Source organism: Globicephala melas, chromosome 4 (assembly GCF_963455315.2).
Source record: "Globicephala melas chromosome 4, mGloMel1.2, whole genome shotgun sequence".
Classification (NCBI taxonomy): Eukaryota; Metazoa; Chordata; class Mammalia; order Artiodactyla; family Delphinidae; genus Globicephala; species Globicephala melas.
The window spans coordinates 6,049,747-6,338,104 of record NC_083317.1 but is presented as its reverse complement, the minus strand read 5'-3'; the positions used below and the strand labels follow the sequence as shown (position 1 = coordinate 6,338,104).

General features: G+C 41.9%; 2 protein-coding genes, 1 long non-coding RNA gene and 2 pseudogenes across 5 annotated transcripts; 1 reads left to right on the top strand and 4 right to left on the bottom strand.

Moving 5' to 3' along the window:
• Positions 1–9,078: 9,078 nt before the first annotated feature.
• On the bottom strand, positions 9,079–9,534 carry LOC115841586 (ORM1-like protein 1 pseudogene; annotated as a pseudogene).
• A 47,987-nt stretch (positions 9,535–57,521) lies between these two features.
• Positions 57,522–58,385, top strand: LOC115841459 (small ribosomal subunit protein uS2-like; annotated as a pseudogene).
• A 51,154-nt stretch (positions 58,386–109,539) lies between these two features.
• LOC132597237 (uncharacterized) lies at positions 109,540–123,080 on the bottom strand. 2 transcript variants are annotated; one of them, XR_011377407.1, is made up of 6 exons: positions 122,638–123,080; positions 121,392–121,621; positions 121,173–121,288; positions 113,060–113,176; positions 111,680–111,711; positions 109,540–109,673 (listed from the first exon to the last, which is right to left on the bottom strand). It is a non-coding gene; the product is annotated as an uncharacterized lncRNA (long non-coding RNA). The 2 variants fall into 2 exon arrangements; XR_011377406.1 differs by having other exon boundaries at positions 121,173–121,621.
• A 13,638-nt stretch (positions 123,081–136,718) lies between these two features.
• Positions 136,719–148,662, bottom strand: PSMG1 (proteasome assembly chaperone 1). 2 transcript variants are annotated; one of them, XR_009563654.2, is made up of 8 exons: positions 148,477–148,662; positions 147,074–147,180; positions 145,959–146,110; positions 143,585–143,647; positions 140,753–140,951; positions 139,730–139,866; positions 138,058–138,287; positions 136,719–136,927 (listed from the first exon to the last, which is right to left on the bottom strand). XR_009563654.2 is itself a non-coding variant. In XM_030835425.3 (7 exons), the coding sequence occupies exons 1-7, from the start codon at positions 148,611–148,613 to the stop codon at positions 136,853–136,855; spliced, it is 870 nt and encodes a 289-aa protein (XP_030691285.2). In that variant the 5' UTR covers positions 148,614–148,659; the 3' UTR covers positions 136,719–136,852. The 2 variants fall into 2 exon arrangements, 1 of the variants encoding a protein (XP_030691285.2); XM_030835425.3 differs by lacking the exon at positions 138,058–138,287 and having other exon boundaries at positions 148,477–148,659.
• Positions 148,663–157,296: 8,634 nt separating this feature from the next.
• On the bottom strand, positions 157,297–277,650 carry BRWD1 (bromodomain and WD repeat domain containing 1). The gene is made up of 41 exons (XM_030835428.2): positions 277,303–277,650; positions 277,151–277,209; positions 276,984–277,013; positions 276,771–276,830; positions 252,084–252,234; positions 249,922–250,020; positions 249,418–249,578; positions 248,042–248,263; positions 238,188–238,288; positions 236,962–237,032; positions 235,243–235,343; positions 234,403–234,443; positions 233,090–233,188; positions 230,117–230,267; positions 229,746–229,880; positions 225,843–225,971; positions 225,439–225,664; positions 219,926–220,111; positions 215,117–215,300; positions 212,717–212,810; positions 208,026–208,157; positions 201,388–201,482; positions 198,997–199,186; positions 197,226–197,351; positions 197,024–197,131; positions 194,266–194,390; positions 193,518–193,600; positions 190,220–190,331; positions 189,123–189,184; positions 186,334–186,489; positions 185,987–186,107; positions 184,945–185,070; positions 183,403–183,475; positions 182,263–182,304; positions 180,321–180,467; positions 179,409–179,561; positions 172,875–173,041; positions 169,393–169,619; positions 167,701–167,859; positions 164,711–165,613; positions 157,297–163,307 (listed from the first exon to the last, which is right to left on the bottom strand). The coding sequence occupies exons 1-41, from the start codon at positions 277,349–277,351 to the stop codon at positions 162,142–162,144; spliced, it is 6,822 nt and encodes a 2,273-aa protein (XP_030691288.1). The 5' UTR covers positions 277,352–277,650; the 3' UTR covers positions 157,297–162,141.
• Positions 277,651–288,358: the final 10,708 nt, after the last annotated feature.

Genomic DNA, 288,358 nt, shown 5'->3' with positions numbered 1-288,358 from the left:
GCATTTCTCAGTGTCTTGGCCCTTTGCCCACCCTCAGCTCACTCCTGATTCACACACCAACTTCCTGACAGTCCCTGTTCCTGTTCTCATCACCTGTGGTTACCTGGTGTCACTCTTCCGCCCTCAGTTCACTCAGAGTTAAAGGCAGAGTCCTTATAATGGTCCACGGGACCCTCCGTGATGCCTGTCCCTCTGCAGCTCCCTCATCCCCCAGCACTACCTCTGCCCCAGCCACACGGCCTCTCGGGGACTTGGTTCAGGCTGACCCCTCCTCCTGGAGCACACTTAACCCAGAGAGTTGTCTGGCTCACCCCCTCACCTCCGTTAAGCTTTCTCTCCATCTTATTTTCTCATTGATGCCCACCCTGACCTACCCTGTAGTGGATCAAATAGTTCCCCTCCCCAAAATCCATGCCCACGTGGAACCTGTAAATGTGACCTGAGTTGGAAATCGGGATGCTGCAAATGTAATTCGTTAAGAATCTCGAGATGAAATCATCCTGGATTTGGAGTGGGTCCTAAAACCAATGACTGGTGTCTGTATAAGAAGAAAGGGAGATTTGATGCACAGAGAGACACATAGGGGAAGAAAGCCAAGAAGACAGACGCAGAGATCAGAGTGACGTGGCCACAACATAAGAACTGCTTGGAGCCACCAGGAGCTTAAAGAGACAAGGAAGAGGCAAGGTTTCCCTAGAGCCTTCAGAGGGAGCGTGGCCCTGCAGACACCTGGGTTTTGGACTGCTTGCCTCCAGGACTATGAGGGAATACATTGCTGTTGTTATAAGCCACACTGTTTGTTATGGCAGCCCAAGGACACTATTCCACCACTCTATTGACTATTGCAACCTGCCCATCCCCTCCCACCCCCAATAGCTCCACTCCTTCCTACCTGCTCTGTTTTTTCTTTCTTTTTTTAAGATATGTGCATACAGACAGGCATACCCCAAAGATACTGCAAATTCAGTTCCAGACCACCAAAATAAAGCAAATATGGTAATAAAGCAAGCCACACGAAAGTTTTGGTTTCCCAGTGCATATAAAAGTTATGTTTACACTGTACTGTAGTCTATTAAGTATGCAATAGCATTATGTCTAAAAAAATTACATAATTAAAAAATACTTTATTGCTAAAAAATGCTAACCATCATCTGAGGCTTCAGGGAGTCAAAAGCAGTAACATCAGAGATCACTGGTCACAGGTCATCCTAACAAATGCAATAATAATGAAAAATTCTTCAATATTGTGCGAATTACCAAAGTGTGACATAGAAACACAAAGTGAGCAAATGTTGTTAGAAAAATGGCACTGACAGACATGCAGCGTTGCCATAAATCTTCAATTTGTAAAAAAAAACACAATAACTTTGAAGCACAATGAAGTGCAACAAAATGAGGTCTACCTGTATGTGTACATACACACAAAAACCTACTTTTACACATATTATTTTTTTTTTCTGAACCGCTCTAGAATAGGTTATATTCATGGCCCTTTACACCTTAATACTAAAATAGTAATTTCCTAGGAACATAGATATTCCCTTACAGATCCACAGGAAAGCTCCTGAATTCAGAAAACTTGGCTTTGACACAGTACTTTTATCCCATCTGTAGTCCGTATTCCATTTTCATCAATTATTCTAATAATGTCCTTTGTAGCATTTAATCCCCTTTAATACAGGATCTGGTCCAGAATTTAGTTGTCGCCTATTGAGCCTTTTTAAATCTCCTTTAACAGCTCAACTTTTCTTGTTTTTCATATCTGTAGAACACAGGCCAGTTATTTTACAGAATGTCCCTCTACTTGGGTTTGTTTGATGTTTCCTCTTGGTTAGATTCAGGCCATGCCTCCCAGCTCGATGCATCCTATGGAATGCTGTATCCTCCTGGGGGTACCCCATCTGGAGGCGCCCAGTGTCATCTGCCCTCAACTGGGATGTTAATTCCCAGTTAAGGGTGTTGTCTGACACGTGCACAGTATTGTCTCTATTTCCCCCTTGCAAATAATGAGTCATCTATGCAATCCGTATGGAGACTAACTCATACGTACACTCACACACACACACACACACACACACACACACACACGACTTAGCATCCATTGATATTTCTGCTTAAACCAGTGTTTACCATGATGCATGCAACATGATGATTTTTACAACTGCAACACTTGCATTTCATTTATCAAGTCAGCATCCTCCTGTAAGAAAGTCTTCCTCCCGCCTCATTTGTTTATCAATTTATCGTCAGTGTAGAGAACACCTAGCCTCTGAGATCATCGTTTTCACTATGCACTTAAAAACCATTCAACATTTACAGTGGAAGCTGAGCAGTGACTTATTTGCACTCTGACAGAAGAAACAGATGCCTCTGCGTGCACAAAAATTACTGAGAACAAAAAATAAACCAGGCAACCTTTTAAAATATTAGTCGTTGATGGCTGTATTCCAGCTCAGAGAACGTAAGTTTGTAAGCAAAGTAACATTAAAGTTTTAAGAGCAAGAAGTAAATGTTAGGCATTCCTGTAACTAGGTGGAAATGATTGATGATTAGAGCAGCACTGAAATAGTCTGTACCGTGTTCCAAGAAACCAAGAAAGGGGGAGGAACACGAACACGGTAGTCGAAGGGCATGGATGAAAATGCGTGGGGCCTTCAGAATACTTAGCCAAGGATAACATCAAAGATGACAGAGGTGAGGTTGTTTTTGGAATATATGACAGGCCACCCAGCCAGGGAGAAGATGGGCAATGTTTCCAAATACAGATGGAAAAACTGGCTCCAAGGCCAGATCCTGTGGTGATGGGGGCTGTCGACAAAACAGATGTTGGCAGAAAGCCTGATTCTGATTGAAGTGAAGCATCTGATTAATTCGTGGCTTGCGTCCTTGGAAATTTCATCTCTTACAAGTCTGAGGAAACCCTAGAACAAGGGGCTGGTGGGTAGCACGAAGTCCCAATCACCAGGCAGCCATAAAAGCCACCAGACTTGTAAGCAACCAGGATGTCTTTCAATAGGGGAATGGATAAACAAACTATGGTACATGCGTATGATGGAATATTATTCGGCCATTTTAAAAAAGGAGCTATCGAGCTACAAAAAGACACATGCAAGAACCTTAAATGCATTATACTAAACAAAAGAATCCAATCTGAAAACTCTGCATACTATATTATTCCAATGATATGGCATTATGGAAAAGGGAAAACTATAGAGATAGTATCAAGATCAGTGGTTGTCAGGGGTTCAGGGTGGGTAGGAGGGGAGGGATGAATAGGTGGAGAACAGAGGACTTTTAGGGCCGTGAAACTATTCTGTATGATACCGTCATGATACCACATGTCATTCTACATGGGTCAAAACTCATGGAATGTACAACACAAAGGGTGAACCCTAATGCAAACCAGGGACTTGTTCTAATAATAATGATCAGTACTGTGGTTGCCAAGGGCTGGGGGAGGGATGGACTGGGAGTTTGGGATTAGCAGATGCAAACTATTATATAGAGAATGGATAAACAACAAGGTCCTATTGTAGAGCACAGGGAACTATATTCAATATCCTGTGACAAAACATAATGAAAAAGAATATGTATGTGTACATATACATATATATTATATATGTATACATGTTATATGTGTATATATAGTATATGTGTATATATAATATATGTATTATATAACCGAATCACTTTGATGTACACCAGAAACTAACACAGCATTGTAAATCAACTATACTTCAATAAAAAATAAATAAAAAAAATAATGATCAATATTGGCTCATCATTTGTAGCAAATATAACACTCTAATATAAGATGCTCAGTACAGGGAAATGGGGGGTAGGGGGAGTGAGATGGTATATGGGAACTCTCTGTACTTTCCACTCAATTTTTCTGTAAACATAAACTGCTAAAAGAAAAAGAAAAATCATCTAATATATATATATATGAAGCTATTTTATAATTTTATAGTCTTTATATTTATAATTTTATAATCCAGTATAAAAGCCACCCTTAAAATTATATAGAATTCATATGACGTCGTTGTATATGTTAAAGTTAATAGGCTAACGATGTCAATATCGTCTACCGAATGTGGATCCCACAATATGCATGGCTGTACACTGAAAAGGAACACTTCGAGCTTTCAGACTGAAGTGGGAAGTTATTTATCTTCCAACATGCAGAGAGAGGCTAAGGGAAGATAGTAGAATAAAACAAAAGAACATAAATTTTAAATTTTTTAAGGAAAATATTCATTTGGATGTTTAACCGTAACTCTCTACACAATTGTTCCCAACACATCCTGATGAAGCAGGAAGTCTAAAACACAGGGCTACTCCCCAGGCAGTGTCCTGCCGTTCCTTTAGAATATTCCTGCTTAAATAGAAGCATTTGTTGTTTTAACATATCCTCAGTAAAACTGAGGGTTAATCCTGCAGTAGGACATGGCATCGCATTTTCAAAACTACACACAGGGCTTCCCTGGTGGCGCAGTGGTTGAGAGCCCGCCTGCCGATGCAGGGGACACGGGTTCGTGCCCCTGTCCAGGAGGGTCCCATCGTGCCGCGAAGCGGCTGGGCCCGTGAGCCATGGCCGCTGAGCCTGCGCGTCCGGAGCCTGTGCTCCGCAACGGGGGAGAGGCCACAACAGTGAGAGGCCCCGCGTACCGAAAAAAAAAAAAAAAAAAAACTACACACAACGTACTCTCAGGTGAAAGAGCAAATGCTTACCCAATACACTCTCTGAAATTAAAACTCTTCACACGTTCCAAGAAAAATAGAAGACTTTTTCTCTGGTAGTTCTACCGATCACACTAAAGGTTCTATTTCAGTTCAAACCTAAACACACAGCCAGCTCTGATGACAAAGCTGTTTAAACACTCAGTACCTCTAATAGAATAACTCGACGGTGCCAGGTTTCATTTACCTTAGATGGGGCTCTGTTTTTCTGGCTCCCGGGCCCCTCTTATCCTAAGAACAAACATCTCGTTCCAGGAAAGATTATGAGCTAATTATCAGGGATTATTGTACAAAACTACTCCTGAGTAGACAGATGGCCTCTTATAGAAAACCAATCTTTAGAGCGCGTTTAAAATGAAATAAAATTCAAGAAGAGCAGACCTCTGTTTTAAAGCATATTCGACCTGACACAGTTAATTAAAAAAAAAAAGCTATCATGGAACTCTGGTTCCAGGTACAATGAGTTAAGTGCAAGGTGGCTATAAAATTTGGGGGCCCATTGCAAAGTGAAAACATGGGACCCCCATTTAAGAAATTACAACTGAGCAGTAAACCAAGAGCAGGTCGCTTCTGAGTGTGGGGACACAGGCGGGACGGCACACAGGCGGGACACCCAGGAAGCCTAGACAGGTTGACTTAGCTTGGACCTGTCCTGATGGCCATCTTTGCCATTCGCGGGCACTGGACACTCACTGGTGCACAGCAGGAATATTTGAGAAAAAGGGGAATGTTTCAAACCTCTGTCTCCTCATTAATTAAACTAAAACTCTGATGTATATTCACTATGTAACCGTATGAGAATCACGTGATTTTTGAAACATTTTGAAAATGTTCATTTTTTAAAATTTTATTTTATACTGAAGTTGTGTTAGTGTCAGGTGTACAGCAAAGTAATTCAATTATACATATACGTCTATCTATTCTTTTTCAGATTCTTTTCCCATGTATACATAGGTTATCACAGAAAATTAAGCAGAGTTCTCTGTGTTATACAGTAGGTCTTTGTTGATTATTTTACATATAGTAGCGTGTATATGTTAATCCCAACCTCCTAATTTATCCCTCCCCCCACCTTTCCCCTTTGGTAAACATAAGTTTATTTCCTAAATCTGTGAGCCTATTTCTGTGTTGTAAATAAGTTCATTTGTGAAAATGGTCATTTTTGTCAGGACCCAAAATCCGTTTCTTTACTGCTAGGTTTGAGACATCCCCAGAACCCATCCCCACCACGCCTGCACTGAGAACGCCACTTACCTTCTTTAGCTGCTGTTCCTTGAGAGCTTCCCCAGAGACACAGCAATCCTGTCACCCCAGTCGGCTAAGTACCTGCCCCCGCTTGGCACTACATCCTTCCCGGGGACGGGGACGGGCTAAACAAGGGTGTGCCTTGGGGTCTAACCTAACGGATTTGCACACTCAGGCCCTCTCTCCAAGAATGTTCACAGCCCCTGAAACCTGTCCAAAGAAAACTGTAAAACTCCCACCCTCGATCCAGCAGTTCTGAACACTGGGTCTGTGTGTTTCCTTGCTAAAACCAAGCCAATGAGATGCGACGTGGATCCACAAAGGTTAGTTTTGCTGAGCCAACCTCAGCCAATTTTAGTGCATGCCTTTTTGCATTTATCACAGTTATGCAGTCAGAAAGTCTGACGCCCGTTAAAACGAAAAGGTTGTTCACGTCAACAGCAGGACTGTCTCGTTTTCAGCGGGGCTCCTTCTTGTCTAGAAAAAGCAAAAGGGGATTTAGTGAAAAGGATTTGGGCTGCTTTCCATCTGGATTTTATTTTAGGTTTTTAATTATTTTTAGACATAGTTCATGTTTGACGAGGTAATACTTGCCTGTTATCAAAAAGTGTGAGAAGGTATAAAACTAAGAAGTTTCCCTCCTGCCCCACCCAACAAACCTCCACACTTAGTGGGATGTTTTACGTATTACCTTCTATCTAATAATATTCAGAGATTATTATGCAAATACAAACAAATGGATATCCCCCCTTTTGCACAAACGGTAGCATACCCTATACCCTATTCTGTACAGTTCCGTTCTGAGAGCGTGTTCGTAAGTCCAATTTGTTCGTATGTCCAACAAAGTTAGCCTAGGGACTCAACTAACACAATCGGCTATATAGTACTGCACTGTAATAGGTTTATGATACTTTTCACACAAATAATACATTAAAAAACACAAAAAACAAAGAAAACATTTTAAATCTTACAGTATATTATCTTGAAAAATACAGTCGTACAGTACAACAGGTGGCATAAAGGGGCTGGCATCAAGTGAACAGGCAAGAAGAGTTACTGACTGGAGGACGGAGAGGAGGTGGGAGATGGTAGAGCTGAAGAGTCGTCAGCAATAGGAGACGGAGCGCAAGCTGCAATGTCATTCATGCCTGACGTTGATGGTACAGGTTCTGAGCTTGAAATAAAGATACTGTACTCTATACAGTACTGTACAGTAAAGTACACAAAAGCACAACCACTTGTAGAGGGTGCACACACGTGACAACATTCACCAGACACAGGAACTAACCTACGTGATTGGACATGCGAACACACGTTCACATTTTTGAAAGTTCGCAACTTCAAGTTTCGGATGTCGGGGACTTGCTGTACTTTCCTTTGTAATTTAACACTCTTTCCTGGAACCATCTCACGAGTACATAAAAGGCACGTAGCGTTCCATTGTATGCATGGATGTCCCGTAATATACTTCACCAGTCTTATTTTAGGGGACAAGTATGTTGTTGCTGTATGAAATTACCCAAATCTATTTTTCAAATGTGATCTGTTCACTTGTGCCTGAAGAAGCCACCACGTAATGAAGTCACTGCCAATCACACCAGGGCCCCAAGGCATGTGTCTCAGTTGTAAAAAGTGGATTTCCAACAGGGAGCACACATGTTCTTTTTTTACACCAAAGAAAAATGTATTAAAGTATAGATTACTGGTTATTTAAAAATCCGTGAGAAAAGACAAACATACAAAGGCATTATCATACAACTGATTTCTAAACTCAATACTTTTGAAATACAAAACAATGATCATGACCCCCAAAAGTCAGTTTGAAACAAATTGATTTTTAAGTTGGTATTATAATTCTTTTCACTCAATTTTGCTTACTAGGTTTTTCAGTTTCGCCCCATATCAGAACTTTTTTTTGACGTGTTTATTTCTCAAAGTAGAATATAGTTATTTCTTGCAATTAACGTCAGCAACTAGAGAAAGCTTCTCTTAAGTCACAGGGATTCAGTGTGGTTGCCGCTTTGGAAAAAGTTACCATTCTGAGTTATCTATACTAAGACTCACGTATTGACAGGCAAGATGTTAATGGGCAAAGTATGGAGACTGAGAGCAGGACGACTAAGAAAAGATGCTATCTCTTACTGCAGACCTGCTAAAAAAAGACTCCATTATTTACTCTGATAGTATTGCTAGAGAAGCAGTTTCTTTCAGATCACAGGTTGGCTATGTAGTTGTCCATTTTAAATTTCCATCGCTAAAGAATGGCAGACTTCAACAATTAGATTGCTCAACCAAATCAGCAGACCTTTAAGTTACCATATACTTTAATTACGAGAAATAAATTATTTTCTTAATTCGTTTAGCAGCCTTGTATCTGGAAAGGCAGCAAAACCCACTTTGTTCCAAAATTAGAAGGCCGACTCAGGCTGCTTCTAAGGCGCCTAACTACCTTCTATCATCAGTCAGTCGTGAAGGTGGACCTTCATGAACTCAGTAACTTAATAAGTGTAAAAATGAACTCATCTATCAACACAATGTTGAGCCTGCAAAACCAAAAAAGTATGTTCATAAGGTAGGAATTGGTTTGTATAAAACAAGAGGATATGTATCCTCTTATATAACACAAAAGGAATATGCATGGTAATGAAAACAATCTATAATAAACTTGTAAAGAAATGATTCTGGTTTACATGTAACTCTGCTTAAACTGACCATGACTGAATGATGAAACATTTTCTTCTCTTAACATAATGCCCATTCATTATAAGCTTAGCTGGACTTAGTTTCTTATAAATCTCTTATTTCCTTGGATTTATCTACTACACCTTTACTTTATAGCCATTTAACTTATAAGCTGGGCCTGCCCGGCCTGCCTCTGAAGCCTCTCTACAGAAGGATACCAGATGCATTAAACAAAGGCATCTTCTCATAAGAATCTGCACTTCAAAACAGCATATGAAGAACCAGCAATTGGCTCGCCAATGCAGCTACCTCTCATTTCACATTATCGCAGAAACCGTGCAGTTTAGTACCCATCCCTTCCTTACAGAAAACTCAGTAGCTGTAAACATTTTTGTTGTTTCAAAACACATTTCAATACTTATTCATTCCAAAGATCCGAACACCACATAGCTGCGGCATTTTGGGAACTAGCACACTCAGGAGAGCAGCTGTGTTTAAGATGAAGTGAGTTGGATCATACTTCGTATAGAAACTTGCCAGAAAATATAGAATTATTGGAGACATTGTGAAAAACTTCCGTGAAGATGTAAACTGTACTCCATAGTCCAGTTGTTCCCAGTGTGTTAGGAGCCTCGCTTTACCCTGGTCAGGAGTTTCAAATGGCGTTCCTTTTACTGCATGCAAAAATACATACATCCCCAGATTAGGTATAACATTTGTTAAGGTCCAGGCAACAGGAATACTGAGTAGAACGATATGAAGCAAGCCAACTCCCAAAGCGTATGTCGTCCACATACCCCGGCTGTTCATTACACGGGTATTTGGATTCACCTCACTGTGGGCAACTCCAACATTCACGTTTGCGATTTAATGTAGTGTTGTGTCCATAAAGAGTGGTCAGAGTTCAAATCACTCCTGCATGAGCACTCGCGGCGGCTGGCTCGGCGCAGTATCAACTCCGCTGCCGGAAGCACACGTTGTTACCCCACAGAATTTGGGAGCTGAAGATGTTTCCCTCTCCACCTAAGTTCTTCCGAGAATTTTTCTGAGAATTTGCCTCCAATCTAAGGACTGTGAAACCCTCTTAAGCCCAATATACAAAAGAATCTCTGGGTATTACAGATTCACACAAGAGCAAAGCTATCACACAATTAAAGGGCCTACGGCACCTTTAAATTTCCACTAACACCCGATTCTTTCGATTCAAACCCTTTGTATGTTAAGAGCCATGCAAAGGATAAACTAATTTTAGCAAGAGAAAGCACTCAGCAAAACGACTACCCCACAGCATGTGCTCAGTAAACAAGAGCGAAGAATCAATGCGCCACCTACAACCCGCTTCCTGTCGTCACTAAAATACTGACCACTTAAAAACTCAAAAGAGACGAATAAACACTAAAAAGAAAGTTTAATGCCTGCAGCCCACCTCAGTTTTCCCCTACCCCCAATTTCTACCTTCATGTCTGATGATCTAAGCCAGACTTCAACCCTGGATCATATCACAGCACTAGATCTGTGGGTTCTAGAATCGAGGCAGTAACTATACCACATCGCCAGAAGGGCCAGTGTCGGTGGTTGTCAAAGTGTGGTCTATCCAGAGACCCCCGGGAGTCTCAGACCCTTTCAGGGACTCCATGAGGTCAAAGCCAGTTTTATAGTAACACTAACACCTGTCTTTCTCACTCTCGCTCTCTCAATATACTGTGGAGTTTTCCAGAAGATTTATGACATGTGATATTGCAACGGATTGAAAATAAAGGCAGGAATGAGAAAGAATCCAGCTGTCTTCCAGCAGGCCAGCCATTAAAGAGACTTGAAAAAAAATGCAAAGGAATACTGCTCTTCCTAGTAGACGACTTTGTTTTGGAAAATATAGTTTTTTAATAAAATATATTATTTATGTCAACCTATAACGGGCCTATTATTTTTTAGTCAATAAAATATATTTAAAATTTCACAGTTTTACTTTCTAATACAGTAAAAATGCTCTGGTTAGCACAGTCCATGAAAACAAAAGCTCTTGGAGGTCTTTAGTAATTTTTAAGAGTGTGAAGGGGTTCCAAAACCAACAAGCTTGAGAACCCCTGCCCCGTATGACAAAGATATGCTGGTTATCAGTTCCTTCACCTGAAGTTCTAGGGGGTCAGCCAGCCTGTGGACTTAGTCACACTTACATTCCCAGCACCCGCACAGCACCTGCATGCGGTGGTGCCCAGTGTGTGAAGGAGGGAGGAGGGGAGGGGGCAGGGCAGACCCGAGGACCTTTCCATCAATTATCATTAAGTAGTGCAACTAAGGCACAGGTAGGAAAACACACCGAGAGAACATGGAAAGTTGTTTGGGGTGAATCACTCACCATGAAGAAAATAAGCAAATGGAAAAAGACTTGGAGATCTACGTCGAAAGGAAGGGAAGGCAGGAAACACAGAAACAGATATTCATGTCCCAGCGAGGCTTGTCCGGCGCATCTAGTCCAACCCCTCTCACAGCTGCTGGTGCTCCAAGAAGAGCACCTTCGCATGTGACCCACCCCCAGCCCCAAGCCTGGGCAGCCAGCTGTACCCAGGTTTCTGCGACCACCCTCAACTGTGCACCACACGCCCTCACCCACGTGCCCCTATGGCTCTGATAAGAATGTATCTCGGAGGGGAACGGAGTCAAGATGGTGGTGTGGGAAGACGGGGAGTTAGCGTCTCCCCACAACTAAGGCTTCTGCCTGCAGCTGGTGGGGGACACTGACCCCCAAGGAGACGGGAGGAACCCCAGAGTGAACTGGCAGGACGCAGGGGGACTGAGGGGGGAGGAGAAGTGGAGGCCAGACAAGACCGGTGCCCCTGAGGCCCTGAGATCAGGAGACGCAGGTGGGAGGGACTCTCTAGGAAGAGCAAGAGAGGAGCAGAGGGAGATTGCCCCACCCACTCGGCCCAGGGAGCCTGCTGAGCTCCCAAGCCAGTACCCCCCCTCCAAAGCCCCATGCAGGCCGTGTGGGCCCTGGGGGCATAGGAGGGAGGCTGGGGAGGTCAGAAGAAGCAGGTGGGAGGGGCCCTCCCAGACCCCAGATTGGAGGAGCAGGAGAGGCGAGGAGGGCATTTGCCCCACCCACTCGAGCCCAGGAAGCTTGCCGGGCTCCCAGGTGAGATCCCCGCCCTCTGAGACCAGGGGTGGGGGGTACACCTGGGCCCCATCTGTTCCTTGAGCCTAAAACCCACCCCCCCACAGCTCCCAGCACCTTTTCCAGCCCTGTGGGTCCTGAGCATAGGCCCCGCTCACCACCCAAACCTCACCCTTGCTTAGGCCCTGCCCACCACAGCCAAGGCCTTCCCCCTCAACCTTTTTTTTTTTCCTTTTCTTTTCCTTCCTCCTCTTTTTTACTATATGGTACCAATGTACCTTCCGGTTATTGATTCATCTGTATTTTTATTTTTATATTCTTTCTAACATATCTGTTAGTTTCCTAGTCTAATTTTATTTTTTAATTTGTTATTGTTCTCTCTCTTTTTTTTACTTCCCTCCCCACACGGCTTGCAGGATCTTGATTTGGGAGCCCAGGGTCGGGCGGAAACTCCTGCAGTGGGAGCTCTGAGTCCGAACCACTGGACTAACAGAGAACCTCAGACCACAGGGAATATTCATTGGAGTGAGGTCTCACAGAGTTCCTCATCTCAGCACCAAGACCCAGCTCTACCCAATAGCCTACAAACTCCAGTGTTGGAAACCTCAGGCCAAACAACCAGTAAAACAGGAACACAATCCCACTCATTAAAAAAAAAAAAAGAAATGGCAAAAAAAAATGTCACAGATGAAGCAGCAAGGTAAAAACCTACAAGACCAAATAAATGAAGAGGAAATAGGCAGTCTACCTGAAAAAGAATTCAGAGTAATGATAGTAAAGATGATCCAGAATCTCAGAAATAGAATGGAAGCACGGATTAAGAAAATACAAGAAATGTTTAACAATGATTTAGAAGAACTAAAGAACAAGCAAACAGAGATGAACAACACAGTAACTGAAATGAAAAATACGAATCAATAACAGAATAACAGAGGCAGAGGAACAAATAAATGAGCTGGAAGACAAAATGGTGGAAATAACTGCCGAGGAGCAGAATAAAGAAGAAAGAAAGAAAAGAATTGAAGACAATCTCAGAGACCTCTGGCACAACACTAAACGCACCAATATTTGAATTATAGGGGTCCCAGAAGAAGAAGAGAAAAAGAAAGGGTCTGAGAAAATTTTTGAAGAGATTATAGTGTAAAACTTCCCTAACATGGGAAAGGAAATAGTCACCCAAGTCCAGGAAGCATAGAGAGCCCCATACAGGATAAACCCTATGAAAAACACACCAAGATACATATTAATCAAACTAACAAAAATTAAATTCAAAGAAAAAATATTAAAAGCAACAAAGGAAAAACAAAACAAAACATACAAAGGAATCCCCATAAGGTTATCAGTTGATTTTTCAGCAGAAACCCTGCAAGCCAGAAGGGAATGGCAGGAAATACTTAAAGTGATGAAAGAGAACAACCTACAACCAAGATTACTCTACCCAGCAAGGATCTCATTCAGATTTGATGAAGAAGTCAAAAGCTTTTCAGAAAAATAAAAGCTAATAGAATTCAGAACTACCAAACCAGCTTTACAACGAATGCTAAAGGAACTTCTCTAAGTGGGAAACACAAGAGAAGAAAAAGGCCCATGAAACAAACCCAAAACAATTAAGAAAAAGGTAATAGGAACATACATATCGATAATAACCTTGAATGTAAATGGGTGAAATGCCCCAACCAAGAGGCACAGACTGGCTGAATGGCTACAAAAACAAGACCCATATATATGTTGCCTACCAGAGACCCACTTCAGACCTAGGGACACATGCAGACTGAGAGTGAAAGAATGGGAAAAGATATGCCATGTAAATGGAAATCAAAAGAAAGCTGGAATAGCAATACTCGTATCAGATAAAATAGACTTTAAAATAAATAATGTTACAAGAAATAAGGAGGGACACTACATAATGATCAAAGGATCAATCCAAGAAGAAGATATAACAATTATAAATGTTTATGCACCCAACATAGGAGCACCTCAATACATAAGGTAAATGCTAACAACCATGAAAGGAGAAATCGACAGTAACACAATAATAGTAGGGGACTTTAACATCCCACTTACACCAATGGACAGATCATCCAAACAGAAAATAAATAAGGAAACACAAGCGTTAAATGACACAGCAGACCAGATAGATCTAATTGATATTTATAGGAGATTCCACCCAAAAGTGGCAGAATACACTTTCTTCTCAAGTACACATGGGACATTCTCCAGGATAGATCACGTATTGTTTCACAAATCAAGCCTCAGAAAATTTAAGAAAATTGAAATTGTATCAAGCATCTTTTCTGACCACAACACTATGAGACTGGAAATCAATTACAGGAAAAAAAAATGTAAAAAACACAAATATGGAGGCTAAACAATGTGCTACTAAATAACCAAGAGATCACTGAAGAAATCAAAGAAGAAATTTTAAAAATACATAGAAACAAATGACAACAAAAACACAATGACCCAAAACCTATGGGATGCAGCAAAACCAGTTCTAAGAGGGAAGTTTATAGCAATTCAATCTCACCTCAAGAAACAAGAAAAATCTCAAATAAACAATCTAACCCTGCACTTAAAAAACTAGAGAAAGAAGATCCAAGAAAACCCAAAGTCAGTAGAAGGAAAGAAATCATAAAGATCAGAGCAGAAATAAATGAAATAGAAACAACAACAAAAAACAATGGCAAAGATCAATAAAGCTAAAAGTTGGTTCTTTGAAAAGATAAACAAAGTTGGCACATCCTTAGCCAGACTCATCAAGAAAAAAAGAGAGAGGACACAAATCAGTAAAATTAGAAATGAAAAAGGAGAAATCACAACTGACCCTGCAGAAATAAAAAGGATTATAAGAGACTACTACAAACAACTATATGCCAGTAAAATGGACAACCATGAAGAAATGGACAAATTCTCGGAAAGGTACAATTTTCCAAGACTGAACCAGGAAGAATTAGAAAATATAAACAGACTTATCACAAGTAATGAAATTGAAACCGTAATTAAAAATCTTCCACAAACAAAAGCTCAGGACCAGATGGCTTCACAGGTGAATTCTATCAAATATTTAGAGAAGAGCTAACACCAATCCTTCTCAAACTCTTCCAAAAAATTGCAGAGGGAGAAACACTCCCAAATTCATTCTACAAAGCCACCATCACCCTAATACCAAAACCAGAAAAAGACGTCACAAAAAAAGAAAATTATAGACCAACATCACTGATGAACATAGATGCAAAAATCCTCAACAAAATACTAGCAAACAGAATCCAACAGCACATTAAAAGGATCATACACCATGATCAAGTGGGATTTATCCCAGGGATGCAAGGATTCTTCAAAATACACAAATAAATCAATGTGATACACCACATTAACAAATTAAGGAATAAAAACCATATGATTATCTCAATAGATGCAGAAAAAGCTTTCGACAAAATTCAACACCCATTTATGATAAAAACCCTCCAGAAAGTAGGCACAGAGGGAACTTTCTTCAACATAATAAAGGCCATATATGACAAACCCACAGCCAACATCGTTCTCAATGGTGAAAAACTGAAACAATTTCCACCAAGATCAGGAACAAGACAAGGTTGCCCACTCCCACCACTATTATTCAACATAGTTTTGGAAGTTTTAGTCACATCAATCAGAGAAGGAAAAGAAATAAAAGGAATCCAAATCCGAAAAGAAGAAGTTAAGATCTCACTGTTTGCAGATGACATGATACTATACATAGAGAATCCTAAAGATGCTACCAGAAAACTACTAGAGCTAATCAATGAATTTGGTAGAGTAGCAGGATACAAAATTAATGCACAGATATCTCTTTCATTCCTATACACTAAAGATGAAAAATCAGAAAGAGAAATTAAGGAAACACTCCCATTTACCATTGCAACAAAAAGAATAAAATACCTAGGAATAAACCTACATAAGGAGACAAAAGACCTGTACTCAGAAAACTGTAAGACACTGATGAAAGAAATCAAAGATGACACAAACAGATGGAGAGATATACCATGTTCTTGGATTGGAAGAATCAACATTGTGAAAATAACTATACTACCCAAAGCAATCTACAGATTCAGTGCAATCCCTATCAAACTACCAATGGCATTCTTCACAGAATTAGAACAAAAAATCTTACAATTCGTATGGAAACACAAAAGACCCCGAATAGCCAAAGCAATCTTGAGGAAGAAAAACAGAGCTGGAGGAATCAGGTTCCCCAACTTCAGACTATATCACAAAGCTACAGTAATCAAGACAGTATGGTACTGGCACAAAACCAGAAATATAGATCAATGGTATAGGATAGGATGCCCAGAAATAAACCCACGCACATATGGGCACCTAATTTATGACAAAGGAGGCAAAAACATACAATGGAGAAAAGACAGCCTCTTCAATAAGTGGTGCTGGGAAAACTGGACAGCTACATGTAAAAGAATGAAGTTAGAACACTCCCTAACACCATACACAAAAATAAACTCAAAATGGATTAAAGGGCTTCCCTGGTGGCGCAGTGGTTGAGGGTCCGCCTGCCGATGCAGGGTACACGGGTTCATGCTCTGGTCCGGGAAGATCCCACATGCCTTGGAGCGGCTAGACCCGTGAGCCATGGCCACTGAGCCTGCACTTCCAGAGCCTGTACTCCGCAACGGGAGAGGCCACAACAGTGAGAGGGCCGCGTACCGAAAAAAAAAAAAAAAAGGATTAAGTACTTAAATGTAAGACCAGACGCTATAAAACTTTTAGAGGAAAACATAGGAAAAACACTCTTTGACATAAACCACAGCATGATCTTTTTTGACCCACCTCCTAGAGTAACTGAAATAAAAACAGAAATAAATAAATGGGACTTAATGAAACTTAAAAGCTTTTGCACAGCAAAGGAAACCATAAACAAGACAAAAAGACAACCCTCAGAATGGGAGAAAATATTTGCAAATGAAACAACAGACAAAGGATTAATCTCCAAAATATGCAAACAGCTCATGGAGCTCAATATCAAAGAAGCAAACAATCCAGTGAAAAAATGCGTGGAAGACCTAAATAGACATTTCACCAAGGAAGACACACAGATGGCCAAGAGGCACATGAAAAGATGCTCAACATCACTAATTATCAGAAAAATGCAAATCAAAACTACAATGAGGTTATCACTTCATGCCAGTCAGAATGGCCATTATCAAAAAAGCTAGAAACAATAAATGCTGGAAAGGGTGTGGTGAAAAGGGAACCCTCCTACACTGTTGTTGGGAATGTAAATTGATACAACCACTATGGAAAACATTATGGATGTTCCTTAAAAAACTAAAAATAGAACTACCATATGACCCAGAAATCCCACTACTGGGTATATACCCTGAGAAAACCATAATTCAAAAAGAGACATGCACCACAATGTTCATTGCAACACTATTTACAATAGCCAGGACACGGAACCAACCTAAATGTCCATCGACAGATGAATGGTCAAAGAAGATCTGGTATATGTATACACTGGACTATTACTCATCCATAAAAAGAAACAAAATTGAGTTATTTATAGTGAGGTGGATAGACCTAGAGTCTGTCATGCAGAGTGAAGTAAGTCCGAAAGAGAAAAACAAATACCGTATGCTAACTCATATATATATGGAATCTAAAAAAAAAAAAAAATGGTACTGATGAACCTAGTTGCAGGGCAGGAATAAAGAGGTAGACATGGAATGGACTTCATGACACGGGGTGAGAGGGGAAGCTGGGGTGAAGTGAGAGTAGCATCAACATATATACACTACAGAATGTAAAATCGATAGCTAGTGGGAAGCAGCCGCATAGCACAGGGAGATCGGCTTGGTGTTTTGCAATGACCTAGAGGGGTGGGATAGGGAGGGTGGGAGGGAGGCTCAAGAGGGAGGGGATATGCAGACATGTTTATGCATATGGCTGATTCACTTTGTTGTGCAACAGAAACTAACATGGTATTGTGAAACAATTATACTCCAATAAAGATCTGTTTAAAAAAAAAAAAAGAATGTATCTGGGACACATGGTGCTGTTGCCCTGGGTGCCCATCCCTGAGTGTGCCTGGGCACTTAGCTGAAGTGCTGCCATTCTGCCCTCCTGTGAACACCCCACCAGCAAGGCCTGAGGGCTCCTCTATCCACTCCCCAGCCAACACTTGGTATTAGAAGTCTTCCTAATTTTGCCTAATGGATTTAAAGTGATATCTTATTCTTTTGCTTTGCATTTTTCCCAGTCCCATTCCTAAAGGGTGTCTCCTCCTAAGCTTAAGCACCTTTGGAGGTCTGCCTCTCTTGTAAGTCACCTGTTTATATCCTTCACCTTTTTTTCCATTAGAATTTCTTCTTCTTCTTTTTTTTTTTTTAATTTTATTTATTTTTGGCTGCGTTGGTCTTCATTGCTGTGCGTGGGCTTTCTCTAGTTGTAGTGAGCGGGGTCTACTCTTTGTTGTGGTGCATGGGCTTCTCATTGTGGTGACTTCTCTTGTTGCGGAGCATGGGCTCTAGACGTGTGGTCTTCAGTAGTTGTGGCTCGCGGGCTCTAGAGCACAGGCTCAGTAGTTGTGGTGCCCCGGTTTAATTGCTCCGTGGCATGTGGGATCTTCCCGGACCAGGGATCGAACCCAGGTCCCCTGCATTCACAGGCAGATTCTTAAGCACTGCGCCACCAGGGAAGTCCTCTTTTTTTTTAATTGAAATATAATTGATTTACAATGTTGAGTTAGTTTCTGGTGTACAGCACAGTGATTCAGTTTTATATATATATACTTTTTTCTTTTTCATATTCTTTTCCTTTATGGTTTATTACAAGATATTGAATATATTTCCCTGTGCTATACAGTAGGTCCTTGTTGGTTATCTATTTTATATACAGTAGTGTGTATATGTTAATCCCAAACTCCTAATTCATCCCTCCCCCACCCCCTTTCCCCTTTTCGTAACCATAAGTTTGTTTTGTATATCTGTGAGTCTGTTTCTGTTTTGTAATTAAGTCCATTTGTATCAGATTTTAGATTCCACATGTAAATGATATCATATGGTATTTGCCTTTCTTTCTTTTAAACCAGTTTCTGAAATAAAGTCATTCTACCAGTTAGTCTTTAAGTCTCTGCTGGCTTATGCATTCAAGAGTCTTTTTTATTGAAGTATGGTTGATATACAATGTTGTGTTAATTTCTGCTGAACTTATTTGTAAATAAGTTCATTTGTATCATATTTTAGATTCCACATATAAGTGGTATCATATGATATTTGTCTTTCTCTGTCTTACTTCACTTAGTGTGAGAATATCTAGGTCCATCCATGTTGCTGCAAATGGCGTTATTTCACAGGACTCCTTCTCTGTCTTACTGGTTTGTAGGTGTTTCTTGTATATTCTTTATTAGTTTCAGCTGTGGAAACATCTTTCTGCAACCTGACACCTTCTCCAATCTGTCTTCTTTCTCTAACCTTGTCCATGGGGTCCTCATGGGCAATAGGTTTTATTGATTTTTGTTTGTTTGTTTGTGATGTGAACTTTTAAACTTTGGCTTACTAATCCTTTTCCCTCTCTAAGGCCAAAGACATCCTCCTACATCTTCTATTGAATTTATGGTTTTATGGTTCGTATTTAGGTCTTTACTCCAGTGGGAGTCAAAGCTGGTAATGACGTTATCTTTACGTTGCAAACCAAGCCGTGCAGTAGCCAATGTATAAAAGCCAAGCATTTCCTTGCAATGGCCAGAGAGCCCCCGTCTGGAGCCTGTACCTCTGGGGACAGCTCAGCAGGTATGTTCTAAATTCCAATGGCTGAAGGCTTTACGGAGGCTCCTTCTAAGGGAGCTGTTCCAGCCGGAGCCCCCCCGGCAAGAACACCCATGCGTGCCTTTCTCCCCAGGACAAACCCCACTGAGCCCCAGTATGTTGGGGCCATCTTCGTTCATGGTTTCCAAGAAAACCCAATTTGTGGTTCCAATGTGGCAGGAGCAGGTATCAGAGTAGTACCTGAAATACCTACATATTCCAATAACCAGCACCTGCTCTCTGCCAGAAACTGTCGTAAGCACTTAGCACCCTTTATCCCAGGATCTTTCTTGTGGTGTAAGGTCTCATTGAAGCCTCAGTGGAGACATTCCAGGGAGTGATGAGACATGGCTGGTGAGAGTTCATCAGGCACAGAACATGAAGGGACACACATCACATCCCGAGAAACCAATGTCATTGGACAACCTTCCAGCATCTGCTACAGGAACCCATTCATGGCTTGTACATCCTTTGAGCCCAGCCCTTTGCTTGAGGGTCCTGGTAACAGCGTGACTGCTTGAAACCCAGCTGGGGCAAATGCAGAGCCATGGCAAGAAATGCTCGCTGTTAAGGTTGTAACACAAAGCGGAATCTAAAAAATAAAAAATTCACGAACTTCCCTGGTGGCACAGTGGTTAGGAATCTGCCTGCCAATGCAGGGGACACAGGTTCGAGCCCTGGTCTGGGAAGATCCCACATTCTGCGGAGCAACTAAGCCCGTTCACCGCAGCTACTGAGCCTGTGCTCTACAGCCCGTGCTCCACAGCAAGAGAAGCCACTGCAGTGAGAAGCCCGTGCCTGGCAAGGAAGACCCAACGCAGCCAAAAATAAAATAAATAAATTTATAAAAATTAATTAATTAATTTAAAAGTCACCAAGGGGGGAAAGCAGCAGGGGGGTGGTGGTGGGATGAATTCGTAGATTAGGATTGACATGTATACACTAATATGTATAAAATGAATAACTAACAAGAACCTGCTGTATAAAAAAATAAATTAAATAAAATTCAAAAAAATAAAAAAGTCAAACTCATAGAAACAGAGAGTAGAATGGTGACTGCCCGGGGCTGGGGGTGGGGGAAACAGGAGAGGCGGGTAAAAGGGTACAAACTGAGTTATGAGGAAGGTCTGAGGATCGAATGTATAACATGGTGACTGTCATTTCGAATACTGTGTTGACTAATTGAAATTTGTGAAAGAGTGGAACTTAAGTATTCTCAGAAAATGAGAGAGTAAATACGTGAGGTGTTGGATGTGTGGTAATTAGCAGGATGGTGGGAATCTTTCACAAATTATACAGATATCTGATCACCATATTGTACATTTTAAATACATTACAATTTTATTTGTCAACCATATCTCAATAAAACAAAAAATAAAGCTGTAGCCACATGTCGAGTGGGGTTCTCCCCATCCCCCAGACCTCGACGACGTCAGGTTGGACCCCCAATTCCACGTCAGATGCGGCAGTGTGAGGTCCTCTCCAATCATCCAATGGTTTCCTGAAGTTTCAGCCTCCAGGTCCCGGCCCTGGGGCAAGGTCTCCAGCATGTGAACACACAAGCACACATGAAAACCCAAGCATAATAACAAATGCTGGAGAGGGTGTGGAGAAAAGGGAACCCTCTTACGCTGTTGGTGGGAATGAAAGTTGGTGCAGCCACTATGGAGAACAGTATGGAGGTTCCTCAGAAAACTAAAAATAGAATTACCATAGGATCCAGCAATCCCACTCCTGGGCATATACCTGGACAAAACTATAATTCAAAAAGAGACATGCACCCCTATGCTCATAGCAGCACTATTCACAATAGCCAAGACACGGCAACAACCTAAATGTCCATCGACAGATGAATGGATAAAGAAGATGTGGTACATATATACAATGGAACACTACTCAGCCATAAAAAAAGAACAAAATAATGCCATCTGCAGCAACATGGTTGGACCTAGAGATGATCATACTAAGTGAAGTAAGTCAGAAAGAGAAAGACAAATACCATATGATATCACTTATATGTGGAATCTAAAATAAGACACAAATGAACGTATCTACAGAACAGGAAAAGACTCACAGACATAGAGAACAGACCTGTGGCTGCCAAGGCGGAGGGGGTGAGAGAGGGAAGGACTGGGAGGTTGAGATTAGCAGATGCCAACGATTATATAGAGAATGGATCAACAACAAGGTCCTACTGTGTAGCACAGGGAACTAGATTCAATACCCTGTGATAAACCATAATGGAAAAGAATATTTTAAAGAAGAATGTCAGAAAAAAGGAAGAAAAGCTGAGCACAGCAAGTGTGTGCGCGTGTGGGCATGGGCATGCATGGCTGTTCATGTGTGCGCGCGCGAACACACGTGGAGAGGCACACACATGAGAGGACACATGTACATGAACGGGCGTGCACACTCGCACAAAACCAACTCACACAGAACACCCGTTAGGGGTAACTGGCTTTACTGCAGATTGGTGGCCAGAGAGATGGAGAAGGGTTCAAACTGAAGTTCACCTGCAAAACTACCTCCAACTGCAGATCCTCAGCCGCCGCAGCACCACCACCCCCGTCCCCTGACCCCTCTCTCCTCCCCCTTCTTTTCTCATCCTCCTCTTCTCATCTCTGAAAAAGCAAGGGGTCTTCCTCCTACCTCAAGTTTCATGGCGTTTTCCAAATATCACGACGATTTCCTCCTCGAGAAAAATTCTGCTGCCAGTCGTTCAGGTGACCAATGCTTTTAAATCACTTTATATAGTAAGAAGAGATGTACAATTTCAAGAAATTCCTCTCCTGGGCTAGCCTTCCCATGTGGATTCTTTTTTTAAAAAAATGTTGAGCCTTCTTTTAATTTATTTATTTTTATTTTTGGCTGTGTTGGGTCTTCCTTTCTGTGCAAGGGCTTTCTCTAGTTGTGGCAAGCGGGGGCCACTCTTCATCGTGGTACGCGGGCCTCTCACTGTCGTGGCCTCTCGTTGCGGAGCACAGGCTCCAGATGCGCAGGCTCAGTAGTTGTGGCTCACAGGCCTGGTTGCTCCACGGCATGTGGGATCTTCCCGTGCCAGGGCTCGAACCCGTGTCCCCTGCATTAGCAGGCAGATTCTCCACTGCGCCACCAGGGAAGCTCCCCATGTGGATTCTTGAATGATGCTGTTTGTCACCTACCACGGAGTGTTGGGTACCTCTTAACTATTTCACCCCTCATGTGTTTTTCAGGATCAGAACCAATGCCAGGATCCCAGGTGTCGCATCAGGCCAAGTCGTTTGCACTCTGCCCAAGAGATTCTAAGAGAACAACACACTGACACATTCTCAACGAACAGATAAGCAGTTCACAGGGGTGCCTGATAAATGTTTTTAATCCTCAGGACATTTTCTTACCAACCACTTTCTCCACTCCTAGTTTAGTTGCCCATGAAGTCCATTAGCTTAGAATGGGGGTTAGAAAAGCCCATGGCAATGACGCAGTAAATTTGGAATCCTCAATGGCCAAAGGCTCAAGACATCTTCAGTTGATATGGCCTCTCAGGAATGAGATGAGCCTGTAATTTTAAGTACTGAACAAAAGTCTCCATGACTAATGAGGAGGAACATTATCAAGGGGCAGAGGGTTGTCCTTCCCAGGAAGAAAAGAAGCTTATCTTCGATTTTAAAGTAGGCTCATCATGGGTTGTCCCAACGTTTGATGGGTCAAATGTCAGTATTATTTATTTTATAGCTTAAAAAGGTGACATAAATTCTCCAGTTTCACATTTTGCCCCATTGGAATCCACAGTAACAAAAATCACAAAGGAATTTCTGGACTCTTCCCACACGTTCATCCAAAAAACTAATCATTAGAGCATCGGAATATGGTCCCACGCTTGGAAAGCAGTGACTGTACCAAGCGCACAAAAATTCAGGCTCAGTAGAGACTCTAAACCTAAGGATTTGGGGGATGTTGAGGGACAGTTTTCCAACATTTGCAGAAGCAACTTTGAGACTTGTCACCAATAAGATCAATTTTGGCAAAGACCTCTCCACATGCCACCTCCTCCAATCCACGCAAAGATTGCAGGAACCAGGTATTAGAGCAACATATAAGTGTCTAATTCTCAGTGTTCTTGACACCTTCACAAAGACTCACCTTAGTATTAGTAGTTACTGTCTAGTTAAATATTGGTTGTGTGTGGCTCGCATGAAGGTGCTCACCACATTTTAAGTAAACAGGCTCTTTTAAAAGCATTTTCCCTCGGGGCGAAGATGCATTTCTCTTGGCCGGGTCTAAGGGAAGAGGTTGGCTTCTATTTGTAAGTTTCCAGCTCCTCAGAGCCTCACTGGGGAGTTTAGACCAGTAATGACCACCAGTGTGGTCATTAGTAGTGGTGTGAACTGGTGTCTTCCTAAGAGAATTCTGTGTCAATATCTAACAATGAAAAGAAGAAATACAGAAATACACATTGCATTTGGAAAAGTACCCCCTTTGCCTTGTCAATTCCAATAACACATATCCTCCAAGTTACCAAATATTCAGTGTTTTACACTTCAAGGGCTGGGCAAGGATTGGCTTTTAGGAAAGAAAACTGGCTTAGGGCATATCCTACAATTGAATTAGACCCTATTGGGTGTCTACTCTGTGTCACATGTTATCTCTAACTAATAACAAACCTACCAACAAGGTACATTGATCCTGTGTTACTTGTCAAGCTCAGAAAGATTAAGTAATTTGTCCAAGGTCAACCAGCAAAGTGAAAGAACCAGAATTCTAAACTAATTTTGTCTGGTCCCAAACTATTGGGCTATATTAGTCTTAGGCTGCCATAACAAAATATCACAAACCAGGCAGCTTGAACAATAGGAATTTATTTTATCCTAATTTTGTTTTTTTTTAAAGCACTTTATTTTTTAAAATTTTATTTTATTATTTATTTTGGCTGCTTTGGGTCTTTGTTGCTGTGCACAGGCTTTCTCTAGTTGGGGCGAGTGGGGGCTACTCCTCATTGCGGTGCACGGGCTTCTCACTGCAGTGGCTTCTCTTGCTGTGGAGCACGGGCTCTAGGCACGCGGGCTTCAGTAGTTGCAGCATGCGGGCTCAGTAGTTGTGGTGCGCAGGCTTAGTTGCTCCGCGGCATGTGGGATCTTCCTGAACCAGGGATCGAACCCGTGTCCCCTACATTGGCAGGAGGATTCTAAACCACTGCGCCACCAGGGAAGTCCCTATTTTATCCTAATTTTGGAGGCTGAGAAGAAGTCCACGATCAAGGTGTCACATTGTTGGTTTCTGATGAGAGCTCTCTTCCTGGCTTGCAAACAGCTGAGCTCGCTGGTGTCTCTTCTTACAGGGACACTAATCCTCTCAGAGAAGGGTCCCACACTTATGACCTTGTTTAACCTTAATTACTTCCTTAAGCTCCCAATTCCAATACAGCTACACCAGTGGTCAGGGCTTCGACACAAGAATCTGGGGGGACACATTCAGACCATAACATGGTCTTTCTACTACATCATGTGGCCTCTCTGTATCAATATATCAATTAGAGAAAACACACTAAAATTTTGGATATTTTCAGTCACAACATCACACACTAAGACTCAGGTCTTCCCTGGCCTAAATATTTTCAACCATCAAACTTTTTTTACTGTTAAATCAGGAAGCAAGAGCACAAGTTAACAAGATAGAGTCAATCTTTTTCTTGGCAACTTCCAAGAATTTTTTTGTATCATTTAATCTCAATTTTAATCTTCTTCAGTTTTAGATATTACAAATACTTTCTCCTAGAGTGACACTTGCATGTTTGCCTTATCTTATTTACCAAACAGGTCTTCTTTTCTTTTTTTTTGCGGTATGCGCTGGGGCCGCTCATTGTTGTGGCCTCTCCCGTTGCGGAGCACAGGCTCCGGACACGCAGGCTCAGCAGCCATGGCTCACAGGGGCAGCTGCTCTGCAGCATGTGCAATCCTCCTGGACTGGGGCACGAACCCGTGTCCCCTGCATTGACAGGCGGACTCTCAACCACTGCGCCACCAGGGAAGCCCAGGTCTTCTTTATTGAACAGAAATTCTTCTGTTCATTTTAATGTGCTCAATAGAATACTATTGTCACAGACACATGTGGAAGGACAAAGGACAACGTGGAACTTTGCTCCGCTGGGCTCAGATGACTTTCCCTAGTTCAGTAATCAGCAGGAGTTTGTCTAATTGCACAATTCCAGCCATGCCAGCTAAATCTGTTGCTTGCTCAGAACACTGTAGAATTAAGATATTCCCAAAAGACTAATGAAGCACAAATCAATGAAAGACAGGAACCATAGAAAAATCAGAGTTGCTCCCAGCTGTGAGAGACATAATCTTCCTTTAATATTTTGATTCCCTAGCAGAGCAGAAGTCATTTTTCTCCGTGCATCACACTCAGAGGGACTGCAGACAGCATCATGCTCATATTGAAGGCGCCACGGATTCACAGAGAGGCTGGCCTGCTTGTTATGATGATGCAGAGGGACAGGAGGCAGCTGTGATATTGATCCCTCCCAGCCCAGAGATGCTTTCAGAGATAATGGGAATCAGAGCTGAGTTCTGAAAAATGAATGGCCATAAAGAACAGTGGTTAAGACATGGGCCTTGGGATAGACTGACATGGGTTTAGTTTCAGCTTCCAGCACTTTCTAGCTGCATGACCTTAGGCAAGTCACTTAACTGACACAGGGCTAGAGTGAGCCTTGGAAGGGAGCTGTGTAAAAGGGCTTGGATCAGCCTGGCACTTGGTTTCCCACGTGGAACAAGTATTTGTGGGCAAGAGGGAATTTACTCTTGAGAATGGAGGTTCCACTGCAAATTAAGCGTCTTGACCTCAGGACAGAGAGAAAGACTTGCTCCTTCTCCTGGGCTCAGAGGGGAGGGTGCAAAGCCCAGCTGAGAAGCTGAATGATAAGAGAGCCCCTGTCACGGTGCATCCAGCACTTTGGAAGGACCATTTCAAGTTCCTCCCAGTGCAGGAGGGGAGGGTGTTCCTCACAGTGTCTTTTTTTTTTTTTTTTACCTTTTATTTTATTGTGGCAGAGTATACACAACACAAAATTTACCATTTTGATCATTTTTAAGTGTAGAGGTCAGTGTCATTAAGCCCATTCTCATGGTTGTACAACCATCCCCACCCTCTATTCACAGAACTTTTTCATCATCCCAAGCTCAACCCCTGTCCCATTAAGCAGTAACTCCCCATCCCCTCCCCTCTCCCCTGGCACCTACTACTCTAGTTTCTGTCTCTATGAGTTTGGCTACTCAAGGCACCTCATATCATGTAGCATCTTTACAGAATTTGTCTTGTTGTGACTGGCGTATTTCACTTATCCTAACGTCCTCAAGGTTCATCCCTGTTGGAGCACATTTTAGAATTTCACTTCTTTTGCAGGCTGGATAATATTCATAATAAGGAATAAGACTGGATGATCCTATGGATGGACCACATTTTGCTTCTCCAGTCATCCATCGGTGACGCTTGGGCTGCTTCCACCTCTTGGCCACTCCGAGTGATGCTGATGAGCAACGGTGGACAGGTAGCTGCCCACATCCCTGCCACCCCCCACAGTGCCCTCCACCCGGCCCTGGCCCTGGAGATTGTCCCTGTATCCAGGCTCTGTGATGTCACCAATGCCCAGACATCTTCCCCTCAGGTCTCAGTAAAAGCAAGGCTGACTTCATGTCTTTCCTCTGTACTCATCTGAGGAGGTGACTATTTTGAGAAAAATTCCAGACCAATTCTCAGAAGAATGTCTTGGGGCCGCAGCAGCTGGGAAGGAGACCTGAGTTCACCCCCTACTATCACCTGAATGTCGCAGAGAAGCCATTGCTTAACTTTCTTGCCGGACAATATATGGGGACCTGCCTTAGGAGGACACAACATTTTCTCCTGGTGGTTGTTAGCAGGTTAAAAGCCATGCAAACCTGAGATAATTGCATCACACCCCATAAATTATTAGTGTGTGTGTGTGTGTGTGTGTGTGTGTGTGTGTAGCAGTAATATAGACCAGTACCCAACAGCACTGAGTAGAGAGAATGACCTAGAATTTCCTGGTGTTTCCAAAGTCAGATGACCTCCAAGCAGGAGGCCTCCACTCAAGCCTGGTGACCACAACTATGTCCCAATCCGGAGCTCAGCACTCCTCCAGATGGGCGATTCACATCCCCCCCCAGGTGCGAGCCCAGATAGCTTGGCCACCCATCCCTAGAGCAGAGGTTTGACCAGAAGATCTGAAGTCATGTTGGGGAAGCTAGTAAAATAGTCTTGTTCAGGCTTCAGAGGAAACAATAGGTCTTTGACTAAACAAAGACCCTGAAAGAGCTACATGCCGAACTGCTAGACTACATGCAGGTCCGCAGAAATGGCGTTAGCAAGTCTTGGGAACCAACAGATAAAGAAGGGAGTAAGTCACACAGCTCCTTGGGCCTTGGGGATCCGGCTGGTTCCCAGGGATCAGAGAATATTCTGAGACTTACAACTAAAGTATCAAAGCATTTGCAACAATAGCCGGAGCTACGTATTTGCACGCAAGCTGATAGTAATCAGCGTTAAAAGCAGGACTCCTTTGGGCGGCACTCTGAAGCGTCACCCGTGGGGTGGACGCACCGCCTGGGACCTCCCCAACTGGGACTCCAGATTGCTGTTCAAGGGACTTCCCAGCTGCTGCTTGGTTCTGGAAGTAGGTGTCAGCCCAATTCGGTGATGTATGCTCTGTTATATACTCTGTTAATATTCTTATTCCTTTCCTTTTAATGATTGTATATTGAAATTAAGTTAAATCACCTTTTTTTTTTTTTTTTTTTTTTGCGGTACGCGGGCCTCTCACTGCTGTGGCCTCTCCCGTTGAGGAGCACAGGCTCCGGACGCACGGGCTCAGCGGCCATGGCTCACGGGCCCAGCCGCTCCACGGCATGTGGGATCTTCCCGGACCGGGGCACGAACCCGCGTCCCCTGCATCGGCAGGCGGACTCTCAACCACTGCGCCACCAGGGAAGCCCTAAATCACCTTCTATTAAAGATTTGATTGAAGCTGTTTATTTGTGTGAGACAAGTGATTATCCTGCCAGCGAATCCAATGAACCCTAAAACCGAAAGCAGGCTTTTGGCCAAAGAGGGCAGGGAGGGAAACATGGAGGAAAGGATCAAAAAGTCCAATATTTAATTGGTGACCGATGTACCTATTATAAGAATAAAGCAGACAGCTACATAGAAACATAGAATCCAAAAATTCTCATGAATTGGTACAGAACATGAGAAAATCTAATGGAAAAACCCTCCAAGACCAGCTCCACATTGGTACTGGAAAAGTGGAACATGTCCTGCCTCTCCCCCTCCCTGGAGAGGTCAATGCCACAGTGGGGGAGGGCAGTTAGGAGGGAGCTGGCTGGCAGAGTAGAGAAAGAAGAACCAGCCCCCTTCCCTGTTTCCCTTTCCCAAGGCTGGGGAAGGAGTGAAGTGAGGGGTTTTCATGAGTACATGGGGCTGGACATGTGTTAATTACTAATTTGAGACCTTGAGGGAAATAAGATGCCCAGAGAATTTTCACTGATCTGAAAGTAACCAGAAGAGCCATGGGGCCTGCCCTGATTCCAAACAAGGTGACAGGAAAGATACGCCTGTATTACAGGACGAGATGCAGAAAAGAGATAACCTGTACGCCCTGCTCATTCAAGGTAGGAGCCCTGAGAACTTCCAGGAAAACCCTCCCTGGCTGGCAAAACAGATAACCAACTATTCAGAAGTAACTCGGGAAACCTTTCAAGACAGGGCATTCAGAGAGCTGGAACCACCTCTGGGCTAGGAGATCAGGAGCCTCCAGGCTGATTTGGTCTCTGATTCCAGGTAGCCTGGGGGTGGGGGTGGGGAGCGGTTAAAAAATAGTGACCCGCCCCTCCCCCCAGCTTGAATCATTCTCAGTTATTCTCACATGACTGCAGTGCACTCAGGTGTGAGGTTGCCACGTAAAATACAGGATGCCTGTTGCAGCTTGAATTTCAAATAAACATGATGACTTTTTTAGTAGATCCCAAACATTGCAAGAAACATACTTATACTAAAAATTAGTCACGATGTAGCTGAAATTCATATTTAACTATGCATTTTGTATTTTTAACAGCTTTATTGAGGTATAATTTATATTCCACACAATTCACCCATTTAAAGGATATAATTCAATGGTTTTCTGGTATATTCACAGAGTTGTGCAACCGTCACCACAATCAATTTTTTTAGAACATTTTCGTCACCCCAAAAAGAAACCCCATGCCCGTTAGTGGTCACGCTCTACCCCCTGCACCCAGCCCCACTCCCTGTCCCCTGACATCCACTACTGTCTGCTTATCTTGGACATTTTGTATAAATGAAATCTTGCAATACGTGGTCTTTTAGAACTGACATACTTCGCTCAGCATAATTTCTTCAAAGTTCATCCATGTTGTAACACATGTCAATACCTCCTTCTTTTTTATTGCCAAATACTACTCCATTTGACGGATATAACACACTTTATTCACCAGAACATCAGTTGATGAACATTGAGCTGTTTCTACTTTTGAGTCATTATGAATAATGCTGCGGTGAACATTTGTGCACAAGTGTTTGTGTGGATATATTTTTTCATTTCTCTTGGTTGTATACGTAGGAGTGGAATTACTGGGTCATATGATAACTCTAACGTTTTGAGAATTTTCCACAGCATCTAAACTATTGATATTTATTTTATATTCCCACCAGCAACACACAGGGTTCCAATTTTTCCCCTTCTTTACTACACTAATTAGTTTCTGGGCTTTTCTTATTATAGCCATCTTGGAGGGTATGAAGTGCTTGCTGTCTCACTGTGGGTTTGATTTGCATTTCCCTAATGGCTAACAAACATTTTTTATGTGTTTTCTGGCCATTTGTATATCTTCTTTGAAGTCACATCTATTCAGATTCTTTGCCTATTTTTCAATTGGGTTGTTTATCTTTTTATTGTTGAGTTTAAGGGTTCTTTGTATATATATATACTATACTTGTATCAGATATACGACGTGAAAATATTTCCTCTCATTCTGTAAGTTGTCTGTTCACTGTCTCGATTGTGTCCTTTGAAGTACAAACCTTTTCAATTTTGATGAAGTCTAATTTATCTACTTTTTCTTTTATGCTTTTGGCGTCCAACCTAAGAAGTCTTTACCTAACCCAAAGTCACAACGATTTACCCTTTGTTTTCTTCTAATAGTTTTGTACTTTTAGTTCTTACGTTTAGATCTATGAGCAAGTTTCGTATATGATATAAAGAAGGGCTTCAACTTCATACTTTTGCATGTGGACATTCAGCTGTCCCAGCAGCGTTTTTTCAGGCAACCTATATTTTTATTGGCTAAATCGGGAAGCCCTAGTCCGAGGTTTAACCACTGGAACAAAGCTTGGGACTCCCTAATCGTTGGCAGTTTCGGGTTGATCTTTTCTGGGGGAGGTGCTCATCCCCTTCTTTCCTCTTAGCATGAATTCACAACTTCCTCCAACTCTTGCCCTTAAGCACTGGGTGGGAGCTGCTGAGGAGTGACGATGGGCTGACCTCTGTTAGCACGCGCTGGCAGTGGCACCATTGTTGATGTTCCAGAGTTGACACAGCCCTCGTTGGGTATCGCTTCTTGGCATGTGGTCTCACCCGCTGTTCTGCTTCAAGCTGGGCGCTCTAAATCCCAAACCAGCAACTGAAACTCACGAACGTTTCTTCTTCCCGTAAGCAAGCCCCCGCCCCAGGTCTCTGGTGTTTCCTCCGATAGAAGGTGTGGACTTTTCCAAAATGGTGGGCACCAGAGGACCTTTCATCTCTGTCCCAGCCCTCTGGGCCAGGGCAGCAGTGCCCTTTGGGCTCTCTGCGCTCTGCAGTTAGACAGTCACCCTCCCTGCCCTCTGCCACCTCAGTTCCCAGAAATCCCTTTCTTGTCCATAGGCCATCGGCCAGATTGCACAGAGGCTTCTGCCTGTGAGAACTGAAACACTTGTTGGACTCTGTTTCTATGAGCTGGCATTGGGGTAACTCATCACAGCCACTCTCTGTGAAAAGATGCAGCCCAGTAGCTTGTGCCAGGCCCCCTGCCTGACATTTAGCCTGGGCGCCAACCAGGTAATTTACTTTAAGGTTCAGACCCGACATGGCTCATAACTTTCTTCTGAGCCCCTGGAGCCACTTCCCCAGACCAGCTCTGTTGTCTACACAGATGACTTACTCATTAGAAAGAGTGAATAATGCCTAAACACACCACTGGATTTTCCCACAAAGCCCTACTGGGGTGTGCATGACAGGGCATAATCTCACCTGCAGAGCTGGAATTAGGCAAGCGTCTATGATGCCTGGAGTGTCTTGATTCATACCTGGGAGTCATAAGTGAACATCTCCAAGGCCCGTAGAGCCAAACTGGGGTGGGGGTGAGGGGCAGGCAGAGGGGTCCATTAATACATTTCTAGGTTAACAGAAGTCTCAATGTCTCTGAATGACCCCTAGGGTGAAAACAGAAGAACCAAAAATATATCCACCTTTTCCATTCAAGACAGGCTTTTTTTTCTACCTTTGCAGTGGAAAACATCATTAAAATTTCACTTTGTTAATTAAACTCATCATCACAATTATATCTCAGTCTTGCTCTTACCATGCGTATCAGCTCAGGGGTCTGAGCAACAGAACCAGCTGTGCGTGTGTGTGTGTGTGTGTGTGTGTGTGTGTGTGTGTGTGTTTAAAGACAAACAGGCAGACGGATTAATTGCTTTCAAGGAATTGGCATATGCAGTTGTGTGGTCTGGCTGGGCAAGTCTGAAATCTGTAGGGCAGGTTGGAAACTCTCGGGCAGGAGCTGAAGGTAAAAGTTCGGTCCACGGCTGAATTTCTTCCTCCTCGGGAAAGCCTCAGACGTGCTCTTACAGCCTGTTAACTGACTGCACGAGCCCCATCCACAGCGGCGAGGATGATGTAATCTCCTTGACAAAATCAACCGATCACTGAGGTTAAATCAGCATCATACCTACAAAATATCCCCACGGCAGCGCCTATATTATCATTTAATGAAATAACTAGGTACCATAGCCAGGCCAAGGTGACACGTGAAACGAACCATCAAACCATGAAATGCTTTTCTGTCATCGGAGGAGGAGCGCTGGCACCATTTCCCAGATGAAAACGCTGAGACACACACCAGGTGAAGAGTCCGCTGGCCAATCCGAGATCACACAAACACAAGTGGCTGAACATAGCGGGTGCTGGGGGTCACTAACCCAGGCCCTGGACCAAACCTGCAGAGGACTCAGAACTCATCCAAGGGTCCTCGGGCCAGGGCCAAGCATGGGCATTCCACCTACCTCCCATCTCCCCTTCTCATCACCCTCCCATTTCTGATCACGTCTGTCACCTGCTTATAACTCGGTGGCTTTGCAGCAGTAATAGGAAAAAGCCCACATTCCTTGCGTAAGGCAGGAATCCATTCATGACCTGGTCCTGGCCTGACTCGCCAGCCTCCTCTGCTATTGAAGTTACCCCCCATCCTTGACCTAGGCAGTGACACACCAGAGCACGTGGGCGCCCCACATACTCCAGCTCTGCTGTGTCTCAGTGCCTTTGCACCTGCCATTGCTTTTCCCTGAATCCCCTCTGGCTTTGACCTCCTGAAACTCCCACTTCATCCTCAAAACCCATCTTGGCACCACGACACCTGAGAAGCTCACTGACCCTCTCCACCCTCCAAGTCTTTTCCCCCAACCTTAGCTCTCATGTGGGGGAGATCAGGTGCCCCTCCTCCATGCTCCACCAGCACTTCCCACCCTCCTCTGTCTACTCTGTTCTTATCAGAGTGTGATACAATCGAGCTTTTATATTCCATAAGCTGAGACATTGAGAAACTAATTAGTGCCCTGCCGTTCTTTTTCAGTGGGAAGAGAGAGTTACTATAGACCAGCCCACTGCCTGTTTTTGCAAATAATGTTTATTGGAACACAGCTGTGACCACTCATTTAAGTATCACCCATAGCTGCTCTCATGCTATAATGGCAGCGTTGAGTCATTGTCTAGATGACCAGCAAAGCTTAAAAAACCTGCTATTCGGCCCTTTACAGGAAAAGTGTGCTGATCACTGCCATAGACTCACCAGCAAGAAGATACTTTTCCTCCTGCCCCTCAGGAACGCAGGCATGCTCTTCAGTTCCAGAATCCCTCGCACCTAGGGGGCTAGCAATCATTGTGGGGTTTTCAGTGTTCGTTGCAGCATTATCTACAATAGCCAAGACATGGAAGCAACCTAAATGTCCATCGACAGATGACTGGATAAAGAAGATGTGGTACGTATATACTGTGGAATATTACTCAGCCATAAAAAGAACGAAATAATGCCTTCTGCAACAACATGGATGGACCTAAAGATTATGTACTAAGTGAAGTTAAGTCAGACAGAGAACAACAAATATCATATGATATCACTTATATGTGAAATCTTAAAAAAAAAAAAAAGGTACAAATGAACTTATTTCCAAAACAGAAAGAGACTCACAGACATAGAAAACAAACTTATGGTTACCGAAGGGGGAAGGGGGGTAGGCGGAGGAATAAATTAACAGGTTAGGATTAACATACACACACTACTACATATAAAATAGATAACCAACCAGGGCCTACAGTATAGCACAGGGAACTCTACTCAATATTAATAACCTATATAGGGAAAGAATCTGAAAAAGAATGAATATATGTATAACTGAACACTTTGCTGTACACCTAAAACAAATACAACATTGTAAATCAACTGGACTCCAATAAAATTTAAAAAAAAAACCCACTGGATTGTGCCCTTTAAAAGGATGACTTTTACAGTATGCGGGAAAAAAAAATGGTTGTGGGGTTTCAAGGATGACCCATGAAGATCTCCCCAACACTAGTCTTTGCTAGGTGGAGGCTGCCCAAGAAGTGGCAAGGTCGTGGAGGCAGAGTCTCAGGGCATTCCCAAAGTGCTTAAAATCTGCACAGATCTGACTTAACTGCTGGCTCAGTCCTTGTTGACTGGTCGCCCTCAATGAAATTCCATAGGAAAGACTCCACAGACGAAGAGGATCTCTTTCAAGGATGTTGAGATTCTTGGGAATCTGATGAGGCAACTAGAACAAGTGCTTGTTCTGTGATGCTCTGGAAAGGCAACATCTGCTATCCCATCCTCCAGGAAAAGGTCAGCCCAAAAAAGGTCGAGGGAGATAAGGGACAAATCCCTCCTTCTCCTCCCATCAGCACATACCCAAGTCTCTGGAGGGGGTGTCCCAGGCCCTAAAATTGGCCATGTCTTGGCAGCGAGAGGCCCCACGAGGAGGTTGGCCTCCCACAAGAAACCACAAATCTACAGTGATGGTAGCCAGGATCCAAACAAGGAGACATTCAGATGCCATTTCCACCATCGGAAGGTGCTCAGCTTCCCAGATGAGTAAATGACTCGAGTAATTTCAAGTCAGAACAAGAGCCCAGGGGAAACCTTCATCTGGATGCTTCCCCAACATAACTGAAGCCACCTGCCAACTTTCTGAAGTCCTAGGTGCAGGACAGACCCGCATTCTCTGCAGGCAGGTCTTAAAAGGAGAGTTCAGCCATGTCCAAGGACTGAGAGATTGGTCAATATCCCCCCTGTGAGATGGTCAATGTATTATTGGTCTGCCCTTTCTAGGTGGGCAACTGGCATGATATATGTGTGTACTCTGGTGGGGATCCCATTCATCTCAAATATCTACTTTCCCAAAAGGTGGCACAGACCCCCTCTTCCTGCCAACCCAGGAGAATTTCCCTGGGATTTCAAATTATTTGCAGAGCCATGTAGCCATTTATCACATCGATGCCATCTGACGCTTCACAGAGGGAATCTGGCAAAATCACACATTGCTCAAGAAAAGCAAAAAATATTCCATCTCCCCCCTCCCCAAGGGAAGCCAGAAATTACACTTGTTCTTCCAAGACACTCATACCAGAGACGTTACGAGCGACCCAGAGAGATTTCTCATCAAAGGGATTCGAGACAATGACAATTTCCAACATGATTGGAATTGCAACGGCAGAGATGACTGCTCTGCTACTCAGAAACTTTTTAATTGCCTTGGCTGATCTCTACCCTTGCTTCCAGTAATTTTATTACTATTATTGGGTTTTGGGTTTTTTATATAAAACATCTCAGGGTGTTTTCAACAGTCATCATGGAGAGTTGGCACCAGAGAGACATCCTGGAGAAAAATTATTTCAAAGGCTCGTGTCCTCTAGACAAACACACCAAAAAAAAAAAAAAAAAAAAAAAAAGATTTTACAAGAGAACAAGAAAGGAACTTTAAAGACAAAAACATCATGATGTGATCTATAAGTTCATTTCTCTCTCTAGCACCCATTTGGAGCCCTACCGTCTGCCATCACCTACAAATTATTGGCTTTTATTACAATGTTATGATTATACATGACAGCAAATATGAAACCTTAACAAATTAACAAAGCATAATTAACACAAGTGATCAAAAAACAACTGCAAATAAAAGCTCTAACGAGTGGCGGAAGGGCATCAGGGAACCCGTCTACACGCATCTGTTTGGAAACATCTTTGCATTGAGGCCACTTGTCAGCTCAAACGCACAGGCTGATTACCAATATCAAGAGACATTTCATAACTTCTAAGCTAGTTTAGAGAGGATGACTCCTGAATAATAATCCACAAAGTCACTTGACAAGTCCATACAAGTTCTTTAACGTTGGGTGTGAAAACAAAGCAGTCTGCATTTTTCAGAAGTGTATACATGCATAAGACCTGAAACACTGTCTCTTTCAACCATAAGGACCATACACATATTTGGGATCAGGTGAAAAATGGACAGGACACAAAATACCATGAGGTTGTGCTATGGAAGAATATGTGGTCTGTGCTCCAAGACTGCAACCTACATTACTGGGGTTGCTATTTCAGGAAGTACAAGAAAGGAAGTACAGAATTCCAAGAGCCAATTTCTTCTTCCTAATATGATGCAGCTTTGAGAAAAGACATCAAAGAGAAGACCAAGGATCAGAATAGGAAAATCAAACCATCAGGTTTGTGAAGTGTGCATCCTTCCTTAGGCCTTTCTAATGTTTATGTGAAAAACTCGACCTTCCTTTATCTTGTATTTCCATCCATCCATCTCTCTCTGGGAGACAAGAGTCACTGGCGGGTGACTCGTTTGGGACTGCTCAATTCTTGACCATCCATGCCGATTTCACGATCATTTCATTTGTTTCTCTTTCCTCCCTTTTAGACGCTACTTGAACATTTTTCCTTTTCGATAGTCTCCTTTTAGAAATTTAGAAGATCCCACTTTTAAGTCTCATCTGTCATTTTTTCCCCTTTATTAAATTCCACGTTCTGCTGGAAACACTTGAGAGAGAAGCAATCGGGAGAAGAAAAGAATATTTAAAAGAAAGTGAAATAAAAGGAAAAGCTACTGTCTCGGCAGCCAGAACAGAGCCTGGAAGATGCACCACATGTAAGCTGCAGAGATCTCAGTCACATGGAGGTGAAAGAATTTGGGAAGGTCCCCTGCAAAGGAAAGAAAAGTCCTTTGCTCCCAAGAGCAGGAGGAGGGTTGGGTTTTATTGCACAGCTGTGCACCTGTTCACTAATTTTTTTTTACCTGTGTGCTAATTTCAACCTCTCCCTTCCCCACCTGTCCCCATGCCCTTCCGCACACACTGAAGATTCTCAACAACAAGGATGGAGAAGCCAGGATGCTCCCTTCTGGCTCCTTCCAGCCTAGCCTGGAAACCTCTTTCAGAGGCTCTCCAGTTCCCGCTGCTGACCATCCATGAAACACCCCTTCCCCCTCTGTGCTCATGCTACAAAACAAAACATTTCAGGACGTCATCAGAGTCCTTGGCCAGTTCCCAGGAGTAGGGGTGGGTTCCCGGTGAGCCCCCTCTCTCCTGTGTGTTGATTTCCTGCTGTAACAAATGACCATAAACACAGTGGCTTAAAACAACACAAATGTGTCATCTTACAATTCAGGGGTCAGACATCTGACATGGGTGGCACCAAAAATGAGGTCTCAGCAGGGCTGGTTCTTTCTGGAAGCGCTGGGGGCAATCTGCTTCCTTGTCTCTGAGGCTTTCTAGTGGTTGCCTGTATTCCGTGGTTCCTTCCACCATCTTAGAGCCGACAGCAGAATCAAAGCAGCAGGAGCTGGCACGTGGAGGAACCATCGTGGGCTGGTAGGTGTTTTCGTGCCTGTGATCATTTCCATTCCGGTAGGGGGAGCTGAGAGTGGCCCTCGGGTTTTGATCTGGGGAACTGAGAAGTGTCCTTTACTGAAACAGAGGACAAAGTGTAAGTAGAGGGTTTGATGAAAGTAGGTCATAATAGTTCCTTATTCATTAGTAACATAATTACTCACTGATGCAAGTATGAATTTATTTTGAATACTAACAAATCCATAATAAATGGATATTTACTTACTCATTCCTAACTATTACTTGAGGCTTCTGTGTGCCATGCAGTGTGCTCTAGGCACTGAGTAGACAGCAGTGAACAAGATAAATAACATCTCTGACTCGGGAGTTTCATGTCTTTTGCTATGAAACTGGCAGGCTGACTTGTTAGCTTATAAGTAGGGTAAAATCTAGGGCCCTTTGTAGTTCTTGACAAAGTAAAAATGAACAAACAAACAAACTCATAGAAAAAGAGATGGGATTTGTGGTTACCAGTGGCAGGGGCAAGGAAGGAATAGATTAAGGCAGTCAAAATGTAACAAACTCCCAGTGTAAGACAAATAGGTAGTAGGGATGTCATGTACAAATGATCAATACAATGGACACTGCTGTACATTATATATGAAAGTGGTTAAGAGAGGAACTCCTAAGCGCTCTCATCACAAGGAAAAAAAAATTTCTATTTCTTTAACGTTGTATCTATCTGAAATGATGGGTGTTCACTACCTACTGAGGTCATAATCTCATGATGTATGGAAGTAAATTATGCTGTACACCTTAAACTTATACAGTGCTCTATGTCAGTTATATCTCCAAAAAACTGGAAGGAAAAAGAAGTATATGTCTTAAGACCTTTATACAGAAAATTTAAATTTGGCCTATGAAGCCAGACCAAACACTGAGAAAAACTTTATTCATAAGATATTAATTTTAAAAGTCTTTTCACCGAGTCAAAAAGCAACTGAATCCCAAAGAAATGTAATAGATACTAACTCAATATACTCTGATTTAATAAAAAGATTATTTTCCCGTCCCCGGGATGGTTTGGTTTACCAATTTGCAAGTTGGCCAGCGTGACAGAGAATGCCTTGTGTCCCAAGGGGCTTCTGCTTCCGAGACACACAGCTAGACCAACTCCCCGGTCCCCTTTGCGAACAGGTGGACACGTGATGGTTCTGGCCAACAGAAGATGAGCAGAAGTAACACATGCCATTTCCTGGTCTGACCCTGAAAAGTCTTCTGGGAAATCTTTCATATGCTCTCTTTCCACATCTGCTGACTGAGTGGAGAGGATACCAAGGACTTGGAGAATGGCATGGCCATAAGACTGAAGGAGCCTGGGTTCCTGAATGACGCTGTGGAGCAGACTCCCTTCCCATCAAATTTCTACCACCAACTGGACTTCACATGAATACAGAATACATTCTGTTGTACCAAGCCAGTAAAATAATGGGATTGTTTGTTACAAAGGTTAACTCGTGGTGACACATTCAAACAGTTCCTGTATGTGGATCTCAGAATTGTCTCTCTCTTGCTCTCTCTCTCTCTCTCTCTCCCCCTCACACACACACACACACATTTACAGACACAGATAAGTGACACAGCTGTGCAGAGAGAAATCCCAGGACATGGTCACCATCTGCTCTCACACTTCATCTTCTCTCCCCAAATCTTGCAGGCCCCTCTAATACAGAGAAATGTTCCAGATTCGTGTATTATAGTTGCTGTTATTTTTAGCCAGTTATATAAGTTATAAAGTTACGTAAATTATATATGACCATTCTTACTTATGGAAAAATACCGTAAAATGATGCTTGGTTCAGAAGGAGGTTCAGATTATCAACAGAGGAGACATTGCTAATTCAACCATCTTCCTAGATGCTGAGAATTCAGTGTCAGTGAACTTTGGGCGATTAATGCAACAGAGTGTTCCCTGGTACTTTCTTTATTGATCAGACAATCTCCAATTTGGAAGCTTCAGTGACACATGACAAAGCGTCTAAGTCCCAAATTAAGACTTTCAGCTGCTTTGGTGTTAATTTAAACCAGGCCCGTCAGTCAAAATTGTCTTGAACTAAGACACTCCTTTATGAGTGGGGAAGCGGCTAACCAAATGCAGTCTTCAGCCCAGCTTCTGCTTCCTCTTTTTCTGATCTATAGCTATTTGAGGAATGGTTCTAGAATGGGATTAATAACGATTTCATGTGGTAAATAAATACATCTAAATCAGAAAGAAAGAAGGGACATTGTCTCTGCTTGCAGATGACATGATTTCATACAGAGTAAACCCTAAAATTTCCACCAAAGAAAAACTGTTACAACTAATAAAGGAATTCAGCAAAGTTGCCAGATACTAAATCATCACACAAAGTACACTAACAATGAACAATGCAGAAAGGAAATGAACAGTTTCATTTATAATAGAGTCAAAAAAAATAAAATATTGCTAAAGGAAATTACAGAGGATACCAATAACTGGAAAGATATCTTGGGTTCATGGATTGGAAGACTTAATAATGTTAGGATTTCAATACTACCTTGAAAACTTTATGCTAAGTGAAGTAAGTCATCACATGAGAACAAGTATAATGTGATTCCACTTATATGAGGTCCCTAGTGTATAAAATCCATAGAGAAGGTAGAATAGTGGTTGCCAGGGGCTGGGGGAGGGGACAATGGGAAATTAGCATTTAATGTGTTTCAGTCAGGGAAGGTGGGAACGTTCTGGACACCAATGGTGGTGATGGTTGCACAATAAAGTGAATATACTTTATGCCACTGAACTGTACACTTAAAAATGGTAAAAATGGTAACTTTTATGTTATGTATATTTTACCACAACAAGAAATGAATTACTGTTATGAGAAAATGGAATGTAAGTAAGAGAATAGAACTATACCATGCAATATATACACAAATTTGTATATTTTCAACAATAGCAAAAATTAAAACCAGAATAGCTACACTATTATTAGATAACGTAGACTGTAAGGCAAGAAAAAATACTAAAAATAAAGAAGAATGTTTCATTAAAAAAAAATTTTTTAAGTACAATACAGCAAAGGTTTATTGAACACATATTACATGGAAAGCCCAGGGCTCTGCAGTTAAAATATACTGTGGGGGGATGGGGGAAGTCACAGCCCCCACCGACCCGTCTCCTGCGGGGACTGTGCTTTGCGTTCCTCAAATTCACAAAGCATTTCCCAAATACCCTGTCGTTGTCCACCCCCAGCAGTGCTGTGAGGTCAGCAAGGCTTGCTGCCCCCATTTTATGGATGAAGAAACTGAGGTTTGGGAGGCACAAGGGGGCTGCTGAGGGTCACACTGCTCTTTGGGGGTGGAGCTGAGACCCAAACGCAGCTCAGTATTCTTCCCACGTCACCACACAAACATAGAAACTTGATTACAACTAATCTAAGGTATGTTCCATCAATAATAACAAATATTCCAAATTTGAGCACCAAACTAATTATATCTCAACCACAGAGTCCAGCCTAGAGGTAAGGCAGTTATCCCGGTATTTTACATACACACACGCCCCTCACCCCCACCTTTTATACTTTCTAGAACGTTGCCTCCACTCTTCCCTCTGTGAGCCCATGTCTGCAGCCTCTCCTGGCAGAGAACCACAGGGTTCAGTGCCGACTGAACCTCAGGGGAGAAGAAGTCACCTGCAGGATTACCCACATCTGGAATTTCTTGTTGACACGCGACCACCTTGGTCCTGCTGACGCCCCTTCTCAGGATGCTGACTCTCCCACGGGGCATGTTGCAGCTTGCCGACTCACTGGAAGACGCCAATAACTACTAATGGGTAAGAAAAAGAAGGAATAGGGCAACACATTAGACAAAATCATGGGGACGCAATCAGCAATGTCAGACTCTAGGAGATTACAGGGAAAATGCGTTGGTTTCTTCAATAAATAAATTATAAGAAAATTTAATAATAAGAGAGGGATGTATGGAACAATCAAAACGAACCAACTTTGTTTGGATTTCAATTCAAATAAACTGTCGAAAAACGAAATAACATTCACAAGACATTAGGGAAAGGTAAACATTGACTCATTGACTGGGTATTTGGTGATTAAAGTTCTGATTTTAATTTGATTAAAACTTCGTCATTGTTTTTAGATGAGATAATGGTACTGTGGTTTTCTTGGTATTATTTAAGTTCTCAGTCTTTTCCTTATCTTTCAGTTACATACTGAAATATTTAGAGATGACATTATATGATTCCTGAAAAGTGCTTCAAGATAACTTTGGGGGCAGGGTGTTGATTAGAGGGGTTAAAAGAAACAAGACTGGCCACATTCTGATCATTGTCAGTGTTTCCAGTTCATGATAAACTGCTCTCAAATTTGGTACGCTTTTAAATTTCCACAGTAAAAAGTTTTAAAACCATGCTTACAAATAATCTTCAGTGACATGAGAAAAATGTCATTATACACTATACACCATATTAAGCAGAAAAGCAAAAAAAAAAAAAAATCAATACAGTAAGATCCAAGCTATATAAATCAAATGTTCTAGACCAAAATGTTCACAGTGGCTATCTTGGCTGGTGGGATTATTATTGTAAATTTCATTCATTACTCTATGTTCTAACTTTCCAGCCTCCTACCATGGGCATGTATAACGGATAATTAGAGAAAACATATGTTTTTTAAATTTTAAGAGTAGAGAGCGATGAGCCACTTGAAGTAACACTCTTGAGTCTTCAGCCATGTGTTTGGGGAACATTCTCTCAGGAAGGGCTAATGCCATCCCATAATGTACCTTAGCACTTAAAATTCACACCTGGTGAACGTATCACTTGATTTTTAAAATAAGCCACCATATCATGGAATTAAGGACTTATTTATGCTTCCAGAATTCCACTCCACGTTACCAAAGTCAGATTTGAGTACCTAGATGTCCCCAGAGGACCAGAATCTGGTTAATTATTATTAGGGAATCATCTTTCTAGAGATTTCTGTCCAGAGATGACTTGGGCATTTCACCTTTTTTGTTTTGCAGAAAGATATGATGCTGAGGATTCTACACACTCTTCTGACGCCTTTCTCCACAAGAAATCAGCCTTTGTGTCCCTGCACCATGGGGGAAACCTGCCTAGTGATATTTCTGCTGGCAGCCGTGTCCTCAGAGACCCGGCCCTGAGACACCTCCTACAGCAGGGAACTTGTTTTCCAGTGGGGTGTTTAGGTAAAAGGAATTTGTATGCCAGTGGCTTCTTAGGAATCTTTCTTTAAAATCATATAAAAGGAATACTGACAGAGACCTGAGCAAGGCTTTGTTACGCACCAGCCTCAAAAGTTCCAGAAGGGTTCGAAACGTTCCTACAGCCAACAGCAGCCTGGTCTACACCCATGGGGTCATTTATACCCTGGGAGGGTCTGGCTGGAGTTTTTCCATTATCTCTTGGATTTCTTTACGTTTTTGTTTAATTTTGTTTTCCTCTTTTTCTCTACACTGCCTGAGGATCATATGACCTTTCTGATAAAATTTAAATTTGGGAGGTTCTTGGATTTCCTACTTGGAGATTATTACCGCAACATCTCTGTATCCCATCTGTGCGTGTGTGTTGTTCCCAGCACCTGCACTTCATTCCTTCTCTCCCTGAGTGGCCCTCAAATGTCTTCTCCAATCTCAGGAGAGACCCTCCAGGAATGTAAATTCCGTGTCATCGATGGGAAAACAGAGACACCAAGAGGCTAAGCGATTTGCTAGGCTCTCGGTCGCCTGCTTTTGCGGCTGGCTGTCCTTAGCGAGGGCCGACACCCACACACAGGAGCGTCTCTGACTGACCTCCAGGGAAGCCTACATTTACACGCTCCATCATCCCAAACGGGAGACCCTGGTATCTCCCCACCAGGCTTCATTTCCCAACCACGGCACGTCTGCTGTGACCACACCTACCCCGGGATCAGCAAGCAAATGAGTCAAAGTCACAGCCCTTAGACCGATTTTCCAACAAATTTTGCAAGATGGAATTTCCATTTACAAGGGTCCGGTATATGGGAATCTAAACTTACCCACGAAAGGGAGAAAACCGCACTGTGAAGTTCAAGCAGGGGAGAGCATCGTTCTTCAGGGAAGTAGAAGAAAAGCTTAGATGACCCATCCACCTCCCTGACCTCACCCAGATGCGAAGAAAGAGCTGGTTTCCCGTGACCCAGGACACAGACATGGCTTTCCACACGCCAGGGCAGCCTCCTCTCCGCCTTGGTGCTAACAGCAAACAACAGTCCATTCACAGTTGCCGAATGTCCTGAACCAAAGTCCAGCCGGCTGAAGCCCCCATCGGAGGAGGAGGGAATGGAACATTTCTTTTCCCTTTTGCTGTCTGCAGGCCAGCTTTCATCCTCAGCCATTAGATAGGAAGGGGCACCTTCCGCAGAGAGCCCAGGGCAGTAGGGCTTCAACAGAGAGGCAGCTGAGTTGGGGGAGCCCAGAGTCCGGGTTGAGAAGCTGGGGATTGGAAAGCAGCTGCTGGGAGAGAGACACTGTCTCATCTCTCTGCACAGGAGGGTTCTGCCTCAAGGTAAAGGGACTGGGCAGGTGAAATGTACCACAGAGCCACATCTGGCTAAAATGCAGGGGTTAACCCAGCAAGTGTGGGTGGGCCCTGAGGTTCTGCATGTAAACAGCTAACAGCCAGGGAATTCCCTGGTGGTCCAGTGGTTAGGACTCCATGCTTTCACTGCCGAGGGCACAGTTTCAATCCCTGGTGGGGGAACAAAGATCCCACAAGCCTCGTGACCAAAATTAATTAATTAACTTTAAAAACAACTAAATTCTAGTTGATGCAGATACCACCAGTTGACCTGGACCATACCGACCACACTTAGAGGAACAAAGGTCCAGGGCTGTACCATCCAGTATAGCTAGGTAGCTCTAGCTACCTTGGCTTTGAGCATTTGAAGTGTAGTTGGTCAGAAATGAGAGTTGAAATGTGCTATAGGTATAAAAGACACAATGGACTTTCATTTAGAATAAAACAACGAATGCAAAAATCTCCATTTTTAGAGTGAATATATGATGCGATGATAATATTTTGGGTATACTGGGTTAAATAAGCTATATGATTAAAATTAACTTCACTGTTTCTTTTTTCCTTTTTTGGAATGTGGTCACTAAAAAATTTTAGACAACAAAAGGGCTCAGATTCTCTTTCTCTTGGGCAGCCCTGATCTACAGCTCTCCCCAAACTTTAAAGCTATGATTCTTGGAAGTATTCTTAAAGACCATTTTATATCCGATTGCCTCTTTTTCGAAAATCCACACAATTTCTTGGCATGTCAAAACGGTCTTGTCATCCCACCTCTTCTCGCTAGAAAGGAGAAGGAAAGGGCTAATGGGACCAGATATTTATCTGCCACAAGTTATCCCTCAGCCTCGCCAAGGCTTCCTTTGAAAATTATCATGGTGGCCTTTGATTGAACATATCCAGTTCCAGGTATCAGAGGCTCATCCTTTAAATTGATCTTTATGTCTATCCAACAAAATACTAACCTGCTATCACCCTCTGATAAAAATGACAAGCGTGATTGGAGTCCCCAGCTGATACTTTGCTTGACCAACGTGATCAAGCAAATTGTTTTTTCCTAATGATACCTTCTCCTGTCCCTTTTGTTACCAAGTCCAAGCTTATACTGCTCTCTGCACAACAGGCCAATAAATCAAGAGCCAAGTTGATGGGGCAAGGAATATTGACTTTATTCAGAAAGCCAGCAGACCTAGCAGATGGTGGACTAGTGTCCCAAAGAACCATCTTGCCTGAGCTAGAATTCAGGCTCCTTTCATACTAAAAGAGGAAGGGGTAAAGTCCAACATTTCTGAGTTCTGGCCAGACTCCAGAGAGGATGTGTTACTTTCTTCCTTCCTGCAGCCATTCACAGATAGGCCTGGTCAGGGTGTTTCCTGTGAGCTAAACAAAGGTACTGTAGCTTAATGCTCATTATCTGGGAGGCAGGGTTCCCAGAGATGGGCCGCTATGTATAATTTAAGCTTATAGGCAATATCCCTTTAGTGATTAACTTGTAAATAGAACACAAGGGCTCTTCCCTATTACAGGTTCAGCTGAAAATGAACAAAACATCTCATTAGCTGAGTTTTTTTTTTCGTTTTAACATCTTTATTGGAATATAATTGCTTTACAATGGTATGTTAGTTTCAGCTTCACAACAAAATGAATCAGTTATATATATACATATGTTCCCATATCTCTTCCCGCTTGCGTCTCCCTCCCTCCCACCCTCCCTATCCCACCCCTCCAGGCGGTCACAAAGCACCGAGCTGATCTCCCTGTGCTATGCGGCTGCTTCCCACTACATTAGCTGACATTTTTATTGAAGTATAGTTGATTTACAATATTGTGTTAGTTTCAGGTGTACAGCATAGTGATTCAATATCTTTGCAGATTATACTCCATTATAGGTTATTACAAGGTAATAGGTAGAATTCCCTGTGCTATACAGTGAATCCTTGTTGCTTACCTATTTTATATATAACCAACGTTTCTGAAGCAGAAGGATTGTTTGTTTTAGGCTTCAAGACTGAGGCAAACATTTGTTATAAGGCTCCAAGAGATTTTGCAAACAGTTTCCACCCATGACTTCCAAAGCTTATGCAACATTTTGTGCAAAATGCGTGGGCCACTTCCATGAAGAGTTTCCAGAGATGTTTACTTTGCAGAAGTAAGCATGCATGTTCGCCCATTCCCTTGAAAACTTCCACATGTCCACACAACAGCTGGAGTGTCGAGTAGACACACGCTCTCCTCTCCACAGATGGCCCTGGCCCTCTCCATGCCTGTCCTCTAATGAGCTGACTTCCTGTGACTTGACCCCTCTGGACTGGCCGTGGCTGTCACCTTGTGAACTGTCATCAGTTAAGACTGATTGTTCACAGGCCAGATACAGATGGGCTCTCCAGCCCTCTGAATGTAAGCCATCCAACCAAGTCTCAGAAAGGAAAGGCCCTGGACAGTCCTAGGGCCGTGTTATGGATCGAACTGTGTTCCCAAAAGAGATATGCTGAAGTCCTAACACCTATGCTATAGACTGAATATCTGTGTCTGCCCAAAATTCATATGTTGAAATCCTAACCCCCAAGGTGATGATATTAGCAGGTCAGGCCTTCAGAGGATGATTAGGTCATGAGGGTGGAACCCTCTTGAATGGGATTAGTGACCTTATAAAGAGACCCCAGAGAGCTCCTTCACCTCTTCCACCACGTGAGGACACAGCAAGAAGGTGTGGTCTGTGAACCAGGAATCCGGCCCTCGCCAGGTGCCTTGCTTTTGAACTTCCCAGCCTCCAGATGGTGAGAAATAAATTTCTGTTGTTTACAAGCCACTCAGTTTATAGTATTCTGTTATAGCCACCCAAACAGACTAAGACATCCCTGTACCTCAGAATGTGACCTTATTAAGAGAGCAGGTCTTCACAGAGGTAATCAAGTTAAAATGAGGTCGTGAGGGTGGGCCATAATCCAATATGACTGGCGTCCTTATAAAAAGGGGAAATTTGGACATAGACACACACAGAGGGAGAGCTGTGAAGAGATGAAGGAGAATAACATGAGAAAACTGGAGTTATGCTGCCACAAGCCAAGGACCATCTGTGGCCCCAGAAACTGGGAGAGATGCCTGCATGGATCCTTCCCCAGCACCATCAGAGAGAGCACAGTCCCACCGACACCTTGATCTCAGACTTCTACCCTCCAGAACTGTAAAAGAATAAACATCTGTTGTTCTAAGCCACCAAGTTTATGGTACTTTGTTACAAAAGCCCTAGGAAACTAACACAGACCAGAATTCCAACAGTTCCCATTATTGGTTTATTTTCCATCACTCAGACGTGTCAGCCCAGCTTGGGCTCCAGACCCACATCAGTGATTTGGCAGCTCCCATATATAGCCCTAGGTGTCCTAAGAATGCATTAGATATAGTTATCAACTTCATGAATAAAAACACAGGATACCCAGTTAAATTTGAATTTCAGACAAATAGTCAATACATTTTTAGTATAAGTATATCCCATGCAATATTTGGGATATACTTATGCTAAAAAATTATTGGTTGTTTTTTCTGAAATTCAACTTCAACTGAGCATCCTGTATTTTATCTGGCAACCCTGGATAGGGAGCATCTTCGGAATACTTCCGACTCCCTAGAAAAGACATGTACTTGGTGCCACAAGATGAACTGGGAAAATTTCCACAAAGCTGGGCCAGAAGACAAGGCTTGTTGTTTGCCATCAGGTCACTGATGTTCACAACATGAATGGCAGAAACTTAAGTGCTCTCAACTCTGGCATTTTCCATTTAGGCGACACATTTCTGTTGTTGCCATTTATCTTTTTTTTTTTTTTTTTGGCCATGCCACATGGCTTGTGGGATCTTAGGTCCCCAACCAGGGATTGAACCTGTGCCCCCTGCAGTGGACACACAGAGTCTTAACCACTGGACAGCCAAGGAATCCCCTGTTGCCATTTATCTAATACCTGTGTTATAGTTCAAAATATAGAGCCCATCTCTGTGACCAAGTTATTCCACCTCAAATGAGAATAATCACCCTAGCCTGTTCAGAACAGACAGGGCCAGTCACACAGGGCCCCACACTCAGAAGGGCCCACACAGCTGTTGCCATAGTGAAGTTCTTAATTTTTGATCAAGAGTTCCTGCATTTTTCTTTTGCACGGCGCCCACAAATTACATAACAGGTCCTGAAGACAAGTGTAAAGACAAGGAAGCAGGCTACACTAAATGCTTTCACGACGAACAACTGCCAGGTTGTGGCTTTCAAAGCACAGTTGTTGCTGGTAGCAACTTGGAGGCTGGGTGGAGATTCTCCTAAAGTCCCCTGAACCTGCAGATTTGGACTCTTTGTCTTCCCACCAGTGTTGATTCCCAAGCTGTGTTACACGGAACCAAGTCTCTACCATCAGCTGTGATGGCTTTCCAATCTCTGCTTTCCCTTCCTTCCACACACAGCTTTCTGTTTTCCTCTCTTTCTCCCAGCCTTTCTCTCTAAATTTCTGGCACACCCCTTTTCTTGTCCTTTCCCCATTACTAACCCCTTCGGTTATGCCTGTCTTTTTGCTTGGTTCTCTCTCCAACAAAGAAAACCAAAAGATGAAATTCAAGTGTTTTCTGCTGAATGTTAGCATCCCTTAGTGTCTTGTCAAGGGCACAGTTCATGGGCAGAAATTATGAAAGTTGATTTTCCAATTCATTCCATTTCTATACCAACCTCTTCAGTGATTACATCATATGAAGGGCATCAGAAAAGAAAGACAGAATTATGACTCAAAGTCGCTGCTATGTAAGCTTGGATAAGGCAGTTAACCTCTTAGGATCCTGGTTTCTTCAGTTCTCAAATAAGGGTGGTAGATGAGATAATGATCTCAGATGAGTCTATAATTTGAAGATCAAAGTTAAAGCTAATCAGTCTGGTGAATTTGTTTTCTCCCAAGACCACTATGTACAGTTGCTCAGGTTGTGCACTACCCAAACCCAGGAACTCCACGCATGTAGCCATTGTGTTATGGTGCCTAAAAACCACACAACTCAGCAAGCATCCCTTCAACAAATTATCCCTCCCTGGTCTTCATGCTAACCGTCCACGGGGACCTTCTCTCTGACCACAGTTCTCAGTCTCTCCCATTCCCAGTGCCATCCCCATCCTGTCCCTTACTGAACCCTGCAACTGTCTGTGTTAATGTATTTCCACCCCATTCTCTGCCTTCCCTGCCCGCCTACAACTCCCAGAAATGTACATACATCTAACATGGATGAACTGCGGAAAATAGGCTTCTATCTAAGCAAGGAAACTTTAAGGAGCATGAAGGTTGGAATGGGGAAATTAGTTGGTAATTGATGGGATCTACATGATGGAGAAATTCTGAAGAGGGATAATGAGACTCTGGTTGCCTACCTAATAGAACTCCACCCGGAGGAAACCATGTATATGGTGTTGCATTGAAAGGGACTTGGGGTTATCATAGACGCACCAGCACAAATGCATCACAGACGCGGAGAGGCTGGTGCACCAAGGACTCTGAGGCTGCAGGTGCCCCTCTGGGATATACCGTACTGTTTAGCATCCCTGTCATTTTTTTCAGTTGAGGTGAAATTCACACAATATAAAATTAACCATTTGAAAGTGAACAACTCAGTGGCACTTAGTACATTCACAGTGTTATACAATCATCACTTCTATGTAGTTCCAGAGCATTTTCATCATCCCGAAAATAAAACCCCACACCCATTAAGCAGTCCTTCCCTCTTCCCCTCCCACACAGCCCCTGCAAAGCGCTAATTATTTCTGTCTTTTTGGATTTACCTATTCTGGACATTTCATATAAATGGAATTATACAATGTATGACCTTCTATACCTGACTTCTTCCATTTAACATAATATTTTCAAGGTTCATCCATGTTGTAGCATGTGTCAGTACTTCATTCTTTGCTATGACTGAATAATATTCTATTGTATGGATATGTTACATTTCGTCCGTTGATGGACATTTGGGTTACGTCCACCTTTTGGCTATTGGGAATAATGCCACCATGATTGTCCGTGAACGACTATTTGTGGAGTCCTTGTTTTCAATTCTTTGGGGTCTATATACCTAAGGATGAAATTGCTCTGCATCCCCATCATTTTGATTTCACAGCAGACCCTGCTGAGACCTTACGTTTCAGTGTATTCTGTGTAATATCTGCTCATATTTTCAACATTTATCTTGAATCTTTTTGCTGTAGATCAAAGGTCAGCAAACTTTTCCTCTAAGGGCCAGATAAGTAAGTAGTTTAGGTTTCATGAGCCTTGTGATCTCTGTTGCAACTACTCAGCTCTGTCTTTGTAGCATGAAGCAACCACAGACCATACGTAAAATATTCATGGTGCTCCAATAAAACTTCATTCACAAAACTAGGCAGCAGGCCAGATGTGGCCCTCGCACTGGAGTGTGCCAACCTCAGCTCCAGGACGAGCACAAAAGGATGTGACCTCCTTCCAAGTGCTACATCCTCCAAGGCTGGACGAGACAGGATAGGACAGAACGCATATACATATACACATATGGGTACAGGCGCAATTACATCTCCACTACCAGGGAGGATGCCAAGGGAAGTGAACTTCACTTGTGGTAGATGGGTCTCGAGACAGCACCTTAAGAACTTCTTGATTATGAAACATCTGAAGTCCTGGGGTGTGTTCCCGACATGAACAGCTGAGTGAGTTTGAGGAAATGTGGCCACCCTCTGGCTGGGCTGGTTTTGAAAATGAAAGGCCAATGACTTCATTGACAAATCCCTCAATGTCTTTTCTAACATTCACCCTGTCTAAGATTCCTCAGGGCAGGAAAGGGGCGCCCAAGCTCAGAAACTCATTCATCCAACAAGCATTTATTGAGTGCCGACTGTATACAGGCACCATGCTACATTGAGTATTCCAAATCATGCATTCCAGGAGGTCTTCTTGGGCAATTTGGTTACTTGCAGTAGCGAGGAGCTCATGACTTGCACAGAGCAGCCTACCCCGTGGCTGGACAGTGCTTTGCTTCCTCAGAAACACCTAAGCCTCCACAGCATGATTCCACGCTTGCCTCCCGCCAGTCAAATATCAACAGGCACCCCCGCCATATACAGGTTTCAAGAGCACAGGCAAGGAAACAAGGAAATAGCAGGCAAACAAAGGCACACTGACAACAGCTTTTATCACTCCCGATGTTTTTAAAAGCAAAATCGATTTCACATCTGATGACTTCCTGGGAAGTTCCCTAACTCGGGCTGTTTCCCACGAAGAAGAGCTCATCCTCCCTCCAAGGACACTGTCAGAGCCGTTCCCTTAAACAGTGGTTTCCGGGCTTCCCTGGTGGTGCAGTTGTTGAGAGTCCGCCTGCCGATGCAGGGGCCACAGGTTCGTGCCCCAGTCCAGGAAGATCCCACATGCCGCGGAGCAGCTGGGCCCGTGAGCCATGGCTGCTGAGCCTGCGCGTCCGGAGCCTGTGCTCCGCAACGGGAGAGGCCACAGCAGTGAGAGGCCCCCGTACCGCAAAAAAACAAAACAAACAAACAAAAAAACGTGGTTTCCAGAAAAGGCAAAGAGAGTCTGGATAACAGAGATGAAAACCACAGGCCTGGGGGCCAGGCAGGTCTGGGCTGGAGGGGCTGCCCTTTCCCCTACTTGCTGCAGGACCTGGACCCGGGGCGAGTTAGCAGCTGGAGAACTGGGTGACAACCGAGCAGCTTCACAGAGTTGCCTGGATGAGCCACCCCATCTGCAGGGGCCGCGAGGCTAGGCACTAACAGTCGGAGGCCTTTCCCACCTGGCCGCTCACGAGAGGCTAAAGAGAATCCAGTGCAGGCCTGGGCAGAGGGGACCCCATGGAAACCAAGCAGCCGTGGGGTGAGGGATTAGGCTGACAGCCTGAGGTTAAAACAAAAAAAGTATGCGTGATGGAAACAGACAGACAGAGGTCAAGGCCAGGAGACAAGGGGAGGCGCCCCAGTGCTGAAGCCACAAGAAGCAGGCCCACCCCCCAGTCCAGGAATTCCTTGCCTGCATCACAAGCCTCCATGCATCCTGCCCACGCCTGTAAGATCTGTTCCCCAGCAGCCATCTGTACGGGGGCTCAACCCACCAGTAAGTCATGAAACCAACTGAGATATCACAGCCAGCAATTGATAAAAATGAAACAAGAATGGACTAGAATAGAATATGTAAGAATGCATAGCATATGTAGGGTGAGTGTGTCGTGTTACACTGTTTCATGCACATGCACATGCATGTACATGTACATACATGTGTATACATACATGTACATACATGGATACAGGTATACTCACATGGCCTAGAACCAAAAATGTCAGCATGTGTGTGTACTTTAATTTGCAGAAACCTCCCCAATTATACACACACACACACACACACACACACACACACACACGTATATGCGTATGTATGAATACACATATTTTGCTAAACTTTTCTCAGTTGCAGCTGGGAAGGATTGGAAGCCTCTGTCTAATGCATCCTCCAGGACCTCTGGGAGCCAGTGAGAGGAAACACCTGTGGTTCAAGTTCATGACCCCATCGTGCTGTCTGGGGAAGGTGGACAGGGCAGCAGAAGCAGACGGTAGAGCCAATCAACAAGTATTTTATGTATGGGGAGCCGTGAGGTGTTCATTTATTTCCTGAAGAGACAGCTTCATGAAATTAATTCTAAAGGCAACAATGAAATTCCACAGTCAATAGAAAAATGTGGAAAAGAGCTCTAATTGTTACCAGCCAGTGCCGCTTTGCATCTATCCCAGTCCCATTGGCGTAAAGTGTAAGCCAAGCTTGTACCCGAGAAAAATCTGCATTTTCATAAACCCAGTGTTCACATGCTCAGGAAGCACAGATTAGAATATTGACTTTTCTAGCTTTCAGCACCAGCTAGCAGCACCTGGCAGGGGGCGGTGGGCGTATAAACTGCAACAAATCCACTAAAATATCGGCGCGAAGAATTGAATCCTGATTTTACAACACTCATGTAGAGATACCAAAACGTGTGGGCTTGTGAAGAATTTTCTAGTCACCAATCAGCCTGTTGTTACAGCAAAATACCCAAGTCTGAGGACCCCAGGCAGATGTCACCAGCCTGGGAAGCCCATAGCGAAGCAGGGCCCACGCAGGTGGTGCCCAGGGCTCCCTCTCAACCTGTCCGTTCATCGTGCTAGGGTTCTGAGGTTTGGGCTTTACGTCTTCCCTCTTTTGAGGCACTCGATTTTAAATCAGGTGACAAAGGGTGGGCCTCCTTTTAAGTGAGTTGCGAAGAAAATCAAAATCCCACAGGACTCCCTCCCCTTGAAGGTCAGGCTTGCAGCCTCCCACCCTCCACTGTCACCTGCCTTTCCTTTCCTCCTGCTTGTGCCCTGCCAATGCCATCCCACAGGGTGACGGTAGCTAATGCTTGCTGAGCACCCAATGGGGTGACCAACTCACCCCCATTTGCCTGGGACTATCGAAGTTCTAACCCTGGAAGCCCGGTTTCCAGAGAACTTCAGTCCCTTCAGGAAACCTCAGGAAGATCAAACAACTGGTCACCCTGACCATGTACCCAACGTTCTAAGCACTCCTGAGATATCAGCTCATTTGACCTGGGCCACCCATAGATCAGCCCCGATCTCCTCTCCTCTTAACAGGTATGGAATTGAGACAGCAGGCGGTGATGGGACTAGAAGAAATGATAATTATGGGATGTGGTGGAAGTGTTAGCTGATGCTACAGTGGTAATCAAACTGCAATATAAATGTATCAGATCAGTCTGCTGTACACCTGAAACTTACACAATCTGTCAACTATATCTCAATTTTTTAAAAAACAGACGTGTCTGGGTCACACCAGTGGTAAGGATGGAGTTGGGATTCTGACCCGGAGCCCAGAGCTCTACGGCAGGGCTCCTTCTCCTCTGCCTCCAACCCTGGCCAGCTGGGACCATGCCCCAGCCGCAGAGCTCCACGTGGAGGGCGGGGACCATGGTAGAACTCTTCTTTATCAATACCTGACACGGCACTGGGCTCACACGACACAAGCTGCCCTCATGCCTATAATCGAAGGAATTCGTTCCTTCCAGAAATATTTATTAAGGGCTATTTTGTATCAGGCTGGGAAAAATAGTGGGGAAGGAAGGGAGGGAGGGAAAGAAATGCACAACATGGTTGCAGGAAGCCAGGAGACATTCCTAGTGAGTAAGCTCTAGTTCCAGGGGTCCTAATCAGGAGTGTCCATGGGCAGAACTTAGGGGGTCTTTGAAATTGCATAGGAAAATAATGACATTTATATTTTCACTAATCTCCAACTGAAAATCAGCCTTTTCTTCATTACAAATGGACACAACAAACAGCACGGACAGAACCTGGTACTTGGTCATGGATTTGAAATCATAGATACTTTGATGGAACATTACAGGAGTTCCAGAAATCTCAGAACAGCACTGATTGCCCACCACTACTTTCGTATGACTGGTTATCAAAACTGCTGGTAGGTCTTATTACAAAATACAGTAAAAATAAGAGCACAAGTTTTTTAATTTGATAACTGTATCGATACACTAATTGATTTCTTTCGCAATCCAGAGTGTTTTATTATTTTCTTTATTTTATGCATTTAAAAACATTATGCTAACAAAGGGTCCACAGGCTTCGTCAAAGACGTCATGGCACCCGGAGAGGGAAGAACCCCTGTCCTAATCAGAACCCAGCTCACAATAGCTGGGAGTACACCCAGGAGACCCCGAAGCGAGGCTTCGCCCCTCCAGGTGAGCAACTGAGCAGCTCAGACTCCAGGGAAGGCGGCGCGAAACGGCTGCTCCTGGGGCTTCCATCAAAATCTTCGCCACGTTCACACTTTGGTGTAACTAAACTGTCTCAAAGCTTTTCTGCAGAGCGGAGATGGCTGGTTATAAAATGTTTCATTCTCACCTAACAGTTTACAGACAGTACGCGAGCCACGGCACTACAACCCCGTAACTGCGAGGCTGGCAGCTTGGAGATTTTGCCATTTTTTAAATAAAGAAATCGAAACAAAGAAATACATTTGTGTCTTGCCCAGCATCACGCAATCCACGTGCCAGTGGTGGGGCGAAGCCTCACGCCTCGGCCTGCGTGGAGCTAAGCCCTGGCCCTGGCGCTGGCCGCCCTCCGCCGGGGCATCCTTCATGCCTGCCTGCGCCGCGCATGCGCTCTGTGCGGCCGCCCAGCACCCCGGCCTCCCAGCACACCTGACTTTGACCGCCCCTCCGCCTGAACTTAGGTGGATGCGACACCACGTGACAAGGTCTGTTAGGACAAGTATGCCCTTGTTTATCAGCCTGGGTGTCCCTTGGTTTCTCAAAGCATGGTGCTACCTCCCCGTCTTCCGTTCGGGTGCCCTTGAGGATGCCATGAAAGCCAGGCAATGACAAATAGAATCGATGAAAATAACAACGGGGGAAGCACCCGGCCAGTCGCCCACTTCCTCCAGGATATTCGTAAAAGTACACATAAAAGGTCAGAAAGCATTTTGATTTCCTGATCCACTGCTGTCCTTAGACTCCTCGGGCTTCTCCAGATGGGTTCCCCATTAAAATCTGACACCTGAAGGTGTGGGGGGGGGGCGGGGGGGCTGCCTGATCCCAGCCACTGTCACTGGGGAAGACCCAGCGGGCAGCCTAGTGATGGTAACCCTCCCAGGAAGCAGCCTCAAGTACAGCGCATCCTCTCAGATGGCGCTCTTCAAGGAGCCGGAGAGACAGTTTCCTCTCGTTTTACAGATGTAGAAACTGAGGGACTCCACTCGGGTATGGGCGAGACAGGTTGGCGCCTGCCCCCTGTCCTGAGCTCTCTTTCTGCCCCCTCCCCCCCCATTGGCTCTGCAGAGGGGAGAGAGAGAGCGCACACAGGCTTCAGCGTTCTGCATGAAGCTCTGTGATCTACAGTCGTGATTGCCCCAAAAGAGTCTGGCAGCAGCAAAGCTGCCCTTTGCCCTCTTACCCTGCCCTCTGACCTCTTAAATCTCCCTTCAGCCTCTGCGACTTCCTTGGAGGAATGTCCCTGAAGTACTAGTCACAGCATTGCATGGGGTGGAGCCGGAACATTTTGCTTAGGAAACCAGATCCTGTTTAAACTGCACAGTTTTGCAAGCACCCGCGTTTAGCATCCTTCAATCTCCTGAGTGCTGGGGTGGGGCACGGGGGGTGGGGAGGTCACTCAGTCCGCTAGGTTGCATAAGCCTTGCACAGGAAAGATGAGAGAGAAGCCAGGAGCACATATGTGCATGCGCATCTTCATATCATCAGCCGTTGGATAGCATCTCTGTTTTCTTGCGGATTGGAGGTAAGGATTCAAAATGCTGCAAATGGGCTCGCTGAGCCTCTTACCGAGGAAACAGTCAACAGCCACTGAAGTTGGGGGGCAGGGAGCACTGGGAGGTCCAGGACCCAGCCCTAATGAGCTTGAGCCAGGTCGAAATTTTCCTCACAGCTGCTGGGCATTTCCACAGTTGAGAATACCACAGGGTGTGGGCAACTTACTAAGTGCCAAGCATAACAGGATGGACAATGGGCACCTCCTGGACCCACACTAGTGGCTGCACTGCTGCCATTGGGCGGGGAGGGGGAGGGGGGCTGGCAGTGGGAGGTGGGAGGCAACCAAGGCTTGACAAAGGGACAACAGATGCTTCCTCCCTGGTGAAGTAGGAGCTCCCACTCCGACTCTTTCTCCCCCACCTGGCCAGTGTCATCTGGCCCTTTGTAAGAGGCACAGGCGTGCTTGTTAAAGATGCAGGTTTGACCTTGAGGGGTAGGGTAGGGAGGGTGGGAGGGAGACGCAAGAGGGAGGAGATATGGGGATGTATGTATATGTATAGCTGATTCACTTTGTTATACAGCAGAAACTAACACACCATTGTAAAGCAATTACACTCCAATAAAGATGTTAAAAAAAAATAAATTTAAATAAATTTTTAAAAAAATGCAGGTTTGGACCCTGCCCCAGAGCTCCAGAATCCAGCTCTCCAGTGGCAGGACCTGGGGTGCTGCAACAACAAGCACCCCCGTCCATATGCCGGTGGCTCACAGATATCAGATTCCCCAGGAACATTGTCAAAATGCACGCACCTTCTTCCCACGCCAGATAAGGGTCCATACGGCTTTGTTCTGGATTCCCGTCATAACTTAAAGGGAAACTTTCACAATGTCCGGGGCCCTTGATGTCCTGCAAATGAAGGAGGAGGATGTCCTCAAATTCCTTGCAGCAGGAACCCACTTCGGTGGCACCAACCTTGGCTTCCAAATGGAACAGTACGTCTACAAAAGGAAAAGTGATGGCATCTACATCATAAATCTGAAGAGAACCTGGGAGAAGCTTCTGTTGGCAGCTCGTGCCATTGTTGCCATTGAAAACCCAGCTGATGTCAGTGTCATATCCTCCAGGAATACCGGCCAGCGAGCTGCCGCCACTGGAGTCACTCCTATTGCTGGCCGCTTCTCTCCTGGAAACTTCACTAACCAGATCCTTCCGGGAGCCAAGACTTCCGGTGGTTACTGATCCCAGGGCTGACCACCTGCCTCTCCCGGAGGCCTCTTACGTTAACCTGTCTACCATGGCTCTGTGTAACGCAGACTCTCCTCTGCGGTATGTGGACATTGCCATCCCATGCAACAACAAGGGAGCTCACTCAGGGGGTCTGACGTGGTGGATGCTTGCCCGGGAAGTTCTGCGCATGCGTGGCACCATCTCCCGTGAGCACCCACGGGAGGTCATGCCTGACCTCTACTTCTACAGAGACCCTGAAGAGATTGAAAAGGACGAGCAGGCGGCAGCTGAGAAGCCTGCGACCGAGGAGGAATTTCAGGGTGAATGGACCGCCCCACCTCCTGAGTTCACTGCTACTCAGCCTGAGGTGGCGGACTGGTCAGAAGGTGTGCAGGTGCCCCCGTGCCTATTCAGCGGTTCCCCGCTGAAGACTGGAGTGCTCAGCCTGCCGCTGAAGACTGGTCTGCAGTTCCCACCGCTCAGGCCTCTGAGTGGGTAGGAACAACCACTGAGTGGTCTTAAACTATTCTTCCACAAACTCTTAAAACGGAAATAGGTTGACGGAAAATAAAGAGTTTCTAAAAAAAATGCATGCATCTACCCCAATACATGACAGACTTACTGAAGTCGAAATCTCCAGAAACTAGGCCCAGATGAGTCTCAGGCGTCCAAAGTTTGGGACCCCAACTTAGACATGTGGTTCTCAAAGTGTGGTCCCCAGACAAGCAGCATCAGCATCACCTGGGAACTTGTTAGACATGCAGGTTCTCAGGCCCCATCCCAGACTGGCTGAATCTGAAACTCTGGGGGTGGGACCCCACCCTCCAGGTGATTCTGATGCAGCTGAAGTGTGAGAATCTCAGGGGAGACTGTGAGCTCCCAAGGGCATGGACGTGTCCATGGCTGCTCCAGAGGGGGCTGTCTGCGCCTCCCAGCTCCCAGGGCAGCTGTGTCTGCAGGGGAGACACTGCTGTGAGGGGAGAGAGCTGCCTGCCTACTGCTGTGGCAACCTCTCGAAGGTTCTGGTTTGGTCTCTCTTGCACCACATAGGCCCTAAAACCTGACCAGTGCCTTATGCATTTCCAGAGTCCCAGGAGTGCAAAGTCCAGCGTGGAATGTGCTTTCTCTACTTGTTTGACGAGTAGAACAGATATCCCCAGCTCCCAAATTCACACTCAGGGCCAGTTCTAGGGACACTCAGGGCCAGTTCTAGGGACAGCTCTGAACGAAATAGGGAACCCTATGTGGTCCCCATTGAATTGACTTGGACTTCGCATTCCTGCTGCAATTCTGCTCATCCCCTGGGAATCACGTGACACGTGGAGCCTCCCATCCCACACCCCCCTGTCCCTTGTGCTTTGAAGCCCCGCTCAAGCTCTCCTGTCCATGAATCTTCTCTGGCCCATTCCAGCCCTCACTGACCTGTCCATTCTCCACTCATGGAGACTCAGTTGCCCTCAGCATTTGGCACTTCTGGGGCTCTTGGACTTCTGTCTTATTTCCCCACTGAAAATACCAAGTCTGTGAGAGCAGGCCCGATATTCATATACTGTTTTTTTTTTCCTTCCCTCGAATTGTTGAGCACCCAAGAAAGTCATTGCCTAGGTGCTCAGCAAAGATCTGCTGATGACAGTAAGATCCTCATCACGAAAGGCAAGAAACCTGTGTCACTCTTGCTGCACGAAGAGCTCTAGCTTTACATGCACCTTAGGACGGTTCCAGATCAACAGGGCATTTGTCCTGAGGCCTGTGGGTGAGCTTTGGGTCCTTTATAAAGACAGGAAAGCAGTACCACCCCCTGAAAACCATGCCTCACGGTCAACCTGGCTCCGAGGGACTTCACACAAGCCCCCACACGTGCTCCTGTGGACAACGTAACAAGGGCTTGGGCGTCCACAGACCTGGGTTCAAGTCCCAGCCTCACAGCTTATTAATAATATTAATATAACTGTTAACCAAAGGGGACCTGCTTCTCCCTGGAAGAGTCTGGCTTCACACACCTGGTGTCTCCCCTTCCTGCACCCATCCAGGCAGGTGTCCTGCTCTGGGAGGCATCTGAGTTTGGGAATCAAGAACTGGGAAAGCATTTCAGAGACGAGACTCGGGCATTGGAAAGGTGTCCAGAGAAGAAAGCTGCAGTGCCCGGGAGAAGGAGGAAAGAGCAGGGTTGCTGGACGTGATCGACTGCAGCTCTTTCAAGTCTTTCCAGACCACGGATAAAGAATGGCATTTCCGGGCTTCCCTGGTGGCGCAGTGGTTGAGAGTCCGCCTGCCGATGCAGGGGACACGGGTTCGTGCCCCAGTCTGGGGAGATCCCACATGCCGCGGAGCGGCTGGGCCCGTGAGCCATGGCCGCTGAGCCTGCACATCTGGAGCCTGTGCTCCGCAACAAGAGAGGCCCCAACAGTGAGAGGCCCGCATACCGCAAAAAAAAAAAAAAAAGAATGGCATTTCCTGTACATGATCTTTGATGACCAGACTGTGCCTTCCACAGCGAAGCAACAAGAGGTCAGGGTGATGTAAGGGCCGTGAGTCAAGAATTGAAGGCACATCTGGAAGCTGACAAGGGGAAGAAACGGGATTCTCCCCTTGAAGCCTCCAGAAGAAATGCAGCCCAGCCCATGGCTTGATTTTAGGCTTTTGACCTCCAGAAAGGTAGATGGAAGCAGATTACGAACAAGAACAGGAACAAGAAATATGAACTTGAACGTGTTTGAGGGATAAGTCCTTAGATGCTACTGATTTTGGTGACCAGCCAGATTCCAATCCGCCGGAAACCAATCAGTACATTCTGTCAAAGTAAATCGCGGTGGGTTGTTAAAGTAATGGAACCGATGAATTACACCTCCCAATGTTTGACTCCACGTGTGGGCCCCCTCTCCTATTTAACTCCTGGTCAGGCCGTATGATTTGCTTTGGCCAATGGGATGCTGGCAGACGTAACACAAGCGAAAGCTTAAAAAGAACTTGTAGTATATATCACATCTCTAAGATTGCCACGTGAAGAAGCCCAAGCTACCTCTTGGAGGATAAGAACACAGGGAGCAGAGACAAGCCATCTCAATGGAGACTCCATAGCCCGGGCGGCCCCAGCTTACGCACCAGGAGATCACAGCGTCGATAGTGACCCAGGCAGAAGAGCACAGCTGCCCAATGACCCCAGCCCAGTTGCTGGCCTACAAAAGCATAAGCAAATAAAATGGTTGTTATTTGGTGGTAGTTTGTTATACAGCAGCAGATAACTGACATACTCCATTTCCCTAAATTTCAGGTCAAAACTTAAGTAAGTTGAAATTATCCTTTAAAAAAAGAAAAATTCTCAGGCAGGCTCACAGCTTCAGTAAGGCCCCAGCATTGATAGCGAGCATTTACTGGGCATGGGAGCTAAGGGTCACACGTGATCACCCCTTGTCATAAGCACATTAGGGGGGTTCAAGGAAGCACAGAGAGGTTAAGAAATTGCTCCAGGTCCCACAGCTTGGCATGGCAAAGCTGAGCTGCGAGCACAAGCCTGTCCCGAGGGCTGTGCTCTGGGGCGGGCAGAGATGTGGACCCCACAAGCCAGCCCTGTCCACGTGGGGCTTCAGCAGTTTCTCCTCTCCCTTCCCTAGAAGTGAGCCAGGTCCAGGATTCAAAGCCTGAGGCCGCCAGCCCTGGAAACTAAGCCCCGAGCTGACGTCTAAGGATCCTGTTTGCTCCGGTTCCGCCCCATGAGAAGCCAGCTGAGGTCTGAGCTGGGGCAGTGGGGACAGAGCCACCCGGGGGGTCTGGTGCCAGTGAGGCTCCCACAAGGAGGGGATGCAGCCCTCGGGTGGAACGGAAACCAAACGGGGCTGTCAAAGCCGCAGGGTCTGCTGTCCAAGGGCCTGCAATTAATTAAGACAGAGGGGAGCGCTGAATGGCCCTTTTGTGGGTCAAAAGCCTTCACTTGGAAACCCAGCCGACAAACCCAAGAAAACTGACTTCATGGTTTCTTATAAGAAAACCATTAATACATCGTCGAGGACTGAAGAAACGCTTTGTTCCGACCTTCGTGTGACCACCAAAGATGCGGATTACAAAGCAGCTGGTACTGCCCAGTGACAACAGACATCACCTCGCAAAGCCAAGGCTGCCCAGGTATAAGAAAGCCAGAAATAACACATGACAGCTGACGCCAGAGCTAGGGTGCCCGCAACTGCCCTTTCACGATGTTTCATTTACCCAAAAAAAGATACACACACACCCTACAACTAAGGACCCAGCAAGGCTAGAAATTGCATCGACCCCCTCCACCAGGTGGATCCCCAACTGAGCCTGTCTCGGTTTAGATTTCTCAGTATAAAAGGCAACTGAAAACACAAGACTCCCTTGGGTTTTTCAACCAAGGCTGCATGTTGGAATCACCAGGAGCTTTGAAAACTCCCAGGTCTGTGTCCCGGTCCCAGGTCTGGTGTAACTGACTTGGGGTGAGCCTGGACAGCAGGAGTTTTAAAACCCTCCAGGTGTCGTGGGCTGAGTGGTGTTGCCCACCAGGAAATATGTCACCCAGAACCTCAGAATGTGACCTGATTGGGAATAAGGGCCTTTGCAGATGTAGTTAAGGTAAAGCTCTCTAGATGAGATTATCCTACATGAGGGTGGGCCTTCCATCCAATGACTAGTGTCCTTATAAGAGACAGAAAAGAAGACACACAGAGACACAGGACGAAGGCCATGTGAAGATGGAGGTAGAGATTGGAGTGATGCGTCTAGAAACCGAGGGATGCAAGGATTGTGGGAACCACCAGGAGCTGGGGGAGAGCCTGGGACAGAAGGAACCAGCCCTGCGGACACCTGGATTTTAGCCTCCAGAACCATGAAAGAATCCATTTCTGTTGTTCTGAGCACCCAGTCTGTGGTTCTTTGCTACTCGTAGCAGCCGCAGGACAGGATTCCGTAGGTGAATGTCAGGTGCAGCAAAGGCTGAGAATGGCTGGCGGGTCAGGACTGAAGGTGACGCCTGGAGAGGCTGGGGGTCAGGGGGTGGCCAGGTTGTTGGCCGGATCTAAAACGCGCCGCCCACAGCTCCTAGACCAGTGACCTCCAAGCCTGGCTGTGCACTAGAATCCACTTTGTAAAATCTTGCTGTCCAGGCCCCCCCTGGAGATTCTGATGACACTGGTCTGTGTCGGACTCTGTTGGGGGCACACTTTTTTTTTTTTTTTTTTTTGGTGGTACGCGGGCCTCTCACTGTTGTGGCCTTTCCCGTTGCGGAGCACAGGCTCCGGACGCGCAGGCTCAGCGGCCGTGGCTCACGGGCCCGGCTGCTCCGCGGCATATGGGATCTTCCCGGACCGGGGCACGACCCCGCGTCCCCTGCATCGGCAGGCGGACTCTCAACCACTGCGCCACCAGGGAAGCCCGGGGGCACATTTTTAAAGCCCCCGAGGTGACACTAACGTCCAGCCAGGGTCAGTAGCACCTGCCAGAAACTCAAGGCCTATGGAAAGCAAAGCTTGGCTGTGTCCACATGCTGGACACCAGCGATCTGGCCCTTAACTAGCACGACGCACACAGAGGGACAGTTCCGGGCTTTCTTTGCTGAATTTCCCACAGCTTTTGCTGAGTTGAGCAACCTTAACAGCTGGAGAGGAAGCTTCTCTCCCCAGCCACTTCCCCAGTGGAGCTGGACCCAGAAGGTGTCCAGTTGTCATTTCTTTGCTTTTTGCTGTTGCTGTACGGTTTGTTGGTGTTTGTGGGCATTTTTCTTTGGATTCTGAGATGCTCCAAAGAAGCGGTGCCTGAAAGCAAAGCAGAAGTGCCGGGAAAGCAGAGCCAGTCAGTTTTCCCAGGCGGTCAACGCAGGCAGGCGCCTGGCTGCCAAACAGTGTACCACAGACTGAGGGGTTTAAACGACAGAAATATACTGACTCAGGCTCTGGAGGCCAGAAGTCCGAGGTGAAGGTGTGGGCAGGGTTGGGTCCCCCTGAGGGCTAGCAGGGGGGTCTGTGCCAGGCCTCCCCAGGTTTCCGGTGGTTTGCTGACAATCTTTGGCTTGAGAAGCGTCACCCCAACTTCTGTCTTCCTCTTCACGTGGCCTTCTCCCTCTGCTTATCTGTGTCCAAATTTCCCCTTTTAATAGGACACAGTCCTACTGGATTAGGGCCACCCTAATGAACTCACTGTAACTTGATCACCTCCATAAAGAACCTGTCTCCACATCGTCACTTCTGAGGTACCAGGGGCTAGCATTCCAACATATCTTTTGGGGAACACAAGGCAACGCCTAACAGGCCCCGAGTTCACACACCCGCCCAGACCCCAGAGGCTGGCACTGGTCCTTTCAGGGTGGAGGAGAACAGGGCGCAAGAGGACTTCTGGGATGATTGAAGGCCTCCAGGCTCTGGCCGGCTCCTGACTCATGGGAACCAACAGCTTTGTTCGGGCGTCCACAGGTCCCGGTGCCTCGGCCTAAGACCCCTGGCTTCGTCTTCAGGATCTCTGGTCCCAGGTTGAGGGTGAGTGCAAGAGGGGGTACCCTGAGCTCAAAATGGAGGTGACCCAGCTCCTTGGCAGGTGTTCGGGGGCAAGGAAACATCGAGAAGGGGCTTCCTCCAGGGGCAACCAGAAGGTACATTCACTTACAACAGGGACTAGATTTCAGCTCTTTTAATCCCAACAAAACTCCCCACATTTTATACTGAAATAAGCTGTTCTCAAGCACTCTTACCAAAAGTATCTATTTTGATCCTTAAAACAGGCCAGACTCAAAAAAAAGTAGGTGCTCAGCTAAAGGCCACGAGTGGTAATATTAAGCTCAAGGTCTGGTGCTGATTAGAGACAAATCCAGGTCCAGGTCCCCTGGGTTCTAGACATTTCTGTGCTCAACACACCAGTCACCTCACCCCACTTTTTTAGGAAGTTGACTCATGGCTCGGATGACACACTCTCCCTCCCCTTCCTCCCTCACAGCCCCTGGACGCTGACCACGTCCCCCCCACCCCCCGCTCTCCCCCCTCCCATACTTCTACCCTTCCTGGGCTGGGGAGTGGGGAGCCAGCAGAGGGCAGCTCCCCTGGCATCTGACTTGTTCCTTGGCCGCAGAGAGAGTTCGTGAGTTTGGGCTGAAATTGTTCATGAATGGGCAACTAGCCCAGCTGGTTACTTGGAAGGTTCGATTTTGATTTTAATTTCTACGTCTCACAGTATTGCCAGGAAGAAACAAAAGCCTCTTTTATAGATTGAGACCCAAAAACACAGACCTACTCCTGAGCTAAACAAATACTGATTCATGGACACAAGGTGGGCATCATTTATAATAGTAAAAAAAATCACTGTGCTAACACCAGGACATTGAACAAATACATCGGGGATAAAAATTAATTCCATATTGACAAAGTAAGTCGTATTGAAGGAATAGTAGCATAGCAAAACATTTTAACGTGGGAAGATGTTCATAATACAGCTAAGCAAGAAGAAAAGCAGGTTACAAGCAGTGTGGGTAAGATGGAAAGATCTACCCCACATCCTGGGCAGAGCATTTGACAGAAAGCGATGTTGACATTTTTCCTTTTAATTGATCTATTTTCTACAGTGAACAAACATTAATACTTCCATAACAAAATAGCTCTTCTCAAATAAAGTTAAAGGAAAAAAAACTTCCATTCATCTCACTGACCCCCTTGGTTGTCCAGGGACCTCTCAGGGGAGGGGATTTAGAACCGCGACACCAGTCGAAAGACCAGCCGCCTTGGAGGGGTCTGAGTTCGAAGTGCAGCCTTGAAGAGGAAACCAAAGGAATGCCAAGTCCAAGACTGGCCTTTCATCCGCTCCCCGGGCTCCCGGCCCCCATGCTGACCGAGCCTCTGACCCTTCCCACTGCAGGGGTTTTGCCATCCTGGCCTGGAAGGCAACGCCACCCTCCACCCAGCTTGGTGCTGATACCCCGTGAAGCGTGGGATCGGGTTCCAGCTGAAGCAGCCCCAGAGTCTCCGTGAGAAGAGTGCAGTGTTGGATGCTGAGGCCAAAGGGAAGGAAAAAGTCCTCTGTATCCAAGGCTCCTGATGCGGGTGGCCGTGTGGGGGGAGCCTCTGGACCCCTTCACGAAAGAATGTTCTCAAATAACGTAAAATAAAACACGTACGATTACAAAGGAAGCCCGTGATACCGACACATACGGTCTGATCAGAACAGTGTTTCCTTTTCTGGTATAAAAATAGATGTGCTATCTCTTAAAGATATTTTTTCCTTGATTGTCCTACTAGCCTAACTTAGTCCCAATTTATCAGATTACCTTACTTCTTTCACAGAATAATAATAAAAACAAATATTATCTTTGGTGAAAAAAAAAAAATAGATGTGCTCCTTTAACTCATTGGATAACAAGGGCAGGCAGCGAGTCTAACACGCCCGCCCGATGTTTTGAAGGAGTAAAGGGTAAACCCAATTTCTCTAACTCTGTAACAAGTGTACCACAGCGGGAAGTGACCTGGGGTTTCCGTGGGGACAATGTGGCAGGAAGTCCTGCCACCACTGCTGCTGGGCACTGGTTCCACCGTGCAAGGAGATGCCAAATTTGGTCCAAGGCTGGTGGTGGTGAAAATAGGGATATGGTTTGTTCCCAAGCGGGTCCGGGACCCTTGAATTGGATCTGTGGTTGAGAAGGGCTCCCCAAGGAGGAGGGTGAGGGGCCCGCTGTGCTTCCTGGCCCCTCATCCGCCTTCCCAGCATCCCTACCGTCTCACGTCTCCTCCACCAGCCTGGCCGGGCACTCATGTACACGTGGGCCCCGGCTGAGCCCTGCCTGTAACCATGAGACCATAACGATGACTGGCCAGTGGCCCCGTGTGGACAGCATCTTTCGCAGAGATTCCTATAGTCTGCGCCCTCACAACCAACTCCAACCCTCAGCGAGATGGGGCAGCCAACAGGTGCAGATGCTACCCAACTTACCTGCCGCTGTGACAACAGGTGAAGTAGCCGCCCTTCCTGGTGACCCTGAGAAAAACTCAGGAGTTATCAAGGGAAGAAGAAAGTGTCCAAGAGACACCTCTCCTTGTCCCCTTCTTGTCCCCCGTACATCGTAGCCCACTTGTAGAAACTGGCCAACATACACTTAGGAACTCCTGTTTCCCCAGGTGAAGGGAGCCTGTCCAGGTGAGGAACCCATGGAAAGGGCGACCCATTTTGGAAGCAGCTGAGAACAGTAGAAATGGCAGCTTGCCTGTCTTGAATTAAACTGAATAAGCAAAGCCACGACATCATTCGAAGCCACAAACAAGACACGCAGTGCTTAAGAGGACTTTTCTCAGCTTCTTTAATGTCAGTGGCCCATGGGCAGTGTTCCAACCATGGACCGTGGCTCTAGGTTTGGCAGGGGTGATCTTCAAACACCACAAGCAAGGCAAGCCCTGAACCCCAGGAGCCCAGGATGACACCTCATTTCCTCATTCCGTTCTTAAAAAGCCCTCTCAGAATCTGTGCTGAGTACCATCCTTATTTTAGATGCCTGGTTCACTGAAGGCATACGTCATAGTTCTATAGGCAGTTTGGGGTTTTTTTTTTTCTTAAATTGAATTGTTCTGCTCGTTTGTTTCACTTCCTCTTTGGGGAATACCAGGGAATACAAGTTCCCCTTTTCCTGGTATTCAAAGTACGTCAAGTCTGATTAAATGACAAGTGAAGAATAAGAGGTTGGCTTCATTGTTTGGCAAATCACATCCGCTGTGAGATTTGGGAAACTACGGTTTGTCACTGTTTTCTTTTGTTTTCTTTTCCAAAGTGCCCTCAGAATATGAGTGAGTCTCTGAAGAGACGTCTGCACCTGGCAACACGCGGCTTCGATGGCAGGATGGGGGTCCAGGGACGTGTCTGCCCACTAAACTCCACAGCCTTGCAACCTCCAAGTTATAACCGAACAGAGAGCTCAGCTCAGCAGTGACCCTCTGTGCTTCCTCTGTCCCTTTAGGACCTTGAACCTTCTGAAAGCTTCGGTGTGAATAATGAATTCTGCACATGAAGAGGACGGCTTCTGATCTATTCATTTATACCATCTCAACATGATTCAAAAATAGAGTAGCAAGTATATTGATAAGAAAGACTGTTTAAATACACTATTAGAGTCAGAGAACATGGGAGGTATATGTGGACGGCAATTTGCATAAAACTGACATTTTTCGTGAGAGTTTTAGATTATGATTTTATTTTGGATTTTTGCCCAGAACACCACAGAAGCGATCATGTGTCTTGTGTGCTTCCAGCACCTGATATTCCTTTGTTCCCTAGTTCAGGTGCTTTCTGCAAGGTTCCTCCACTATGCAGTTCATATATTGTATCTTTAGTAAATGTTTGATGTGATTCACTGAGAAATGTGCATGAACCGTCAAGGTAAATGTGGAAAATCCCGGTTCTTCTTAGTTTTGTTTTGTTTTTTTTCTGCTTGTAGTTTGCTTTGGAAAATGAACGTTGTCACCTTTGTCTACTAAAGATATTGGCTTTTCAAAAAAAAATAAAGCCGAGTAGCAAAAACATATTTACCCCAGGAATTCCCTGGTGGTATAGTGGTTAGTACTCTGCGCTCTCACTGCCGAGGGGCCGGGTTTGATCTCTGGTCGAGGAATTAGGATCCCACAGGCCATGCAATGCGGCCAAAAATTTTAAAAATGTACCCCTCAAAATGCCACATTATCCAATGTGAATGGCAACATGGATTTCCTCCCTAGCCCAGGACAGAGAAACAGAAGGGCTGTCAGGGCTGGATACACAGGCCCAGTATGACGGCAGATAAGAATATAATGTCTACACGAAGAGCACAGTGTCACAGAGAGCTTCAGTGGATGAGATCCATGAACTCCAGTATCACACAACCTATAAAGGCGCACCGTACATGTATGCATCACTTTACACAGGACCTGACAGACAGGGTCCTCCTGGGTGTCGGCGACCTTCAGATGAGGCCAAGTTCTAACCCTCCTTCACCAAGTCCTCATGAGCTTAAAATAATTGCATTTTTTAAAATCTGTCCCCTTTTGAAGTTTTCCCAAGCTCTCCCTCTCCTCTGGAAGAGGCTGTTTCATGTAGACCCCTACACGCTTCTCCCATCCAAAGGCTGGGGGCTTCCACGTGGGCCACCGGGGCTGCTCTGACAGGTGATTTTCTTCTACGTGTTCTCTTCCTTGGTATTTATCTCTACATTAACCTGGTAGTATAGGAACTCAGGACATGGGAGTCCCTTGTGCTGTGTAGCCAAGTGAGATATAGGAAAGCATGAGCACAGAGGTGAAGGGAGAAGATTTGGAAGCCAGACACACATGGCAGGCCCGGCTCTCGCCGTCCTGCCTGACCATGGGCGACTCCTCTGTTTTCTCTGATGAAGGCAGATACCTCGTGTAAAGCCCTGACCTCTCTTTCCCTCCTGAGTCAGGACTCAGTAACAGCAAGCCATGTCCAGTGCTGAGTATTAACACCAAGCAGCCCAGGGAAAGGCTACAGGGGGGCCCCGTCAAGAGGCGGAGTCCTCCCCAGGCCCGGTCACCGTGGGAGACCCAAAAGCATCCCCAGGGTGAGTTTGCGATTGGAGGGGCCTGCTGTCCTGGCAGAGCCACCCTCAGAGCTCTCAGGGGCCAGATCGGAGGGTACTAAGGTTTGATCTGGCTTCATAGAAGTCACCGCACACCTGGAAAAGTCACTGTCTTTTCCAAGCAGTGGAACCACATACAAACGCCCTTGGCGGGAGCATGTCTAGATCCTTCAGAATCTCACTCTGTGCAGAGGCTGCCAACAAAAACGCATCCTATCACATTACAGTATGAATTTCAGAAGTGAAGACAGGGAGTAGGGGGGGTCCTGCTTCACAGGACCACCAGCGGGGGAACGGCAGCAGATAAAATGAGAGGTTCGAGAGACACGCGGTGGAAAGTGCCCATGGGGAAACTGTGACATCGAATATTAAACTGCAAAGGACGTGCAGCCCAGATAAACACGGTGAGCTAAGATCAGCTGAGGAAAGTGTGGTTTGCTTGGAGGAAACTGGCACATTCACATTAATGCTTGTAAACGGGCCTCTTAATAATTTCTCCCAAAGGAAGGACCTTGAGAGCTGATTCTTCAGGGTGGCCACAGATGAGACGACGTTCTTTCAAGTGACTGACTTGAAGTCTTTGGGCTCCTCTCCAGGCTCCCAACAGGGGGTCCAGAGGAGCTCACCAGCAAAGCCCACCCAGGTTTAATCTGGTTGGAAACAGACAGAAGCATCTGAAAAAAAATTAAAAGAATATACATGTGTTTGTATATATATAGATGTGTTTATATGTATATATGTGTGTGTGTTTATAATATTTGATTTTGTGTATTTATTTTATATACACACACTTTCTTTTTTTTTTTAATCACAGAAAGACATATCGGAACAGTTCTCAGAGCTTTCTGAGATGCTCTTCCCAGGTTATAATCCTCAAATTTGGCTCAAATAAAAATTTCCAATTATTTCTTTAAAAAAAAAAAAGAGACAGTATATCTTTCCTGTAATATGGAATAAACTCTCCTGATATAGATTCAAGTGGTCCAAAGGAGGAAGGGGAACATGGAAGAAATTTCTGCAAAAGAATTCTGCTTGGTGAGAATGGGAAATGCAGGGAGAATGAGCTCATTAGGGAAGATGGGAGATGCACAGAAGTGCAATGAAGAAGACGAATCACCCATACCCCATTGCTCGAGCTGCTGCTCACATTTGTGTCTACATCCTTCCAGACTTTTTTCTGCTGTATGTGGACCTTTCACTGTTGTGGTCTCTCCCGTTGCGGAGCACAGGCTCCGGACGCGCAGGCTCAGCGGCCATGGCTCACGGGCCCGGTCACTCCGCGGCATGTGGGATCCTCCCGGACCGGGGCACGAACCCGTGTCCCCTGCATCGGCAGGCGGACTCTCAACCACTGCACCACCAGGGAAGCCCCTTTCCAGACTTTTTTATTGACTATATTTATTTCAAATGTTATATACACTTTTTCACCTAATATTCTATCACACAATCTCCCATATTATTGCCTGACCTTAGCAGCCATCATTTTCAGGGCCATGTAACATTTCATCAAGGGATACACCAGTGGACATTATCCATTCCCCTACTTTCAAATTTTGTTTTGAAATTTCTCCTGGTATTAATCACATAGCCATGAAAATCTCTAAGGAAAAAAAAAATCTAGGTAATTCTCAAGCCTGGAAGCTTGTCTTATATGTTTTCATATTCTCATCAGTATTGGGGGGAAATGAAGGGAAATAAATACATGAATAAAGGTTTGGATGGATGATTTGATAGATGGATAAATGAATGGATGGATGGATAAATTGATGGTTTGATATGGATAAATGGGTGGATGGATGGATAAATGGATGGGTGGGTGGATGGATGAATGGCCTGAAGGCTTTAATCTTAGGCTTCTTTTGACTCAAAATTCTCTAACAAAATATCATCTCTCCAGCTAGGATATGGGTCACCTCCTATTTCTGATATGAAAGCCAAACCTCCTAGATATTTCTTTTGGAACACAGTCTTCACGTACTCTTTTTTGAAGGTGAACTCTCTTGATCCCTTGAAAATCTGGAAGAGGATTCCACCATGTAACCCTTTTGTTCCTCCAGCTGACGTGTATTAAACACCTGTTGTTTGTACTTGTTTGGACCAAGTACAAAGAGATGAAGGTGAAGAAAACCAGGCTGGTCTCTGGATAGCTGGGCAGCCCCTGGACACCAGGTAGATCAAGGCTGGCTCCAAAGTGCTTTCTGAGAAGGAGGGTAGTGGCTCTGGTGGCTAGAGAACTGAGCTATGGTCACACAGATGGGGGTCACAGAGTTGACCTTTGGTCTGCGCCTGACGAACACAGAGGGCGCTGCTGGGCGTGGAGGGTAGTGAGGGCATCAGACAATGAAAAGCTGGCTGTAAAGACCAGGAGCGTCCAGAACACCCCAAGCGCCCAGTTAGGTAGAGCACGGGAACCATGGAAGGAGGGGGTGACACAGGGGAGGCCAGTAGATTGAGGCGGATCACGAGGGCTGCACAGAACAGGCGATGGGATCCCACCAAGCCTTGGAGCATGCGTACGAGCCCTGGGACTGTTCCCAACCCTCCCCCCCCCCGCCCCGCAGAGGTCCTGGGCTATGAAAGGGAGGTTCTTCAAAGTCAGGCCAAGACTTGGCCCCTGAGGTGACCATGCCCCCAAAAGAAGGAAGACCCGCTGTCGTGGGTCAGTTGGTGCAGTGTCTGGAGCAGTGAGAAGGGAGAGGACCCGCCTCCCTAAACCGCCACCATCACGGTAAACATAAAGGCAACTGGATTCTGTCCTGATTTCATCCTCTCTCCCCTCCCTCCCCTCCCCATGGCCTTCCTGCCTTGTTATGCTCAGACCTCTGCCGACTCCCAAGGTCCCTCTATACGTTTTCTCTGCCTGGATCATTCAACTCAAAAGTTCACCAGATCAGTGCATTTCTCCACGGAGGCCAGGAATGCTGCTGCCTTTGAAAGCCAAATGTGCTTCTACAAAAGATGACCTTTGGCAAGAAACAATGTTTTCTTTTTCCTGTGGTTTTAACAAGATATTAGGGAAGTGAAAAAGAACAGTCGGCCGAGGAAGTGGAAGTAAACTTTGAAGGGAATCAAACAAGACTTGTAAGCCTCCAACTTAAGCAATAAACCTGAATGTGCAGTTTTCGTTTCTTGCCAAAGTGGTCTGGGCCCACCTGTGGGCTGGACACGCTCCAAGCCAGTAAGACATGTCCCCCGATGGCGTCCCAAGTTCACACAGGACCCATGTCAGAAAGTCATGAAACCGTCATTCCAAAAGCAAAAGTACCCTCTTATTCTGCCAGCTTGTCCCCTTCCAAGTAAGGAAGTGTCAAACATGCAAAAATCGCTGGCGTGATTTCTTGAACAAGCAACTGCAGGTCATTGGCAGCATTTCAAAGTGCCGATGAAAGAGTCTTCATTTAAAGACAGAACAAAAACAAAGCCTGCCCTTCCCCTGTGTGGCCTCCTCGGCAGAGCCCCCGGTCCTGTTAACGAGCTTTTCTGCAATTACATCAGTTCCATTTGTATCTGGTTTCCATCAGTAGCAGAAGTGTCAGCTCTCTTGCACCGGGGCCAGATGGTCATTACGCCTGGGAGCAGAGCTGTCAGTGACACCCGGCAATCTCTCCCCGTAAGTGCAGGGTCCGTGCTAACCACTCAGGGGACGGCCCCCGCGTAACTGGGGTGAAAATCTAATAGAGCACCGTCTGGAAATTTTCCCCATACACCTAAGCCAGGGCTCGGGAATTAAAGTGTCTCTGACGTTACGCTGCCATCAAATCTCGTGCACACCTACTTGCAGAGTGAAAATGATCCTCGGTACAAAACCCGGCCCCGTCTGAAACCTACAAGGGAGTTCAAAAGAGACGTGACAGACTGCAGTTTCAGGTCAGTTGTATCGATGAAAAGAGAGCTTTGTAGGAAGGGGCAGACAGGAGGGTGGCAACGAGCAGGGCATGGCATCTAATTTTTAAATCACAATTTGGTGTGCAGATTCTAGAAAACCCGATTCTAGAATCCTGTGATCATATCCCCACATTGCTGTTCCCAAGTTAGGTCTCAGAAATCTGGAAAATCCTCATGCGTGGGGGACACCAGAGTCATCGATTAGAGGCCAACGTGGTGCATGTCAACCCCAAATTGGCCTTGGGTTTTCCAGCAGCAAAGCCCTGCTTAATTAATTATTCATGATATGAAGTGACCCAGCACAACGTAGGGAGGTATTGTGTGTCAGTGACCCCAGGAAAAGGACAGGGTCAAAAGTCATCCCAAGAGGAAATTTAGCCTTGGCACCCAAGGCCTCCCATCTCTGTCTCCAGGAAACTCACATCTAACAAATCAGAGATTCGTGCCATGAACCCTGAGTGAGACCCAGGCTCTGAACTCACTCAGCAACACTAGAAAACACTTGGAGTCATTTACTCCTCAGTTACCCAAGGGCCGCCACCGAAGACAGAGAGTGAGAAAAGGAACCACGCTGCAGGATCTTGGTGGACATTTTATGGCCATATTCACTTGTTGTTGGCATCTTTATCACTTTACTCCCCAAAGACAATCACTATGGCAACCGATGATTTTGCCTTTAGCCATTCAATAAATAAAAAGCCTTCTTTAAAAAATTGTTTAAATCTCTTTCAAGCTTCATGTCAATTATCTCAGGAAAAAAGTCTCAACTGCATTAACTGGGTCTTTTAAAAAAGATTCATTGGCTGTCGTAAAGTTCTAAGTTAAACTGAAAAATCACGAGACATGTAATCCCAGCCAGAGTAAATGTGGACTTTCTGAAAAGGAGCCTTTCATCCCCAAAAGCCTCTGAGAATTTGTATTACACTGTTTCACCTTCATAGCTGGGAGAGTAAGTCTCCTACAGCCTGTAAAGAACTGTTTTCCTTGGTAACCTGGGGACTGATCCCACCTGATGAAGGGATCACCCAACCCTGCAGGAAGTGTCCCCTGATGAATTCATCAGAATGAAGTGCTCTTAGGATTCTTCCACATGCCTACAGCACCTACCAAGTGCCCAGCCTTCACTCATTCATTCTTTCATTCATGCATGCATCCAACAATATTTATTGAGGCTAATTATGGGTTAAGTGCTGACTGTATTCAATACAGGAGTGAAAAAGACACTCCTGCCCTCATGGGGTCGCCATTCCAGTGACAGGGACCAAATAATACATAAATACATAAATGTAATAATGAGTCAGGTAGTGAAGAAAAATAACACCATGGAAGTAGACAGAGAACCATGGGCAGGGAGCCAAGGGATTCCTAGGGTGGTCGGAGAAACCCTCTCTTAGGAGGTGATGTCTGAGCAAAACCTGAGTGATGTGAGGGAAGAAGCCAAACAAATATCTGAGAAGAACTTTCTAAGGAGAGGGAACGGAAGTCCTGACTTGGGAACAAGCTTGTTGTGTTCAAGGAACAGCCAATCAAGAAGGCTGGAGTGACCTCACACCTGTTAGGATAGCTATCATCAAAAAGACAAGAGAAGGGCTTCCCTGGTGGCGCAGTGGTTGAGAGTCCGCCTGCCGATGCAGGCGACACGGGTTCGTGCCCCGGTCCGGGAAGATCCCACATGCCGTGAAGCGGCTGGGCCCGTGAGCCATGGCTGCTGAGCCTGCGCGTCCGGGGCCTGTGCTCTGCAACGCGAGAGACCACAACAGTGAGAGGCCCGTGTAGCGCAAAAAAAAAAAAAAAAAAGACAAGAGAAGACAAGTGCTAGTGAGGATGTGGGGAAGAGGGAACCCTCGTGGCTGTTGACGGGACTATGAATCGGTATAGGCTCTATGGAAAATAGTGTGGCAGTTTCTCAAAACATTAAAAATTAGAATTATCTTGTGATCCAACTATCCTATTTATTTATCCTATTTATTTATTATTTATCCTATTTATTTGGGTATTTATCCAAAGGAAATCAAATCACTGTCTGGAAAAGATATCTGCATCCTGTGTTCAGTACAGCATCTTTTACAATAGCCAAGACATGGAAACATCCTGACTGTCCATTGATGGATAAGTGGATAAAGAAGATGTGAAGATATATATATATACACACACACACACACACACACACATATATATATATATATATATGTACAATGGAATATTATTCAGCCATTAAAAAACAGAGAAGGAAATCTTGCCATTTGTGACATCATGGATGGGCGGGCCTTGAGGGCATTATGCTAAGTGAAGTAAGTCAGAGAGACAAATACTGTATGACCTCACTTACATGTAGAATCAAAAAAACTCATAGATACAAAGAACAGATGGGTGGTTGCCAGAGGTACAGTGTGGGTGAGATGGGTGAAGGGGGTCAAAGGTACACATTTCCAGTTATAAGATAAATAAGTCCTAGGGATGTAATGTACACCTTGGTGACCCTAACCCTAACCAATACTGTACTATGTATTTGAAAGCTTCTAAATCTTAAAAGTTATTATCCCAAGAAAAAGAAATTTGTAACTATGTGAGGTATAGATGTTAACTAAACTTATTGTGGTGATTACTTAGCAATATATACATTCATCAAATTATTATGTTGTACATTGTGGACTAATACAATGTTATATGTCAATTATGTCTCAATAAAACTGAGGGATAAAAGGCTAGAGTGACATAAACAAGGTGGAGGGTTGCAGGAGATGAAATTGAACGGGGGGACCAGGTCGTGCAGTCTTTGTCAGCCATTGTAGGGAACTTGGATTTGATTCTTTTGAGGTTTCCCTTTGTCTTTGGTGGCCAGCCATTTTACTGTAATGCACTTAGATGTGGTTTTCTTCCTATTTATCTTGCTTAGGGCTCAGAGTCCTTCTGGAATATGTCATTTGATACGTATTTTGGAATTTTTTCTGTCATTATCTCTTCAAACATTACTTCTGCCTCATTTTCTCCCTTCTCTCCTTCTGAACCTTCAGATATATACATGTTAGAGCTTTCTCTACATTGTATGTCTCTGGCTCTCTTCTGGTTTCTTTTCTGAGCTTCCTTCTAGATATTTCTGTTATTTTAATTCACTAATTTTCTCTTTAGCTGTGTCTAATCTGTGAATGAAAACTTAGTGTCTTAATTTGTTACTTTATGTTTCATTTGCAAGATTTTCTTTTGATTCTCCTTTATAGTTTCTATTTTTCTACCAAAATCCTCATTTTGTATTCATTTCCTTGAATATATTAAGCATAGTTATTTTCCCCGTTGGTATGTTTCCTTTACCTCTTAATTCTCTCTTTTTTGAATATCATTGTTTTGTCTCCCCATGCACAGGTTATTTTGATTGAATGCCAGACATTGTGTATGAAAAATGAGATCTGGGAAGGTGTTTCCTTGGTTCACCGAGAAATTGCATCTACTTATGGCAGGCAGCTGTGGGCACTAGCAATGCCTAATCTCCTTAATCCAATCCGGGATTGAAAAAATTCAAAGCTGGGCTTCATTTCTTCAAATGAATTTCTTGTCACCGCCTCACTCCTAGACCAAAGCCCTGTGCCATTTTCCCAAACCAAACGCTCTGGGGGAATGGGGGTGTCAAGGGTCTCCAGTTCCTTGTGGGCCCAAAATGCCAATGTTTGTTCTTCTATCCCCATTTGTCTATCAACAACTCTGTTAGCTTCTTCTTCTCAGCTTCTTTCTTCTTCTGGAAAAAGAACACCTGGGGGAAAGGAGTCACAAATGCTGGCTCACATTGCTGTACTTTATTCTTCTCCCAGATCCTGGCCCTAAAATTCTTCACTGCTCTGTTAACTCTCCAGTACCTTCAAATACTTTTCCTATTGTCCTCATTTCCAGCTGTTCTCAGGAGGAGAGTTGGATTTCATTCTGTGTGTGTGACGGATTGCTTGCAAAAATAACCCAAATTCTCCACTCCTCCCTCTATAAACATAGACACACACAAACATATTGTTTATAAATTATCAGCATGCTCTGTTTTAGTAATAGATTATGTACATTAGCAAATGTACAATGTGTACATTTTTAAATAGATGGAAGGATGGGAAATGAGAAAATGTAAATAAAATATTTAATGGCTTCCTTTCCTCCCTACTCTGGAGACCACTGGTCTAGGAATATTTGAGGGATGGGATGCTAACTATTATAGGTCAGGTGGTGAGGGTGGAGGTGGTGAGAAGTTGTTGGATTCATCATGTGTTTTGAAGGTTGAGTTGAAAAGACTTGCTGATGAATTGGATGTGGAGTGTAAAGGAAAGAGGACAAATCCTGTTTTTGGTCCCAGCAGCTGGATGCAGGTGCTATTGAATGAGATGGGGAGGACAAGGCTTGGGGCGGGCAGTGGGTGGGAAGGGGAGGATGAAGAGTGTATTGTGAACAGTGAATATTAGCTTTCCCCCAAAGAATCCCTCTATCTGAAGTTGAACTCAAGAAAGTTGTTTAGTCCCCTCACCTTCTGAGATGGCCCACACCATGGAATGTGTTTCTCCCAGGCTGCTCTCGCCTTTTAAGATGGACCTCGTTCTGTCTATGGAATGTGTATCTCTCTAAATAAATCCACTTCTTACCTATCAAAAAAAAAAAAAAGTTGTTTAGACTTAAACCCCAGCTTTTCCAAAAACCCTCCTTGGACTCTTCCCACCACTTCCAAACTGTGCTCAACAGGTTTAGGACCTCTAGGCCAACATTTCCCAATCTGGGTTCTTCAGAATACCAGTTCTACAAGGAGTTAATATGTATCCTATGGTGAAGAAGGAGGAGGAGGAAGATTCTCAGGACCAAGTGTGGGAAATGCTGCACTAAGTAAACAGTGGGAAATGCTGCATAGGTTATTCAATTGCAGGACTTCTCAGAATCTTTATTATGCTAATGTGTACCACGACTCTCTAAGAAGGATACAGAGTCTGTAGTAGTTCCCAAACTTATTTTTCTGCATGCCTATTAATAGCCCATGAAGTAATTTTGTCCTACTAACCAATTCAGGAGACACATCTTTAGACCAGGGATCAGCAACTACAGCCCACAGATCATATCCAGCCCACCACTTGTCTTTGTATGGCCAGCAAACTTAGCTGTTACATTTTTTAATGGTTGGAAGAAATCCAAAGAAAAACAGTATTTCATTACAGGTTAAAAGCATATGAAATTCAAATTTAGCATCTGTAATAAAGTTATGCTGAAACATGCCCATGCTCATTTGGTTATATATCATCTAGGGCTGCTTTCTTTTTATATATTTATTTATTTATTTATTTATTTTATTTATTTTTGGCTGCATTGGGTCTTTGCTGCTGCACACAGGCTTTCTCTAGTTGCCGCAAGCCGGGGCTAATCTTCGTTGCAGTGCGCGGGCTTCTCACTGTGGTGGCTTCTCTTGTTGCGGACCATGGGCTCTAGGTGCACGAGCTTCAGTAGTTGCAGCACATGGACTCAGTAGTTGTGGCTCGTGGGCTCTAGAGCACAGGCTCAGTAGTTGTGGTGCCCGGGCTTAGTTGCTCCATGGCATGTGGGATCTTCCTGGACCAGGGTTCAAACCCATGTCCCCTGCATTGGCAGGCAGATTCTTAACCACTGCGCCACTGCACCACCAGGGAAGTCCTAGGGCTGCTTTCTTGCAACAATAGCAGTTGAGTAGCTGAGACAGGGACAGTATGGCCCATTAACCCTAAAATATTTACTAACTTTATAAAAGAAGTTTACCAACCCCTGCTCTAGACTCCCAACACAATAGAGTATTAAAATATGTGCTCTCAGAGGATTTTTAGGACAACGAGACTGTTTGGTATGATGCTCTCATGGTGGATACATGTCAAACATTTGTCCGAACCCATAGAATGTACTGCACCAAGAGTGAACCCCAATGTAAACTATGGACTCTGGGTGATGACGATGAGTCAATGTAGGTTCATCAATTGTAAAAAACGTACCATCTGGTGGGGGATGTTGATAACGGGACAGATTGTAGGTGTGTGGGACCAGGGGGTATATGGGAAGCCTCTGTACTTGTGTTCAGTTTTGCTGTGGACCTGAAACTACCTTTAAAATAGTGTACTTTTGATGAACACTCTAATTCAAAAAGAAAAATGCACCCTAATATTCATAGCAGCGCTATCTGCAGTAACCAAGACATGGAAGCACCCTAAGTGTCCATCAACAGATGAGTGGATAAAGATGTGGCACATATATACAGTGGAATATTACTCAGCCATAAAAAATAATGAAATAATGCCATGGGCAGCAACATGGATGGACATAGAGATTATCACACTAAGTGAAGTAAGTCAGGCACAGAAAGATAAATAGCATATGACATCACTTATATGTGGAATCTAAAAAATGACACAAATGAACTTATCTACGAAACAGAAACAGATTCACAGACACAGAGAACAGACTTGTGGTTGCCAAGGGGGAAAGGGGAAGGGGAGGGAGCCTGGGATTAACAGATACAAACTACTGTATATAAAATAAACAACAAGGGCCTACTGTAGAGCACAGGGAACTATATTCAACATCTTGTAATAACCTATAATGGAAAATAATCTGAAAAAGAATATATATGTATACATATATATGTATATGTATAACAGAATCACTTTGCCGTACACCTGAAGCAAACACAACATTGTAAATCAACTATACCTCAATTTTAAAAGATAGTCTAGGGGCTTCCCTGGTGGCGCAGTGATTGAGAGTCCACCTGCCGATGCAGGGGACACGGGTTTGTGCCCCGGTCCGGGAGGGTCCCACATGCCGCGGGGCAACTGGGCCCGTGGGCCATGGCCGCCGGGCCTGCGTGTCCAGAGCCTGTGCTCCGCAATGGGAAAGGCCACAACACTGAGAGGCCTGCGTACCGCCAAAAAAAAAAAAAAGTAGTCTATGTTTTTAAGTGCATAATGTATTACCATTTGTGTAAAAGAGAGAGAAATGCGTGTATGTGTTTATTATATATATATAGTGCACATGTATATGTATTAATATATACATATATTAACATGTATATATATATAATATGTATAAAATACATATACATAAAACATCACTGGAAGAAATTAGCAAGATTGATTGCTTATGGAGAAGAGACCTGGGTGGCTGGAGGATTCGTGTTGAAGGAAGAGCCTTCTGTGGCTTATTAAATTTTTTTTTTTTTTTTTTGGCGGTATGCGGGCCTCTCACCATTGTGGCCTCTCCCGTTGCGGAGCACAGGCTCCGGACGCGCAGGCTCAGCGGCCATGGCTCACGGGCCCAGCCGCTCTGCAGCATGTGGGATCTTCCCGGACCGGGGCACGAACCCGTGTCCCCTGCATCGGCAGGCGGACTCTCAACCACTGCGCCACCAGGGAAGCCCTGGCTTATTAATTTTGAGCCATGTGATCACATTACCTATTCAATTTTTTTTTTAATTAAAATTGTTGAGAAGTAAATTTTTTAAAAGCATGTGCTCTCTCATACTATATTTCTTCCTCAGTTCTACTCACTACTCAGAGAGCAGGAACCATGTCCTATAATCTTCCATCTTTGGCAGAACCTGGCACAGCCCTGAGCACAAACATCCCTGTCGTGATTTTCTTGCCAAGTGTCCAGTATTTGTTAGGAGGCGGCATTTCCACAGGCCATGAGGAGGCACGTGAAGCATGGCACCTGCCAGAGTAGATCTATTAGGGAATCAAAGCCACTCTGTTCCTCAGGACTCAGGTCTGCTGCACGGAAGAATTCCCAGTGCTGGGTGTACATTGGCCCCATGTGTGCAGTGCCGTGATCATTTTTCTTCCAGGAAAGAAATCTAAACTACGTGATGGAATTACGTGATGTGTAAGCTTCAGAGCATTCAATACTGTCAAGTGGGGAGTCACAGTAATACCCCGGTCTGCGGTTGCTTTGATAGTTAATAAGAGCAATCAAACGAGATAATATAAATTAAAATCACTCAGTCGATGGTTGAGGCACCATAACAGCAACTCAGGAGCACCATTCCGATTGCGCCCACCCTTAACACTGAGGGGACCCAGGCTGAGAACTAAAGTAGAGGCATACAGACCACACATTTAAATATTTTAAAGTGATAAATCCAGTGGACAAAGTGTTCAGTTGAGTCCTAGCCTTCCACCCCGGTAAATAGATTTTATAACAACCTGGAAAACTCAGGTTGAATGCAGACCACTCCCTCTCCCAGGGGTTCCGGAATCGGTGGCAGGGGAGCAGACGGCCTCCATCCACCAGTCCAGGGCCCCTCCCTCACTCTGTCATCTCTATACCCCCACCCTGCTCCCTCCATCCCCTGTGAAACCTCCCAGCCACTGTAGCGGTCCATCTCACTTAGCTGTCCATCATTCATCTCACAAACAGCCATCCCACAGCCTCCTCCCTGGGCCTAAGGGGGCACAACCTGCCGCAGGTTCACCCTGGGGAGGGGGGCAGACCCCAGGGAGATGCAGTCTTGGGACCACGGGGGTGGGAACTCCAGAGTCCCCGGCACCTGGAACAGGGTCTAGACGGGGGGCATGGGCTCAGCCCCACAGATTTCTGACCCCACGGGGAAGCCAAGGTGGAGCCCTTCTTGTCCAGACCTCAGGGCAGGACTGATCATGACATGAAGCTCAGTGATCGTAGCTCATAAAAATCATAATGGGGCTTCCCTGGTGGTGCAGTGGTTGAGAGTCCGCCTGCCGATGCAGGGGACGTGGGTTCGTGCCCGGCTCCGGGAAGATCCCACATGCCGCGGAGCGGCTGGGCCCGTGAGCCATGGCCGCTGAGCCTGCGCGTCCAGAGCCTGTGCTCCGCAACGGGAGAGGCCACAGCAGTGAGGGGCCCGTGTACCGCCAAAAAAAAAAAAAAAAAAAAAAAAATCATAATGTCAGCAGCTACTTCCTGTGGAGGGCTCTATATGCCAGGAACCCGTGTGTGTGCGCTTCACACAAATTACCTTTCTCCATAACAACTCTGACTGTCAAGTGGCTTATCTGTTTCCATCTCAGCAAGACTGTCCCTTGGAAGGCTGTTCTCATTGAGAAGAAGGATTTTCTGAGTTCTAAACGGAGGGGGCGGTCAGATCATCATGATGCTTCCCTGGGGAAGGGAGGATCCCCCTTTCCTTGTGGCGACCAAGCCACGAGTAAGAGAAGATTGTGACATTGAAAATGACAAGGGAATTCCCTGGTGGTTAAGACTCCGGGCTTTCACTGCCATGGGCCCGGGTTTGATCCCTGATCAGAGAACTAAGATCCCAAAAGCCATGTGGCACGGCCAAAAAAAAAATAAGTTTAAAATAATAAAAATAAAGAAGAGGTCAGAAACCCAGTCCTGCATCATGTGATCAGGGGGTCAGAGAGAGGAGGAAGTGAAAACCTGACCCCTTCTGGCCCACACCTCAGTGGCTGGGACACAGAGCCGTTAGAAAAACCCAGAAAGATACCTGGAAGGCTTAGAATATCCCAGGCACAGAGGAAGGATTTCTTCAAGCCCCATGGAGAACTCCAACCCTCAGCTCAGATGAGAAGATGGAAGAGGAGGGGACCATAGATGGAAACCTAGATGAGACTGAGAAATGGCCCCCACGACCTGTGTACAGCGTGCAGGGGACCAAGTGCCCCAGTGAGGGGTGTGGACTGGCTGGGCGTGTAGGTGAGCTGGAAGGAAACTGGGGAGCAGCAGAGGTATCTTTTCCTCCTTGATAGTCATGTGAGGAGAAATGTGTCTGCCTCTAAACTATCTGTATGTTGCAGTGATTGCTGGAGCAGCAGCAGCCATCTTTTGACCAGAAGAGGACAAAGGCTACGGAGCAGCAAATCCAAAGGGGAAAAGGATTCTGGTCTTTGATGACGTCTGTGGGCCACTGAGCCCCAGAAGTGCTGCCTCTGGGCTTTAGAGAAGTGGTGTTTTGTTTTGTTTTGTTTTCATATTTAAGCCTTTGTCACTAGGATTCTCAATGGCTCATAGCCCAAAGCTCCCTAAGGACAATGAACCCTTTCCTGGTCATACGTGGAAAGCTTCTTTCCTGCAAAGGGACTTAACATCTTTGATTTTTCTGGAGAAAGGAAAGGGAAAATAAACAGATCACCAGCAACCACTAGCGTATTTTGTGAGAAAACAATTGTCTAAGCAGGATGATCCTTGTGAGAGAGAAAAACACTTGAAAGTATTTAATGAAAAAGAGGACATCTGGTTGAACAGCAGCTTTGAAGGAGGCAGCCCGGGACGAGTGGTAAAGAAAAGAGGAGGATAAAGTGAGGAAGCCCAGAGCAGCCCGCCTCCTGAGCTGACAGATATGCAAGATGTCAGCTTCCCTCGGATCCCTGGCACTGAGATGCCAAGGGAGGCTGTGCAGGTCCAGTGAGCTCTCTGAGCTTCAATGTCGTCATCTCCAAATTGGGGCTAATGACAAAACCAGCCCTATCTACGGCAGGTGAGTGGGTGTCCCATGGTGAAAGATGAGTTTTCCTCAGCGTCCTTGGATGTGGAACCACTGTGGTCCACACGACAACCCTATCTAGCCACTGAAGGGCATGGGTGTTCATCTTCCAACCTGCTCTGATGAGGACAACGCAGCCGCTCATCACTCCTCCCCAGCGCCAGCCTGGGCCACGCGCTTTCCTGGAGCCCATGCCCCCTCTGATGAGAGCCCACCCCTGCCTCTGCTGCCCACCCAAGGACTTGGTGGGTGGGGGGGTTCTCGGGGTGTCTTGCCCATTCTGTGAACAAATCTTGTCAGATGTCCGATCACCACCACCTACATCAGCTGTTTCCTTCTCAGCTCCTCCTGGGGGCCCAGGTCCAGGCCCTACCATGGCCACCAGGTGCCACCTGCCCCTGGATTTCCTTCCCGCCATGTGTACCAGGTAGCGCAGGACACCTGCAGCTGCCCCGTGACTGTGCACACTGGACGCTGAGAGCACGGGTCAAAGCCAAGGACTCTCTCACCGACACACACGGTAACACACGTAAAAGGAAGCCGTGAAAACAAATCCGTGTAAAGTACAAACATGGGTTGGCTATTCGAGCTACGGGGTGTTTGCAAGTGTTTATAAACAAGTAAACAAACTTCATAGTCCCTGGTTATTGAAGTAAACCAAGTCACTCTCCACTGGGTTTTGTTTTTAACTTTGCCACGAAGACAGCAGGGATCTCGGGCACAGTGAGGAACAGCAGCTTTCACGCTGACTATTTTTCTTATAATCCCCAAATTATAAATTCTGTGTTGAATCAGAAGTCACTCATTTAGAAAATATCCCCGATTGATACAGAGACAGAAAATGCATTGTCCAAGCCTGGGCAGTGCCCGGCATACGGACGGCACACAAGAAAGTTGTGGTGGGAACTTCCCGGCCGGTCCAGTAGTTAAGACTTCTCGCTGCCAATGTAGGGGGCACAGGTTCGATCCCTGGTCAGGGAACAAAGATCCCACACGCGTGTGGCCCAGCCAAAAGATTAAAAAAAAAAAAAAAAGATGTGGTGTCTCCTGCAATTTACAACTAATGCCACCAAGGACCAATGACGTGAGCTACCTAGAGGCACACAGTGCCTGCGAAATTTAAAAATAAATAAATAAATAAAAGAAGCTAGGGCTTCCCTGGTGGCGCAGTGGTAGAGAGTCCACCTGCCGATGCAGGGGATGCGGGTTCATGCCCCGGTCCGGGAAGATCCCACATGCCACAGAGCGGCTGGGTCCGTGAGCCATGGCCGCTGAGCCTGCGCGTCCGGAGCCCGTGCTCCGCAACGGGAGAGGCCACAACAGTGAGAGGCCCGCGCACCGCAAAAAAAAAAAAAAAGAAGAAGAAGCTAATACATGAATACAGTCAACTGATCTTGTCACCCACCATCTCAGACACACCAGGAAGACAGATAGGGTGGGGACAGAAACAGCAATGCTGATTCATTTCGTCTTGGGCCTCTGTTGTTTTGCTGTCCCAATAATACATTCTTGACTTGCAAGCCTTTCAAGAGAGGCTGAAAAGGAAAGGGGGAAAAGGAACAGCCTTGGATAAAACTTTGGCCACCAAGTCGAGAGGCTGGTCCACATGCATGTCTTTGTGTGGGTTGAAATCTATTTTCTCTGGGTTCCATGGATGGTTATAGCACCCAACGTTTTCCCAAAAACGTCAGGCGAGTTTACCACAGCAGTTAAGCTGTCTGCCATCTGCAAGAGGCCTGGCTTAAGGTTTCCTGAAGTAAAATATATTTTGAAAAGAAAAAAAAGTAAGTCTGTCAGTGTTTTGAGTATCAGTCAAGCCCAGCTGCGTGAGGCCTCGGGATTCTCAAGAGAGGGTCGTTCTCTCTAAAGGGATAGTTTAGTGTTGGCACGTTGACATTTCAGAACACAAGGAACACTCTGAAAAATGAAGTATTCCTTAAGAAACACTTCACCTAGTCTTGGGATTGGCAAAGTTACAACGTCTCTAGGAAATTCGGCCAAGCAGTTGAGATCAACACTCTTTATCATCTTCCCAAACAGCAAGTTATTTTCAGAAAAAAACCAGACTCGAATGGTAGCTGAATCTCATATTCCCACCCCACGGTCTCTTTAAAGTAAATAAGTGTCTAAAACGATGACAGTAAGACCTGTGGTTTAACATTCTCAGTGTCCGCAAAATCTTATATTCTCTCAGCAAAATCCCGCGGCTGAACAAAAGCTTTCATGAGAAAGGGAGGGGGGCAGAGTGGTTTACATTTCGATAGCACATGTGCCTGGGAATATTATGATTATTTTCAATTGCCCGTCTTTAACCCAGAGTTATTTATTTCTTTTTATTTTTTTATTTATTGAGAATAAAACGTTTATGCTTTATGGAGAAAGAAAATATTCCAGAAAGCAAAAAAGCATAGTCGATTTTATCCTCTGAACAAACGGGGGCGGGGTACGGGAATCCAAGCGTCTTCCTCATTCTCCTCCGGGAATAAATGACAGGAGATTTTTCTCATCTTCAAGCAGTGGTGTGTAGGTAAAACATCTCTCTGAGAGGAAAATTTGCTGCCTTTGCCAGTTTCCATGATGTAACTATTCCTACCATGGCCAATGTCAAGGCGTCAACAGTTTAACAATCAGATCCCTCAAATTCCTGAATATTTAATAACTGCTTCTCGGAAGAGGGTATAAGCCAGCGTCAGCTCACCGCTGTCTTGAAGAGAATTACTATTATTGTCCACAACATGTATTATTCATCTACGTAGCTAACTTTACGAGGCACTGATAAAATCCTAATAGGAAAGATAGAATATAGGAAAGGTCCCTGCTGTTAAGAACCTTACAATTTAACGAGAGAAAAGACATACAATAGAGGGCTTGAAAAGCACAGCTGGGTAGCGTCCTCTTTTTATGCTACGTCAGTTTGGAATGTTCTCTCCCCTTCCGGACACAACATTTAAAGACAGTCATAGTATCCAAGAGTGTCCAGGCAATTAAGATGGTGCCAGGCATTGAAACCATATGGTTTGGGGATGATGGAGGAGAGCTAAGTGTGTCTAGCATGGGATGGAGGAGGTACGAACCCAGAGGATGCACTTCAGTACGTCAGGCAAAGACAAATATCACATGATAGCACTTAATGTGGCATCTAATTAAAAAATGATACAGGGCTTCCCTGGTGGCACAGTGGTTGAGAATCTGCCTGCTGGTGCAGGGGACACGGGTTCGAGCCCTGGTCTGGGAGGATCCCACATGCCGCAGGGCAACTGGGCCCGTGAGCCATGGCCGCTGAACCTGCACATCCAGAGCCTGTGCTCCGCAACAGGAGAGGCCACAATAGTGAGAGGCCCGCGTACCACAATGAAGAGTGGCCCCTGCTCACCGCAACTGGAGAAAGCCCTCGCACAGAGTCAAAGACCCAGCGCAGCCAAAAATAAATAATTTTTTTTTAAAAATGATACAAGTGAATTTATTTACAAAACAGAAACAGACTGTAATTTGAGAGTTTCTTCTCAGAATAATACTAGAATGTGCCACATTGAAAGGTGACCACTGGTTAAAGAGCCTGAAGTGAGTGCAGTGCCTGGAGTCCCAGGCCAGGCACCTCCCTCCCAGGCACTGGATTGGGGGTGTGAACTGAATCCAGTCTACATACAGGCACAGTGTGAGTGAAAGAGTGTTCTCCTGGAAATGGTCCTAACTTAGCGATTTAGACAACCTGAGTGGGAAACGACGAGTCAATGATAAGAGGCTCTGCTGAAGGGCCAAGGCCCCCGTGGACATAGTCCTGCAGGTACAGGGATGCGTCCACCAGGGATGGCTCGGAACAGCTTTATCTCTCTCCTGGGGACACGTCAAGGTAAACATTCTACACTTGGAGCCACAGTCCACCACAAATGAAAACATTGCTCATTCAAAGATCACGAACATAATTCTGAGGAGAACAGTGGTTTCTTCTCTGGGGGTTGTTAAGGATTGTCACAGATTCAAGAAGTTTCCAGAACAAGGTAGACATTCCTCTCTCCGCATTGGTCCAGCCACTGCCCACCCAGCCGCCTGCATCCCAAGCCCTGCACTTAACCCAGGGCCCAGACGGTAAGACCACAGGCTCCCGACATTGGAGTCTCTCTCGCGAATAACTATCACTTTGTAGATAGAAATTGCAACGCACAAACCGATCTGCAGACCTCAGAATAAAACCTGGAGATCTTTCAGGTGGTGTTTTTAAGCTGCCAAAGGCACCCCTAGTTGGGATAATCGTACAGATGTTGGATCCTTCTTTGAGCTGACCGTGAACTCAGGACGTACAAGGCCAGCTTAGCCCTACGGTCCCCCCTCACCTCCCCACACAGCCATCCCTCAGGGGAGCTGACCCCGGCCAGTGAGCGCTGGTGGCCAAGCTTGCCTCTGGCGACACAGCCAGCCCCCAGCAAGGCTTCAGGGCCCCCTGGCAGGGCTCGCCCCTGCTGGCACTCGTGCTGTGAGGTAGTGTCGCCACTCAAGGGCTAAGTGTTCAGTGAGTGTCTTATCCTCTCAAAGACGACAAATGCATTACCCTACAGCTTGGGGAGCTCTGGGCCCTTTCGGACAATAGGGGAGTGGTGAGTGGAAAATGAAACCTCGCTGGGAAGGCATTGAACGGTTTCCAGATAACACAGTGGGAACTGACACAGAAAACCAGAATGTTTTCTATGCACACATGGGCAAACCCACACCAGCTCCTGGGGGAAAACAAGGTCTCTCATCTCTCTGGATTTGGGCGTCTGGAGATGGTTCCCCCTGGTGACTTGCCGGGGAGGATGGTGGAGCAGGAATGAGGCCTCCGCTCAGGCTGACGTGCTATCCATCCATCCCAATGTTACACCCCCCCTCCCCCGCCTCCAGCCCCTGGGAAGGCAGAAAAGCTGTCGAAAATTTCCAGGCTCTGGGGGAGAGGGCAGCTTTCCACCAGCCTTGCCCTTTGTCTCCAGCTGAGGTGCGCTATGCGTGTCCCCCCTACAGAGGGTGATGATGCTTCTCCTGCAATCATCGCCTCTGCTCAGGATTCTGGAACCTCAGCCCTGCAGTCTCAAGAGCCCAGCACTGGGGCCGCTATGGCGTCCCTGTGCACAGCACAGCTGCACACGGACCTGCCCACCACAGCAAGCCTCGGGGTCTTTCCCACCCCACCTCCTTGGCGGCCCAGGCCCAAGGCAAAGGCCAGGAGCCTTCCTGCCACCCACCACAGGTCAAGCCTAATGAGACCCTCTTCCAAGTGGTTCTCCCCAGGCCCCAGGGGAACTGAGTCCTCAGGCTCCCACGCATTCCCAGCCCAATCATGCCTTTGTTACATTTGATTTTTTAATTTTTAAAATTGTTTAATGGTTACTGGTTGCGATGGTTAATTTCATGTGTCAGGTCGGCTGGGCCACAGTGCCCAGTTGTTTGGTCAAACACAGATGTGGCTGTGAAGGTATTTTTTGTTTTTATTGAAGTATAGTTGACGTACAGTGTTGTGTCAGCTTCAGGAGTACAGCAAAGCGATTCCATTATATATGTACACATATATATTCTTTTTCATATTCTTTTCTGTTATACATTATTATAAGATAATGAATATAGTCCCCTGTGCTATACAGTAGACCCTTGTTGTTTATCTATTTTATATATAGTGTGTATCTGTTAATCCCAAACTCCCAGTTTATCCCTCCCTCTCCCTTTCCCCTTTGGTGACCATAAGTTTGTTCTCTAAGTCTCTGAGTCTGTTTCTGTTTTTGTAAATAAATTCACTTGTGTCATATTTTAGATTCCACATATAAGTGATAGCATATGGTATTTGTCTTTCTCTGTCTGACTTACTTTTAGATGTGATTAACACTTAAATCAGTGCACTCTGAGTAAAGCAGGTTTCCCTCTGCAATGGGGCAGGCCTCGTCCAAGCAGTCGAAGGCCTTAAGAAATAAGACTACGTACGGTCCCCGGGGGAAGAGGCGGCTGCCACCAGACTTCCTTTGGACTCAGGCTGCAGCATCAACTCCTCTGGGAGTCTCCAGCCTGCCAGCCTGCCCTGCAGATTTTAGATTTTTAGAAAGATTAGATGGTTGGATAGATAATCGCTAGGTAGCTAGCTAGCTAAATGGTAAATATATATATTATTCATTAATTACAAAAATCCTTTATATATATGTTCTTTCTCTCCATATATATATGTGTGTGTATATATATGGAGCGAGAGAGAGAGAGACACGGAGAGACAAGTATTCACATCCTATTTGTTCTGTTTCTCTAGGGAACCCTGACACACATTGGTAGACATATGGGCCTCCCCAAAATGCTATCCGGATAGTAAGTCACGAAGACGCACAAGCTGAGTGTCTTTGACCTCTGTGACCCCCAGCAGGTGCCCAGCCCCCACCTTCCACAGGACAGACCCTCAATAAACACATATTGGACGGGACCGGCACCCAGCCTAGGCCGGGCAGGGTGAAGGGCAGGAGACCGGGCAGGGCAGGTTGACGCCCCGAGAGCCCGGGCGCCTCCCGTGGGGTCTGCGGGGAGGAGTCGCTGGGCCACGTGCACGGACGGCGCCCCTCCCCTCCTCCCCCGCCCACAGGGCCAAGCGCCTGGCTGGCACTGCCCTAAACGCTTGCGGAACCAGCTGGGCATGAACGAGGGCCAGGGATGGTCTGCAAATTTCAGCTGACCACAGTGTCCCAGGGAGTCAGAACCTTCCAGACCGCGCGCAGTTCTGCCCAAAGGCCGAGCGGTGCCCCTTTCCGACAGCCCAGGGCGGCCCGCAGCAGGCGCGGCCCTCAGCACGGGGAACGGGGACCCTGGCCTGGCCGCCCCAGCGCTGAAGCTTCTCCTCCACGAAGGATGTGGCCTCGGGTTCCCTCCATCCCGGCAGCGCTCACTGTTTCCCGCTAATCTGGGAAGAAACGGGTGCTGATACAAAACCCCGGCGTCGTGCCGCAGGGCCTCGCAGCTCCACGCACAGCTCACACCCCCAGGGCGCCCTCGAAGGTGCCTCCTGTCTTGTCACCGCTACTCATGGCTTTTCCTGTCCGGAATCCCGACAGTGGACCCACATCCTTCCTGGGGCCTGGAACGCTGGTTCTCCTTGAATCGCAGCCCTTTGGGGATGGAGCCAGGGAGTCAGGAACCACCGAGGCCTCCCCTGGCCCCGCCCCCGGCAGACCCGGGTGTCCCCCTTCCTTCCCCTGCCCGCTCCCGTCACCACCACAGAGTAAGCAGGAGTACACACGCCTTCTTACTTTGCGGTGTCGGCACAGCAGTGACTCAGGGATCTGAGGACATCTCACATCACAAGAGGCCATGAATGAAATTCTTGATCTGTTCATCGATTTGTTTGTTTTGGGCCGTCCACGCAAAGTGGAGAACTCTGGGGGCTGCCAGGCGCCTCCTGGGGACCACCCCCTGAGATCAAACAGCTGATAGAAAAAACTTGGCGGGTCTAAGAGCCCCTTCAATGCTGACCAAACAGCTGGTTCGGCCAGGTGGGCATTGAGGGTGGGGTGAGGTGACGGGCAGGTAGGAAAGCCGTCAAGGCCACGGCTCCCACATGGGGGCTGGAAAGGCACCTCGACTTGTGGCTCCTTCTCTCTCCTCAGAGCAATCAGGGCCGACCCCTCCCAGCTCCCCCACCAGACTTGCACTGCTCAGCTGAGGGCCGCAGGGTTTCAGGGTGCTCAGGGCCCCGAGAGACACAGGGCACAGAGAGAAACCACCGCTATGCGCTCGCAAGCTTGGAGCCTGGAGCCCCAGCGTCCTTGTCCATCCCAGTCTATCCCCAGCTCGGGGAGGGGGCTTTGAGCCAGCCTGGCTATCCCTGCAGCCCTGGAGCCAGGCCAGGGGAGCCCCAGCAAAAGTTGCCTTCCCCAGGCCTCCCCAGGGCAATTATTTGCAGGCTGGCTTCCCCCCCCCAACATAAAGGGAAATGCTTGGAAGGAGGTGGGAGGGCGTCTGGGGGTGAGGGATGAGGCTGACGAGCCCTTTTCATACTAGAAGCTTCTATCTTCCTAAAACCCCAACGACCTCAAGTAGGCCTTTTATCCAGCCTCTAGGGAGACAATATCAACCTGCTGATAGTAATAAGAAGATAAGGATTAAGGAGAAGGTGAAATTTCAAATCCCCCAAAAGGAAAAAGTAGATTACCTACTGTGTTAGTTTACCTGGGCTGCCCTAAGGAGGTACCACAAACTGGGTGTCTCAGAACAACTGAAATGTCTTCTTTCATAGTTCTAGAAGTCCAAGATGAAGGTGTGAGTAGGACCAGCTTCCCTCTGAAGGGTCTAGGGGAGAACCTTTTCCAGGCCCCTCCCCCAGCTTCTGGTGTTTGCTGGCGCTCCTTGGCGCTCCTTGGTTTGTAAACACATGACTCCCATCTCTGCCTCCATTGTCACATGGCATCTCCCTGTGTGTCTGTGTCTCTTCTACTCTTCCAGTCGTATTGGATTAGGGCCCCCCCTACTTCAGTCTGACCTCATCTTAACTAATTACATCTGCAACAACCCTATTTCTAAATAAGGTCACATTCACAAGGTACCAGGGGCTAGGACTTCAACATATCTTTTTAGGGTACCCAATGCAACCCACAACTCCTACAAAAGGTCAAAACCAAATTTTCACAGAGCTGTCAATGGTGACAGATACAAGAGAACAGCAGAGAATCACTTAAATATTTGGAAGGAAAAGCATTTTAGCCTAAAACGGTATATCCAGGTTTGTGACGAAAACTAAATTATTACTTAACATAATAAGTAACATTATTCTCATACGTACGTGATTTCAAAGAATTTATCCCACAAAATCCTCTTTGAGAAAATCCTTGAGTTGTTGACTCTGGTAAGAAGAAGAAGAAGAAAAAAAAGGAATCCGGAAGAAAGCAGAAAGATACAACAAGTAGGGATCAGGATAAAATTTAGCAAAAGAAAAAAAAATGTTGTCAAAAATCATCAACTGCTACCAAGTCCAAGCTCGTACTGCTCACTACATGGCAGGCCAATAAATCAGGAGACGAGGTGTTGGGGCAAAGAATAGTGGCTTTATTAGAAAAGCCAGCAGACCAAGAAGATGGCATTTGCCCCATCCCAGGGCTGACTTTGGCCAGTGATGACCACCGGTGAGCTGATTAGAGCTGGATTCCAGCCACTCACAGCCTTTCCTGCCACGTACCCTCCCCCCACTCCTCCCGAGCCCCTCATATACCCCTTCCCAAGACCCCCTCTCCAAGGCTCTGCTTCCAGGAACTTGGCCTGAGGCACGAGGAACCTAATTTTATTTTTTAACATTTTAAAAAATTTATTTATTTTATTTATTTATTTTTGGCTGTGTTGGGTTTTCATTGCTGTGCGCAGGCTTTCTCTGGTTGCGGCAAATGGGACTTCTCTTGTTGTGGAGCACGGGCTCTAGGTGCGTGGCTTCAGTAGTTGTGGCACGCAGGCTCCGTAGCTGTGGCTCGCGGGCTCTAGAGCACGGGCTCAGTAGTTGTGGCTTAGCTGCTCCACGGCATGTGGGATCTTCCTGGAGCAGGGCTCGAACCCTGTATCGGCAGGCGGATTCTTAACCACTGCGCCACCAGGGAAGCCCAGGAACCTCATATTTTGGACTCGTGTAATAGGGAAGAACAAATCTAACTCCATATTGGATCTGTTTCTTTTACTTTAACCTTTGTATTCTGTTGCTTTTGCTTTCAGTTAAGAATGTTGCCTGTAGCCTGAAATATACGGGATAGCCCATCCTCAAGTCTCTGACCTTTAAGAGTATAATACTTTTCCATTCATATAGAGATAAAAAGTTGCATAACAGACAATAACATTTGTCTCGTTGGAGGTTTGTGACCTGACCTACTTGGGCAGATGAAAAAACAAAGGATTCCTGCACCAAGAAGTTTCCAACAACCAGCCACCCTCCCTCTCCTTTTAATATAAAAGAAGCCTGAATTCTAACTGGGACATCAGTCTGCCATCCTCTCGGTCTGCTGGCTTTTCTAATAAAGTCACTATTCTTTGCCCCGACACCTCGTCTCCTGATTTATTGGCCTGTCGTGTGGCGAGCAGTACGAGCCTGGACTCGGTAACAGTTGATGATTTTTGACAACATTTTCTTTTCACTCTGGAGCCGAGAAGCTCAGCCCCAAGCCCTCTCCCAGCTCTGCGGGCCTGAGAAGACCACCCTCCCCCAGAAGCAGTTCACCCATTGCTTTGATGCCAGCACTGTGTTTGAGGGGCTTGTGAGATCCCCAGATCCCTTACAATCAATACCACACTCAGAAGGTCATCAGGGTCCGCCAGTCTTGGGGGAGGAGGTCTGGGGTGCAGCCCTCCCGAGCAAGGGGTCTCACTGTGGATGCAAAGACGCAACCATCTTCAAAGATGCTCACATATTTCATTTCAAGAAACTGGAACCAACTTGTTTCTGTCGAATTGAGCACACGTGGAACATTTCTTCATGCACCCCAGTCGGCTGATCTGCCAAAGTTAAAGACGTCAGAGGAAACAGAAAACTCACCCACACTCACAGCCAAAGATGTCATGAACATCCAAGAAACGCAGGAAGGGTTCAACCAGCATTGTTCAGCCTCATGGTCAAGAAAAAGGCGGGCTTCTTTCCCACTCTGGTAACAACTGCTTTCCTCCAAATTGTCCCCCCAAAATGGTATCAAGACTTCTCAAACACACGCGTGCACGTGCACATGCACACACACCGGATCTGTGTCCCAGGAGAGCATGTCCCACTGGAGGTGGCCATGCACGTGCAGCTGTGAGTCCAGACACAGGCTGACGGGGGCTGCACACTCGAGTCGCAGCACCTGCCCTGCTGGGAAATGACGAAAGCTGAAAACAGGCTGAAACGGAGACTCTCGTTAAAGAAAGCTGGCCTTTTCCTCCTCAGATAATTTGAGGGCAAGATATGATTTTTTGTCTGAGTATATTTATGGTATTTTTCCATTTGATAAAGCATTAACAAAGGAAAAGGAAACAATGCTAAGAAACACTATTTCCGTTTTCAAGGGGGGGTGGGAATTCCTTTCGGAGGGGCTGTGCCCAAATCTGTAAATAGCCAACCTTGGAACGAACACAAGGGAAACCAACGTGCATGCCTATGTGTGAGTGAGGGGCGGGGATCCTCACCTTCCAGAACGTCCCCACCCCTTGTGGCGGAGGGAAACCATCTACAGCTGGAAGGCTGCAGACCTGACAGGAGCCCAGGCATGAGGAGCTGCTCCTGGGGTCCAGGTAAGACCCTGTCCCACCACCACGAGCTTGCAGGCACGCGCACGCACACACACACACACACACACATTACATACACTTGTTTCACTGTGTTTCTTTCCACTGCAGGAAAGGGACAAGCAGAGGCTGGGGGCACAGTGCAAGGGACACTTGCTTTACACTGTCTATCTCTTTGTGCCTTTTGTGTGTGTGTGTGTCCTTCGGATGAACTGTTGTCTTCTAAGAGATTCTGGCTCTACTTCCTAATCTCCAGCAAGGACCCACTCTCCTTCTGGAACACAGCATGCCCTCCCCTCCCCACCCACTCTGACACACACACCACATACAGCACACACACCACCCGCACCCCACGTGCATGTGCACACACCCCTGGCCCGGAGGACACCTCCCGCAGAGTTTCTGAACCCAGGTGCTGGCAGGGCTCAGCTTGCAAAACAGGTCAAGCCAGGTCAGGATGCACCCTCGGATGGGACAGGAAGGGCCCTGCCGAACAAATCTCCAGGGTGCAGTGCCATCTAGAGGCTCCTCTGTGGCGCTATTTCCCAGCTCCGGCGGAAAGGGAACGCCAGCGCTTGGCGTCATGAAGCGGGGGGGCGGGGCTGGGATCCAGAGGAAGGTGCCACGTTTCCTAGGAGGACTCGGGAGCTGGGGCTGCCCCTTCGACGTGCTGGCCTGGCCACCAAGGCAGCCGGATGTGCTCCACACTCCTGCAATTTTGTGGCTCCACCTTTTATATATTTATAACTCCTCCTTTTACACACATGCACACACATATTTACATTTTTTTCGCATTATAAAAGTAAAGCATTTGAAAAGAGGCCAAATGTCATTAGTCACCGAAAAATGCAACCTAAAATCATATACTCCCACCCGAACGCTCATAGGAGGAACACTAAGTATTGGTGAGACCGTGAAGCAGCTAGACTCACACCACACACATCAGGGCATAAACCCAGTCACCGGCAGAAACTATGTAGTGCTTATCTGTGGAAGTCGAGCCCGGGCAGCCCTTGGCACTGCAGTCCCTCTCCTGCTGTACTCCTAACACTCAAGTGGGCACTCAGACCCGCTGCCCCCTCCCAGGTGGATAAAACGAGGATCTGGGGGACTTCAGCCCCCTCACTGGGCCCTTCACCCCTGCTGGGGAAGGTCCCCCCAGGTGCAGTGGCATCACGGGTGTGGCTGGCCCCCTCCACCTGCGATCTCTCCATCCCCTTTCGAGGCAGCAGTCCTCCACCAGGGACGGTTTGGCGCCCAGGGCGTCTGGAGACGTTTCCGGTTGGCAGCACGGGGGAGGACGTGCCTCTGGCATCTAGTAGGTGGAGGCCAGGGATGCTGCCCGACATCTTCCAGTGCACAGGCAGGCCCTCACCATCGAAGGCCCATCTGGCCAAAATACCAATAGCGTGAGGTTGAAAAATGCTGCCTGAAACGCCCAACTGTGGAGCAGTGGTGTAAATTATTACTGCTTTTACATAAATGAACGTTTTTGCTAAAAGTTTAGAATAAAAAACTTCTAAGTAGAATTAAGCAGGACACGGTTATAATATAAATACATTCAGTCTGTATCGAAAAGGACAAAGCTGCAGAACGACAAAGTCAGGGAATGAGAGCACGTGTTTTCTGGGGCTTATGTGCAACTTTTTTTTTTTTTTAAGAGGGATTTGTTTTTTTTTAAGATGTTGGGGGTAGGAGTTTATTAATTTGTTCATTTATTTTTGGCTGTGTTGGGTCTTCGTTTCTGTGCGAGGGCTTTCTCCAGTTGCGGCGAGCGGGGGCCACTCTTCATCGCGGTGCGCGGGCCTCTCACTATCGCGGCCTCTCTTGTTGCGGAGCACAGGCTCCAGACGCGCAGTTTCAGTAGTTGTGGCTCACGGGCCTAGTTGCTCCGCGGCATGTGGGATCCTCCCAGACCGGGGCTCGAACCCGTGTCCCCTGCATCGGCAGGCAGACTCCCAACCACTGCGCCACCAGGAAAGCCCTATGTGCAACTTTTAATGCTTCCTTTATCAGCGGCGGGGCCACTCTGGTCTCCAGCTAATACTTCTCTCCTTCACCTAAAGGCTGTATGTCTTTGGGCTTGTGAGGGTGTCCACATCCAAATGCTTCTATATGGAGCCATTCAAGAAATACATTTCTGTGTATTCTTCCCTCCCCTAAAGATAGTGTCTTGCTCGACATTCCTTTTGCCTATTTGGGTAATTTGAGTGATTTAATTATTTTAACTCTGAGACTGATGATTGAAAGATCAACATAGTCAAGATGAACTAGTCATATGATCTATTATCGTCGACATTAGCCATGAAAATTGTTTCCACCCACCATGGAGTTATTAAGCATTTAACTTAGTACTACATAGAATTTACTGAATGCCATGGAAGACACAAAAAAAGTAGAAGACATGGTGTCTACATGTGAGGAATTGTGTGTGTTCATTTTTTGCCAAATGCTGTCTCGATTGTGGCTCTATTTGGTGTCTTAGAAACACTGAAGCCTCTTTCAGTGGCCTTTATTTGTTGATTCACATCATTCAGATACAATCCAACAAAGTTTCAAAATTTATTCTGGCTGTTTTGCTGTTGAAGAATTAAGTATTACCCTCTGGAAAACAGTTTTGTAGAAGAAACCAAAACCCAACAGCTCCAAACATCTCAGCAGAAACCAACATAAGGAATCAGTATAATCCTCAAGGGCTGGCCCCAGAGTAATCTAAGGAATCAATGTAGGAGAAAATCCAATCTCCTCATTAATAATTTGTTTTACATTTTAGAAGTAAGACATGTACGTCATAAACTAAAATTCCAAACAGCACCAGAAAACATACAAACGTTGGTCTCCCCCTCGTCTGATTTCCCAGCCTCCCTACTGTGGGTTTTTTTGTGTATTCTTTCAGAAATTCTTTATGCATACAACAAACAAGCATATATGTTTTTATAAATTGGGGTTGTGCTACATATTATTTTTGCAACTTGCTTTTTTTCAACTTTTGATACGTATAAAATTTACCATATTAACCATTTTTAAGTATACGGTTCAGTGGCATTAAGTGCATTCACATTGCTGTGCAAACGTCACCACCATCCATCTCCAGAACTCTTTTCGTCCTGCGAAACTGAAACTCTGCCCCCATTAAACAACAACTTCTCACTCCTCCCCTGGCACCCACCATTCTGCTTTCTGTCTCTATAAATCTGACTACTTTAGATGCTTCATATAAGTGGAATCATACAGTATTTGTCTCTTTGGGGACTGCCTTATTTCCCTTAGCATTATGTCATCAAGGTTCATCAAGGTTGTGGGATGTGTCAGAACTTCCTTCCTTCCTTTTTAAAGCTGAATAACATTCCATCGTGTGTATAGACCACAGTTTGCTTATCCATTCTTCTGTCTGTGGATACACGGGTTGATTGTACACTTTAGCTACTGTGAATAAATAATGCTGCTGTGAACATGAGTGTACAAATATCTCTTCAAGACCCTGCCTTGAATTCTTTCAGGTATATCTCAGAAATGGAATTGCTGGATCATATAGTAATGCTATGTTTAATTCTTGGAGGAGCTGTCAAACTGTTTTCCTGGGAGGCCATACAATTTTACATTCCCACCAACAGTGCACAAGAGCTCCAGTTTCTCCATATCCTTGCCAACACTGGTTATTTTTTTTATAGTAGCCATCTTAACGGGTACAAGGTGGAATCTCATTGTGATTTCAGTTTGCATTTCCCTAATGACCTAAAGTTTAGTGATGTTGAGCATCTTTTCGTGTGCTTATTGGCCATTTGTATGTCGTCTGTTCACATTTTGTAGATTAGAGCTTAGTCACATGGCAACATCTAACTGCAAGGGAGCCTGGGAGATGCAGTATAGTTGGGTTTGCATTAGCTATCTATTATGCCTAATAATGTTGCCATTAATTTAGTATCTTAAAACTAAACATTTCTTAGCTTGCAGTTCCTGTGGGTCAGGAGCTTGGGCACAGCTCAACTGGGTCCTTTGCAAGGTTGCGGTTAAGGTGTTGGCTACGGCTGCAGTCTCATCTGAGTCTGGACTAGGGAAAGATCTGCTTCTGGTTGTTGGCAGCTGTAGAACTGAAGGCTTCAGTTTCTTGCTAACAGCCCCGTCTGAAGCTTCCTTCAGCTCCTAGGAGCCATGTTCAATTCTTTGTCATATGGGATTTCCTCGAAGCCAACAAAAGAGAGAGAGACTCCAGCAAGATAGGTGGTGCAATCTTACATACATCATCACTTGCACACAAGCATGTGTGTCCTGCTACCTTTGCCATATTCTATGGCTAGAGACAAGTTGCATGTCCTGCCCACACTCAAGGGGAGGAGACTATGCCAGGGTGTGAACATCAGGGATTGTGGGCACAATTCTGGAGTCCTACTGAGGCCTCCCTAGTATTCCACAGCAATGGAAGAAAGAATACAGATTTCAGAGGGCACTGGCTATCAGCCCCCACCACATTAGGTTGCAAATATTTTTCTTAGCAATGGAAAATTGCTAGGTATTTTAGCAATTTTATATTTTAATATAAAATTCATATTTTATTTGATGGTTACTTTTTGGTTGATATTTTAAATTCATTTGTGGTACCCTTGACATAAAATCTTTCAAATTGCGTGAAGTCAAATGTATCAATATTTTCCTTTACAGCTTCTGAATTTTGTCATGATTTGTGTCATGTCATGCAAGACCTCCCCCCTTCCAAGATTATATAAAATCCCATTCACATTTTCTCCTAAAATAACTCATTATTATGGCCAAGCATCCCATTTGGGGGAATTTTTCTTCACTACTAATGTAATTTATGTAGACTGTTTTGCTGCTGACTTGCTTGAAAAGCTATTTGTTCGCAATTTTGCTAATCAGTGACTTTTTAAGGGGAAGAAGTAGGATTTCAGCAAATTATTTTCACCCTTTAATATACAATTCTTAGTGCGGTTCTCAGATAAGCACTAAAATTTGATGGGAAGCTCTTTTTTGGTGCAAAATCAGCATTATTCACATGTAGGCACTGAGACTGTTTATTCCAGTTCTGAGTTCTCAGCCTTTCTTGAACAGGGCATGACTTTATGTGCGCTGGGCTGTTTACCCTCACAGGTCACTCTTTTGCTGAGTGTTTACTTCCAACAGAAACTAATGATTGTGCCCATAGTATTCACTCAAATAAAGTCACCTGCCTCTCAAACAGAGGCTAAATCGTTTGGGAAATCATGAAGAAACAGAGTTTCCTTCTTTTCACTCAGCAAATACTTAGTGCACCCCCTACTCTGGGCAAAGCAAACTATCCAAAGTGGGTAGCTGCTAGCAAAAAAAGTACTTTGAAAGCTTGCCACCGGCAAAGGAACCCCATAATTTAGTTCCACAGATTCTACACTCGTGTTAATAGTATAATAGCCCAGCATTCTTCAGACATCCAAGTAGCATGAGACCTTCAAGCTTGGCCACCTTAGGCCCTGGTGGCTTGAGTGGAGAATAAAAGGATAGAAAGAAGAGACCAATGTCTCCTGCATCTCTGTGTCTGTGACAGTTTTTGCATCTGCAATACTCATTATTTCGCCAGGCCCAGAACTGATGTCCATAAAGCCATGTGTAGTAGATACAAATATCGGTTGATAAAAGCAGGTGTAACTCTGTTCATTTCTCTGTAGCTCAGCATAATTTCCACCAATCGAATCCGGGTCCCCGGACTTTCCTGAGTTGCAGCTGAGTTCAAGGAGAAGTTCATGGTTCCCTGGTGTTGCAGAGGGGCTCAGGGGGTGTCATCTGTCCATGCTTGCCCCTGCTGAGGTGGCCTCAGGCCCACCCATCCTGCTGAGTCAGGCCCCTCTCCCCGGCCCAAGGCCCCCAGGGCCCGGTTTTCTGTCTGGGTCTCTCCCAGTGCTCCCACTCAGTGGTCTGCACAGAGGAGTCCTTTCTGACGCCCCCCAGGGTTGGCCCAGACCAGACTCCAGTTTTTTCTCTCTGTGGTCCCCTCCCTTCCCTGAGACAAAAAAAAACCCCACCTGAGTGAAGGATCAGAGGGCAAAAAGGAAAACATCAACTGATATTTCCAAATCATATGCTGCCACACTTGTCAGATAGGCTGACACACCACAGGGAGATTCAGACCCAAGAGCAAACTGGACCGTCAACCTACCGTAATGCAGAAAACTCCTTTTTTAAAAAAGGAGGCTATACACTGTTGCTTAACAATGCAAGGCTAGGTAAGCATTGATTTGGTTAAGTGTGATTAAAGTTAGCTTTCGGGCTTCCCTGGTGGCGCAGTGGTTGAGAGTCTGCCTACCGATGCAGCGGACGCGGGTTCGTGCCCCAGTCCGGGATGATCCCAGATGCCGCGGAGCGGCTGGGCCGGTGAGCCGTGGTCACTGAGCCTGCGCGTCCGGAGCCTGTGCTCCGCAACAGGAGAGGCCACAGCAGTGAGAGGCCCGCGTACCGCAAAAAAAAAAAAAAAAAAAATTTAGCTTTCAAGAGACCCTAAAACTTATTATTTTACATTACGACATAGGCTCATAGCTTTACCAGAGCTGTAGCCACATTAATACTGGTTTAAACAAGAAAGACTTTTCTTTTCTGTCACATCCGGTCTGGGTGTAGGGTCCCTCTGTCTCATCGCTCCATCAGTCCTGGGGGTGGCTTCAGCCATGGCATCCAAACTGGCTAAGTACCACCATGGCCACATGCCTGCAGGTAGAAGAGAAAAAAGGGAAGGGTGTCACTCCTGGGAGTTGCATCTAATGCTTCCTCCCCTTGGCCACACCCAGCTTCAAGGAAAGCTGGGAAAGGTAGTCCTTAGGGAGCCCCAAAACTGGGAGTGTCATTACTGCAGAAGATGGGACAGTGGCTAGTAAAGGACAATTAGCAATCGGTGATGCTCTTCTATAATAAAACAGCTACTTTGTAAAAATGCTATCCATCCTTCAAAGCCTAGATCAGACACCTCCTCCCTCATCAGTTCTCTGAACTAAGTGATTCCTTCCCCCTCCAAACTATACCCACACCATTCATGTGACAATTACCCTCAAACAGCCTCCTCCCCACAAGCTGACCCCTAAACCTCCTCTATGTCCCTATATGGCAGCATCCACCTCTGACAGCACCCACCAGGGGAGGAAGGGTCGCCTTTCCCCATCACGTAAAGGGCCTGTTTATTGAGTTTGTGGCAACAGACCCCTTCTATTACCCCCCCGCATCCATTCAACACACACACACTCACACACTCACACTCACACACTTCTCTGCTAACAACCCCCCATGTCGTCAGCAAGCCCCTGCCCAGCGCTGGGGGGGCCACGATGGGTCTAGACCCATCTTGGCAATTTCTTTCCACTCTGATGTCCAGATGCGGCCACGTGACCTGGTTCTGGCCAGTGAGATGTAAGGGGACATTCCCTCCAGGGGCTCCACCAAAAAGGGTGCAGCCTTGGCTGCCAACACCCTTCCCCCTTTCCTTTTCCTCTTCCTCTGGCCTCTGTCCTAGAGGCACTTTCTGGAGACGCAACTGCCTCTGCAACCACGAGTGGCCAAGGCAACGGGCTGCAAGTGCAGAGCCAAAAGAGTAACATGGGTCTCTGAGCCCCTGCAGCAGCCCATGGCCAACCCACTTGGACCTCTTGATAAACAGGACTATTCCATTCATCAGGCTAAGAAGAAATGCACTAGCACGCCACAAGAAGACATGCGTGTTGCTTACTACTGAGTGAAAGAAGTCCATCTGAAAAGTCTGCACACTGCACCATTCCAACTCATGACGTGCTGGAAAAGGCCAAACTATGAAGACGGTAAAGAGATTAGTCTCCAGGGTCTAGGGGGAGGGAGGCATGAAGAGGCGGAGCACACAGGATTCTTAGGTACTGAAAATTCTATTCTATATGATTCTCTTTTTCTTATCAGAGCATAATTGCCTTACAATGTTGTGTTACTTTCTGCTGTACATTGAAGTGAATCAGCTATATATATATATCTATATCCCCTCCTTCTTGGATGGACCTCCCTCCCACCCCCCTCATCCTACCCATCTAGGTCATCACAGAGCACTGAGCTGAGCTCCCTGTGCTATATAGCAGGTTCCCACTAGCTAGCTATTTCACACATGGTAGTGTATTCATGTCAAACCTAGTCTCCCAGTTCGTCCCACCCTCCCCTTCCCCGCCCTCCACATGTCTGTTCTCTACGTCTATGTCTCTATTTCTGCTCGGCAAATAAGTTCAACTGTTCATTTTTCTAGATTCCACATACATGCGTTAATATACGATATTTGGTTTTTTCTTTCTGACTTACTTCACTCTGTCTGACAGACTCTAGGTCCATCCACATCGCTACAAATGACCCAATTTCATTCCTTTTTATGGCTGAGTAATATTCCATTGTATATGTGTACCACATCTTCTTTATCCATTCATCTGTCATTGGACATTTAGGTTTTCTCCATGTCCTGGCTATTATAAATAGTGCCACAGTGAACATTGGGGTAAATGTGTCATTTTGAATTATGGTTTTCTCAGGGTATATGCCCAGTAGTGGGATTGCTGGGTTGTATGGTAGTTCTGTTTTTAGTTTTTTAAGGAACCTCCTCCATACTGTTTTCCATAGTGCCTGTATCAATTTACATTCCCACCAACAGTGCAAGAGGGTTCCCTTTTCTCCACACCCTCTCCAGCATTTACTGTTTGTAGATTTTTTGATGATGGCCATTCTGACTGGTATGAGGTGTTACTTCATTGTAGTTTTGATTTGCATTTCTCTAATAATTAGTGATATTGAGCATCTTTTCCTGTGCCTCTTGGCCATCTGTATGTCCTCTTTGCTGAAATGTCTATTTAGGTCTTCTGTCAGTTTTTTAATTGGGTTGTTTGTTTTTTTGATATTGACCTCCATGAGCTGTTTATATATTTGGAGATTAATTCTTCATCCATTGTTTTGTTTGCAAATATTTTCTCCCATTCTGAGGGTTGTCTTTTAGTGTTGTGTATGGTTTCCTTTGCTGTGCAAAAGATTTTAAGTTTCATTAGGTCCCATTTGTTTATTTTTGGTTTTATTTCCATTTCTCTAGGAGGTGGGTCAAAAAAGATCTTGCTGTGGTTTATGTCAAAGAGTGTTCTTCCTATGTTTTCCTCTAAGAGTTTTATAGTGTCCAGCCTTACATTTAGGTCTTTAATCCATTTTGAGTTTATTTTTGTGTATGGTGTTAGGTAGTGTTCTACTTTCATTCTTTTACTGAAAGATGTAAAATGCAGCGGTCCAGTTTTCCCAGCACCACTTATTGAAAAGGCTGTCTTTTCATCACTGTATATTCTTGCCTCCTTTGTCATAAGTTAGGTGACCATATGTCCATGGGTTTATCTCTGGGCTTTCTATCCTGTTCCATTGATCTATATTTCTGTTTTTGTGCCAGTACCATACTGTCTTGATTACTGTAGCTCTGTAGTATAGTCTGAAGTCAGGGAGTCTGATTCCTCCAGCTCCGTTTTTCTTTCTCAAGATTGCTTTTGCTATTCACAGTCTTTTGTGTTTCCATACAAATTATGAAATTTTTTGTTCTAATTCTATGAAGAATGCCATTGGTAGTTTGATAGGGATTGCATTGAATCTGTAGATTGCTTTGGGTAGTATAATCATTTTCACAATATTGATTCTTCCAATCCACGAACATGGTATATTTCTCCATCTGTTTATGTCATCTTTGATTTCTTTCATCAGTGTTTTATAGTTTTCTGAGTACAAGTCTTTTGCCTCCTTAGGATTTATTCCTGGGTATTTTATTCTTTTTGTTGCGATGGTAAATGGGATTTTCCCCTTAATTTCTCTTTCTGATTTTTCCTCCCTCCCTCCCACAGTTCTAGGACCCACATGGCCCAGAGGCGGCTTCAGAGGGCGGAGAACCCGGCCCGGGAGCCCAGCAGCCTTCCCGGAGCCCGACTGGGCAGGGAAAATGCTAGGCGCACTCCCCCCGATCCTTCAAGCCCCCGAGCATCCCTGAAGGAGTGGGAACCCCTCCCTCCTCCCAGCCACCCCTCAGGGGTGCTGGTCCTGTCCAGCCTCCACTTCTTGTCCCCCCTCCCTCCCCCCCATGTCCTACCCAGTTGCTCGGGGGTTCCTCCCATCTCTTTGGGCGTTGAAGTCCCCCACCAGCATCCGGCAGGTGCCCTAGGTGTGGGGAGACACAAATTCCGCATCCTCCCATGCCCCATCTTGACTCTGTCCCTCTATATGATTCTACAGTGGTGGATACATGTCACTGTACATTGGTCCGAACTCACAGAATGTACAGCACCCAGAGTGAACCCTAATGTAAACTATGGAGTCTGGGCGATGATGCCATGTCAATGCAGGTTCATCGATTGTAAAACGTCCCCCTCTGCTGGTGGGTGGTGATAGTGAAGGAGGCTGCATGTGTGGGAGCAGGGGGTAGATGGAAGACCTCTGTACCTTCTGCTCAATTTTACTGTGAACCTAAATTTGCTCAAAAAAATAAACTCTATTTATTGAAAATAAATGCTTATGACTATTCACCCCTGTTTGCTTCCACCTCTGCCGTCAGGTGTTCTGATACGAGCAGCCAGATGTGACACGAGCTGCAACCTACCTTCTCTCCACGCTGGTGTGAATTCACGGAACCCACCAATCCCCTCCCCGGGCAGAAGGGCTGGGAAACAACCCACCTGAGTCCACTGGCACCCCATCTCCCTTGGCCAACCTCCTCATCTTGGTGGCCGGGGATGGCCCTGGGTTTTGTGGACAAGAGCTGGGATCCAGGTTGGAGCAGACCCAAGAGCCCAGACAGCTCCCAGACCACAGCCTCGGGTCTCGTGACCACGTGAGTCCAAGGTGACCCAGGACTCCCTTCGCAGGGAGATCTGAACTCTTGGGGTGCTCCATGCTGGCCTTACTTCTGTGATGGATGGGTTAGCTCGCTGGGCCGCAGGCTCCCAAAGGGAGGGCCCAGGACTGGGCCGGGCATCACATCAGTGTCCGTTAAACAATATCAAGCCCCTATTGAAATTCTGCTGTGGCCTCAGACAAAGAAGAGAGCTCCCACACAGTCGTGAGGCAATTATACTCCAATAAAGATGTGGGGAAAAAAAAAAAAGCACTTCCTACACAAAGTGAATATCTAAATGTTTTGAGGACCTTAGTTTCATTCATTTTACATATTAATGTTATAAATAATATAATATTCATTTGATAAAAGATTGCTACCAACCTTGAAAAAAAAAAAAAAAGAAGAGAGCTCCCAGCAGGCCAAATGGAAGCCACCAGAGAGAACACGGAAACTGTCACCTTCCATGTCACCGTGGATCCAGCCTCTTGAGTCTGCAGCCGCTCCAAAGAAAACCCACATTGATGGCTCGAAAGCAGAGCCCTGTGTGGGGTGCAGAGCTACCTGGAAGGAAGCCCAGCAGACACAGACAATTTATGGTTCCCGAGGGGGCAGCTGGAAGCCAGCCTCTTCAGAGGTGGCTGCGGGAGCATGTGGGGTCACATATGGAAACAATCTCGGCGTGGGGGGGGGTGAAGCTGGCCTCTGGAGATGTGGCCGGGCGGGGCGCGCAATTAACCCAAGAAGAAGCCTCGTTAACGGGCCTGCAAAACAGCACACGCAGCCCCGGGGTCCAGGAAGGAAGAAAACACCTGGCGTTCCAGCAACTCCTAGGTCAGACGTCTCAAAAAGGAACAGTGCAGGAATCCACGCACTTTGTTTTGATAAACGTCACCATCTGAGACCCATGCAGACCAGCATCGAGGGGGATGTGACGGGGCTCAGTTTGGAACAGGCGACGGTGGACCAGGACATTGTGTTCTGGGAGATCCCTCGGCTGTCCCATTCATTAGTGACCGTTGCCCCTCAGAAGAAACTGAGGCAGCAACTGAAACATCCAAAATAACTCATTCTTGAGTTTCTCAGCCAACAGGCTTCCCCACAGATCAATATCTCCTCGGGAACAAAAATTCCTGAATCTTAAGAATATTAATGTCTCCGGGGCTGGATGTTCCAGCACTGCTGATGAAGAACAGCGTCTTCCAGGAAAGGATCACTTTTTCATCTTTGGTAATAATGAGCTAGAGTCGCATAAAAATTTCAAGAGAAAAAAAGTCAATATTTTTAAAAACAGTCAATAGACATTTTTATAAAGGTCCAATGCCTACAGATTTGGGGGGCATGTTTTTGATTGCTTCCGGGTCTTCGAAGAAGGAAGAACAAAGAGTATTACTGATACATAGATGTATTTAAAAAGAGCAGGTGACCAGCTCCAGGTTCAGCAGCCGAAATGAAGAATCTTTGTGGGGCAATACTGCCCCCTCGTGACCAACTTTTACTTAACTATTTCAGGACGTTAACCTCTGGAAACCGACACAGGTGCCTGATTTGTACAACCTGCAGGAATATATTTTCACCCCCGGCTAACGCTCCTGTACTCCTGAAGGAGGTGGACAGATGCAGCACCACCTCTAAGTAAGGAGAAATTTGATTTAACAACAATGTCAGCAAAGAGTCACAATGGCGTTCCCAGGACAACTTTAGAAAATGTGGACTCTGCTGACATGGTGAAGAAGGCCTCACCTCCATCCCAGCTGTTTTTTGTTTGTTTGTTTGTTTGTTTGTTTTTTAACATTCCCCACAAATAAGGGAGCTGCAAATGCCTGAGGGATTTAAAGTGTAAATTCCTTCCAGCCCACATAACTCACCTGCTGGATTGTTTGCTGTCAGGAGAGACTGCTGTTCAAAACATTTCCAGCGATTTTTAAGACTGTGTAAAGAGCATTCACTGTGGTCATTTTGTTTGTTTGTTTGTTTGTTGTTTGTATGTTTTTAACTTTTTATTTTATATTGGAGTATCGTTGATTAACAATGCTGCGTTAGTTTCAGGTGTACAGCAAAGTGATTCAGTTATACATATACATGTATCCTTTTTCAAATTCTTTTCCCATTTAGGTTATTACATACTATTAAGCAGAGTTCCCTGTGCTACACAGCAGGTCCTTTCGGGTTATCCATTTTAAATATAGCAGCGTGTATATGTCAACCCCAAACTCCCTAACTGTGGTCATTTTTACCCTGTGAATCATGGGTAGTCACCCCTATGGCACTTAATCCTCATCTTCACCAAATATTTACCCTATTCACCAGGGACTTAACTGAGCATCTACTCTATGCCAGTGTCACGGGGACGCCATGCTCAGCTGAGCCCACCCACCAGCAGAAGCTTCAGCACTGGGAGCTTATGAGAGAGGCAGGATCACAGCCCCGCCCCTCCCCAGCCCCCGACCCCTGAACCCAGAGTCTGAATCTGCATTTCGACAAGATCCCCACATGGTTGAAGTTGAGCGTTTGGGATGCTCTGCGGAGGGGGGTGGGGGGTTCCCAGGTGTGAACAAGCTTCTGAATCATCCGGAAGGCGTGTTAAAACACAGGCTGCTGGACCCGACCCCGGGGTGCCTGACTCAGTGGGTCTGAGGCGAGCCTGAGAATTTCCAGGTCTAACAAGTTCCTGGGTGATGCTGGTGATGGTGGCCTGAAGACCACGTTGGTCCTCCAACCCGGCTGCCTGTTGGCATCTTCTGGGAGTTGTAAAAAATAACGATACCTGGGTCTCACCTACAGAAACGAATGTAAATAGTGTGGTGTGTGGCTTGGGCATCAAGCATTTGAAAAGCTCCCTGGGTGATTCTAAAGGCAGCAAAGTTTGGGAACCCCTGTTCTTTGTTTTGTTGTCTCTTAACCATTTTCTTACTGAAGTACAGTTAATGTACAATGTTGTGTTCCTTTCAGGTGTACAGCAAAGAGATTCAGTTACATGTACATGTATGTGTATACATGTACTGTATATATGTATTTTTTCAGATTCTTTTCCCTTACAGGTTATTACAAGATATTGAATGTAGTTCCCTGTGCTATAGAGTAGGTACTTGTTGTTTATTTTATATATAGTAATGTGTATTTGTTAATCCGAAACTCCTAACTTATCTCCCCCACCCCCTTTCCCCTTTGGGAACCATCAGTTTGTTTTCTGTGTCTGTGACTCTATTTCTGTTCTGTAAATAAGTTCATTTGTATCATTTTTTTAGATTCCACATATAAGTGATATCATATGATATTTGTCTTTCTCTTTCTGACTTACTTCCCTTAGTATGATAATCTCTAGGTCCATCCATGTTGCTGTCAATGGCATTATTTCGTTCTTTTTTATGGCTGAGAAGTATTCCATTGTGTATCTGTACCACATCTACTCTATCCATTCATCTGTCAATGGACATTTAGGTTGCTTCCATGTCTTGGCTACTGTGAATAGGGCTGCCATGGGGAACCACTGTCCTAAGGGATAAAAGGGAGAAATTAGAAATCCTTTATCACCAAGTTTCACTATGCTCCATGATTTTTTGATGAAAATATTTCGATGGCTTTGGTAAGGGCCCTCCAGGAACCTATATGTACCTCTTTGAGCGATAACACGGGACAAAACATAGTGTTAGCAATAAAGGGCCGTGTGCAATGCTCACCATAATTTCCCACTATTCTCAGTTACAATGTGTGTGAACTGCTATGTTTCATGCACTGCATGCCGCGGTCCTCACCTTTTTAAGGTGGCAGGTGAAGGACAGGCAGAAGGTTTTACTGGTGTGTCCCTGGATCATCACCTAGATCAATGCAGCCTCCTTTCTGGAACCATAGAATGCTGGGCAAGCTTTGTCCTCCTGACTGAGAACCCTGCAACAAAGAAATAGATATGACCAACCCTACGTCACAGAAGAAGAGGTGCAGGAAGAGTAACTGTCCAACATCACTTAAAGTAGCACAATTCGTCTGCAGGGCTGATGGGTGGGCATAAGGCTACTGGGCTGAGGACAGAACAGTGTGGAAAGGCTTTGAGCTAGAAATCAGAGGGCCTGGCTCTGTGAGCTCTTGGGCAATGTAGACCAAGTCCCTTGGTCTCCCCAAACTTCTATTTAATTACTCATAAAATAGTGTTAAGAACTGTCGCCTAGCTCCCTAGGCTGATGCAGAAAGCACGTGGAAAACATCTATGGAAACACTTCATAATTGAGAGAGCATCAATAAAGTGTTTTCTGACTACACAGAGGCAACTAAGTTAAAATAAACACACAGCACATGAAACATAGCTGTTGCATACATTTTAACTAAAAATAGTAGGAAATTATATACTGCATATTCCCTTAAGAATCACTTTTCCCTTACAGTTTAGAAGGTCTTTGGGGGAAATTGTTCAATGGCAATGAGTTTCCAGAAGGTTGTCCAGGATAGTTCGCTTCATTAATTTCTTCATTCAACAAGATTTTATTGAATGGCATCTGTGTGCCAAGTGAAGTGATGTGTCCTTTATTCTTTGTAAATATCTTTATGACAATAACATTCAAACTATTGATGGGGAAATACATACAGAAAGTTCTGTGTAAAACAAGATACAGTTATTTTCCTCCTTCCAAGAACCCATTCAAATGAAAGCAAAGGATATTTAAAAGCAATAAGCCCATAAAAGCATTAAGTTGAGACCTCTCGTGGTAGAAATGAAGCAGACGAATGGTTTTCCCTCCCGGTAAATCCTCGTGAAAGGGAATTTATAGGAATATAGTTCACGTAGAAGGCGTGTGATTTCAGATAAGAGGTCTAAAGAATGCAACAGGAACGGAGGACAAAGAAAGTGTTAAGTGAGTGGGGAGATTTCAGTGACCATCAGTTATATAAATTGGTAGTAATAATAACCACTGGGTTTTTAAAATTTGTACAGGTAGACCTAAAACCCCATTTGATAGTCACATAAGTCAGGAGCATGAATAGGCTGAATGTTTCCTAAGATCTGTGTATTATCTAGGAGAAGAGTAAAGGTCTTCATACATTTTAAACAATAACTTAATTTTTTACGTTGTAATTTCTAAAGTAACCACTAAAAGAATAAAAACAGACAGTATAATTTACAAACCAGTGAATGGGGAAAAAACGGAACAATATAAGAAGAACTCATTAGATGCCAAAAAATGCAACAAAAAAAAAAAAAGAGAGAGAGAGAACACAGACAGCACAAAATAAGATGGCAGAAATAATCCAAATATAACAATTACATTAAGGGTAAATGCAGTAAATGTCTCACTTAAAAGGCCGTCCATTTTTTTTAATCCAATTTAAAAGAGATGCAGCGAAAATATATATTTATATACAAACACTAAGCAAATACTAACCAAAAGAGAGTGAATGCCACTAATTAATATCAGATGAAATAATATAATTCAGCCTTGAAATAGAAGGGAATTTTGCCTTTTGCCAAAGTATGAATGGACCTTGAGGGCATTATGCTAAGCGAAATAAGTCAGAAAGAAAAAGACAAATGCTGAATGTTCTCACTTTTATGTGGTATCAAAAAAGCCAAACTCAGAGAAATAGTGAGTAAAACTGTGATCACCAGGGGCTGAGGTTGGGAGAAATAGGAAATGTTGGTCAAAGAGTACAAACTCCCAGCTTTAAGATGCATACATTCTGGGATCAAATTTACACACGGGGACTCTAATGAACAATACTGCATGATATACTTGAAAGTTGTTAAGAGAGCAGATTGTAAATAGTCTCACTACACACACACACACACACACACACTAAAAGTGTAACAAGTGAGGGGATAGATGGGTTGACTAACCATTTTTGTGGTAATTATTTGCAATATATACATGCAGAAATCATCACATTGTACACCTTGAACTTACATGTGTTGTATGTCAACGGTATCTCGGTACAGCTGGAGGAAAATAAAAATATAAATAAATAAAAGTAGTGGGTGAGGCACTTCCCTGGTGGCGCAGTGGTTAAGAATGTGCCTGCCAGTGCAGGGGACACGGGTTCGAGCCCTGGTCTGGGAAGATTCCACATGCCGCAGAGCAACTAAGCCCATGCGCAACAACTACTGAGTCTGCGCTCTAGAGCCCACAAGCCACAACTACTGAGTCCGTGTGCCACAACTACTGAGCCCGTGTGCCACAACTACTGAGCCCGCGTGCCACAACTACTGAGCCCACGTGCCACAACTACTGAGCCTGCATGCCACAACTACTGAAGCCCGTGCGCCTAGAGCCCATGCCCCACAAAAAGAGAAGCCACCACAATGAGAAGCCCGTGCACCACAATGAAGAGTAGCCCCCACTCGCCACAACTAGAGAAAGCCCGCGGGAAGCAATGAAGACCCAATGCAGCCAAAATTTAAATAAATAAATAAATAAAGGTAGTAGGTGAAAGTTAAAAAATATGTATCAGATGAAATATAATTTTAGTCAAAGGCATTTTTAGAGACAGATAAGATTGCTAGTGGAATGCCATTTTGGGGCAACGTCCCTGTATTTGACCTGGGTGTTCACAAGAATGTGTCCACTTGTGGCCGTAGGTTTATGATCTGTGCACTTTCTGTACAGGGGAAGGGGGTGCTGCTCTGGCCACTCCGGCCTCAAGTCTCGTTCCCTCCCCAGTGTGGCTAAAAGAGGACTTTCACAAGTCAGACTTGCACTTCGTGAAAAGACAGCATCTGTTCTGTGTCTAAGGTTTGGGATCCTAGAATCTCCCCCAGGTGTCCTTGAAATGCCTTGTATTACCGCTTATTCGGCTTTGCCTAATTAAGACTGCATTTGTGTGCCAACTGCATATGATAATTAAGGGCATAAACCGCCCCCCCCCAAAAAAGCACTAAAAGTGAAAAATAGGCTTCTAAAGTTAGATTTTAAGCCCCTATTTATATAAAAATCTTTTTAAAGAGATATACATGCAGAAAACATTCTAACCCACTGAATTTATAAGGCGATTGAAAGGTACATAATTTGTGGATTGGAGGGCCACATGCCTTGGTTCTCTTCTCGTTTCATGAGCAGAAAAGTGAGGTCAGAAAATCCAGGACCTGAGCTCTCCTTGCAAGTCCTCTTTCCCCCTTGAGGACATCAGGGCCTCATGGGTGAGCCCCCTCTACCGAGCCCCACCATCCGTGAGCAGCGCTGCAGGTGCCCCAGCAGGCATGGTCCTCCCTCTATAGGAACTGCAATACCAATATGCTTAATCAACACCATTATCAATTGTGCTATAGGTGGCTGTCTCTAGGTACCTGCCTGTAGATGCAGGGAGATGCTCAGACATCACAAGGACCCTCGGGAAAGCAACAGGCACGCTTCAGAGCCGGCTGGTTCCAACCAGCTAGGAGGGAGACCAGGGGTCTTTGGGATACCCTGATGGAGGGAAGGGGAGCCCAGAGAGTGAGTGCAATCTGTCTCTTCCTCCCCTGTGTTCTACCAGAGCCCAGGTTTCCAAGAAAGCAGAAAGATCCCACAGAAAAAGCCTTTGCGCAGGACTAACTAAACCCAAGTTTACATCCTGACTGTGTCACTTGCTAGTTGGTGATGGACAAGTTACTTTTCTGATCTGCAGTTTTCTCAATCATAAAAATGAGGAAACACTTACCTTAGAGAATTGTTACAAGCGTTAAATACATCTGGAATACCAGGAGCTGGGCTCATAGTAGACTCAGCTAAAGCAGGTCTCTCTGCTATTGGCTGATGACAAAGGGCCAGCAGACAGACAACCAACCAGCTTTCCTGAGGGTCCCAACACCCCTTTGGGGATCTCTCCAGACTGAAGACCACTGCCCTCCAAACCCATTCTACGTCCCCAGAGCGATCCCTGCCAGCCTGGCTGCTCTCTACCCTAAAGGTAATAGAACTTTCTGTGATCCCGGAAATGTTCTATATTTCCACCACGCAGTAACCCCATGAGGCCACTGAACATGGGCAATGTGACCAGAGCAACTGAGGAACAGAACTTCTCCTTTCCTTCATGTCACTGGAAAGAGCTACATGTGACCAGTAGCTTCTGTTCGGGACCGCTGAATCTTCACGAGCTCCGCTAGCCCCACGTGGTAGCTGGAAGGGTCAGACGAATTCCAGGCAAGGGTAGCCCCGCGTTAATTAAGCAGCTCATCCAGGGTGACGTCTGCACGAAATGCTGGATTCCGTGGCTGGGAATACAGACTTCGGATAAATATTTATTTTTACACTTTCATAAAGCAAGCCATCCTGACTGGACAAAAAGCCAAACCCTAGCAGAGCCCAATCTTGATTCGTTGGGTAATTACATCTAAAACATTTCTGTTTCTATCTGCATTGTTTCATACCCCACGTGTCCAACACACACACACACACACAGGCACACACAGGCACTTGGAACCTCACACGCTTAGCGCTTGGATGTCCCAGCATCCTCCGTCTGCTCTTCAGCTGGTGGCCAAGGCTGCTAAGCAGGCGGGAGCTGGGGTTCTGAGAGCTCGAACCCCGCTCGCCATTAAAAGCTGGGGAGAGTGCGTTTGTCCTGCTTCCTTTCTCAACCCCAGGACCTGCAGGGCCTTCCAGGACTGGCCTGGGCCAGGATGTACTTCTCCGCAACCAGAGTAATTACAAGATTTCGTTTGCTTTAAAATAAACTGGTTGCCAGCCGCACAGCGAAGCCTCCACTGTGAGCGAGTGGTCTATCATCTGGCAACTCTGTGAGCTGAGCACGTGCTGGCGCTGTCCTGGGTCGTGGGGTCTGGAGGCGGGCAGCGCAGACAGGGTCTCTACCTTCATGAACCCTCAGGAGGGCCAGGGGGCAACAAACAAGTAACAAATTCCAGGCAGTGATTGGAGTCATCGTGAAAAATAAAGAGGGGTGGTGTGATAGAGAACGACTGGGTAGGGAGGGCTCTCAGGCTCTTCCAGCTGCCATAACACAATGCCTCAGGCTGGGGGGGCTTAAAGGACAGGCGTTTGTCTTCTCACAGTTCTGCAGACTGGAAGCCCAAGGTCAAGATGTCAGCAGGGTTGGTTTCTCCTCGGCCTGTAGATGGCTGTCTTCTCCCTGTGTCCTCGCGTGATCTTTCCTCTGCACGTGTCTGTGTCCTAATCTCCTCTTCTCGTAAGGACACCAGCCAAGTTGGATTAGGGCCCATCCACAGGATCTCATTTTAACTTCCTCATCTCTTTACAGACCCGTGTCTCCAACTAGAGTTCCATTTGTAGGTACACATGAATTTGGCGGGGTGTAGGGGGCCCAGAGTTTCAGCCTACAGCAGAGTTTTAGATAGATGTTATTTGAGGTAGTATGGGAGGCGAAGAGGGAATCAGTTTGCCGTGGACCTAGGGGTAGACGAGGTCAGGCTGACTTCTGAACTTCACCTCTTGGCGGTAACAGATGAACAGAGCTGTGGTGATCAGCCTGGTCCCTGAGGTCAATTTCCTCCATCATCCCTGTGCCCGGAGGGAGATGGTGAACCACGTCTCCCACTGTGGAGGCCAGAGGCTGCCTGCACAGAAAGGGCTGGAGGGAGGATGTCACAGAAAAGGCACACATACCAAATTGCCCTGGGCTGAGGTCTTGGAAACCATCCCGCTTCTTTGTTGCTTAAAGTCTAAAGAAAAAAAACTGGCCCCCAGCAGTGCTTGGCTTTGGTTAAGTTTCACTAGGAAATGCATGCATTTTAGTACCCTTCACTAGAAGCTGAAGGAAGGGAACTTCCAGACACACCAGAGAAAGACCTCGAATGTTCCTGCAAGGATCAGGGGAGCACTGAGGGGGCGCACGGAGAGAGGGTCTCCGAGGTGCCAGAACCACGTGCTGAACGGACACCACAGGGTGGAGCCCAACGGTGCCCACTGGGCTCCCTCAGAACTGCAGCCCAGAGGGAATTCCCCCAACCAAGAGAAAAGGGAGAATCACTCCCAGTGGTTTTGCCATTTGGGGAAGAGGTATATGTTCATTTTGCTGGTTGGAGAGGATGACAAGCAATCAGAGTGGGGCTTCCCAAGCCCTGGGGGCACCTAAAGCTGAAATACCATCCCCACATCCCCACTGCGGGGTGTGGCGGGAACCACAGCGCTGTTCAGAATCACCGCCTGCAGTGGTAACAGCAGTACTAAGTTCAGGGTGATTTGTAGAGCAAAATCTAATGCAGTCATAGAAAAATCCCTGTACAGTCCTCCACGTTTGCTCTTCATTCAGCTTCCAGCTGAAAGGAAAGGACTCTGAAGGTCTAGAGGAAGGAGGAGATACAAGACGGAAGAAGCTGGTCCCTGAGTCACCAGGTGAAGCAGAGTCTTCCCTCCCCTCCCCCAACCCACACAGGACTAACATGAGCAAGAAATGAGGGCTTCCCTGGTGGCGCAGTGGTTGAGAGTCCGCCTGCCAATGCAGGGGACACGGGTTTGAGCCCTGGTCCAGGAAGATCCCACATGCCGCAGAGCAACTAGGCCCGTGAGCCACAACTACTGAGCCTGCGGGTCTGGAGCCTGTGCTCTGCAACAAGAGAGGCTGCCACAGTGAGAGGCCTGCGCACCGTGATGAAGAGTGGCCCCCATTTGCCACAACTAGAGAAAGCGCTCGCACAGAAACGAAGACCCAACACAGCCAAAAATTAATTAATTAATTAAAAAAGAAAAAACTGAAATGAACATGTCTTCTGTCAAGGCCCCCAGGTAAGATGGCAAAAGAGTACCCAGGATCTTTCAGACCATGAACATGGTATATCCCTCCATTTTATTTAGGTCTTCTTTAATTTCTTTCATTAATGTGTTTTAAATTTCAGAGCAGGTTGTTTGTAATATTTTCTTGTTACCCAGTTAATGTTTTTATGATCTGTAGTGATGTTCCCTCTTTCATTCCTAATTGGTAATTTGTGTCTACTCTCAATCCAGATAAAGGTTTGTCAATTTTATTGATCTTTTCAAAGAAACCGCATTTGGTTTTTTTGTTTTTTTCTATTGTTTTTCCATGTTGTATTTTATTGATTTCCCTACTGATCTTTATTATTGCCTTCCTTCTACTTACTCAGTATTTAATTTTCTCTTCATTTTTAGCTTCCTAAGTTGGAAGCATAGTTCACTGATTTTAGAACTGTCTTCTTTTATAACATAAGCTTTTAAAGCTATAAATTTTCCATATAACCACTGCTTTGGCTACATCCCACAAATTTGAATATGTTGTGTTCTCTGTTTCATTGTTTGATGCATTTTCTAATTTTCCTTGTGATCTCTTCTTTGACTCATAAGTTAGTTAGAAGTGTGTTTAGTTTCCCCATATATTAGGCTTTCTCAAATTTTGTCTGTTGTAGATTCCTAAAGTTATTTCCATTGTCATCAAAGAGCATGCTATATATGATAGTAATCTTTTTCAATGTACAGACATTTAAAATGTTTTCTCATCCAGCATAGAGTTTATTTTGTAAACATTCCATGTACATTTGAAAACAAAAGGTATTCTGCTGTTGTTGGGTGAAGTGTTCTATAGATGTCAGTTTGCTCAATTTGTTTGATAGTGCTGTTCAAGTTTTCTGTTCTTACTGTTCTACTTGTTCTATCACTTACTGAGAGAACAGTATTGATATCTTCAGCTATAATTATTGGTATTTCTATTTTGTCTTTCAATTCTGTCAGTTTTTACTTTATGAATTTTGGAGCTCTATTTTAGGTACAAATAAATCAATAATATTTCATTTCTTTCTCTTGTATTGACACTTTTATCATTATAAAATACTCTGTCTCTAGTAATATTCATTTTTTTAAAGTCTATTTTGTCTGACATTAATAAAAAATCATTCATCTCCCTTCTGATTATTGTTTATGTATTTGCCTCCTATATATTATTCATCCATTTACTTTAACCTCTTTATGTCTTTGAACTTAAAGTGATCTCTTATAGGCAACAGCTCTCTCTTTTTTCCAGTCTGACAGTTTCTGTCTTTTGATTGGAATTTTTAGTTCATTCCCATGGTTATAAGTCTGTCTTTAGCTATTTTTTTCTTATTTGTCTCATCTTTCTCTCTTTTTAATCCCTGTTACTCCTGCATTTTTATATTAAACAAATATGTTTTTGTATTTCATTTTAATTCTTGTATTAATTTTCAAATTTTTTAAAAAATTTTATTTTGTTTTAGCTGCATTGCATCTTCATTGTTGTGCAGGCTTTCTCTAGTTGCAACAAGCGGGGGCTACTCTTCATTGCAGTGCACAGGTTTCTCATTGTGCTGGCTTCTCTTGTTGTGGAGCATAGGATCTAGGCGTATGGGCTCAGTAGTTGTGGCTCCCGGGCTCTAGAGCGCAGGCTAAGTAGTTGTGGTGCAAGGACTTAGCTGCTCCACGGCATGTGGGATCTTCCCAGACCAGGGATCGAACCCATGTTCCCTGCATTGGCAGGCGGATTCCCAACGACTGCACCACCAGAGAAGTCCCTGTATTGACTTCTTAGCTATATTTCTTTGCATTAATTTTAGTGCTTTACCTAAGTATTACAATATACATCTTTTATTTATCACCATCTATTTCAAGTTAATACTGACTAACTTCAAATAAAATGTAGGAACTTTGCGTTTATATAACTCCATTCCCTTTTGTGCTATTTTTTGTGCTATTGTGGTCATATATATAATCTTTATATGTTAAAGCCCAACAATGTAGTATTATAATTTTTGCTTCCAATAGTCATATGTCTTTTTTAAAAAAGTAATAGAAGAAAAAAATGTATTATTTCCATTTGGGGTATTCTTTAGTCCTTCTTGAATCTAAGTTACTATACAAGTTACCATCCGATGTCACCTCTCTTTAGCAGTTCTTTTAGCACAGGTTTGCCAGCAACAAATTCTCTCAGTTTTATTTTCTCTCTCTTTTTTTAACCTAGAAATGGTTTTATGTTTTGTCTTCAGTTTTGAGAGACGGTTTTGTTGGTTATAGCTTTTTATTTTCTTTTATCATGTCACTAAACAGAAGAGGCAATCACTAAAAAAGAATAGGAAGCCACTGTTCTTTCACAGAAAATGCAGCAAATTCACAAAGTATTTTAGGCTTTCAATGTCCTTTGGCTTCTGTTATTTCTATGAAAAGTCAGCAGTAAATTATATTGTTGTTCCCTGTGTAGAATGTAACATTTTTTTTTGCTCTCTTAAAAATGATTTCTTGGGACTTCCCTGGAAGTCCAGTGGTTAAGACACCATGCTTCCACTGCAGGGTTTTGATTCCTGGTCGGGGAACTAAGATCCCACATGCCACAGGGCATGGCCAAAAAATAGAAAAAAAATGATTTCTTTACTTCTAGCTTTTGGCAGTTTGATCATGAGGTGTTTTCTTTTTGTTCTTTGGATTAAATTATTTCTATCATTCTATGAAATTCAGCAATTCTTTCTTCTCACATCCCAAATAAACTCATGCCATGAATTTTTCATTTCAGTTAGTACAGTTTTAAGGTCTAGAATTTCCATTTGCTTCTTTTTTCCATTTCTCTGTTGAGATTCTTTGTTTATTTGTTGTTGGCATAGTTTCCTCGAATATTTTGAATATATATATTTTTTAACATCTTTATTGGAGTATAATTGCTTTACAATGGTATGTTAGTTTCTGCTGTATAACAAAGTGAATCAGCTATACATATACATATATCCCCATATCTCCTCCTTCTTGTGTCTTCCTCCCACCCTCCCTATCCCACCCCCTAGGTGGTCAGAAAGCACCGAGCTGATCTCCCTGTGCTATGTGGCTGCTTCCCACTAGCTATCTATCTAGTTTACTGCTTTGAAGACTTCGTCTGCTAGGTGTAAGTCTGAGCTGACTCAGAGTCAGTTTCTATTGAATGATTTCCCTCCTTCCTTCCCTCCCTGGGTATGGAAAATACTTTCCGTTTTCTTTGCCTGTCTAATAATTCTTTATTTAAAACCAGACATTGTAGGCAATATGTTGCAGCAATTCTGGATTCTGTTTTGCTCTTCTGAGGGCTCTTATCTTTAGCAGACAAGTAACTTGCCTGGATTCAACCTGAAAATCTATCTCACTTTCAATGGACAGCCACTGAAATCTCTGCTCATTTTTTTTAAGGGGGTGGGGTCTGATTCTTAGGGGTTTCCCCTTCACCTGCATGGTTTTATAGTCACACAATGATTTAGGCAGAGATTATGCTCAGACACTTCAAGCCAGTAAGTCTTCCGCTCTCCGCTGCCTAAGCTATGTGTGGACTGAGGCATGTTCTCAAAAGTGCAGTAAAGTCACACATCTCCCAGGCTTTCGATTTTTGCTAGACCTCCTGTGGTTCCCATGTGCCTGCACTGTCTAGCAGTCAACCAGCAATGTGTGGAGAGACTTCCGTCTGTGCTCTTCCTTGGCTCTCTCACTTCCAAAATCTCACCCTTAAATTTCTAGCTGCTCTGTCAACTCCCTGAATCAAATCTGTCAAGTCCAGCTGGTAAAGTTGTAAGTTTTCCTCACCCAAGTTGGGTGAGATGGAAATGCCTCCAGACTAGAAGGCCACAGACTCACCACTCTTACCCAATGTTGTAACAATTTTCATGGGTAAATTCTTCTCAAGTTGTTGCCTATCTTTTGTCACTTTCCAGTGACCTGAAATGATTGTCTTTAATAATTTTGTCAGTTTTGTACTTATTTTCTGCAGAGGGAAGTCACTTGATTTTCTTTCACCACGATTACCAGAAATAGCCCCTAGATTTTATCTTAAATGGAACAGGAAATTACTGAAAGGACTCAATCTACAAAGTGACATGAGTCAGCTTTGTATTCTTAAGTGCGCACTCTGACTGCTGTGTGGAAAATCAATTGGTGGGAGAGAGTTCCAGTCAGGATGAGTTCCAGGGACAGGTCACAAGAAACACAACGCATTTAGCTAAAACAATGAAAGCGATTTGTTGTCACATAACTAAAAAGTCCAGAGGTACGACAGTGCAGCTGGGGCCAAATATTCATGATGTCTTCAGAAGCAGTTGTTTCTCTGGGATGCCTCTGGGTCTGTCTCAAGCCCTCATGGTAGTGAGGTGTGTGTCAGGAGCCTACAGGCTCACGTATCGTCATTTATTTCCAAGCAGAGGGATCTTCTCTTTCTTCAACCATTGAGCAAGAACCCTGGGCTTCTCTCTGGTTGGGTCAATATGCTCAGTCTTAGACTAATCGCCATAACCAAAGAATTCAACGTGCAGATGGCTTTGATTGATCAGAATCAATCCCACCCAGTTCCCACATAGCTGGGAATTTCTGGATCCCATTAGTAAGGGTGGAGGGCTAAATGGAGGCTGAGGAAGCTCCAGGGTACCAGAGTGGAGAAGCCCTGATTCCATTCTTCATTACCAGAGGTATTAGTCAGCTTGGGCAGCCATAACAAAATACCACAGACTGGGGGCTTAAACAATAAAAAAAAAAATTTTCTCACACTTCTGGAAGCTGGAAGTCCAAGACCAAGGCATCAGCAGGGTGAGTTTCTGGTGAAGCCTCTCTCCTTGGCTTGTAGACGGCCACCTTCTCTCTGTGTCCTTACACGGCCTTTCTCTGTGCACGTGCATAGAGAAGGAGAGAGCTCTGGTGTCTCTTCCTCTTCTTAAGAGGACCCCAGTCTTTGTGGATTAGAGCCCACCCTTATGACCTCACTTACCTTAACTATCCTTAGAAGCCCAGTCTTCAGATACAGTCACATTGGGGGTTAGGGCTTCAATGTATGAATTAGGGGGTGAGTGGGGGGGACACAGTTCACTCTAACATCAGACAAGAAGCAAGGCTTTGGACCACCACTGCTCTCCTCCATCCTGGCCAACACAGCTGCAGAAGATCAGCAATGAGACCACACTCTAGCCCAGAGGCTTTGCAGTGGACTCCCAGGCCAGCCTGGTAGGGAAAGGAGGAAGGGAGAGTCACAAAACCCAGCGATTCTAGTAAATATTCCACTCAGTTAAGACTGAAGACTTGGGAAAATAAATCTTTCTTTGGTAATGAAGGGATTAAGATAGTAGTTGCCGGCTGTGACGCAAATGCAGTGGCCGTATCCCAAGAACTGTACGTTCAAGCTCCAAACCATCCGTAAGTCAGGGGGAGAAATGGTAAATGAAAATGAAAAACAAAACCTTATCTTAAAAAGTAACTCATTTTTTAACCCACGTAAGAAGTTATAAATATAATTGGATTTACTCACTTGCAATGCGTCACTGGAGTGGCAGCCCGAGGACTGCTCTCCACACCGTGGAAATGTGTACCCTCAGCAGCCCCCAGTCTCCCTCTCTGCACTTTCTTTCCATTCCTCCCCAAGGGCTGAGTACAGAATTATCCTTCCCTGACTATCTATAACTCCTTTTGCAGGCCTGCCCTGCAGGGCAATTGTTCTCCCTCATTGCTATGGGCTAATTTTTGTGTCCCCCTCCCCCAAATTCACATATTGAAGCCCTAGTCCCCAGTGAGATGGTGTCTGAAAATGGGGCCTTTAAGAGGTAATTAGGGGACTTCCCTGGTGGTGAAGTTGTTAGGAGTCTTCCTGCCAATGCAGGGGACACGGGTTTCAGCCCTGGTCCAGGAAGACCCCACATGCCATGGAGCAACTAAGCCCATGTGCCATAACTACTGAGCCTGCGCTCTAGAGCCTGAGAGCCGCAACTACTGAGCCCACGTGCCACAACTACTGAAGCCCATGCGCCTAGAGCCCGCGCTCCGCAACAAGGGAAGCCACTGCAATGAGAAGCCCGCACACCACAACGAAGAGTAGCCCCCGCTCGCTGCAACTACAGCAAGCTTGCGCGCAGCAACAAAGACCCAATGCAGCCAAAAATAAATAAATAAATAAATTTATTGTTTAAAAAAGAGGTCATTAGGTCATGAGAGTGGAACCCTCGTGATAGGATTAGTGCACTTACAAGAAGATACACGAGAGCTTGCTTCCTCCCTCTCTCTCTCTCTCCCGCTCTCTCTGTCATATGAATATCCAAGGAGAAGACAGCTGTCTGCAAGCCAGAAAAAGAGTCTCATCATTAACCAAGCCAACTAGCATCTTGATCTCGGATTTCCCAGCCTCCAGAACTTTAGGTACATTTCTGATTTTTAAATCAGTCAGTCTGTGGTCATCTGTCGTGCAGCCTGAGCTAAGACACTCAACACAGTTCCTCCTGTCCCACACAGCCCCAGTCCTCAGGGCACAGGACTGTCACCCTGCCAGCCGTCCACCTAACAGGAGCCTCTTGGGCTGGAGACCTCTAAACCCAGTGGAGTCCGTTCTCATTATTCATGTTAGTAGTAAACTTGCCATAAACACTGGATCAGTGAGTGCTGAGCCATTGCCCTAGGGGAGATGTAAACCCATTGATGGTGTGTATATACCAATCTCACACAGATCACAATCTGTAATCTTAAAAACAACTCATCCAGGCAGATCCTATTTTCTTTATTTTACAAAAGAGAAAACAAAGGAGGCTCAGAAGTGTTGAGTGAGTTGCCTGAGGCCATCCCACTAATGGGTTCCAGAGTTGGGATTCAACCCCATCCAGCTGGCCCCAGAGCCAGAGCTTCTTACTCTGCACTGCACTGTCTGCTCCCGGCTCCATCCTCTGGTCATCTCTGTATGATGCCGAGGCAAGGAGGCAGAGCATCACTTGGTTCAACCTCAGCTGGAAACACGTGCATCAGGCAACTCAAATTTTTTGTTGCTCTGCGCATGGCCACACAAAGGACCAAAAACGTATTGGGAGTATTTGGGGCTTACAAATAAATTTTAGTGAATAGGCAATTTTGCAAATACGGAATCCGCAAATAATGAGGATTGGCTGTACTTTTCTGCTACTGTTAACATGTAATAGCCTAGACACAAGTTAGCTTTGTGAGGAAAACGTCTGCATGTGGGGCTATTCCTGTGTTTGCTTGTTCAGAACTGGGAATCTGGGGGTCAGATCCATGCATCCATCAGGTCAGTCCCTTAAGGGCCACAAACTCTGTGAGGACAGAAACTGTCTACCTTGCCCGTCGCTGCATCCCGAGCACCTGGAAGTAAGAACATGCTGAGTGGTGGACAGAGGGAGATGAATGACAAGGTTTGGAATTAGTGCTTTAACTTGGGTCTTTACGAAGATTAAACAAGATTTGCTGGGCATGGGCTTCCCTGGTGGCGCAGTGGTTAAGAATCCGCCTGCCAATGCAGGGGGACACGGGTTTGAGCCCTGGTCTGGGAAGATCCCACATGCCGCGGAGGAACTAAACCCATGTGCCACAACTACTGAAGCCCACGTGCCTAGAGCCTGTGCTCCACAGCGAGAGAAGCCACTGCAATGAGAAGGCTGAGCACTGCAACAAAGAGTAGCCCCCGCTCACCGCAACTAGAGAAAGCCCGTGCGCAGCAACATAGACCCAACACAAACAAAATTAAAAAAAAAAAAAAAGAAGAATATTAGAAAAAAAAAAAAAAGATTTGCCGGGCATCCTGAACACACACACTGAAATGAGATCCAAACCAGACATGTTTAAGAATGAAACAGAGTGGGTCTTTTTTTATAAGTCATTGGTTTGGGTTTTTTTCCCCCTAGTTATAAAAGTAATTCATGTTCAATGCTGAAAAAAATTTAAGTAGAAAACAAAAAACTACCAAATCCCCACCACCCAAAAACAGTTCTAAAATTTAAGTAAATATTCTCCTTTCTGCCCACAGTTTCTTGCAGTTTGACTCAGGTGTGTTTTCCTTGTAGATCCCTGCACCCTGGGCTCCCTCCAGCACTCCCTGCTTCGTGCCTCAGAGAATGGATGACATGGCAGAGCTCAGAGAACAGGAGTCAGGCTGTGGCATCTTGAGTTCTAAAATGTGAAGTCGGGCTTCCCTGGTGGCACAGTGGTTTAGAGTCTGCCTGCCGATGCAGGGGACACGGGTTCGTGCCCCGGTCCGGGAAGATCCCGCATGCCGCGGAGCGGCTGGGCCCGTGAGCCATGGACGCTGAGCCTGCGCGTCCGGAGCCTGTGCTCCGCAACGGGAGAGGCCACAACAGTGAGAGGCCCGTGTACCACAAAAATAAATAAATAAATAAATAAAAATAAATAAAAATAAAATGTGAGGTCTTGGGACTTCCCTGGCCGTACAGTGGTTAGGACTCGTTGCTCCCACTGCAGGGGGCACGGGTTCAATCCCTGGTCGGGGAACTAAGATCCTGCAAGCCGCATGGCGCTGCCAGAAAAAATAAATTTTTTTGTTTTTTAAAGTGAGGTCTTGGCCTAAAGAGAGAGATGCATTATAAGATCAGCCCGAGCTGGTCCTTCCTGGGCCCAGAGATGAGATCACAGGGGATCTGTATGCGGAGGGGCAGACAATGAGCGTGGATGTCACTGGGGTCCCTGTGTGTGACTTCCAAAGCCAGGGCCGCAGGGCAGAGGGAGCCTTCCCTAGGTAGGTCCCAGTCCAGCTCTCAAACCCAGAATCGGTACCAGACACGCTTACAAGTGACCTCCAAAAGGAACAGGGTGTGCCCCCCAACGTGGAGCAGAAGGAATTCCCCTCTGTGGTGTCCAGAAGCCACCCTGAAACAGCCCTCCTGGTCCCCGGACGCCCCAGCAGGTGGGGCAGTTTCAACCCAGTGTGACGCCTTCCCGAGGCCTCCATGTGGAGACACACCCCAGGGAAGGGGCCACCTCTGAACTGATGGACGTTCAGGTCCTGTTGCTGGTGGAATGTGGGCCTAAAAGAGAAATTCAAGTCCAGCTGCAGAAAAGTAAAGCACTTGTATAACCACTAGGGTTTGGGCAGAGATTCGCACCCACTGCTCACATATATGTTGACCCTTGCGCAACTTGGGGGTTATGGGTTACCTTGCATCCCCCATGTAACTGAAAATCCCAATACTGGTCTCTCATCCTCAGAAACTAAGGAATTGATAAATGCCTCACCCAAAGGCATGAAGCAGAAGCAGTCTGGATAGAATCAAACCCTAGCTCTTTTTTTTTTTAAATTGTGCTATGACCATTAAAAGGCTGAGGATCGGGCTTCCCTGGTGGAGCAGTGATTGAGAGTCCGCCTGCCGGTGCAGGGGACGCGGGTTCGTGCCCCAGTCCGGGAAGATCCCACATGCCGCGGAGCGGCTGGGCCCGTGAGCCATGGCCGCTGAGCCTGCGCATCTGGAGCCTGTGCTCCGCAACGGGAGAGGCCACAGCAGTGAGAGGCCCGCGTACCGCAAAAAAAAAAAAAAAAAAAAGGCTGAGGATCATATTTTTAGTGCCCAGATTTTTAATTTTTTTTTCAAAAAGACACATGCACCGCAATGTTCATAGCAGCATTATTTACAACAGCCAAGATATGGAAGCAACCTAAGTGTCCATCAACAGATGAGTGGATAAAGAAGATGTGATAGATAGATACGTGTATATATAGATTATATATATATATATATATATAAGTGCAATCCCACTCCTGGGCATACATCTGGAGGAAACTCTTATACACAAACACACACACACACACACACACACACCATATACAATGGAATATTACTCAGCCATAAAAAAGAATGAAATTCTGCCATTTGCAACAACATGGATGGACCTGGAAGGTATTATGCTTAGTGAAATAAGTCAGATAGAGAAAGATAAATACTGTATGTTATCATTTATATGTGGAATCTAAAAAATAAAGCAAACAAATGAATATAACAAAATAGAAACAGATTCACAGATATAGAGAACAAACTAGTGGTTACCAGTGGGGAGAGGGAAGTGGGGGCAAGAGCGGGGCAGGGGAGTAAGAGGTACAAACTACTATGTATAAAATAAATAAGCTACAAGGGTATATGGTACAGCACAGGGAATACAGCCAATATTTTATAATGACTTTAAATGTAGTATAATCTATATAAATTTTGAATCACTATGTTGTGTACCTGAAACTAATATAATATTGTAAATCAACTATGCTTCAATTAAAAATTAAAAGAAAAAACACATAAAATAAATAAGCCATGAGGATGTTATACACAGCATAAGGAATATTGTGAATAATACTGTAATAATTTTCTGTGGGGACAGAAGGTTACTAGACTTATCGTGATCATTTCACAGTGCATGCAAATGTCAAATCACTATGTAGTATACCTGAAACTAACAAAATATTGTATAGTAACTATATTTCAATAAAAACCCTAGTTCTTGTTATTCCACACCTTGTGATCTCTGATGAACAGACTTTTCCCCACACTTAAAGATCTGTAAATTAAAATACATTTTAATTTAAAATATATTTATTGAAAATATCTGTGTATAAGTGGACCCATGCAGTACACACACATGCATGTGACCTTCTTCCTTTTCAAAGCTGCCCTGCACTTACAAAGTGTGTTCCGATATTTCTATTCTCACGCTTGCACTTTCACAGACATCTCTGCTCCCGCCCATGAGTTCTCCAAAATCCTCCCAGAGCATCCTGCCCTCACCCTCCAAGGTCTTCCCTCGCAGTGAGGTCCACACAGACAGCCCCGTTTCTAGGTAGACAGTCATACATGCCCTAGGGCTCTGCAAACATCCAAGAGCAGAACAGATGGCTTTCAGCTGAGCAGCTGGGGGCTGCTTTTGGAAAAGGCAGCATGTAGTTGAGTTTTGAAGAAAGGGGGTGATAAGGTGAGAAAGATAAGGTAGATCTAGACCGTTCAGGAGCCTGAAAGGGGACCAGATATTTGGAGTGTATCTTATAAACAAAGGGCTCCCACAGAAAAAAGAACCTTCATACACTGTTGGTGGGAATGTAAACCAGTGCAGCCACTATGGAGAACAGCATGGAGGTTCCTTTAAAAACTAAATATAGGGGGCTTCCCTGGTGGCGCAGTGGTTGAGAGTCCGCCTGCTGATGCAGGGAACACGGGTTCGTGCCCCGGTCTGGGAGGATCCCACATGCCGTGGAGCGGCTGGGCCTGTGAGCCATGGCCGCTGAGCCTGCACGTCCGGAGCCTGTGCTCCGCAGCGGGAGAGGCCGCAGTGGTGAGAGGCCCGCGTACCACAAAAAAAAAAAAAAAAAAAAAAAAAAAACTAAATATAGGGCTACCGTATGATCCTGCAATCCCACTCCTGGGCGTATATCCGGAGAAAACTCTAATTTGAAAAGATACATCCACCCCAGTATTCATTGCAGCACTATTTACAATAGCCAGGACATGGAAGCAACCTAAATGTCCATCAAAAGACGAATGGATAAAGAAGACGTGGTACATACATACAACGGAATATTACTCAGCCATAAAAAGGAATGAATTTGTGTCATTTGCAGAGACGTGGATGGACCTAGAGACTGTCATACAGAGTGAAGCAAGTCAGAAAGAGGAAAAACAAATATCGTATATTAATCATATATGTGGAATCTAGAAAAATGGTATAGATGATCTCATTTGCAAAGCAGAAACAGAGGCACAGGTGTGACGAACAAACATTGGATACCAAGGGGGAAAGGGGCAGGGGTGGGATGAATTGGGAGATTGGGGTTGACATATATACACTATTGATACTATGTATAGAGTAGATTACTCAGTGCTCTGCGGTGACTTAAAGGGGAAGGAAATCCAAAAAAGAGGGGATATATGTATACGTAGAGCTGAGTCACTTTACTGTATGGCAGAAACTAACACAACATTGTAAAGCAACTATACTCCAATAAAAATTAATTTAAAAAATAAAAGCCAACTTCAAAAAAAAAGAAAAACTGGGCTCCCACGTCCGTGCGGATGTGGGTGGGGGAGGGGAAATGGAGGGGCCCAGGCTGAGAAGGAGACCAACGTGGTGACACGGTGAGCCTTCTGCTCACCTGAGACCCGATTCTCTCCGACGAGGCTCGTCTAAGAAGAGGCGACTGGGTATTTAGGAGGCGCTGAACCTGGTCAGCTAGGTGGTCTGACTGCGGCGTGCACGTCAGCAGACTATTGCTCCAGAAGCGCGAGAGGGCAGAGGACAAGAGAGGGGGTGGGAGCTTCAGGGAACAGCAAGGCTGGAAGAAGCCTGGAGAGTTCTAAAGCAGGGCAGAAGTAACCACGTTTGCTGATGGAAGGACAGCATCCCGGGGAGAGAAACAGAAAAAGGATTTAGTCAAAAATCTAACCAGATCATGAGTCCAAAAGCAGAATTCCTTTTGTGATTATAAATAACATTTCAAATTTTTTAAATTAAAAAGACTGCATCCGTTTAAAGTCCAACCGTTTCTGTGAACTTGCAGCCGTAACTGCAGGGCTTTTTAGCCTTTTCTCAGGATGCCTTTAAAGTGCACTGCACATGTGAGGATTCAGATGTAAATTCCCCGCTTCCCTTGAAATAAATATGCTTTGAGCTATTTTGGTATCAGTCATGTTTAATATCGGTTTCACAGTGTGTAGATGTGAGTCTATGAACCATCTCACATTTTAATATTAAGAGACAGAGCAGATGGCTGAGTTATTAATATGTGTTTAAATCCAGCACTCCAGCCTTTGGAAAACGTGCGCGGGATTTCTGAGTAATCACCGGCCATGCTCAGCAGTCTGGCAGCCACATGGCAACCCGAAAAGCGGGTTGTTTTGTTATAAACGTCAAAGGCCCAGGCTTGACCCGGTGGAGACAGGCACCACCCAGAGCATTCACTGGAGCAAGACCTCCATGGGGAGCTCGGAGTCCAGGGGTCAGAGGCCCAGGCCTTGCCTGCACCTCGAGGACAGGGCAGCCGGGATATCTGCTCCTCCTGGGGCCTCTCAAAGCTGGAGGCATCCTGGGAGCAGAGAGAGAAACCCCACCTCTCCATGGGCGAGCCCAGAAGCCAGCCTGGGCGGCCAGGCCTGCAGAGAGGCTTGGTCTTGGCAGGCCGGCTGGCACTCGGCACTGGCCGTCAGGTCTACGGCCAGGCCTAGCGGGTGATGCTGTCTGGATTCAGACTCGAGGTGGAGGGTAGGCAAGCCCTGGGACGGCCACCCTGGCACTTCGGCCGCTCCTGGCTGGGCCCCACCGGTCTCGTCTCAGGAGTTGACGTGCCCACCAGACGGACTTCCAAATACCCTTTTGCCGTCGAGAGCCCAGTTCCGCTGCCAGGTCTCTGATCGGCGGTATATCTTACCCTTCACTAAACGCTTGCAGACATCCTCAGCCTGGCAGTGTATGAGCCACAGCCTACGCGGCCTCTAATTCCCTTTCCACTAGGACCTGAGACTTGGACCCTTGCTCTGTCTGCCCAGCCAACTGCCCACGCTTTTCAAACTGTTGCAGCAGGAAACGGGTTCCTACAGAGACTGCCGTGTTCACACCAGGGAGGGACATCAGCAGAGCCAGGCCCAGAGCTCTGAGCACGTGGCCCGCAGGCAGGCACCTGTGATGGGAACCCTCGGGCAGAGCTTGGAGAGGCCAGCACTGGGCAGCCTTGCCCCGTGTCACCCTGGCCTGGCCAGAGGCCGCCAGCCGGCGTCCAAGCGCCCCAGCTGTGGCTGAGATGGAGCTGCCGAGGCTGGGAGCCTGGCGCTTCTGGACGCTTTCCCTCCCAGCAAGGTGGAGCGCAGGCTCCGGTGGCAGCAGGGTTTCCAGTCTGCTGGGTGGTTCCAGCCCCCAGGACTTCGCGTCCCCAGCCCCCGGCAGGGCAGGTTGGCAGGATTGAATCCACTCCTTACCAGGGCCCGAGGCTGTTCTACTCAACTCATTTGTATTGTCAACTAGGCTCTTCCTAGGCCTGTTTCAAGAGTGATATGATATCAGGGGAGGGATAACTTAGGAGGTTGGGATAAACACATACACACTACTATATACAAAATAGATAACCAACAAGGACCTACTGTATAGCACAGGGAACTATACTCAATATCTTGTAATAACCTGTAATGGAAAGGATCTAAAAAAGAAGATATATAGATATATATAGATATGAATCACTTTACTGTACAACTGAAACTAACACAACATTGTAAATCAACTATCAATATATTCCAATAAAATTTTTTAAAAAAAAGAAACAAGGGACTTCCCTGGCAGTCCAGTGGTTAAGACTCCGTGCTTCCAGTGCAGGGGGTGCAGGTTCGATCCCCAGTCAGGGAACATGCTGCACGGTGTGGGGAAAAAAAAAAAGAGACACACACACACATACAAAACAACAACAGCAACAAAAAGAATGATGTGAAATGGCAAACATAACCCTGCCTAGGCAACGTCACATACAGTGTGAGGATTTAACAAGCATTAGTCCCCTGTGCTCTGGTTAATCGCAGTAGCTTCTTTTTAGGAGGGAATTCAGGTGGAAGGGGAGTAGACGCATCTCCAAACGGCACCGAGGATGGAGAAAGGAGAGGGGGGTTTAGTTCATTCTGTTCATCGTTTTTCTAAATAAGCGAGTCTGATGTTCCTGGCTGGAAGTTATCATTTCCCACAAGGAACAACACTGACCTGGCTTCGTTGGAAACCGTCCCCTCCCACCCCCCGGTCTCGGCTCTGCTGGAGGAAAAGCCAGGATGGCCCAGATAACTCTGCAGGGAACTCAGGATCGCCTTTGCCAGACATATGAACAGTCATCAACATGATTTGACGTTCAGCTCCCCTTCTTTGCTTTTCGGAGGCACTAATGAAGAGCGACACTGCCGTGGGGTTTCACAAATTATAAAATATAATTTGCAGATTATGCCGAGACAGGGCTCCTATTTGTGGCCATAATGGAGTGTATTTAAGCAGCGTCAGGCAGTGCTTTGTTAAACAGGTCATGAGATGGGGAGCTGGGGACAGTGTTCATATTGCAAAATGGTTGTGGCGGCCGTATTTAATGGGAGGGGGTGGACCACAGACTGGATTACCAGCACCGAGACATTCTAAAGTTGGATGATTAGCTCAGAGCTGCACAGACGTGGGCGGCATGGCATGCAAACTGAGTTCCTCCTGTTATTGGAGGCTCTCGACCAAGCCGAATCTGAGCTGTTCTTGAGCCCTGATTTATCTGGAAAGTCCCAAAGGGGAATCCAAGCTGCATCACTCATCCCACTTCCCTAAGAACCCAGAATTCCAGGCCGCTCTTTCTCTTTTCATCTTTCTCACACCTTCCCCTTCTCTCTGCCCTCTCCTCTGCCCAAATGAAGATCGCGAAACTTTACAACTCAGAAATGAGTCTCCATTGCATTGAAAAGACAGAAATCAGAATTAGAAGTAATCATTTGTGTACGTTCTGCTGTTTACTTTTCTTCAGAAACCACCACCATTCACATTCGTGATCCACAAATCCTAAACCTCAGAACAATTATTGATCTGTTACCCTTTATGAATCTCTGTGCAAAGTAAGGACTATGTAACTCATTCAACCAACCACCACACAGAGAAATCCAACCTCAGTTTCCTTGATGTGTCTTCAGCATGAAGCCCAGGTAACAGTCCTTCCTGCTTCAAGCACCTTCTTCACAGGCTTCCAGGAAACCATGGTCTCCCAGCTCCATCCTCCTTTACCGGCGGCCCTTCTCGGTCTCCTGGGATCTCCCTGACCACTGACACTGCAGGGCCCCGGGGCTCAAACCTCAGTCCCTTGTACACATTGCCCGGTGATCTCACCCAGCCCCAAGGCACTAAATGGTCCCTTTGCCGATGACTCCCATCTTTAGCCGCCAGCCGGGACCTGTCTCCCAAACCCCAGCCGGTGTCCAACTCAACATCTCCACCTGAACACCCAGCTGACACCTCAAACTTATACCCAGAACCACACTGGGCTTCTCTCCTTAACCTGCAAGCAGCCCCGCCTCAGCTGATGTAATCCCACTCTACTAGGTGCTCAGAACACAGACCTGGGGTTCACCCTGGCTCCTCCATCCATCCAAGCTGTTAGCAAATCCTACTGGTCAGATTGCTCAGTGGCTGGAGGGGCAGTGTAGATGCGAGGAGAATACGATTGGGAGAGAAGTCTCACACATCTGCACTTGTTAAGAGCAGAGATGCTATCTTTTCAAGGCTGTTTGTAGAGCAGACGGTCTTGGAAGACAGAGGTGGTGTCTCCTGGAGCAAAGGGCAAATCTGCTTAACGTCCAGTGAAATAATGTTTCCTACAGAGAAAAGACAGGTTTGCTTGCTGTCCATCATAAAAGATCTGGATTCCCTAAGCCTGAGGGTCCTCGGTGGTGACGCAGACCCACTGCGATCACAGTATCCACCTGGATGGTTCTGCATCATCCTTGTAGGACTTGACGGGGGCAGGTGAAACTGATACAAACAAGCAGCACAGGCTTCATGCTATGCTGTAATACAGTCCTTTGTCTCTATCCCAGGGTCTCAAGTCCATACCAGGATCCAGGACATTGTGGCAGGCTTCCCTGTAAGTTTGCAAGTCAGCAAAATCCCTGACCCTTCACAGTTGTTGACAGTGTGATGTTTGGAGCATGGAGCAAACTATGATTATATACATGGAGGGAATTCGTGGTTAGGGCTCCACGCTTCCACTGCAGGGGACATGGGTTCGATCCCTGGTCAGGGAACTAAGATCCCGCAAACTGTGCAGCACAGCCAAAAAAAAAGATACATAGAAAGCCCACAGTATTCTAACGGTGTCATATTTCGGGCACTCATCTTTCTATGAATCAGAAAGCTACAGAGCTGCTAACAAAGGTCATTTCTTTGAGAGTAGACAAGGCATGAGATGAAAAAGGACACCTTAGATAAAGGCTGAGAATGAGACTGAAGAGGCTCTGCCAGAGGACAGAAACTGGGCCTCGTCAAGGAACACTTCTCACTCCCAGGGGAGGGGAGCTGGGCACTATTTGCCCAGCGGAATTTCAGAGTTGGTACAGACCAACGCCTACGGTCTATGTCCTAGTCTTTGCCGTTTCAAATGGAAGCACTTCCTGCAGATGGCCTGTCCCTGTCTCACCGCCGTGCACTGGGTGTGTAGAGAACAGACACCTTGTCTTCTTAGTTTGTTGGTTTCTGTAGAAGGTGCATCTAGACCTGATCTAGGTTACAAGATTCTAGACTTCAAGCCGGATACTGGATGAGACGCTGGGTATCCTAGGACTGGGATGCACATATGTTGCACGTGCAAGGGGCATGAGTAACTGTGGTCAGAGGGCAGACCAGGCAAAATTAACGGCCCCAACTTCTCACGCCCCCTCGTCCCCGCCCCATCCACACCTTTTGGTGGTGCCCTCCTCCCCCATACCGTCTGGATGTGACCATGGGGATTACAGCAAACTTGATACAGAAACTTGAAGAAGCACTTGCCAATTTCTGTTCCCTCCCTTGCAGCTCTGTAATCACCATGAGAAATGCCTAGACAGCCCTGACCCAGGCTTGTCTGCTGGGGGGACAGGAGTGACACATGGAAGAGAGCCAAATCACACCAGCTGAGGCCATCCCAGAGCAGCCAGGACCCCGTCAACTCACATCAGACGCCTGACCACAGATACAGGAGCCAAGACCAGCTGACCAGGATCACTCATCCAACCTGCAGACTCAAGAAATGGATCATGGCTGCATTTAGTCTCCAAGTTCAAGTGTGAGTATTAGGCAGTAATAGCTAGTGGACAAGTTATCACTTTGTTCTTATGTGCCTGGCACTTTGGCCTTTAGGTTCGGTACATCTAGCTTTTTATGTCTTCATTCTTACCACTGATGGGGCTCTTTTAATTTACAGACTCAAAGTCTTTCTTCACTTCAGAAAAATCTCTGTTGTCGTTCATTACTGTCTTGATCTGATCCCTTCACCAGGACACTACCTACATGTTGGAGGCAAGCTATCTTGTGCCACCTTGTGTCATCTTTCCATTTCTGTCCTTCGGCAACTAAGGACACCACTTCAGCTTGGTCTGCAACATAATGGCGCTGTATGATATACTGTAATTTACATGTAACAGTATATACACTTCAGATGACAGACTGCACTCGTTCTGCCCTTCACTTCTATACGATACCGATTTTAGTTCTAAAGTTAAAATCTTGTCTCTTTCAAAATCTTCTATGCAGTTCTCAAATTTTCCTTTCATCTAGCTTCATGTCATACATTCTCATTCTTTCAGAAAAATCCAAAGTCCCTGAATTCTAAAAAAGAGCCGTTTTCTATAGTTTTCAATAGAATGCGCTTCCGTATTTTTAAGGCCGTTTCCTATCCTTTACATCACCAGTTCTCTTCGTGGGGCCCACGTATGTTGTTTCGGCTACTCCCCTTTGAATGGGAACCCTACCCAAGCCCGACGTTTGCCCGGAAAAGGCGACCTCCCAAGTCCGCGAGCTCTGAGTCTCCCCCGACACCTCCCGCGCCCCCCGCACAGGGCTGTGGACCCGCACACCCTACACCAAGTCTCTGGTATCTCGCTTTTCACTACGGCCCCCTCTGCTGCGCGGATGACCCATCTCCCGCAGGTGCCACCTGCTGCTTCTTGCAGAGGCTTATTCCTGGATAGCTGAGGCCGCCTGTGATTCTTTCTTTACCAAAATTAATGAGAAACCACCATCCCAGGGTATCTGTTTTTATGGTTTTCCCAGGATCACGCCTGATGAAACTTTTCCAACTACTCCACTCCTGGCCGCTCTACATCGCCAAGAATTGTGGTTCTCAGATTGGTGGGAGGAGTGCTGAAAAGGAAATGGCCTCCTCCTGGCTGCACCACGAGGTCGGCATCTTTGGCATGTGTGTACACGTGTGTGTGTGTGTGTGTGTGTGTGTGGAAATACCACTCTACTGTTCACCAAACGCATTTTTATATTTTTATTCTTACAACCACCCAACAATGTAAGCAGAGAGAATCCTCATCAGGCAGGTGAAAACCTGAGACTCAAGGGAAGTAACAATGACTGCACATTTACATTAATTCATTAAACTTTGATTTCTAGTTTTGTTTTTGTTTTTTTTTTATTTGGTTGTGCCAGTTCTTAGTTGCGGCACGCATGTGGGATCTAGTTGCCTGACCAGGGATCGAACCCAGGCTCCCTGCATTGGGAGCACGGAGTCCTAACCACTGCGCCACCAGGGAAGTCCCTGATTTCTAGTTTTACCTGCAGTTTACAGATGAGGAAACTGGGCATCTGCCCTGCTTGAAGGCATCTGCCTGAGGTCACCAGCCTGTAAGGGTTGCCCTGAGATCTGAACAGAGGTTCACTCCAGGATGGATCTTCCTTACTTTCCACACTAACCCTCAGGGCAGGAAAAGACTCCAGGTCCAGCTGGGGCCAGAACCCAGTGTTACCTCAGGGCTCTACAAACGCAGTGCCGGATGGATACATACATTCTTGCAAGAAGTAAAATATTTCAGTTTCTATCACCCGGGCACGTTGACGTGTGCTACGCATAAGCCTCACAGCACTTGACTACGAGAGAAACCGAGCTTACTTGGGGAGCCGACAGTCTCCCCTGCCCACATCCAACCAGTAGCAACAAACACACTGAATCTAGAAGACAGAAATGGGTAAGCTGTCTCAATCTATAACATATCAATGACTCAATAACGAAATAGGAGGAAAGGTAGAAGACATAAGAAGCACTTCTCCACTCCACCATCTTAAAATTTATCTTCACTGATGCAGGTTCCAGTTTAGTTTGTGGGTCTGTGAAGCAGTGTGGCTCCTTGGAGCTCACGATCTAGTCACATTCTAGTGTAATACTCTACCGCAGTAGAGCTGGGGACATCGACACATTAACCCTGCAAAAGAGCCCAGAAAGTCTGCGTAAAGAGGCTTCTGTGAGATATTACTGAAAATGAGGAAACACAAATTTTTTGGTTTCACTTTGAGTAAATTGATTTTTATTCACACAAAAAAAACAAAACTGAAGAACTCATAAAATAGAACCTTTCCAAATAATAAGAATCACCAATAGATCATCAACTTTCAGGTTTCATACAGAATTTTTGCACCAAAGTATATATTTTTCCATATTATAAAACCTGTCGTTATCTGTAGCTTTTGAACAATTTAACTCTATTACCTTAAAATATTCAAATAAAACAATACTCCCACCTAGTGGATAAAGAAAAACGTCTGACTTATTTCAGGTGTGAACAGTACCACCATAAAAAAGGAACAAAAACTACAATGAATTTAAAATAAGTTTATTCTGTTAACATCCTCAAAATACCTCCCTGAAAAAAAAGTAACCTACAAAACAGTGCACGCCGCTCCCCTTCTAGGAATGGATGGGTAATATACTCTACAAAACAATCTTTGGAATCATGTGTAAATGTTACTCTGAATCTCATTTGTTGTCATCAATTTCTTCAGTATCTCTGTGCTCTGGGGAATATTCTGGAAGGAGAGAAAAAAGGCGTTCATATAGTGAGGCTGAGCATTCAGTCAGGAGCAAGGCACACTCTCGAGGCAGAAGCAGAGAAGGGCACCAAACGTGACAGGCCCTGCCCCTCACCTCCTCGCTCGGCAGACACGACATTGAGCGTGTCCCCCCCCGCCCCCCGCCCGAAGCTCTACCGGGACCTCAGGTCTCCCGGGAGCCTAAAGCCCTCAGACGGACACAACACTCTGCTTGGCCCACCTGAGCTCATGCCCGTCTGCAGCCCAATACCACGCTCCCCACCGCTCTCCTCAAACGCACCCTGAACTTGCCAACTTCGTGTTCACGCCGCCTCCCTCTGCACGTTCCTCCCCCTAGGACTCACCCACCCTTCCAGTCCAGCTGGAGGGCCACCCTCCCCGTGGGGCCTCTCCTCGGGTCAGCCTCGCCCCCATCCCCCCGCCCTGGCTGGCACCTGGCACAGCGGCCGCCTGCGCCACCTCCAGGCTGTGGACCACCCAGCACCGTGGGGTCCACGCGGCAGGCGTGCAAGAGAATTCCATTTTGTTGACCAAATACCACTTTGAGAAGGACAGAAGAGATGACCTAAGCCAGGATGACTGTATCTGGTCATTAAGAAAACAGCACCCTTCAAAGAGCCACTGTAGAAAAGTTAATTAAATTTCCTCTCCAAAGAATATTTTTAGACACTGGAAGTTGACTTAAACCCCACATGGCAGATGATTTGCAAGTCTGAGAATGAGGGCAGATGCTCCTGGAGCGTCTGTGCCCTGAGCACCAACTGCACCACGAGCAGAACCCGCCCGGCCCTCCTGCTGAAGCCCCAGCTCCTCTCTACTGTGCGCACCGCGGGGCTAACTGGCCGCACGGCAGTTCAGCTACAAAAGACGAAACAACTGGCCGACAGTCTGGGTCTCTCTGTTGACACAGGACTCTCTAAGTCACTTAAGTCTTGGCCCTCATGATGGTGTGCAGGGTGACGAGCAGACCTGGCGTCTTAAAACAGGGGATCGTGACAACTATGCACATCGACTTGACACAAAATACGGTGACAAAACTTAGGGGAAGTGTGAAACAGGAGAGGATAAAGCCAGATCGTGTACTACACCAGAAAACGGTAACACACCAGTTCACAAATCCTTCGGTGATCTGAAGGTGCAGAGTGGAGTCCACATTTCCCATACTACTTAGAACGTCCACCAGTGGACATGTGACAACAGGCCAAGAACAAACAGTGCAGAAAAGGTTTCACAAGGCAATAACGAGGCTCAGGTCACACATATGCATCCCAGGCTTGGAAACTGATATCTCTCTTAATGAAGGAAGAAATTTTGGCGAAAAAGAATAGGTGCAATGCTGAAAGAAGAGACAAATCAACAAGCCTGTGTGTCTGTGTGTGTGTGCACGCACGTACACGCGCACGCGCACATATATGTATACGTATATATACATACGCACACGTATGCTCACATGTATGTACAACCTGGAAGACAAGAGCTTACGTACAACCCACAGAATCTGTTATTTGCACAGTACCGCCATAAATTTACATACATTTTAAATGTATTCAAATATTTTGTATTTTGCAATAAAATCTTTCTAAATTTGTTATTCATTTCTCATGTTTCACTATGTCCTTTTTAATGTCCCTCTTTTATTTTTCGTTATTTTATCTTTTATGGCAAACTGCCTTTCAGACAATTAGTTATGTGATGAAAATTTCTGCAGTGAACATGCTTGCAGCCACAATGTCTGTGGCAAAGATGCTCCAGTGAAAGTGCCCAGAAGAGACACAACGGCCATGGCCCCTGCTCTCAACGAAGTGGGAAGAGCCAATCGGTTAACTACAGATGCAAGCAGCACTATTAGTCACTATATCCTCGGAAGGAGATGCTAAATACAAAATAACTCAATTTGTCTGAAAGATTATCCATGACTCTAGCTCATCTGAAAGATATACTTGAATTATACTAAGCTACAGTTTCACTCTTACTAATTCAACAAATGGTTGAGGGCCTTCTACACATCATATTCAGGATGATCTGGGGACACCAAAAGGGAAAACGTTCCCACGGAGTTGTCAATCTAACTAATTTATGAGAGCTATGAAATGAGATGACGCCAACAGAACTTACAAGAAAAGCTGCCCTAATACCAATGGCCATTCTAGAATAAAACAAGGCTTCCAACTTGGAACAATGTTGTTATAATCTCTTCCCTTTAAGGAAGAAGTTCTTAAACCAGGAGTCCACGGACTTTCAGCTAATCTCTTAGGGAGAGGATTGGAGTTCCTAAACTACCTGAAATTACTGGCAAAACTTTTCTATACATGTTCCCATATGTATTTTTCTGGGAAAGGAGCCCACAGATATATCCAGACTGAGAACAGGGAACAGATTTATCTCATCTAGTCCCATGTAAAATTAAGTGAATAAACATGACGATAATTTGATCCATACTGTGCTCAAAAATGCCTTCTCAAAAATTACACCTTCCAAATTTATTAGTTACAGAAACTTCTTGAACAGTGAAAACATCTTTCCACACAAACATCTGGGATTTAAAGCCCTGATCTATCCTGACAAAACATGAACAAAATATTCTCCAAGTTACAGAAGTATATCTAGAAGAATATGTGACAATCAAATTCAAACTGCCAGACCAGCAGTTTTCTCTTTACGTGGAGAAAAAAGGATCTCTACGTGCTGCTTAGGTTTCACACTGATACCATACATTTATGTTTGTTACTAAGTTCATTATAATAACTCAGCTATTAAGTCAATGAGATAAAACCTTACCTTAACCAAACTTTTCAAGCTTCTGGAAGAAAGTACAGGCTTAAAAGCTTCAACTGTGATTAGGTCTAATTTCATCACATCAGTATAACATAAGTACAGAATTGCAGAGATTTTCCATACTTGACAATAACTCAGAACTATGAATATACAAGAAAAAAAAATCACTTAAGTTTTCTGTTATATGATTTTGAAATTAAATACCTCTAACTCATAAAGGCTGCTTTTAAAAAGTCATCTCTGTTGCCTCTTTTAATCAAAGCATTTACTGACATTCTGAACCAATTATAATGCACATTTTCTTTCAAAGCCAATTTATTTTCCTAAGTTATCTCTTGCTTTTACAATTATGTTTATTTTGCATTTTCTGAACATACTACTGAGACACAGCTGGGTTAGCTAAGACACAAGATTAAAATTTTGCTGACTACACTAAAGTAAACTAAATAATAAATATACAATGCACAATGTAAAATATTTAGCCATTTATTCTAGTAAATTTAACATTTAAAGTTAAAAACATTTTATTTATTAACAAATAACACTGAATTATCTATTATAACATACTAGCCACTAAAAAGTGACAATCATAATTTGATATGATGTTAGGGTATAATTGGTAACAGGAATAAAAAATAAACTATTGAAGCAACTACCAAAATTCAATATCTGAAGCTTCTATTCTGACAATTAAAACGTACTTTACCAACTTCTCATACACCAACAACTTACATCTAACACTGGCTTGCATGATGAGTTATCAAAGACCAAAAAGAAACGGCAACTCGGAAGCTAACAGTCAAGAACTCTGAGCTGCTCTCATACAACTGTGTGTCTGGAAAGTTTCAAGACACAAACCAAACAGAATATACCAGCAACTAGAGCAATTAGTGAGGACAAACAGCAATACAATGGCATCAATCATCATTAACAAACGGCCTCAAAAAGATCCCTACTGGTCCAACTCATAACTATGAATAAAGTAATAACAAGATAAAATGTGAATGCTATGCACTGTAATACCACCTGCTGCAGGAAGGTCATGCACGATATTTGGTTGTTCTAGCAGTGAACAGCAAGGAGGCTCTCTGAAATTCTGTGTTTTTAGGGCTTTCAGGAAAGGAGTATGAAGACTGCTGGTAGATTCTGAAGTTTTATAGTCAGTAACATGTCGACATGTAAGAATAGTTACTTGCATATTCTTCCTTGGACAAGAGCCAAAAACCTAGCACAAAATTGATTTCAAATTAAAAAATATATATATATAATTTTGTGACAGAATAGAAACATCCCTCTAGTTGTTTATCTACACCATTCATACATATATACACACATACACACACACACACCTTGCAGGGGTGGAACTGTCCATGGAAAAACAAAACCCATGCTTTGCTGTGCCCTCACCTGGGTCTCATCTTAATTCTGTCACTTTCTAGTTGGGTAACCTTCTCCAAGTTACCTTCCTCACCTGTGAACTAAGGGCTACTTACCTGAGGGAGGTGTGATCTGGATTAAATGAAGTCAGGAACAAAGGAGGCAGAGCAGCTAACAGCCAGGGATGCCATGGCAGGTAAGGCAGTCACTCAACTATGAGCACCTGTTCGTTTACGCCCTCTCCCGCCCGCCACAGATGCCTGCAAATTATTCTTTTTGGTTTGTTCCAGTTTGTTCTGTTTCTAAGATCACTACTTGCAATCAGTGTTGAGAACAGTGTTACACTGAATAGAAGTGAATGGGAATGACACCCATTCTTTACTGGATAAAGTGACGTGATCAAGATCTCTTCTAACACAGGTATCTCTAAGAACGCTCCACTTAGACTAGTGTTGTATCAGCAACAGGAAGTGATCCTTTCACTAATATAACAGGTTCAAGAACACTGTATTAAGGATGTTTCTAAGAACATCACTTGCAAGTTGCACTCATAAGTGTTTTATCAGTGCAAATGATTCTTAAATTCGCTTTTAAATTTATTTCAATCGTAGACTAAGTTTCAATCGCTCAAGACCTCAATGTCCACCTAAGTTGGTATTTCATGGATTTCCAGGGACCCTTCCAGCTTTTAAAATCTTTGGTGATGTAAGAAAATAAAAAAAGCAGCTATCTTTTAAGGAAAAAAAGAGTAGATTTTAGGTCATTGCACCTTGTTTGAAAATATTTTATGAAGAGAGCAAAATGGCTATTTCAAATAGCAAGGGAACTAAAGATTTTATATTATGTGCCGTAAGTGATTTATAAGGAGACTTTAATTGTAGTGTAGCTTTATAAATAAACACAAAACTTAACACCACATACATTTGTCAGCAGATACGTCCCATTTAAGGGCTATAACGTTACTCACAAGGCCTGATTTATCATCCTCCCTAAAATACTTATCATCTGAAGCCACAATACTTGACACCTGTTGGACTGTGTGTGATTATCAGGATTATGCAGCTGACGTGAACCCAACAGCAGAGGGATCCGAAGAGTATCCCCGGGTGGGGGGGAAACACTGATTAAAAAATTCTGTTTTGGAAATGCATAATTCTACATTTTTTCAAGTCTGAGAGAGAACAGCTGTTCCATAGTACAAAAATAATAAAACGCCCTACATAAACTGACAATACAATTAATACGGCGGCTTCCCACCCTTCTGAGATCTGCTGAAAGCTATGGACCCTCTCTCTAGAAAATACACGTAGGTACACAGCATAAAATCATATATACAACCATAAGATTCACAGATCTTATTAGAAAATTCCTCATTTAATAAAATGCATTGAATAACTTTTAATAAATGTTTCTAAGTATGCCAATCTGGTTTAAAGCAGGTGTACATCAAATTTTTTATTTCTAATGAACTTAATTGTAATACCTACATAAAAATATGCCTAAGATTTAAGTTGCAATGTTGAAAAGACGTATATAAAAGGGCTATTTCATTTAAAAATAACCTGCAACTACCAACTGGACTTCCCTGGTGGCGCAGTGGTTAAGAATCCGCCTGCCAGTGCAGGAGGCACGGGTTCAAGCCCTGGTCCAGGAAGATCCACCTGCCGCGGAGCAACTAAGCCCGTGCGCCACAACTACTGAGCCTGTGCTCTAGAGCCCACGAGCCACAACTACTGAAGCCCACGTGCCACAACTACTGAGCCTGTGTTCTAGAGCCCACGAGCCATAACTACTGAAGTCCGTGCGCCTAGAGCCCATGCTCCGCAACAGGAGGAGCCGCCGCAATGAGAAGCCCACGCACCGCAACGAAGAGTAGCCCCCGCTTGCCGCAACTAGAGAAAGTGTGCACAGCAACAAAGACCCAACGCAGCCAAAAATAAGTAAATAAATAATTAAAAAATAATAACCTGCAACTACCAAAATTAATGATTATTCTCTAAAATTTCTAGCTAAGTTCTTCACTGAAAAATTTGTTTTAGTGGACACATACCATGTGCTCAATTTTCCCACAAAATGAAGCCTCAATTGATCCCATTCTAATGCTACGAAAAACGGATGAAACCCCGGTGTGAGTGTCAGCTGAGCACCAACCCCAGGAACCCAGGTTCTCACCTCCCGTCCCTGCGCTTCCGGGCAGCATTGTCAGCACGGCCCATTTTCACCCGTGGCTGCAACCCTGCTCTGTTTCATGGGGGTAACTTGTTCCAACTATGTCTTATGTTTTTATGACCAACGATCTTTAGCACATTGCTGATCACATTTGCCAAATGAGTTCTTTTATTCTTTATATTCTGTAACAAACTCCTACTATATTTCTAAGGGAAAAAGCAAATACTTACCCCGCTTCAACATCTGACTACATGGGTTTAAGTGTAAAGAAACGGAACCTTGATGAAGTAGCAACCCCAGAATCTCTCTTACCTTTTCCAGCCACTGATACTGCTGATCTTCAGCAACGTAGCAACTACATTGACAGAGCACAACCTGAAAATCAAACCCCGAGTTTTCTGTCAGGTCAAATAAATATTACACACACCCCACACTGTCATCATATACATATCATGTGAATCCCAACATAACCTCTGGATAACACTTGTTTTGCTTAATCTGCTACTGCCTTACTTATTTTTCTTTTTAAAATTTAAGAATCAAGCCACTACTGGCAGTTAGTATCAGAGAAAAGTGCACATTGACAGAGCAACTGTGATGGCCGGCACAGGAGATTCTAAAGATAATATCAGTAAGTACTACCGGAGTCCTCTCTATAAAACAGAGACGACACCAGGCCTGCTGCCCATCCGGGGGTGGGTGGTGCCACACACTGTGAAGATCAAACTCAAAAAGCGTTACAAAAACATTAAGTGCTATCAGGACAGCAGCCCAGCAGCATCTCAGCCCAGCGGCACCCTAGGACACTGCTGATGCCTGGAAGGCAATATTATTCTAGCCACCATGTCCAGACCATGTGCTTGAAGTGAAAACATGCAATGCACAATGCTGTAAAAGGATGACATTCCGGATTATTAATGCTTGTGGAATGATAGCATCCATAAAAGTCAACTTTGTCTTCTATTGAAATATCGCCAGAAACACTAACACTTAATGACACAAGTGGGAAAAAATGAAACACAAGGACTTCCCTGGTGATCCGGCAGTTAAGACTCTGCACTTCCACTTCGGGGGCACGGGTTCGATCCCTGGTTGGGCGGAACTAAGATCTCGCATGCAGTGTGGTGTGGCCAAAAAAAAAAAAAAAATGAAGAAGCGGCACAAGAGGGAAAAAGAGGGCCCAGGGACAGGGGGAAGAGAAAGACTAGATATGGAATTAGCTACACACAAAGATTCTGGATAGTCAAGAGACACCCAACCAATCAATGGTATAACTAAATGCAGTAACAGAAATTTCTACTGCTTGACCTCCAGATGTATTCTAGAGTGAAAACTTCCCACTAAGGATCAGATAAAGAACATGCTTTGGGACTTCCCTGGCAGTCCAGTGGTTAAGACTTCGCCTTCCAACGCAGAGAGTACAGGTTCAATCCCTGGTCAGGGAGCTAAGATCCCACACGCCTCGGGACCAAAACATAAACCAGAAGCAATGTTGTAACAAATTCAACAAAGACTTTAAAAATGGTCCACATCAAAAAATCTTAAAAAAAAATGCTTAGTTTCCTTATTACTTATTTCCTATAAATACCGGATGTTTACAAAAATCCTTATGTAAACTTTAATAACTTTGGATAACATATTACAAAAACAAACTGTAAGTATTACAAAATCAAATTTTAGTTTTCAAGGCTAACATTATAGTATTATGGAATTACTGACTGCTTGCATTGTCTGAATCCCTGCCCCTGGCCTCTGTTCAAGCACTCAGCAGCTGTGGAACGGCACTCTGTCAGACAAGCAGGTGGCGAGACAGACATCACCTGCCCGGCCACCTCACCTGCCTGACCTGTCTCCCAAACCGCCCAGGACACTCCTTTCTCTCAATGAACCCAAGGATAGGATTAGGACAAACGGTTCCAATGAAATCACTAGGCATCAGCTACAGAGTTATCTTTCATAACTTAAAAAATCGGGATGAATTAGGAATTCGCTGACGGTCCAGTGGTTAAGACTCTGCACTTCCACTGCAGGGTGCACGGGTTTGATCCCTGGTTGGGGAACTAAGATTCCGAAAGCCGAGGGGAGCGGCCAAAAGAAGGAAAAAAAAAAAATCAGGATGAATCAGGTGAGGATGGAAGCTTAAGGTCAACAGAATTGTATTTAGAATGCACGAAGCATCCATTTGCTCAATGTTAACTGAGTCCCTAGGCTGTGCTCAGCATTGGCTGAATACCGGGTGGGTATACAGCGACAAAGCAGAACTCCCTGCTTCCACAGCGGGTACGCATTTTCCCATGTTTACCTTTGCCAGCTTAAATCATTCTTTGAATGTGGGCAAAGTTTAAATATCTAATGTTTCTGGTTTGCTTCTAAAAAAGTTATTTCAGAATTTCCTCAGAAGTTTACCAACACACCATGTTAACATTTATATAAACAAAAAAGTGACGCTGTTGACCAAGTATGCTTCAATAAAAAAAGGTTTTTTAATTAAAATTTGTTTTTAATTTGTTTTTAATTTTAAAAAATAAAAAAACAAGAACCAGACAAAAAAGTGGTTACTAACACTGCCTACAGGCAGAATTCCTCAGCCCAAAAGGAGACATAAAGGAACATGAAATTCAAAGGAACACTACATAAATGATGCCTAAGGAACCCCACTTAAACATACAAGTCAGGCCCCACATACCGAGGGATTCGATTTTAGGTGATAAAACACACAAAAAGCCTCTGTGGGGGACAGGTGTGTAGTGTCCACTGTCCTACACCATTCATTCCAGAGTTTAGCACAACCAACTTCTTCCCAGACTCCTGAATTCATGATGAATGATGACAAAAATGCTGTGAAAAACAATTCGCATAAGTTAGTGTTTGGATCCGCAAATTGCATTTTCTATTCAATAAAAAAGATATTCAGGTTACTTGAGAATCTTAGAGCTGAAAGAGCCATTGAGACCATCAACCTTATGCACACCATCATCTTGCAGGAAAACACGCTGAGGCCTCAAGAAGTTAAAGGCCACACCCTGAGTACAGGTGGTACTGGAGCCAGGAATCGAGAAGACAGGTTTGCTGACAGACTTTACCAGACACACACCGTAACACCCTTGTGGAAAATTTCAGGCCAGGAGAACTTCATGTAAATGAGTCAGCAGTTATTTACCATGTACTCCTCTACAAGCACTAGGGGTACCTTACAGGGCAAGGAATCTTCACTGGGGTTCCCCAAGGCTCTCCTCCACATCTGTGAACCCCCTAAAACGATACAGGTTTGTGTACTTGTGTGTGTGTGCGTTGTTCTAGCTGCACTCTGCACCGTTCTGGCTTTAACCTATCAAATGAATTCATATATGTGAAGATCTTAGAAACCAAGTACTGAAAAATGTAGCAATTATTATTGTCATTTTTAGAGTGCTCCATATGTTTTTAAAGGAGCTGGTTAACTCAAAAACATGCAAGGACCACTGTGACAAGGGGGCCGTGTTGCACATGCCACCGCTGCCCTCCCAGTCTGGCCACGACAGGCCCAGAAGCCTAAGAAAACCTGTATACTAGAAACCGTGTTTCCTTGACTTCGTAAGTTCCCAAAGCCAAGAACATTTCCTCTAAATCTCATTTTTCAAGCTTATCAAAAAGACAGTGCCGCATGAGCAGCGGTAGAATTCACTCAGATACAAAGTTACTCTGCTACGACTTTTTCTAAAAAAGTAACAGACATTAGAAATCTTTTATGGTGGAAATAAATAAGCAACTTCAGCTTTTGCTCTTCCAACAAAATGTGTCGTCTAATGCACTTGCACTTACCTACTGCGTTATTTCCTATCGCAATTATAAACTTGGAGCAAGGATATTTTTCTAGCAGAGAAACTTCCAAAGTTGTTTTTGTTTGTCTTCGAAGGAGCCGCACCTCCCTAACACAAGAAACGAAAGACGAAACGAAAGCAATTTAAATGTAATCAGTACTATACTATGACAAAAAGGCTACTATAAGTATGATTTTGTATTAAGTAAAATGCAAACTTTAATTCTGTAAAGAACATAATTATAATCCTAAGGAAACAATGGATTCAGGCGACGATAACTAACAGGTAAAACCCTTTGCTGCAAAGTTCCTGGAGAACTGTACAAGAGGGATCAAGCTGTCCAGCTGACCCACTGATCAATCCATCTTAGAACCCCTAAAAGTGGGACAACTGGGCACAGTGTGCAGTGAGAAACTGCAAATACCACCTCCGAGGCATCCGTGCCAGCAAAATACTGACCAAGCCTCTTAGAAGGAGCTTCCCTTTACAGGAGATGCAGGTGATGGACACACATCTGCATAAATGACACCAAGAGGAAGCAATCAGGCAAATCCAGAGCATGGGACAGCCTGCAGGACAATCAGTCTCTCGGCCAGGGTGAAAAAGGAGGGGGGCTGCTCCAAACGAAAGGAAGCACAAAAGAAGAAACATCTAGATGTAAGGTGCAAGCCTGGCCAGGATTCTGATTTCCAGAGGCCCACTGTAAAATGTCACGTCTGAGACAACTGCATAAATCTGACCACGGACTGGCTATTAAACAGTATCCAAAAAGTATTATTAATTGTTAAGGAGGATGACAGCATACGTAAGGCAATGCCTATATCGTTGAGACGCATTCGGAAAACTGCAGCGGTGAAAGGCCACGGTGACTGGGACCCACCTAGGGGGTGGAGGGAGATAAAATAAATGTGGCAAAATCTTCATAACTGTTGAACTTACGTGACTGGATGGGCTTAAAGTGTCATTTTACTATTTTCTCCAGTGTCTGTGTGTTTGGAAATAATCCAGTTTTTAAAAAGACATATCCATCTGCTACTGACACGTAATACTGAGGTGTGCGGCGGCGAAGAAAGTTCTAAAAGACCTGTCTTATGCCCATAAACCAAAGACACGACAAACCTGGAGCGGGAAGACAGCCCTGCAGCGGTGGAAAACCTAACAAGCCCGCAGAAAACCACCTGCATCAAAGCTAAAGAATGCCTTTAAAGACGCGAGGATCCGACGGCTCCACGGAGCCTGCAGCAAGCCCCGTGAGCCGCCTCTACCCGGCGCCCCCGGAGTTGTCTGGACCCCCTGTGCCCCTCGAGGACCGGTGCCGAGCGCGGAGCAGCCGCGACCCCGGGGCTGCGCGTCTGCTCCTGCGCCCGCCAGGCCGGGTCTGCGACGTCGCGCCCAAGACCTCACCTCTTCCGCGCCAGTTGCTGCCGGACCTCCCCGTCTTCGGGCGTCTCCCTCCTCCCCTCCTCTTCCTCCTCCTCCTCGTCCTCCGCCCCGGCTCGGCACGGCGCCCTCACCACCTCTCCGAAGAACGTGGCTGCCATAACCGCCCTCACACCCTCCCGGCCGAACTGCGGCTCCACAGCACGACGCAGGCGCCCCGCGCAAGCGCCCCTGATCACCATCACACACCGCCCCGCCCCCCCCCGAGGGCACCACCCCCGCGCATGCGCCCCGGTCCTTGCGGCGGCGCAAGCCCGGAGCGTTTATTCTTCAGCCGCCTGAGCTCTGCGGGGCCACCGAGAGATCGGATGACTGCGGGCTAGAGAGGCAAGAAACGAGAGGCGAGCCAGGGGGCGGGGCCTCCCGTCCAGCAGGTAACGGGCAGAGGAGGGGCTCGGCCGCCCCAGCCCCAGTTTGTAGCGCTCCGGGAAGAGGGCAGGCAGGTTACCTTTCCTTCGTTAAATCCGTTTCCGTTTTCTTCTCCGTTAGGAGTGACTGGGTGAACTTTGGTTTATTAAGCACCCAGCTTCAAACCGCGACCGCCCCAGGTAGGTGCCAGCCCGGCGCGTCCTAGGGACAGTGGACAGAGGAGGGCAGGAAGAAATACAGTGCTTCGCGGTGTTGTAAAAATGAGCCTTTACTCTGGCAATAGGAAGTCACATTTCAAAAGCTGATGCTTGTCAAGCTGATCTAAAAGACTTAATGAGAATGCAAAAATAGTTGCTTCTTTTTTAAGACTTGGCCATTTCTAATACAAAGTTTTCGTTTTAAATAGCCTTTCATTAATAAGCAAAGTACGTAATTTTTGAATTGGTTCTCATCTTTCAAATTTAATCGAGACAAAGTTAACGGAGCACTAATCCAAGCAGGAGAGAAAAGGGACACTACACCATAGTGTAAATGAAAATACCCAACAGAAAAAAAAGTCCATTCACCTAGATTTAGTTGTGCTGAAACTAGAGGGCATTGCTTACATTCTGAAACCCTATCAATAAATAGTAACAAAGTTAAGTGCTAATTTGGGGTCGGGGGAGCCTCTTGAGATTAAAAAAAAATCTCAGAAATCTGTTGCTAGAAACATCTTGTTTAAAGAAGTGGAACAAGCCTTTCCATAAAATCAGTATTTAGCAATTCTACACATTACTGCAAAATAATATATTGAGTTTTGAAGAAATTTGAACATTTAAGTATAAACAATAAGACCAAATTGCTATCCAGTTAGAGCTTAGGAAACTTTGGGTATAGCTAGCAAGCTAGAATATACAAGATTACCAGTGTAATATTTTAAAACTGCATTAACACTCCTGGGTTACTTGGTTTTATAGAATGACTGAATTGCAGAATAAAAGTTTGGGCATCACTTAGTCCTTCTGTTCAATAAAATAGCTTCATTTTTACCAGTAAGATCTAAATTTGATTTCAATTACATTATGAAAAAAATCACTTGTGGAAAGCTGATTAAAATTATAAATAGGGTAATGATAGTACACTTAGCCATGATTAAAATTCTGCATACATTTCAGAGAGAGAGAGTTTTACAAGAATGTTAAATTTTAAACAAATGCTTACTTCATGCAGTTACAATAAATTTAGGCCAAACACTTTAAAAAAGGCACGTATATGTTCAAATTAAAAAGTCAACCAGAAAAGGGATTCCACTATGAAAGAAGGCTGATGATACAATCTCAAGTACTGACAGAAATTAACCCCACCACAGTAAGTTATAATTTCAAAATGAAATTTTCATGACACTGAACCTGTCAAAACACTTTGAATAAAATAGTCTTAAACTGAGATTTTAACATTTTCATTTTATGGCATTTGTTGAGGACACAGCATACCCAATAAGAAGTTTCTATGAAATTAAGTGTAAATATGGGATTGAAAATGGGTTTAAACATTTCATTAAAGATCAAAAATCAAACCTCATGCACCTAAAAATATTAGCAGTTTATTAGGAATTCTTCCCTTTCTCACCTGTACTAGTAACAAGTTACTGGTATCAGTATTTCAGATGAAAATATACTATAAACAGAGCAAAGAACACAGACTCCGTAGGTTAGAAATACTCTGGCTTATGCTAAGAAAAAGAAAATGACAACAAAAAGCCTTTTTTTAAGCAGACATGCAACTACAAATTTCTCAAGTAATCAAGACACTCAGTTGATCTGTATAACCAAAAAATATGCACTACATTAGTCTAATGAAAAAGGAATAGAAACCCTTAAGTTTCTATATTTTACTTTCTCAGATTTACACATGCAAATCTTATATTAATATTCACAGATATTTTTAAATGGGAGAACAGCTTGCTTCTAACAATTCAGTTTTCCAATAGCATGTTACCATGTTAAAAAGATTTGACAGTGCGTTCATTTAATCTGGTGATTTTAATTTCAACTATTAACAAATTAAACCTCATTGCAAATAAGTTCTTTATAGTATCAAGACCAGATTTTCCAATCCTAGTGAAGGACTGAAATAGCCCAGACATGCTGCCATTGTGATGAGACTGTAATAAATTTGTAATAAGTTCATAAAGTTCTTTTAAGGTGCTATGGAGAAACATAAGAGGATGTGACTGTATCATCTAAAAATATGACTGTTTTGATCTATACTTTTTATTTTCTATGTCATTAAAACTAAGATCTGCCTCACAGTGAGGCACATTTTGGCCATCTCTGTAAATGCTGCTACATGAAAGTAAAAATGAGAAAAAGTTGTGATAGTCACATTCATAGCTTTCATAGAAAAATATATATTCCCTGAATTAGTCATATCAAGTGGTCACCATTCAGTATGAATTCCAGTATTATAAACAAAAGAAGAATACTAATGGATTTTCTCTAATTGTCTATTTCCAACGCTCTACTTCAGAACTCATTTATCAACATCCCCATCATTGAATCCCCAGATCCTTCTATAGTTTAAGTTGTTTATAACTTTGGGGGCTGCGAATTATGGGGACTGGATCTTGTTAAAGTATTTGCTTCAATCAAAAGTCAAATAGGCTTGAGCGTCCCTGGTGGCGCAGTAGTTGAGAGTCGATGCAGGAGACGCGGGTTCATGCCCCGGTCCCGGAGGATCCCACATGCCGCGGAGCGGCTGGGCCCGTGAGCCGTGGCCGCTGAGCCTGCGCGTCCGGAGCCTGTGCTCCGCAACGGGAGAGGCCACAACAGTGAGAGGCCCGCGTACCGCAAAAAAAAAAAAAGGAAAAAAAAAGTCAAATAGGCTCAATGGCACTTCCTCTTGAAATGTGCCTTTTTTTCTCTTATTTCATTAATGACACTATAGTCATGGTGGTCTGAAATTTTATACTGTAATGCAGAACGCTGAAAATTAGCATCAGGTTGAGATTTTGAAATCTCAACCCTGTACAATTCCCATTATTTTCTTCCTCTGAAGAATCAAGAGATTTCTTCAAGGCCCTCCCTTTCTGGAAAGGAATAATCTCATGACAGGCCATTTGTCTTTTCTTTCCACCTCTCCAGCTACAGGCTCCACAATCTATTTCCCCTCCAGAATTCTCTGTAACGTGTGTCTGTACGAGGGCTGACTAGGAGGAAGCCGTCCTCCCACTTTGACCCACTGGATTATGGCTTTTAGAAATTCCTCCGAAGGTGCCAACAAGGGATTAACGTTTAGAGCTAGGAGCAGAATGCAACTGCCAGTTTACTTGTGGCCCCTGGTTTTCAATTCTACTCTACATTTTCATAGTCACTACTGTGCTTTTTCTTTCCAGGATCTGAACCGCCTTAAAAAAGGCATTTTTCTATTAATATCTTCTAGCTCCTTTTCACTTTCAGAATTTATGGTTGTGTCATCCTCTTTATAAACATTCAGGAATTTTTCTTAGCTGCAGCAGCAGCATTTCGACGGGGCAGTCTTCTGCTACTCTCCCTAATCCACCCCTTTTCTGGTCCTGAAATCGTTTCCTTTAGATTACTCATTATTTTATTTGCAGCAACAGTGGCACATCTGCGGGGAACTTTCTCAGGCACCATTTTTGCTTTCAGAGTTTCACTAGGCATTTGCACTGCATCCTTCTGATTATGCATACATGTTCTCATTTTTGTATTGGGGTCTCTGTCTCTAGAACAGATTCTGAAAAATGAGTGAAAGTTCATATAAATGGAAAAATCTTGTAACACAAGATTTTACTACTACTTACATTCCTCAACAATAAATGTTAAAACTACTCACATTGCTAAATTAAAAAACATAAATGATCATCGTCAATGATACGTTTTCGACATTGATACAACCTTCCATTTCCTTATCTACAAAAGGAAGTCTTGGGTAGAAGCTACGATCCCTTGCACCTGGCATACTTTGCAATCTGGAAGGATAACTGTCACTCAAAGCAGTAGCAGACTTGTAAGAATGGAGTTAAGTACGTTCAGTCACTAACCTAAAGCTACTAACCTAAAAGCACTTTTTAAAAATCTGAATTTTTTCAATAGAACTTTGTAGGTTTTAAATTTTTGGTATCATTTCTAATACTCTATGTTGAATTACTTTAAAATACTCAATATGATTTCTGAAATAATTTTCCTAGAACCTAAACAAGGAAATGCCATCATGACTGATGATACAGCATCAGCCCTACTTCAAGATCGTTAAGGTTTTAGTTCCAACACCAATGTTTCCTTCAGTCAAAAAAAATTACATGGGTAACTAGTAGATAGAAAGGAACTGTATATTAGTTTTATATAACTGAAATGTGGTTTTCATCCTAGATTCATTTTTTTTTCAAATTATTTCAGCATTTTATATAACTGAAATGATTAAATCCTAGTTTCACTATTATTCAGATACTTTCTGAGCTGGTATATGCTGGGCACACAGAGGATCAGGCTAAATATTCTAAAAGAAATGAACTCTACACACACAAGTATAGTTGCTATAAGGAAGCACAGGGTGCTGTGAGAAATACTCTAGAAACCTAACTTCGTAAGGGACAAGGAAAAGCTTCCTTTGAGGAAGTGTTATTGTAGCTGTGAGCTAGAAACTGTGACGGGATCCACCAGCCAAAAGGCAGGACAAAAGGCACACTAGAGAAGCAGGTCCTTCATGTGGCCTGAGGCAGCCTCCATGGTAGCTCAGATGGATCTTAGTGGGGCTGTGCTGAGCTGCCCCATGGTGCTGGGCCTACCACTCCACATCTACCAGCTTAGATGGGCTCATACCATTTTTATTTTTGCCAACATCTGAATGCTGTATTTTCAAGTTTCAAATACAAGATTAATGAGCAAAAGTATCTGGGGCAAAAATATCTCTTGATAAAAATGCATCTGAAGTTCATCAGCCCCTGAATATTGGGCCTTATCTGTTGGCAATCTAGTCTTGCTGCCACTGAGTCAAACTATCTAAAACTGTCTTAAATGTTCACAAGTCTTGCTGGGGGGTGAGGTTGTAGGACGCTGCCTCATGTTTCCAGACATTCAGCAGTTGATAAGGAAAGGCTGCAGATACTGAAATCACCACACATCTGGAGGACTCACTTCCACTATATCCTCTTCACTGCTAAGGAGAGAAAGTAAGGGTTTTCTCAGCTATCAACACGGTTACTCTGTAGCAGTGAAACTACAAATTACCAGCCTTCTTAGTTTTTCCTTTTGTGAGGGGAGATGTGTATCTTTCTGTCACCAAGGGCAAATGAGTACAGGTGAAAATGGCTTCTGTGGATTGACATGTTCATTAACAACAGAGCAAGGATTATGAGGAAGGTCTTCCACACTCAAAAGAAAAACCCTTCAGATTTTACCTTAAGTCTATGAAACTCGTTTCAAAGATGTGCTTTGTGCTTTCTCCAAGACCCATGAAAGTTCTCCCAAAGTAGATTAGGAACTACTCTGCTAAAAGCAACCCCCCACAAATGCCTCAGTCTTCTATTTGTTTTTCCAGTGAAACTCTATTTCTAAAGACATGATGTGCTCAGTATAAGTCCCACGGCATTGCAAAAATGGCATTTTAGCAGGCTGAGCTACTCAGCAGGGCGGGGCTCCATGCAGCAGGTCCACCCCCACCTCCCCTCGCCCCCACTCCACACCCTTCCTTGGGCTCTGTGGAGTCCCCTGCACATGAAATTGGGAAGTGAAAGGAGGACTGGCTTAAAGTGGTATCTTTACCACTTCAAACAATGTTTTTAAATTATAAACTACTGTCTCAGCAAACCAACCCTGGATTCAAAGTGAATCTTTAGCACATTGAATCAATGTTAAGCAAATGCTAGAATATAAATGTGCTACAACAGATGAAGTTTTAAAAAATATATGGCAAAATTAAGGTGAAATTTGTACTTTATGGTAAGATAAGGATATGCTATTATCAGTCAACAAACTGCATCCATTTGCATGTTGAAAAAAATATTAAAAACAGACAATTGGGGCGTCCCTGGTGGCGCAGTGGTTGGGAGTCCGCCTGCCGATGCAGGGGACACGGGTTCGTGCCCCGTCCGGGAGGATCCCACATGCCGCGGAGCGGCTGGGCCTGTGAGCCATGGCCGCTGAGCCTGCGCGTCCGGAGCCTGTGCTCCGCAACGGGAGAGGCCACAACAGTGAGCAGCCCGCGTACCGCAAAAAAAAAAAAAAAAAAAAGGCAATTGGTTCATTCCCAACAACATATCCAGTTGAATGGTATAGATAAAATCCTATTACACTAAAATTTTCTGTGGGACAAAATGATTTAAATTGCATTAACTAATTCCTTTTTATTTTTTTTAAATTCCTTTTTAATGTAGTGATGAAAGTACTTATACTGACAACTTAGGAACCTAGTAATACCAACTCTTAAGACATTTGTAATCCAAAATAAGGGAAAAGTTAAGATTCTACAGAAGAAACTATAATTAGCCTTTTAAAAATGCTTTAAGGAAATATGAACTATGTCCAGAGGGGAGAGAATACAGGAATAAGTTATACTGTATAAGCAACTTCCACTTGATAAAGCTGTTATCTCTGAAGACTTAGACCATAAAATGGGAATTTCATAAAAACAATCTGAGGAAGACAGAAGAATGACAGTGGTGAACTTTTTAAAATATAATAATAGATACATGTAAGTCAGTGTTAATTTTATTACTGAGAACTTAGTAAATTATAAAGTGTTTTATTGTCCTTGAGAAAATCACAAACAGTTTTTAGAAATATATACAGGATAATTCAGGGTTAGAGAGAAGTCCAATTTATGTATTAGGGTACAAGCTTAAAATTTTTGGAGGATACTGCTCTAAAAATACATCTGTGATCGTGTCATTTACTACTAACAAATCAGTATAATCCCAAAAGTCCTACTGTCCTAGATGGTCTTGGGTCAGCCACAGGTGTTGGAACAGTCACTGAGTGCTAGAGGCATTGTTGCTTTTCTGTAAATGATTCCCTATTTGGGTATGGTAAAAACTTCACTAGTAGAGTGAAAATTTACATCTTTAATAGTGCTCCATCACAGTTTACCTAGATGACCACTTTAAATTATAACTCAGAGATCACTATGTATTCTAATATAGTCTGTAGTGAATAGAAACCTAGATATAGACATTACAGTTCTGATTCAGAGCAGCAATCTCTAGTTTCTGTATTTTAAGGATCATTCATATTCCAATTATGATACTTCATGATACAAAATTGTATTCCTAAATCCAAAATAAACTTCATATCACTGCTACAGAAGCATAAACAATTTTAATCTTATCAGCATTTCAACTGGGAGTATTAGAAACAAATTTGATACTGGAAAAATATAAAAGAATGTCTGAATCAAAATGAAAATATGCTAGCCTATTTCATATACTTTAAGTACAGACATTATTGGTCACTGTGATTGGTGGATAAATCAGATCCCTATAAAGGGGAAACATTTTAGTTGCAAGTCATAACCTCTGTCCTGCAAGCCTCTTATCAGAGCAGATATGAGATGTCCTTTCTTCATTCTCTCCTTCATTGATAGGCAGTGAAATGACCAAAACTCAGGAAGCAAATAGCATTTACTGATATTCCTTACAGCGTAAATTTCCAGAAAGTCTCTTTAGAGAAGGGCTATAGAATAGTGTTTTCTGTAACTCGCTGGGTTTAACATTTTTCTAGGGGGAGTTGGTAACACTGAGAAGTCAATGTCTGTAGTATGGCAGTGTCAGGTCAAGGGATTGTCAGAAATAATTCTGTAACCAAGAGCTGTTCTCTGTTTGGTCACTTCTGTGGTTGAACACATGAACTTAAGTCTTTAATTCATTCAATGATGGGTACATAGAACCTTGTTTTGTTTTGCATCTACAGCTAATCTGACTCTAGTTTTCTTTCATCTCTAGGAGCAATTAATTGGTAACAGTCATATAATGATTCTCACAAGAGTTGTGATGGCTACTGCAACTTTTTTTCTAAAAATCTGATAAAGACTATATGAAGTATGAATTCAGGGATCTTACATTTATCTGCTTAATGAATTTTTTCAGAGAGATCTTAACATCATTTCAGACTAACATAGGCAGGATAAGAAGATATCAGAAGTAAATACTGGCTTTTCCATCTACTTTATTAGTTACGAATGAAAAGCAGCAGGGCCACACAGTCCAACGGCAGCCCCTTTGCAAGAACATCTGACTCCCTCCAGTTTCCCCTGGCTCACAACGAACTGTAGCCCTGCATTCTGCCTGCATGAGAAGAAATCACGAATGAATAAAGGTTGGAGAGTTGCTTAAGACAAGAGGTAAAGATGAGCTGCAATGGAAATTGACTGGATGTTGCAGACCTCACAGACTTAACCAGCTAGAAGGCTCGTAGTAGTTTAAAAAAAAAAAAAAAAGCCTTTGCTTATAATTATGATGACTTAAATTTATTATACTCTACTACTTCAGTTGTCTAAAAAATTTGTTCCTAGGTGTCAATGCTGACTCAGTCGTGGTAACGAGCTAATTTAGAAAAAGTTAAAGTAGAGCTCTCATGTGGGAGTGAAACATTAAAGATGTGCCTTTCTGACAAGCTCCACTAAAATGGCAGAATTTTACAGATGAACTGAGTATGTCCATACAGTCCAAGGACTAAGGGTGGATCAAAACTTAGGAAATCAACTTCAACCTATTAAAAATTAAAGATTCCTTTAACATTTAACCACTGATTGAAAAAGGTAATGATTTCTATGTAATTTTCCTTGTGGAACCAACAGTAAGTAGGGCTGGCTGCTGCAGTCCACATAGTCTGTGCGATCTCATTTCAATTTTCAGAATGCCTCTTTCTCTTTACAGTCCTAATTCCCATTAAAGATTTTAATAAGTGATAAAACTTACCTTAAAATTAATGTAAAAACTAAGGTGTGACCAGACAATATGCTGTAGCACTGATAATTAAATTCAATGAAATGATCGGTCTTGACAAATAGTCTGTAGCGACTTGCATGCCGCCAAAGACAGAGCCTGCAAATCTGCAGGACTCAAATGCTGTGAGTGCCCCCGCCCCTCCTCCCTCCATCAAATCCATAAAGGCAATCTTTGAAGAGATACCAAGTAAGAGTCTTGATATTCTTCTACCAAATTAACAACATATTAGGAACCAGTTTGGCAGATTATGAGTGATTGGTAAAAATTTCTCTTAACTTTGAGAATTCCCATGTATCCTTAGGCAACATATATAATTTTAAGAAACAGCTATAAAAACTTTTCTTAAAATGTGAGAAAACACAACACAGCCCTCACCATTATACTTTTCACACTTCAGTTCTTTCCATTAAATTCACAATTTGAGCTATAAGTAGGATTAGCATTTACAAATCAAGTTGGACTAGATTCTTCCACAATGCTCCATTTTCTCCCTAGCTTTGACAAATATATTTGAGCTGGTATGTGTGTTCCCGAATACTAGAATAAGAGACAGTCTTATTCTGTTAGGTTGCAAATTTCTTAGGGTTTCTGCTTTATTATTCCCTGATACCCACAGCAGAAGTTGAGAGATATAACTTAAATAATTAACAGGCAGAAAGTTCTTCTACAATGAAGGTGCTTTGTTAAACTCCATCATACTAGAATAAGTGAACTATAATTTCTATACAATGTACGTACTAAAGGATTTGATGACAACCACAAGATACCTGATAAAGTAAATATATTGACTTAGTATCAATGAAAAGAGTGGAGATGGCATTTCAGCTCTAAAAAGGCAGGCAAAAAAACCTTTTCTAGCCATTTAAATATTACTCAAAAAACGAGTACAACTGAGTAGAAAGGAAAACCAAAAATATTGTATGCACCTTTAACAATGTTCTTGCAATCTACTGATATACAAACCTCTCATTTTTTTCAGGTAACACAAATTCAATTTGTATTGACAGGAGAGATTAATAAAATCCTTTCATTTTAGTTTTTAATACCATACAGTGAAGTTAATAAATTTTGTGTTCTGATTATTCTAAAGAAAAAAAGGCTGGAAGAGGGACAGGGAACACAGTATGGACCCAACATTACTCTAAATAACAATTTTTACTTAAGAAGTCATCAAGCAATGGAGTGTGAAGGATTCAGTGACGTGTCTTATTTTTGGACAGTAGTTACCTTCAGATGGCATGTTTATTGGTTTACGTCTCCTTTTCCCATTTGCACTTCTAGGTTTTGAAGAGCCTTTTCCTAAAACATAAGTTATTTCCCCCCATTCTCTTATTATAAAACTAATTTATTTTTTAGGTACAACTCTTAACTATCTAGAAGAAACTTTTTTGTTGTAACTTAGAAGCTGTGAGTAAATAAATGCTTTATCATTCTTTCAAGGATTACTAAATTGACAAAGGGTTTAATCCCTAAAATAAAGGGAGAATGATTACCCTAGGAATTATCTGAAAATGGGATAAACTTTTCCTTTTATTCAGAAGTTACTACACATTGTCAGTATACCCTTTTTAAATAAGCAGGAAGTGGGGGAAAAAAAGCTTTTTTAAACCTCACCTTTTTTTTTTTACGTCTGAAATCTTTTTGTCTTAATATGCTTGGTAAAATTAGTCTTTCAAAGGAATCAAAAATCAAATCTAAATACACCTCAAACCTTTTTTTTTTAACCATAAATGAATAAAATCATAGGACTTTGGACATAAACAACCACAGTAGTCTTTTTTTCATATACATCATTAAGTTACTTCAAGTGCAACTGAAAGCTATAGCACTTACTTCTGGATCAGTTCACATTCACTTTGTAACCTTTTGTCTTTTTTCACAAGAAAAATACAAACTGATCCCAAACATATTAAAGTACATCTGTGCATTAAATCCCTGCTCATTTCACATAAAGTAGAAAAAAAGTCAAACATGTTCTAGTGCTCAGTGTAAACATTTTGAACTATTAATTATTTATTAATTTTCCTTAAAGGTACTTAGCAGTGTGTGTCACATATTCAAAGTTAACCTTAGGAATAGCACCGTGACCAAAAAAACCCATAAAAATGATTCTTTCTATAATCCCTTAGTTTTACTTCAGAACTTGAGAAGCTACCATTGTCAACCATGCTTTCAAAGTCACCAGGCCAATTTTTGGGGGGGTTTGTTTGTTTGTTTTTCAGATGAAACCAAAATACTGCTTCTACACACAAAGGCCTAACCATTTTGGACAAAATGAACAATTATGAACGGTTGACCAGCCAATCAATTCAGTTAATTCAGTCCAAAAGATAAGACTAGTTCTATTGATGAAGCCTAAATGGTCAAAGTATCATTTTACCAAAAGAACTGATGTATTTATGAATATATTCCATATTTATTTATGGATTTTTTTGGTACCTTTTTCCAGGTGATGGTAAACATGGAGTTATAACCCTGAGAATAGATATAAAACAGAGAAGCTTAAGAAGAGTTAAAATAAATTAATGGATACGACATCTATCACCATTTCTTAAAATTAAGGAAGAGCATGCCATTAATTTTTTTCAGGTCAGTAGTCAAGGACAATTACCCTGACTCAATCTGTTAACAATACAGTTAACACGAGCTTTGAGAAGAAAAGCATCATAGTTTTGAAGTGGTGATAGCTCTCTCAACAACCAAAGGAGAGGTAGGTATACCACCTACCTCAGTTGGTAATGTCTAAGAACATCCTTCCCCTTATACCAGAGTAGAAAGAGAAAGTACCTTCTACCATGTCAACTGGAAAAGATAACTAAAAAGTAGCAACACTTAAGAACACTCTAACACTGATACCAGAGTCTGATGCTTTTCCTTATCTGCCACCTTAAGGATACACAGGAGAAAAGGGTTAATTTTGTCTGAAACCAAACACAGTTAGGGCCAATAAATAACAAAGGGTGGGAGTACTGTAACATACCCCTTTAGCTACGAAATATGTAAACCACTTGAATCAAGTCCATCTTCAGGCACAAACAAGCTAGGAATGGCCACCTATACTGTTTGGAGTAGCACAACCTATCAAGTAAAAATATTTGGCTCGAAAATAAGTGTACTATGGTATTTGATGATGTAAAAGTTACGCTTTAAGTGGATTTCAAAATTATTTTCCAACAACACATGACAGTTTCTTAGATTTAAACTAGAGGTCACTAATAAAGATACTTAGTTGCACCAGCAAAGAATGCTTGGGATTGCACATGGCAGCAGTAGACTAAAAGAGATGGAGAATGACATTTAACTATTTTCCTATATAAATGAGATTTGTGATTGCACTCTTAACAAAAATCAACTCTACAATTTCAAGAGATGGGGGGAAATTACACATAATTTACTCTTTTAGCCCTGTACACTCTATTAAAGAACACACTTTATCTAAATCTAAGGCACACAAACTCCTCTATTTCACAGAGTAAGACTATGGAAGACCAAGATTTTGGTTAAATTCCGTACATGGAAACCAGGAGATCTTGGAAAGACAAATTATATAGCATTTTGTTAGTGCACAATTTAAAAGAAAATGCTAGTACTATGGTCTGGCCTTAGAGGTTTATAATGCACAAACGTTAAAAAAAAAAATAATTTACCAGCACTTTATAAATTCAAGTTTATAAAATATAATGGATGATATTTTCCTTAAAAATAAAGAAAAAGAGAAAGACCCAACAGGGCTTTGAAACAAAAATTGGAAACCATTTCAATGAAAATGACCAATCTGGTATAATGCATTCTACTCAAGTAGCCAGGGAAAGAAAAAAGTGGTAGGTACCTTGCCTACTAATCATGGTTACCCCTCCCACAATTGTTATGTCAGTATGCACAGAATATTTATGAAGAATCTGTAAACAAAGGTCACATGAAATTCATACTACAATAGGACTGGGATTAGAAACTACCACCTCTTGACGAATTCTGAAAATAACTGTATGACAACTGCTACCATGAAAGTAATGCTCATTGGTTTTGATAACCAGAATGTCTAGTGTTTAACGTATTTCAAACTCTTGCTATATGTAAATACTGTCAAAGTAGATCTGCCCCCAAAATGAAGCATATTTTGGCACCTGTGCTGAATGCTGCTACAAAGGCAAGCAAGTGCAAATAAAAATAACAGTCATGATTTAGTCACATTCATAACTTTTCATAGAAAAATATAAATATATTCCCTGAATTGTAGGACAAAAAATAATTTCAACAGCCAGCTTTCACTATAAATTCCAGTCCATTCCCTCTTTAAATGAACTGGTTTTCCCTCAAGGTCATAAGGTGCAATCATCAAAATCTAACACATTTTCTAAGCTTCTATCGTCATCCCCATCATGGTATCTCACGGTCCTCCTACCCTGATTTCTCGTCTTTATTTTTGAACGCCGAAGAACTCTTTTAGATTTTGCATAGTCCACATCCTCCCAGTCATTATCATCCACGTTTAACCTAGGACGTTTGCTTTGTCTTTGTCGTCTCACAGTTTTAGATACGTTAGCTGTAAAAGTTTTACCTTTTCTAACTACTTTTGCTTTTCCTTTCATTTTCCTCTTTTTGGTTTTTGTATCATCAGTAAAGTCAGCATCTGATTCAGTGGCAGACCCCAAATCTGAATCAGATTTGGGACTAGTGTCAGGTCCACACTTTGAGCTCCCTGTTGTTTCAGAAGCTTTCACATTTTCCAATTCAGGATGCAGTCTCTTCCTTTTCATTTCTGCCATCTCGGCTGCTTCCTGCGAATCCCGCATCACTTTTGTCTTACTGAAAGGAGCCTTCCCATAGGTCCTGAGTCTTCTGCCATTCCACCTGCGTAGCCCATAATTCAGTTCCTCTTCAAAGTTATTCTCTGCAGTAGCCTTTTGCACCGGAGTTGACTCAGAAGAACATTTTCTACCAGTCTCGTTCCCTGGAATATGGCTTTTTGAATCTTCCTCCGAAGACCCAATCAAGGAATTCTTTGTTTTAGAAGGTGCAACATTTGTTTTGTGACTACTGGTATGCCTGTTCTTGTGTCTTGAATTCAACATACCTTCAGAGTCTGAGTCTTCATTTAAAGACTGATTAATACTTTTTGTACTACCGTCTGAGTCGGCTTCAGGTGGCTTCCCTTCACAGCCATACTGTTCGTTTGGCACGTCACAGTTTACATCTCCCTCAGAATCACTCACTACCTTCTTAGCTGTGGTACATGCAAAATGGAGGGACTTTTTCCTTCCCTTTTTGCTTCTAGTACACACATTTTCTAAACCGACGTCTTCCACATCACTCATTAGCTTGATCCTAGTAGCAGCGGTGGTGGCACATCTTCGAGGAACTCTTAGGAGACCCGTTTTGGCTTTTGATGCTTTCTTAACCACCTTCGAATTGCTGTCTGAGTCACTGGAACAGACCCTTTTCCTGGCAACTTTTCTGCTTTGTCCATGGTCTTGTGATGCAGAGTCTAAAAATTAAAGAGTACTCTTTTAATCTTTAATAGAAGATTAAGTCTAAAGGAATTAAATGTTCAACATTTTAAACAACTGAAGTCCGAGATTCTTTCTAACTTGGAAAGAGGGTGGCGGTGAATGGGTTGGGCTTCTACTACTTTAGAACAGTGACTTTTTCAGCCTCAGCACCAGCCACAAGTATAACATACTCCCATCAATAACATCCCATGCCTTTCTGTCTCTATACACAAAGCACCTGACACTAGAGTATTTTATTTACATGAATACAAACTGCACTCTCTTCATCACTGCACTAAAGTATGCAAACTCATCACTCTCAGCCTCCCTGAAACTTCTTCACTTCACAGGTTCCATCACACACTACAGTTAGTCTTAGCTTTAGATGCCTCTTGCTCTTTAATACTTTTCAATCTCCATTTACCAGGACAATCTTAATTCAGAAAGTTATCTAAATTCTCCATGCTCCAGAGTTATTATCAGTAAAATGGACATAATAATAATAATAGTACTTATCTCATAAAAGATATGAAGACTAAACTGGTTCATAAATAAATGTAAAGCACTTAGAAAAACTTCCTGATAAGAAATAGCTTGGTAACTTGGTAGGTAACTGTTCTTAGCTGCTATTATTTTTTTTTGTTTGTTTGTTATTTTGTTTTGTGGTACGCGGGCCTCTCACTGTTGTGGCCTCTCCCGTTGTGGAGCACAATCTCCGGACGCGCAGGCTCAGCGGCCAGGGCTCACGGGCCCAGCCGCTCCGTGGCATGTGGGGTCCTCCCAGACCGGGGCACAAACCCGTGTCCCCCGCATCGGCAGGCAGACTCTCAACCACTGTGCCACCAGGGAAGCTCCTGCTATTATTATTATTACTTATCACATTCCTTTCAACCCTTTTCTTTCCTCTCCTCAAACTATTATCACCAACAGCTTATAAATGTGCCGGCCTCTGCTTTTCTTAAGCCCATAGCCAATACAATATCCCCATTCCATTATAAGAACTGAAATCTCTATTAAAAACAGCTATGAGGCTTCCCTGGTGGCGCAGTGGTTGAGAGTCCGCCTGCTGATGCAGGGGACATGGGTTCGTGCCCTGGTCCGGGAAGATCCCGTATGCTGCAGAGCGGCTGGGCCCGTGGGCCATGGCCGCTAAGCCTGCGCATCCGGAGCCTGTGCTCCGCAACGGAAGAGGCCGCAACAGTGAGAGGCCCGCGTACCACAAAAAAAAAAAAAAGACAAAAAGAGAAAAAAAACAGCTATGGCCAAGACTTCCTGTTACATAAGCAAAACTAAACAGGTGGCAAAGAAAAGTTTTATGGGGGGGAAAAGACATGTATGCTATAAAAAAAAAAGGACAGTGAGAAAAATCAGTGAACCAAGGTTAAATGTTTTGAATTACCTTTCATAAAATTGTTTGGTTTTTCTTTTGTTTTCTTGTCATCATCTGAATCCAGATCAGTTTCAGATACATGATCTGAAAAACACTGGGACCCAGCAACAGGTTCACACTTCACATTCCCTGAACTCGGGTTAATTTCCATTTTATGACATCTACCGTCTTCTCCATCTTCTGCTTCAGATTCAGAGTCCTCTGAATCACTGAAGATTTTTGCTTTTTTAAGGAAAGCAGCATTCTTGCGACCTGTGTTGTACCTCCTACCACCATATTTTCTTGGTTCAGAATTTGCTTCCTCCTCTTCCTCTGAGATGCTTTCTGCCTTAGGTTTCTGCGAAGATGTTGATGGGCCAGCAGTTCTGTTACGTCCATTATCTGAATCATGACTTTTAGAGTCTTCCTCAGAAGACTCTATCTTAAGAAATTTTGTTTTAGAAGTTGCTGCAGTTTGGGACTTGTAACCATTAGCATGCCAATTTTTCCGGGCTACCCGCAAATCACTTTCTGACTCTGAATCTCCATTTTCAGTATTCTGGGCAGCATGAGAACTGGACAATGGTGATGGTTGATTTTGATCTTTTAGCTCCTCTTCTTCAAGTTCTGACTTTAAGCTCTGGTCATCCTCAGAATTATGTAATAACTTTTTTCTAGCTACAGCAGAAGCATTGCGGTGAGGCAGCTTACGGCCAGAACAGACACTTTCAGAGCTAGAATTCTCCTCTACGTCACTCATTAACTTTATCTTATTGGCAGCCACAGCAGCACACTTTCGTAGCACTTTTCGGTTACTTCCAGCTCTGGCTTTTAGACTTTCACCAGTCTCCAAAAAATTGTTATCAGAGTCACTTAAATAGACTCTCTTTCTAGTGGCTCTTCTACCACATCCATTTTCTAAAGAAACTGGACCTAAAAATAAAGTAACAGTAAAATTAGAGAGGTCTTCCTTATTTCAACATTTTTAAATGACTTCATTTTAGTACTGATGTTCCTTATTTTTTTAATGCCAAAACAAGTTTACCTTTCTAAATTTAAAAAGTTTAAAGGACAGAACAGAGAGTCCAGAAATAAACCCATGCATATATGGTCAGATAATTTACGACAAAGGAGCCAAGAATATAAAAATGGTAAGGGACAGTCTTTTCAATAAATGGTGTTGGGAAACTAGACAGCCACATGCAAAAGAATGAAACTAGACTACTATCTTATACCATACACAAAAATTAACTCAAAGTGGATTAAAGAATGTAAGACCTGAAATCATACTACTAGAAGAAAACATGGGTAGAAAAATCCTTGACATCATTCTTGGCAATGATTTTTTAGATCTGACTCCAAAAGCAAAAATAAACAAGACTACATCAAACTAAAAAGCAAAGGAAATCATCAACAAAATGAAATGGCAACATACTGAATGGGAGAAGATATTTGCAAATCATATACCTAATCAGGGGTTAATATCCAGAACTCATACAACTCAATAGCAAAAAAACAAACAATCCAATTTAAAAATGAGCAGAGAATCTGAAGAGGCATTTTTCCATAAGAGGCATACAGATGTCCAACAAGCACATGAAAAGATGCTTAACATCACTGATCATTAGGGAAATGCAAATCAAAACCACAGTGAGATATCATTTCACACCTTTTAGAATAGCTATCATCAGAAAGACAAGAAATAACAAGTGTTGGTGAGGATGTGAAGGAGAGGGAGCCCCTGTGCACGGCTGGTGGGAAAGTAAATTGGTGCAGCCACTATAGAAAACAGTATCGAGGTTCCTCAAAAAATTACAAATAGAAATATTATATGATCCAACAATTCCACTTCTGGCTGTTTATCCAAAGAAAACAAAAACATGAATGTGAAAAGATATGTGCACCCCCATGCTCACTGCAGCATTATTCACAATAGCCAAGATACGGAAACAACCTAAGTGTTCGATAATGGATGAATGGATAAAAAAGGTACACACCCACACGAATACTTCTCAGCCATGAAAAAGAATGGACTCTTGCCATGTGCGACAACACAGATGGACCTTGAGGGTATTATGCTAAGTGAAGTAAGTCAGACAGAGAAAGACAAATACCCTATGATCTCACTTATGTGTGGAATCTACAAAAACAAAACAAAAAACAAGCTCATAGATACAGAGAACAGACTGGTGGTTGCCTGAGGGTAGGGTGCATAGGGAGTGAGTGAAATGGGTGAATGGAGTCAAAAGGTACAAACTTCCAGTTATAAAATAAATAAGTTATGAAGATATAATGTACAGCATGGCAAGTATCGTTAATAATACTGTATTGCATATTTGAAAGTTGCTAAGACTAAATCTTAAAAGTCCTCATCACAAGAAAAAAGAAAATTTTGTGACTATGTATGGTGACGCACAGTAACCATTCTGTAAAGTACACAAATGTCAAATCATTACATTGTACACCTGAAATTAATATAATGTTATATGTCAATTATACCTCAAGAAAAAAAAAAGCCTAAAGGACATGTAATCATGTGCAGATGCATTAAGTCAGTAAACCATCCAGGACTTGCCTGGTGGTGCAGTGGTTAAGAATCCACCGGCCAATGCAGGCGACACGGGTTCGATCCCTGGTCCAGGAAGATCCCACATGCCGCAGAGCAACTAAGCCCGTGTGCCACAACTACCAAGCCTGCACTCTAGAGCCCGCGTGCCGCAACTGCTGAGCCCAAGCGCCGCATATACTGAAGCCTGCACGCCTAGAGCCCGTGCTCCCTGCAACAAGAGGAGCCACCGCAATGAGAAGCCCATGCACCGCAACGAAGAGTAGCCCCCACTCGCCAAAACTAGAGAAAGCCCACGTGCAGCAACAAAGACCCAATGCAGTCAAAAAATAAATAAAAATTTAAATTAAAAAAAAAATGTTTTTAAGTAAATAAATAAATAAACCATCCAATATTTAGCTTTTGAATTCTCTTGATATACATTTCTCCAAAGTACCACTGAGCCTCTTCTCACCAGTTTTTCTTTTAGCGGCTCTGGTTCTGGTCATCCTGCTCCTGGCCAGCCCACTACGTAAGGAGGATTCACGAGCTCTTGAACTCTCTTTGCTTTCCTCTGAACTATTTGAAGCTGAAGATGATGAAGAGGTACCTAAGGAATCTTCCATTTCACTTTCTAAGAAAAATGAAGCATCAACAGTTCATTACATATATTCTCCTATCTTTACACACAAGCAGTTACTTTGTAACAACAGACTAAAAGCAGATTCTTAAAATACTCTGAAAAGGAGAGTATATTTTTTAAAACCGTTCCAAAGAATAGCTGATAACATTTTGGTATTAAAAGGTACATAATCAGCATCTGAAATCAAGTTTGTTCTCTTATTTCTGAAAGTAACATGTTAATACTGGTTTGGATTCAGAAAATACAATTTATATATTTTATAAACAAGCTTTCATTAAAAATTTAATTAGCTCCACTATCTTCTTCCTTCTGTTATGAGACAGGTATTTCCTATAGAAAAGACAATCATTTCAAGTCCAGTATTTCAGTAGGCTTTCAGGTCTCTTTCTAGTAGCCCTTCCTAACAGCATAGTTGTACCATACAGGCTTCCAAGCTCAAGAAAGAGCATTTCAACACACACACACACAAAAAAGGTAGAAAAGGTGTGAGATGAATAATTTAAATAGTACAGGTCATTTCCCCCCACCATAATACTTAATGAGTATATGCACAAGTGTAGGCACAAGATAGGAAACCAAATTTCCTGCTCCTTCATCCAGGCTCAGTTCTTGCATGCCTATCACAAAATAAATATTGCATCAAAATGAGTGGGAACGTACTGCTGAAAGACAAAATTCTGCTCCATATTACAACCCAACTCTACGTCAAAGAACAGAGTGGCTGTTAGAGGGGTATCAGTCACCAAATCGTGTTCCTTCCTTTGAAATTGCTCTGCAGTTTGCCCACTCTGCCTGCTCCTACTGTATCCCACTTCCCATCATGTTGACTATGTTTCCCGATTCTTCTCCTTCCCCACATATCACTGCCAAACTGATTAATCTTCCTGAAACAGAATTCGTCATGTGATTCCTTCACAACAAGGGACCCTATTAAGTAATCCAAACTTTTCTGCAAGACTTGCCAGTCTCTAAAATTTGGCTGCATTTTACCTGTTTGATCCTACTATTTTAAATCACAACAGTAATCATTATACCATCATCACAAGTCACCAAAATCACTCAGAGCAATATGCAAGTATGTACACACCATGGCCTCATTCGCACAATGCTAACAAAGGGTCAGCGTCAGCTACAGTTATACCACCAAATAGTAATAAAATAAACAGTTTAGAATTTACTAGGTCATCAGCTTTAAACTTACATGATTACCAAGTCCTTTTTTTAATTTAAAGAAATTTTTAAATGTCAAATTTTGCACAAACAGTGGTACTTATATCACATTATTTAAAACCTGAATGATTCAAATTTGCTTAAAATGTGGCTGCACCACTTGCAAAGAACAGTATTTATCAAATATAATCTAATTATTCCATGTATTACTTAAATCTCTTCTGTTAAATTTAAGGTCCTTGAATGTCAAGGTCATGTCTTACTTCTTTATTCTCTCCTCTAAACCCACAGTAACTACCAATGTTACAAACGTGAGTGCTCAACAGGTGAAATATATAACATTCCATTTCTCACCAGATAATGTAGAGCCATTTGTTAGAGTGACAGGTGTATTTCTCCTCATTCTTTCTGATGATGCCGCTGAATCTGAAGAATCACCAGAAGTAACACCCGAAGAGACACTAGCACTTGTCTTGTGGCTTGTAGAATAAGCTGCCCTACTTGAGGTAGACTGGACAGGAGAACCTACCAACTCAGGAATTACTTTTGCCTGAGATTTTAAGCGCTTCTGCTTGATATTTCTGGTCAAAGAAAAAATAAAACAATATTTAACAAAACAGAGGATGCCTAAATAAAGTGTATTATTACTTAACCTGAGAATAACTTTATGATCAAGACATTAAAATATTCATTATTAACATCTTATTCTAGCATGGATTACTGTTCTCTTTAAACCTGACATCATTTTATTCCAAATTTGAGTAATGAACAAATGATCCAAGTAACAGAATTACAGAAAATCATGCTGAATACCTTAGATTCTTTGGATTAAATGCTAAGAGGAGCCAACATTTATGTAATACAGGCATTCATTCATATTACAAATTTTTTTAAAGTTATATCTGCAATAGAGCTTGTGATGTGATGTGATTTTGACTGATTGATTGATTTTTGGCTGCACCACGGCTTGCGGGATTCTCAGTTCCCTGACCAGGGACTGAACCCAGGCCACACCAGTGAAAGCCTGGAATCCTAACCACTTGGCCACCAAGGAACTGCCCATATTACAAATTTGAGTCTCAATACGACAACATTCCCTCTAGGCTCCTATTTATATATTCCTAAAGACAGTATAAAATTAGGAGAAATTGACAAAACCTGAAGAGAAAGAACAGAGAGGCAAAAAAGAGAACAAGCTAGTTTTTTTCTGAGACCAATCTGTTTACATCTAAGGGCCAATTCACCAAAATTGGCCCCTGAGCCATGGATTATGGTGAAAAACAGTGGAAGTTTAAGATAAGACAATCTTTGGGTTTAAATTACAGATCTGAGTAATATTCATGTTTTTTAAAGATAATCCTTTAAAACAAAAGGATTTGGTTTTGTTTTCCTTTAAAACAAAAAGACAAAGGAGCTTTTAGGAGCTTAAAGATAACCACAATTAATCAACTATACTTCAATTTTTAAAAAACACCGTTCTTTTAAGCAGTTATTGTTTATCATAATCAAGAAAATTCAAGTTTCCAAATGTAAACAGACCATGTTTAAAGACAAGTAGTCTTTCAGTTTCCATGTGTTAAATCCAATCTGTCAGCTACAAATGGGAGGGGGACAAATGACTGTAAAACGTAACATCTTGGTTTCCTCCTTTTATTAAAAAATAAAAATAAAAAAAGGAAAACTCAAACTTGTTATGTCAAAATTTTAACTTCCATTAATATCAGCTGAAGGGTAATACAAAAAGAAATAATTATATGCTTATATACTTATAAGTATATACTTATTTATTTATTTATTTATTTATTTTTGCGGTACGCGGGCCTCTCACTGTTGTGGTCTCTCCCGTTGCGGAGCATACGCTCTGGACGCGCAGGCTCAGTGGCTATGGCCCACGGGCCCAGCTGCTCCGCGGCATGTGGGATCTTCCCAGACCGGGGCACGAACCCGTGTCCCCTGCATTGGCAGGCGGACTCTCAACCACAGCGCAACCAGGGAAGCCCATAAACTTGATTTTTAACAGTAGACAAGGTGATAGTAGCTCAAGAGTGAAAACTTTTCCTTTTTATCCTATCCTTTATGAAGAAAAAAAATGCAGAAGGCCTCAGAGACCTTTGGGAGACCATTAAACATACCAACATATGGGAGCCCCAAAGGAGACAAAAGGAGCAGAACAAAGTATCTGAAGAAATAATGGCTGAAAACCACCCAAATCTGATGAAAAACATTATACGTCCACAAAGCTGGACAAATTTCAATAAGGATAAACGGAAAGAAATCCACACCTACAGTCATTTGCAAGATGAAGACAAAAAGAAAATCTTGAAAGCACCAAGAGAAAACTCCATATGCACAAGGAAGGGAACCTCAGTAAGATTAATAGCTGACTTCTCATCAGAAACACTGGAGGTCAGCAGGCAGTAAGATGACATATTCAAAGTGCTAAAAGAAAAACACTGCCAACTAAACTAGTCTTAAATAATAAAAGTGAAATTAAGACATTCCCAGATAAACAAAGATTAAGGGAATTCACTGCTCGCATGTCTGCCTTACAAGAAATATTAAAGGACTTCAGGTTGAAAAGAAAGGACACCAGAGGGTAACTCAAATCTATAAAAGGAAATAAAGACCACTGGGAAAGATAATTACATAAGTAAACATAAATAACAGTATAAGTAATTTGTTTATTCTTATCTGATTTAAAAGACAACTTCATAAAACAACCTATAAAGATATAAACTGTATGACAGTAACAGCACAAATAAGGGGAAGGGAGCTAAACTAGAACAGAATTCTTATATCTATGGGAATTAAATAGTATTAACCTGAAGTAGATTGTTTTCAATTGAGATGCATGGTGTAATCCCAAGAACAACCATGAGGAAATCCATCAAGGGTATAGCGCACATTCAAAATGTACATGATGGGTTTCCCTGGTGGCGCAGTGGTTGAGAATCTGCCTGCCAATGCAGGGGACGTGGGTTTGATCCCTGGTCCGGGAAGATCCCACATACCATGAAGCAACTAAGCCCGTGAGCCACAACTACTGAGCCTGTGCTCTAGAGCCCACGAACCACAACTACTGAGCCTGTGTGCTGCAAGTACTGAAGCCCGCGCGCCTAGAGCCCGTGCTCCGCAACAAGAGAAGCCACCACAGTGAGAAGCCTGCGCACCACAACCAAGAGTAGCCCCCGATCGCCACACTAGAGGAAGCCCACGTGCAGCAACAAAGACCCAATGCAGCCAAAAATAAATAAATAAAATAAATTTATAAAAAAAAAAAGTACATGAAAACAAACTAAACACTGAAAAACTCAATTTCCATATTTCTACATGTCAAAATATCTATAAATTTGATAGTAATGTAAGCTACATAGTCATAAATGGCAAAATATAAATTAATATTAATTTACTATAAAGAGAATAAATCCTTCATTTTATATTTCTTCTCTACAACTAATCCCCAGTGAAAATAGAGTGCATTACATCTAACTGGCATTTTCCCTTACACGATCAAATGCTCAATAGCCATACACAGTAATCATTTTATCCTCTGCATTAAAAACAAAAATTCTTATGCAAAAGACAAGAAATATTTTGAATAATCCTTAGTAAGATTTAGTTGATGCTTTTCATTAAATGCTTACAAATGTATATAATTAAAAATTAATGCAACAGCTCTATATGCAGAGAATGCTTTCAAGCCATAAAAAACAATGACTATTCTTTAGTGAATATACTGTAAAATGATTAAGAATTTTTAGCTTAATAAAATCAAAGAAGTATCACAACCTGAAATTTTTAAAAACTGCACACAAAGACTGCAATAACCAATTTACCTGATACTTTTGTTAGACTGATTGACACGGTTACAATTTTGCCGTCTCTTGAACCTCTGGCTTCTTCGAAGTTTTTCACTGAATTTTTGACCAATCTTAAAATCAGAAGAGATTTTCTTCATTTTTTCTTCAAATAAGGCAGACAATCTCAACGTCATACTGTAAATCTGCAAGGACATGAAAGCAAAACTAGTACTATAAAATATCTTTTAAAATATTTTTACAAGTAAAATTATAGTCATTGAGGCTACTTGTAATCTATTATATCACTGTTATAGATAAATGACTGTTCCTTACTTCATTTCCCATCGCTTCCCTGCAAGGACAGTGGAAGTATCAAATACACACTTCTCCGATGAAAAGAAAGTAATTTTAAATCAATCAACCCTAGGGTTGGTTGTATCTAGGATTTATGTCTGTATGTCAATGGTTCTCAACTGGTTTTTTCCACATCTACCTGTACAAATCCCCAAAACGCCTCCTTCTCCCAAACGTAGATAGGAAGTTGGTTGTTTTTTTTTTTTTTGAGGTACGCGGGCCTCTCACTGTTGTCACCTCTCCCGTCGCGGATCACAGGCTCCAGACGCGCAGGCTCAGCGGCCATGGCTCACGGGCCCAGCCGCTGCGCGGCATGTGGGATCTTCCCGGACCGGGGCTCGAACCCATGTCCCCTGCATCGGCAGGCTTACTCTCAACCACTGCACCACCAGGGAAGCCCCCTGGTTGGTTTTAAGGCTGCTATTTAGGCAGCAGAAAAGCAGTGTCTCCTTGGGGCAAGGGAACAAAAGCACTTCTACACTACTCTCTACTTGAAATCTGACTGCCTCTGATGCCACTTAGATTATTATTGGGAAAAAAACGATTGCTTACATCCAAAAGGAGACATTATGCCCTATAACTTTATATAAGATTGTGTTCTAATAACTTTTATAATTAAATAACATCAAATCCTCAAAAGAACAGCAATGTAATGTTGAGTGCCGCTATAAATAACTTTTTGGCACAGCTCTGTATTCACAGGAAGTACTCTTTACTCATCCACAATCATTCCTGTAAAGTAAAAATCTAATATTCAAAAGCTAAATATCAATCATTCTGGTGCATGGTAGAGGAGGGTGAAGAGACTAACACTGGGGAACCTTTAAAAAGTATGTAAAATGTATGAATTTGCCATATTCATATATATATATATACACACACACACACACACATACATATATACACACATACATATACAGGTATCCCCACTTTCAAAAACGCTACTTTCTGCCACTTCACTTTTACAAAAGACGTACTTTATTAGTACTTGTTTTCGCTAACTGAAAAAAAAATCCAAAGGAGATTTTCACTTCTATGAAAAAAGGTGAAAACAGAGTTCAGCATTTGTCTGCAGCAAGCTGTTATAGAGGTAGTGCGTACCCCAAACAGCAGGAGTAGCACCGCCAAGCTCCTTCCCCAGCAACTACACTCAGCATCTCAGCATCAGGTCACCTCAGTTTTTTGTTTGTTTGTTTTTTTAGCAACGTCCCAAACCAGAGAGATATATTTATTATGGTTGCTGAGCTTGCATTGACACGTTATCACCCCAAGTCCATCAGAACCATTAGGGTTCATTCTTGGTGTTGAATATTCTATGGGCTTTGACAAAAGTATAATGACAACAGATTTTCCCTTTCGGCACTTTGAATATGTAATTCGACAGCCTTCTGGTTAGCAAAATTCTGGCAGAGAAATCAGCTGACAGCTTTAAGGGGTATCTATTACGTTATGACTCTTTGTTTTTCTCTTGCTGTCTTTAGAATTCTCTCTTTATGCTTAGCTTTTACCATTTTAATTATGATGTGTCTTGGTGTACATCTCTTTGTGACTCATTTTGTTTAGGCAGGTCACCACAGTTTTGAACTGTATCTGTGAGCATCTGTGCTTTATCTTGATCTATTCCGTGTATCTGTTATCAAGATGTGTCCTAAGGTAGCTGGTTCTTCACCTAGAAATGGGGTATGTTCAAATACAGAAGGAAACCTATATACACATACATATAATAAGTATATGTGAAATCTGTAATCCCTCTTTATCTTTGAAGTGGTCTTTAACAGTTATTTCCAGTATTTTGTATATATATTATTCTTTTCCCTCAAACCTGAACTCTAGCATAAGTCACCAATTTTAACAAGAGTGATTTTTTTTCCTCAATCGTATTAAGTTTGAAAGCTCTGATACTCCTGAGTACCACCACTTTCATCTGAAAAATTCAATAATACATTTGAATTAAAAATAAAATTGTTTAACAAAACTGAGTGCTAAAATTATTGGTTCCTCAACATGAAAAAGGGCATGTGTGAAAAACCCACAGTTATCATTATACACAATGGTAAATGACTGAAAATCTTTCCCCCTTAGATCAGGAATGATACAAGAATGCCTGGTTTCACCACTGTTATTCAACACTGTACCTTAAATTCTACCAGAGCAATTAAACAAGAAATAAAAATAATTCAAATTGGAAAGGTAGAAGTAGAACTATCTCTATTTGCAGATGAAATGATCCTATATATAGAAGCAATCAAAGATTCTACAAGAAAGCTATTAGTGCTAACAAATTAATCCAACTAAATTACAGAGTATGAGATTAACACACAAGAATCTGCTCTGTTTCTATACACCAACAATGAACAAGCAAAAAAGGAAATTAAGAAAGCAACTGCAGGGCTTCCCAGGTGGCACAGTGGACAGTGAGAGGCTCGCGTACCACAAAAAAAAAAAAAAAAAAAGAAAGCAACTGCATCTCAAATAGCATCTGAAACAATAAAATATGTGGGAATAAATTTAACCAAGGAGCTGTAAGACTCTCCACTGAAAATTACAAAACATTGCTGGAAGAAATTAGACCTAAATAAATGGAAAGACATCTGGCGTTAAAGGATAGAAAAACAGTAGTCAGGACGTCAATACTGCCCAAAGCAATCTACACATTCAATTCAATCCCTATGAAAACAGACATGGAAAAAGTCAATCCTCAAATTCATAATGAATTGCACCCCCTGAACTGCCAAAACAATCCTGAAAGAGAACAATGTAAGAGGACTCAAATTTCCTTTACTGCCAAACTTACTACTAAAGCTACAGTAAACAAAACATTATAGTACTGACACAGAGACAGACACTCATATGTATAAACCAATGGAACAGAACTGAGTTCAGAAATAAACCCATATATCTATGGCCAACTGATTTTCAAAAAGGGTGCAAGGCCATTTAATAGGGAAAGAATAGTCACTTCAACAGATGTTGCTGGGACAACTGGATTTCTACATGCAAAAGAATAAACTGGACCTCTATCTTACACCATACACAAATATTAACTCAAAATGGATCAATAGCTTACATAAGAACTAAACCATAAAACTCTTAGAAGAACACATGAGGTGAATCTTCATGACACTGAATTTGGCAGTGGATTTTTTTTAAACTATTTTGAACACTATTTCCAAACATTTGCCTCTATAAATTACTCCTTAATATATATGTTTTGTGCAAGTAGTCTTTTCCACAGTTAACACTGTCTATAAAAAATAATTATTAAAATTAGAATTAATGAGGATTCCCTGGTGGCGCAATGGTTGAGAGTCCGCCTGTCGATGCAGGGGACACGGGTTCGTGCCCCGGTCCGGGAGGATCTCACATGCCGTGGAGCGGCTGGGCCCGTGAGCCATGGCCTCTGAGCCTGCGCGTCCGGAGCCTGTGCTCCGCAATGGGAGAGGCCACAACAGTGAGAGGCCCGCGTACAAAAAAAAAAAAAAAATTAGAATTAATGGGTCAAATGGCACTTAAGTTTCTGACACATATTTTTCAAATTGCTCCATAATAGTGTTGGGCATCTTACAGGCTGTGTGACGCTAAGTAGCAATGGGTTCTTAAACATGAAACCAAAAGCACAAGAAACCAAAGAAAAAAAATAGGTTAATTGGACTTCATCAAAATTAAAAACTTTTCTGCATCAAAGGACATTATCAAAAGTGAAAAGACAACCTACAGACAAAATAACTGGAAAACATTCATCTGATTAGGACTTAATATCCAGAATATATTTAAAAATTCTTACAACTCAACAACAAAAGGACAAAAATCCAATTAAAAATTGGGCAAACCACTTGAATAGATATTTTTCCAAAGAAAATATACAAGTGGTCAATAACCACATGAAAAGATACTCAACATCATTAGTGTACTGACTATATTTTCTTATTTTCTGTATCATTGATGCTCTGGCATTTGGAGCCTTGATCCTGGAGAGACTACCCCATCCCAGGGCTAGTTCCCAGAGATAGCAAGTGGCTTGTTTTTGCAGGTGTACCTCTGATACAGAAAACAATCAATCCAGAGATCAAACACCTAACAAGTCTTCTTTATCAAACTCTCATACACCAAGCCAATATTCCCCCTACCCAAATCACCCCAGGGCCAGGAATCAGACATCTAGAGACCACCCCTACAAATCAAAGCTCCAATTACTACAAACTAGCCAATCCCAGACTGTTTACTCTGCCCTGCCTTGCCGTCCTGTGAAAACCCCAATCTAAGCTCTGCGCCATACTCTTCCCTTCCCTCCTCTCCCCTCTGCCTACTCATCAACCTTGTATCACACACTTCTGTTTCTAGGGATCTGTGAGTATAAACTTCTTCCTTCGTGACAATTCATGTCTGCATGTCTTACTATATCTGATTTAAATAAATTCTAGATATAATTTTTAATAAGTCATAACATAAATACAAATCAAAACTACAAGGAGATAACACTTCACAGTTACTACAATGGCTATAATTTTTTTAAAAAACACAGAAAATAACAAATTTTGGCAAGTATGTGGAGAAACTAGAATCCTCGTACATTGCCAGTGGGAATACAAAATGGTGCAGCCATTATGGAATATAGTTTGGTGGTTCCTGAAAAAGCTAAACATAGAATTACTCTATGAACCAGAAATTCCACTCTTAGATATATACCCAAGAAAACTGAGGACAAGAACTCTTACAAATACTTGGATTCCCATTAATCACAATAACCAAAAAGTAGAAACTCAAGTGTCCATCAAAAGATGAATGAGCAAAATGTCATATACCCATACAATGAAATATTATTCAGCCAAAAAAAGGAATGAAGTTCCAATACAGGCAACAACATGGATGAACCTTTAAGATACTATTTTAAGTGAAATATGCCAGACACAAAAGCCAAATATTGTGTGATTCAATTTGTACGAAATATCTACAATAGGCAAATTCAGAGGGATACAAAGTAAATTAGAGGTTACCAAGGGCTGAGGGAAAGGGAGAATGTGGAGTTACTTGCTTACTGGTGACAGAGTTGCTGTTTGGGATGATGAAAGAGTTCTGGAAATAGCAGTGATGGCTGAGCAACACTGTGAATGTAATTAATGCCAGTGAACTATACACTTAAAAATGGTTAAAATGATAAATTTTGTTTTATATATATATGTAACCACAATTTTGAAAATTTGGTAATATACTAAAGCCCACTAAATTGTGCACTTCAAATGCATGAGTTGTATGATGTATCCTCAAACATATTTTAAACAAAAGGGAAAAAGACATGAATGAAATTTATTTTCTGTCTGGAAAGAAAGTCTCGCAAATGGTGAATACTGACAACACAAGCTTGGAAAAACGTTAGACTTGTATGTTAAACTGATCCAATAAGCAATTTAGATACTGAATGCAATGAAAAGGTTCTCAGATTAAGAGAAGAATTAATGCACGCAGTCTGATAATAAGTAATGAGGGAGAAGTGAAATTAAGACAAAATGGTTAATTAGCAGTGATAGTCACTGATGATAGAGAAAGTGCTGCAACAGCAAGCAAGGGCTTTATTTTAAAGTCTTACTCTCAAATTATTGCTTTTTTTTTTAATTACCCAGCACACTGGCTACAAAGGTTTATGAATATTCACTGAGAGTACGTGTATCCTTTTGTGTATTTATTATGTTTCAACAAGTTTTGAAAAGTTATCCAACATAGAACATTTGAACAAAAATTTAGGAATGTCCACTCTACTTGTGTTCTTAACTAATCAGATGGCCGATGTGTTTCTTCTTCAGATAAAAAATGTTAGTATGCCATCAGTAGTCCACGCTCACTTCAGATTTTCCTTTTCTTACTTTTAATATTCTTCCAGCCTCTATCACTAAGTTCCCAATCCACTTTTCAAGATTCCCATATGTAAGAAAACACATTTTTCTCACTCTATACATCAAATACAAATTTGTTCATTTTTCACTGGTGTCCTCACTCGCACCAACACTCTTTTGTTTATAAAACTTGAGGAAAGCGGAACAGTGTCACAAGGAAATGATGTTTCCTAAGCAGATGCCTGGGCAGTGGCACTCTATGCTTAACAGTGGTTTTACTCTACTCACTGATCTTTTATGCTCCCACCTCTACCAAACACTAGAAAATTACCATCTACACAGATCACACGTACTTTTTTTCTTTTTTATAAACCACTTTTAAAATTACCTTTGATCTTTTATTTGGTGTATATGCTTTTGCATTGCTAAATATCAACCGGATGTCTTTGCAAAATTCCAAAGGGCTGTCATAATTTCCCGCTTCTAAAGTTTCCCTTACTGTTCCAAAATCCATTGGAGTATCTATAATATCTCGGTAATCCTAGGTTTTAAAAACAATAATTAGTTCAAAGATTCGATTCCTGTTTTTAGAAATGTAAGTGCATCAAATCTCTAAAATATTCAAAATGACAGAAGAAAAAAGGGTACAAGGATCTTAAGAATCAACAATAATTTTAAAGAAGACATCCAAACATGTGGACAAGAAATATAACAAAATTATATACTTGGCAGCAAGATATGAAATTGTTTTTATTTCCTTCTTTATACCCTTCTATAATTTCTAAGCTTCCTACAGTAAATTTGTGCTTTCTAATTTTTTTTTTTTTTTAGGTCATTTTCCATTTCCCTATTAGAAAGTAAAGACAGACACTTTTAACCAATTCATAGTTTTCCTGGGGCTGGGCCTACTAATCCTCCAATTATATTACGTAACACTGGTTAACTACGTCTTAACCCAAGTTACAAGGGTGTCTATTAATTCAAGAAGACTGTGTAAAACAACTCTTCCACAGCTGAATTAGTGGTCAGAGACAAAGTTAACAGGAAGCCTAGTCATCTTACTTTTTGGTTGCTGGGGGTTTTTTCTTTCTTTTTTTTTTGGGCCATGCCACGTGGCTTGCAGGATCTCAGTTCCCCGACCAGGGATTGAAGCCGGGTCACGGTAGTGAAAAACCCAGAATCTTAACCACTAGGCCACCAGGGAATTCTAGACATCTTACTTTTTAATTTGAATACCTCTATCCCAATCTCCTCTACACCAACAAGAAAAGCCCCAAACATTCAAATAATGACAACTTACTGGATATTCAACCAAATCAACAGGTTGTCTAAATGGTTCAGAATCTTCACATTGAAATATTAAGTTCACTAGTTCCTTACACTGTTTCTTCCAGTTGCTTTCAACATAATTGGTTGCTTTGATGCTCCTTGTTTTCCAATCATGAACCTAAAAATACATTCATAACATTAAAAGTTTTTTCAATCTTGGAAAAGCCACACTATGGTATGATATAGTATAATGGTAAGAATGCAACTGAGCTGTTGTCTTCTGTATTATGTCATAATATGTCATTACATGATTTTCTATCTACTTGGGGAAAAAAATCCACTTTTTTAAAAAACCCAGTGTCACATCTGTTACTCTAAAAACATTTTCATTCCACCACTTATCTCCTAAGTTTAGAAAATGTTCTCACAGAACATGAAGTATTACAATGGATAATGCAGTAGGCAGAATAATGCTCCCGAACACGTGTACATCTTAGTCCCAAGAACCTGTGACTATGGCAAAAGGGATTCTGCAGATATGACTAAAAGAGTAGATAGACTTTGAGATGGGGAGACAGTCCTGGATTATCAGGGTGGGCCCAATGTAATCACAAGGGTCCTCATACAAGGGAGGCAGAAGAGTCAGAGGCAGACTGGAAGATGCTATGCTGCTGACTTGAAGATGCAAGGGGACCATGAGGCTCCAGAAGCTGGAAAATGGAAGGAAATGAATTCTACCCTAGAGTTTCCAGAAAGGAACACAGCTATGCTGACACCTTGACTTTAGTCCAGTGAGACCCATGCCAAACTTCTAATCCACAGAACTACAAGGTATTTTTATTGCTTAAGGCACTAGATTTATAATTTGCTACAGCAATCACGACAAATACTAAACAGATACTAAATACTTAGAAGTCTGTTTAGAAATGAAATTATATGAAAATGGTAATAATTCAAATCTTAACTTTTCATTGTTATTTGAGGCAGCATATTATGAAAATTGATGTGATAAACAGCTTAAATTTAAGCATTTGAATGAAATATAAGATAACACTATTAAGCATTTTCCAATTAATAAGCTTTACTTTTAATTAACATTTACATAAGAGCTTCAAGAACTGCTGATGACACCACAATTTTAACTACCCAATATCCAAAGCTTATTTCCCACTTTGTTCTCCCCTATCCTCCCAACAAATCCTCATTTTTAAAAAAGGTTCAGTCACCAAATCCTAGTTAATTTTCCCATTAAAAGGTCTCATCTTCTTTCCTTCCTCTCTATTGCAGGCCAACACTATTCTTTTGTTTTTCTTTTTTAATGGCCACGCCACTGTGCGCTTGTGGGATCTTAGTTCCCTGACCAGGGACTGAACCCGAGCCCTCGGCAGTGAAAGTGCGGAGTCCTAACTGGACCGCAAGGGAATTCCCAGCCAGCACTATTCTTGACTAAGTTTCCCACCTTTTCTCTGAGATTCTTGCAATGAACTCCTAACTTTAATACAAATCTATCTAACTTTAATCAAAATCTGTTTTGGCTATGGAATTGACTCTCTACTGTAAATTTAAAAGAAATCTTTGGTTTACAATATCACCATAATCTGCTCCCAACGTAACAGCCAGACGCAACCACTTTGCTCACTCCAAAATTCAACCCCTACGCCAGTCAGGCCAATGTTCTCAGTAGCCCACTGACATGCCACACTTTCCTACTTTTTTAGCTTGAATCATAATAACCCTTACTTTTCAAGTGTCTTCTTCTTACTCTATCTCATTCTGAGGACACAGTCCAAATCCCAACCCTTCCACTAAACCTTACCTAGCCATCCACCTTACAGTGATTTCTCCCATTTCTCTTATAAAATATTCAATATCAATATCAATGTAACTTTTCAAAGACAACACCTAAAATCTTATGTTGATTTGAAAACACAGAGTAAATAAACAACTAAGGTTAATCACACAAATTAACTTACTCTCCTTCTTCCAGAAGATGTTTTAGGAAGATCACTATCATCCTAGGAATAAAAATCAGAGCATTTTAAGTGTTAATATTTTCATTAGATATGCAATAATCTTAGCATATCAAAGACATTAGGTTTACGAGGGTTATAACTTGTTAACAAAATCTCAAAATACAGAATATCAGATGGTCTTTGTGGCACTCACCCTCCAAGAAACCAACCCTTATTCTTATTCTTAATAACCATTTACATTCCCTAACGTAAACATGCACTAAATCCAAAATATAGCTATAAAAAGTTGCCGTGTGCATGTCCACAGAAGACATGCCCAAGGAGCTTTAAATTTGTGTTTTTACCTCTTCCATAAAACTCAGAAGAGTCTCCCACAGATTCCTACATTTTGTACGCTACACATTTTCTTATTCCCTAAGTCACATATTAGCATCCCCATTTTTATTCCAATGAAAATCAGTGAACTACAATGATAGTCTGTGTAGAAACTGACACCACACTGTTTTTAAAAAAATATCCTTCCTGCAACTCCATACAACAACCTGATTTTCTCTGAAGTGAAATTACACAACATCAATGGTATCTGCCTTTACTTACACTTCAACACCATATTGAGTGAAGGATTTTAGGGTACTTACAGCATGGTAAAGTTCATTAGTTTTTAATTACAATTAAATCCAACTCTCAGATACTGATTTTTTTTTTTTTGGCTGTGCCACATGGCTTGTGGAATTCCAGTTCTCCAAACAGGGATTGAACCCAGGCCACGGCAGTGAAAGCACCGAGTCCTAACCACTGGACTGCCAGGGAATTCCCTCAGATGCTGATTTTACCAAAAACATATCCAAGGTACTTCTTATAATACACCTTTCTCTATCTCAAATTTGGAAAGAGAATATATTCCACACCTAAGTTAATTCACTTAGACATAACTTGTTTATTTAATATCAATTATTGGCTATTACCTCATTGATGATCTAGATAATTTTAAAATGTAGTTTTATCAAGTGCCCTATTTTCATAGTTCATTGGAATATAGCAAGAATTGATTTAGGTAACCAACGTTTTCTACTTCACTCTTCATTCTAAGTTATCATTTGAAATTAACAAAAATCATTATAAAATTGACAAACTTCATACCAAATCCCCGGCATTTTGCTCATCATTTTCAGAAGTGTTAGAAAGTTCTGAGATATTTGTACAGTCTTGACTCCTAAAAGACAATTTTTTAATTTAACAGTATGCAAATGTAGTCCCTGTCTCCAAATATTCAAACTACAGATTAAGATACAAACAGTTCCCCAACTATGCAAACAGTTCCTATGCACACCTAATTTCAAGCAGTAGAATATCAGGTTTTTACTCTATCCTCTGTGGAAACAACTGACCATACTAGAACACTGAAAGTTAATTTTTTTTTCAATTTAAGTGTGTACAGAAATACTATATGTATAGCCTCAACTGGATGAATACACGGATGAGTTTTTCAAAGTTATCACCACTAGTAATATTTGTACAGTGAGTACCAGGAAAATGGTTGATTTGAGATAAAAAAGAATAGAAGCAAAAAAGGAAGTAAAAACTAAAATAAATTATATCTTAACCTCACTGTAAACACAGCAGAAGAAAGAATCTGTTGTATCTAGACACAACGGAGATGAAAATGGGTATGTGACCTTCCTGAAGTAGAAAGAAGAAACTTTGGGAGGAGAGGCAATAAGTTTGAGTCCTCCAGACATCAGACAGATTCAGCCCAGGAGAGTGAAACAGCTGCAATCAGTTATTCCCCAGTTTGTAGCCAGATACTGAAAATGATGTCAGAGTTTATAAATTATCTCCTCCAGTATATAATTCTTTCAAAGAATTTTTATAACTGGGGGAAAGGCATACAAGGTCATATAGCAAAATCATTCATTTTAAAGGAAAGAGGCTGAGTAATGTGTGCAAAGTCACCCAGAAAATTTCACCAGAACAGATTAGGTTAGAACCTGGATCTCAACCTGCAGGTCAGTTTTCATCCTACTAGTCCAAATCGATTTCCAAATGCAAGAAAAGTGTGGAATATTCACAGGATACAATCCAAAACAGATTAAAACTCAATCTAATCATGAGAAAATATCAGACGAGCCAAATTAATTACACATTACAAAATAAGTGTCCAGCACTCATTAAAAAATGATGAAGTGATAAAAGAAAGGAAAGACTAGAGAACAGATTAAAAGAGACTAAGAAAACAAAACAGTGAATGCAGTGGGAATTCTGGATTGGATCCTGAAACAGAAAAAAACATTGATGTAAAAGCTGATGAAATCCAGATAAATTCTACACTTTAGTCAATAGTACTGTATCAAGGATAATTTCTTAACACTTCATAAGGACACCACAGTTGTGTAAAATGTTAACCTAAGGGGAAAACAGGTGAAGGGTATATGTATACATAGGGCAACTCTCTGTAGTATAAAATTATTTCAAAATTTTTAAAAATAGAAAAAATTGGACTATTCAATTTCTCATTCCTTTACCTAAATTACAATCACAAAAGAAGAAATGTAAAGAAATGTCATTTAATGTAACACATTAAAAGGGTATAATTCAGAGAGCACAAATTAAGAACTGGATAGTTTTAAGAGCACAATATGCAAAGGCACTTTTCCACAACATCTATAATATGAGGTCACTTACTTGATAAATTTCAAAAGCTGGTCAGTTATCTTCTTAGCTGATCTTGCAATTACACTCTCAGGTTCATTAAATGTTCTGGCATTATGTTCTATATATCTGACTTCCCAAACTAATGCAGATAGCCTCCTTCAAAGTAAAAAACAGGCAATTTAGGGCTTAAAAAATGAAAAGACAGAAACCAAGTAAAAAAATCCAGCATGTTAAGCCAGCATGATATATTAATTAAACCGTAAGTGTAAAGTTATAATGAATAACTTTATAATACTGTCAACTTGATCACAGTCATAAGCAATTATACTGGAAGCTGAACTGCAGAGAATACATTTAAGGACTGAAAGTCGTAACAGATCACTTAATCACATCCAGAAAACCAAAAGGGCAACCCTCCCTTTTCACACTGCCTATAGGTATATTTGAAGCTACTGAGACTCAATGAAGAAAATGTGTTAAATACCATCAATCCTAAGAAAGTCAATCTGACTATAAACTCACAAACTGGTTTCTGAACGAATGCACTACAGAGGTAAATTAACATCAACAATGTGAACTCAAGAAGTCAGTTTTTTGTAAAGATAATTTCTCAAAGCAGCTGAATCATACAGAATACCATCACCTGCTTTAAAAAAAAAAAAAATCACTGAGAATGGGAAATTTTATAGTTTTCAAAGCTCTAGAAGCCAGAGATAAAAAGTTGATGACTCTGGGGATTTAATCTTTCAAAGGCCAAAGTCATTATTAACTAAATTTTATATTTAAATGGAGCAGCTTTTGCAAGAAAAACAGACTACTAAAGACTGAGGAATGAAACGTGGTACTTCTCCTTATCCAGGTTCTATCCATACCTACCCACAGGCATCTAACACACTGTCTTACACAGGACCAAGAAATGACTATAACAAAAGAAGAGAATGAAACAGAAAATAATGTCAATCAGCCCCCACTCCACCACTGTCACTATCAGCCACCATTACCTCTGTTAACTCTACCTGGTTGACTGGCCAAATATCTTTTCAAATTTTTTTTAAAGTAGGTTTCTACTGACCTGTAAAATCGATTAACAAGTCTCATTCGAATTGTGTACAGATCAGTTGGATAGGCCACTACAGTACAGTACTTTGGATATGTACACAGATCAACCGGACCTGCAAAAGCTGCTGCTATATCTGTAATGGCAGAAGGAAGAATTTTCATCAAGAAATTCATTACCTCTAAGTGATATTTCTCTACAAATCATTCATAAAACAGAACTACAATTAGCACTACAGGCTTACCCAAAAAGTAATAAATACAAATTGTAATAAAGAACACAACCACAATTATGCTACTGTTTTAAAATACTTTTGTGGAAAAGAATCTTGAACATAAACTTGTCACCGTAAAAAAACTTACCAAGATTCAAAAGTTGATCTATACCACTAATAATTCGTTCACATTCTTCATCTCTCGATTTCTGACCCCATTCACCATCTTGGGGTTTGTAGAGCAATTTCTCTAGCTCATCTGAAGTGACAGAAATACTGGCTCCTAATTCTTCAGGTGGATCAACTATGAGTCCATCAAAAAAGAAAAAAAAAATCAAACCAAACTAAATATACACTATATTTAAATTCAGTTGTCCAAGTTCACATACAAGTTACTAATCAAAGGAAAAAGAAGTTACTTTATAGCAGAAAAACCTGGCAGACACCACCTGAATTAAATGATTAAAGTTAATATTCCCAGTAACAGGACAAACTGCTATCACGTGCCTCCTGATATGATGCACTGAGAAAGACACAACGTCACTTCTCTGACACTCTTGCCAAATATGCAAACTCTGGACTTAATCATGAAATATATCAGACAAACGCAAACTGAGGGAAATTCTGCAAAGTGGCCAGTGCTCTTCAGAAGTGTCATGGTCATGAAAGATAATGGAAAGATTCAGGGATTCCAGACTAAAGGAGACGAAGAAGACATGGCAATGAAATTCAATGTGTGAAAGAACATTAGGACCATGGTCAAAATTTGAAAAAGGTCTATAAGATTAGAATTGTATCAATGGTATTTCCTGATTTTGATAAATGCACTGTACTTGTGTTACGATGTTAACATTTGAGAAAATTGGGTGTTCAGAAATTCTTCGTACTCTTTTTGTAATATTCTTAAGTTTGAAATTATTTCAAAATGAAATGTTTAAAAAGTGCAGTAAAAATTGATAATGGAAGAGTATGCACATTTTTAAAAAGAAAAAGAGGCAATGTAAATATTCAGAGAATAGTTTCTTGAAAACTATTTTTTTAAAAAAGAAAAATGTCAACAGAAAGAAGACAAACGTATCAATCTAACAATCTGATAGGTAAAACGATGTTTTAATATTTTAAATTATTTAAAATATTATTATTTTAATATACCTTTCCGAGACTGATAATGCAAATGAGCTTTTCTTCATATGCTTCCAAATTTATTTTTCTGCCTGTTCATGTCTTTTGACAACTCTTCTAAAGATTTATTGGCCTCATTAACATGTAAAATCTCTTTATGCAAGTGCTTTTATTGATTTGGTATCGTTTACAAAGCGGCAGCTATAACTAGCAGTTAAAAGCACTGGTTGGTGCCAGATGGCTTAGGCTAGAATCCAAACTCCTATCCTTTTTAGAGGTGTGTGACTTAGCTAAGTTACTGAAAACGCTCTGAGCCTGAGTTCCTTCATCTGTAAAATTAATAATAGAGCATCACCTCAGAGTAAGAGTAAATGAATCGATACATATGAAGTTCTTAGCAGCAGAGTAAGACCTCAAAAAAATGTTGGTTTTCACTTATCTATGTATGTTTTATACAACGCAAAATGTCATTTCATATTGCTAAGTGTAGTTATTTAGAAAACATTTTTTTGAAAAACACTCCTTAGTGGGAAGCAGCCGCATAGCACAGGGAGATCAGCTCAGTGCTTTGTGATCACCTAGAGGGGTGGCAAAGGGAGGGTGGGAGGGAGACGCAAGAGAGAGGAGATATGGGGATATATGTATCTGTATAGCTGATTCACTTTGTTATACAGCAGAAACTAACACACCATTGTAAAGCAATTATACTCCAATAAAGATGTTAAAAAAAAAACAAAAAGAGGAAAAAAAAGGAAAAACTCCTTATTTCCAAAGTAAAGCAAGGCAACAGTTGATGGAGATATGTCAGAGAATAAAACACAAAGGGGGCTTCCCTGGTGGCACAGTGGTTGAGAGTCCGCCTGCCGATGCAGGGGACACGGGTTCGTGCCCCGGTCCGGGAGGATCCCACGTGCCGCGGAGCGGCTGGGCCCGTGAGCCATGGCCGCTGAGCCTGCGCGTCCGGAGACTGTGCTCCGCAATGGGAGAGGCCACAACAGTGAGAGGCCTGCGTACCAAAAAAAAAAAAAAACACAAAGGAAAAAGGGCTTGACCCTTAAGGCAGACACAAGCAAAAAACACAGGGCAAAGATTTCATGTGTCAAAAATAGTGGATGTGGAAGGACACAAGTTCTTGCATGTTTTTATGCTGAATCAACACTAATATAAAAGAAAGCTTGATGGTGGAGAGATGGGAGCCAACAGATATACAGGGTACCCCTTCAAAAAGTTCAACAAGAGTGAAGTAATTCAGTAGCAAAGTGTTCAAGAAAATGAAATGAAAGCTGTTTTAAGGTATAAGACACAAATCCAAACTTGAATGGAGATAGGAAGGAGGAAACTAAAATTGTTGGAGGGAATGAACTAAGTGTAAATACCAGGTCCAAGAGAAGTTCAAAGGAGTGGGACAGCAAGCACTGGAGAAGATACGGCCTTTGGAACAAAGAATTCTACTTCTCAGACAAGTTGAGGTAATGCAAAAGACAGAAGTCAGGTTAGAGCTCTTCTCTGAAGAAAGAACAAGGGTAAAAGAATAAGGATGAGGAAAGAGAAATGGAGGCTAAGTGAAGGAGATCAAGAAGGGACTAAAGCACAATTACATGAGAAATGACAGTTGGTGACTAAGATATAGCGAGCAACAAGCTGGAAACAGGATAAGAATTAAGGAGCCAGATACACATAATTCTGTTCACTTGTTTTAGTAAAGCTCAGTTACCATAAATTTAAAAATGTTTCTCAAAGACCACAAATGTGCTCTATGTGCATTAGTAACATAAAAACTTGAAAATGTATTTTCATTGTTTAAAAATTACATACCATTATCAGGTATTGGTTCCATGTCCCATGGGCTAAGTTTTTCAATTTCAGTATTGTCCCACCTGTTAAAACCAAAAAAAAGTCTGGTTAGCCCTTCATAAAGACAATTGATAGCACGTATAAAATAGATAACTAATGAGAACACTGTGTACAGCACAAGGAGCTCTACTCAATGCTCTGTAGTGACCTACATGGGGAGGAAATCCAAAAAAGAGGAGATATATGTATAGTTGATTCACTTTGCTGTACAGCAGAAACTAACACAACATTGTAAAGCAACTATACTCCAATAAAAAATAAAAAATAGGGGCTTCCCTGGTGGCGCAGTGGTTGAGAGACCGCCTGCCGATGCAGGGGATGCGGGTTCGTGCCCCGGTCCGGGAGGATCCCACGTGCCGCAGAGTGGCTGGGCCTGTGAGCCATGGCCGCTGGGCCTGCGCGTCCGGAGCCTGTGCTCCACAACGGGACAGGCCACAGCAGTGAGAGGCCCGCGTATCACAAAAAAAATAAATAAATAAAAAATAAACCTGTGGCTAATAACTAGGTACCCACTACAAGAGTAAACAAAAAGATAGAAAATGCAAAAATTAACCTCACTGTAGCAGTAAGTTTAAATAGTATGGTTTTTTTCGAATAGATTATAACAAACAAGTATAAAAATGTATGGTGGATTCAAGGACAAAACCAGAAATGCTGTGTGGCCTGTACCCAGGGTAAGTGAAGAAAGATAGTGTGAAGGCCTTGAATGCCACACTTCAGAATGTGGACTTTGTTTCCACAGCCAATGGAAAGGCAGCAAAGACTTTTTTTGAACAAGGGAAATGAAGTAACATGTGCTCCTGAACAATGATCCTGCAATATTGGTTTGAGGAAATATTAGGAGGCTACAAAAAAGGTCCCAGGGAAGCAAGCAGAACCTGTACCAAGGCGGGTACTAGTAACAGAGGCATTCTAGAGAGATGCTGCAAAGGTGAGACTGACGTGACTTAACAACGAACTCAATGGTGTTTTTTTTAACCTGAAACACGTCATTCATACCACAACCTGCCGCAGCGAACAAATGTTTGCAGATGACTGGTTTTCATCTGCATACATACCTAACAATGTAACACTGGAAATGACTATCAGGGTACTGTGGCTGATACGGCTCTTGACTCAGCACCGTTCCAAACCACCAAGCATCGTCAATGATAGAACGAAACCTGTCACCTATAAGAGAGACGACGAAGTCTGAGACATCAATTTGCTAACATTAACATTTTTAACTTACAAAATACCTATGACAGATAAAACAAATCAAATAATATTTTTATCTTAAACTTAGCCATTCTTCACCACTTACCTGCAATCTTTAGTGATAAAACATACGTGAAAAAGACATAGTACTACACTCGGCAATTTACCAAAGGTATAAAACCATATAATTGATGAAAACGGTTTATGACTAGGTTCCATTATTTAATGGATCCAAATGCCCACTCCAAAATAAGTTCTATTACAAAGAACAAAATTTAACAAAACTCAAAAATCTTTTACAACGATGTATACAAATCAATAAATATTTAATAAGCATATTAAATGTACTTATGAAATATGTAACTTTTCCTGACTAAAACAAGTTATAAACGTATGATCAGAAGTTAATCCATGATTCTTCTAAAGTTGCTGCTATATAAATATCTCCACATAAAACAGTGTTCTAATTCTTAAGATCTCATAATAAAAATCAGGTCTAAATGTACCCTTAAAAATACGTATTTATTATTTAAAAGATTTAAACATCCACATACCCCATTATCTCAGCATAATATAAAAGCAGACAAGCAGAGCTTAGGAGAGCTCCCTATACAAACCAAAGTAACTGGAAAGAATACTTCAACTGACTTCAGTGATTTTAGATTATACATATACATTTCTAAATATATTCTATAACTGTTAACAACTTCTAGAGAAAGAAACTGTATTCGATCTTTGTTTTACATATATTACAAAAGAAACACAGACTGCTGTAATAACCCTATCTCCTCCTTCCCATCCATCCCATCATTTTCAAAACAAAATCAATATGAAAAAAAGTTACTTATCCTTCATTAATAATTCTTTGGTAGATTAACAATTCCTTCTTTAAGAAAAGTTTTACAGAAATAGTATCAATCAAAATTAAAGCTACATATCACTCCCAAGAAAGAGAATATTCCCCACAAATGGTCTTGACTAAAGAAAGTATGCTTTCAATAAATTCTGTAAAACTGAAAAAAATAGCAATATCACAACTATTGGAGCTACATGTTTTGAGGTTAATATATTTTCAAATTTATATAAACATGATCTTTAAGTATATTTTACTTCAAAATCATTAGAAACCCATAAGCCCCTCATCCCACCACCCTTCTACCATTAATAAAATTCAACTTTTGACAGTATTTCATTAATACAGATATTCCAAAACACTTTAACTTTAAAAAGACGTCTTAATAAATTTTAACAACAAACCTTTTTAATAGAAAGAATATACCAAAATTTTGATGTAACACCAGGATTGCTGTCCAATTCTATAATGTAAATAACCTAATTTAACAAATATCAATTATAATATTTGTTACAGTAAGTATCACTGTAATAATAACAAATCCAGGGGCTTCATTTTGAGAAACCTAATACAAAAATATATGGTTACTAAGTGAGCCAGTCTTTGACACCAAGAATTAGTTAGGTAATATTTTTCTTCCCTATTTATCTATCATTAGAATACTTTCAGTTGAGATAAAAATAGTTCTTTGGTATAAGACTAAAAACTTTAACTTAAAAGGAGGCTTAAAAAATTCATTTTCTCATGGTAAAAATGGGCATTTCTATTCCATTAAGATTTTTCAAATAAACCTATTTTGGCTAGTCAAAAGCAGGATAAACATGTGCTCAGTAAAAAGTTCTCACAAGCAACTTCCTATAATAACTGCTCAAACTTCAGCAGAAGAGGTAAGATTTTTATGGGGGAGCAAAAACAAATTAATTAGCATAGAAGATATGATACAATAATTTCACAACCTCAAAAATAAAACAAAACCCACCAAATTACAAGGGGCAGTCAGGAATCAATCTCTAGCATTTACTTGTAGAGAATCGAGGTTAAGAAATCTTTTTGAATGGGTATGTTGGTAGAACAAAATGAGAGCTTCTAATTTACACATCATGGGGGTTGAAAACCAGACTGGCTAGGAAACTATAAAGTTCTTTGGAACTTGGCTGTACAACATTAACTTCTACATACTCCAGCTGTTTGGTTTGTTTTTTATTTTGTTCTGTTTTGTCTTTGGTGGCTAAACGCTTCTCTTCAAGAAAACTTTCCTTTACACCTCCAGTCCCCAAAATAACCCTGATTACTTGTGTGGACATTATCATTAAAAATAGTATACTAAAAAAAAAGTCTACTAAGAGCAGCCACACTCTCCGATAAGATTTCGTTTCAAATAGGGACAACTCAGGGAATTTATTTACCTGTTTCTACTGCCTGCAGAAAAAGGCTGCAGGAATTACGAAAATTAATGAGGTCTGAACATCATTTATGAATGTGTACACCAGCTGACACAGCCTAGGTAGAACTCAGTATTTCACTAAAATTGATAAAAGGAGAATGACTTTTCATTCTCCTAGGTGACTAAAGTCAAACTCAATACAGGAGCTCCCCGGACAGCATTACATACTGGAAAGTAATACATATACACCTGTGAAATAACTATTACAGTTGCTGGCCTAATTACAGTCATCAATTATATCCTGAGGAGATTAATAACCTACACAAGTCTAAGCAAGTGAGCCTACCAGCCTGCCTTAAATAGTCACCATGAAAACCACACTGAAACCACATTCAAAAAGCCACATTCAAAAGTTAGTGCCCACCTTTAGGTGATTTTATTTTTTCTGTCGACCCATACAATGCATGGTTATAAAGCGTTAAGTTTTACACAAATTTTTTATGTTTTAAAGGAATGGTTACCTCAAGTCAACCTATTTAAGTCTGGGTTGATATGATTATCAAAGGTAAGATATTCTGGCATACCGGAACATTACTGTGTTATTTTTCAAATTTCTTATTGTTTTACATTACAGGTAATTTTGTTAATTATACCAGTGTCACATTAAAGATGGAAGTAATGCAGTGTGGACAAGTCTGAAAGGAAATAGAAGGTCTATTCCAGGAGTAAGAAATCATGCTTCCAAAATGTCACATACCATACCAAGCCCTAAGCAAAATATACTTAGCAGTCTTATATTTCTTTCCAGAATTTACATGTTTGCATCCACCATAATAAGCAGCACCACAACCAAAATATTTAGAGCAATAAAATGAGAGATTCATTTCTCAGGGTATATAAAATTCAGTAAGGACAGACTTACAAGACTGCCAGTTCCTCTGTCTTGCTTCATCGTAAAATTGACGCAATACAAGAAAGTCAATAACATCTGGCATATCATGATATCTAAACAACAATAAAAGACTGTTAAATTTCCTGCACAACAGGTTATAGTCTAGAGCAGCAATGTCCAAAAGAAATACAATGGGAGCCACATATGTAATATTTAATTTTTGACTAGCCTTATTAAAGTAAAAAGAAACCAGTGAAATTAATCTTAATAGTGTATTTTATTTAACCCAATATATCCTAAATATTGTTTCACCACATAATCAATACAAAACAATGAGATATTTTACATTCTTTGCCTTCATACCAAGCCTTCAAAATCCAATGTGTACACTTACATCACACTCAATTCAAATTAGCGACAGTTCAAGTACTTGGCAGCCACACGTGGCTAACGGCTACCATATTGGACAGCACAGGTTTAGCAAATTATTCTAACATTTTCTCAAAAACAAATGCGGAAGCAATTTCCACTACAGGCCAGAATTCTCTACACATTTAAGTGGCATGAAAAATGTATAAAACACGCTCCCGCCTAATTGCTGCTGCAGTACCAGTATTTTTACTTCCAGTGGGTCCCATCTATCAGAACTTCAACTTACATCTTGGGCTGTCCACAGTGCTCTACTATTTACCCTGCAGCTGAATGCAAAGGACATGCTGATCAGCGAGAGGGAAAATCTAAATTTAAATAATTCCATTTTTTAAAAAGTAACACATACCTAATAGAGAAAGATTTGTCCATAAGTTTTCCAGTCGCAGGATCTATAAATGCTAGTTTGAGGCAACAAAGTGTAGGGGGCCCAACCTCATATCGTATTCCAACTATTTTGACCAACTCTTGATCCTTTAACAGATATTTTTAAAAGAATAAATGGTTAAAATAAAGCAATTCCTCAAGATTATAATTCTCCACATATTGCCAAATTAAGTCAGCTCACAATTTAGGATTCCAAACCAGAAGAGGGGTTTAATTTACCATTAATTACAATTGTTTTTGCTAAATCTTCACATCTTTTTGAAGACCGGTATTTAACACTGTTTCTAACGTAAGGAATATACCAACTTTAGAAAAAAACACAACAAATGTATAAGAAGGAACACACAAATCACCCATCAGCTCAGTATCTAAACATAACCACTGTGCACAATCAGAATTTCCTTCTGGCTTTCTTCTCTTCCTAAAGAAACATTTTCATTTATTTAACTTTGTATTATGCAAATCAAAATACGTAAGCGTTTGGCTTATTATTCTTCAAAAACTTGACAATAAATTTCTACCTAATACATTTCAATAAATATTTGTTGAAGATCTATGTGCCGTGACCTATTCCAGGCAGTAGGGGTAAGACAGGGAATGGGAGAAACTTCCTACCATGATAGAGCCTCCTACTCATTATACTGTAATTAGCCTTCCCCCAATACCTGTTTCCTTAATACTAAGAATATGAGATGATTCATCCATTTATTCACTGCACAAAATATTATTGTTATAATGTGCCAAAGTGCTAAAAATACAGTTGGTTCTCATTATCTGCAGCATTCTTACTATTCTATAGTGCCACCCAAAATGATGAATTAGTGAGTTCCCAGTGAACACTGAACCACTGCTCCTGGAGGGAATACAAGGCTAGGTGGCTACAGGCCCCCAGTCGTAATATTTCAGTCACCTAATTAAGACAGTATCTTGTGTAATGTGAATTTCTATGTAAAGACACGTCTTTTTTCTTTTTTTGCGGTACGCGGGCCTCTCACTGTTGTGGCCTCTCCCGTTGCGGAGCACAGGCTCCGGACGTGCAGGCTCAGCAGCCATGGCTCACGGGCCCAGCCGCTCCGCGGCATATGGGATCCTCCCGGACTGGGGCACGAACCCGTGTCCCCTGCATCGGCAGGCGGACTCTCAACCACTGCGCCACCAGGGAAGCCCAAGACACGTCATTTAATCTACGTTGTTGAGTCATTAACATTGAACTCACAACCAACAGCACTATGACTCATGCCTAAAAGAAGCTTATCTAACACACAGATTTTCTCCATAAGGTACATCATCACCTTCTTGTACATAGTAACACAAGACAGCACTTTAGCACTACGCTAGGCGGCCATCTTAAACAGCAAGTCACCAACACAAAAATCTGGAAAAAAAAAAGCACAAAAATCTGAAAAATGTTTAATGTGGCACTGAATAGACTGCAAAAAGAACATTTATGTACAATATGAGAGCTCAAAAGAAGGAAGTATCACCTTGTTCAACGTCAGCTGAGAACATGCTGGGCAGACAACTCAAATCTTTTGCCACACTGCATGTCTGCAAATGACTAGAAAGCACCTTGAGTAGTGATTTTGGTGTTACAAATAGCAAACAGTGAGAAAGGCAAATTCGTAAATACAGAAAACAAGAAATATGAGGATCAGCTGTCCTCAGGTACATAGTAATAAGTGAAAGAGACACAAATTTGAATGTATCTAAAGCCAAATTCAAAGAAGTAGAGCCATTGAGTTTTTTCATCTTCTAACAGTTAATGAAAGTATCAAAAATATGAAGTATAAAGATTAAAAATCACCTGTAATACTACTCTACATGTAATCACCACTAACATTTTAATGTATTTATTTTGGTTGACCATATATGTCTTTAAATTTTTATCATAACCAAAACCAGAATTTCACATTCCGTTTTTCCTCTTAGTAACACACTGTGAATACGTAACATTCATTCTACAAACATTTTAAAAGCCTCGGTTACGTGGTGGGCTCTACATAGGAGCCAAATGTGTGAATATATCATGGTTTGGTTCGTTCAGTACTGTGGGATATTTGGATTTTTTCCTAATTTTTTGTTTTTATAAACAGTGATATAGAATTTAAATTTGTATGCACTTCTGGTTGTTTCCTAAATTACCAAAAGTAGAACTGCTGATTTAAAAGGTCTAAATATTTTTAGTTTCAATTCCAACTGCCAAGATACCCTGTAGGGAGCCTGCACCTGTTTCATGCACCCTTATCACCAAGTTGAACAACTATTAACAAACCTAAACCTTTGCTACTTGTTAAAACATGGTATTTTCTTTAAGTGTTAAAAATACGTACATACATAAAATTGGTTAAGTACAGAGAAGCTAAAGTTTTTTCTGTATTTTATTACATGTGAGGTTGAACCTTTTTCTCCAATTTGTGTTGGTTTCTTTGAAAACTTGCACTTCTTTTGAAAATCTGTCCTGGGTACAATCATTTTAAGATTAATGATATATACAGCCAAGCTGCCTTCCAATAATGTACAGAGTGCCCAGTGACAAGCATGTCTTCTGACTAGACCTTAATGCTTAGCAGGTAACAGCAGAAATGTTTTTAAGTTGGAAATTAACAGAAAGGTAGTAATGAAGTATGCCTCCAGTAGGTTATTTTTAATGGATTTATAAATAATTTAACTATACATGTATGTGCTAAATGTTTAATGATTTAATAATACCATCATCTTACCCTAAGATCCATTTTCCTCCATGGCTCCTTGTTAGGGTTCAGTTCATAAATGTTATTTCTTCTGACAGCCTCAATATAAGCTTCATGACCCTGTCGAAAATATATTACCTACAAAAGGGAAGTATACGTTTAAAAATAAAAACCTAAGAGTAATATTAATTTTACGTTCCATATTCACATTTTTAAACTTTATTACTCTCACCTCATCACCCATTTGAGGAACAAAAGGAGACTTCCGAAGTGTGGTGTCAGTTATCCAAACCGGAGGATGGAATTCATATAAACGTTCCATGTTTGCAAGCTCTGCCTGAGTCATCCTCCGCAGATTCTGCCAAGGGGAAGAAAACAAAGTTTAGTAGAATAGAAAGGGGCAGCATGCACTGTTTAATTGAAAAACAAAAGACTTCACCATTCAGAATGGCTGTTTTATTAGCATGTCACCTAATGATTAATTTTTAAACAGCATACATAGGAACATTATCAGCTGTGCAAGCATTGTATATCTACCTAGCACTTTCCTAGCATCTCCTGAATTTCTAACAGATTCTGCATAGCACTTTACATCCTATGAAGTGGGTCTAATTTCCAGCTGGATCCTCTTCACACTAAGGCTGCTTTGCCAAGACTCCACAGTGAATTTCACCACAGACTAATCATCTCAGGGAGTCTCCTCTTGATTTGAGGTTTTAAGACTGGTAATCTTACATATGATATCACATGTGGAATCTAAAATATGATACAAATGAACTTTTATGAAATAGAAACAGACTCATAGACATCGAGAACAACTAGTGGTTGCCAAGGGGGAGGGGGGTGGTACAGGGATGGAATGGGAGTTTGGGGTTAGCAAATGCAAACTATTATATTTAGGATGGATAAACAACAAGGTCCTACTGTATAGCACAGGGAACTATATTTAATATTCTGTGATAAACCATAATGGAAAAACCATTAAAAAGAAAAGACTGGTAATTTTAAAATACAACCACAAATTATTTGATACTCCTCCTTTCCTCTCTAAGAGGTGGAGCCTAAGTACCCTCCACTCAATGTGGGCTCCAACTACTTCTAACAAATAGAAAAAAGCAGAAGTAACGATGTGCGACTCCTAAGACTAGGTCATAAAAGGCTTAGCCCCTGCTTAATTTTTGGATCACTTGCTCTGGGGACAATCAGCTACCATGTCAAGAAGACACTCAAGCAGCCCTATGGAGAGGCCCATATGGTGAGGAACTGAGGCCAGCAGCCAACTGTCCCATTAACAAACTTCAAAGATCCACCCCCAGTCAAGCCTTTAGACAACTGTGACCCAAGCTAACATGATGACTGCAACCTCATGAGCCAAAAATCAGCTAATCAGTTCCCGAATTCCTGATTCATCAAAACATGAAATAATACATGTTTCTTGTTTTTAAGCTAAGTTCCAAGATGATCTGTTACACAGCAATAGATACCTAATACAAAGACATAGCATCTTTAAACAACAACAGCTACCTATATGACAGGAGCACATGTAGCACTGTACATGGAACAAGGTATAGCAATATTACAATTAGGAGAAAAGTATGAAGACAAAACATGTCAAATGAAAATGGGAAACAGGACAACAGCAGACAAAACAAGAAGAAAGGATCTTAAAATGCCTTGAAGTATATTTTTGGTGTTGGAACTGGAGGACAAAATAAGAGTTATGGTGGGGATCTGAGCAAAATAGAGCTTTCCCTCTAAGTTACAGATTCAGAAAGGTATAAGTGCCAAGTCCAACTCAGAGCAGATTAGAGAAGTTTTAATAACAAAGGAAATTTTCCAAAAATAAGTTTGTTTGCATTGTACATTTGACTCCTGATGATGTATATCGATCAAAAAAAAATAATAATAAAGCCTCCAAATTCCCAAAGATTTCTATTTCTAAATATGGACAGAAACTATAAAAGTGTAGATAGATGGTATTTTTAAAGATATACTTTTCTTACCTCTTTTTTAGGCTTACTTTCTTTCTTTCTCTTTCGTCTCCTTTTTGGAGGAGATAAATTCTCAGTAGACATTTCGTCCTCTGAACTACTACGAAACCGAGTAATTCGTCGACGGGATGACGTTCGTAAAGGAGGCTGCAGATTGATGCCTGCGTCAGCCGTCCAATCAGAATATCTAGATGAAGAGCCACTAGGGAGGAAAACAGTTTCAGTCATACAGAACCAGAATCTAAGCCCTAAGAGTAAATTCATCCTACAACCTTAAGAGAGGAGAGATAACAAGGAGGAAAGAAAAGATCCTGGGAAGATTCGACTGCCCTCCCTATCAGTGCATACTGAAATGACCAAAGACCATGAGAAGGAGAAAAATCTTCACTGACACTGGAAATTAAGGATATAAGCCTGAGAAATTTTTTGAAGTATAATTTGGATGAGACCTCATAGAAGACAACATCTAGAGCCAACTAATAATACCCTTTCCAAAAGTGAAGTGTAGCTACGAAAGCAGGAGAGACTGTGCAGAAAGGCAGCACACCCCCTAAACCGCAGGAGGCTCCAAAATGGGACTAGAATTTGTAAGTAGAATGACAAACTGTCAGTGACTACACTGAGAGCCACAAGGAAAGCACAGAACAGAAAGCTCTAAGTGGACAAAGCTTCTTGCCAACAGGGGGACTCTCCCTGATATGAGAAAAGATCCCAGAGAGGGCCTAGTCCTAACCTACCCTGGAGCAAAAGCAGAGTCAAACAGGAAACTAGGAAACTAGCCCCTGGCCCACTCCCAGCTTTAGCAAACACAGAAAAGGATAAAAATCCTCTACTGGGGCCATCATTGTCCAACCACATACCTCTCAGGCTTGATAACACACAGTTCCAAAAGCTATTTATTACAAATATTATTTTTGTATTATATTTTATGTTATAAAAAGAGCTGTTTTAAAAATCTTAAGAGCATCTGCTTTGTACAATAAAATTCAAGAAAAATTGAATTAAAAGATAGTGAATATAGAGACAGGAAGGACAGTGGTGGTTGCCAGGGGTGGGTGGGGTGGAGTGGCGAACTGCTGTTTAGTAGGTACACAGTCTCGGTTTTGCAAGACGAAGTAAGTTCTGGAGATTGGGTGCACAACACTGTGAATGTACTTAACACTATTGAACTGTACAATTAAAAACAATTAAGATGGTGAATTTTATGTTCTGTATATTTCACCACAATTAAAATTAAGTTAACAAACAAAAATAAGGGTAGACAAGTGCTCTAGAAATCACTCCAGCTCCTAAGCATAATGGAATAAAAGAAGACAAGAAAGGAAGCCAGGAGTATGGGATGGTGTTCTGTAAAGCACAGTATCAATGGAAATTAAAATAATCTGAGTCATATTTAGAAGGGAGAATTTTCTAGACTTGGTGATGGAAATGTTATGAAAAGAGAATGATATCCAGGTTTCTGGCTGAAGCATCTGCCAGGACAAAGTTGATATTTACCCAGACAAGGAACAGATGTTAACATCTTAGTCCCATGAAATTTGGATACCAAAACTAAACAAAAGGTAATACGTATGATAAAATAAAATTTATATTTTAAGGCAGGACAAGAAAAATGAAACATAAAATTCTCTCTCTGTGTCCATTTGGGCCTCCACCCTCCCTAATGTGCAGCGGGCATCGGCATTACACATTAACCAGAGCTGCTCAAAGATGGGAGTGCCTGCTCGACAGCAAAGATCAAATTTTTTCTTTCTTCTGATGTTAGCAATTTAACTTCTTAAAAGAATAACATTCTTTCCCAGCTCTGTAGGGGGTCATAGTGCTTGGTGCTCACTTTGCAAAAGTTTATCTGGACTATGTATCCTTCGTGAACTTTATATAAAATAGCAGTATGTCATCCTGATGTACCATCATTGAAAATGTATATGACTGTGCCTTCAGCTTCTAACAGGTGGAACAGTTCTCAGAGCTTCCTGAGAATCTGCTTCCCGGTTATAATCCTCAGTTTGGCTTGAATAAAAGTCCCTTTTTTTTTTTCTTCTTGATAGTTAATTGAACTTACATCAAGGTATGCAGTAACTAGTAATAAATTTAACTGTGATTTTACCAAACAGACGTTGTATACTCCTCTTTATAAATGTAGCCCAAGACTAAATTGATGTTTTGAGTACACATACTTACACTGTTGGCTCAAATGTTTTATAGTCCAAAAAAAAATACCCAAAATATTTTCTATAGAAATAGCAGTTAATCCAGCTTTCTTCTCCTTTTAAATGTATTAAAAACTCAATGTTAGTTGTTCCACAGTTGGAAGCTCTTACACCTTGAATGCCATTCAAGCATGATTCCATTCAACGTCATGACTAAAATGCTTAGAAGATTAAAACGAGTAAAAACAGGTACCTTGAACTTTCACTGTCACTTTCACTTCTTCTATCACTTTTCCATTCTTCTTCTTCAGAAGAACAAGAACCTTCACTTTGATCACAGGAAGTCTCCTAATTTTGTGAGGGGGAGAAAAATAAAATAAAAATGTTGATCTCTGAGATTAAATAACACAAGGCAAGAGAAACCACACAGTCATTCTAATCATCTCAGGAGTAAGTATGGTAACCGGGTAATAAAATAGGTAAACTTAAAACAAAAAGCAAGTGTCTTTACTACATCCTTTTTCTTATCAAAAAATTAGACAATAGAAAATATTTGTGAGACTTAACACTACTACTATTAACAAAAGAAACTGATACAAGAGGCCATTCTCTGAGCAAAGTTAATAAGTCAATGTAAATGTTCTCAGTGTTTTGGACTCAAGCCACTGTAATAGGTGGGCAGTGGTATCTCATTTTACTTTCAATTCTCTAATTACATATGATGTTGAGCACCTTTTCATGTGCTTATCTGCCATCTGTATATCTTCTTTAACGAAGTCCCCGTTAGATCTTTTGTCGATTTTTAAATTGGGTTGTGCTCTTATTGAGTTTTAAGAATACAAGTCCTGGGCTTCCCTGGTGGCGCAGTGGTTAAGAATCTGCCTGCCAATGCAAGGGACACAGGTTCGAGCCCTGGCCCAGGAAGATCGCACATGCCGCAGAGCAACTAAGCCCATGCGCCACAACTACTGAGCCTGAGCTCTAGAGACCGCAAGCCACAACTACTGAGCCCATGTGCCACAACTACTGAAGCCTGCATGCCTAGACTCCGTGCTCCGCAACAAGAGAAGCCACGACAATGAGAAGCCCGCGCACCGCAACGAAGAGTAGCCCCTGCTCACCGCAACTAGAGAAAGCCCGCACACAGCAACAAAGAACCAACACAGCCAAAAATAAGTAAATAAATTTATTTTTTTTTAAAGAAGACCTTCCCAGTCCTTTTCTCAAAAAAATTAAAAAAAAGAAAGAGTACAAGTCCTACCACCTAGAGAGGTGGGATAGGGAGGGTGCGGGGAAGACGCAAGAGAGAGGAGATATGGGAATATATGTGTATGTATAACTGATTCACTTTGTTGTAAAGCAGAAACTAACACACCATTGTAAAGCAATTATACTCCAATAAAGATGTTAAAAAAATTTTTTTAATAAAGAAAAAAGAATACAAGTCCTTTATCAGACATGAGTTTTACATGTATTTTCTCCCAGTCCATGGCTTGTCTTTTCATTCTCTTAACAGTATCTTTCAGGCTTTTCTATTTGTCAAGTTTTTCTTTCATGGATCATGCTATTGGAATTGTATCTAAAAAGTGATCATCACACCCAAGGTCACCTAGATTTTTATTATATGTTATCTTTTAGAAATTTTATAATTTTGTGTTTTACATTTACATTAAGTTTATGAGATATTTTGAGTTAATTTTTGTGAAAAGACTGTGTCTAGATTTTTTTTTTTGCATGTGGATGTGCAGTTGTTCCACACCACTTGTTGAAAAGACAACGCTTTGTCCATTGAGTTGTCTTTGTTCCTCCATCAAACACTAGTTGAGTATATTTGTATTGGTCTACTTCTGGGTTCCTTATTCTGTTCCACTGATCTATTTGTCTATTTTTTCACCAGTACGACACTGTCTTGAAAACTGGAGATTCATACTAAGTCTTAATGTATCTATCAGTCCTGCACCTTTGTTGTTCTTCAGTATCGTTAGCTATTCTGGGTCATTTTTTTCTCCAAACAAACTTCAGAATCTCTTTGCCAATATCCACAAAATAAACTTGCTGGGATTTTGACTGGAACTGTGTTGAATCTATAGATGAAGTTGGGAAGAAATATCATCTTAAAAAGATGTGAAGCACAGGAACTCTCATTCACTTTTCATCAGAATACAAAATGTAACACAACCACTATGGATAATAGTTGGGCAGTTTCTTACAGAGCTAAATATAGACTTACCATAGAGGAAAATTAAACTCATATTACTAGAAAGTAGTCAATGTGAAAAGGCCACCTACTGTTTGATCCAACTATATGACATTCTAGAGAAGTCAAAACTATGGAAACAGTAAAAAGATCAGTGGTTGCCCGTAGCTCAGGAAGAGGGAGGGAGTGATGATTAAGTACAGCAGAGGGGGCGTTTAGGACAGTGGAACTATTCTGTATGATACTATTATGGTAGATACATAACATTATGCATTTGTCTAAACCCATACAACACAGAGTGATCCCTAATGTAAACTACAGAATTTAGTTAATGATAATGTATAAAATTGGTTCATCAGTTGTAGCAAATGTACCACACTAAATCAAGATGTTATTAATAGGAAACACTTAGGGAAACAGTATATGGGAACTCGCTGTACTTACTGTGTAATTTTTTTTAAACCTGAAACACGGAAGTCTTTAAAGGAAGAGAGGGGAACAAGCAGCTAATTCCCACAATCCTAATAGCTGCCATCTACTTTAAATTCTGGTCTTGGATACTAAGCAGGTACTTTTAAATTGAGATACAACCTTTTCCTGTAACAGCTACTTACATTAAGTGAATCATAAACGGATGATGAAAATGCCATGGAGAAACAAAACTAAAAAGATGGAACTGCAAGGAAATAGCTATTTTGTTTACTTCATTTGAGTAGGCAAAATGCAAAGTAAACATATTCTTAAAAAATGTTCCTCAAAATGTGAGCCCAATGCTATTCAAGGAGTACAGATTCCTAGGCCAACCACACTAGATCTACTCAACACGAGTCTGCTTTTTATGCTCAAAATAGATTTCTAAAAAATCACAGTAATAAAATAAACTCTTAAAATCTACTACCTGGAAACCATGCATTCTGGGAAAAAGTTTTAAATGTTTTATCTGCATTAACTCTCAAAATACTTCTGTAAACAGAGGCAGGGTTAAGAAAAAGCTAATGAAACTTGTTTCAGAGGTTTTCAATTTAACTTGCCTACCAAGGCCCTGTGTCTATCTGTAACTTTGAATTCTTTTTCTAAAGAACGTCCCTAAAATTATACAAGATTCAAACCCCACAAATCTTGGCTCCGTCTTGCCAATTTGTTTTGTATTATCTCAAGTCACTACCTGCCCACTACTACCTTTTCATATATAGAGAAACCCAAGGCTAAGAAATGTAAAGAAATACGCCTGGGGTCACAGAAGAGTAAGTATAAGAAATGGAATCAGAAACCAGGTCAACTCTAAAACCCATACTTTTTCTACTATCAGTGCTTTCCAAACTAAAGCATAATGGAACCAACATACACATATACACAACCGTCTCCACCCATCTGCAACACTCAGGAGAATGAATTCATACCACTGTAGGAGGTAAACTACCATAACACAAAATTATGACTTATCTTAAAAGATCAAGTAGATTTAACATTCTACATTATACTTGTGTTAATTTAAAAGTACCCCATTAATTGCAAATAAACCAAATTAAGACATAAAATCGTAAGATTAATACTACTGATCTAAAAATTAAAACTCAATCTATAATCATTCCTGATTTTTCAGGAACACTTAAGAAAATAAGAATTAGTTGCTATTTCCCTAGCATAATATATATGTATACTGTAGAAACCTAAAACAAAGCATCTTACTTATTGTGAAAATAGCAGACACATTTCCACTGACAACAGGAATATGGTCCACTATCTCACTAGTATTCAACAATGTACTGGAAGTATTAAACACTGCAATTAGACAAGAAAAATCAATTAAAAGTATAAAAATTAGAAGAGAAGTAGTAAAACTGAATACTGTATAAATGAGAGTGTACCTGGAAAACTTCACAGAATCCAATGATAAAATTAACTCAAAAATACAGTAATGTAGCAGGGTGGAAAAAATTAAAACTTGAAGGGGGAAAAAGGCCAAAAACACGATAGAAAAATGGCCAAAAGACATGACACACAATGCACAAAGATGAAAAAGACTCTAAATATATAAAAATATGTACAACTTCACACATAAGAGAAATGTAAACTACACTGTAAATAAACCAAAGACAAAAGTACAAATATTGTGATTCCACTTACATGAGGTACCTAAAACAGGCAAATTCATAGAGACAAAGTATAAGAGAGGTTACCAGGGGCTGGGAAGAGAAGGAAATAGGGAGAGTTCTTGTTTAATGAGTACAGAGCTGCTGTCTGGGATGATGAAAAAGTGCTAGAAATGAAGAGTAGTGATGGTTGCATACATCTGTAAATGCAGTTAATGCCACTGAACTGTATACTTAAAAACAGCTAATTGTAAATTTCATGTTACATATAATATTCTATCACATAAAAGAATAGCCAAAACATATAAAAAATAAAACTAAGATACCATCTCTCGCCAATTAATTGGCAAAAATTAGAAATTGTAACACACTGTTAGTAAACAGTAAGAAAACGGACACTCTCCTACGCCACAGGGAGGAAAGCAAGTTGGAATTCTCCTTTATGAGGAATTTTTATCAGCATCTCATAAGATGCAAACGTGTTTATCTTTGGGCCCAGAAATCCCATTTCAAGGAATGCCCCCCCCCGCAATAACATCTCCATCATTAGACAAATACATACATCTACAAGATTATTCATTGTAGCATTATTTAAAATGAAAACGCTGTAAACATCCTACATGCCCATAACCAGGAGAGTGGTTAAATAAACTGTTACAATCAGATAACTTAAATATGATGCAACTCTTTAAAAATAAATAAATAAATAAGGAAGGCACTTATGAACTGATATGAAGTGATTTTAAGAATATTTTAAGTGAAAAAACCCAAGTGCAAAAGAGTATCTGTGGTATGCGACATTTTGTGTACAAAAGGAGAAAAAATATACATGTATCTAATTGAGTATATAGGGGAAAGAAGAAAAGAAAACACAGGAAAGATATGCCAGAAACTAGTGAGGATGGATGGGAACATTTATCGTAATTATCCTGAATCATTAAAGGTTAAAACATGCTCAATACATATAAAGAAGAAGAAAATAAATAAGAAAGGTGTTAACACAAAATCATTTAAGTGAACGGTTAGCAGCTAACATATTGGATATTAGGCAGTGTTTTAAACACTTTACATGGTTAACTAAATGAATTCTCACAACACCTCTGAGGGACATACTATTAATTACTTTTACAGATATAGGCAGAGGCACAAAAGTTTAACCAACTTGTCGAAGTAGAAGAATTTGGATTTAAATTCAAACCCTATGTTTGACTACTACCTTAATGCTTTATAGAGGAATTCAAATTGTTCATCCTTATGTAACATTTCAATCCTCAAAACATTACTGATTAGAGAAGACTAACATTCTAATATTAACCTTTAAAAACTCTTTACAGAAATACTGGTTTCCCCCCAAAAAATCAAAAAGAACAGTAACTTACATATGACTACTGTAAGTCAAGAAAAGGGTTAAGACAAAGACTTCTTAGATATGATGGCAAAAGCACAAGCAACTAAGGAAAAAACAAACTAGACTTCATCAAAATGTAAAACTTTTGTGCTTCAGTGGAAACAAGCAAAGAAGTGAAAAGACAATCCAATAAATGGGAGAACATATTTCAAAGTCATACATCTGATATAAAGGATTTGTATCCAGAATGTATAAAGAACCCTTATAGCAATAAAAAAGACAACCAAATTGAAAAATGGGCCAGAGATTTGCATAGATATTTCTCCAAAGATATACAAGTGGAAAACAGCACACGAAAACATGTTCAACATCATTAGTCATTAGGGGAATGTATCAAAACCACAGTGAGATACCATTTCACATCCACCAGGACAACTGAAATCAAAAGGACAGAACATAACAAGTGTGGACAAGGATGTGGAGAAACTGGAAACTTCATACATTACTGACTGGGAACATAAAATAATACAGCCACTTTGGAAAACAGTCTGGCAATTCCTCAAAAGGTTAAAATACAGAGTTACCATATGACCCAGCAAACTGACTCACAGATATAAACCCAAATGAATTGAAAACTTATGGCCAAACAAAACCCTGTACATTAATGATGATAAGGAACAACATCCGTAACAGTCAAAAAGTAGAAATAATACAAATATCCACCAGCTGATGAGTGGGTAAACAAATTGTGGTCTATTCATATAATGGAATATTGGGCAATGAAAAAGAATGTAGTATTCATCCATGCTATACATGGAATCAGCCTTAAACATTACATAGTAAGTGAAAAAAGCCAGTCACAAGATCATACTGTATGCTTCCATTAAATGAAATGTCCAGAATACAAAAATCCATGGGGATAGAAAGATTAGTGGTTGCCAGGGGCTTGGGTGGAGTGGGAATGGGAAGTACTTGCAAATGGGTACAGGGTTTCTTTTTAGGTGATTAAAATATTTTGAAATTAAATAGTGGTGGTGATGGTACAATTTTGTTAATATACTAAAACCACCAGATTGTACACTTACATGGTATAACAAAGCTGTTCAAAACTGTTAGAGAAATTCAAATGTGAAATTTCATCTTAATCTCTAGAGAATACTATACTTCCACAAAATTTCAAGGTAGATTCAAAGTAAAGAGTTAAGACAAATTATTCAAGATTATTTTATATATTTTAAAGTTATGAAACTCACATGTCTTACGGAGCTTGAAGATTCATTTCCAGAAGACAACTCAAACCGTCCAAGATTTCTTCTACCATAATTTGGATATTTACGCCTACATGTCCTCTGCCTAGACTGTGACATCAAAGCCACGGAATCAGACTGAAACACAAACATGCAGGTGAAAATCAACTCTTAAATAAGTACAATCTTCAATAAAGTATTTCGCACTCTATCCAATCCCAAAAGGATTTAAGGCAAAAATAATAATAATAGTTCAAAAAATAAAATATTCTTGAATGGGTATTTTTGCCACATACTGTTAACCAAGATTGGTTTTTGTTACTTTTAAGATATTTAGAAAACATGGCTAAATTTAGGCACATTAGATCATCATTTCCCAAACTAAACCGTAAGTTAATTGGCTTACCATAAATTAGATAATAATAACTATAATCCAAAAAAGAAATCACTTTAAAATATATATCTTAGAAGTGAAAATATATATTCATATATTATGATGCAGTAACCAACCTTAAGGAATATATCACTGTGTGAATACACAGGTATAGAGAAATATCTGAAATGATCCTCAAATATCAATCCTAGTTATTTCCAGGTTTTAACTTTTTGGATGATTTGTTGTCAGTACTTTCAGTTGTGCTTGAATTTTTTAAATATCTTTTTTTTAATTAAAACAAAATAATTAAATAATCTTTTAAAATCAGCCAAATAAAATAGCTAGATTGAAACGGCGGGGGGGGGGGGTGGGGGAGGGCACATGCTATTCCTCCAACACCAAAGTCACGTATGCGAGATCACTCAGTGAAAGTACATATTCCCAGAACTGATATACAAATCAATTTTCACGTTAGTGCCATCTGTTTGATAATCATTGAGATGTTTTATCATTTCAACATATCCTCAACAATATACCCTGGCTGATTTTAATACAACTCTTCTTTCCTTAATTTGTCAGTACTTTTTTTGTTAGGGCAAAAACTCCTATTAATGAATTTCATGACTAATAATATGTAAATTCAGATGGACCAAAACTACCACTAAGAAGAACAAGAAAATCTGTCAAAATATGTATTTTTTAAAAAAACGGTTTGAGGGCCCTATATACCTAACAAGGCTATGAAGATTTACAGGACCAATACACGAAAAAGGATACAAGCAATAAAAAAGAACCCTAGAATTTCACTCTGGAAGAGGAAGCTGAAAGGTTTAGCAGGTAAGCAAAAAACTGACAGACTAAACTCTTGAGTTATGCTAACAAAAATTACAATTCGGAGTCTCCTATGTATAGGCAAACACCTCAAGCTTCAGCTGTTAGCCCAAAGAGCTATAATCTAGACCTATAGGTAAACTACAGATAAACAGTAATCCCAAGGAACTAAAAGCCCATCCTTGTCTGGGTGAAGGTGATACAGGCTTGAGAGTGGCCTTAGTAGCCTACCAGAAGCAAATTAAAACCTTCTCTGGAGAAGAAATGCCATCCTAGGCTTCAAACCATCTCTAACATCTAACATTCAATCAAAAATACAGGCAACAAAGAACATGTGATTGTAATAAAATGAGAAAAAAATCAACACAGAATGCAAAGAGATTAACAGGGGAACAAGATAATGAAATAACCAGAAATGGGTTTTTTAAATAACCAGGGCTGATTTTCAAGGAATTAAAATAAAGAGAACTTCAGCAGAAAACTAAAAACTCTGGAAAATTCTGAATAGAAAAATACAATAACTAAAACTAAGAACGCAAGGTTATTAGCAGGATACACACAGCTGAAGAGAACTAACTGAGTGGAATATATTCGGTCAGAAAAAAATTCAGAACAGCAAGAAACAGTCTAAAAACAAAAAAGACAGAAAATAGGGCTTCCCTGGCGGCGCCGTGGTTAAGAATCTGCCTGCCAATTCAGGGGACACGGCTTCGAGCCCTGGTCCAGGAAGATCCCACATGCCACGGAGCAACTAAGCCCATGAGCCACAACTACTGAGACTGTGCTCTAGAGCCCGCAAGCCACAACTACTGAGCCCGTGTGCCACAACTACTGAAGCCCGCACACCTAGAGCCTGTGCTCCGCAACAAGAGAAGCCATTGCAATGAGAGGCACGTGCACCGCAACAAAGAGTAGCCCCCGCTCACCGCAACTAGAGAAAGCAGTGCACAGCAACGAAGAACCAAAGCAGCCAAAAATAAATAAAATAAATTAATTTTTTTTAAAAAAAAGGCAAAAGGGAAAGACAGGAAGTAAAGTATAAAAACATGTACTATGCAAATGCTAGCCAAAAGAAAGCTAGCATAGCTACATTCATATACAAGAATTTGAAGAATAAAGCATTACTAGAGATAAGTTCATAATGGTAAAAGGTTCAATTCAGTAGGAAAAAGGGAAATTCTAAATTTGTACACACCAAATAACATAGCTTCAAACTACACAAAGCAAAGTAAGTAGAAACAAAGAAATCTACAAACATAGTGAGACTTTAATACTTATCTCACTATAAGCAAGAGTGCAATCGTTCTGAAACCACATGTGGTATTAACTACTAAAGTTGAATATACACATATCCTATGCTCCAATAATTTCACTCCAGTACATATACTCAAAAGAAATACAGACGGGGCTTCCCTGGTGGCGCAGTGATTGAGAGTCCGCCTGCCAACGCAGGGGACACGGGTTCGTGCCCCGGTCCGGGAAGATCCCACATGCCGCGGAGCGGCTGGGCCCGTGAGCCATGGCCGCTGAGCCTGCGCGTCCGGAGCCTGTGCTCCACAATGGGAGAGGCCACAACAGGGAGAGGCCCGCGTACCGCAAAAAAAAAAAGTAATAAAAAAAAGAAATACAGACAGATACCAAGAAATATGTACAAAATGTTGAAAGCAATATTGTTCCTAACATACTATTCCTAATTCATATTCCTAATATGAAAACAACCCAAATATCCTTTAAGAATAAACAGCAACATTCTCATTAAGGAATACTATCCAACAGTGAAAACAAATGAACTTCAACTACTCACAACAAAGACAGATCTCACAAGGGCAAATGCAAGCCAGATACAAAAGATTACATATACATACTGTATGACATTTAGATCAGTGTTTCTTATCCTTTTTTTTTCTTTTTTTTTTCTTTTTTTTTGCGGTACGCGGGCCTCTCACTGTTGTGGCCTCTCCCGTTGCAGAGCACAGGCTCCGGACGCGCAGGCTCAGCGGCCATGGCTCACGGGCCTAGTTGCTCCGCGGCAATGTGGGATCTTCCCGGACCGGGGCACGAACCCGTGTCCCCTGCATCGGCAGGCGGACTCCCAACCACTGTGCCACCAGGGAAGCCCTTCTTACCCTTTTTTTTAACATTACCACTACCCTATAGGAAACTTGACTTTCTCCTAATTTGCTCCCTCGAATTGTAATACCACAGACAATACATACAGTATGTAAACACTTATGTAGTATATCTGTACTTTGTACATCAACAGATTAAGTATAAGGCTTAGCCTTCTTATCCAATACAGGGTTTAAAATAGATAACATTTTTAAGACAAAAGCTAAATTGAAATTTTTAAAGCTCTCTGCATTTAACTTTATAACTTTCTTGAATAACTTTTGATGTATTTAATTACAGATTGTATCAAATTACATATCCAAATTAGAAATTTCTGAATACATAACAGCAATCAAATGTTTAAAAATCTTTCAAAATTTTTCCAGCAAAAATAAAACAAATGAAAAAATTTCTTAAAAATTTTAGTAAATTTAACTTTGAAGGCTTTTTATCATGAGAAAATATTCTAACTATAGCTGAAGATAGTCAACATTTTTTTCTTTTCAGTACTTGACGTAATAGATTTGAATTATTTTTAAATTAAATAAGATAGAAACTATTTTTATTTAATTCTCAAAGCCCAAGTCATAAGCAAAAACACCATGCATCAAGGCAGTTAATGTGGCAGACAGGCACGCACAGGCCATTTCTCACAATATGGCTACAAAATTGAATGACCAATTGGGAGAATATCTTGCAAACACAACCATTTTCACCATAGTTTTGTAGCACTGATCGTGCATACATTTTGTATAAATTCCATTAACTTGTTAATACTTCACATATGATGGTCAAGAAATTAAACACTAAGGAATAAGATTTTCTCAGGTAGGGTTGGGCTTTGTCGCAAACCATTGTGACATCTAAGATTTTTTATAAATGCATGATTTGGAAAACATCAGAAACAGACAAAGCTAACCAGCATCTTTAAAAGTCAAACAGTTGGTTACCTGCAGGAGAAAGGAGAGAGTAGTGATTGGGAATGGATACAAAATGCTTTTGATGGGCTGGCAATGTTCTAGGGGTTGTTAGACAATAACATTTTGTTTTTAGGCCGTGCCGTGAGGCATGTGGGATCTTAGTTCCCCGGCCAGGGATCAAACCCGTGCCACCTGCATTGGGAGCTCAAGGTCTTAACCACTGGACCGCCAGGGAAATCCCAACAATAATTTTCTAGAATCCTTCATCACTGTTAGGCATCAGGCTACTTCCCGCAAGTTTCAAGCCACTTTTCCTAACACCTGTACAACTTTACGTCTACTACTTTAAATCCCAAACAGAAGACTAATATTACTAATATTCTCAGTGATCAAAAAGAAAACTATAAATTTCAGTTTAATTTCTAATTTGTTTATTCCTAAGGAAATGGAATTTAGGTTACCTTTTGTGAAAGATGGAGAGTCTTCCTCTTTCTTCCAATTATATAAAGATTTCTTTCTTCTTCACCTTTCTCTATTCTGAAGTCTTCCAACTTCCTACAAATTTAAGTACCCAGTTATATTAATTGCTGATAAATAAAGGATATATAGAGAAAAAAACTAATCATTATGATTCTGGGAATCATAACTTAAGTATTTTTTTAATTAATACAGAAAATTCCTAAACTTATAACAAAACTTAAGGCAAACTACACTTTTCTAGAAATTTAATATAACCCAAATCTCAGAGGCAGCTAGTAGGTCCTATTTTTCGTATTTAACACAGAAATATTCATTCATTTGTATTTTAATTGGCCCTATGAGGACCAACTCAAACAGAATCTCTCGTGTTAGCTACTCAGAATGTACCTATGATTTTCCAAGATTGCAAATCCATTCTCTAAAGGATTCTACTGTATCACTCAGCATCTCCTTCATAAAAACTCAAATGTATTTTAGAATAGAGTTCTAGAAAGAGCTATGCTCTTCTTTGGGAAAATTATACTGCAGCGGCTAGCTGACTCACAAAATCCATTCTTCTTTCTTCCTTAGAAGCAAAATCTCAATTTTCATCTAGGCTCTTTGCTGCTCTAAATAGAGACTGTATTACCTTGCCTCCTCTGTAGCTAAGTGTGGCCATATGAGGACATTCTGGTCAATGAGTTATGAGGAGACATGTCATGTGGGACCATTAAGTCTGCTTAAATGAAATCCCTTCAACTAGAAATGTCCTTTTTGCCGCCGGGGAAAATGCTGGGGAACCATGATTCTAGCCTTAAACTACTTCCAGTCTTCCTTTATGTTAACAAAAATAAATGCTCGTTTAAGGAACTATTCTTCAGGACTTTCACTCCTGATACCTATTTGCTTCCCTTGATTTTGACAACAAAAAGTATCCTAAAATGACACTTTCAGTTCTGATGAGCATGCAACTCAGACATAATTTTAAGGCTTAATTATAGAATGCTGCATACACGACAGTGATTTTCTGTATTTCTCATCCCAATTCCAGATTTTGCTTTTCATTAGTTTATCATATACTTATAAATATCCTTAAGTTCACTGTATGAAATATAAGTATTATCCAATATTACTCCACCAATCAACTGACTCTTCTGGCTAAACACATGAAAACTTTTACAAAATTATCTTCAAGGTATTAGTTATTATGAGACACAAACATGACAGAATACTGAAACATTTTAGATATCAATGAAAAACAGTATTTGCTGCCTCCATTCTGATAACTTGAAAATCAGTACATCACAATTCAGTACAAGGAAAACCCTACGATCCACACTATACTTATGAAATATCATTTCTCACTAAAAGAAAATAGGGCTGCTTAAGAGAAAAGACTAATCCTAAGTCTAGGTCAAGAAATTTACAAGAAGAACCTATAACACCCTGCCACGCCTGACAGCAAAGATGCTACACAAGGCTACTATATCATTTCAAAAGGACTCAGGAGCCAACCTGAAGAAGCTCCTCCTGGCCAGAGATAAAAAAAATTTAAACATTAACAAGGACATTAGAAATAAGCTAAATCACAGCAGTGTAATTAATACAGTGAACAACACAAACACACAAATTGGCCACTGCGGGAGAATATAAAGGAATAAATCTTTATTTTGAAGGTAAATAAAGCAAAATGAGCAGGCAGCTATCCTGTTTTTTATACAGAAACTTGTTTATTATATACAAACTTTACTACTGGATAATCAAATAGTAGATGTGGGTAAATTCTTATTTGGAAGTAGCCAAGATAATAAAGACTTCAGAGCTGAAATATCACTATTTATAATCCCTAATGAATTAATGAACCTGGGCAGTGAGTATCAGTTCCTGCTAGCATCACAAAAAAAAGAAAAGAAAAGAAATAAAGAAAAAGATATTATGTGCCTTCTGATGGAATTTTACCACTTACGAAATACTCTTGCAAAAAACTAAAAATATGACATTTGGAACAACTGGAAATTTAAACACTGGCTATTTGGTTCTACTGAGGAATTGTTTGTTTTTTAAGATATGACAATGGCATTATAGTTATATTTTAAGACAATTCCTTATCCTTAGAAATTACATACGGACATACTTTTAGACAAAATGATATTAATGTCTGGAATATCTTTCAAAATAATACTGAAGGGAGAACAGGGGGTGTTTGTATAGATGAAACAAGATTGGTTATGGAGTTAGAGAACAATTTTGACATTTTCCTACCACAATTAAAATACATCCCAACCCATTACTAAAATATATGTATATGATTATTTATACCACTAATGATTAAAATGTGTAAATAACCATATAGATATATTTTCACAGATATAAACAATATTAATAGATATCCTAAAACAAACCTAAATATGCCTAGTGGTACCTCTGGTACAACCACTCTTCGTTTCCAGGCCTGCAGGTCACGCTCTGTAGCCATCTGACTACGTGGAGCATTCTGGTGCATCTGACGAACACCTTCCACTTGACCACTACGACGCAGACCAATATTTGGAGGGGACTGGATGTCTAAGCTTAGTCTTCTAAAACCTAGGGAAAAATTGTCAAGAATGATTACAAAACAAACTTCAATCTAATATGCATATACATTCCTCCTACTAAGACACAAACCAAAAAAAAAAAAAGATCTACTGAAAAAACTTTGGAAAAAAGAATCTTAATGTGACTGAGATCAAAATGTAGGCTACATGGGGACTTCCCTGGTAGCGCAGCGGTTAAGAATCCGCCTGCCAGTGCAGGGGACACAGGTTCAAGCCCTGGCGCGGGAAGATCCCACATGCCGAGGAGCAACTGAGCCCGTGCGCCACAACGACTGAGCCTGCGCTCTAGAGCCCGTGAGCCACAACTACTGAAGCCCGCACACCTAGAGCCTGTGCTCTACAACAAGAGAAGCCATCGCAATGAGAGGCCCATGCACTGCAATGAAGAGTAGCCCCTGCTCACCACAACTAGAGAAAGCCCGCGCACAGCAACGAAGACCCAACGCAGCCAAAATAAATTTAAACAGATCTCTTTGAAAAATGTAGACTACAAACACTAACATAACTATTAAGCTCAATTTCCATTTTTATTAGACTTTCTGAAATTTAATGTACAAGCATTTTCTATAATAATGTTATATTTGCAGTCCTAAAAACCTCGCCTTCCTCAAAACTGCAAACTAAAAACACATCTTTCTGGAAAAATTAGCACTGCAAATAGATGCCTCAAACTGTGGTGGCTTTATAATAAGAGCTCTAACAAAAAACATTATTTATGACCTAAAGAGATAATCTAAGCCACTCAAGCAAGCAAGTTGCCAGAGCCCATTATTAAAAATTCACAAAAATGCAAAGTGGGGAAATACTGGCAGCACCTGAATTGGAGCTAGAAGAGTGGGTAACAGGGCAATGCAGACCACATCAAGCCCTAAGCCTATGCAGAGCTGATCAGGTAGACACAGGAGGCAGGGCAACCTCCCAAGAGCTGGAAGTCACAAAGGATGGAGACCACCCTGGGGGGATGTGGAGGGAATCCCAGGCAAAGTACTTGTTTTCTTGAACCACAGGGTGAAGGGGATCCTGCTACTAAGGCAACAAAAAAAACTGGGGGCTATATCCTTTCCTACGGGAGGCTATTAAATTTTACTCCAAATACACCAGCTCTCCGTGCTTAGGGTAAAACTCAAATATGAATGAACAAACCTCTGCATTCTTCTATGTACAACATTCTGTTCACCAATCAAATGTGAACCAATTTGCCCTGCACAACATATTATACTCCATCTATTAAAAATGACATTAAATGCCCCTGCTATTAATCCAAAATTTGTATTAAAATATACTGATGTTTAAGAAACACTTTTTGAATTGAGAACTAAAAATAAATTCTAAATTTTGTGTGTGTGTCTGCAATGGGTCTTCGTCGCAGTGCATGGGCTTTCTCTAGTTGCAGCAAGTGGGGGCTACTCTTCATTGCGGTGGGCAGACTTCTCATTGCCGTGGCTTCTCTTGTTGCGGAGCTCGGGCTCTAGGCACATGGGCTTCAGTAGTTGTGGCATGTGGGCGCCGTAGTTGTGGCTGGTGGGCTATAGAGCGCAGGCTCAGTAGTTGTGGCGCACGGGCTTAGCTGCTTTGTGGCATGTGTGATCTTCCCGGACCAGGGCTCGAACCCATGTCCCCTATGTTGGCAGGCAGATTCTTAACCACTGTGCCACCAGGGAAGCCCTAAATTCTAAATTTGACTGCCCAAGTCATAGTATTATTCTCCAACAGTTTGAAGAAAATATATGTATCACAACATTACTTGTAATAGCAAGCATGAAAAATAACTTAAGTGGCCATAAACAGATTAATTACAAAGACTGGTTATTCCACACAGTGGAGTCCTATGAAGCTATAAAAAGTAATGAAGACAAGCTCTGTGAATGGAAAGAGAGTGATTTCTAGAATATGCTGTTAAGGGAAAAAAGCAAGGTGCAGAAAAATGCATACATATCTTGTGCCTCTTGCTCTGATGCGCTGAGAAGAACACAGCAACTATGCAGTATTCTTACCTAAAATGTTTAACCTGAATCCAATTTTGAGATAATCAGACAAATTCAAATTGAGGGAAATTCTGTGAAACAACAGGCCTGAACTCTTCAAAAGTACCAGTGCCATGAGGGAACTGTTCTAAATTAAAAGAGACTCAATAATTAAACACATGGACCAAGGCTTGATTAAACCCTAAAATTTTAAAAAGCCATGAAGGACAATTTTGGGACAAGTGGGGAAATGTAAAGATTGTACATCAGAGAGCAGTACTGTATAGTCTGTACATTGTGTAGTACTGTAAAGTCTGTTGACTGTGACCATTGTATTATGATCATATAAAAGAATGTTCCAGTTCTTGGAAGATATAGAATGAAGCCTAAGGGATAAAGTTCACATCTTACTCTAGAATTTAGGAAAAAAACATACCTGAGAGAGAGAAATTCTTTCAAGTGTATATGAGACCCATACAAGACTGTTAATAGCATTTCTGTTTGAGATTAGCAAAATCTCAAAACTACCCAAAAGCCCATCAAGAGAATGAATTAATAAAATCAGATATACAACAGAGTACACAATAGTCAAAATTAATCCAATGTGACAACTGAGCAATCTTAAAAATACAGCACTATGTGAAAAAAATTAAGTCGCTTTATAAACCTTTTATAAACCTTTTGATAAAGTTAACCTTTATAAACGTTTGGATAAAGTTTAAAAACAAATGCTTTTTATTCATACATTTAAGAGTGTCAAATCTATTTTTTAAAAGGCAAAGAATCAACATGAGATTCAGAATAGTTGTTATCTTGGGATAGGGAAACAGGACAGGACCACATAAAAAGATGTAGATTATTATCATGATTTAAAACAAATAAAAGAGGAGCATGTGTAAATGAAAAATAAGAGTATGTCAATGGGCTTCCCTGGTGGCGCAGTGGCTGAGAGTCCGCCTGCCGATGTAGGGGACGCGGGTTCGTGCCCCGGTCCCGGAAGATCCCACATGCCGTGGAGCGGCTGGGCCCATGAGCCATGGCCGCTGAGCCTGCGCGTCCAGAGCCTGTGCTCCACAACAGGAGAGGCCAAGACAGTGAGAGGCCCGCGCACATCAAAAAAAAAAAAAAAGAGTATGTGAAGAACAAAGTTTTGATAGACCCAATTCTGTGCTGCTAGAATCCAAAACAGTTAAATGTATAAAAGAAGTAAGACTTAAAGTACAAGGCACTAATTTTAAAGTCATATTTTAAAAAGAAAAAAATGAAACTTGTAGACCTAACAGTCGCTGCAAATAAAAATCTAAAGCACTGCGAGTTCCCTGGCGGACCAGTGATTACGACTCCCTACTTTCATTGCCAAGGGCCTGGGTTCGATCCCTGGTTGGGGAACTACACAAGCTGGGATTTCCTGGTGGCACAATGGTTAAGAATCCACCTGCTAATGCAGAGGACATGGGTTCGATGCCTGGTCCGGGAAGATCCCACATGCCACAGAGCAACTAGGTCTGTGTGCCACAACTACTGAGCCTGCGCTCTCGAGCCCGTGAGCCACAACTACTGAGCCCACGCGCCCAGAGCCCATGCTCCACAAGAGAAGTCACCACAATGAGAAGCCTGCGCACCACAACAAAGAGTAGCCCCCACTCACCGCAACTAGAGAAAGCCTGCGCACAGCAATGAATACCCAACGCAGCCAAAAAGAAATTAAAAACAAACAAAAAAGATCCCAAAAGCCATGCAGCCAAAATAAAAAACAAATAATAATAAAAAAATCTAAAGCCCAGTTACGAGGCAGATTAGATGAAAGGAAGATCAAGAGTGAAAGGGCAGGGCTTCACTGGTGGCGCAGTGGTTGAGAGTACGCCTGCCAATGCAGGGGACATGGGTTCGTGCCCTGGTCCAGGAAGATCCCACATGCCGCGGAGCAGCTAGGCCTATGAGCCATGGCCGCTGAGCCTGCACTTCCGGAGCCTGTGCTCCGCAACGGGAGAGGCCACAACAGTGAGAGGCCCGCGTACCGCAAAAAAAAAAAAAAGAGTGAAAGGGCAGAAAGAGCTGAAGAAACTGTTCAGAACACAGCACTGAGCGATAAAGAGACAGGAAATTTTATAGCATTTTACAGCCTCTCAAATCTTCTCTTATCTTCCACAAGGTTTTAGCTTTTCTAGAGTAAGTTTTCAGTTGCATAACAATCGCCCATCTCTTCTAGATATTTCCACTAACATAATTATTACCACATTCCAATATCAAGTACTTTGCCCTGAAAACTCACTTCAAGCTTTCTGATTCAGTAAGAAACGTTAGGGCTCTACTCAATTCAGTTTTTTAAGGATTATAAAGGAAAGGAAATCTAGTGTTTCCTTTAGAAAACACTTTGTTCTTTACTCTTATTTATTTAATGTAATTTTGTAAATACTCTTATTTTAGAGCAAAAAGATTTCAATAGCCTTTCATAGTACTTGAAATTCAAATGTCCATTTGTTAGCCCATCAACCTTACACCTAATAAAGCTACCTCCAGACTACTACTCAAGTTGTAAGCGTACATTGCTTAAGGCTTTTTACACTGCATGTAGGGGACAATGACTTCATTTATTCTTCAATTTCAATCCAGCCATATTAAGGCAAAATACCTCTCATATATTTATTACCTCTTCGGGGTGTTTCTTCCCCATTTGAAAGTCCACTTGGAACAGCATCTTGACCTGCTCCCATTCTCTGATCTTGCTGCTGCTGCAACTGTCTTATCATTCCATCAAGAACACTGGACTCTGGGCTTCGTTCACCATTGTCATTGGTTTGTAGGCTTATAATTTGTTCAATTACCTCTCCATCACCTGCAAATTCAATGAATGAATATGAAATCATAATACATATGAAGAGGAAAAAACTTTCAATAGGCTACAATTAAAATTACATTAGCAATTGTCAGAATTCTTGTTTTCCAAAAATAATCAATTAAAGATATCCTTTATATTCATAACCAATTAAGTCACAGAAAAAAATTCAAAACAAACTTTAGGGTACTAAGTACCACAAAAACCTCAACAGAGGTTCTGAAATCCTTAGCAGTGAGCACCTGGAAACACACTTGAGTGAAAGTGAAAGTCTTGTTTTTCTGTTTCACATTAACGCCCCTCATTTATACAAGTATTTCATTAAAATCTTATCTCTCAAGGTCTCTCTGACTATAACAACCAATAATGTGCGATTTCTGATGTAGAGAAAAGCAGTGGCATTTCTCTGTCTTATGAAATAAAAAAAAGTAACACCTTTTAGGCCTTCAACAAATGACCACTCCCAACTCCAGCTCTCTCCCACCCCAAGTATGCACAGTTGAGGGAGGCAGTTTCCACATGCCTCTCCCACCAAGCTTAAGTCACTCTTTCAAATAAGCTTTAAGCATAGCCATAATCTTCCACGTACAAAATCAGATATTTTTAAGTGTCTTTGCTTCTTTATTTTTCAAATAATACATTTTCAGAGATATTTAATAGGTTCAGTTAGTGTTCATGGATAAAAAGTGTTAGATGGTTGTGGGGTCTTGAAATTTACCTAAACATTGACATTTTCATGCAATCAACTCGTTACATATCCTCCCACCATAAAACGCATCTTCTTTGAACATAATAAATAACATGGACCACCCCCCCACCAGTTTATAAGCAGAACCTTAACAAATTGAAATTAATAGGGTATTAGGCAAAAAGAATGCAAAGATATACTTCCATCCATAGTAACACGTCAGAAACTGAAAAATGTCATATACTATTTCAGGGGGAAAAATACTTCTATTCTACTAATCTACTTTTAGATCCCTTAAATCTTATTGATGACATCTCCATTTTACTGTGGAAATCAATGAAGAATTTAGAAGAGCTAAACAAAATCCACGGAAATTTTTTGACCACTGTCAAAAAATGAACTAAGACAGCAAGAAGTGGAGCCCTAATCTAAAAGGATAACAAGGGACTTCCTTGGTGGCACAGTGGTTTAGAATCCGCCTGCCAATGCAGGGGACACAGGGTCAAGCCCTGGTCCGGGAAGATCCCACATGCCATGGAGCAACTAAGGCTGTGCACCACAACTACTGAGCCTGTGCTCTACAGCCCACGAGCCACAACTCCTGAGCCCACGTGCCAGAACTACTGAAGCCCATGTGCCTAGAGCCCATGCTCTGCAACAAGAGAAGCCATCGCAATGAGAAGCCCTTGCACAACAACAAAGAGTAGCCCCCACCTGCTACAACTAGAGAAAGCCCGCACACAGCAGCGAAGACCCAACACAGCCAAACATAAATAAAAATAAATAAATGTATATTTTTTAAAATTTCGTAAAAGGATAAAAAGACTTTAATTAGGACTAGGAATAACATAACATCCCTAAGATCACAACATAGAACCAAAGGGAAAACAGCAGAAAAGGAGACTTCTAATCCTCTCCCCTCCCCAAAAAACCCTATGTAACTTTTCTTTCGCAGCACTGAATTTAAACGTAACTTGGGAAATATCAAGAATGATACCTGTTTCTACTTGGCATAATGCAGTCACCATTCAAATACTAAAGAAGGGTTCTACACATAAAGGCTTAAGTACTACAGTGCCCTTCCACTATAAACTACTACAACACTGGAAAAAATATATATGAAAGAAGAGCTTTCAGATATTGGATAACAGCACAGGACTGTGATCCCTGAGAGAAGACAATGGAGCCCAATCTTTTGATTGCTCCAGGTAACAGCCTGGAGGCAATCTCCAAACTACAGAACAAGGAGAGGGAACCCAAGTACCATCCAGAGGTTACAATGAGCTGAGAGACAGAGGTCAGAGTTTGAGAGCAGGGGAAAGACTAAAATATGCAAGGCTGAATATGAGAGAGGACTGGATTGCACAGAAAGCTCAGAGGTACACAATGAGGAATCGATTCTTTGGCTAAATAATATGTGCACACATTGGTTAAAACTCCACCATGCTGGGGAATAAAACATGAAAAAGCCAAGCCATTTTTTAATGCCAAAAAATTGCCAGAACTCTCACAGGGCTGGCAATAGTACACGTTCCCACTAGCCAGTACAGAGACTTCAGACACAAACAAGAACTGTTTTAAGCATATTTCCAATTTTAACACTCAGAATATTTTAAAATGTGTGTTCAAATCAGTGGAGAATACAATGACCGCTAGCAGTTTGGTGCCACGGCCTTGATTTGTGCTCAGGTACCAAATGTTTCACCCACCACTGCTTCTGTTTCATCAGTGCAAATGTCAAAGGTAAATAATAGTTTCATATTATTATGAAGATAGTCATAACCTCGAAGACCCCATAAAAGGTCATGGATAAAACCATGGGTCTGCAAACTACACAGTGACAATTTAGGCCCTAGAACAACCATTAAAAATAAGTAAGACTAACAGGTATTGCTAATAAAACATTAGTGGCAATAATGATAAAACACTAAAAAATAAGCAACTTCAAAAAAGTTTGGAAAAAAAGGAGAAACGGCACAAAGAACAGAAAGGATAGACAAAACAAGTAGCATTATGTAGAGCTTTAAGCCTGACTACACTAATAATTATATTAAATGTAAATGGTCTACACAGTCCAATTAAAGGACAGGTTGTCAGACTAGATTGCTGCCTGCAAGAAATCTGTTTTAATATAAAGACATATTGGTTAGAAGAATTGAAAAGATACAACATGATAACACTAATTTTAAAAAGTTGGATTATTTACTTTAATATGAAACAAAGTTAATAGTCTTCAAAACAAGAAATACTCCTGAGGATAAAGAGGGACATTTCATAATGATGAAAGAATTAATTCAGGGCTTCCCTGGGGGCACAGTAGTTGGGAATCCACCTGCCAATGCAGGGGACATGGGTTCGAGCCCTGGTCCGCGAAGATCCCATACACCGCAGAGCAGCTAAGCCCGCGGGCCACAACTACTGAGCCTATGCTCTAGAGCCTGCGAGCCACAACTACTGAAGCCCACGTGCCACAACTACTGAAGCCCGTGTGCCACAACTACTAAAGCCCGCGCACCTAGAGCCCATGCTCCGCAACAAGAGAAGCTACCGCAATGAGAAGCCTGCGCACCAGAACGAGAGGAAGCCCATGCACAGCGAGGACCCAACGCAGCCAAAAATAAATAAAATTGTAAAAAAAAAGAATTCATCAGGAGCACAATCTGAAATGTGTAGGTATATAATAACAGAATTTTAAAATACATACAGAGAAAATTGAGAGAACTGAAGAAAAAAATAAGACAAATTCACAGGATAGTTGGATATTTCAGCACTCCTTAAAACAGCTACAAAATGGAAAAAAGACTAATGGTTTTCAGCTACTAGTGAATAGATAAATGATGGTATATCCATACAATGCTGCACTATCAATAAACAGGAAAAAAACAACTGATACCTGCAACAGGAATCTCAAAAGAACCATGTTAAGTTAAAGAAGCCAGACACAAAAGACTACATATTGTATGATTTCATTTATACAAAATTCCTTAAAAAGGAAAAATCAAAGTGACAAAATAAAACAGTCATTACAAGGGGCCAGGAGAAGGGAGAGGACTAATTCCAAACAGGCCCAAGAGAACTTTTGGGGGCAATGGAAATGTTCTGTATCTTGATTGTGGTGGTGGTTTACATGACTGTTTAACATTTCTCAACTCATATGAATTGTAGACTTAAAAGTGGTAAATTCTGTTGTATATAAAGTACACTTCAATCAAACTAATAAAAAAATTTGAAAGAGTAAACATATAGTGATTTACATTAATCTTTAACCTTAAGGTGATTTAGTTTCAGTAAATTAATCCTCATCCAAACAAAACAGAAGCATCTTTTTTCTTCATTTAATAATATTAGGGCTTCCCTGGTGGCACAGTGGTTGAGAGTCCGCCTGCTGATGCAGGGGACACAGGTTCGTGCCCGAGTCCGGGAAGATCCCACATGCCACGGAGCAGCTAGGCCCGTGAGTCATGGCCGCTGAGCCTGCGTGTCCAGAGCCTGTGCTCCGCAACGGGAGAGGCCACAACAGTAAGAGCCCCGCGTACCACAAAAAATTTTAAAAAATAAAAATAAATAAAAAATAGCATTTAATAATATTAGGGAAAAACATTACACTGCCATGAACAAATACAAAAGCAAACAAAACAAAAAACTCTGTACTTGGCTAGGACAGGCAAAGTACAAGACGGGACTGGAACATCTTTTGCCAGAAAGTAATGAAGTGCTCAAAGAATGATGGGGACTTGGGAAAATACACAAAACTCAGCTTGAATGGACTCTCCCAGCCAAATCCAAGGATAATATGAGCAACTAAACAATGATAGTACTGGATTGTAACCCACTATATAACAACCCGGAAGTCCATACTAAAACTTAATAAACAAAATAAATAAATGGGAGAGTAGTAGATGGCCAGCTAATGATAAAATGCAGATGCAATGATAATAGAGTTAGAAAACCGTTTTGCAACGTTCAGAGTAACAACTGATTCAGGCAAATATTATCAATGGATCCTAAAGGTCTGAAATAGAACAGGTTAGTTAAACCACAAGCTACTTAATAATTACAAAGAGAAAAAAAAATTCATAATGGAAAACCTTGGCGGATACCAAGTGTTCAAAGTCAGCGCCACCAATAAGTGCACAAAACACAATCATGAGCATCCTTACATGATACTCCAGGAAGGCTACAACACCATTTATGTTGTCTTCTTTCCAAAATGCATAACCTGAACTTAATCAATGACAACTGAATTTAATGTGCAGTCCCAAATTAAAATCTACATCAAGGGAGGAAAAAAAAGCTATAACAGGCATTATTAGAACAATAATATTTGATTACAGACTATAGATTTGATAACAGTATTATATAATTGTTAAATGTCCTAATTTTGATAACAGTTTATGATTACATAAGAAAATATCTTTGTTCTTAGAAAATACATACTGAAGTATTTAGGGGTAAATGGACATGAGGGCCAGAACGTAAGTGTCAAATGGTTCAAAACAATAATATGTATCCAGCGATACAATAATAAAACAAAATATTAAGGACTGGTGAATCTGAAAGTACAGAAGTTCTTTGTATTATTACTTACATTTTTCAAATTAAAAATTAAACAAAACAAAAAAAAAGACTTAGAACTTACTTGTTGCCACATAACCTAGCTGTGGAACCAAATGTTCATCTGCAGAATTTTCTCGGCCTGGTACTAATCTCTGATACTTAGTTGGATGAGGATTTCCATCTACATCTACCAAGAATGGTGGAGGCATAAGATGAGGAGCCTGCTGAGTTTGCTCATCTAAGACATAATTATTAGAATCCCTAATCAGTGGCCGATAGTCAGTATGGAAGAACATCTGATCGGGAATCTAGAAAAGGCAAGTTTACAAATTGATATTTTGAGGTTTACACATGTTAAAGAAAATAAATTATTAACCAGTTAACCTTGTTTGAAAAGACAAAAAAAAATAAATCAATACATCTAACCTATTTTCAAAACATCCTTTATAACTATTTTACATGCTGTGAGAAAGTATATGAAATGACCTTTTCATATGGCTTGCTGCATCCAAAACCAAATATCAGAAGGTGACCGTGAGAATCTGTACAGGCAAAATGCTGTCCATCCTGTGAAAACTTACAGTCAAATACAGCTCCGTGTCCTTGTCCTTCAATCTAGGAAACACAGAGGGAAAAATGTATGACCATTTCTGTGTAAGAGCTTTTGCTATATCAACTTCTGAAAAACCAAATTTTTAAACAAAGTTTTCGTTAAGCACATGTTAATATTTTCAGAAAATAAAATTCATTTTAGATACCACTAGCCTAGAAAAAAATCTCAAAAGATCTTCTAAGAATTAGTTCTCAAATTGATCAAATGAAGGATCATAAACCAATCCAAAATGGCTTTCTTTACTTCTTACATGTGAATGACAATTTCACAAACTTTTCTTTCAATATATAACAAAAATCTTTTGATTAATAACCTACAAGGGAGGGGCTTCCCTGGTGGCGCAGTGGTTGAGAGTCCGCCTGCCTATGCAGGGGACACGGGTTCGTGCCCCGGTCCGGGAAGATCCCACATGCCGCAGAGCGGCTGGGCCCGTGAGCCATGGCCGCTGAGCCTGCGCTCCGCAACGGGACAGGCCACAACAGTGAGAGGCCCGCGTACCGCAAAAAGAAAAAAAAAAAAAACTACAAGAGAAATGATTAAAGATTAATAAAGTTTGGAATTCATGAACTAAAATCAATACTTTTATGGAGTTTAAGCTTTCCACTTAGATGACTAAGTGGAAACGCAAAATTTGTAATGCTGCAAAGTCTCAAGGGTGCATATGTAAATGCCTGCACCTGCAACTACCTTATTTCAAACTGCCACAAATTTCAGAAAGAATACTCTAAGTGCATCATGAATGTTGCCTTAAAGAGATAACTTTTAAACTGTTTTCTGTTTTATTCTTGTTTTTTTAACTGTAAATTATAGTAGTTTAGTATTATCAATTTATAGTTAAATGAGTTGTTTCATTAACTCAATAGTGTAGAGCTATGCTTATCTGTTGTCTCAGCCTATAACGTTCCAATAATTAAACTTTAGGACAAGTTAAATCAGCGTTGGAAAAAGGATTCATCCACCCAGGTAACTGCCAAAACAAACTCACATACATACCTAAATACCCGCTCGAAAAGCAATAATTCACTACTGCTATACCACACATGACTGAGTGCCAATTAACAAAATGGGGTGGGGGGGAGGAATTAAGGTATTGGGATATTTAGGGACTTGCTGAATAAGATAATCCATGTATACAAATTTGCATTCTCTCATAACATAAAAAGGAAAAAAATGTGTAAATATTTTCCCTCCTATTACACAGATTCACCCCCAGGGTCCTTTGAAGAGCCACCTCCACCACAGCCCAACCTGCACCCTGGCACCACTTCACACCTCTGGCCTGAGACCTTCAGTCCAAGTAAAGCAGAGGAGGGTGGGGAGGGGAGAGCCCTTGGCTGGTAAAGCAAAGATGGTGGCAGCTACTCTCCTATCATACATGTGGAACTTACTGCACCAAAAGCTTTGCTCAGGGTACCTGCTGAGAAGGAAGTTTTCCCAAGTGGGCAAACCTACCTAGGCAGAGCAAGACAGACTCCGGTTTTTACCTGCAGTCTGAAGAGTCCTACACAATGATTCCTGACAAAATCCGACCTTCAACTGTGCCTGGAGAACACTTCAGTGTCACATTATGTTAACTATTTACTTAATGAAATACTGTTTTTGTTAGTAGTTTACAACCCTGCGTAATTTGTCTAGCATTAAAGAATTAGGAGACTCTCAGCTGAGCAGTAAAGGTAACAAGAATTCAGTATACAAGGCCAATTTTTGGTGTCTGACTGGAAATAAGATCATCGTTGCCCATTTGAGACTTTTTTCAGATTACTCTTTGGCTTAGAGGTTATTTTAGCTTATATTCTGTTTAAAGCCTGAATTAATGTAGTTTTCTGTTTTAATAGATTAAATTTAGTATGTAATGTTCCTATTGAGTTTTAAAGGCTAATTAAAAGATGGATGTACCTATGAATTTTAAGGCCATAGAAAAACTGAAGAAGGCTTAGTTCTTTTTCCAGTAATTTGAACAGAGATGCAAGTTTCAGAGATGCCCAATGATGTACTTGGGTCAGGCTATTTGAGTTGTTTTAGTGCACTTAATGTTAATAAATAAAAAACTGTATTTTAAACTGTTTGTTGAAGAAACTGTCCAGTGTAAGCACATTGAAATGAAAATTTTAAGGTCAAAAAAACCCAACAAAAACATGGAACACATGAAATCAAATATCTAAGAATCATTCACCTATAGGATGCTACTATATTGCCTCAAAAATTAATTATAGTTTGAATTGGATCTCAATATAAACTGAAGAGTAATTTTATAAAACCTATCATATATATATGATATATATATATATATCATATATATATATAAATCAAAAGTCTTAACAATGTACAAGCCCTTTTACACATTTCCCTCAGAATTTATCCCAAGGAAATAATCAGGGATCTACCTAAACAGCCAAGTATAAAAACATTCAAAGTATTGTTACTGTGCATATTTTAGAAACCACTTAAATACTCGACAACAGTAAATTAAACATATAGGTAACATACTTCTAAGATAGGCTGAATTTACCGTCACAAATACATTTGCAAATTCTTAAAAAATATTTAAGGGTTTGAAAAACATTCTTTACATAAAATGAGAAAGGATTACAAAACTATGTGCAACAATGCCAACTACTAAATATGTAAAGAACGATGCCATTAGAAAGCCTTCGATGGATACTGATATTTGTGAAAGTTTCATGAGGAACCAGACATTTACATAGTCTCTGAGCAAATCAGTTTAAAATTTACAAAGAAAAAACAACTATTTTAAAAATCAGTGGGGAAACTTGGCAGATGCCACCTTAACCAAATATTAATAATTACCACCATATAACAGTGGAACATATAAATATCATGTGCCGTCTAATATAATGCATGGACGGCACACTATCATTTATGTTTTATTACATAAAAAAAATGTGAAACAGTATTGTATCATGAAGAAGTATCAGACAAAACAGAGATATCCTGTAACATTATTTGCCTGTAAAAGGGCAAGATATAGGGGAAAAAAAAGGCAGAATTATTGATCTTACAAAACTAGGGATACATAACTACTTAATACAATGCATGATCCTGAATCAGATGCTGGTCCAAGGGGTAAAATATAACTATAAAGGCATTATTAGGACAACTGACAAAATTTGAATGTAAACCTGGATTAGATAACGCTACTTTATCAATGTTAAATTTGCCTATTTTGGTAACTGTATTGTAGTTATGTATAAGAAATTCTAAAAACATGCAATAAGATCGTAATCTGGTTTTCAAATATTCATGTGCAAAAAGCAGAAACACTGAAAAACAAACAATGATGTTCGATTCCCTAGATGACTCTGAGTATTATTTTTTATTATCAAATTTTTTTTTTGGCTGCACCACGTGCCATGTGGGATCTTAGTTCCCCTGCATTGGAAGTGCTGCATCTTAACCACTGGATGGCCAGGAAGTCCCTATTATCAAATGTTTTAATAAATTTAAATAGTGAAAAAGTTGTGTGAATTACCATAATTTTGCCAATTTAAACACAGACAGGGAAAATTCACACACACAAAGCTAAATAAATAAATTTTGAAAATCTTCCCCTCATGTGAATTAGTTATACAGATTAATTTCACATTTGTATGTATGTACGTATATATGGCTATCAGATATTTATCAGACTAGGTAGTACCCTGATTTCTAGAAATATAAACTGCCAAAATGTGCAGATAGGTTTCTGGCTACACTTCATTATCCAAATACTTGGAACAAATGCAAACATGCATAAAGATACCTCTCACTCCACTTACCATATTAAAATAATGTTTCATCTTGGTGCCTTTTGTAATATCCCATATAAATATGCTGCCATCATGTCCTGCAGATAACATAATTCTGGAATCAAAGGGATGTGTCTCCAAAACAAATACTTCATCAGCATGTCCCTTTATTCAACAAAGTCATACAGTTAAGGAGGGTTTGCAAGTTACAAGTTTAAAATTAAAAGCCCATATTGTCACAGTGTATAACAGTTTTTAAATATGTATTAATGACAGTAATTTATACATTAGTATATATACAAATTTCTATTCATTTGATAATATAAATGAAACATGTTTATTAAAAATAAAATTATAGTTCAAAAATTTTTGATTTGTTGTATGTTATAAAAACTACCTACCAATAAGTTATGAAGCAGTTGTCCAGTATAAGAATTCCACACTTTGAGGACATGATCATTCACAGCTGTGACAACAATGCTATCATTCTGATTCCAAGCTATCATTGTTACTTTGGGTTTCATAAACCTTTCCTCTTCTAAAGATAAATCTCTAAGGAAAAAAATATGAAATGTGCAATGCTATATGTGTAGGAGGCTGTACAATGTACACAATCCCTCATCAATACAAAAATAACTGAAGTAATCCAGCTCATGTCCATACCTTACCAACTCGATAGAGAGTTCATCACATCTGACCCGCAAAAGATTATCTATAAACAGATAAGGGCAAAATCCCGAGGGGTAAGGGATGATTTACAAACAGTTTGGAGACTGAATACAGGCAGATTTCAGAATACCGCCGCTGCTCATAAAAGCAAAGCTTTTTCTCTCTACCTCTTTTCTAATTATTCCCTTCTCCTGACCCCAAGCCCTATAAGTAATACTTTCAACTGCTTCACTCTCTATAGAAGGTAATTCATCTTCATGACCCCAATGTCTAGCAAAGTGCCTGACACAGACTCTCAATTTGCTGAACTGTAAATGAGCTGCATTCATCTCTTTCTACTTCCCTATAAACTGTTCCTACAGGTCCTTGCCAAGAACGGTCTTGGATACACGTCTGCAGTGTTTTGCTGCCTTTATGAAAGCAATATGCAAAGCTTCTGTATAAAATACAGCAGTCAGTAGTATGGGGTTGGGGGGACTGGGGGGACCTAGCTGCTTCTGAAATCACAGAGCACATTCTAAGAAATGATTAAGCATATAATAAACATGTATTTTAAAGAAAACGGCTACAAGAATATGGAATGAGTGCTATGTAACACCTATCTATGTCAGCACCATGGAACACAAATGAGAGAATAAATCTAACTAGATTGGTCAGAGGAAGTGTAACATAAAAGACAAAAGGGGACTTCCCTGGTGGCGTAGTGGTTAAGAATCTACCTTCCAATGCAGGAGACACGGGTTTGAGCCCTCGTCGGGGAACCAGGATCCCACATGCCACGGGGCAACTGGGCCATGTGCCACAACTACGGAGCCCGTGCGCCACCACTAGAGAGAAGCCTGCATGCCGCAGTGAAGATCCCACATGCCACAACTAAGACCCAACGCAGCCAAATAAATAAAATAAATAAATGACAAAATGGAATACAGGCTAAGACCCTCCACACTTCATTTGAATTTACTAACAGACATGTTGCATTTCATCAAGTTGATTAGCCAAGATTAGAACACTAAAACAAATATATCCATCAATTTTTACACACAGAAAACACTGCCTTTCAAGATTTGAAATAAGTAAAACTTTAAATGAGAAAAGAATATTTCCACCATGAGGGAAAATACAAGAAAAGTTCTCTCCATGAAGAGAGGGTGACAACAAGAAAAATAAATAGTTCTCAGTCTCACTTAAAAATTTTTATTCAAGTTTTTACAATGGTATTCCTATTTTGCCTAATAAAATAATTATTCATGGGCGAATACCATTTCAAATGTTCTTCACTGCCATTCTTTCATTATTATTTACTTTCACACTAAGATGCTTCTAAATATCCAGATGTAACATTTTTAAATAACTGTAAAGATTTGTTTGTGAACAAGGATTATCAGATTTCTAGTATGTATTCTTTCCATTCTCTACCACAGATCATTCCACAAAAATATTAATATCAAATTTATTTTGAAATCCAATACAACTGTTTGAGCCACAGCAGAGAATGGGTTAATTTCTCCTACTATTACTAAAAATAAAGCAGACATGAAGATCTAAAATGTGTAACATTTCTCAGAAAAACTCCTAAGAATATTGATATGCCTACTCTAGGCCAAGCAGTGCTGGAAATTTTCATATGATTTAAAATTGCCAACAATACTTAAAGGCAGGTAGTCTCACTTCCCAGATGATGAAACAGATTAATAAATATTAAATGATGTTGTCAAAATTATATAGCTATAAACAGTGTAAATGGTATTTGAGCAAAGGTCTGACTCCAAAACACATATTCTTTCTACCACCTGTACTGCCTCCCAAAATATACAAACCAAAAAAGCAATGTATTTGAAATTTGTAATATTTATCTTGCAAAGTACTAAACTTATCTCAAAGATGCTAAAGATACGTTTTTGAGACTTTGGAGGTTGAGGGAGGGGGACAGTTAGACAAACTTGCCTTCAATGCCATTTTACAAACCAAAATTTCAGCATACAAAAAGAAAAATTTTCACTCCCACTGGAGCCTAATTTTTTTAAACCTAAATAAAGCGTGTTTGCTTTTTTCGCCAGACGTAGCTGTGTCTTCTTAAAAATTCCAAAAATCCTACCTTCAAAAAGTAGAATTTTCTGAAAATTTTCACATTTGATATACTTGAGTTATTTTTATATATTTTTTGAAATAGTAGGCGGGGATTTCCCTGGTGGCACAGTGGTTAAGAATCCGCCTGCCAACACAGGGGACACACGTTTGAGCCCTGGTCCAGGAAGATCCCACATGCCGCGGAGCAACTAAGCCCATGCACCACAACTACTGAGCCTGTGCTCTAGAGCCTGCGAGCCACAACTACTGAAGCCCATGTGCCTAGAGCCCGTGCTCCACAACAAGAGAAGCCACTGCAATGAGAAGCCCGTGCACCGCAACAGAGTAGCCCCCGCTCGCCACAACTAGAGAAAGCCCGCGCGCAGCAACGAAGACCCAACGCAGCCAAAAATTAATTAATTAATTCTTAAAAAAAAAAGAATATATGAGGTTTAAGTATTTAACTGTCAGATGTGCAGGAGGGAGCCATTCACTTAGATCGTAGCTCTTCTAATAGGAGGTGGCTCCAGTCCCCTGAACAAAGCGATCAACCAACCAGAGAGAGAGAGAGAGAGAGAGAGAGAGAGAGACCAAGTACTTAGGATGCACCTACTTAGAAACAAACCATCTCAACTTACCCTGAGATTCTTGTAGCCATATCCAGTAAGATGCTTCTCCATTCTAACTGCTCAAATCTCCAAATCCGTGCTGTTCCATCTCTGCTACCACTTAAAAACCTTAAAAGAAAAGAAGATCTTCTACTCACATACGTGCTACCAAGGGCTACAGTTAATATTTCAAGTGAAAAAATTTTTATTGTAGCTATCTTGACTGCAGGTAAATCTATAGGTGTTTATTCCAAAAGACACGGAATTTAGCGCGTATCTAAACAGAGAAAATCTGGTTTGCTATGATTTGCCTAGCCCTATTAAGTAAAGCACATTTCAAACTCAATCACGAGCTTCTCGAATAGATTGAGTTTTGAAAAGACAATGTACAATAAGTATTTGGAGGGGGGGTGGGGGGGAGAAGGACAATTAAAGATGTATGGAAGATGGGCTTCCCTGGTGGCGCAGTGGTTGAGAGTCCGCCTGCTAATGCAGGGGACACGGGTTCGTGCCCCAGTCTGGGAAGATCCCACATGCTGTGGAGCGGCTAGGCCTGTGAGCCATGGCCGCTGAGCCTGTGCATCCGGAGCCTGTGCTCCACAACGGGAGAGGCCACAACAGCGAGAGGCCCGCGTACCACACACACACAAAAAAAATGTATGGAAGAAACAGTAAGACCAAAAGCACCATTATAAGCATTTTAACTCTAAACTCAAATTAATTCATGCTAGCCATGTGTAAAAATAAATCAATCATTTAATAAAGTTAAGTGTTAAAAAATCACAGTTTAGGAAAGGTACCTGAAAAGACACTGGGGACCATAAAGGATATAATTTAAGTGATAATTCTGTTGCACTACATCACAGTGATTGGGAGATTAGAAAAGATTTTCTTTTAACTACTCAAATATAACAAATTTCTTTATCCTTACACCTAATTTTCCTATAAATCAAACATCTAGCCAGCAGCGAGATAAAGAAAAACTACTTTTTGGTCATAGGAGGCTGCAGAAACTACAATTCTAAAAACTTACATTTAATTGTTTCCTCCCTGCCCCAGACACTTTTCCTTCAATTATTACATTTACTAACAAGTACCTGCAATATGATATATACCTACAAAGTGATATATTAGTTATACTAATAGGAAGCATAGTATATTTACCTAAAAACACACTCACAAATACAAACACGGTGGGGGGTGGGGGTGGGGTGGGATGAATTGGGAGATTGGGATTGACATGTATACACTGATGTGTATAAAATGGATGGCTAATAAGAACCTGCTGTATAAAAAAAATTAAATTAAAAAATTTAAAAAAACACACACACACACTTACTTACCGATCACCATTGTTACAAAATTGGATACTATCAACTTTATCCTAAAGAGGGGAAAAAACCAAACACAAAAGTAATCATCTACATAGTCTGTACACAAAGAAAACCCACTCAGTTTTACAGCCAGAAGCATATTTGGTTTAAAGCTAGAGATATGCACTTACGCTGCTTAACCCTGCCATTCAAACATATATTGTACGTTTAAGTGCAAAGAATCTAACTACGAACCTAATAAGACTAAGATACAGCTCTTGTCTCAAAGACAGACACATGTGGTAAAAAGAAGCCTACTTCTAAAATTAAAGCAGTATTTGCAATTAATTACATCTGTATAAAAATTGACGTGTAGATAGTGATCAAAATAAAAGGTTTAAATAGCTGAAAACAAGGCATATTCACTTCGATGATTATGTGCAAAAAATAATAATAATAATTTCTTTTAAAGTGATTTTTTTTATCAAATAACTTCACAGAACTTCCTACAGGAGAAAAGATGACCTGACCGCTAACCAGCACTCCAGAATACTGAGAGTTATCTCTCTTAGTACACATTGATAAAACAGCATTCTAATTTCATGAGTTTGGTTTGGATAAATAGACCCAATTCAAACCTAATCACCCAGATTAATTATCATAATCAAGAGTTTGGACTTAAAGCTGAAATAACCACTGCAAAGTATTTGGCACCATAAGGTGCTGAGTTTGTCAATATCATGTTTCACCTCCAATTCCCCCTAAATTTAAGTTAAAATTAAAATCAGTAACAATTTCCCTTAGCAATATGAGGCTATGTACCAACAGGAATATTAACAATCTACAGAATTTTAAAACGTGAATACTTACAGTGTGACTTTCAAGTTCTGCGATTTTTTCAGGTGCTTCAAAACCCAAAAAATACATTCTGATTACATGATCAGTACTACCTGTGGCTAAAAACATACCACCTGAAATAAAAATTTTAAGGTTTAAAAAATCCAGTTTGTAACAAATATCTTAACCAAATTTCTATATTAAATTAAGCAAGCTCTCTATGCCAAAACTAAATTTATCTCAATAAATCTGTTTTCTAATTCATTATATAAAGAACTTTTAAAATTAATGCAGTGTAATGCTGTGACTTTTAGGAAGAAATACATATTTGGTCTTCATCCCTTTTTCTGGCAGAACTCCTCAAACCCTTAGAATGTCCTAAGTGAAGTGATACTGGTGTCTTGATTTTCATCAAACCCATTTCAAACACAACAGAGTTTATGTTAATGAGGTGACTTTTGGAAAGCATCTATGGATGGGAGCTAACTGCTAGGGGAACCAACCATGTGATAAGAGAGCTGGGAGAGAGCTGAATCAACAGTGACGACCAATGATTTAACCAACTGTGCCTATGTAATGAAGCCTCCATAAAAAACTCAAAAGGGCAAAGTTCAGGGCTTCTCTGGTGGCGCAGCGGTTGAGAGTCCACCTGCTGATGCAGGGGACACGGGTTCGTGCCCTGGTCTGGGAAGATCCCACATGCCGTGGAGCGGCTGGGCCCGTGAGCCATGGCCGCTGAGCCTGCGCGTCCGGAGCCTGTGCTCTGCGACGGGAGAGGCCACAACAGTGAGAGGCCCGCGTACCGCAAAAAAAAGGGCAAGGTTCAGAGAGATTCCAGGTTGATGGACAGGTGGAGATCAGAGAAGAATAGCACACCCAGAGAGTGCCCCTTCCCATGTACTTTATCCTATGCATCTCTTCCATCTGGCTATTCCTGAATTATATCCTTTTATAATAAACCGAAAATCTAGTGAGTAAAATGTTTGAGTTTTGTCAGCTGCTCTAGCAAATTAATCAAATCCAAGGAGGAAGTTGTGGGAATCTCTGCTCTATATAGCCCATCAGTCAGAAGCACAGGTGACAACCTGGTCTGAGGCTGGGGGTAGGTGGGGCATCTTGTAGGACTGAGCCCTTAACCTGTGGGATCTCACACTATTCTCTAGGTAGGTAGTGTCAGAATTGAGTTGAATTATAGGATACCTAACTAGTGTCGGAGAATTGTTTGGTGGTGCTGGGGTGGGGGGGGAGGGCAGGAAGCACACATCAAATGAGGCTTAATTTTTAAAAGTTAATTCAGACTGGAAATGTTCACTATCTCCTTCTGCTGTATTAGTTGTGACAATGACTTTAAGATGCTGCGGCTCTGAAAATGCATGAAAAGGGGCTCTGCTTTCCGAACAGCTTTACACACCTAAACCTAGCTTTGGAATATAAAGTTCACTTGTTCAAATTTTCAGACTTCTATGGGGAAAGATCTTTGACCTCTCCCAAAAAGAAAGGTTTCACACAAGTCCACTGTACAAGAAAATGGAGAATAATTTCACAAGATGTGTGGAAAACAAATTTAAACTACCAAAAACATGCAGTTCAGTTAAAAGAACCACATTCTTGGTTTATCATACACACAGGGCACATGGCACAAGAACTGCTCATATGGACACTTTAAGCCTCCTTTCTGCCAGCTCTCTCTCATAATGTGGTCATTCAAAATGCTAAAATAAAACTAAGAAAAAAACACTAAAGTTATCTTACCAACACTAAAAGAAGAACAAAGCATTTGAACGCCTGGTCTAGGCTTTTCAGTGAACTTCAGGGGACGTGGACTTGAAAAGAAAAATACATTAGTTTAGCACATTAACATGGTTTAAAATATTGGTTTTAATCTAGCATATTTAAATGTTATAATCTTATTTCTAGTACCTCACAGTATACCAAATATTTCCACATATGCTGTTATAGCTGGATGGATTTCAGAGAACTGTCCAATCCCCAAACTTATACAGAACATAGTATACAGAAAGAGCAAGCCTACTAACCCCCGTTCTGTAACTTAGGTGACTAAAGCTCAGACAGTGTGAGAGAATCCATTATCGAGGCCGCAGAGTAGGATGTAGAACCACCGGGTGATAGCATGGTCCAACAGAAAGGGCATGCGAGCCACACGTGTAACTTTAAATTTTTAGTAGCCACATCATTAAGTATAAAGATAAAACTAGGGTTTTTTAGTAGCCACATTATAAGTAAAAAGATAAAATTAGTTTTACTTCATTTAAACCAATATATCCAAAATATCACATCAATGTTAATAAAGTTTTATTGAGAACTTTAGGTTCTTTCATATTAAATCTTTTAAATCTTCCAGATCATTCTAGACACTAATAATACATCTCAATTTGAACAGTTTTCATCAAAAATACTTGATCTGTACTCAGATTTCATAAAACTTATAGATGAAAAACTAAATTCACATATTCAAGTTGTTTGAAATACGTTTAAAAGTTTTGTAATAACTGAATCGTATCAGTTAAATTTAAATTAATAATTCGATTCCTCAATTGCACTAGCCACACCCGAAGTGCTCAATAGAGACATGTGGCTAGCGGGTAACACACTGGGCAGTGCAGGGCTATGATCCAGGTCTGATTCTTAAAGGATCCTTCCTAAATTTCTGCCCATGTAATTATACTTTTCTAACATTTTTCAAAATGTTCACATATATACTATCACTTTTTCTTTTTCAAAAAAATGTGCCCACTAAGACAGCATGGCTATGCTCCTTTTACATATCCAACTATCTAAATCGTACAGTGTAAACAGTAGTCAATATGGCACATATGCTGTGTATAACAAAAATTAAATTCAAAAGTAAAAACGGAACCACAATACACAATTTCTCTTTATAATCAGATTTCATTTCACTAGACTAAACTGTAACAACATTAAAAAAGAAAACTTATTACACAATTAAAGTCACTTACCTGAATTTCAGGGATTCTAAATCCCACTGCCAAAAACAAACTGTCCCATCAGCACCAGTAGAGACCATGTATCTTTGAGAGCCTTTGGCCATTGGGCTAAACTAAAAAGGAATAACATTTGCAATTCAGTTTCCTGAGCTGCTACTGAAGTTAAACAGTTTTTCAAAGTTAACTTCAACTAACACTTTAAGTAAAACACAAGAAATCCAAAACATAGGTAATATTATTGCAGTGAAAACTCATAACCTGTAAAAAATGAAGTCTATCTCTAATTTGTAAATGTAATGTGATCTCAATAAATGATTACTTTCAAAACTAACAAGAACAGTCAGAAAAACTTTTACAAAGAGAAAGTAAAGATCTAGTCCTATCAATGTGAAACCGACCACAAAGCCAATTAATTAAAACTATGGGGCACAGTAGGTACACAATGACAGAATGACCAATGGAAAAATGTGAAGTCCAAACTGGACCCTAATACACAAGACTTAAGATAAAGGAGCCATCTCAATCAGTTGAGGAAACAATGGATCGTAAATGCATAAATGGTAAAGGGACAACTGTGCAACAATCTGGGAAAAAATGGATCCATTCTTCAGACTGTAAAGCAGGATAAATTCCAAGTGATCAACATTTTAAATATTTAAATAACAAAACCATAAAAGTATTATAAGAAAACACAAAAATTATATCGTAACTTTGGAACAGGGCTAACATTTGTGCTACACAAACAAGCTAGAGAAAGCAAGATCAATTTGGTCCAGAGACATCCTGGACCAAAGGCAGCTTTTAAGGCAGCTTAAAAGACAGAAAAATATAAGGAAAACAAGAAAAACGCACTAGGCAAAGGAATAAGATGAACAAAAATACAAAAGTGAGAGGGAATGTGATAGTTAACAGAAAGATCTATAAGACTAAGTGTTCATTTTGGAAGTGGTATGGAAATGGGTTAAATGGATAGAAAATCTGGACCCAATAACACCAAGTTAAGAGGTTAACTGTAGTTCTCAAGTAAAACACTGAAGGCAACCCAAAGATCTGTCTGACAGCAGTATATAATATTGATTGAAAAGGAACAGATAAGATAAAGAACCAAGAATCAATCCAATTGATCCAAGAACCTTAACTGGATGGCAGTACCCCCTACCTTCATGAAAGAAGCAACACAACTTGCTGACTCATGAGACATTCAAGATAAAGGAACTTATGCAAAAGGAAGACCAGTATTGCCATTAAGAGAAAAGGAAGTGTTGGGAAGAAATGCGTTGGTTTTGTCTTTCCGTATGAGTTACATACTTACTTATCATTACAACATGCCAGAGAGAGATAGTTTATTATCTCTGTTTCATGCTTTTCCCCAAGGTTATATACACTTTGTAAGAGAGATAAAATTTGAACCTACGACTTCTTCAGTGAAGTTTCTTCTAAGCTCCTTCTCTTCGAATATATGAAATCAAGGGTTTTTTAAGTGATTATTTACATCTAAGTAGATATGTTTCAGAATATGGACTAACAATGAGTTTTAGAGAATATCCCATTAAAAGTAGTAACTGAAATTATATTAACAATTGGATAATTCTTGTTAATTAAAACAAGGTAAAATTTGTAACCTTGCAAACACAGAGTAAAGAATTTTAATTAAAGTTAGTTAGAACACAGGTCACTTAATATGACAGATACACAAGATGTTTGTTGCTCTCTATTTTGTCTCATTGATGTCTTTGTCTAGCCCTGGGTTGACACTATACTGTTTATAACATCTTTTAAAGCATTTTTAAATACCTAGTATCGCAAAAAGTTGAGGGTTTTTTTTGAGGGATTGGGTGGGTGGTTGGCTATTTGTGCTTATCTTTCTCTTTCTAAATGAACTTGATAACATGCCAAGTTCCATTAAAACAAAGCAACTGGGATTTCAAATGTAAATACACTGACTTTACACCATGATCTGGAGATGTGACAGCTTTACAACATTGAATCTCCTGATTCAGGAGCATGGTAGAAATTTTCACTTATTTAGACTATTCCCTCCCCACCACCCAAGGTTCTGCCATTATTTTTAAGACCTTTCCCCGTCTCCTGGTAAGTTTACTCCTATGTGAAGCTTTTGTTGCTATTATGAATTATGTACTTTTTTCATTATATTTGCAAACTGATTATTGATGGTTTATAAGAAAGTTTTGGTTTTAGGACATGGGTCCTATATCTAAATGTTTTACTAAGCTCTCAGCAGTTCTAATAGGTTTTATAGAATTCACCAGGTAAATCCTCTTAAGTTAAAAAAAAGAGATTTTTTTTTTTAGTACCCAACAGGCATTTTTAACTTTTGAAGCCTTCCTTTTACTGTTTCTAAGTAACAACATTTCCTCAAATGCAGTATCGCTGACATATAGCCATGTTTTATTAACCAACCTCAAAGCTACTCATCGATGACTGTAACATGCACCTCTAAATAAAGGAAACAGTAAGAACTGCAATTTCTCAAAGTCCCTTTTGGCTTTGTGATTCTGTACTGCAATCTCACATGTCTACTTCCAAAGTCAAAACAGTTTTCCTGAAATCACACATCCTGAGTAACTGTCTAGTATATAACATGTGCCTGAGAGCATAATAACTTCTACTTTTACAACTTATTCAGTGACAAAATAAGCAGTCTTTAATATATGTTGATCCTCTATTTTGCTATTAAAGAATGCATTATTTAAAGGTAGTAAGCCGTCCTACTAACTGTTAAAATGCAAATCTTTCCTGTGTGCTCACATGTGCATTCTAGACAGAGCTATTAGCATGGGGGAGTGGAGGAGGGGGTAAAATTCACACAACGTTAAATTCACCACTTTAACCATTTTAAAATGTATAATTAAGTGGCATTTGGTACATTCACAATACTCTGCAGCCATTATCACTATCTAGTCCCACAACTACTGTAAGATTAAACTGAAATCTGTCAAGGCATTTTCCATTGATTCTCTTGGCTTTTTCAAGTAGGTAATCAAACTGTTTGAAAAATGAGAATTTGGGGGACTTCCCTGGCAGTCCAGGGGTTAGGACTCCATGCTTTCACTGCAGGGGGCAGGGGTTAGATCCCTGGTCAGGGAATTAAGATCCCACATGCCACACGGCACGGCCAAAAAAAAGAAAATGAGAATTTTTTTCTCTTTCTTTCCAATATTTATACATTTTTGCTTTTTCTTGCTTAGTAGTACTTGCTAATGTTGAACAGTTGCAGTGATAGTATAGCATTTGTTCATTTTCCCCAAATGTCGCTTTGCAATCTTTCAAATCTGCATAAAAGCTGCAAGAATAGTACAATGAACACTCACATACCAGTCACCAAGATTCACCAATCGTTAATATTTTGCCACACTTGCCCCTGGCTACTGGATGGACTTGAACCATCTGAATCTAAGTTGCAGACATCATGACACTTCAACCCTAAAATCCTCAGCATGTATCTCCTAAGAACAATGATATTCTCCTACATAATACATTTATTAGACTCAAGACATTTAATATACAATTAATATTGAAATTTCCCCCAATTTCTCAGATGTCCATTATAGGTTTTCTTTTTTTTTTCCTCTCTTAAAGACAGGATCCAAATCACATATTTATATTTGTCACAGTTTTTAGTTCCCTTATAAAGTAGTTCTCCCACCTTTTGTCTTTTTGAAACTAAGCTTTTGAAGGATATAGATTGCTTTCATAAACTGTTAATTTGCATTTGTCTGACTGCTTCCTCATGTGATTCAGGTTAAACATTTCTGACAGAAATACTAACAGGTAGAGAAAGAATTTTAACTACAGATTCAATGCATTTTATAGTTACAGGTCCATTCAGATTTTATTTCTTTCTGTGCCAGTCTTAGAATAATTCACTTTTTCAAATTTTCCATATAAAACTTTTAAAATATACTTTTTAGTGTCTGAAAGGTCTATAGTGATTCCCTTTTTCAAATATGATAAATATTTATGATATTTCTATTTTGATCCTAGATTAATCTCAGTCTTACACCATTTCTAGTATTTCATTCAAAGAACTTCTGGCTTTGTTGATACTCTTTACTGTTATGATTATTTTTTCCATCCTTAATTGTTTCCTGTTCTTTTTCTAACTTTCTGAGAAATACATCTAATCACTGAATTTCAGCCTTTTCTTTAATATATGCATTGAGGGCTATAAACTTCCCTTTCAGCACTGCTTCAGCTGGGTATTAATTATCTACTGTTGTATAACAAACTATCCCAAAACTTAGCTACTGGAAACAACAGTAAATATTCATTATTTCACAGTCTCTAAGGGTCAAGAATTCAGAACAGCTTAGCAGGGTGGTTCTGGCTCAGGGTCTCCTGAGGTTGAAGTCAAGATGTCAGCCCAGGCTTAAATGAGGATGGAGGACATGCTTCCAGAAAGGCCAACTCACACGGCTAAGGTAGGAGACTCCAATTATTCACCATGAAGACCTTTCCATAGGGCTGTCTGAGTGCCCTGTCGACATGACACAGCAGGCATCCCTCAAGACAAGTGAGTCAAGAGAATAAGACAGATGTTTCCATTCACATCAAGAGAATAAGGCAGTGACTCCCACTGTCATAACCTTTCACAATCAAGCAATGGAAGTCACCCTACATCACTTTCCCAGTATCCTATAGGTTACACAGGTCAACCCTATTCAACAAGGAGACTACCAATGGGTAACAGCATGAGGAGGGAAGAATCACTGGGCACCATCTTGGTGGCTGGCTACCAAACTCTATATCCCACAAGTTATAATTATAATATTTTCATTATTAATCAGTTCAAAATATTCTCAAATTTTTATTGTGATTTCATCTTTGATGCATGGGTTACATAAAAGTGTACTGCTTAATTTATAAAAGTGAGGATTATTCTATTAATTCTGGCTGCTAGTTAATTTCCAGCTTAATAGCACTACTGGAGAATATACTTAAGATTATTTTCAGTATTTTCAAATTTATTGAGAACTTAGTTTAAGGGTTGGAATGTGGACAATATTTATATAATAATCCACTTAAGACTGAAAAGAAATGATGTGAATATAATACGCAGTGTTCTAATGTATCATACAGATCAAGCTTATTATTTACATTGTTCAAATCTATATTCTTAATGACACAGATTGTTCTTCCAACTACTGAGAGAGCCAGAGATGTGCTTATTGCCCATTAATATTATGGAGGTCTATTTTTCCCCATATGTTCTATTTTTGCTTAATGTATTTTGAGGCTGTGTTACTGAACACATACAAATTCAGAACTCTTCTTCCTGCCTAATGAAACATTTAATCATTATAAATTGTCCCTCTTTATCTCTAAAATTGGTATTTGCCTTAATGCCTTTTTATCTAATAATATTAGTATGTTATACCAGCCTTCTTATGGTTAATTTTTGGATAATTGTTTCCATCCTTTACTTTTTTTTACATCCAGACTCCCTATACCCTTATATTGAAGGTGAGGTTTGTTTTTCAATTATGTCTGAAATCTTTCTCTCTTATCCGGACCATTTAATGCATTTACAAGTAATCTATGATTACAATGCCATTTAATGATATCCTAGTTTCATCTCAGTACTTTTCCTACACTTCTTTTTCTTTCCTTTCTTGCTTTTTTATTATTCCATATTTCCCCCTCTATTAAGCTTAGTAGTTATATATTCTCTTGCTAGTCTTTTAATTATTTTAGAGATTATGAAATGCAAAGATCTAACAAATACTAAAGTTACCTCCTCCCTATATACAAGCTATTACTACTGTTAGTTTAATTCCATACATAATTTAAAACCCTAAGACATTACATGTGTTGCATGGAGTCAATGTTTATTTCCATTTGCTCACACACATTGTTTTTTTAATTCTTCATTCTTTCTTATTCCAAGCCTGGGATCACATTCCTTCTCTGCCTAATAGATACTATTTCGAATTCCCTTTAGTGCTGTTCCATCACTAAGAAACTCTCCATTTGTCTGAAAATGTGTTTATTGTAGTTCAATGGTATTTTCAGTAGGTTCAGAATTCAAGACTGGCAGTCATTTCCTATTAACACTTTAGGAAGAGTACTCCTTTGTCTATCAACTTCCACTGCTTCTACTGAGAAGCTAGCCGTCAGTTTTATACCTTCTTTATTTTCCCCTCTGGTTACTTAAGATTTCACTTTGTCTTCGGTTTTAAAGCTTTTACTGTAATGTTTAGTATGTCTGTATATTTATTCTGCCCAGGATCCTTAGTGTTTCTTCAATCTGTGGCTTTATTTCTTTAGCGTATTTTGCAAAATTCTCAGCTATTATCACTACAAACAAAGCTTTTGCTTCATTCTCTCCTCTTCTTCAGGAATTCCAATTACACATATGATATATATGTATGTATACACGTGTGGAATCTTTTCAGCATTTCCTGTCTATTTCTTAATCTCTTTCAGTACATTCCAAACTCTTCCCTCTGTGCTTCCATCTATTTATTTTCTTCTAACCCCATTTCCAGCTCATTAATTCTCTCTTTGATTTCTTCAGTTGCATCTAATACACTGTTAAAACCATCCACTGAATTATTAAATTCAGTTATATATTTCAATTCTAGAATTTCCTTTTTACTAACTTCTAGTTCTCTGATGAAATTTGCATATTTATTATGAATTTATTATGCATACATACTTCCAAGATATATCCTCCCCAACCCTACAAGTCTGTCAAAATTTCAGCTAAGCTTCTCAGCCACCTCCTGTGAAACTGGCATATGCCTTCAAACTCAAGTTCCTCTCCCTGGGCTTTCCTTATTTACTGTATCTTGGTCCCATAATTTCTCATTAGTACTTCAGAAACTTTTGTCACCCTCATCCAGCTTTTCTATAGTTGCCAGCTCTGCATTATGTCTTTTATTCCTGAAGAATGTTCACTTGATCCTCTTAGATAGACAAAAGGTTCTACCTCTAACCCAGTTAAGTCTAATACTAACATTTTTGAGAATGTAAATTATATTAAGTGACACTGTATACTGCTACCCATGAGAAAGGTGTGTGCTAAAATACTGAAAGTGATTATTTCTAGATGGTAAGATTATGGAAGTCTTTAATTTTATTTGCTATTAACTACTGTCTAATTTTTTTGCAAACCATATTACTTACATACCATTTTTTTAATAAATAAAAAGAAAACCTTTACTAAAATTTAAAATGGTTTATACATGCCAGTAACAACAAGGCAAAGAACATGAAAAAGATTAATAACTAAAATCATGCATTTGCTTGACTTTGAACTTCAGAGTAACCACTAGCAAGCACAGATAAGCCTTCTGAAGTATAAAAACCTATCACCACCCAAGTAGAGTTTTTTGATATATTCAGTAGGTAGTAAACACATGTGGGCCCCCATTACCAAAAGAATGGGGCTTTCAGTGAAGTCCAGAGCTCCACTTTCACACTGAAGAATTCCCTAATGGTTTTAAGACAGACACCCTCAAAAAGTATTATAAATGTTCTTATTTGCTGTTATATTGCCTATAAGTTCATACCAAATAACAAAATGAAAAAAATTTTTTTAACCTCTAGAACATAGCTAGGATTTGAATTAATTTTTAACCTATGAAATCCTCTAGAGAACAATATACTCCTTGCCAAAAAATAAACAGGCAAATCAAAAATTTTGCTTACATTTTCAAAGTAAAACACAACCCCAATTAGAGTTGTCATCCTCCAAAAATAAGTCTGCAGTCTTTATTCTTCAAGAATATTGGCCACAGGAGTTGAGAAAAGTCACTTTTATCACAGAACTTCACACCAAATCTACTTATAGACCACTTAACATATACCCTAGGTAAATTCACATATGAAAATGAAACCGCTTGTCTTACTCAAACTCAAATCAGAAGCACCAACATGTCTTAAAAGGCCTTACAAATCATTATCTACTAACAAAACGTAATTTTCAAAAAAAAAAAAAAATGACTGAGTAGCACCATTCTCAGTACTAATGGATCTAAGACGACTGCAGAGTCCACCAGACGTTCAATGCCTGGAAGAACATACCTCAAGGTAACCAAGCCTCTCGATCAATGATCCTGAAAGTGTAGTCCCTAAGGGGGAGCAGGGCTTCCCTGGTGGCGCAGTGGTTAAGAATCTGCCTGCCAATGTAGGGGACACGGGGTCGAGCCCTGGCCCGGGAAGATCCCACATGCCACGGAGCAACTAAGCCTGTGCACCACAACTACTGAGCCTGCGCTCTAGAGCCTGCATGCCACAACGACTGAAACCCATGCACCTAGAGCCCGTGCTCTGCAACAAGAGAAACCACCGCAATGAGAAGCCCACGCACCGCAACAAAGAGCAGACCCCGCTCACCGCAACTAGAGAAAGCCTGCACACAACAACAAAGACCCAACGCAGCTAAAATTAAATAAATGAATAAATAAATAATAAAATAAAAGATACAATGAAGTAAAATTTTTAAAATAATAATAATACATAAAGAAGAAGCAGAAGCAGCACTCGAGAACTTGTTATGAAGGCAAATTCTCAGGCCCCGCCTCCAACATTCTGAATCAAACAAAATTTCTGGCACTGGGGCCTAGCGATCTGTGTTTTTTTGTCTTTTTTGTTTTTATATAAATTTATTTATCTATATTTGTTTTTATTTTTGGCTGCGTTGGGTCTTCATTGCTGCATGCGGGCTTTCTCTAGTTGCGGTGTGCAGGGGGCTACTCTTCGTTGCGGTGCGCAGGCTTCTCATTGTTGTGGCTTTTCATTGTCGTGGCTTCTCTTGTTGCAGAGCACGGGCTCCAGAGCGCAGGCTCAGTAGTTGTGGTGCACGGGCTTAGCTGCTCCGCGGCATGTGGGATCTTCCCGGACCAGGGATCAAACCATGTCCCCTGCATTGGCAGGCGGATTCTTAACCACTGTGCCACCAGGAAAGCCCCGCAATCTGTGTTTTAAACAAGGCCTCCAAGTGATTCTCATGCACATTAAATAAAACTACTGCTCTGGATCCAACAACCAACTTACAAGAAATACAAAGAAACATGTTATCTACTCCACAAGGAAGCAAATGGTACCCAAACTGTGGGAACTCTATAGATAAACCCAACTTCCTCAACAAAGAAACTGCAAGTGGTTATAAAAAAAAAATTGGACAACACTGTGCAATTGTTTTAAAATTCTTTTAATCTATAGCAATTGTAAGGTACAGGCTTTGTCTGATTCCTAATTCAAACAAACTAAACAAAATAATGCTATTTATGAAACAACTGGAAATTTGAACATCAACAAACAAGTGTGATGATAATGTTTCTAATAAAACACAGTATGTCTTTTAGGAAGACATACTGAAGTTTTTTACAGAAGAAATGATATGAAATCTAGGATTTGCTTTGGGTACAAGGTGAAATGGCTGAAGAAGAATTGGCCTGAGGTGATGGGCACATAGGGGTTCATCATACTATTCTGTCTACTGTGTATGTGGTTCAAAATTAACATCCCCCAGGAAGGAAAAAAATTAATATATTTCAGCAAATTTAATCCACTCATCAAAATCCACAAGTCTTAAATTGATGATTTTTCTCCTTTAACACCATGAGTGTGTAATGACACTCATTCAGTTCAACTATAAACCTTAGGGAAACAATAAGTCATCCATCAAGCCTTTATATACAGCTCTTAACTGCATTACATATTTGTTATATCACCCTTCTAAGATTCATGGAACTATGATTAATTATATTTCTCTTCATTACTAAATTTAAAATAGAGCATATAACTACTAAGCATCTTACTATTTCTCATCTCCAAAGAAAAAGAGTTTTAAAGGAAAAGGAGATAATACACAAATGTGAACACTAAAGCTGGTTTACCTGTAAAGATGTAATTGACCCCGTGTGTCCTTGGAGCACAGCAACTGGAGCACAAGTTCTCAAGCACCACACTCTAATTATTTTATCACAGCTCCCTGCAGCAATCATTGTATTCTCATAGTTTACTGCCATATCTGAAATTTCTGCAGAATGACCTCTTAATGTGGATAATAGGCGGCCATTGTGTGTTGACCAAATCTTCACCAAACAATCATCTGAACCCTGAGAAAAAATACACCCAAAAATAAAATGTTAATACAGCAAGGCTTTTTTATCATTTAAAAAAATACCATTTACATGTCACTCAAATTAAGTGTCTATAACTCCTCCTCTCTTTCCAACTGTAGAACATTCTGCAAATTATGAATCTTACAGCCAACAACACTTACAATAGTTTTTTCTGACAGCCAAGAACACTTATAATAGTTTTTTCTTCAAATCAAATAATAAAGATACCTTGAAGTTTTCATTTCTATGGCTTAGACTTATTATAAATACTATTTTCCCCAAATTCTCTGCCATGGAATAAGTCCAACTAAAAGTTCATGGCTCACCCATTTCAATTAACAATGGTTAAACGTTCATTTAGCTCACATCAAGCTAAATAATTTGACAAATGTTAGTTAAGACTGATCTATGTTTCACAAGTTGATTAAGTGGCAATTCCAAAAACAAAAAATAATGGGACTAGAACACTCATTTTAAATAACTAAGCAACAGAGTCTCAAATTTATAGTACCAGCAAGCATCCATCCATTCAGCAAATATTTGAGTATCTACTGAGTCTCAACAACTGAAAAATGAAATTTAAACTTCTTACCCACCTTAATTTTCCCTTAAAACATTAAAATGGTAAATTAAATTCCAAATATTTACATATAGTTTTACAACAATTATAAAATAATCTTTCAGTGTTAATCAATTCCCCTAGATCATGATTAATCAACGTGAATATGAATCACCTGTAGAGATTTGGATTTGGGGGAAGGGGGTCTTTTTGATTAATGTAGAGGGGTTTTGGGGGGACTGTTTTTGGTTAATACATACTATAACCTAATTCAGTAGGTCTAGAATGGGCTGGAGGGGAAGTACTAGGAATGCATATTTTTAAGCATCCTTGATGATCATGCTCAAGAACCACTGCTCTAAATCAGTGTATCACAAAAAACACGCAAGGCCTGATTATCTGCATCTGAATCACTTGCGATACTGAATAAAAATGTAAATTCATGGGCCCCACACCAGACCTACTGAGTCAAAATTCCTGACAAAGAGGAAAGATAGAATCTACATGTTTTATAAGATTTTCTAGATAATTCTGAGGCACACTAAAGTGCTCCAGATGATACCAAATTGAGTTTAAAATGTTAACTCACTGTAAAGATTCTATGTCCTGTCCTATCAAATGCTACACAGTAAACAGCAGATAGATGTCCGAGAATCCTTCTGTGCATTTTTATATGCTGATACATAGTTCCTGGAAATGCTGTGCTAAAAGTGGAACACCCTGTGAGTTGTTTTCCTCGATGTATCTCCACTAGGAAATAAAAACAATGAAAGTGGTTAAGGGGGAGCCAATATGTAAAAAGCTAAGAAAACCTCCAAAACAATTTCTAGAGGGTCACAAAAATCAATGCTCGAGAAATCCTAAAGACGAAGTTTCTTCCCAATTCTCTTCTACTATAAGCACTAGTACAGACTTCTTATTAAAATAAGATTGTTTTCATTGACTTTTATTACTTTTAGTAATAATTTTAGGAAAACCACAAATCTGAAACAACATTACCAGTACTACCTTTTAAGTTTTAATATAGAAGTTACAAAGTTGGTCAAGAAATTTAAAAATGGTTTTGGGCCTCTAAAAAGTCAACCTCACTTACCAAGATTTGGTGGGGAACCATAATTCACCGGCATTTCAGGAGGTCTTCCTCTATGAAGAGCAGCAAAGGCAGAGCCCTTCCAAACTGTGTGCCTGCAGTCTTTAAAATGAATTTTAGATACACATAAAATCTTGAAAGTTAACCCCAAGAAAGATTTTATAGAATACTTACGTATATTGTAATAAACTGTTTATTCAAAGGTTTACCAACTAATATACTTTAACAGAAAAGCCCTAGAGGTTTATTAGACTATTTCTGAAGGAAAAAAAAATTTAAGACATCTCAGATACAACAGCAACAACTAACATTTGTGTAGCACTTTACAATTTACAAAGTGCTTTCCACATACATTATCTCATTGAATCCTCACAACAACCCTGTGAGGTAGGTATCATTGCCAATTTACAAGTGAGGTAACTGAGGCTCAAAGGTTCCAGGACCTTTAAAGAGATCCGCTGTAAATGATTAGTCAACATGGACCATAAAACCAGATCTTTTGACTCCAAGTCCCACTCAATGCCAAACAGGTTTTCATTTTTCATTGCAGAATTATACCATACAATTATTAATGATAAAGGTCTTAATCACAACCGATCCAACTCTCCAAAACCAGAAATTTTTGTAAGGAAAATTTCAATTTTTTTGGTTTATAAGAAAATCCTGACTTAATTAACTTATTGAAATGCTACTGAGTTTTAAAAATAATGATGGCCAATATTACCATGATTTTAATCTCCTTAGAAAGTACTGACAAAATTAAATGACTTTCCTCTTGTTTTAGGATCATAGATAATCCTTTACAAAAGAGCATATGTAGGATCTTTGAGTCTGAACACTAATTCTCAAATCCTATCCCTCTTAGCAAATATACTAAGAAAAACTGTCTACCCCCTCTATAGGAGATAGCAGCAGAATACAGATCATGCTGTGCTAGAAATGTGCTTCTTCACAACTGAAAGAGGAAGGTAAGAAAGGCATTATATAAACCCTCTACTGAGCCTCGGGTGCCCCAAACTAACAGGCATATCATGTGTTACATGAATGAATTCATTACCACTATCATTATCAAAGAGCAGTTACAAGGCATCCTCTTGCGTCACTAGTACAAAACAGAGAAATATGGTCCCTACCCTAGGACAGCTTGCTGAAGTTTCTTCTAAGGTCTGCCAGTTCTAAAGCAGTGCTCATCACAAAACGACATTGAGCTTGACACAAGTAAAGAAAACAGGAAAACAGGCTACCCAGGCAACTACTATATAACAACCTAAAACAGAATAATTACAAGGTGAATAGGGACACAGAAAAAGGAAGAATATGAACAGTTTCCTGATTCAAGCCACAGTGTGGCATGACCATAAGAGCACTGAGAAACAACTAAAGCTGACAAACCAGTCTGGTATGGAACCAAGAGGAAGGGTTGTTCTTTCTCAGTCAAACTTTACACTGGTGGAGCATCTAAGAGGCAGCATCACGTCAGCAACAGATCTTAAAAATAATCATGAGGGATGAACTTGACGTATACTCAGGATCAGAAGAGCCAACATTCTTGCCCATTAGCAGTTAAGCCACGTTGTATACATAGATCATATCACATACATATACTGAGTCTAAGTAATTTATACCAAGCTAACAGAAAAAGAACAGCAATTCCAAACATTTTGCTACCACATAATTTCGCAAAAAAAACTGGTGAAAAAGAACCATGCATTTGTACATTTTTGGTGCTCATTTTCAAACTGCTACCAAATTTAGAAAATCACTTCCCCTTATAAAAGGGCTTCAGAATCTAAATATCAAGTGAAATACTTCTAGCATTTAAAGAGTTTATTAGACACATACAATTACATTCAATGAAGTTATAAGTGAGCTACAAAATGGAAAAATAAGAACTCACATTGATAAAACCTCAAACACATCTCAGAATAAATTCAAGCTTTTAAGCTTAACATCTATACCTTTATCATTTTTTTAAATGCAGAAGGACCCATTAAACACTGATGTAATAAAATTCAACATCTATGCTAAATGCAGAGAATTTTATAGTCCACAGCATGGTTTTTAGTTACATATCACCTTTCTTCCACAATGCTTACATTACTTCACAATTATAATAATTATTAAGCTAGTAATACAAAGCAGAACACTTCTTCAAATTAAGGTACCTTTTGCTGTACGTAGCAAAGACTGCCTTCCTGCACCAAGTAAAGAAGTGACTCTTGAAATACTGGGTGGAATTTCTTTATCCAACATGGGACCGATGCGCTGGCAGATTTGCAACAGATGATCAGGAGCCACATGCTTATTGGACAACACCTGATTGGAGAGCAAGTTTCAAAAACAACATTTTTTACAAGAGTTTCAAAAAATATAAATACTTAGGGATAAGTCTGATAAAACATGTGAAAAACATGTACAAGGAAAACTACAAAAGACTGCTGAGAGAAATTAAAGAATGAAATAAGCAGTAAATTAATCTACAGATTCAAAGCCATCCAATCAAAATCCCAGTAGGCTTTTTTTGTAGAAATTGACAATTTTATTCTAAAATGTATATGCAAATGGCTTAGAAAAGTCAAAGCAGCTTTGAAAAAGAACAAAGTTGAGGGCGAACAATACCTGATTTCAGGACTTGTTATATAAGAACAACTGATTTTTGGCAAAGGTACAAAAAAAAGATAATCTTTTCAACAAATGGTGCCAGAACAAATGAATACCCATTTGCCAAAAAATAATTATAATATTAACTTTAATGTATACATCACACAATAAATTAAAATTATCTCAAGACAGATCATAGATCTAAATGTATCATCTAAAACCGTAAAATTTGTAAAAGAAAACATTGGAGAAACTCTTTATGACGTGATGTTAGGCAAAGATTTCTAAAATGACACCAAAAGCATAATCCACAAAAGAACAAATCGATAAAATGGACTTCAGCAAAGCTAACAACTTCTGTTTTTTCAAAAGGTATTGTTAAGGGAATGAAAAGACAACCACAAACTGAAAGAAAATATTGGCAAAGCATATATCTGATAAAGGATTGGTATCCAGAATATATAAAGAACTATCAACACTATTTTAAAAAACCTAATTTTTAAGAATTATTTGACTAGACACTTCACCAAAGAAGACATACAGATGGCAACCAGACACATGAAAAGATGCTCAACATCACCAGTAACTGATGAAACACAAATTAAAATCATAATAAGCTATCACTACACACCTACGAGAATAACTAAAATTAAAGACTGACCAGACCAAGATCAGCAAGAATGCAGAGAAACTGCTGGTGAAAATGTAAAACAGAACAATCACTGTGGAAAACAATGGGGTAGCGTTTTTAATAGTAACACATACATTACCATATTATCTAGCTATAATACTCCTAGGTGTTTACCCAAGAAAAGTGAAAGCACACATCCACATAAAGGTTTGTATGTGAATGTTCTTGAACAGCTTACTTTTTAAGAGCCCCACAGTGAACACAATCCAAATGTCCATTAACAGGTGAATGCCTACACACATTACTGTATGTCTGTACAATGGAATACTATTCAGCAATAAAAAAATTTAATAACACACAACGACGTGGATGAATATCAGAATAATTATGCTGAAAGAAGCCAGAAAAAAGAGCACATCCTATATGATTTCATTTATATAAAACTCCAGAAAATGCAAATTAATATATAGTTACAGAAAGCAGGTCACAGGTAACTGGGGGCTGGTAGATAAGCAGGAAGAATTATAAAGAAGAGGAAACTGGGCTTCCCTGGTGGTGCAGTGGTTGAGAGTCCGCCTGCCGATGCAGGGGACACGGGTTTGTGCCCCGGTCCAGGAGGATCCCACATGCCACGGAGCGGCTGGGCCTGTGAGCCATGGCCACTGAGCCTGCGCGTCCAGAGGCCGCGGCCGTGAGAGGCCCGCGTACCGCAAAAAAAAAAGAAGAGGAAACTTTTGGGTGTAATAGGTATGTTCACTATCTTCACTGAGGTGTTGGGTCACGGTACACGTAACACATCTAAATTTATCAACTTGAACACTTTATGTTCAGTTTATTATGTCAATTATACCTCAAAAAAATAAATAGGGCTTCCCTGGTGGCACAGTGGTTGAGAGTCCGCCTGCCGATGCTGGGGACATGGGTTCGTGCCCCAGTCCGGGAGGATCCCACGTGCCGCGGAGCAGCTGGGCCCGTGAGCCATGGCCGCTGGGAGCCCGTGCTCTGCAACGGGAGAGGCGACAGCAGTGAGAGGCCCGCGTACCGCAAAAAAAAAAAAAAGAAGACTTCAACATAGGCAAGTAGATAAAGACAAAGTCCAGATACTATAGGAACACGGACTCCATCCGGCAGCTATTAACTCCCATAAAGAGAATTACAGATTCTCTGCTTTTCTGAGGATTCTAACAAAATCAAATCAAAGATCGGGGTGGGGGTGGGGTTATCCTATTTTTGTACAAAATAAGGTGTATCTGAAAAATAATATGGTTCTAGTCCCAATACAGACCAAAAAAAAAAAAAAAAAAGAAAAAATGGTCCTGAATTTTTAAAAATATCATAGACAAAAATCAATATAATAAATAGCTAATTTTCCTTTAATATTTTCAAGTCCTAGATATGAACGTTAGTAACAGTTTCTAACAGCAACTTCAATGAGTAAGCCACAGTTACACAAGGTCCTCAGAAGTAAAGCCAGAAACAAAGTCCCTTCAATGGTCAAACAGCCCATCTCTCTACCATCTTGTTTTTCGCAGGCATATTCAGTCTCAGAAAGTTTATCAGCAACAATCCTAGAATCACTGTATTACTATCATTATCACCAAATACTGCTGTGAGCATAAGCCCCTTCAAGCCCTGGGTAGCAGTTACAGAAAGTGGTAGTAGGGTCTACATAACCTGACTAATTAACAAATTGAAGAAAAAAAAGTCATATTAACAAATTTAAGGAGAAAACCCATATGATCATCTCAATAGATGCAGAAAATGCTTTGGACAAAATTCAACACCTATATATGATAAAACTCTCCAGAAAGTGGGCATAGAGGGAACCTAATATCAACATAATAAAGGCCATATATGACAAACCCACAGCAAACATCATTCTCAATAGTGAAAAACTGAAAGCATTTCCTCTAAGATCAGGAACACGACAAGGATGCCCACTCTCACCACTATTATTCAACATAGTTTTGGAAGTCCTAGCCAAGACAATCAGAGAAGAAACAGAAATAAAAGGAATACATATTGGAAAAGAAGTAAAACTGTCACTGTTTGCAGATGACATGATACTATACGTAGAGAATCCTAAAGGTGCCACCAGAAAACTACTAGAGCTAATCAATGAATTTGGTAAAGTTGCAGGATACAGAATTAATGCACAGAAATCTCTTGCATTCCTATACACTAATGATGAAAAATCTGAAAGAGAAATTAAGGAAACACTCCCATTTACCACTGCAACAAAAAGAATAAAATACCTAGGAATAAACCTACCTAGGGAGACAAAAGACCTGTATGCAGAAAACCATAAGACACTGTTGAAGGAAATTGAAGATGATACAAACAGATGGAGAGATATACCATGTCCTTGGATTGGAAGAATCAATATTGTGAAAATGGCTATACTACTCAAAGCAATCTACAGATTCAATGCAATATCCATCAAATTACTAATGGCATTCTTTACAGAACTAGAACAAAAAATCTTAAAATTTGTATGGAGACACAAAAGACCCCAAAGAGCCTAAGCAGTCTTGGGGGAAAAAAATGGGGCTGGAGGAATCAGACTCCCTGACTTCAGACAATACTACAAAGCTACAGTAATCAAGACAGTATGGTACTGGCACAAAAACAGAAATATAGGTCAATGGAACAGGATAGAAAGCCCAGAGATAAACCCACGCACCTATGGTCAACTAATCTATGACAAAGGAGGAAAGGATATATAATGGAGAAAAGACAGGCTCTTCAATAAGTGGTGCTGGGAAAACTGGACAGCTACATGTAAAAGAATGAAATTAGAACAGTCCCTAACACCATACACAAAAATAAACTCAAAATGAATGAGATACCTAAATGTAAAACCAGACACTATAAAACTCTTAGAGGAAAACATAGGAAGAACACTCTTTGACATAAATCACAGCAAGATCTTTTTTGATCCACCTCCTAGAGTAATGGAAATAAAAACAAAAATAAACAAATGGGACCTAATGAAACTTAAAAGCTTTTGCAAAGCAAAGGAAACTACAAACAAGACGAAAAGACAACCCTCAGAATGGGAGAAAATATTTGCAAATGAATCAACAGACAAAGGAGTAATCTCCAAAATATACGAACAGCTCATGCAGCTCAATATCAAAAAAACAAACAACCCAATTCAAAAATGGGCAGAAGACCTAAACAGACATTTCTCCAAAGAGGACATACAGATGGCCAAGAAGCACATGAAAAGCTGCTCAACACCACTAATTATTAGAGAAATGCAAATCAAAACTACAATGAGGTATCACCTCACACCAGTAAGAATGGGCATCATCAGAAAATCTACAAACAACAAATGCTGGAGAGGGTGTGGAGAAAAGGGAATCCTCTTGCACTGTTGGTGGGAATGTAAATTAACACAGCCACTATGGAGAACAGTATGGAGGTTCCTTAAAAACTAAAAATAGAATTACCATATGACCCAGCAATCCCACTACTGGGCATATACCCTGAGAAAACCATAATTCAAAAAGACACATGTACCCCAATGTTCACTGCAGCACTATTTACAATAGCCAGGTCATGGAAGCAACCTAAATGTCCATCAACAGACAAATGGATAAAGAAGATGTGGTACATATATACAACAGAATATTACTCAGCCATAAAAAGGAATGAAATTGGGTCATTTGTAGAGACGTGGATGAATCTAGAGACTGTCATACAGAGTGAAGTAAGTCAGAAAGAGAAAAACAAATATCGTACATTAACACATATATGTGGAACCTAGAAAAATGGTACAGATGAACTGGTTTGCAGGGCAGAAAGTAAGACACAGAAGTAGGGAACAAACATATGGACACCAAGGGGTGAAAGCGGCAGGGGGTGGGAGTGGTGGGATGAATTGGGCAATTGGGATTGACATGTATACACTGATGTGTATAAAATGGATGGCTAATAAGAACCTGCTGTATAAAAAAATAAATAAAATTCAAAAATTAAACAAATAAATAAATAATTGGAACGTTATGGGGAAAAGTAGCTTTTTCTGTAAAGTTTGGGATGCTGTAATCTAATCAGGATCTAGAATTAATATTTAATATCTTTAATATGTACCTGTCTAATCTTTAGCTTTCCCTCAAATTATTTTAAGCTACACCTAGAAATCCTACAACAGAAAACGTGTAAGTAAACTACCATATCATAATTCCTATAACAATGAAAAGTACAGTATAACAATGAAACATAAGAAGTGACAGAAAGCACTGCCTTTTATAAAAAAAAAAAAAATTTGGTGTCTTCCTTGCTTAAGAAATTCCCCCCAGCTTCTGATGAGACAGACATTCTTCTTTATTTAAAAAGTGCAAGTTTAGGGACTTCCCTGGTGGTCCAGTGGGTAAGACTCCATGCTCCCAAGGCAGGGGGCCCAGGTTCGATCCCTGGTTGGGGAATTAGATCCCACACGCATGCCACGACTAAGAGTCCACATGCCCCAACTAAAGATCCTGCGTGTCGCAACTCAGTCATGGCGCAGCCAAAATAATTTTTTAAAAAATTTTAATAAATAGGGACTTCCCTTGTGGCGCAGTGGTTGAGAGTCCACCTGCCGATGCAGGCGACACGGGTTCGTGCCCCAGTCCAGGAAGATCCCACATACTGTGGAGCGGCTGGGCCCGTGAGCCATGGCCACTGGGCCGGCGCGTCCGGAGCCTGTGCTCCACAACGGGAGAGGCCACAACAGTGAGAGGCCCGCGTACCACAAAAAAAAAAAAAAAAAAAATTTAATAAATAAATAAATAAAAAGTGCAAGTTTAGTAGTCAATGGCAGAATATTCCTATATAAATAAGAGGAAAAAGGAGCTTAACAGTATTTACAAAAGGACCTAGGCAGAGAAATGTTCTAGTGCTGGCATGAAGATCCTTCATTTAAAAGCATTTCAATGTATTTTAATTCAAAAAAGTTAACCAGTTTTAGCTTCCCAGAGCAGCGACTGCCTGCTTAGCCAACACTGAAGTCAGCATTAATAGCATTTTCCAGACAAGCCTCACTTTACTGAGATGGTTGGTGGGTGACTTTGTTACAGGTATTCAGATTGGTGGACATGCTTTTATGATTTGTAAGATTGCGCAGCACATGAAAATAGGCTGTTGAATACTCCATTTGCTGCAAAGCAGTGGCTTAAGTAATAATAAAGATATGTAATGGTGTCTTACAAGTCTGTAGATGGAATCGATGCAGTGATCTAATGGTGTCATTAAAGAGCGTGTCTTTCTGCTTCGGCAGCCTTGACATTTTGGCTTTTTTCCCCTCAGACTCTTAGTTTTTACGTTGCTGGATGGTTTTTGCAGCTCTTGCCATCATACCCTGGAAATGCTGGAAGGGGAGGATTCTTTCTTCCTGTGACTATTTTATTAGGGAGGAGAATTTTTACAGGAACGGTCCCCTGCCTCAGGAGATTTCTTCTCAGTTTCATTGCCCGGACACATCCTTAGTTAGCATTTCTGTGCAATCTATTAATATTTTCTTCCTCCCTTAGCAAAACAATGACCCCTGTTTCTAGACCATATAAGCTTTTCCAACTTACAAACTATTCAGGAGAAAAAAAACCTAAAACTTCTGATATTCTTTTTTGTTTGTTTGGTCAACACGCAGCTTGTGAAATCTTAGTTCCCCGACCAGGGATCAAACCCGGGCCCCAGCAGTGAAATCACCGAGTCCTAACCACTGGACCACCAGGTAATTCCCATAAGGTTTCTGATACACTTGACAGGGAGTTCTCCTGCTGTTTCTTGAACTACCATCAGATCACCTGAAAAGAATAAAACACAGAATGCAAAATTCTCAGGGACTTTAGACATAAATCACCTGACTTCTGAAAAGAAAACACTCATCTTGAGATTTTTGTTGTACCATATCAAAATGACAGAATTTTCTTAGCAGAATGATCAAAATGTGCAAAGACTAATTAAAGTATGGATCCTATATGGCAGGGGTCCCCAACCCCCAGGCCGAGGACCGTCAGAGGGCCACAGAGCAGGAGGTGAGCAGCGGACGAGTGACCAAAGCTTCATCTGCCGCTCCACATCACTCGCATTACTGCCTGAACCATCTCCCCCTACCCCATGGAAAAACTGTCTTGCATGAAACTGGTCCCTGGTGCCAAAAGGTTGGGGACCGCTGCATATGGAACTTAATGAAGACACAAATATTCCCAAAGAAGTTAAACTTCATTTTCTAAAAATACTGTTTAACAAGGTGTATTAAAACAGAAGAGACAGGCACACTTTTTTTTTTGGTGCCACGCATCTTGTTGGATCTTAGTTTCCTGACCAGGGATAGAACCTATACCCCCTGCAGTGGAAGCACAGAGTCCTAACCACTGGACCGCCAGGGAATTCCCGAAATAGGCACTTTAAAATGCATGAATTTTACACATGTATAGCCTACAGAAGATATGAAATAATAAATGTTCTTGGTCAAATAACAATTTCAGCCACATGTACATAGTAAAGACCACAGATTTCAACATCAATGTAAAACATCTCCTAGCCAGACTCAGTTATTTCACCCAGAAGTCTGTCCTATTCCAAATGGCCAAAAGAAATAAAACCTATTCATTTTACCTATGTCTTTAAAACAAATTCATAAAGTGCAATACAAACATAAATCAAGAGTTTACAAAGAATCAAATAAAAGAAATGTACTTGGTGGAGAGTCAAAGGTTCAGGTGCTGAGCCCTGAAATGTCTAAAATACTTAAGTAAATGCAATTAAATAATTTAGAACAGAAATATTATTTCCCAAATACAAGGCCAGAAAGCGTACATGGCTACACAGCTATTGGTTAAGGTATAGTTCAAAACCAATTCCTTCCTAATTCCCTAGCACCTTAAAGCACAACACAATGTATTTAATGACCACCTTCTTTTTGACCTACAATGCTGACTATATATTATAAAAGTTCAATCAACTTACCTCAACATAATAAAGGCTATATATGACAAACCCACAGCCAACATGGTTCTCAATGGTTAAAAACTGAAACCATTTCCTCTAAGATCAGGAACAAGACAAGGTTGCCCACTCTCACCACTATTATTCAACATAGTTTTGGAAGTTTTAGCCACAGCAATCAGAGAAGAAATAGAAATAAAAGGAATCCAAATCGGAAAGAAGAAGTAAAGCTGTCACTGTTTGCAGATAACATGATTCTATACATAGAGAATCCTAAAGATGTTACCAGAAAACTAATAGAGCTAAACAACGAATTTGGTGAAGTAGAAGGATACAAAATTAATGCACAGAAATCTCTTGCATCCTAATACACTAATGACAAAAAATCTGAAAGAGAAATTAAGGAAACACTCCCATTTACCACTGCAACAAAAAGAATAAAATATCTAGGAATAAACCTACCTAAGGAGACAAAAAAACCTGTATGCTGAAAACTATAAGACACTGATGAAAGAAATTAAAGATGATACAAACAGATGGAGAGATACACCATGTTCTTGGATTTAAGAATCAACACTGTGAAAATGACTCTACTACCCAAAGCAATCTACAGATTCAATGCAATCCCTATCAAACTACCACTGGCATTTTTCACAGAACAAGAACAAAAAATTTCACAATTTGTATGGAAACACAAAAGACCCCGAACAGCCAAAGCAATCTTGAGAAAGAAAAATGGAGCTGGAGGAATCAGGCTCCCTGACTTCAGACCATACTACAAAGCTACAGTAATCAAGACAGTATGGTACTGGCACAAAAACAGAAATATAGGTCAATGGAACAGGATAGAAAGCCCAGAGATAAACCCACACACATATGGTCACCTTATTTTTGATAAAGGAGGCAAGAATATACAATGGAGAAAAGACAGCCTCTTCAATAAGTGGTGCTGGGAAAACTGGACAGCTACATGTAAAAGAATGAAATTAGAACAGTCCCTAACACCATACACAAAAATAAACTCAAAATGGATTAAAGACCTAAATGTAAGACCAGACACTATAAAACTCTTAGAGGAAAACATAGGCAGAACACTCTATGACATAAATCACGGCAAGATCCTTTTTGACCCACCTCCTAGAGAAATGGAAATAAAAACAAAAATAAACAAATGGGATCTAATGAAACTTAAAAGCTTTTGCACAGCAAAGAAAAACATAAACAAGACAAAAAGACAACCCTCAGAATGGGAGAAAATATTTGCAAATGAAGCAACTGACAAAGGATTAATCTCCAAAATTTACAAGCAGCTCATGCAGTTCAATATCAAGAAAACAAACAATCCAATTCAAAAATGGACAGAAGACCTAAATAGACATTTCTCCAAAGAAGATATACAGATTACCAACAAACACATGAAAGGATGCTCAACATCATTAATCATTAGAGAAATGCAAATCAAAACTACAATGAGGTTAACACCTCACACCAGTCAGAATGGCCATCATCACGAAATCTACAAACAGTAAATGCTGGAGAGAGTGTGGAGAAAAGGGAACCCTCTTGCACTGTTGGTGGGAATATAAATTGATACAGCCACTATGGAGAACAGTATGGAGTTTCCTTAAAAAACTAAAAATAGGCCTTCCCTGGTGGCGCAGTGGTTGAGAGTCCGCCTGCCGACGCAGGGTACACGGGTTCATGCCCCGGTCCGGGAAGATCCCACATGTCGTGGAGCAGCTGCGCCCGTGAGCCATGGCCGCTGAGCCTGCACATCCGGAGCCTGTTGCTCCTCAACGGGAGAGGCCACAACAGTGAGAGGCCCGCGTACCGCAAAAAAAAAAAAAAAAACACTAAAAATAGAACCACCATATGACCCAGCAATCCCACTACTGGGCATATACCCTAAGAAAACCATAATTCAAAAACAGTCATGTAGCACAATGTTCCTTGCACCTCTATTTACAATAGCCAGGACATGGAAGCAACCTAAGTGTCCATCAACAGATGAATGTTTAAAGAAGATGTGGCACATATATACAATGGAATATTACTCAGCCATAAAAAGAAATGAAGTTGAGTTATTTGTAGTGAGGTGGATGGACCTAGAGTCTGTCATACAGAGTGAAGTCAGAAAGAGAAAAACAAATACCGTATGCTAACACATATATATGGAATCTAAAAAAAAAAAAAAATTGGTCTGAAGAACGTGGGGGCAGGACAGGAACAAAGACGCAGACACAGAGAATGGACTTGAGGACACGGGGAAGGGGAAGGGTAAGCTGGGACAAAGTGAGAGAGTGGCATGGACATATACACACTACCAAATGTAAAATAGATCGCTAGTGGGAAACAGCCACACAGCACAGGGAGATCAGCTCGGTGCTTTGTGACCACCTAGAGGGGTGGAATAGGGAGGGTAGGAGGGACACGCAAGAGGGAGGGGATATGGGGATATATATATATGTATAGCTGATTCACTTTGTTATAAAGCAGAAACTAACACATCACTGTAAAGCAATTACACTCCAATAATGACGTTAAAAAAAAAAAAGTTCAATCATAAAAATAGTACAGAATGTCACAAGAACAGAAAAAGTCCATAGAGGAAAGTCAGAAAGAACTTAGAAAATGATAATGACTGCATTCTCTGCAGAGAAAGAAGATGACTCAGATGTTACCTGCAAACTGACTGACAATCTGGAAAAGGCTAGATTCATATATCATACCAACCAAATGCTAAAATAAACTCTACATAAAAACATTTAAAAAGAAATTATGGGCTTCCCTGGTGGTGCAGCGGTTAAGAATACGCCTGCCAATGCAGGGGACACAGGTTCAAGCCCTGGTCCGGAAAGATCCCACATGCTGTGGAGCAACTAAGCACGTGCACCACAACTACTGAGCCTGTGCTCTAGAGCCCACGAGCCACAACTACTGAGCCTGCAAGCCACTAGTACTGAGCCTGTGAGCTACAACTACTGAAGCCTATGAGCCTAGAGCCCATGCTCCGCAACAAGAGAAGCCACCACAATGAGAAGCCCGTGCACTGCAACGAACAGTAGCCCCCGCTCGCCACAACTAGAGAAAGCCCGCGTGCAGCGACAAAGACCCAACATAGCCAAAGATAAATAAAATAAATTTATTTTAAAAAAATAAAATGATAAAAACTTTTAAAAAGAAATTATAAATGACCTAGGAAAAATATAAATGAGTAAATACATAATATTGCCTTTATAATTTTCTAGTACAGAAAGTATGGTTTAAGAACAACCATAAAAGCAAAATAAAGATTAAGACATGTAAAAAGTTAAAAATCTTAAACCTCTAAAAACAAAACCTCCAAAGAAAACTAAAAAGCAACTTGCAAACTGGAAAAAGGAATTTAGAATATGTGACAGACTAAAGAATAACCTAACATATAGAGAATTCTTGCAAAACAATAAGACAGCAGGAGAAAAGCAGGTAAAAGATATAAAAAGGCAGTTCAGAAAAGATGAATTATCAACCGCCAATAAACGTACTTCCTTAAAAAAATAGTCCTGGTGCTTCCCTGGTGACGCAGTGGTTAAGAATCCACCTGCCAATGCAGGGGGCATGGGTTTGATCTCTAGTCTGGGAAGATCCCACATGCCACGGAGCAGCTAAGCCCATGCACCACAACTACTGAGCCCACGAGCCACAACTACTGAAGCCCACACACTCTAGAGCCCACGTGCCACAACTACTGAAGCCCTCAAGGCTAGAGCCCATGCTCCGTGACAAGAGAACCACTGCAATGAGAAGCCTGCACACCACAACCAAGGGTAGCCCCCACTCGCCACAACGAGAGAAAGCCCGCGCGCAGCAACGAAGACCCAATGTAGCCAAAAAAGAAAAGTGAGAATTTATTTTAAAAAGATGTGATGTGCTATAAAAAAAAAACTTTGAGGCCTATCTATTTAAAAAACAAAGAGTTATGTGCTATAACGCTTTTGAATTCCTATGTTTTCTTCACATGGAGCTTACCTAGTCCATGACTACATTTCCCAGTGATTCACTATTGTGTAAGTACACATTTGGTTCAGAAATCAGTTTTTATTTCTCCCATTTCTTGTTTTATCAAGATTTTGTTGTTGTTGTTCCGTGTGATTTAAAACACTATCATTTGAATATACATAATTTTAAAAAAATGCCATTTCCCCATTTCCATATAAAAAAGGAAAGATAATAAACAATCATTGAAAAATTCTATTTTGTAGGTTCCTAATGAAATGGATTAAGGAGCTTTAAAAAAAAAAAGGGATGTATAACTTCCATGTATCTCGTGACCATTCGGTGCTAAACACTGCCCTACCTGCCCTACAAATGAAGTACACTTCTTAGAGAAATTTTAAGAACTCAAAGATCAGACAAAACACTATTTAATAACCAAACTGTTAATGACTGATTCTCAGTAAAAAAATATACTAAGCATTAAACATTATTTCGATAAATACTGAGCGCCTACTATGTGCCAAAAAATATAATTAGCTGTACCTACAAATAACTACAGGTGGTTGTATGTCCCACATAAATTAAAAAAAAAAAAATTATGTTTGGCTGCGTTGGGTCTTTCTTGCGTGCGGGCTTTCTCTAATTGGGGCGAGCGGGGGCTACTCTACGTTGCGGTGTGTGGGCTTCTCATTGCAGTGGCTTCTCTTGTTGCGGAGCATGGGCTCTAGGAATGGGGGGCTCAGCAGTTGTGGCTCGCGGGCTCAGTAGTTGCGGTGCATGGGCTTAGTTGCTCCACAACATGTGGGATCTTCCCGGACGAGGGCTCAAACCTGTGTCCCCTGCATTGGCAGGTGGATTCTTAACCACTGTGCCACCAGGGAATTCCTGTGCCACATAATTTTTAAAAGTCAAAAGTAATCATTTATCTATTCCAACTATTTCAAAGGAGATAATGCAAGAAAAACCATTGCTCTCACCTTAAAAATGAGAACAAGCTAGATTATCTACCCCCTTCACAGGGCTAAGGAAACAAATCTAAATTAACTGTACCCCAGGAACTGATGAGCCCTTCTGTGAACAGAAAAAACACTCACAGCTGTTTTCATCCATAGCAGACAGGCAGGAAGAACTGACGCAGACATAAGGAAAAAGGAAAAATCTGTCAAATTTTTAAACAGCCACCTGTGGGCTGACGACTGATTAGAACACTAAGGAGCCTCCTCAGAGTGAGTTGCACCCATGCCAATTCCCTTCCACAGGCCTTCACCAACTGCACAGGGCCAAAAACTGGATGCAGAGCAGCTGGCTAGGGATAGGACAACAAGGTAGAACTGGAGAGCAAAGAGAACTCTTCGTGAACAAAAATGTAGGCAACTGGACTATAAAATAGCGCAAGATCTTACAAATTTGGAAAGCAGGCAACTCAGCTATAAAGTATAGACCTCTCAAGAATCTCACTGGTGGGACCTCCCTGGTGGTCCAGTGGTAAAGAATCCACCTTACAATGCAGGGGACACAGGTTCGATCCCTGGTTAGGGAACTAAGATCCCACATGCCGCAGGGCAATTAAGTCCACACACCACAACTACTGAACTCACGTGCCTCAACTAGAGAGCACGCACACCACAACTACAGAGCCCACGTGCCACAACTAGAGAAGAGAAAACCCGCATGCCACAGCTAGAGAAGCCCATGCACCGCAAAGAAAGATCCCACATGCCTCAACGAATATCCCGCATGCCATCAACTAAGATCCAACGCAGCCAAAGTAAATATAATTAATTAATTTTAAAAAAAAGAATCTCACTGGTGCCCAAATTCCAAACTCTGCTGCAAGAGTCTCAATCCCACCCTCAAAACACGTGAAGCCAGTTATGAAGTGAATGCAACTAAAGCTGCACCAAAGGCCAGAGATTATCAGCTACAAATCAGATTGACCCAACCCCACAAACTAACAGCTATGAGAGAGGAAAAAAAGCACATCCTTTACTGAGACTAACTACACTACTCTTTTAACGCAAAAAGGCCCAGTATACTTCAAAAGATGATGAGACAGGGCTTCCCTGGTGGCGCGGTGGTTGACAGTCCGCCTGCCGATGCAGGGGACATGGGTTTGTGCCCCGGTCCGGGAAGATCCCACATGCTGCGGAGCAGCTGGGCCCATGAGCCATGGCCGCTGAGCCTGCGCATCCAGAGCCTGTGCTCCGCAACGGAAGAGGCCACAACAGTGAGAGGCCCACGTACCACAAAAAAAAAAAAAAAAAAAAAAAATGATGATGAGACATACAACAAAGCAAAATATGAGACCCAGGGTCAAGAGAGGGAGTGGCGAAAAGCAGCAGACCCAGAGATGGCCCAGATGCTGGAAAATGCTCAGCCATTGTCTCTTCAAAATACTTATTCTGCCCTATTCTTCTATGCTTTCCATAGGAGACTTTAATTATACAGTGAACTACTTGATATTCTACAGATTCAAGAAGCTCAGAGAACCCCAAGCAAAGTAAGTGCCAAGAAATCTACCTAGGCACATGTGGTAGGCAGCTTCTGACATGGACCCCAACATTCCCACCTTCTGGTACTCAGACCTGTGAAATCCCCTCCCCTTGAGTAAGTTACTTCTAACCAACAGAACACACTAACATTGAGTAACACATCCATTATTAGGTTACAGAAGACTGTGACTTCTGTCTTGCCTGCAGACTACTGCCCTCTCTGCCTTCATCTTTCCATGAGGCATGCTGTTATGTTGGAGAGATCAATGTGGCAAGGAGCTGAGTGCAGCCAAGAGCCAACTAGGAACTGAGGCTCTCAGTCTAACATCCATTCCAGGAACTGAAGCCAGCCAAAAACGATGTGAACTTGGAAGCAGATCCTTCCACAGTCAAGCTTTCAGTTGAAACCCCAGCTCTGGCCAACACTTTGATTGCAGCCTTGAGAGAGACTGAGACAGAGGATTCAGCTCAGCTGTGCCTGGACTCCTGACTTAAACAGAGACAATAATAAATCTGTGAGACTTCCCTGGCAGTCCAGTGGTTAAGACTCTGCTCTTACAGTGCAGGGGGCACGGGTTCGATCCCTGGTTGGGGAACTAAGATCTCACATGCTGTGTGGCGCAACCAAGTAAAAATAATTACTTAATTAATCTGTGTTGTCTTAAGTCACTAAGTTTAGGATAATTTTTTATGTAGTAATCGATAACGACTACAGTATATCATAGTAAAACTTCTGAAAATTAAAGACAAAATGAAAATCTTAAAAAGCAGCCAGAGGAAAAAACATTATCTTGAAAGAAGGAATAGTAAGACTGCTGGCTTTACACTATTAATGTGCTGAAAGAAAAAAACACCAGAACCAACCAACCAACCAGAATTTCACAGCTTAAAAACAAAAAAAATCTGGGGGGCTTCCCTGGTGGCACAGTGGTTAAGAATCCGCCTGCCAATGCAGGAGACACCGGTTCGAGCCCTGGCCCGGGAGGATCCCACATGCCATGGAGCAACTAAGCCCATGCACCACAACTACTGAGCCTGTGCTCTAGAGCCCACGAACCACAACGACTGAGCCCACGTGCCACGACTACTGAAGCCTGCGTGCCTAGAGCCCATGCTCCGCAACAAGAGAAGCCACCACAATGAGAAGTCCACACACTGCAAGGAAGAGTAGCCCCTGCTCACCGCAAGTAGAGAAAGCCCGCGCGCAACAACGAAGAACCAACACAGCCGAAAAAAGCAAACAAATTAATTAATTAAAAAAAAAAATCTGGGCTTCTATGGTGGCGCAGTGGTTAAGAATCTGCCTGCCAATGCAGGGGACACAGGTTCAAGCCCTGGTCCAGGAGGATCCCATATGCCGCAGAGCAACTAAGCCCGTGCACCACAACTACTGAGCCTGCGCACAACTACTGAAGCCCGTGCACCTAGAGCCCATGCTCTGCAATGAGAAGCCACCACAATGAGAAGCCTGCACACCACAACCGAGAGTGGCCCCCACTCGCCACAACTAGAGAAAGCCAGCGCGCAGCAACAAAGACCCAACACAGCCAAAAATAAATGAAAAGAATTTTTTAAAAATATTTTTTTAATAATAATGAGTAAAAATTATTTAAAAATAAAAAAAAATACCTTAAAAATAAAGTCAAGGGACTTCCCTGATGGTCCAGTGGTAAAGAACCTGCCTTCCAATGCAGGGGAGGCGGGTTCAATCCCTGGTCGGGGAACTAAGATCCCACATGCTGCAAGGCAACTAAGCCCACGCGCCACAACTATTGAGCTCACGCACCTCAATGAGAGAGGCCAAATGCCGCAAACTACAGAGCCCACGTGCCCTGGAGCCCATGAGCCACAACTAGAGAGAGAAAACCCGCACGCCACAACTACAAAGAAGCCTGAGCACCGCAACAAAGAGACCACACGCCACAATGAAAGATCTCACGTGCTGCCAACTAGGACCAGACACGGCCAAAAATTAAGAAAATAAATAAATCAAAAAAATAAATATTTTTTTAAAAATAAAGTCAAAACAAAGAAGTTTTCAAACCAAAAAAAAAGAAAGAAAGAAAAAGGAAAACTGAAGTCACTGCCAACAAACTTTCATTAAAAGAAATACCAAAATAAGTTGTGGAGACTGAAGAAAAAATAATCACATATAAGAGGCATGGAAAGACAGGAAGGAATTAAAAATACCAGGAAAGATATACAAGTGGATAAGCAAATGAAAATTGACTTTAAAACAACTACAGGGACTTCCCTGGTGGTCCAGTGGTTAAGACTCCGCACTCCCAATGCAGGGTGTGCGGGTATGATCCCTGGTTGGGGAATTAAGATCCTGCATGCTGTGCAGTGTGGCCAAAAAAAATAAAATAAAACAAAACAACTACAATAACATCTGGAAAAATTTATAACATATGTAAAAGTAAAATATGCTAATAGCCCAAAGGACAAGAGGGTGACAACTAATAGTTTTAACTCCATTTATATGAGAAGTGGTTAAAGTACCTAAAGTAAATGGTAATGAATATTATAATCTCTAGGGTAACCACTAAAACAATAAAAAGATATATTATGGAAAAGCAATAAAAAAAATAAATAGAATAACAGCTGCTTAATCCAAAAGAAAGTAAGAGAGGAAAAATAAATGGGACATATATAAAACAGATACTTGGTAGGTCTAACACAATCATGTTTAAGTAATTATATTAAATACAAATGGTTTAAACACTCCAACTAAAAGACTGAATAAAACTACATGCTGTTTCAGGAGACACACTTTAAAAATGAGACCCCAGGAATACCAAAAGTAAAAGGATAAAAAAAATATATATACCATGCCATCACTAACCAAAAGAAAGCTGGGCTGGCTACAATAACACGAGGCAATGTTAGACTTTAAGGCAAGAAGTGTGAAGAGAGAGTATTTCCTAATTTTTAAAAAAAGGGTCAGGGCTTCCCTGGTGGCGCAGCAGTTAAGAATCCGCCTACCAGTGAAGGGGACATGGATTCGAGCCCTGGTCCAGGAAGATCCCACATGCCGCGGAGCAACTAAGCCCATGCATCACAACTACTGAGCCTGCACTCTAGAGCCCGCAAGCCATAACTACTGAAGCCCGCGTGCCTAGAGCCTGTGCTCCACAAGAGAAGCCACCGCAATGAGAAGCCCACACACCGCAACGAAGAGTAGCCCCCACTCACCACAACTAGAGAACACTCGTGTGCAGCAACAAAGACCCAATGCATCCAAAAATAAATAAAAATAATATAAATAAATTTTAAAATAAATAAATTTTAAAATAATAAAAATAAAATAAGGGTCAAATTCTGGAAAAGGTGAAACTATGGACACAGCAAAAACATTAGTGGAAGGGAGGAAGGGAGGGATATTTAGGCAGAGCACAAAGGATTTTTAGGGCTGTAAAATTACTCTATGATACTCTATTGGTGGATACATGTCATTGTACATTTGTCCAAACCCAGACTATACAATACCAAGAGCACTGAATGTAAATGTAAGAGAACACTAACATAAACTATAGACTTTGGATGAGCATGGTATGTCAAAATAGTCATCAACTGCAATAAATGTACCACTCTGGTGGGAGATGTTGATAATGAGGGAGACTATGGGAGCAGGAGTATATGGGAAATCTGTATCTTCCACTCAATTCTGCTATGAACCCAAAACTGCTCTAAAAAATTAAGTCCATTTGAAAGAAGGAGGGGGATCAACTAAACAGGAAGATAAGTTTGGAATTTGTATGCACCTGATAACATAGCTTCAAAGTAAAGAACTAAGGGAAAAAAAAGAGAGACAGATAACTCCACATAGGAAGGAGATTTTTTAAAATCTGTAAGGATTTAGACAATTTGAAAGGAAAAACGTCACATGACCTTTGTCCTTTAGAACAGCGGTCCCCAACCTTTGTTACACCAGGGACCAGTTTCGTGGAAGACAATTTTTCCACAGACCGTGGCGGGGGGGGGGGGGGGTTGGTGGGGGGATGGTTCAAGCATAATGTAAGTGATGGGGGGGAGCAATGGGGAGCGGCAGATGAAGCTTCTCTCGCTTGCCTGCCACTCACCTCCTGCTGTGCGGCCCAGTTCCTAACTGGCCTCAGACAGGTACCAGTCTGCAGCACAGGGGTTAGAGACCCCTGCTTTAGAGGAAAGTAACTGTTATGATTAGATGAGCCTATGAAAACAAAGTAACTAATAACTATTCTCTTTTAAAGTAGCATAGTCAAGGGACTTCCCTGGTGGTCCAGTGGTTAAGAATCCGCCTTCCAATGCAGGGGATGCGGGTTCCATCCTTGGTTGGGGAACAAAGATCCCACAAGCCACGGGGCAACTAAGGCCGTGAGAACTGCTGAGCCTGTGCGCCACAACTAGAGAGAGTTTGTGCGCCACAACTAAGACCCGACACAGCCAAAAAATTAAGTAAATAAATAATAAAGTAGCAGAGTCAAGGCTAAGTGACTCAGATAGTGACACCACTACCGTTATTCAGCACTAAGGTATAGAGACTGCCGTTCCCCTTCCTACTCTGTGGTCATCCATAAGGGTGAATAGGAGGTATCATTCATACAAGTGTTAGAGCTCATAAAGACTGTATTTTGTTATTTCATAAGACCCTACAAATACAAATTAGGTGAAGGGGAAGTCTAACAATATTATGACTTACTGTCCTATCAACATTGTTACTAATAAACACTGCAAAATCATTTATTTCCATATAAGGTTCACAACACTTTGATATAATTATTATTACCCTTGTCTTGCAGATCGAGGAACTGAGGTAGAGATTAAATAATCTGCCTTGGAACATCTAGTAAGTAATGCTAAAAAGTCAAGATTACAGCCTAGCCACCTGGCACCAAAACCCAAATTTCTGATTTAATACTGCTCTATTGCTAGACTGTAACTTATCATCACACTACCATGATCATTAAGTGTTCCCAAGTGTTGTCAATGAAATGCTTGTAGAATGATAGATCTCTATAGTCAAGTACAAAGAAAATGCAGAGAGGAAAGAAATAAGCTGCACTCAGGATGAAGGGTCTTTAGAATCCCACAATGAAAATAAAATGGTAATGTGACTAATTGCAATACAGGTGGGGAAAACAGAGTTTTATTTATTTATTTTTGGCTGTGCAGTACAGCATATGGGATTTTAGTTCCCCAGCCAGCGATCAACCCCATGCCCCCTGCAGTGGAAGAGGGAATTCTTAACCACTGGACCGCCAGGGAAGTCCCAGGAGTTGTTTTGTTTGAAATGGGTAAATAAGTAGCCTTGCTATTTTTTAAAAAAAAGGCTCAATTTGAGACTACAGTAGAGTCTATGTGGCAGTGCACCCAAATTTCAAGACCTGAGTCATAATCTTCAATCATAACCTGAGTCCTTAATCCAGTAGGGAGCTCAAGATGGTAATACCACTCTCCCCTTGGTTTGGACAGTGAATTCATAAACCGAGGAAGGTTGACAAATAAGTAGAGATGAAGAAAAGAAGTATGAATACACTTGTGCAAATTATAGTTATTCTGATATAGTAATAAGTTTTGTAATAACTGAACTATTTTTAATGTTTGTAAGAGTAAAAAAGAATAATTTGCTACAATAAATTTAAAATACATTTACGGGACTCCCTGGTGGACCAGTGTTTAAGAATCCACCTTCCAATGCAGGGGACACGGGTTCGATCACTGATTGGGCAACTAAGCCCACGCACCACAACTACTGGGCCCGCAAGATCTGGAGCCCGCGCGCCACAATGAGAGATCCCGTATGCTGCAACTAAGACCTGATGCTGCCAAATAAATAAATTTTTTTAAAAATAAAAATAAATAAAATAGGACTTCCCGGGCGGCACAATGGTTAAGAATCCACCTGCCAATGCAGGGGACACGGGTTCGAACCCTGGTCCGGGAATATCCCACATGCCGCGGAGCAACTAACCTCACAACTAGTGAGCCCAGATGCCACAACTACTGAAGCCCACATGCCTAGAGCCCGTGCTCCACAACAAGGGAAGCCACCACAACAAGAAGCACTCATACCACAAAGAATAGTAGCCTCCGCTCGCCATAACTAGAGAAAGCCCGCACGCAGCAACAAAGACCCAAGGCAACCAAAAATAAATAAATTAAAATGAATTTATAATAAATAAAATAAAAATATACTGGGAATTCCCTGGTGGTCCAGTAGTTAGGGCTCTGCACTTCCATTGCAGGGGTCACAGGTGCGATCCCTGGTTGGGGAACTAAGATCCTGCGTGTTGCATGGAGCGGGCAAAAATATAAATAAATAAATAAATAAAATATACTTACAACAGTTAAATTCTTAGAAACATTATGCTTAGATCTTATGTTTGCCATCTTGAGACATCTATAGATTAAAATCATCATCTATTTGCATATATAGTGTGGAAACCCCCAAGGAAATTTAATTAACAATATTAAGTTGGTGTTAAATATTTTAAGATTTAATTCTTGTGACAAATTAAACACTAATCAAAATGTAAAAACAAATATACTTGTTTCTATATGTTACTAGACTTCTAAAATTTGTAAATGAACGTAAAAGTTTAAAAACTATGACCACTTACAATTCTAATAAACCAGATACTGATTTCAATACAAATAACTCTGAAGACTTTCCCTCACACAAAAGGCCTACTCAAACATTATTTTAAAAAATATATATATCAAGGGACTTCCCTGGTGGCACAGTGGTTAAAAATCTGTCTGCCAATGCAAGGGACACGAGCCCTGGTCCGGGAAGATCCCACATGCCGTGGAGCAACTAAGCCCGTGCGCCACCACTACTGAGTCTGCGCTCTAGAGCCCGTAAGCCACAACTACTGAGCCTGCGTGTTGCAACTACTGAAGCCCATGCGCCTGGAGCCCGTGCTGTGCACCAAGAGAAGTCACCGCAACGCTCGCCACAACCAGAGAAAGCCCACGCACAGCAACGAAGACTGGACGCAGCCAAAAATAAATAAATGACAACTTAATGACGATAAATCCCCTAATGATAGGCTACACTATACGAATCTTCTGATTTTTTTTTTTCTGGTTAAGAGATTGCCTACAAAAATTGATCTATCATGTTACTCAATCACAAAGTATATCAAATCACTTTCCCCTTTTTAAATACACCCCTCCTTTTACAAACCTAGTCCTTCCCAATTCCCATGCCCAGTTCTATACTTCTATTTCACTCTTCCCCTTTCTTCACCACCTATAAATCATAAAAATTCCAATTAAATTCACAGGTCCAACTGCTAATGCAGGGTTAGGTATTGAGAGATAACTAGTCTCAATTCTCCTGAGAAGTATCAAAAACATTCTTACTTCCAAAGTACATGCTGGAATAACAGCATGGTCACAAGTCTAAGATAAACTGTAGCTTTATAAACAGTGATATGGGAATCACCTGAAAGGCTTTAAGAAATAGTAATGTCCAGCCCCACCACAAAGATTCTTATTTAACTGGTCTGGGGCATAGCCTGGGCATCCAGATTTTATAAAGCTCCCAGGTGGTTCTGATCCAAGAATGCGAACTACTGAGAAAAAGGAATAAATTAAACAAAGTAAAGAAACAAACAACATTATAAGAAACAATCAGACAAAACCAATATGTGAAACATTCTACAGAATAACTCAGTCTCTTCAGTAAATCAACAGCATGGGGAAAAAAATACTATGCAAGATAAAAAGAGATTTAATTTCGGCCCAATGCATGGAACTTGTCTGAAGCCCAATTCAAGCCAAATATAAAAAAATAAATAAGTATAGCAAATTGGGGGACTTCCCCAGGGGTCCAATGGTGATGCCTCCGTGCTTCCACTGCAGGGGGCGCAGGTTCAATTCCTGGTCAGGGAAGTTCCACATGCCACAGGGTGAGGCCAAAAGACAAAAAAAAAAAAAATTGCTAATGAATTTGTTTATGATATATGCAGATTCATTACATTATTCTCATTTGTGTATATTTAAACACTTCTTAAAATTTTTTTTTTTAAAAAAAGGAGACTTTGTTGGAGAACTAGAAGCTACTCATACCTTTGACAAAAGAATAATTCTCTATACAGGAAACTCATCCTCTACCATTTAGTGCTGGGAGAGGAGGAGGCAGGAAGGTAAAGGAGGAAGAGGATACCCATCAGACAAATCATCCAGACAATGAGAAGACATATGTCGCAGCCACATCATAGGGATATATCACAAAGAGAGATTCTGAATAATTTAAAGCAGAATTTTAAGTTTTAAGCAATTCTACCAGCAAAAGCCAAAAAATATACAAATCTATTTTTAAAGAAACTTTTCCAGTAGTTACAGCATTACGCTTATTTCAAAATGTAAGCAATTTTCTCTTCAGCAGCATGACTGCACTGTCATGTCAATGATGCTTTTCTGGGGAGGGAGGTGGGAGAGGGTTGGATTGGGAGTTTGGAATTAGCAGTGCAAACTGGTATATATAGAATGAATAAACAACAAGGTCCTACTGTACAGCACAGGAACTACAATCAATATCCTATGATAAACCATGATGCAAAATATGAAAAAGGATGTATATATGTGTATAACTGAGTCACTTTGCTGTACAGCAATAATTAACACATTGTAATTCAACTATACTGCAATAAAAAATAAATTTAAAAAATATTAATGCTTTTCTGCTTCACTGACAACACTGTTTTCACCTACCAACAGGAGTAAAACAATAAAACGGAGCACTCCTTTAAACATTTCCTTAAGTCTCAAAATGTCAAACTCAAGAAAACATAAAAACTGCCATGATACAGAACCTTTAGAGCTCACTTGCTTGAAAATATTCACTTTTAAGTGTTTGCTTCAAAAAACTCTAGGAAGGCAAATATTAAAAGTGACAATTGAAATAGAATCTTTTGTTACATTCAACCAACTTTAACTGTTAACACTGAAGTGTTCAGTATCTACGAAAACAGAAACAGACTCACAGAGAACAGACTTGTGGTTGCCACGGGGGAGGGGGAGTGGTGGAGGGAAGGACTGGGAGCTTGGGGTCAGCAGATGCCAACTATTATATAGAGAATGGATACACAACAAGGTACTACTGTAGAGCACAGGGAACTAGATTCAATATCCTGTGACAAACCATAATGGAAAGAAACGTGAAAAAGAATGTATATATAACTGAATCACTTTGCTGTATAGCACAAATTACCTCAACATTGTAAATCAACTACAATTAAGTTTTTAAAAAAATACTTAACTGTTCACATACAGATAACAAATCCCCCTATTTCTGTTCTTTTGTATAATTCAACAATGGTGATCATATTCTACCAACTTCTGCTTGCAGGTATTAGAACTGTGGTAAAAAATCATTCAGGAACTCTTTTTTTCCCTCCCCAGTTGTTTTGTGCATACAAGATGCTGAATATGACCTGGCAACTAAAGAAATCCTTTGTCCTAATATACAAATTGGAAAAATATTTTCCTGAAAAATGTTTTATTTCACTAAGGACAAAACGAATGAATCAAACCAAATCAATATACTGTGAGAGCAACTAAAAAAGACGACAAAATACAATGGAAAGAGAACTGTAATCTATGTTAAATGGTGCTCCAGAAAGAAACTGCGTATTTAGAGCCTATATTAAGTAACATACACTAAACAGCAACGTAAAAATTCATCACATTAACTTTCCTAAGGCATTCAACAAGTGTAGCACAGTTTACAGCGGCACAAGTATTGGAGGAGCGGCACAGTCTCACAGCAGCCAAGATTTTTTATTACTCTGCTGAGGGAAAAAAGAGGAACATTTCTCCACCTTTCAGACACCGAAGCTTCTATTCCTAGGAACAAGTGGTTGGAGAAGATGGGCGGGGCAAAAGGAGGAAGACCAATCACAGGTCGATTTACAACTCGGGTTCAGGAGAAACACGGATGAGAGCAGCTCGCTGAATGGCTGGCGCGCCCCCGGCTCTCACCAGAAGCACTGCACCTGGGGACCCACCCCGCCACCTCGCCCCCCGCAGCCGTTTCCTACCCAAACAAACCCGGCCACCCCAAAGCAAAATACTACCTACAGGGGGGAGTCTCGTCGTCCCGGTGACGCCCGGGCCGCCCTCCCGCCCCCTCCGAGCGCCGCTCGGTCACTTCGCCCCTCCAGCGGGAGACCAGAAAAGGGGGCGGGCGCTCGGAAACACCGGGATGGAAATGTCAAAACTCTCACCAATTCCTCGTAGCTCCTGTTGTGCTCGTTGCCCTCCCAATCCAACCTCTTCGGCAGCAACTGCAAAGACCCGAGACGCACACGAGTGACCACCGGGCGGGGGGCGGGGGGCGGCGGGGCGGGGGACGGGGGAGCCGGGCGAGCGGCCCCCGGGCAGGGCCGGCAGGGGACGCAGGGGACGCGGCGGGCCGGGCGCCGCCGCGCAGCACAGACCTGGTACTGCTCCAGCTCCTGCACCAGCACCTGCAGCCGAAGAGACGCGCAATTAGGGGGGCGGGGGCCGCACCCCGGGTCCGCCAGGCGCCCTCCTCCCGCGACCCCAGGCGGCGGCGGGGCCGCGACCCCCGGAGCGCGGCCGCCGCCCGCGGGCCCGCACTCACCTGGGCGGCTCTCCGACACGGGCCGGCCGATAGGTACCGAGCGATAAGGAAGTACAGCTCTGCGGGGAGACGGGGAGTCGGGTCAGGAGCAGGCGCGGCGGCGGGGAGGGGGCCGCGGCCGGGGCGGGGGCGCCGCGGGCGGCGCGTCTTACCCGACTCGATGAGGGGCACCGGGCGTCGGGCGGGCGAGGACTCCGCCATGGCCGGGCGCGGAGCCGGGGCGGGAGCGGGTGAGCGAAGCGTGTAGGCCGTGCCGAGGCCTGACCGGACCGGCGTCTCTCTACCTCAGGCGCGCCGCCGCCGCTGCCGCCGCCATGCCGTGCGCGCCGCCAGCGCCGACGCCTCCGCGAAGTAGTGCCCCTGAGGGAGAGAAAGTAGTTCCTCCGTGGGGGGCCGCCGGCGCCACCGGACGAACGGCGGTCGGGCCGCGGCTGGAAGAGCGCGCCTCGCCTCCCTCTCCTCCGCTTCAGGGGGCGCAGGGTGGAGACTATGTGCGCCAGGGGCCGAGCCCCGGAGGAGGCGGCGCGTGGGGGAGGGGAGCGCGCGTGGCCGGGATCCCTGCGCGCGGTGAGAAGGCACCCGGCCATTGTGAGGCGGCGGCCCGACTGCGCTGAGGGGAGGGCGGCAGGGGCGGAGGTCGGGTGGGGGTCGTGCTGGGGCGGGGGCGGGAGAGGGACAGGTCTCCGCTTCGAAGGCCGGAGCGGACCCCCCTCGACGCGGAAGCGGGGGTCCCAGGGCGCGCGGCGAGTGCGGCGCGGTCGCCAGCTTCGGGTTCTCGGAAAGGACCTCACGGACGGTCATCTGGGGCCAGTGTGTTTGCACCCCACGGAAGATCGCTTGCTTCGAAGACGCGAAACCCTTACAACTGAGAATCGTGTCGCCCGCAAAGAGAAGGCCGGCCGAGAAGCTTTCCCCCGAGAGTGGAGGAGGGATGTGGGGAAGTCACAGGATGGGGGTGGGGACCGGGGGGCCGCGGACACTGAGCCTCTGTAGCTTGGAGAGCACAGCAAACGTCTACTAAGAGTCCACGTTGCCGCGTGCAGTAGAAGAAGATAGAATCATGAGGCCGAGCCGCAGTCCTAGGAGAGCCCAGCAGTCTTGTAGAAAGGGTTAAAGAAAATGCAGTACAACGCTGAGGATGTCAACTTCGCTAGTCCGGGAAGGCAGTCCAGGCCGGCGATGACTTAGCCGGATAGGAAGGCGGGTGGGAGGAAGCGGGCAATAGACACGCAGCAGCCCAGTCCCTTGAGGGACACCCGGGGCGGGGCGGGGCGGCGGCGGGGGGGGCGGAAACCATGCGTCACTAGGATGCTCTTGGAAGACAGTAGTAGGATTTGAGGCTGGAGCAGTGCACAAGGGTCCAGAAAATTCCCTTAATGCCGTGGTAGGCTGCGGATTCATTCACTCGGCATAGCCAACGAGCCCTATTCGGAATCCTAAGGTACAACAGCGAGCAAAATACTGTCCTCGTGGAGAGGACGTTGTAATCCCAATTCCTACGCAGTAGAATAACAACCACAGCATAGAAAAGTTAAAGGTAGTGGTTTAGAGCAGACCCTGGAGTGGGACTGACCCTGGGCCTTGCCGGGCTGTTCAGTGTGTGACTGAGCAAATCACAACCTCTGAGCCTCAATTTTCCTCACTTGCAAACTGTAGATAATATTTGTGCCTACTTCATAGGGTTGTGAGGGTGTAATGGGTTAATATGTGTTCTTAGCGTACAGCAAGCACCCTGTACGTGCCAGCTTTTAATTATTTAGACACCACATAGCAGAAGTTTTTATATATGTTTGTAAGGGAGCGATCCAAACGTGTTTGAACGAGTGCATCAGCAGTCTTTTCTTGTATCTGTTGGTTCAGCAAACACTGATGGGGATTGAGATGAAGGAATGAGCTACAGCTTTGCCATCCAAGATTTCAGTGTCTTTTAGGAGAAATGATGCTTACATCGTTGCAAAGAATGACCAGAAGGAAGGTTAACCCACCTGTGGGAGGGGGAGATGGTAGAAGTTTGAGTCTTCAGTGTGTGGAAAGGGATTCCAGGTACATGAACAACAAAGGGCCAAGACATGAATAACATTCCAAGTTTAAGGAATTCAAGTTTAATATGACTACTTGGTGACTTTGGAAGTATGAATGGGACCCATTAAATCAAAGTTTAAATTGGGGGGGGAGTTAAAATTGGGAACAACTGAAGGGTTCTAAGCCAGAAAGGATTCTTTTCATTGTAGGATAGATTTGAAAGGGTTAAGACCAAGAGGCAGGAAAATCACTTAGTCGACCCCGAAAATAGGAAAGAGATGAGATGCATTAGGGCAATCATTGTAAAGATGGAGAGAGAGACGGGTTCAGAAATAGGAAGTTCAGGGCTTCCCTGGTGGTGTAGTGGTTAAGAATCCACCTGCCAAGGCAGGGGACACGGGTTCGAACCCTGGTCTGGGAAGATCCCACATGCCACGGAGCAACGAAGCCCTTGTGCCACAACTACTGAGCCTGCACTCTGGAACCCGCGAGCCACAACTTCTGAGCCCACATGCCACAACTACTGAAGCCTGCGTGCTTAGAGCCCATGCTCCACAACAAAAGAAGCCACCGCAATGAGAAGCCCGCACACTGCAACGAAGAGTAGCCCCTGCTCGCCACAACTAGAGAAAACCCGCGCACAGCAACGAAGACCCAATGCAGCCAAAAATAAATATAAGTAAAATAAATTTTAAAAAGAAGCTCAGAAATAGGAAGTTCAATCAGTAAGATGAGGTTGAAGTGGAATGAGAGGAAAAGTCACAAAAGTCTCAAGTTTGGGGCTTAGTAGGTCAAGGTTGTGCCACCAACTGAGATAGGGCATCCTGGCTAGTTAAATTGTTACGATGGATAACTACTTGGAACAACTTGATTAGTTGAAGTTACAGTGCATATATTCCTGTGGGACAGTATGATCTGATGCTACAAGATTACCAAAGTTAGCAAATAACAAAGACATGAAGAGGAGAGAATTTAACCTTTCAGAGATAGACGAAGGAGTTGCATATTTCATTTTGTAGCAAAATCATAAAAGTAAAAGCCCCAAAACATGTTACAAGAATTTATATCCCAAGCACTGGTCATTGTCCAAAACTGCAATTTTGGTGTGGGCAGCATGGTAACCATTACAAGAGGTCAGAAAAGATGACAGGAGTTTTCCCTTGTACAAGCCCTACTAGTTCCTTTACAACTTACCCTGACGTCCATGACAAGCACTGTTCCTAGGTTTGGAATAGAGACGCAAGGATTTCTGACAAGAGGCAAAATATCTTCCCCCTTCAGCTGTCAAGTGACAGAAACCCAGATTTGACTCCCACTTACAGACAATGAAGAGGAGGAAAGGGGAGAAAACTGTCCATCAGCAACTCCATAGTTGGGACCTGCCTTATTTGAAGTGGTCTCCAAATAAGGCGAGAATCATGTTTGGGTCCCTCACGCAATTGAATCCAAGCCATCCCAAATGCACACACTAAGGTTTGCTTTTGGGTAAATGGAAATAGCTTTTGAATTTCACCACAGGAAAGCTACACGGAAAACTAAATTGTCAAAAAAGTGCTTTGTAAGCAAGGGTTGGAAGATCTTAATGGCTGGTGACATCAGCTATAATGCTGTCACCCATCTCCACTAAAAGGGAACTACTATGATGTTTTAGTCCTTGGCAAGCATCCTGGATACACATCACTGATCTTCACAACGGTCAGGTGCTGTTAATACGCTAACTTCACAACTGAGAAAGCTGAGGCCCAGAGAGACTGAGAAGCGCCCAAGGACATGTAGCTGCAAGCCCGGTGGGACAGTACTACCTTAAACTGAGCACAAGCACTGCAGAATGCTTTCTGCCCTCGCCACATTTCATAAAGGAGGAAATCAGAGCCCAAAGACCAGGGGGCCTAGACAAGATCACACAGCTAGTACATGAGAGAGCTGAAATTTGAAAATGCATAATACGTGCATTATCTCACCACAGGCAAGTCTGAGCTAGACTCTATTATTCTCATTTTAAGAATGAGGAAACTGAGGCTTAGAAAGTTTAAGAATTTGCCTAAGGATGAATCATCATAAAAAAAAAAATTCAGTGGGGCCTTCCAAGTCACCATTTAGGAGTCACAAAGGTATTAAGTGTGAAAAGCACATCTGGAAAATGGTGAGCAAACCAGACTGTTTCCAACAGTTCACATAGGAGAGTGGTCCAAAATGAGGATTAAATAGTAGATTAGGGTCAATTTTAAAAGTAAAAAATGAGGTCGGTCTGTGAGCAGTGGAGATTATGCAAAGAAAATTATGTACATCATTCCGATTCTAATATCAATATGTTAATGCAAATGTCCATTATTAACTGAATTTAGATTCAGCTAGCAGACATCCATGATGCAGGCACAGTATCAGCATAGTTCTGAGGGATGTAAAAAAGTAGATGACGTTGGACCTACAGAACAACGATACCACAAAACTGAATCAGTACATGGAAGTGAATTCAAGTGCACCCAAAGCCCTGCATCATTTCATTCATTCAACAAAAACTGAATTTCTCTAAGGCGGGCACCATGTGGTAAACACTGGCTCCCGGGCTTCCGTAAGATAAATCCCTAGAAATAGAAGAGTTAACATCTTGAGAGACTTCCAGAGGATTTTTTTTTTTTTTTTTTTTTTTGGCTGTTTTGGGTGTTTTTTGCTGCGCGCAGTCTTTCTCAAGTTGCGGCGAGCGGGGGCTACTCTTCGTTGCGGTGCACAGGCTTGTCATTGCAGCGGCTTCTCTCGTGGAGCACAGGCTCTAGGCGCGCGGGCTTCAGTAGTTGTGGCTCGCGGGCTCTAGAGCGCAGGCTCAGTAGTTGTGGCGCATGGGCTTAGTGGCTCCGTGGCTTCCAGAGGATTTTAAAAGGAAAAATGAATGAAGGTGTCTGACTTTGGGATCAGCCCCTAGTCACTCACAGACCTTGCATCTAATTCCCAAGGCCCTTCCTCCCCCTTCTGGCAGTGTCACCTTTCTCTCAGGGCCTCTTCTTCCCTCTAAGTCTAACCCAGCCAGCTGTCCCCTTAATGCAACTTGTCCCTGCCTCCCTCAGCAAATTGTTTCCACATTTATCTCTTGCCTCTCCAGTTCTGCCTCTCCCTTGTTGTTGGCTTCGGTCCCTAGTGTTCCCACATTGCAGGCATTGGCCCGTGTCCGTCTCCAAGACTTACCAGTTCTTCCTTTGAAGTGTTTCTCAGGGCGTTGCAGAAAACACAGGTTGGACATGACCTTGGGAATGTGGGAGTCAGAATCAGAATGCCCCTGTGTTTGAACACCACTTACTAGTTGAGCAACTTTTCTGTGGCACAACGTTTGTTTTTGGTTTTTTAATCATCTTTAAAATGGGGATGACAGCTAACAGATAACACATGTTGAATGTTTCTATATCCTGGGCACTGTGCTAAACCACTGACGTGTATTCTTTCACGCTCATGCAATGGCTGGCGTTGTTTGGGAGTTCTGCCAGAGAGGATGCCTGTAAAACTCTTTGAACAATGCCTCTCTCTTAGCATGATGCTATCACATAAAAATGAGTATCTTTCTCTCCATTCCCTCGGTCACCAAAGAGCCTCCTCCTTGACTCCCCGCCCAATTAATCCTATCACAACTTTTACATTTCCCGAAGCACAACTTGGCATATTCTCTACTCAAGCCGTTCTTGGTCCCTATCACCTAAAGCTGAACTCCTGGCTTGTTTTGAAAGCTGGGTGGGCTTTCAAGGGGGGCTATCCAGGCTCTACCCTCCCCCCGCACTGCCCCTGCTGCACCCCCAGCTGACTGCACTAACAGTTAAGGGCTCTCTTGCCCTCTGGCTTCATCCAGTAGGAGGCCCCAGCGGGAGATGGCAGGGGTGGGTTTCTATTTTCCCAGCTCCCTTCCTGCCAAGCTGTAGGTTAGTGGCGGCTACTGTTCCTCTCCTGGAGGCCACAGTTCACGAGGGACAGCCCTCTTTCCACACAGCAACAATCTCGGGGTTTTGATACCCCTACCTTCCCTGGCCCCCCAGGACTTGGGCTTGTCTTCTGAGTCAGATGGCCATTGGAGGCAGCCCAGGGCGCTGTGCCATCCTTTGCTGATTTATTTTAACCGCCCACACCCTCGTAAATAGCATCATTAATGCTCCTCAACTATCCCAGCAGATTATGCGTTCTGTTTTCTTCCAGAACTCTTATAGGTACTAATTCTCTCCAAAATGATTCCTACCCTCCACTGTAACCCCTGTGGCTGTCCAGAACACCTGCTCTCCAGGTCTCCCCTCTGCTCCCATATTTCTTCCTTGTCTGTATATATCTGTCCTCTAGCCTGAAAGAATCCTTCTAGATCCCCAAACTCCTTCCTTCACAGAACCTTTCTTACATCATTTGGGTCCTGGTTAATCTCTTTTCAAAAATCTTAGAATCATCTGTCTTTTCTATCACACGTGCAATCCGTCAGTAAGCCCTGATGAGCCCACCTTCAGAGGAGATCTTGAATCTAACCACTTCTCACCCAGATGAGCACAGCAACCTCCTAAATGTCTTCCTCCTTCTGTCTTCATCCTGTTACCACCCATTCTCAACAGGCAGCTGAAGGATCCTTAAAAACAGTCAGGTCTGCCCTCCTCTCAAAACACTCCGATGGTTCCCATCTGACTCAGAGGAGAAGCCCAAGTCCCAGAGGCCCCAAGGAGCTGGCCTTCCTGGTACTTCTCTGACCTCTTGTCCCACTGTTCTCCCCTCCTTTGACTCTGCTCTGCCTACACCGGCCACCTTGTTGTACCAGGCACGCTGCTGCCTCAGGGCCTTGGTACTTGCTGTTCCGTCTGCCAGAACCCTCTTCCCCTAGAAAACTGCATGGCCCAGTCCCTCTCTTCCTTTAAGTCTTGGCTCAAATGTTACCTTTCCAGAGAGACCTTCCCTGACTACCCTAAATAAAAGTAAAACTTACCCTCACTCTGCACCCCCATTTCCCTTTTCTCCTTCCTGCTTTCTTTTTTCCTTAGTACTTTCGACCTTCTAACCTACTGTGAAATTTGCTCATCTCTTTTGTTTATTGCCTGTCTCCTCCCACTCTATGAGAGTAGGCAGAGATTTGTGTGTCTTGCTCTCTGAAATCCCTCTAGAGCTACAACCAAGCCTAACATATGGTAAGTACACAATAAATAGTTGTCGGATGTTTAATGAAAAATTCCTTTTGACCAGACAGTTCCTCAATATGAGATAGTTATGCTCTCAACATTCACTCATAAACCTTTTGGATGGTGTGGTGGTTAGACCTGGGGACAGCCCACAAAGTCCTCTTGGCTCATAACATACCTGGAGACCGGGCCCCCAGCCCAGGCTGTTGCCATGAAGACAAGGCCAGCACGAGTAGAGCTTGGAAGGCCGGGAATGCCTTGTCCCTCTCCAGGCCCCAGCCCACAGTGACCCCGTGAGGGAAGGGCCTCCTGGCTTCCCTCAAAGGCAGGAGGAAAACAAAGTTTCAAGAGATGAAGGTGAGTGGAAAGAGAATTTTCAGGAACAGGATTGGAGGCTGCTTTGGGGAGAGGACTGAGCACTCCAGGGATGGAACATTCTGTCATGCCTTTCCCGTGGGCATGGCGTGGCCTCTGCTTCCCTGGCCACACGGCGCCCCGTGCCCCCGGGACCAGCTGGCTCACCACCAGCAGCCTCCGGCCTGAGCCCCAGCTGAAACCGTGCACCTCAGATTGGGACTTGGACCCACGTGCCGGGACTCAACCCAGCCTAAAGCCAGATTTGGACTTGAACCCGGCCAAAACCCACAGTCTTCCAACTGAGGTCACATACCAGGTTTCAGGACTTAATGAAGCTCAGGTTCTTGATGGCTCATCGCAGAAAGTACTCAGCGGGAGACAAAGTGATCGGTTAGAAGTGGATTTATTTAGAGAGAAACACACTCCACAGAGCGTGGGCCATCTCAGAAGGTGAGAAAGGCACCAGGGTATGGGGGTTGTCAGTTTTTATAGGGGTGGGTGATTTCATAGGCTAATGAGGGGGAGGAGTATTCCAGCTATTTTAGGAAGGGGCGGGGTTTCCAGGAATTGGGCCACTGCCCACTTTTTTTTTTCTTTTTTTTTTTGCGGTACGCGGGCTTCTCACTGTTGTGGCCTCTCCCGTTGCGGAGCACAGGCTCCGGACGCGCAGGCTCAGCGGCCATGGCTCACGGGTCCAGCCGCTCCGCGGCATGTGGGATCTTCCCGGACCGGGACACGAACCCGTGTCCCCTGCATTGGCAGGCGGACTGCCAACCACTGCGCCACCAGGGAAGCCCCTGCCCACTTTTTGATCCTTACCGTCGGTCTTGGAACTGTCATGGGGCCTGTGGGTGCGTCATTTAGCTTGCTTATGTGAGCGTATACTGAGGCTCAAGGTCTAGTGGACATGACTTGTCTGCCATCTTGGACCCATTTGTTTCTAATGAGTTTACGTCATGTCCTCGGGCTGTGTCATTCTTTCAAAGGTTGTGCCCTGCCTCCTTCCCTCCTGTTTCCCAAGACAGAAAGCACCCCCTCCCCCCTCCCCCATTCTCCAGCCTCTCCCCTCAAGCTGGCACCGCCTTCTGGGGTTTCCTCAGGGCTTCCTCAGGCAAAGATGAGGAGACCAAGGAAACTGGCTTCGGGACCCGCCCGACAGATGAGCCTCTGGAGCTGCTGGGAGGGAGCGGAAGCCCTGGGCAGGAGGAAGTCTGTAAAGAGGAAAGGACGAAGGGTGGAGGCTGGGGTTGAAGGAGCGCTCCAGGGACCCCGGGTCACCTCGCTGGGGAATACCGCCCTCCTGGGTAGTGCAGGTGGAGTGTAAGCTGGGTGCCTAAGGGAAGACTTCCCGTTTTCTGTGATGATGTTTGACACCTAATTGCAGTAATAACTTCCCTGTTTACAACCTGGAGAAAGCTTCCTGGTCCCTCATTTTCACTTACGGGCAAGTCTGGCCTAGAGCAGGTCAAGAAACCCACAGTCTAACACAAAATAATGTTAATTAAAAAAAAAATTAAAGCCACCAAAGGTTTAAGATATGAATGATGGCAATGATGAGGTTAAGATAATGTTTGAATTAAGAACCCAGAATCTTTCTAGCTACGTGAGAGGGAAAGACTTTATCAACCTACTCCCCATAGGACCCAGCCTAACCTCCAGAAGAACTGGGCTTTGTGTGGGGTTAGACAGGGGTTGGTTTCTTTCTCCAGGCCTTTAAGAGAGCAGAGGCTAGAATACTGACCAGCCCATGGATTCGTACTACTCACACAGAAACAAAATTAATGCAGTCATAGGTAGTGTGAGAATTATCCCAAAGTGGGTATGTTCATTACAATTTTGTGAGTAGATTTATTTTCCATAACAATAACAACTAAAAGATAGAATTTCCTACAACAAACCGATTAGACAAGCTTTGCCAAAATCTAACCTCACAAAGGTTACACATCCCACAGAATTTAATTATAAAGACTTTGCAGAGAGCAGAATATGACAAAAGAACATCTTGCTCTTTGCAGTAAAATATTCAAAAACTCAATTTTATGATGACAAGGTACACTATAAATTAAACGTTTACCTTGATACAGATCTTGGTCCGACATGGCTAACACTTTCTAATTAGTAACTGGAATTACTAGAATATAAGTTCTTCAGCTTTCTCTTTTTTTCTTTATAAAAAAAAGAATAATGACCAGCCCAATACTCTGAATTCTCTACAATCTTACAGCCTTTCAAGGATTCTAACTGCATGGTTGTCTCATTAAGATGGGGATGGATTGACCTATAGGTATAAAGTTCCCCCAGTGGCAAAGAACACAGAACTAAACTTTGCCAGCTACATAAAGCAGGAGACACACAAGCTACCTGCTTGCTACCAGCCAAGCACAGCTTTCAGAGCTTCCTAAGTTCCCCGCAAGAGCCTAGAACCAGCAAAGATTCCATCAGGTGGAAGAAGCTATTTATTTTTTGCCATTCTCCTGGTTGTTTTTTTGTTTGTTTTTTAAAAACCTTTCTGATGCTCTTTCCCACCTGACACTTGAAGCTTTAATGCCCTGCCACCAAGTACAAAACACCCCAGTCGTCTTCTGAATGCATGTATTTTAACACACCATTGGCATGCACCTTCATTTGACCCAAGGGACATTATGTCACAGCCTAAAATAAATAGACAGTTAACACTTGCATCATTTTAAGAATCAACCAAGGCATGCATGAAGTACCTACATTCATCTGATCCCTCAGCTTCATTCCAGAGCTGAACTTTACCCCGTCGCCAGTTCCTGGGGCATAGGGTGTTGGGAGGCGGGATCAGAGGTTGCAGAATAACAAGGAGGTCAGGGACAGGGGTAAGGGGCAGCCTCAGGAATGGGAGGGATGCGGATGGAGCAGAACTCTGTTTCTGAAGTACCTGGGGAAGCTGAGTGTATGCAAACCCCGTGACCCGGCAGTCCCATTTCTCAGATTACACACAGCAGAGATGCATGTTTGTGTTCATCAGAAGACACGTGCAAGTATGTTCATGGCAGAACTACTTATCATAGTTCCCAACCGGAAAACATCCAAATGCCCAACAACTGTAGAATGGATAAAGAAACTGAAATTTATTCATAATACTGGTAAACTATACAGAAGTGAAAATGGACGTTCAACATAAATGACTCATAAGGATTGAGCAAAAGAAATCAGACGGACACAAGCGAATTCCCTGGCGGTCCAGTGGTTGGGACTTTGCCTTCCAGCGCAGGGCGTATGGGCTCGATACCTGGTCGGGGAGCTAAGATCCCACATGCCTTGTGGCCAAAAAACCAAAACATAAAAACAGAAGCAATATTGTAACAAATTCAATAAAGACTTTAAAAATGGTCCTCATCAAAAAAAAAATCTGACACAAAGGAGTGCATACTATATAATTCCACTGATGTGCAGTTCAGAACCAGGCAAAATGAGCCTGTGGCATTAGAAGTTAGGACAGTGGTTGCCTTTGGGGGTGGGGAGAGTGACGGGAAGGACACTTCTGGATTTTGGAGTATGCTCTGTTTCTTAATCTGGGATGTATTATTCACTTGGCGAAAAATTCATTCATCCGTATGCTTATGACTTATCCACTTCTCTAAATAGATGTTACATGTTGATTAAAAGTTTACATTAGAAGAAAAGAAACAAGGAAAAACTTCCATGGTGCCTGTGGTAGTCAGATTTAAGGCTC

What these genes read in the sequence shown, in the direction of transcription:
- BRWD1 (XM_030835428.2), bottom strand. Translation starts at nt 277,351, where the DNA reads ATGGCGGAGTCCTCGCCCGCCCGACGCCCGGTGCCCCTCATCGAGTCG. An exon ending in AGTGACAGTGAAAGTTCAAG is followed by an intron (nt 199,187 to 201,387) that starts GTACCTGTTTTT and finishes TTTCCTCCCTAG; the next exon opens with TGGCTCTTCATCTAGATATT. An exon ending in GGAACCAATACCTGATAATG is followed by an intron (nt 186,490 to 189,122) that starts GTATGTAATTTT and finishes ATGGACTCATAG; the next exon opens with TTGATCCACCTGAAGAATTA.
- PSMG1 (XM_030835425.3), bottom strand. Translation starts at nt 148,613, where the DNA reads ATGGCAGCCACGTTCTTCGGAGAGGTGGTGAGGGCGCCGTGCCGAGCC. An exon ending in AGTATCAGTGGCTGGAAAAG is followed by an intron (nt 140,952 to 143,584) that starts GTAAGAGAGATT and finishes ATTTTGTGCTAG; the next exon opens with GTTTTTGGCTCTTGTCCAAG. An exon ending in GCTTGAAAAGTTTGGTTAAG is followed by an intron (nt 136,928 to 139,729) that starts GTAAGGTTTTAT and finishes CTCTCCTTCCAG; the next exon opens with AATATTCCCCAGAGCACAGA.